Source organism: Myotis nattereri (assembly GCF_964212035.1).
Source record: "Myotis nattereri genome assembly, chromosome: 14".
Taxonomy (NCBI): domain Eukaryota; kingdom Metazoa; phylum Chordata; class Mammalia; order Chiroptera; family Vespertilionidae; genus Myotis; species Myotis nattereri.
The window spans coordinates 4,276,317-4,522,708 of NC_138089.1; the positions used below are offsets into that span (position 1 = coordinate 4,276,317).

Below are 246,392 nucleotides of genomic sequence, written 5' to 3' on the forward strand. Positions count from 1 at the left end.
GCATGGAAAAGTTACCAGTTCTATTCCTGATCAGGGCACATGCCTGCGTTCTTGGTTGAATCCCTGGTCAGGGCACATATGGAGAGCAGCCAATTGGTGTTTCTCTCTCTCTCTCTCTCTCTCTCTCTCTCTCTCTTTCTTTCTCTCTCTCTCTCTTTCTTCCTCCATCCCACCTTCCCTTTCTCCCTTCTAAGCATGTCCTCAGGTGAGGATTAAAAAAAAAAAAAAAAAGGAGAAAACAGCAGTAACATAGTCATAGTGGGGGATTTTTTTTTAAATATATTTTTTTATGGATTTTTTACAGAGAGGAAGGGAGAGAGATAGAGAGTTAGAAACATTGATGAGCGAGAAACATCGATCAGCTGCCTCCTGCACATCTCCTACTGGGGATGTGCCCGCAACCCAGGTACATGCCCTTGACCGGAATTGAACCCGGGATCCTTCAGTCCACAGGCCGATGCTCCATCCACTGAGCCAAACCGGTTTCGGCCATAGTGGGGGATTTTAACATCCATTGACATCAATGGATAAATTATCCACGTAAATTTAACAAGAAAACAGTGGCCTTGAATGACACGTTAGACTAGATACAGCTTAACTGGTGCTTCCAGGACACAGAAGTAGCAGGATATACTTTCATGTGCACATAGAAAATTGTCCAGGATGGACCACATTAACATGTGGCTACAAAAAAAGCCCCAACAAATATAGATTAAAATCATATCAAGAATTTTCTCCAAGCAGATTAAAAATGGTGGCAGAGTAAGTGGATGCTTCAAGGACATGCTCCCAGGAACAAACTGGTATTACAACTAAAATACAGAAAAACTTCCTGAACAATCAATGGAAAACTCGCAGGAGAGAACCCTGATACCGAAAGTGGAGACCACATAGAGGCTGGTAGGAGGGGTGGAGGGTGAAAGGGCTGACCAGGCTCCCACAGACAGCAACTGAATTTGGGGAGAGATATCTCAGCTGTGAGGCGCTGCTGCTGAGAACTCTGGGATCTAATCCCCAAGCTGGACCCCCAGCAGAGAGCACCAAACTGAGGAGGGTACCCACATAACATCTAGCTGTGAAAAGCAGTGGGGTGCTGTCTGCTAGGGAGTAACAGCTGAAAATTCAGGCATCCTCTTAAAGGGCCAATGCACAAAATTCCCTGGGGAGCCTCCTACCTTGTGCTCTGGAAGAGGGAGGGTGAAGTGGACTGGAGCTGTGAGAGTAGAACCCAGGACTGGGGACTCAGAGAATAGAACTCAGAAGGCAGACATCCTAAGTTTCCTGGTCTGAGTCATTCCCTCACACAGAGGACATCTTTCCCACATAGACATCTACCTTGCCTGGGGGGAAGACATTGACACACCCTATTGGAAAACACCTTGCCCTGAGGCCACTTAAGAGATTAAAAATAACAATTAGCCTTCAGGCTGAAGCAACTGATCCACACTATTGAAAATAATAAACCCTTGCCACACCTGAGGACAATTGCCTGGGGGCAATTCAAGTCGGAATCCTATAAGTCTGTAGACAGGGGCAGTCTCTGGAGGCTTTGAGTCTATGCCTGATCCAATTAATCAGAAACAGCCTTTTACACTGTCTTTCACTAGAGATTGAGAGGTGTAGAGGATCTACCTAAGACATAATCACAAACCCAAACAGGAAATAAGGAGACAAAGAAGCAACCCCCAAATGAAAGAACTAGAGAATTCTCCAGAAGAGATACATGAAGCAGAGATAAGAAATTTATCTGAGCCCTAACCAGTTTGGCTCAGTGGATAGAGTGTCAGCCTGCAGACTCAAGGGTCCTGGGTTCGATTCTGGTCAGGGGCATGTGCCTTGGTTGCGGGCACATACCCAGTGGGGAGTGTGCGGGAGGCGGCTGATCGATGTTTCTCTCTCATTGATGTTTCTGGCTCTCTATCCCTCTTCCTTCCTCTCTGTAAAAAATCAATAAAATATATTTTTTTTAAAAAGAAATTTATCTGAATCAGAATTCAGAGTAATGATGGTGAAAATGCTCAATAGCATGAAAAAAGATATAGTAACTATAAAAAAAGAACAGTCTGAGATAAAGAATGATAACAGAAATAAAGAACACATTGGAAGGAATACACAACAGATTAGAAGACAGAGTTGAAAATATCACTCAATCAGAGAACCAAAATGAAAAAAAAAAAAAAACAATTAAAAAACAGGAGGACAGCTTAAGGGAGCTGTGGGACAATGTGAAACATAACAATATTAGAATAGCAGGTGTGCCAGAAGAGGCAAAAAGGGAGAAAGGCATAGACAACATGTTTGAAGAAATAATGGCAGAAAACTTCCCTAAACTGGTAAAGGAAGAAGTCACATAAGTTCAGGAGGCACAGAGAACCCCAAAAGAAGAACCCAAACAGACCACGCCCAGACACATCATAATTTAAATGCCAAAAATTAAAGACAAAGAGACAATTTTAAAGGCAGCAAGAGAAAAGAAAACTGTTACCTACAAAGGACTTCCCATAAGGCTGACACCTGATTTCTCATCAGAAACTCTACAGGCCAGAAGGGAATGTCATGAGTTACTCAAGGTAATGGAAAGCAAGGATCTGAGACCAAGATTACTATATCCAGCAAAGTTATCATTCAAAATAGACGGTCAAATAAAGAGATTCCCAGACCAAAAAAAAAAAAAAAAAAAAAAGGCTAAAGGAGTACACCACCAGCAAGCCAGGATTACAAGAAATGCTAAAGGGATTGCTGTAGTGAGAAAAATAAACAGAGAGAGAAACCTAGGCAAACAGAATTTAAATGGCAGTAAATAAGTACCTATCAATAATAACCCTAAATGTAAATGGTTTAAATGCTCCAATCAAAAGGCATAGGGTAGCTGAATGGATACAAAAACATGACCCAATTGTATGCTCTCTACAAGAGACCCACCTCAAAACAAAAGACACACACAGGAGGAGAGTGAAGGGATGGAAAATTTTTTTTCATGCAAACTGAGAAGAAAAAAAAGCTGGAGTAGCAATACTCATATCCAACAAAATAGACTTGAAATGAAGGCCATCACAAGAGACAACAAAGGTTACTACAAAATACTAAAGGGATAGATTCAACAGGAGGATATGACCCTGGTAAACATATATGCACCCAATATAGGAGCACCTAAATATATATAATAAAAAAAACACTTCTAGAGGACTTTAACAGAGAGATTGACAACAGTACAATCATAGTAGGGGACTTTAACACCCCTCTGACTTCACTGGATAGATCTTCCAGAAAAAAACTTAACAAAGAAACAGAGACTCTAAAGGACACACTGGATCAGATGGATTTAATTGACATTTATAGAACATTTCACCTCAAAGAGGCAGAATATACATTCTTCCCAAGTGCACATGGGTCATTCTCAAAGATAGGCCACATGTTAGCACACAAAACAAGTCTCTACAAGTTCAAGAAGATTGAAATCATATCAAGCATCTTCTCAGATCACAGTGGAATGAAATAAGAAATCAACTACAGTAAAAACACCCCAAAACATTCAAACACATGTGCCGGGAGCCGGTCCATGCTTGCTGTTTCAAGGGACCTGGCATATATGGCATACTGTTCTTAATATGTTTGCTCACCTTCTTGGCACTATGTGTTTTAACCAAGGTCTCTGAGAAAGGTTGTTTCCCCAGGTAGGGATTTTTCCCCTGAAGTTAGGGAGGGAATAAAACCTCTTAACTAAGTGCCAGGCGGGTAATTAATCACTTTAACTATGAACAATCATGCTTAAGCTACATAATCTTTACTCCCTGGAATGGAGATAAGAAACGCCCTAACCTTTGGAATAGAGATTGATAGGATTGGAATCAACTGGTATAAATACAGATGTAACAAGTCAGAACTTAGGAGACAGAAAGAAGACAGAACCTACACGGAACCTAGAGTCAGAAGAACTTCGCTGGAGAGAACATGGCAAAAGATCCTGGACTGAACCCGACTACAGAAATTGGCAAGAGAACCTGACTAGAACCTGGTGACTGAACCTGGCTGGAGAACCTGGACAGAACCTGGCTGGAGAACCTAGTGAGGGAACATGGCTACAGAACCCGGCTGGAGAACCTAGCAAGAGAACATGGACACAACCTGGCTGGAGATCCTGGCTAGAGATCCTGGCTAGGCTGCTGATGAACTGAATGCTGTCTCCGTGTCATTCCTTCTTCGCCGACTCCGTCTACACCTTTGGGGACCCCTGGACCCGCTGGGGCTGGACCCCAGCATCTGGCGCCCGAACAGGGACCCCTAGGTAAGCGCCCTGCACTCAGGACGGATAGGACTCCACCGTAGGAAGAGGGTGGATAGTCTTTGCCCCACAATCGGGACGGATCAGACTCCACCGTAGGAAGAGGGTGGATAGTCTTCGCCGACTCCGTCCACACCTTTGGGAACCCCTGGAACAGGATTCCCCTAGGAAAGGCCACCTCCCCCACCCCCCATTGAGAACCCCACACTCGGGACGGATAGGACTCCACTAGGGTACTGCAGACCCCCCTATAGAGGATAAGTAGGGTAAGAAGGTGGATAGTACAGAACTTAGATTGAGAAGATGTGCCATACTGAGTCCAAAGAAAGAAGACTTTGTATTGATTCTTAGATTGAGAAGATGTGCCATACTGAGTCCAAAGAAAGAAGACTCTGTATTGATCTTTAGATTAAGAATATGTGCCATACTGAGTCTAAAGAAATAAGACTCTGTATTGATCTTTTAACACATATGCTTGCTAGCAGAGGAATTAAGGTTACTCCCAGTCAGACAGAACGTTTTATACAAGAAGTATGTCCATGCTTTTCTAAGGAAGGAAAGGTGCCGGAAAGGTAAATGTAAAGGCATGGGAGAAGGTAGGCCCAAGGAGCCTTATCCTTAACCCCACTGCAGCCTTTCCACCCCGGGAAAGTGCAGGATTGGCAAGCTCTCCCTGGGGTGATAGATCAGGCCTCAGGTAATAGCGGAAAGCGCCAATCCTACTCTTAAAATGGATACAAGAGAGCATTTGGGTTTTTTTTTTCTTTTTAATGCCCGCTTTTAAAAAATAAAAAAGGGGGAATTTGCCGGGAGCTGGTCCATGCTTGCTGTTTCAAGGGACCTGGCATATATGGCATACTGTTCTTAATATGTTTGCTCACCTTCTAGGCACTATGTGTTTTAACCAAGGTCTCTGAGAAAGGTTGTTTCCCCAGGTAGGGATTTTCCCCTGAAGTTAGGGAGGGAATAAAACCTCTTAACTAAGTGCCAGGTGGGTAATTAATCACTTTAACTACGAACAATTATGCTTAAGCTACATAATCTTTACTCCCTGGAATGGAGATAAGAAACGCCCTAACCTTTGTAATAGAGATTGATAGGATTGAATCAACTGGTATAAATACAGATGTAACAAGACAGCAGGAGAGAGAGAGACAGACAGAACCTAGGCACAGAACCTACACAGAACGTTCTCTAGAGACAGAAGAACTTTGCTGGAGAGAACATGTCAAAAGATCCTGGACAGAAACTGACCTCAGAACCTAGAGACAGAACATAGCGAGAGAACATGGCAAAAGATCCTGGACTGAACCTGACTACAGAAATTGGCAAGAGAACCTGACTAGAACCTGGTGACTGAACCTGGCTGGAGAGCCTGGACAGAACCTGGCTAGAGAACCTAGCGAGAGAACTTGGCTACAGAACCTGGCTGGAGAACCTGGCTGGAGAATCTAGCAAGACAACATGAACACAGAACCTGGCTAGAGATCCTAACCAGAACTTCACTGGAGATCCTGACCAGAACTTGGCTAGAGATCCTGGCTAGGCTGCTGATCAACTGAATGCTGTCTCCGTGTCATTCCTTCTTCGCCGACTTCGTCCACACCTTTGGGGACCCCTGGACCCGCTGGGGTTGGACCCCAGCACACATGGAGGCTACATAGCATGTTTTTAAACACTGAATGGGTTATCAATGAGATCAAGAAAGAAATAAAAAACTTCCAGTAAACAAATGAAAATGAACACACAACAACCAAAAATCTCTGGGAAACAGCAAAAGCAGTCCTGAGAGTTCATAGCACTACAGGCCTACCTCATAAAACAAGAAAAATCAGCAATAAATTATTTGACACTACAACTTAAAGAACTACAAGGAGAACAACAAGAAAAGCCCAGTCTAAGTAGAAGGAAGGGAATAATAAAGAGTAGAGCAGAAATAAATAATATAGAGACTAAAAAACAATACAATAAATCAATGAAATCAAGAGCTGGTTCTTTGAAAGGATAAACAAAATTGGTAACCCATTAGTCAGACTCATCAAGAAACAAAGAAAGAGGACCCAAATAAATAAAATCAGAAACAAAAGTAGAAAAGTAACCACTAACACCACAGAAATACAAAGGATTATAAGAAAATATTATGAACAACTATATGCCAACAAGCTGGACAATGTGGATGAAATAGACAAATTCCTAGAAAATACAATCTCCCAAAACTGAATCAGGAAGAATAAAAAAACCTGAACAGGCAAATAATAACTGATGAAATAGAAGCAGCAATCAAAAGGCCTAGGTCCAGATGGCTTCACAGGGGAGTTTTAAACCAAACATTCAAAGAACTAACACCTATACTCTTCAAACTATTTCAGAAAATCCAAGAGGAAGGAACACTCCCAAAGTCTTTTTATGAGGCCAGTATTACCCTAATTCCAAAACCAGATAAAGACACTACAAAGAAAGAGAATTACAAGCCAATATCCCTGATGAACATAGATGCTAAAAATCCTCAACACAATATTAGCAAATCGGATCCAGCAATATATTAAAAAGATAATACACCATGATCAAGTGGGATTTATTCCAGGGATGCAAGGCTGGTACTATATTCCCAAATCAATAAACTTGATACATCAGATAAACAGATTGAAAGACAAAAATCACATGATCATATCAATAGATGCAGAAAAAGCACAAGACAAAATCAAACACCCATTTTGATAAAAAACTCTCAGCAAAGTGGGAATCAAGGGAGTATATCTCAACATGAAAAAGGCCATATATGACAAACCTACAGCCAATATCATACTCAATGGGAAAAAACTAAAACCATTTCCCCTAAGAACAGGAACAAAACAGGGGTGCCCACTTTCACCACTCCTGTTCGACATAGTACTGGAAGTACTAGCCATAGTGATCAGACAAGAAGAAATAAAAGGCATCCAAATTGGATAATAAGAAATAAAACTGTCATTATTTGCAGATGACATGATATTGTACACAGAAAACCCCAATGATTCCATCAGAAACTACTAGACTTAATGAATAAATTTGGTAATGTAGCTGGTTACAAAATTAACACCCAGAAATCTATGGCTTTTTTATAAACCAACTAGAGGCCTGGTGCACAAAATTCATGCATTGGAGGGGGAGTCCCTCAACCTGACCTGTGCCCTCTCACAGTCCAGGAGCCCTCGGGGGATGTTCAACTGATGGCTTACACCCATCAAATTTATGGCGCAGGCTCTTAACAAGAGTGATTGCTTTGCATGCGCTGCTGGATGGCCACAAGTGCAGGTAGTTCCATTTCTTCTTGGATGGGGTACTGATCCGGCGGGATGTATTGCATGCTGGCCTTGTATCAAGACAAGGATGCAGGGGGAAATGAGACCTGTAGGAGTCTGTCCTTGGTCTTTCCCACTTGGTGAAGATCAGACCCTTGGGGCAATCCCCTCTTTCTCTATAGAGAATGTGGACTATTCCTCTTGCCGCTCTAGGCAGGGGCAGAATTCACTAGACCCCTTGGGAGAGCTGACCACTTGCACCAATGTCTTAAACATCACGAATGGGTCAAACATTGGCAATTACTCGGCTCTCTGCATACCCCAGGCTGATGTCTGGTGGTATTGTGGGGAAAGGAACCTCCATAACTCATTACCATCCAACTGGACTGGGACCTGTGCCCTAGTTCAATTGGCCATTCCACTCACCCTGGCATTCCACTGAGAATCCAGACAGAATTGTCACAGGGAATGAAGAGCAGGGACAGGATCTTTTGACCCCAATATTCATATTGATTCTATAGGAGTCCCAATGGGGGGTGGGGAGGCTGGTCCCTAATGAATTTAAGGCCTGGAACCAGATAGCCACTGGATTTGAGTCTACACATTTCTAGTGGTCCACTATCAGTAAAAATGTGGACTGGATTTACTACGTCTATTATAATCAGCAGAGGTTTACAATTACACATGGGATGCTCTTCAGGTGTAGCTATTCAGCTGGATGCCACTAGTGGCCGGATAGCTTGGGAAAACAAGACCGCACGAGACATGATACTGGCAGAGAAAGGAGGTGCCATGTTATGTTGGGAGAAAAATGTTGTACCTTCATTCCCAATAACACAGCTCCCCATGGCACAATCACAAAGGCCCTCTGGGGACTGATGACTTTGACTAATGAACTGGCAGAAAATACCAGCATCGATGAACCCTTCACAGGATGGTTGGAAGGATGCTTTGGAAAATGGAAAGTCGTAATAGCCTTGATTCTTACATCTCTCATCATTGCAGCAGGAGTCCTACAGCAGTAAGGTGCTGTATTATCCCCTGTGTAAGAGGATTAGCACAGAGACTAATTGAGGCAGCTATAAACAAGCAGATGCCCATGACCTATCAGCAAAATAATTTGCTATGATTAGAAACTAAATTGGACTCACTCTACTACGATGAGGAAAGTCAACAGAGAGCAATTTGAAAAATGAAAAATACAAGTGTGAAAATAAGACCAATAAAAGTAAAAAGAAAAGAGGAGGGGATTTGTTAGAAATAAAGTCAGAGGTGGTCCATCTTCAAGGCAAGGCATTTAACCCGGAAGGGAAAATCCTGCAGACGTAACAAGGCTCATGCACCTGGAAAGCCTCTGGGCAAACAGGATGTTAGAAAGAGCCCAACAGGGGAGGATGGATCTGGATGAAGTGAGGAAGTCGGTAAAGACTATACTGTCAGAAGGCACACACCCCAGGAGGCCTCCCGCCACAGAGACAAAGGGAGGTGGAGACAGACCAAAGCCCACAGCCACTTTTTAAATAGCCCAATAGGAAGAGAAACAAAAGACCCTTCACTTTTCCCTATTGTTTCTTCTTTCAAATATGTGATTGTACTAACTCTTTCCATATGAAAGAATTCTCCTCATTTAAAGAAAAAAAAAAGTTAACCAAAAACAAAAACAAACAAACAAAAAAAGAGCTCGCAACCAAATGAGTACTCCTTCATCAGGGAAACCCCTGTGAGCTACTTATCCCCACGGCGCTTCTTACAAGAGTCAGAGCTCTGAAATGCCCCTACTTCCTGTGAGGTGGCAGCTCCTGCACACTGCACACCTGCACCAGGACAGTCACCCACACCCTGAGGGAAAAACCCTCCTGGTCTCCACCGAAAAGGAGGGACTTCGAAACCTCAGAGGGCTTCTTTAGTGAAGGAGAAAGTGGCCCATGGAAGCCAGGAGCACACAAGAGGCTCTGTTGGTACCACACCTGGTTCCAGGGGATGCTAGTCCATGAAGGTGAAGCCATTTCAGATCCCACTCCTACAATCAGACACGTTAACCTAAAAATCAAAGCCCAGACTGAAAGGAAATAACCATTTATTTGAGATTTTAAAAATAGCTATTTGGGAAGCACAATTCAGGCAGAAACCCAAATAGTGCTCCAACTGGGAGACAGAAGCAAGGCAAGGTGTATCTATGAGAAAGGGAAGGGGGACAATTACATCAGTAGAGGGAAAGCGCTGCTATTGGTGCAGAAAACACAGTGACACTGATTCTAAAAAATGTGTGTGTTTTTGAATCCTCACCCGAGGATATTTTTTCCACTGATTTTTTAGAGATAGTGGAAGGTAGAGAGAGGAGGGGAGGGGGGAGAGAGAAACATCCACGTGAGAGAGACACATTAATTGGTTGCCTCCTGCTTGGCCCCAACTGGGCTGGGGATCAAACCCATGACCTTTCGGTCCATGGGCCGATGTTCTAACCATTGAGAAATCTGACCAGGGCAAGAATGTTTTTAATTTTTAGTTTGGTAGTCACCAGTTGGTGGCCATAATATGTGCTTTCTTGTTATCCTTGTAAACAGTCCTTTGGGACACAATCTTGATTTAGACCCGGTTCAAAGGTTATTTTGCCCTGTTTTAATATTGCAGAAAGCTGAGGCATAAGACATGCAAGGCAATTCCCCTGGGATGATAGCTCTGATTCCATTTTAAAGTGACACTGTTGACATTTTTTTTTTACAGAACTTATAACTTGTGTAATTGGCCACTAATTGTAAATGCAAAACTAAAGTGAACTATAACTTGCAATAAAACACCAACAAAACCCTCTTTACATATAGTTGCAGCTATCAGTATTTTGTGATACAGCAGATGCAATACTTAATAATATATTTCTTATAAATAACAGCAACAATGAACTATACAGTCTGTTTATCTGTGTTGCAATCCTGTTTGTGTGTGTGTTGCCAATCCCACAATAAAATATCTAGAAAGTTCATAGCTTTTTGTAAAGTGCTTTTAATTTAGAGTTTCCACATGGATAGCATAGCTTCAGTATCAGTTAATGTTCTTGCATTAATAATTTAAAAATATTAATGCTTATGACCTACAGGAACAAGGGCCCTTGGTAATTATAAAGATTCTTTCTAGAGAAGCTAATTTGGAACGATACAGGCAAAGGCCTATCTCAAGGAACTCTTTGAGGGCTTTCCTAATTCCAAGTTTGTAACAATTCAATTACAATGTTGAGTGCCTATTATTTGTAAAGCTCAGTATGGCCTAAAGCAGAGAAGCTTGGGCTCATAATGTGAAAGAAGTTGGGTAGGTGGTGATATTAGAGGGAGTCAGTTATGTAGAATTTTAGAGCCTGGACCTAGAAATCAGAATCACTGGGTTTCAATTCCCCTTTCACCACTCACTAGCTGTGTAATCCTTTGCAAACCAGGGGACATAAAATGCCTACTTTATAGATCTGTCAGGAGGGGGAAATAAGATCAGTATAAATGATTGTGTACAGTGCTGGCACATATAAGTATTCAGTTAATGTCTGTGCTACACAAGACCTCTTATTTTGTCTTTATCAAAGCTCCCAGATTTAAGCAGAGTGTTTTTTATTTTATTTGTTCCAGTTAATGCATTTTTTCTGAATCCTAGTTAATTTCCAATACTCATGAAAAGTTGGAGGTTGACAAAGCTTTTGAGGTTATCTGGTCCACTGTCTGAGGACAGGACTTTCCCCGCTCCTTCACTTATACTTAAAACCAGGAAATAAATGCTGTGTCCTGGATTATTCTAGCTATTATTGGAATAATATGATATAAAATGAGAGGAAATATATGTAGGCAAAGAGATTAATTGGAGAGGTTCTGGGAGAGTATGAGGAGCATAGACTAAAGGGAAGAGAAGGAAAAATGAGACAGGGAAGAGGACTTCAAACAAGTCTAAGGAGAAAATTCAAGACAGGGGAAAGTATAGAGGGACTGTAATTTGTCAATACAGGCACTAACTAGGTTTAAGAGTCAGACATTCTGGGTTCTGATAATTGTAAAAGACATGATTATTATAAGACTAGAGCAGGGGTGGGCAACCTTTTTGTGAGTGCATGCCAAAACCAGCAAAATCTCTGACTCAAAATTCTTCTGTGTGCCAACCCTAATTTTTTGAGAACATGTTATGCCTACTTGATATCTCTTAAGGTGTGTGTATGTGAAGAACCTTGAAGAAATAATAAAATTCATTCAAGCAACAAAAACACAGTATATGATGATGAAAAATACACTTATTTTTTAATGTATACATGTACACTGATAGTCCGACAGAAAACTTTATGACTCTGTTTGACATTGTCAGTGGGACTGTGCTGCTGCATCACTAATGAGATTTTACATCAGGTTTGTATTTCGTGACCTTCAGAGATATGCATGAGCTACTACTTTCATCTGTCAGGCTGCTCCTATTACAAGACTTAACAAAATTCATCACTGAGAACAAAGATTCACAAGCGTATTTGGATGAAAACGTGGAGAGTAACGCTGTTGCAAAGTTTTTTAAACAGAAAAAAAAATTTCTGGAATGGCATTCCAAGTCCTCAATAGTTCGTTTTCAACACTTCCCTCTGGTACTCCTGTCTCTAATCGCTTTTTTTTCAATGTTTTCCAAGTCAACTCTAAGGTCAATAAATTTCTGCTTCCAAATTAAGCTACTCTGAAATTCAATCAACTGCATTTCAAAGTCAGCCATGTCTATCCATGAAAACATTTGTAAGTTTAGTTCCTCCAGTTTCATGCTGTCTGGAAACCTCATGAATTTTGCTGTCTCTTCCAGTTCTCTGAATTTCACAAATCTTGAGAAGAACTGCTCAATAGTTGACTCTATGATGTTTAAAAACAGCTTTTGAAGGCTTTGACAGTCTGTCCTGTCATCTTTCGGGAGGTCTTTGATGTGCCTCTTAAGGTTTGGGAAATATCTAAATTTCTCACCATCCACATCCCTCTTAAAGACTTCCAGTTTCTTTTCAAAAGCCTTTATGTAACCAAACATAACATCAAGTGTCTTGCCAGTTCCTTGTAATTTAACATTTAAGTCATTCAAATGTTCACAAAAATTGTAAATGGAAGATTATAAGAGAGGGTTTCGCGTGCCAGCAAAAGTTACTGGCGTGCCATGTTTGGCACGCGTGCCAGGGGTTGCCCACCCTGGACTAGAGGCCTGGTGCACAAAATTCATGCACTCGGTGTGTGTGTGAGAGGGGGGTCCCCTCAGCCTGGCTTGTGCCCTCTCGCAGTCCAGGAGCCCTCAGGGGATGTCGGACTTAGGCCCGGGGGAGCGAGCCTAAGCCATCAGTTGGACATCCTCAGCACTGCCTCAGAGGTGGGAGAAGCTCCTGCCACTGCTGCTGCATTCGCCAGCCATGAGTCCAGCTCAGGGCTTCTGGCTGAGTGGTGCTCCCCCTGTGGGAGCTCACTGACCACCAGGGAGGAGCTCCTGCATTGAGCATCTGCCCCCTGGTGGTCAGTGTGTGTCATAGCGACTGGTCGTTCTGCTGTTTGGTTGATTAGTACATTAGCCTTTTATTATATAGGATGTATTCCTTAACTGCTCTGAGTCGTATCCTTCAGAGTTCGTAGTGCAGATTAAAAGAGATTAGTTGGGCCGAAACCGGTTTGGCTCAGAAGATGGAGCGTCGGCCTGCGGACTGAAGGGTCCCAGGTTCGATTCCCGTCAGGGGCATGTACCTGGGTTGCGGACACATCCCCAGTGGGAGATGTGCAGGAGGCAGCTGATCGATGTTTCTCTCTCATCAATGTTTCTAGCTCTCTATCTCTCTCCCTTCCTCTCTGTAAAAAATCAATAAAATATATTAAAAAAAAAAAAAGAGATTAGTTGGACCTGGCATGCATGACTCAGTGGTTGAGCCTTGATCTATGAACCAAGGAGGTCACTGTTGGATTCCCATCAGGGCCCGTACCCAGGTTTCGGGTTTGATCCCCAGTGTGGGGTGTGCAGGCAGCAGCCCATCAATGATTCTCTCTCATTACTGATGTTTCTATCTCTCTCTCCCTCTCCCTTTCTGTCTGAAATCGATACACACACACACACACACACACACACACACACATCCTATCTAATAAAAGAGAAACATGGTAATTGGCGTACGACCGCTACCCTTCCCATTGGCTAATCAGGGTGATATGCAAATTAACTGTCAGCCAAGATGGCGGCCAGCAGCCAGGCAGCTTGAAACTAACATGAGGCTTGCTTGCTTCAGTGACGGAGGAAACCAAATTCCCCGCCTGCCTTGCAGGCCTCTGAGCCTGCAGTTTGAAACATTTTAATAAATATAGAAGCTAAAAAAAAACCCAGAAACCAGCTTTCAGCAAGCTGGGATCTCAGAGCTGGAGTCAGAGCTGGAGTTATACATTGTTTTGAACCGAAACAAACCAGATACCTACTTTCAGCAGCAGAGGCCAAAGAGCTGAAGCCTCAGAGCTAAAGCTGGCCCAGAATTAAAAAAGAAAAAGAAAAAAAGGAGCGGTTGGGAGCTTCCGTCACCCGCCAGCCTGAAAACAGCCCTCAACCCCTCACCCAGACTGGCCAGGCACCCCAGTGGGGACCCCCACCCTGAAGGGTGTGTGACCAGCTGCAAACAGCCCTCAGCCCCTCACCCAGGCTGGCCAGACACCCCAGTGGGGACCCCCACCCTGATCCAGGACACCCTTCGGGGCAAACCAGCCAGCCCCACCCATGCACCAGGCCTCTACCCTATATAGTAAAAGGGTAATATGCCTCCCAGCACCGGTATCAGTAGAGCTGAGAGGCCTCCCAGCACCGGGATCAGCGTGACAGGGGGCAGCACCCAAACCCCGTGATCACCCTGTAGCTCTGTGTGTGACAGGGGCAGGGGCCACAAACTCCCTATCCGCCCTGCTCTGTTTGTGACAGGGCAAGGTGCCCCAAGCTCCTGATCAGCCCTGCTCTGTGCCTGATACGGGGGAGCTCCCCAGCCTCTGATTGCCCTGCGGCTCTGTGTGTGACAGGGTGCGGCGCCCCAACCCGCCTCCCCCCTCCCCAACAGGCCCTGCTCTGTGTGTGACAGGGTAGAGCCATAACCTCGCCATTGGCCTTGCCCTGAGTGTGAGAGTGGCGGCGCCCCAGCCCCCTGATCGGCCCTGCTCTGTGGGTGATAGAGGGTGGCGCCATAACACCCCCCCCAAGGGCCCTGCTCTGTGTGTGATGGGGTAGAGCCATAACCTCCCCATCGGCCCTGCCCTGAGTGTGACAGTGGCGGCGTCCCAACCCCCTGATCTGCCCTGCTATGTGTGTGACAGGGGGCGGCGCCCCAACTCCCCTATTGGCCCTACTTTCTGAGTGACAGGGGGGAGCTCCTCAACCCCCTGATGGGCCCTGCTCTGTGCATGACGGGGTGGCGCCGCAACCTCCCCATCGACCCTGCCTTGAGTGTGACAGGGGGCGGTGCCCCAACCCCCCAATCGGCCCTACTCTGACCATGACTGAGGGTGGCATCGCAACTTCCCGATCCACCCTGCTCTGTGCATGACAGGGGGCAGCACCCCAACTCCCCAATCAGCCCTGTTCTGAGCCCGACCAGGGGCTGCACCTAGGGATTGGGCCTGCCCTCTGCCACCCGGGAGCAGGCCTAAGCCAGCAGGGCGTTACCTCCTGAGGGGTCCCAGACTGCGAGAGGGCACAGGCCAGGCTGAGGGGACCCCCCCTTCCCCCCGAGTGCACAAATTTTTGTGCACCGGGCCTCTAGTATATATATAAAATTGAGAGAGAGAATAGTTGAATGGACTCTCTGCAAATAAAAAACTATATTCAAATAAGGAACTATAAGAGAGAGAAAGAGGGAGAGAAAGGTGGAGGGGGAGAGGAGTGGTGGGGAGAATTGTTAGCCAAGCAGATGAGAACTAAGGAAAACCACAGTAAAGACGTTGCTTGATTGCCCTGGTGACTGCTCCATCATGCTGAGCATTGACAACTTGCCAGGTACGTTCGTTTTTAGAGCTTTACTGAATTTGATGTTATCCTCACAGTATGTCTGTGAGGCTCGGTCCTACTATTAGCCTCATTTTATAGAAGAGATAGCTGAAGCACAGAGAGGTTTTGTAATTTTCCCTGTCTTACAGCTGGGAAGTGGCCGAGAAGGGATTCAAATGCAGGCCTCTTCCTGGGAAGCCGATGCTATTAAAATCATCTCTAAGTGAAAGGACAGAACAGGACTGATAGCTGTGTCCTTAACCCCTCTTCCAAGAAAAAGCTGCAGAATGTATCAGTTACTCAGCCTGCCCTTATCTTGGCCAATGGGAAAGCGGGGGAAACCAGCCCAAGACCAAGAGTATGCTAGCCACTGCCCTGTCTTTGTGTAACCAGACCCTAGCTGCACCCTGCCCTTGCGTCACTAACCCCTGGCCCTCACTCAACCAACCCGAATCGGCCAAATCAGTGGTCAGAGTGTGCCCCCACCCCCCAACCCCAAGCCCTATAAATTCTTTGTTCCCTTGGGACTTGGGGCTCTCTCTTGCATTTAGTAATGGAGGCAGGGGGGGGGGGACCAAGTCCCAGGCTTGAATAAAAGACTCTATGCTTTTGCATCGGATTTGGTGCTCCCTGGTGGATCTTTGGGGGGGTCTTGAAATCTGGGCATAACATTTGGGGGCTCGTCCGAGACCCCCCCAAGGCTCACGAGGGACCCCAATCTGGAGAGTCTGACTGACCGCGGTAAGTGTCTGTGTGTTGTCTATTCTGTTCTGTGTGTTCTGTCCTGTGTGAGCTCACTTCTGAAATCTGTAGTGCTTGTAATGGCCTAGGTGGACGCACTGGGGGGCCATGGGTGGGAGGAGTCAGGGGACGCCCTGATCCTCCATCTGGAGGGGCCGAGAAACACCTCAATCTGAGACGAGGTGGGTCGCTCCCGCCAGTTGGCGCATGGCCATCGTCTAATCTGTAGTTTTTCTTCCGCAGAGTTGGGAGGTTGTTTTGGTTTTTCTTCCATAGAGTTGGAAGACTGTATTTGTCTGTGTTTGTGTTTTTTTTTTGTCTGTTTTCTGTGGACTTACTGGATGGACATTATGGGACAGCCTCAAACTACTCCTTTAAGCATTATGGTCGTTTTAAAGTCAAGGGCTGGGCCAAACCTGCTTGCCAGCCTCAGGTGTGGTTTTCCAGAACTGCTGGGAACTTGGGACCTTGAAGTTTACTGAATTCAAATGATAAAAAAACTTATGTCTTGCATTTTTGAAGTTTATTCTTAAAAATGTCACTGATTGAGAAATGCTGAATATTTGACTTGCCAGCTAAAAGTTTAAGATTCGGATTGAATTGGGAAAAACTGTGTGTTGTGGTAGCTAAATGCCTTTGCTGAATGAATTTCTGATGAAAGTGTGTGAGTGTGGAGGGAAGGGGCCTGCCCTCTCCTCTCCTTTGTGTGGCTCCACAACTTTTGTCAGGCGGGCATCTGAGTGAGGATCTGTGAAAACAGGTCACCCCCTCCCTTGTCTGTCTCTCGTCACTGATCATCATGGGGTCGGGACAAAGTTTGTTTGTGTGGGACTAGCCAATTTACTACAGAGAAGGGGGACTGGAACTGGTCTGTGTAAAGCAAAAGCTACTTTATGCTGTCTGACTGTACACATAAGGAAAAACCCTGCTTTAAGGGGAAGACAGTAGAGAACTTTTAATTGCTTTACTCTGAGGTATAATTTTGCTGCATCAGGTTAAAATTTTAAAAATCTAGGATTAATTTAAAGGTATAAGGTTGCAACCCAAAGAAGTTTAACAAAAGCTGGCTAGGTTCCAAGATTGCTTAGTTCTAAGATTGCTTATAGAAAAGCAAAAAATAAGTCTTTTCAAGTTAACTATTTGCTTAGCAAATTAACAAAGTAGCAAATTTCAAAGAACTTGTTATTCATGTATTTTTTTTATCTCTTTGGTGGACACAGCTCCGCAGGATGGAGATATTTACTGCCTGTGACTGTATTTTGTTTAACTTGCTGTTTTCAATTGTTTATTAGAATCCTCAGAGAGGGCATAACCTGGTCTTTTCCTTCCTCCCTCATCCGGATTCTGAAAGCATCTGTAACTGGATTTCAGATGGTCTCCAGGCTTTCTGTCTGCAAGAAACCTCCCTATGCACCCGTTATATTTCCAGGCCGACTCTGTGAGGAAAAGCAATGGGCCTGGGCTGAGACAAGGGGGGCGGGGGTGTTGGCAGTTAAGTTATTGGCTGCAGACCTAACAGGTCTTATCAATGAACTTCAAGGTCACAAAAAGTAACTGTAAACACAGTAGTCTTTCTCTGCCCTGGGTTATTCTTTTTAACCCTTCCAATGCTGAATTAGACCGATACCTGTTCTTAGTTTTATCACAAAAGGTCTAGATATATCTTAAGAGTAAAAGTACATTTAAAATATGTTCATAAATATTAATCTAAAATTGCTGAATGTTCACTTTTGGTAATCATTAAAGGATTAAGGTTTCTAAGAATAAAAAAAACCAACTAAACTCCCGCTAGAAAAGCGAAGGAGGAACAAAACTAGAGTCCGCAGCCGCCCTGGTGATTTAGAACTGTTTTGTTAGGCAGACTCAGCCCCTGAGAGCCAGGTCAAAGAAGGGGGGCTGAATGTCTGAGCTGCCCGCAAGGCCCGGAAGCCCCTGGTGGAGAAGAAGCGGCGCACGGATCAAGGAGAGCCTACAGGAGCTGCGGCAGCTGCTGGCGGGCACGGAGGTGAGGCTGGCGGGCCGGTGCCCAGGGGATGCTGAGCGAGCTGACGGGGTCAGGGCATAGCCTGGCCTCACCTCCCTCCCCCACCTGATGCCCCCGCTGGTGCAGGTGCAGGCTAAGCTGGAGAATGCCGAGGTGCTGGAGCTGACGGTGCAGCGCGTGCTGTGGGAGTGCTGCGGGGCAGGGCTTGTGGGCGCGAGCAGCTGCAGGCAGAAGCCAGCGAGCGCTTTGCTGCTGGCTACATCCAGTGAACCCCCTGCTTGAGTCCATACCACTGCAAAAGGGCAGCGGTTTCCGGGATTTGCTGGAGGACGCTCTGGCCGAGCCCCTGGGAGACCCTAGGTGGAGCAGCTGGCTCACAGGAGGGGCTGATATCCCCTTATAGTGCACTCCCTTGAAAGAGGCCTGGTTGCTGCTCTGCCAGGAAGGAAACTGGTAGAAAGGCAAGAAAGCAGGGCCCTAAGGGTTAACAAAAGGGCACTCTCCCTGGACCTGGGAGCCATCAGGACTTTGAAATTCTCCAAGAGAGGAGGAGTCTGACTCAGAGACTGGCCGAAAAATAATGAACTTATAGACTGCAGTTTGCTGGGCAGAGGTCCAAGCCCAGTTATATGGGGATTAAGCTACCTGTGTACAGCAAAACAACTTTCTCCTGTGCCAGAATACATTTTAAGAAAACAGAATGCATGATAGACCAGTAAGCTGAGACAAGTAAAATAGGGAAACTGAGCAGAAATCCTATCTTCCCTAAACCAATAACACTTGGGAGTAAATGCTTTGCATTTGCCTCCCTAAACAAAGGTTAAATCATTTATGTCAATCTGATTAGTGTCATTTGTTGTCCACACCAAGGGACAAATGAAAGTATAAAAAATAAGCCTTATTTTGATTAGTTCTTTTATTCAGGAGGAGCCAACCCGGTCCCTCCCTACAACATGAATGATAAAATGTATGTTAAGGAATTTTAAAATTGCTCAACCCTCACTGCCTTGGGTCCAGTTCTGCGTGTGTAAGAAGGGATAGAGTAAAGTTTAGTAGCAGGCCAGAAGAAGAAGCTGGCAAGGCCATCCAAACCACCCAGGCGCTATTGGCCAGAGCGCCTGAGGCAGACCTCCTCGGACTGGCAACAGCTGACTCTGACTAGGACAGACTGGGCTTTTTTTCCAACTGGGCCCCCATGAGCCGATGGTCAAAATGAGGATCGGGGGCCAGACTGGGAACTTTAAACCACTTTTGCCCCAGATGGCTCAGCATAGCCTTGCCTAGGTGAAAAGACCTCTCCAATAATCCTGTCCTTAGCAGTGCCGAGAGAGGAAGAATGGAGACTTTATACCCCCCAGCCAAAGGCCCCCACATCTGTTCTTGTCAGGCCCCCATCAGGGGGCTTGGGCAATGTTCCTGTTATCTGCCAAAATTCCAAAGACTGTAAAAGTACTTGTTCACTGAAAAGATGTAAAAGTGGATGTTTATTTGATATTTATATATCTACTTAGGTATAAATATTTGTAAGATAAATAAAACCCCCGGTTAGTTTCCTGGTGTATTCTGGAGCAGCCTATTCAGTCTTGTCAGAGCCAATGGGACCAGTAACATCTAAGAAGACACCAGTTCTAAGAGCCACCGGACAAACTGCCTTTTTCCTTGGACATCAAAGAGGACTGTGGACCTCAGAAAGAACACGGTAACTCATTCGTTTCTAGTCACGCCAGAATGCCTGTACCCCTTACTTGGACATGATCTCTTACAGAAATTACAAGCCACCCATAAGCTTGTTCGAGATGCCCTGCCAGTGCCACCTCGGACTCTGTACATCCTTTCCAGCCTGGGGACTCGGTGTGGGTAAAGAAGTTCATGACCCCAGGACTCACCCCAACTTGAAAAGGACTATACCTGCAGAAAATTGTATAATAGACTCAGATGATGCCTGCATCTTCATAGACATGGCTTCAGAAAGACAAGGACAGTTTTACCTGATATAGAAAGGTCAAAGAGTGGACTTAAGTCACCTCCCTAAAATGTTTGTATAGCCCTGCCATATCTCATGTTTAGTAGCGGAGGATTTGGCTGCCTGAAGCAGCCATGATGCCAATATTATATTTTATTGTATTAATATGTTATATTAACCTTTGATTCTCTTGTAGGTTTGAATGTAGCTGTCAGCAGTTGCTGTAGACCTGTGTTGGTCTACAGTCCTTGATAGTCTTTGGGAGTAACTGGCAAGTGTTCAGTTTCCCATACTGAAGGCCATTGTTATGGCCATATGTTAACTGTCCTGGAAGGGGGCTATATGGGGTGAACCCCAAAAGTAAAGGGTATCTAGCTGCCAAGAGGGCAGGTGCCCAACTAAGTAAAGAAAAATACCCATCAGGTTTTGGTCTCTATTAAGAGACAGTTAACAGTTGGCAGCCTGTATACTATCTTGCAGGCCTGCGTGACCATGCCCATGTCAGGGGTGGTACATACCTCAACTGTCAAAGAAAACTAGAAAAGGCCTGTTTGAAATAGAAGGTCTAAGGCATAGTTATGCATTTTTAAAGGACATAGAAAGAAAGTTTAAAAGCTAATTTGAAAGTATAAAATTTAAAAAGATTATGTATGTAATAAAAAAAAAGAAAAATGTTAAAAAAATTAATCAAATAGTACAGGCCAGTAAGCCAGAGAGAGTAAATAATTTACATTCTGCCTCCCTAAACAGAGGGTAAATAGTTATGCCAAAGTACTTAGGGGGGGACTGATAAAAGAAATCCAACAATTACTGTTTTGTTATAACTCTGAAAAGTCCATGAAAAGGGACTGGCAAGAAAAATCAGAAGATCTTAGAGCAGATCAGTATGTTTTTCCCCTTATATAATTCCTCTGAAATCTGGCAATGCTTAATAAGTAATGGCAATACATTTCTTTGCATGAAATCAATAAGACCGGTTTTCAATAGTGGTTTTATTGACCAGAAACTTTGGAGTATCATGTTTTAAAGAAACCTGTCTGAGCTCTGAAGACTTGAAGCCAATAAAAGCGCCACAGGAAAAGCCTGGTATCCTGCTTGGGAGCCCTGAAGATGGCTGGCACTGGAGCGTCAGGCCCAAGCCCTACCATCACTGGCGGTTGGTAAGAGTAGAAGGGGAGCAGTAAGGATGCCTCTGCATCCCTGCGGAACCCCCACTCACTCTGGGCCGCAACGAGTAGGAGGGCTACTGAGATGGGCCTTAAAGCCTAGAGCGTGGGCTCAGGTGGAGTTGCTACAGGTGAGGGATTCACCTAACGCAGCAGATACTGCAGGCAGGCCTGATGGCAGCTGGATGGCTTGGCTTCCTGGCCCTACGGGGCACATTAAGATTCAATCATGAGATTCCAGCAAAGGTAGTCAGTTACCATTCTTGCTGTGTTTATGCAAACATCAGGCCAAATTGAATACAGTAGATAAATTAATCTTGATTTGGCTTTTTGATAGCCATAGAGGAATTTTTAAGAAGAAAAACTATTTCAATGAAGGTTATTAAAACTGAAATGTTTTCTTTCCCTTCCACTGGACCATTTGTTATAGTTTGTCTCTGCCAGGTCACAAGCCCAGCTCCTTCTGTGCCCAGGACAGCAGGGAGCCTGACTGGAAGGTGACCTCTGACTAGACACGCCCACTGCAGATCACCCTCAAGAAGACAGCGGACCTCGGCGGACCCCTTGTAATCCTCCTGATGCTGTTAACTTTCGGCCCTTGCATTATTAACAGACTAGTCCAATTTGTCAAGAAGTGTATAAAAGTAGTTCAGTTGATAGTTCAGTCTGTCTCATGATTGAGCCGGAAGTTCCAAGACAAGGGGGGAATGAAAGGACAGAACAGGACTGATAGCTGTGTCCTTAAACCCTCTTCCAAGAAAAAGCTGCAGAATGTATCAGTTACTCAGCCTGCCCTTACCTCGGCCAATGGGAAAGCGGGGGAAACTAGCCCAAGGCCAAGAGTATGCTAGCCACCGCCCTGTCTTTGTGTAACCAGACCCTAGCTGCACCCTGCCCTTGTGTCACTAGCCCCCGGCCCTCACTCAACCAACCGGAACCTGCCAAATCAGTGGTCAGAGTGTGCCCCCCCCACCCTCCCCCCCGCCCCCTCAAGCCCTATAAATTCTTTGTTCCGTAGGGACTGGGGGCTCTCTCTTGCATCCAGTAATGGGGGGGGGGGAGGGGGGGGCCAAGTCCCGGGCTTGAATAAAAGATTCTATGCTTTTGCATCGGATTTGGTGCTCTCTGGTGGATCTTTGGGGGGTCTTGAAATCTGGGCATAACAGCACCGTGAAGGGTTGTGTGCCTCTGAGGTAGACACATGCCCTGGTTTTTCCAAGTTATGCACTGAACGCATGCACAAAGTCCTGCTCGCAGCTCTCTCCTCTCTTCACCAATAGCGTCTCGTCTCCATGGAGATAGCGGTGGGGCGGGACTTCCTGTCCCACGTAGGAGCACTTCCGCCGTGATCCGGAAGCGCTGGGGTAACGGAATGGTGCGGGCAGCGAAGATTTCTTGAGGGTCTGAGTGGGGCGGCAGCGATGCTCACGCCGGCGTTCGACCTCAGCCAGGACCCCGACTTCCTGACCGTCGCCATCCGCGTGCCCCACGCTCGGGTCTCCGAGTTCGACGTCTACTTCCAGGGCGTCGACTTCAAGTTCTACGCCAAGCCGTACTTCCTCAGGCGAGTGGGCCACGCGTCCTGGCGGGTCTCGCCGCTCCCCGGGGTGGGGGTGGGGCCCGCGGTGCCCGCCGCTGCTCGGCGCCCGGGCCCGGGCCTGCTGGGCGCTGGACGCGGCGGGAGCCCGCTTCCCCCCGCCCGCCCGCCCGCCTCCGTCGCACTCAGCGCCACGTTAAAGGGCTTCCTCGCCCGTGAAGGTGGCTGCGTGACCAGACCGCGCCCTGCCGGCTTCCGCTCCTGCACCCCGCGCTGCGTGGGTCCTCGCCGGACCGGCGGGCCGTGTCCCTCTCTCAACGCGTCCTGCCCGCGGACCTCCTACCCGAGCGTCCCCGCCGCCTCTCTGTCGGCCCCCCGGCCCCCCGCCGCGGAGCCGGCTGCTCCAGCCCGACCCCCACCACGCGCCTCCTCCCCGGCCGGTCGCGCCTCCCCGGGGCTGAACCCACCTCCTGGGATGTCCTCCCTTCCCCATTCACTCACCCATTTCTGTGATGGATTTGCCATTCCATGGTGTCTACCAGGCGTGGTTTTCAGGCTGGGGATGTGGTTGTAGCGGGGACAGGAAAGTAATTAAACTCAGCTGCAAGTCGTAGGAAGTGCTCTGTAGGGAAGACCTGGCGGAGGAAAGGGCGCCCTGTTTCTGTGAGCGGATGTGATGGTGTCACCCCAGTCGGTGCTTTCTGTGAATGACCTCCTTTGATTTTAGGAAAGTCCGGCAAAATAGCTTCTATTATTCGCCCCTGGTACAACGAGGGGCGAGGCTCAGAGAAAAGCTCTTAAATGAGATGGGGCTGTAAAATAAAGGCAATAAAGTAAAAATTTCAAAGTAAAGATCACTCTGCTTACGTGGGGAGTTTTGATGGAGACAAGAAGAGGTGATGTGCGGAACAGCTTAGAGAGCACGTCCTCTTCCGCAGGGGATGCATCCCTGGGGGCAGAGGCGGGCAGGTGGGCAGGTCTGAGTCCTGTGACTTTGGGCAAGTTATTCATCTCAGTTTCCTAATTTGTAAAATGGGACTAATGTTAGTGATCTTAAAGAGTTGATATGAGGATTGAGATAATGCATACATAGTCCTTATTATCGTGCCCGGTATGTATCCATGTGTTCAATCATCAGTCGGTATTGTTTACTAAGGGTTTGTTCTGTTATCTGTTGCTGCATAACAAGAAACTCAGTGGTCTAACACACAGCCATTTAACTCCCTGTCCTGGCTTCTGTGTCAGGAGCGTGGCGCGCTGCTCTGGCCCGGTCAGGCTCGGTGCCAGGTGGCTGGGCCTGGAACAGCCTGAGCACCTGGCCTGGTGGGCGGGTGAGGAGCCGCAGGGGCCTGCGGGGTCTCTGCAGGGCCCAGTTGTGATTGCTTCAGGGAGTTGGAGCGCTAACAGGGTAGCTGAAGTTCTTGAAAGTATTCTAATCTTTTATCACTTAATCCCAGAAGTCAGTGTCACTTCTGCTTTATTGTGATGGTTAAAACAGTTCCAGAAGCCACTCACTTTAAAAGGGAGGGCGCTTACTATAGACCCCACTGCTGGGAGGAGGGATGTGAAATGGGCCATCTTTGAACATACAATTGGCTGCAGTCTATCAAAGGCGACTAAAACCTCACCCCTCTCCTTGTGGAATTGAGAGTCCAGCAGGGGAGGCAGATCTGTGAACAAATAGGATTTCACTATTATGTAGTAAGAACTTATACTTCTATGGAGTCGAGGGTAAAAGTTAACATCTTTTAAATGCTCTTTGCATTACCATTTCTTTCTTTTAGTAACCCTGGGATAGATTCTGTTATTTTACGTTTTTTACAGATAAGGAATATGAGCCTTGAAGTTAGTTAACTTGTATGAATCAAGTTAGAGAGTTGGTAAATGGCAGAGCTGGGATGCAATTCAGATTCTGATAGTAAAGTTAGTATTTGTAACAATTATAACTAATTTATAAACTGACTCCTTATATTGGGTTTAGGAGGGATATTGGCTTGGAAAATGCATTGTAGCTCCAGGAAACATCGGGATCAATAGTAATGAAGTTGGGAAGCCCTGGGCCCTTTGGGGTCTACCAAGTTTTATTATTATTACTATTATTTTTATTGTTAGAAAAGGAAGCAAGGGAGAGGCGGGTATGAGAGGAAAGGAGGCTCATTTTAATTTTGGAATGGAACGGTGTTGGCTTGATATGCTTCATGATGAGTTTAATCTAGTCAGTGTTGGGGCAGTCATGGAAACTTTTTCAAATAAAAAAGTGACAATCAAATCTATTTTATTTTATTATTTTTTTTTTAATTCTTTATTGTTGAAAGTATTACATATGTCCGTCCCCTTTTCCCTCCATTGTCCTCTCCCAGCCTGGTCCTTAACCCCCACCCCCCATTGTCTCTGTCCATGGTTATGCTTATATGCACACAAGTTCTTTGGTTGATCTCATCCCCACCCTACCCCCCTTTCCCTCTGAGGTTTGACAGTCTGTTCCATGATTCTGTGTCTCTGGATCTGTTTTTGTTCATCAGTTTATGTTGTTCATTATAGTCCACAAATGAGTGAGATCCTGAGATACTTACCTTTCTCCGACTGGCTTATTTTGCTTATTATAATGCTCTCCAGGTTCCTCCATGCTGTTGCAAATGGTAAAAGTTTTTTCGTTTTTAAAGAAGCATAGTATTCCATTGTGTAGGTATACCACAGTTCTTTAATTCACTGATGGGCACTTAGGCTGTTTCCAAATCGTAGCTATTGTAATTGCACCAGTCTGCATTCCCACCAGCAGTGAAGGAGGGTTCCTTTTTCTTCACCTCCTCGCCAGCACTTGTTTGTTGATTTGTTGATGATAGCCATTCTGACAAGAGATGGTACCTCATTGTCGTTTAGTACCTCATTTGGTACCAAATGGAACCTCATTTCATCGCTTGGATGATTAGTGACTTTGAGCATGTTTTCATATGTCTCTTGACCTTCTGAATGTCCACTTTGAAAAAGTGTCTATTTAGGTCCTTTGCCCATTTTTTGATTGGATTGTTTATCTTCCTTTTGTTAAGTTGTATATGAGTTCCCTATAAATTTTGGAGATTAAACCCTTATCAGATGTCACCTTGGTAAATATGTTCTCCCATGCAGTGGGTTTTCTTGCTGTTTTGTTGATGGTTTCTTTTGCTGTGCAGAAGCTTTTTACTTTGAGGTAGTCCCATTTGTTTATTTTCTCCTTAGTTTTCATTGTCCTAGGACAGGGGTGGGCAACCTACTTGTGAGTGCGTGCCAAAACTAGCAAAATCTCTGGCTCAAAATTCTTCTGCATGCCATCACTAATTTTTTGAGAACGTGTTACTCCTACTTGATATCTCTTAAGGTGTACGTATGTGAAGAACCTTGAAGAAATAATAAAATTCATTCGAGCGACAAAAACACAGTATATGATGATGAAAAATACATTTATTTTTTAATGTATACATGTACACTGATAGTCCGACAGAAAACTTCATGACTCCGTTTGACATTATCAGTGGGACTTTGCTGCTGCATCACTGATGACAGAGATTTTACATCAGGTTTGTATTTCGTGACCTTCAGAGATATGCACGAGATACTACTTTCATCCGTCAGGCTACTCCTATTACAAGACTTAACAGAATTCATCACTGAGAACAAAGATTCACAAGCATATGTGGATGAAACCAAAACACTGATCGGATCTAGGAAGGCAGGGAGAGTTAAGGCAGAGGGATAGAAATTGCTCTTCCCCTCTCTCGTCCATCCATGTCTATGGTCTTTAAGATAACTTGTTATGTAAAATTACTTATTTATCTAAGATGCACCTACACTGAATTTATCTGAAAAATAAAAAAGTCGATATTAAGAAAAAAATTGTAAATGGAAGATTATAAGAGAGGGTTTCATGTGCCAGCAAAAGTTACTGGCGTGCCATGTTTGGCACGTGTGCCAGGGGTTGCCCACCCCTGTCCTAGGAAATGTGTCAGTAAACATTTTGCTATGAGCTATATCTGATATTTACTGCCTATGTGTTCTAAGAGTTTTATGGTTTCTTGTCTTACGTTTAAGTCTTTTATCCATTTTGAATTTATTTTTGTGTATGGTGTAAGTTCGTGGTCAAGTTGCATTTTTTTGCAAGTATCTGTCCAATTTTCCCAACACTGTTTATTGAAGAGACTGTCTTGACTTCATTGTATGCTTTTGTCTCCTTTGTCAAATATCAATTGAACATACTGGTTTGGGTTGATTTCTGGGTTCATTGTTCTGTTCCATTGGTCTATATGTCTGTTCTTGTGCCAGTACCATGCTGTTTTGAGAACAGTGGCTTTGTAGTATAACTTGTTGTTTGGTATTGTGATCCCTCCTGTAGGGTGTCGCTATAGGGTTAAGGAACTGACCTCTTGGCAAAGCCACAAACAAGTCCCAGCTTAGAGGGCATAGTCCCCTTAGCATACTTAGGCTTGACCTTATGATGCTCCCTAGATCTTATTTGGGTAGCTAATGTGCTTTGGGAGATGCAGCAAGTGCTGCCAAAACAAGTGAAACTCACAAGAGCATTATAACTATGGTGACCACTACCTTGTTTCCCCCTGCTATAAAATAAAGGCTCAGCTTGCCTCTGGATCTCTGTGGCCTCAGCCAGGCACAGGAAGATCCTAGACCCAGCTTATTCTCTTTGTCATTTCTCCATCCTTCACCACCCTCACTCAGGCTTGCGGAACCCTTGGCTGAGGTGGCTTGGCACACCCTCCAACTTTGTTCTTTTTTCTCCAGATTGCTGTGGCTATTTGGGATCGTTTTAATTCCATATATATTTTTGGAGAGTTTGTTCTAGGTCTGTGAAATATGCCGTTGGTATCTTAATGGGGATTGAATTGAATCTATAGATTGCTTTGTGTAGTATGGACATTTTGATGATGTTGATTCTACCAATCCATGACCATGGTATATTCTTCCACTTGTTTATATCTTCCTCTATCTCTTCTTTCAACATCTTGTAGTTTTCCAAGTACAGGTCTTTTACCTCCTTAATTAAAATTATTCCTAGGTAGCTTAAATTTTTTGTTGTGGTGGTAAATGGGATTTTTTGTTTGTTTGTTTTTTAGTTTTTCTTTCTGACAAGGTATCATTGGTGTATAAAAATGCCATCGATTTCTTGGGTGTTAATTTTGTATCCTGCTACATTTTCAAATTCACTTATTAAATCAGTTAGTTTTTTGATGGAGTCTTTAGGGTTTTCTGTGTGCAATATCATGTCATCAGCAAATATGACAGTTTTACTTCTTTTCCGATCTAGTTCGGATGCCTTTTATTTCTTCTTGTCTGATCACTATGGCTAGCACTTCCGGTACTATGTCAAACAGAAGTGGCGAAAGAAGGCATCCCTGTCTCGTTCCTGTTCTTAAGGGAAATGGTTTTAGTTTTTTCCCATTGAGTAGGTTTGTCATATAAGGCTTTTATTATGTTGAGGTAAGATCCCCCTTGTTCCCACTTTGCTGAGTTTTTCATTTGTTTTGTTTGTTCTTAATCCTCACCTGAGGATATTTTTCCATTGATCTTTTTAGAATTGAAGAGGGAGGGAAAGACAGAGAGAAACATTGATGTGAGAAAAATAGGTTGGTTGCCTCCTGCACAAGCCCTGACCAGGGCCCATGCCAGGGAGGAGCCTGCAACCAAGATATGTGTTCTTGACCGGAATGGAACCTGGGACCTTTTGGACAGCAGGCCAACGCTCTATCCCCTGAGCCAAACTGGTTAGGGCTGCTGAGAGTTTTTATCAAGAAAGGGTGATGGATTTTGTCAAATGCTTTTCCTGCATCAATTGATATGATTATGTGATTTTTGTCTCTCTGTTTGTGTATGTGTTGTATCACATTTATTGATTTGCAGATATTGTACCAGCCTTTCATCCCTGGAATAAATCCCACTTGGTCCTGGTGTATGATCTTTCTAATGTAATGCTGGATCCGATTTGCTAGAATTTTGTTGAGGGTTTTAGCATCTATGTTCATCAGGGACATTAGTCTGTAATTCTCTTTCTTTGTAGTGTCTTTATCTTGTCTTGGGATTAGAATAATTCTGGCTTCATAGAACGAGCTTGAAAATAAATATTCCTTCTTTTTGAAATTTTTGGAATAATCTGAGGAGGATCGGTGTTAGTTCTTCTTTGAATGTTTGGTAAAATTCCCCTGTGAAGCTGTCTGGACCAGGGCTTTTGTTTACTGGAAGTGTTTTGATTAGTGCTTCAATTTCATTGGTAGAGTTTTGGAAGATTGTATTTTTCTAGGAATATGTCCGTTTCATCTAGGTTGTCCAGTTTGTTGGAATAGAGTTGTTCATAGTATCTTTTTTTACAATCCTTTGTATTTCTGTAGGGTCGATAGTTACTTCACCTCCTTCATTTCTGATTTTGTTTATTTGGATCCTTTCTCTTTGCTTCTTGGTGAGCCTGGCTAGATGTTCATCAATCTTGTTTATCCTTTCAAAGAACAAGCTCTTGGTTTCATTGATTCTTTTTATTGTTTTTTTGGTCTTTATGTCATTTATTTCTGGTTTGATCTTTATTATTTCCTTCCTTCTGTTCACTCTAGGCTGTTCGTTTGGCTCTCTTTCTAATTATTTAAGTTGTAGAGTTAGGTAATTTATTACCATTTTTCCCTGTTTTTTGAAATAGGCCTGTAGCGCTATGAACTTCTCTCTCAAGACTGCTTTTCACTGTATCTCATAGATTTTGGATTGTCATGTTTTCATTGTCATTTGTTTCCAGGATGCTTTTTATTTCTTATTTGATCTCTTTGGTAACCCCATCATTGTTTAATAGCATGCTTTTTAGCCTCCAAGTGTTCCATTTTTAAAAATATTATTTTTACTGTAGTTGATTCTAATTTTATGCCATTGTGTTCTGAGAAGATGCTTGATATGATTTCAATCTTCTTGAATTTGAAGAAACTCTGCCTATGTTCCAAAATGTAGTATATCTTTGAAACTGTCCTCTGTGCACTTGAGAAGAATGTATATTCTGTAGTTTTGGAGTGAAATGTTCTGAAGATGTCAATTAATTTCATCTGATCTAGTGAGTTGTTTAGGATTGCTGTTTCTTTGTTGATTTTTTTGTCTAGAAGATTTATCCAGTGATGTCAGTGGGGTATTAAAGTCCCCTACTATGATTGTATTGCTGTTGATCTCACCCTTGATATCTTCCAGAAGGTTTTTTATGTATTTGGATGCTCCTGTATTGGGTGCATATATGTTTACCAGACTTGTATCTTCTTGTTGTATTGATCTTTTTAGTATTATGATGTGGCCTTCCTTATCTCTTGTTATGGCCTTCACTTTGATGTCTATTTAGTTAGATATAAGTATTGCCACACTAGTTTTATTTTTTTTCATTTCCGTTGCCTGAAAATTATTTTCTATCCCTTCACTTTCAATCTGCATGACTCCCTTCTTCTGAGGTGGGTCTCTTGTAGACAGCATATATATGGATCATGTTTCCTTATATGTGTGTGTGTGTGTGTGTGTGTGTGTGTGTGTTCCTTTCTGTCTTGATGTGTTTCTGTTGTGAAATCATTTGATAATCTAATGGAAGATCCCTTGTAGGTAACTTTCTGTCTTTTCCTTGCACCCCTTAAGATTCTCTCTTTGTCGCTAATGGTTGCCATTGTAATTACGATGCATAGTGTTTTGGGTCTTTTTGGGGTTCATCTTGTTTGGGACTCTTGTGCTTGTGTGACTTTTCTTCACCAAATCAGGGAAGTTTTCTGTCATTATTTCTTCAAATAGTTTTTATAATCCTTGCTCTTCTTCTTGTCCTTCTGGAAACCCTGTTATATGAATGTTGCTTCTTTTCATGTTGTCCCAAAGCTCCCTTAAGCTATCCTCTTGCTTTAGAATTTCTTTTTCCAGTTGGTGTTCAGATTGCGTGTTATTTCTTACCCTGTCTTCTAACTTGCTGATTTGGTCCACAGCTTCTTCTAGTCTACTGTTGAAACCTTCCATTGTGTTCTTTACTGTAGCTACTAGAGGCCCAGTGCATGAAATTCGTGCACGAGGTAGGGGGTCCCCTCAGCCCAGTCTGCACCCTCTCCAATCTGGGACCCCTGGGGGGATGTCTGACTGCCAGTTTAGGCTCAATCTCCAGCATCGGGCCTAAACCGGCAGTCGGACATCCCTCTCACAATCCGGGACTGCTGGCTCCTAACCGCTCACCTGCCTGTCTGCCTGATCGCCCCTAACGGTCTCTGCCTGCCTGCCTGATTGCCCTTAACTGCCCCCCTCCGCTAACCTGATCACCCCTAACTGCCTCTGCCTGTCAGCCTGATCACCTGTAACTGCCCCGCCTTCCGACCTGGTCGCCTCTAACTGCCCCCCTGCCAGCCTGATCACCCCTAACTGCCCCTCCCCTGCTGGCCTGGTCACCCCTAATTGCCCCATCCTGCCAGCTTGGTCGCCCCTCCCTTCCCCTCCTGCTGGCCTGGTCGCCCCACGCAGCCTGCTGTTCGGTTGTTGCATGAGGGCATCCTGATCAATTTGCATATTACTCTTATCTTAGTATAGATATCTTCATTTTGACTTGATTCTTCCATATGTTGTTGATTTTCTCATCCAGCCAGTTTAGAAACTTTACGGCCATTAGGCTAAATTCTTTCTCTGACATATTGTTTACCTCCATTTCATTTAATTCCTTTTCTGACGATTCTTACTATCCTGTCTTTTGGGTTTTTTTTCTTTGTCTCCCCATTTTTGCTGTCTCTTTTTGGTCGTGGGCTCCCTGTTTAGGGCCTGAGGGGTTGAAATCCCTAGCACAAGCACGTCAAACTCAAAGGCTAACATGGACCAAATAAGGTTTAAGTTTGTTTGGGCCGCAAAAAACACAAAAGCTTCAATTTTCATAGAAACTTTATTTTGATAGAGACATGCTGAATACAAAGAGCTGAAATAAATGAGTCATCGTTAACATGAAATAATAGAACATTTTAATAAAAATTAATGTTTTTTTCTTGAACATTAACTTAGCAGACACCGAATAACTGCACAAATTAATAAGCGTAATGTAAATAAACCTGTTTTTCTTGTTCTCCGAAAGCAAATTATTTCCTGTTGCGTACACCAAACAAGTCAGTCCAAGACTAATTACATGGCGGTCAGCTGCTAAAATATTCACTGCTAATATTAGTGGAGAGAAATGGTGTGCCTGCATGTAAGGGAAATGAATGCAACATGATTATAGTAATTAGTCATTAGCAAATGTTGTAGTTCATTATTAATAATTAGGTATAACAGGACATTGTAAGAATTAAGATATGGAATTTTTATTAAAATGTTTCTTACCTACTGTTATATTGGCTGGGCCACAAAAATATTCATTGTGGGCCACATGTGGCCCATGAGCCACAAGTTTGACATGCTTCCCCTAGTGTGACTAGCTAGCCTGGGGGCTGGGTCTGTCTTGAGTTTCACACCTTTATTGTCTCTGCTCTGAGTTGTATCTCCTTCTCCCAGTCTTGTACCTCAGTTGTCCTCTTCAGATTCTCGAGGTTGGCGGGCGCGAGTGCACAGTTCCTCTGGTGTGAGACTCTGTGAGAGGGCCCAGAGCCCTCTGGCATGCAATTCACTCTGTGGCCCCAGCACCAAGGCAGGATGGTGCCCTAGGTCTCTTTGTCAGCACAGTTGCAGTGTGGTCCTGTGACCTGTGGCTGGGCATACCAGTTTGCACCAGCAGCTCTGACCTGGGCCGGGGGTAGGATGTGTGTCAGGGAGACAGCTCTATACTGGGACCAGGGATGGAGCAGGGTGTGGGGTACCCCTGGCTTGCACTTAGAGAGTGGGGACCTGAAACATGGTTTTGGGCTCTGGCGAGGAGGCGCCCCTCAGGAGATCTCTCTGCTATGCACTCACTGCAAATGTCTGGGACCCATGGTATGGTACAGCCGTGGGCAAACTATGGCCCGCGGGCCGGATCTGGCCCATTTGAAATGAATAAAACTAAAAAAAAAAAAAGACCGTACCCTTTCATGTAATGATGTTTACTTTGAATTTATATTAGTTCACACAAATACTCCATCCATGCTTTTGTTCCGGCCCTCCGGTCCAGTTTAAGAACCCATTGTGGCCCTCGAGTCAAAAAGTTTGCCCACCCCTGGTATTGTACCTTGGCTGCTCACTGCCTGGGCACTTGGCGGTGGTGGTTCCACACAGGTTACATCTGGCAAGTGGCTCCCTGCACAGGTCCAGGGGTGGTATCTGAGGTTGCTGTGGATGTTGACATGGCTGCACTCTTGGCCTCTGTTGCTCCCCTCTACAAGATGGCGTGGGTTTGGTGCCAAAGCTGTGCTGGCCTGGGAGTGTGTGTGTCGGTAGCCCTTCTAGGAGAGCCTGATCTGCCAGTCCCCGGGATTCCTGAGATAGCTATCTGTCCCTCTCTCACCCACACACATACCACACATGTCCACACACACCCCCTTACTCCTTTACTCTGTCACACTCTCTCCTTCCCTGCTGTCCTGCTGGCCATCATGTTTGAATTCCCTGTAGTCCAGACTTGTACTTTAGAAAAATTATTTTAGGGCCTCAACGGAAGACTGACTGAACTAGAGTAAAACTGGAAACAGGAATCAGTTCATTTTCTTTAGTATGAAAGAAGAGAAAATCCCCATATATTAATTATAAGATTTGAGAAAAACATTTTTGTGTGTTGTTTTTTTTAAGTAGTAATTTGCCCAATACAAATAATTGGTTTTGTTGTTTCTTTATTGTTTCCTCTTACCCCTCTTTTTTGGTAGCCAATTAGTCTACTTTTATTGGACCCGTGCTGTGTGAGGCACCAGGTATATAAATAACTCATTCATTAGGGAGGTAGAAGTACTGTAACAATGGTTATAACTATATTTATTGTGGCTTTCCTCTCTAAGTATCTATTTTATTTTATTTATTTTTTATTTTTTTAAAATATATTTTATTGATTTTTCACAGAGAGGAAGGGAGAGAGATAGTCAGAAACATTGATGAGAGAGAAACATCGATCAGCCGCCTCCTGCACATCCCCCACTGGGGATGTGCCCGCAACCCAGGTACATGCCCTTGACCGGAATCGAACCTGGGACCCTTTAGTCCGCATGCTGACGCTCTATCCACGGAGCCAAACCGGTTTCGTCATAAGTATCTATTTTATTGATGAGTAGTGGGTATTCAGACAGAGAGGAGTCATCTCTAATTTTTTTTTTTTTTTATCTTAGCTAGGAAAGAAGTCTATTATTTCCTTTTAAAATGTTAAAGAAATGTTGAGGGATTTCCTTTTTAAATGGTTGGTAGTTTTCAATGTATACTGGTCATTTATACTTTGTAATTTAAGGACTTCATGAGATGTTATATTAAATTTGCAGATTAACTCTTCCTGGGAGAATTGTAGAAAATGGAAGTGAAAAAGGGTCCTATGATGCAGATAAAGGTATTTACTTTGAAAATTTTGTTAGTTTTGTTTTTTGGATTCTTCATCTTAAAGTAACTATGTAAAAATCTTCAAGACTAGAGGCCTGATGCATGACATTCGTGCAAGAGTAGGCCCTCGCAGCCCTGGCTTCGTCGGGAAGGTCATCTGAAAGGTCGTCTGCATGGTGGTTCCTCTGTTTGGCCATTCGGTCGATTTGCATATTATGCTTTTATTATCATAGACTAGTGGCCTGGTGCACGAAATTCGTGCTGCGGGGGGGTTGCCCTCAGCCCGGCCTTCACCCTCTCCAATCTGGGACCCCTCGGGGATCAGGCCTAAACCGGCAGTTGGACATCCCTCTTGCAATCCGGGACCGCTGGCTCCTAACCACTTGCCTGTCTGCCTGATCACCCCTAACCACTCTGACTGCTGGCCTGATCACCCCCCAGCTTCCCCCCTTTCTGGCCTGATCCCCCCTAACTGCCAGCACCCGGCTGGCCTGATCGCCTTCAACTGCCCCCCCTGCCAGTCTGATCGCCCCTAACTGCCCCCCCTGCTGCCCTGCTCACCCCCAACTGTGCCCCCCTGCCGGCCTGCTCGCCCCCAACTGTGCCCCCCTGCCGCCCTGCTCGCCCCCAACTGCCCTCCCCCGTCGGCCTGATCACCCTTAACCGCCTCTGACTCAGCCCTGCCATTATGGCTTTGTCTAGAAAGACATTGGAAGGTCTCCCAGTCTAATTAGCATATTACTCTTTTATTAGTATAGATACTGTGAGAACCTTTTAGGTGTATTTTGCAAGTCCCTATCGCTAAAGTTTTTCAGTGTCCAGTGCTATTATTTATGGATTTCTTAAAAATGAAAATTTTTTTAGTCTTTGAAAGTATTTCACAGTATTCTTCACCATAAACTTAACACTCTGCTTGTGTGAGACAATAGACAACATAGATGATTTTAGCTGTGAATCAAATCTTTCTTGTACAATTTCAAACTTAAAATTTAATTATATGTAGATGAGAAAGAAGCTGTTCATAGATGGCATTTAAAGGCTGACAGAATTTTCTTCTTGTGAATGATAAGTCGTTCACTTCAGCTAGCCATAAAACTATTTTTTCTCTTTATATAAGCCCCTGTAGTTTGTTACTGGATAGGAATAAGAATACACTGTGTGCTCTTATGTAATTTACCCAGTGAGTATTTATCTATTGGCCTTCATGAACTATGGAGAGGGAGGAAAGATGGGATGACGGTGTTAAGTGAGAAAGTTCTATCCAATAGTTTAGTGTAATTAATGTGACAACGAAGTATAATGAAACTGCCTTCCTAGGTTTAAAGCTGCTTTTAATTGCATATAAGTTGTACTACATTTTTAAAGGACACAGAACTTTAGGAATGTTGCTATATGTGGAAATATTTTGGGTTAAGTTGTATTTAATATATTTGGATGAGGTTTAGTACACTGAAAGAGTAAAATGTTTTAAAATCTAAGAGTAGTAAATAATGTAATGAGTTCATAGCTGAGCCTAGATAGATGAAGTTTGATAAACCCAGTCAAGGAAAGAAAAGAAGTACATAGGTATAATTTATATCTGCCTTAGACTGACTTTAGGAATGTAGCTCTTGAGATAGTAAAGGATTTTATTAAGCCTAACTGCTTTTTGTGTAATTTTGAAATTGCTGCTAGTCTCTATAGCAGTGGTTCTCAACCTGTGGGTCGCGACCCCTTTGGGGGTCGAATGACCCTTTCACAGGGGTCGCCTAAGACCATCGGAAAACACATATATAATTACATATTGTTTTGTGATTAATCACTATGCTTTAATTATGTTCAATTTGTAACAATGAAATTGGAGGTCACCGCAACATGAGGAACTGTATTAAAGGGTCACGGCATTAGGAAGGTTGAGAACCACTGCTCTATAGGATAATGTATCCTGATTTTTTGCCTCCCTAGTCCAGAAATAAATTTTATAAGTAGCTGCTATTACCTTCTCAGGCTATTGAGTTTTGGACTTTTTGACTTGGACTTTTAATATTATCAATAGTTAAGGTGATATTGCAATAAGACTAAAGCATTCTGCAGCTGTAACAAATTAATTTATTGTAGTGGTGACAGCTGAATTAGTGGTTCTGAAAAACCCTGTTGGAACTTTCCTCATTGATTTTTAGTCACTAAATTTATGTAAGGCCATAATTTTGGAGCTCTATAAAATAGAATTACATGTAAACACATATATTACATAGATATATTTGTGAAGTCTTTGAATATTTTAATCTTGTTAACCATAAAACAAATTTATGTTTAAGGAATTTTTACCATTCAGTTGCCCAAAGAAACTCCTGGTCAGCATTTTGAGGGGCTGAACATGTTAACTACGCTTCTGGCACCAAGAAAATCTAGGACTGCAAAACCACTTGTGGAGGAAATAGGTATGTTTATTGCAATTGGAACAAACAAAAAAAAAAAAAAAAAAGGAAGAAAGAAAGAAAAGCAGAATATTTGGAATGTTGTATGTTTTCAGAGGAAAAGGGATATAGCAAATAGGAGATTGGAGAAAATACTTTAGGTGACAAAATAAGGAGGTTATGTGAAAATAGCTCATTTGGCAACATATAATTTAAAGACATAAAGAACTCCATTGAACCAGTAGGTCAGTCATATTTTTTAATAAATTGAAATAGCATCTCTGTCTTTGGCAAAATATTGGTCACTTGAGCTAAAATTAAAAGTGTACAGTTCAGTGAGTTCCATGAAGTTAATACCACCTAAGACTAGAACTGGAACATTTCCAGTACCCTGGAGTCCTACCTGGGTCTCCTTCCAGTTATTTCTTCCTCCTCCTCCCCAAGGTACCCACTGTCCTCAGTTTTGCCTGTTTTTGAACTGTATATAAATATAATTTCACACAGTATGTGTTCATTTTTGACTGGCTGCCGTCAGTTAACATTTTTGTGAGATTTATGCATATATGGCTGAGGTCTGTTTGCTTTTATTGTATTTACTAGCGGTCCGGTGCAAGAAAATTTGTGCACTGGAGGGGGGTCGTTCAGCCTGGCCTGCCCCCTCTCATAGTCTGGGAGCTATCAGGGGGTGTTCTACTGACGGCTTAGGCCCGCTCCTAATGGGGAGCGCACCTAAGCCGCAGTCTGGCCTCCCTCTGCAGGAGGCAACCAGGCTGATCAGGGGAAGCACTGTTCCTATCACCCTGCTGCTGCTGCCACTGCCGGCCTCAGCAGCTGCGAGGCCTGAGCCCCGGGTCTCGCAGCCACCGGGCTCACGGATGCCTGAGCCCCAGGCCTCGCAGCCTCCGGGGCTCATGGCTGCCTGAGCCCTTGGCTGCCTGAGCCCCAGGCCTCGCAGCTGCTGTGGCTTTGTCTGGATGGACATCCACCCTAATTAGCATATTACCCTTTTATTAGTATAGATTGTTTATACATCCTATCATGGGTGGGTTGTGGGTTAGATCAATTTTTTTGGTTATCTAGTATATGAATATTCTTTTACTGTGTTTTGGTTTAGCACAGGCAGTCATTTTTCCTCCATTTTTTTCTTCCCTGAGTTGTACCTAGGAAATTCAGTATTTTAAAAAGTTAATTTTTAACATATTTAGGTGCTTCTGAGGTTTCTGAGGAGGGAGTAGAAGATGATGATGATGAAGACTTTGATTGGGAAATTGAACAGTCCCCCTATGAAGAGGTGTCAGAAGGTGCTCTGTACCCGCAGAGCCACTATGGATTTGGAGGCCTGCGATCAGGAGTATTTCAGCGGTTACAGGTATGCTGCTGTCTTCCCAGAAGACCTGGGCATCTAGGTTTTACCACGTAGATATTATAGTCTCAGTTCTGCTCATCCTGGCAGTTTGTTTGTGAACGTTTTAGAAGGTGACCTGTTTAGAGCACAAAGCTCAGCTCCTGTCCGCACACACGACAGGTGCTCCTGCCTGTCCACTGCACAGCTGCTCTGCCCATGCTCCGTGCGTCCAGGTAGATGATGCTCTCCAACTCTTTGTTCTGCACTTGGTTCACAGTTCTAGACATTAGGTTTTAAAACACAAAGTGGAACCCCATTTCCTTATACTTTTGGAAAGCTTTGTGTTTAATGTGAAAGTCATGTGCTTATGGCCTGATACCTCTTCTGTTTTATAGATAAAATAAAGGCCTGGTGCATGAAAATCGTGCACTGCGGCGGGGAAGGGTGATCCCTCAGCCCAGCCTGTGCCTTCTCACAGTCTGGGGCTCTTGCAGTCTGGGACCCCTCGCTTCTTATCGCCCGTCTGCAGGAGGCGAGAGAGGCTTCCGCCACTGCCGCTGTGCTCGCCAGCCATGAGCCCAGCTTCTGGCTGAGCCCGGCTTGTGAGAGTGCACTGACCACCAGGTGGGCAGCTCCTGCATTGAGCGTCTGCCTCCTGGTGGTCAGTGTGCGTCATAGCCACTGGTTGTTCCAGATTCGGTCGATTTGCATATTAGGGTTTATTATATAGGATGTTCCTGGTGAGAGTGAGTTTTTTTTGTTGGATCAGATTGTTTAGTTTTTGGTGTACAGTAGGCACTTTTGTCTCTTTACTCTTGATGGGGATTGAATGTAATCTCTTGTTAAAACCCAATTATATGTCAACTAGAGGCCCGGTGCAGGAAATTCATACACCCGGGGCGCGGGGGGGTGCGGGGGGGGGGGGTGAGTGAGGAGGGTCCCTCAGCCTGGCCTGCACCCTCTTGCAATCTGGGACCGCTGGCTCCTAACCACTCGCCTGCCTGCCTGATTGCCCCTAACCACTCGCCTGATTGCCCCAACCACTCTGCCTGCCTGATCGCCCCTAACCACTCACCTGCCTGCCTGATTTCCCCAACCACTCTGCCTGCCTGCCTGATCACCCCTAACTGCTTGCCTGCCTGTCTGATCACCCCTAACCACCTCTGCCTGCCTGATCGCCCGTAACCATTTGCCTGCCTGCCTCATCACCCTTAACTGCTCGCCTGCCTGCCTGATCGCCCGTAACCGCCTCTGCCTCGGCCCCCACCACTGTATCTTAGTCCAGAAAGACATCTGGAATGACATCCGGAAGGTTGTTAGGCTGTCTGGTCTAATTAGCATATTATGCTTTTATTATTATAGATTAGGCTAAACAGGAATGGCATCACTTTCTCTTCCTCAAATAATGTAGGAAATTTGGCCTCATTTTAGGGTATCTAGGAATATTGAAATGAATGAAATGGGGAGGAGAGATTTGGGGATTACTTTGTAATAATGGTTTTATAGAAAATGTATTCCTAGAATGCTGTGTGATGAAAGTGCTAATGAACCACTCACTTAGGATCTTAACTTTTTTTAAAAAAAAAAAATATTTTATTGATTTTTTACAAAGAGGAAGGGAGAAGGATAGAGAGTTAGAAACATCAATGAGAAACATCGATCAGCTGCCTCCTGCACACCCCCTATTGGGAATGTGCCCACAACCAAGGTACATGCCCTTGACCAGAATCGAACTTAGGACCCCTCAATTTGCAGGCCGACGCTCTATCCACTGAGCCAAACCAGCCAGGGAGGATCTTAACTTTTTTTAAATGAAAGAAACATCAATGAATAGTTTTATTTCATTCCTGTCTGAGTAGAGAATGCTAAACCTGTTGGAATGTGGTTTATTATAGTAAGACATATTTGAGTTTACCAAGGAAAGGTAAATGACCTGCACTGTAGTCCCACTTCTATCTGTGTTTTAATTTGGGATGCGAGGTCACTTACTTGAGTACAAGAAAGTTTCATTTCCTCTTTCTAAAGCAGAGATAACTTTGTTCACCTCTTTATAAGGTATAATGCCATGTAATTTATTTCTAGAAAGTTTAAGGAAATGCTACATTGTGTAAACTCTTTGAGAACAATTATAAGATGCTGAAAAGACCTCTGCCCTTGAAAAAATATAAAATGCTTTCAAGATTTCTTAAGGGAACAAAATTGGGATTTACTTAGGAGCAAACAATGTTGATGAACTTTTTCCTTAAAAAACCTGTGACACTTTTCTGCTGAATTATGATCTCTCTGAATTCTTTCCCTAATTACATTCCCTGATCATCTTGAGGTAGTAAGAATGGAATTAGTTTTTACTACAGCAGAAAATAGAGTGAAAGGATAGACCTCAGCTGTTTGGCTGAGAGCTAGTTGTCAGTCTGTCTGGGGCTTGCCTGCCTAAAGCTACTGGTGAGTGAACATAGAAGCCATGCAGGCTAAGTGCAGATCGTACGTTCGGATTGAAAGTGTTATTTGAAGCCAGGGAACCTGGTTTCTTAGTTGCTGCTGCTGTTGAGGGAAGACCTTTGGAAGGGATGTGCTAGGAGGCTGCGAAGATGCAGGAATGCCAGTGTGAGCCGCAGCAAGTCCCCGTTAAGTCCAAAGTTCTCGCATCTATTAAAATGTTCACTAAATAAGTAACCGGTGTGGCTCAGTGGATAGAGCGTCGGCCTGCGGACTGAAAGGTCCCAGGTTCGATTCCGGTCAAGGGCATGTACCTTGGTTGTGGGCACATCCCCAGTAGGGGGTGTGCAGGAGGCAGCTGATCGATGTTTCTCTCATCGATGTTTCTAACTCTCTATCTCTCTCCCTTCCTCTCTGTAAAAAAATCAATAAAATATATTTTAAAAAAAGAAGAAAAAAGAAAAGAAAAGGGTTATTGTGAAATATTCTTTATATCCTTCTGAATGTCTTAACTAATGTACCAAATCTCTAGGTACCCATCACCCAACTTAAAAGTAAAACATTACCAGCATAGTTGAAGCCCTTGTGTGTCCCTTCCTGGTTGCTTCCCTATATTTCCCCGCAAAAATGAACATTGACTTTAATGTTTATTGTTCCTGAGCATTTAGCTTGTCTAAAATCATTAAACTGTTCCTCAGATTTTAATGGAATGAACATGGGTGTTCTAAACAGTTTGAATGCATATTTTCCTCAATGTAGGGGGAGAAGAAGCTGTACATACGGCCAAACTCTAAGGGGTGATATAGATAGTAACACCACTGCTCGTAAAGGTTATAACTCCACGTGTGTAATACTGGGATCACAGAAAGTTCTGAAACAAAAAGTTTTTTTAAATTTAGCTTAGTGGCAAAACCTGATCTGAATGGATGCCAGTCTTTCAATAGTTTTTTTTCCCCCACTTAGTGTTCAGATTCAAAATTTTGCTCTAGAAACAGTAATGAATTTGAATATGGGGTGCTGACCCAGACGTCCTGGGGGGTTTAAGTAAAATATGGCACGTATGTGTACCGTAGTACTTTTCTGAACTCTTCAAAGAGTTGAATCCTGAAGCTCACCTTCTCCAGGGGCTGTGGATCACAGCTGACTGGGACTGGACCGCGCGGGGCTCTGGTGCCTGCTGGGGCCACGTTGCTGTTCCATCATGGCATCATTGCTGTTAGAGGCGCACATTTTACCAGTGGATGCACCAGTAGACTTGGGCAATCTTTAAAGAATAACATGTTTTCTTACATGGATTAACTTAGAAGACTTTGCTTTCCTTCATGACAATGAGGAAATATCAGCACTTTAGAAAATGATGTGAACCAAGATACCAAGAATTAAAGGCTGCCCTCTTAGAGGTATTCAGGTAGATGTGTTTTATGAGATAGTGCTACAAAAATCCTATATAATAAAAGGCTAGGTGGTGTCGTGTGACGTTGTCACTAGATGGCCACCCCCACGTCGTCAAAAGATGGCCACCGCCACATCATCACATAATGGCCGCCATGAGATATCCACCCCCACATCATCACAAGATGGCCTGCAGGGGAGGGCAGTTAGGGGCAACCAGGCCTGCAGGGCAGGGTAGTCAGGTGTGACCAGGCCAGCAGGGGTGGGCAGTTGGGGGTGACCAGGCCTGGAGGTGAGGGCAGTTGGCGAGATCAGGCCAGCAGTGGAGGGCAGTTGGGGGTGATTGGGCTGGCAGACAGAAGCAGTTAGGAGCAATCAGGCAGGCAGGCAGGCGAGCGGTTAGAAGCCAGCAGTCCTGGATTGTGAGAGGGATGTCTTGACTGCTGGTTTAGGCCCCATCCCACAGGGTTCACAGGGATGGGGCCTAAACCCGCAGTCGGACATCTCCCGAGGGGGTCCCAGATCAGAGAGGGTGCAGGGACACCCCCGCCCCCTGCACAAATTCTGTGCACCGGGCCTCTAGTCTTATATAATTGGTATTACTTGCAGAGTTCTTTTGCATTTATGGGTGCTCTGTTTGTGACATTTATACCATGTGGTTAAAAGCTGAGTGATCATGTAAGATTAACCACATGAGCCTTTCTCTGTGACTCACGTAAGTGAAAGAAGTGATGGCTGCATAAATAAGAGCATTAAGAGCATCTGTTCGAATTTAAAATGACGTATTTAAGAACCATCACCATTTTCTCAAATAGTGTTTTCTCGTAAGTTTAGAGTTTTCTAACTCTGCCTTTGGATGAGAAAAACCTGTAAAGTTTTGTTAATAACTCATATTTTACTAGTATTTTTAGTTTCTTTTCTTCCCTTAAATGAAAAATAGTTTTATTTCCTCTGATGATAAAAGCCATGTGTAGTCATTATAAAAATATAATATAGCAAAGAAAGTAAAACATACATAATTCCAATAATAGGTATCCTGCTAATTGACAAATTTAACTTTTTATGGTGGGTAGTATGCTCTTTCATGTTTTTTTTTCTCTCCAGCCATTTACACAGGATTTGCTTGTGAACTTTGTATTTTATACTGATATGATGAAAATAAATTATTTTTGCTGAAACAAATTCTGTCCGCCTTCCTTCCTTCTGTCCCCACATATATCCCCTGCTGCCAGCCACCAGGTGCCTTGGGAAACCTGCCTTGGCTGCCCAAAGTCAGGCTCCACACAGCTTCTGGTCATTGCACGCCAGCAGCAACAGCCCTGGCATCTCGGCGCCACCTGGCCATCGCCCAGGACTGCTGCTGCCAGGAGCTTAGGACTCTGGTCACCCTTTCCTTCCCTCAGCTGCACCAGGGACCTGAGGCCATTGTTTCAGGAGATCCACTGGTCAGATGTGCACACAGTTCTTCATTTTTTCTCTGAATAGTCTAGCCTGACATATCCTGCACGACCTTTTCTTAGCAATGCCCCTCTTTTAATAACAGCAGCCATAACAATGCTTTTTTTTTTTTTTTAATCACCTTTGTCTTGCTGTAGTTTAACATTTCTCATCCTCTTTTTCTTCCTTCCCTCTGGTTGATTGATGCCTTAGATTTCTCTACCTCAAACTAATTCTGTGTTTAGTTTGTTCCAATTTTTCTTGAGGATCTAATTTGAACAGGGCCACTGCATTTGATCTTGCATCCGACAAGGCTGGCACTGCTGTGGACATTCAAGTTCTTTTGGGCATCAGTTGCATAGGTGTGTGTGGAGCTCCTGAGAGTGGAGCAAGGGGGATGAGGAGAAAGGAAGGAAGGATGATTGCTTTCTTAACCATCAGCCATCCCCATGAGAGCAGAGACCTTGTCTGTGTTTTTATTTGTAGATCTTCAGTACCCAGTACAGAGTGTAGCCCAGAGAAGACCCTCATGCACTACTTCAGGCACACTGCTGGGGCGAGGAAGAAGATAGATCAGACCTCTGCCCTCGTGGAATATTCTGTGGGGAGATAGACTGTGATCATGTAAACACCAAATAAGCAAGATAGTTTTAGAAAATGACAAGTGAACAAATGGGTGGGGGGATGTGAGAAACCGTAGGGGGCTAAATACTTGGACCAGGGTGTCCAGAGGAGGCCCCTTTGAGGAAGTGACATTTACACTGAATCCTGAATGATGAGAAGGGTACTCATTGTAAGTGCAAAGGCTGAGTTCCAGAAATGGAAATAAGTCTGGGTGTGGCTTAGTGTATTTGAGCAGAAGGGGAAGGTTAGGTAGTAAGGTTGAAGAGCAAGATGGGGGCTTGATTGTACAGAGCTTTTTTTTTTTTTTTTTTTTTTAAATATATTTTATTGATTTTTTACAGAGAGGAAGGAAGAGGGAAAGAGTTAGAAACATTGATGAGAGAGAAACATCGACAAGCTGCCTCCTGCACACTCCCTACTGGGGATGTGCCCGCAACCAAGGTACATGCCCTTGACCGGAATTGAACCTGGGACCTTTCAGTCCGCAGGCCAGCGCTCTATCCACTGAGCCAAACCGGTTAGAGCTATTGTACAGAGCTTTGAGCTGTGGAATCTGAGTTTATTCTCAGTGCAGGCATTGTTTTAAAAAGCCTGTGGTTACTTCGATCCATTTATCCTCTGAAATGTGGAGTTATCTACAAAGACTCACAGATTATACATTACTTATGATTTATATTTGGTCCAGATAAAATAACTAAGTGGAACATATTAATCCCAATTTTTTTTTTTCCCTTTTCTATTGCTACTAGCAAGTCAGGAAACTGAAGGGGAGGAGGGATATATTCTCAGTAGGAAGTCAGCAGTAACTAGTGGAATAGGGAGACGGGAGAAAAGAAACTGGCATTATTGAATGTATCAAGCCCTATACTTGATTTCATTGAATCCTCACAATAGCCTGTGGTAGACAGAACGACAGCCCCCAAATAAAGGTCCATATGCTAATCTTAGGAACATGTAGATACATAGCACGTTACCTTACATTAGTGATTCTCAACCTTCTGGCCCTTTAAATACAGTTCCTCATGTTGTGACCCAAACATAAAATTATTTTCGTTGTTACTTCATAGCTGTCATGTTGCTACTGTGATGAATCGTCATGTAAACATCTGCTATGCAGGATGGTCTTAGTGACCCCTGTGAAAGGGTCGTTTGACCGCCAAAGGGGTCGCGACCCACAGGTTGAGAACCGCTGCCTTACATGGTAAAAGGACTTTGTAGATTTAAGTTAAGGTCTCCAGGTGGGGGTCCTGGTGGACCCAGTGTAATTGCATGGTTCTTGTAAGAGGGAGGTAAGAGAGTCAACGTGAAAATAGAGAAGGCCATGTGGTGATGGAAGCTGAGGGAGGAAAGACATGAGGGGCGATGAGCCAAGGATGAGCACAGCCTGTCTAGCATGGGAAAGGCAGACAGCAGATTCTCCTCTGGACCCTTTAGGAAGGAACTAGATTTTGGACTTCTGATCTTCAGAACTATTTAAAAAGATGTGTTTTGTGTTAAGCCACTGAGTTCATGGTAACTTCTTACAGCAGGAAGAGGAAACTAACAGCGAGCCCCATGGTGGAGTCACTAGACTCATTTTAACAGTAAGGAAGCCGCGAGGTTCAGAGATGCTGTACAGTCAGTCTGGAGCTGGTTTTAAATTGAGGTGTATCGGTTCTGTTTTTTTATATTCGTATTTATTTTATTTATTTATTTCCTTAAATCCTTGTTTTTGAAAGTATTACTTATGCTCCCTTTTATCCCCCTTTGATCCCTTCTAGCCTGCCCCCCGGTCCTGCTCCAGGCCTCCACCCCCCTATTGTCTGTGTCCATGGGTTATGCTCATTTGCATATAAGTTCTTTGGTTGATCTCTTCCTCCCCCCTCCCCCGGCTTCCCTCTGAGATTCCACAGTCTGTGCCATGCTTCCATGTCTCTGGATCTATTTTGTTCACCGCTTTATTTTGTTTATTAGATTCCACATATGAGTGAGATCATGTGATATTTGTCTTTATCTGACTGGCTTATTTAGATTAGCATAATACACTCCAGGTCCCTCCATGCTGCCTCAAAGGGTAAGAGATCCTTCTTTTTTACTGCTGCATGGTATTCCATGGTGTACATGTACCACAGCTTTTTTATCCACTCATCTACGGATGGGTACTTGGGCTGATCCCAGATCTTAGCTATTGTAAATTGTGCTGCTGTGAACACAGGGATACATACGTTCTTTATGATTGGTGTTATGCCCAGATTTCAGAAATCCCCCAAGACAGACCACTAGGGAGCCGAGTCCGATACAAAAGCATAGAGTCTTTTATTCAAGCCCGGGCTTGGTCCCCCTCTGCCTCCATTACTGGATGCGAGAGAGAGCCCCGAGTCCCAAGAGAACAAAGGTTATATAGGGCTAGTCATTTGGGTGGGCTTAGGTAAGTGGCGTGAGTTACAGAGATTGGTCACTCTGGTCAGGGTTTTTCAGCAGGGTTTTACAGCATAAGGGTCAGGAAGTGACCAACACATTCTGAGGTTTGAGCCGTCCCCCACTATAGCCTTATTAGGACCTTAGCTGTGTTCCTGGAGCTTCATTGGTCCACTCAGGTGGTGGCTGGGGGAGTTAGGATATTACTGATATTCCTGTGGTCACTCTCAGAAAGGGGAGGGGGTTTAGGCTGAGGGCCCAGCCCTACAAGATAAAGTAGAGGAGAGTTCGTTTCTGCTTTGTCCTTTCAATTGGTGTTTTGGGTTTCTTAGGAAATATTCCTAGAAGTGAAATCACTGGGTCAAATGGCATTTCAATAATTAATTTTTTGAGGAAACTCCATACTGTTTTCTAAAATGGCTGCACCAGTCTGCATTCCCATCCTTGCCAGCACTCCTCATTTGTTGATTTGTTGACAATAGCCATTCTGACAGGTGTGAGGTGATACCTCAGTGTCATTTTAATTTGCATCTCTCTGGTGATCAGTGAGTTTGAGCATTTTTTCATATGTCTCTTGGCTATCTGTTTGTCTGCTTTGGAGAAGGGTCTATTTAGTTCCTTTGCCTATTTTTTAATTGGGTTGTTTGTCTTCCTTTTGTTAAGTTGTGTGAGTTCCTTATATATTTTGGATATTAATCCTTTACCAGGTGGATCATTGGCAAATATGTTCTCCCATGTAGTGGGCTCCTTTTTTCTTTTGTTGATGGTTTTTTTTTGCTGTGCAGAAACTTTTTATTTTGATGTGGTCCCATTTGTTTATTTTCTCCTTAGTTTCCTTTGCCCTAGGACAGTGATGGCGAACCTTTTGAGCTCGGCATCAGCATTTTGAAAAACCCTAACTTAACTCTGGTGCCGTGTCACATATAGAAATTTTTTGGTATTGGCAACCATAGTAAAACAAAGACTTATATTTTTGATATTTATTTTATATATTTAAAAGCCATTTAACAAAGAAAAATCAACCCAAAAAAATGAGTTCACATGTCACCTCTGACACGCATGTCATAGGTTCGCCATCACTGCCCTAGGAGATGTATCCTTGAGAGATGTCTGAGATTTTGTTGCCTACAGTTTCTTCCAGGATATTTATGGTTTCATATCTTATATTTGTCTTTCGAGTTTATTCTTGTATAAGGTTTAAGGTGGTGGTATAGTTTCATTTTTTTGCATGTATCTCTCCAATTTTCCCAGCACCATTTATTGAAGAGACTGTTTTGACTCCACTGTATATTCTTGCCTCCTTTGTTAAATATGAGTTGAGTGTAATGTCTTAGGTGGATTTCTGGGTTCTCTGTTCTGTTTCATTGATCTATATGCCTGTTCTTGTGCCTGTACCAGGCTGTTTTAATTACAGTGGCTTTGAAGTATAATTTAGTATCTGGTATTGTGATTCCTCCAACTTCGTTCTTCTTTCTCAAGATTGCTGTGGCTATTCAAGGTCTTTTTTGGTTCCATATAAATTTTTGGAGTATTTGTTCTATATCTGTGAAATATCCTGTTGGTATTTTAATAGGGATTGCATTGAATGCGTAGATTGCTTTGGGTAGTATGGACCTTTTAATGATGTTAATTCTACACATCCATGAACACTGTCTATTCTTCCACTTGTTTATATCTTCTCTATCTTTTTTCAACATCCTATATAAATCTTCCGAGTATAAGTTACAACTCCTTGGTAAGGTTATTGCTAAGAATCTTAATTTTTTGTTGTTGCAGTGGTAAATGAAAATAATTGTTTAGTTTCTCTTTTTGAGAATTTATTGATTTCTGGGTGTTAATTTTGTATCTTGCTACATTGCCAAATTCATTTATTAAATCTGGTAGTTTTTTGATGGAGTCTAGGGTTTTCTGTGTATAATATCATATCATCTGTGAATAATGACAGTTTTATCTCCTCCTTTCCAATTTGGATGCCTTTTATTTCTTCTTGTCTGATCCCTGTGGCTACGACTTCCAGTACTATTTTGAATGAGAGTAGTGAAAGCGGACATCTCTATCTTGTTCCTGTTCTTAGGGGAAATGGTTTTAGTTTTTGTCCATTGAGTATGATGTTCGCTGTAGATTTGTCATACATGGCCTTTATTATGTTGAGATATGGTCCCTCTGTTCCCACTTTGCTGAGAGTTTTTATCAACAGTGGGTGTTGGATTTCGTCAAATGTGTTTTCTGTGTCTATTGATATGATCATGTGATTTTTGTCTTTCAGTTTGTTATGTGATGTATCATGTTTATTGAGTTGTGAATATTATACCAACCTTGCATCCTTGGAATAAATCCCACTTGGTCATGATCTTTTTAATATATTGCTGGATCCAAATTGCTAATATTTTGTTGAGGGTTTTAGCATCCATGGTCATCTAGGACAGTGGTCGGCAAACTGCAGCTCGTGAGCCACATGCAGCTCTTTGGCCCCTTGAATGTGGCTCTTCCACAAAATACTGACTTCTGCGCATGGGCCACGAAGTTTCAATCGCACTATATGCCCACACGTGGTATTTTGTGGAAGAGCCACACTCAAGGGGCCAAAGAGTCGCATGTGGCTCGCGAGCCGCAGTTTGCCGACCATTGGTCTAGGATATTAGCCTGCAATTCTCCTTCTTTATAGTGTCTTTATTTGGTTATGGGATTAGGATAATGTTGGTCTCATAGAAAGAACTGTTGGTTCCTCTTGGAATTTTTGGAATAGTTTGAGGAATATAGGTGTTAATTCTTTGAATGTTTGATAAGACTCCCCTGTGAAGTTATCTGGACTAGGACTTTAGTTTGCTGGGGATGTTTAAATTACTGCTTCAGTTTTATCCATTGTTATTGGCCTATTCAGGTTTTCTGATTCTTCTGATTCTGTTTTTGGAGGTTGAATTTTTCTAGGAATTTGTCCATTTCATCCACATTGTCAGCTTGTTGGCATATCGTTGTTCATAGTATTTTCTTAAAATTCTTTGTGTTGCTCTGGTGTCAGTTGTTACCTTGCCACTTTCATTTCTTTTCTTTTTTTAAAAATATATTTTATTGATTTTTTACAGAGAGGAAGGGAGAGGGACAGAGAGTTAGAAACATCGATGAGAGAGAAACATCGATCAGCTGCCTCCTGCTGGGGATGTGCCTGCAACCAAGGCACATGCCCTTGACCAGAATCGAACCTGGGACCCTTGAGTCTGCAGGCTGATGATCTATCCACTGAGTCAAACCGGTTAGGGCCACTTTCATTTCTGATTTTACTTATTTGGGTCCTCTCTCTTTGTTTCTTGATGAGTCTGGCTAATGGTTCATCAGTCTTGTTTATCTTTTCAAAGAACCTGCTCTTGGCTTCATTTGTCTTTTGTATTTATTTTTTTTTTGGTCTATATGTCATTTATTTCTGCTCTAATCTTTATTATTTCCTCCCTTATACTTACTCCGGATTTTTCTTGTTGTTCTCTTTCTAGTTCTATAAGTTGTAGGGTTAAATAGTTTATTATTAATTTTTGTGGTGTGTTTTTTTGTTTGTTTGTTTGTTTTGTTTTGTTTTGTTTTTTAGGTAGGCCTGTAGCGCAATGAACTTTCTTCTCAGAACTGCTTTTGCTGTATCCCAGAGATTTTCGGTTATTGTGTGTTTGTTTTCATGAAGTTTTTGATTTCTTTCTTGATCTGGTTGGTAACCCATTCATTGTTTGTTTAATAACATGCTGTTTAGCCTTCATGTGTTTAAATGGTTTGGGGTGTTTTTACTGTATTTGATATCTAATTTTATTCCACTGTGATATGACAAGATTCTTGAAATAATTTCAGTCTTCTTGAACTTGTAGGGATTTCTTTTGTGTCCTAACTTGTGGTCTGTCTTTGAGAATGACCCATGTGCCCTTGAGAAGAATGTATTTTCTGCCTCTTTGAGGTGAAATCCAATCTAATAATAGACAAACATGGTAATTAACCGTAGCTCTGACATGCTTCCCATTGGCTAATCAGGGCTATATGCAAATTAACTGCCAACCAAGATGGCGGCCAGCAGCCAGGCAGCTGAAGCGAACAGGAGGCTTGCTTGCTCCAGTGAAGGAGGAAGCCAAGGTTCCCCGCCTGCCGCTGCCGGCTTCTGAGCTGCAACTCTAAGAAACAATGTTGCAATTATTGAAGTTAAACAGAACCCTGAAACCTGCTTTCGGCCAGCCAGGCTTCAGCCAGCAGGATCACAACAGTGTTTCAATTACAGAACCAAAACAAACCCAGATCCCTGCTTTCAGCAGCCGAGGTCTCAGAGCTGCAGCTGGGCCTCAGAGCTAAAGCCAGCTCTTAGCTCCAGTGACAGCCATAGAGAGTAAATAAAACCCAGAATTTAAAAAAAAAAAAAAGAAAAGAAAAGGAGAAGTTGGGAGCTTCAGTCTCCCGCCAGCCTGAAAACGGCCCTCAGCCCCTCAGCCAGACTGGCCAGGCACCCCAGTGGGGACCCCCACCCTGAAGGGGGTGTGACCAGCTGCAAACAGCCATCATCCCCTCATCCAGGCTGGCCAGGCACCCCAGTGGGGACCCCACCCTGAAGCAACAAGATGGTGGCTAATTTGCATACTGAAGGCAGGCGGCAGTGGGGAAGGCGGTCCGCGGCCCGGGACCGGATCCGTGACCCTGCCGGGCGGGGGGCAGTGCTTGAGGCTGTCCGCGGTCCCGGGACCGGATCTGTGACCTGCCGGGCGGGGGCAGTGCTTGAGGCTGTCCACGGTCCTAGGACCCGGATCCGTGACCCTTCCCGGCGGGGCGGCAGCTCGCACAGGGGAGGATTAGCCGGGGTTGGGCAGGGTGGGACGCCTGGCTTCCACCCAGCCCTAGTCACTCTGGGCAGGTGAGCAGCGCAGAGAGCCTCTGGACAGGGGAGGCAGGCCGGTGGAGGGCGGCCTGTACTCCCCACATGGCAGTGGTGACAGCTGTGAGCGCGCCAAGCGGAGCCTGCATGCTGAGCTGAAGTAGCACCTGCCGGCCATCAGCGCCCAGGAGTGGCTGCGCAAGATCCGCCTCCTGGCCCAGAAGGTGCAGGATCGCAGGGACAGCCACCGTGATGGGCCAGACTGACGTCCTCCTGGCCGCAACACGGGGGTTTGCGGATCTGCAAAGCCAGAGGCCTCCAGTGTGCACATTCCCCCTGGCGTGCGAACATCCCCCAGCACACTGTCACCCTCCCGCGCTGCAACAGTTGCAAACCAAGGCGTGCACAAGTTCCCCCCGCCTCTCCACAGCACTTCCATCAACCCAACATGCCTAACACCCTCACAGGATGTGCACACATCCCCTCTGATATGCTCACATCCTTTGGAGAGTGTCTGGGTGTTCTGGGTGCTGAGGGTGGGCGCCTGTGAGATGACAGTGAGAGGGCGGAGTGGTGATGCCCTGTTCCCACGGAGGCCAGTGCAGCTACGAGATCACCTCTAGGGGGTTAATGCAGGTGCTGAGGCAGGAGCAGGTGCAGATAGACACACCTGGTGGGCGTGGGTGGCCCTTGCTGAGGTGCCTTCGGTCAGCGTTCAGGATCAAGAACCCAGAGGTGGAGAGGAATTCCGTCCTCTCAGTGAAACAGTGGGATAGTCGGGGCGACTGTAGAGGAGGAATGTGCACTTTGGGTGCCAGCACCCATGAGTGAAGGCTGACCTGACTGAGCCTCGCTTGCTTGGGGCCTAGCGCACTCCTGCCAGGCAGCGGGTGACAGGACGTGCTTTTCCAAATTAATGAGAGAAAACGTTGATTCTCCTGCTGCCCACGAACGTGGAAAGTAAAGTGGGGAGACGTGGGGAGTGAGCGAGGTTCCCTGTCTGGGGGTTCCAAATCTGCTGTTGGTTTCTGTCACCGCTGACTAGAGATATACAGGGTGTCCCCCCCAAATGTATACACACTTTGAATACCTACTAATTCCAATGGTTTTAAGCATAAGAAAGAAACAACAATAGAGCTGTTATCTGTTAAAAGTGTGGGCACAAACAGGTAGTTGGACATTCCCTGAGGGGTCTCAGATTGGAGAGGGTGAAGGCCAGACTGGGGGGCCCTTCTCCCCCCCCCCCGCCCACCCCAGTGCACGAATTTTGTGCACTGGCCACTAGTCTATATATATAAAAGGCTAATATGCTAAATGTCTGACTGCCCAACTGGTCATTATGATGCGCACTAACGGGGCAGACGCTCAATACAGGAGCTGCGAGCTGCAGTGACTTGGCAGCGATGGTTCTCGGGTACCGCACCCCAAAACCTTTGGCTGTGGGTTGTGTTGTTGCTGGGGCACTGTGGGCCTCTAATCTGGTTTACTGCACACTTGCATTTGCATTCCGTACCCTGTACGACAGCAACTTTGCAGAGTGCCCTCTTGCACTCCAGGACCCCTCAGGGGATGTTGGAGAGCTGGTTTTGGCCTGATCCCTGCAGACCAGGCCAAGGAGCCCCACCTGCCAGAACCCTGCTTATTCCACAGACACTGGGAGGGACTGCGGGAGGTTGGCTCCAGGGCATGTCCGGCCCGTCTTGCCCAGTCCCGCCCCACTGGCCATCAACTAATTAATTTCCTTTCAGTGTGCACGAATCTGTGCACTGGGTCACTAGTGTTCTATAAATGTCAATTAAATCTAGCTGATCCAGTGTGTCACTTAGAGTCAGTTTCACTGTTGATTTTTTTGTCTGGGGGATGTATCCAGTGAAGTCTATGATTACTAGAGGCCTGGTGCGTGAAAATTTGTGTACTCGGAAGTGGGGGATCGCTCAGCCAGGCCTGCACCCTCTCGCAGTCCAGGACCCCTTGGGCAATGTTCACCTGCTGGCTGAGGCCCTCTCCCCTGGGGAGCGGGCCTAAACCATTAGTCGTACATCCTTAGTGCTGCTGCGGGAGGCTCCCGCCACTGCCGCTGTGTTGGCCAGCTATGAGCTGGCTTCTGGCTGAGCGGCGCTCCATCTGTGGAAGCGCACTGACCACCAGGGGGACAGCTCCTTCATTGAGTGTCTGCCCCCTCATGGTCAGTGCGTGTCATAGCAACTGGTTGTTTCACCATTAGGGTCAATTTGTATGTTACCCTTTTATTATATAGGCTGTCCCCTTAAGGCCCTTCAGAAGTTGCTTTATGTATTTAGGTGCGCCTGTTTGGGGTACGTATATGTGTGCCAGGGCTGGATCCTCTTGGGTCAGTCCCTTTAGTGTTATGTAGTCACCTTAGTGTTCACTTGTGATGGCCTTCGTTTTGGAGGCTATTTTGTTAGATATGAGTATTGCTACCCCAGCTTTATTTTTTTCATTCCCATTTGATTGGAAAATTCTTTTCCATCCTTTAACTCTCATCCTGTGAGTCTTTTGTTTTCAGGTATGTCTCTTGTAGACAGCATGTAATTGGATCATGTTTTCTTTATCCATTCAGCTACCCTGTATCTTTTGATTGGAGCATTTATTCCATTGACATTTAAGGTTATTATTGAAAGGTACTTATTTATTGCTGTTTTAATTCTGTATGCCTATGTTTCTCTCTCTTTCTCTTTTCTTCTCATTACAGCAGTCCTGTAGCATTTCTTGTAATGCTGGCTTGGTGGTGATGTACTCCTTTAGCCTTTTTTGTCAGGGAAGCTCTTTTTTTCACCATCTATTTTGGATGATAGCCTTGCTGGGTATAGTAATCTTGGTTTCAGATCCTTGCTTTTCATTACTTGAATACTTCATGCCATTCCCTTCTGGCCTGTAGAGTTTCTGTTGAGAAATCAGCTGAGTGCCTTATGGGAGTTTTTTTTGTAGATAACAAATTGCTTTTCTCTTGCTGCCTTTAAGACTTTGTCTTTAACTTTTGGCATTTTAATTATGATGTGTCTGGGTGTGGGCATGTTTGGGTTCTTCTTGCATGGTACTCTTTGTGTCTCCTGAACTTGTGTGACTTTTACCTTCACCAGGTGAGGGAAGTTTTATGCCATTACTTCTACAAACACGTTCTCTATCACTTGTTCGTTTCTTCTCCTTCTGGTACTCCACTTAGATGAATATTGTTCTGTTTCATGTCCTAAGGTTCCCTTAAGCTGTCCTATTTTTTAGTTGCTTTTGGTTTGGGTTTTTTGATTGATTTTTTTCTCCACTCTGTCTTCTAATTCACTGATTCAATCCTCAGCTTTTCCCAATCTGCTGTGTATTCCTTCCATTGTGTTCTTTATTAGTGCTATGTCATTCTTTATTTCTAACTGTTCTTGTTACATAGTTACTATGTCTTTTCTCATGCTGTTGAGCATCTTTGCCACCATTATTCTGAACTCTATATCAGATAAATTTCTTACCTCTATTTCACTTATCTCTTCTTCTTAGAATTAGCTTGCTCTTTCATTTGGGGCTCAATTTTTATCTCCCCATTTTGGCTGCCTGTTTGGGTTTGTGTCTATGTAGTCTGTAGATCTGCTAGGACTTCTAATGTCTAGTGCAGGACAATGTCAGACTTTGTTTCTGATTGGCCCTGAGTACCCTGTTTGGAGTTATCAGCAATACACAGCCTGTGGCTCCTCTGCTGGGTCTGGGTGCCTTTGGAAAGGACTAGGATGTGTACCAGGGTCTGCCTACTTAGCCCAGGGCCCAGAAGGAGATCAGGCAAACACTTAAAACCTCCAGAGATCCACGTCCATCTTGCACTCTGAGTGCTCTCAGCCTTGATTGTGCTCAGGCTATCAACCACAGCACAGGGCAACTGCCTTTCCCCCAATCAGAAACCACCTGGAGTGTAAAGATCCTCAGGCAAAAGATGTCCACAGCGTGAGGGAAGGACTCAGCACAGGAAACCGTGGTGGCCGCCCTCAGTGCTGGAAACCCAGAACCCCCAACCGTGGACTCTCCTCACATGGCTGCAGTCCACTCTGCCCTCTCTCTGCTGGAGCCCAAGGTGAGTGGCTGACATGAGATTTTGTGCATTGGCCCTTTAAGAAGGCACCTGTATTTCCAGCCATCTCTCCCTGAAAAGCAGCCCAGTTGCTTTTCACAGCCAGATGTTATGTGGGTACCCTTCTCAGTTCTGGTGCTCTCTGCTGGGGCGCCCAACCTGGGGATTAGACCCCAGAGTTCTCAGTGGGACCTCCCCATAGCTGAGATATCCCTCTGGAACTTCAGTTGCTGTCTGTGGGAGCCCAGCCACCACTTTCTGTCTTTGCACTTCCTACCAGTCTCGGTGAGGTCTCCACTTTCTGTCCTTGGTTATCAGGGTTCTCTCCAGCTAGTCCTCAGTTGATTTGTCAGGGTTGTTTTTCTCCATTTCAGTTGTATTTCCAGTTTTGTCCTGGGAGAGTGTCAGTGTTGCTTCCACTTACTCCACTGCCATTTTTAATCCTCTGTTTTTTATTTTTAGATTCCACATATACGTGAGACTATATGGTATTTGTTGTGCTGTGTCTGATTCATGTAGACTGATACCAAAGAGATGGTTACTAGCCCTTTGAGTGCCGGGGAGCGCGATTGCGCTCCTCCTGTCTTTTGCCAAAAGTGCCGGGAGCGCTATTGCGCTCCTGCAGTTTTTTTTTCTACTAGTATTTTATAATACAATCAGCAAACAATATGTGTCAAAGATGAAAACAAATGTAGTAAAGGTTTCCTTAAGTTTTTGAATATGTAACTTTTTACTTGTGATTCATAATTTTTTTTCTAAACTGCTGTAAAATCAGCAAAAATGCCTTGGCAATTTTAGCATAGTTCCTAGGATATTGGTTGGCACTCAAAGGGTTAAAGGGGAAGAGGTGAGGAGATGGATGAAAAGGTGGGGTAATGTAGTTAATAGTACTGTTATAAGTTTGCTTGGTGACAGATGCTTACTAGAAATAGTGGGATTATTGTAAGATGAAAAAAATATCAAATCACTGTATGATATACCTGAAACTATAATACAACCAATAATATAACATTGTATAACAACTATCTATAATAATAAAGGTGTAATATACTAATTAGAGTGGACATCCTTTCGGACAAAGCTGCAGTGGGCGGGGGCCATGGCAGAGGTGGCAGATGCCCCCTGCTGCAGCAGGCGGGGGCCGGGGCCAAGGCCCTTGCATGAATATCGTGCATTGGGACTCTAGTCTATAATAATAAAAGTGTAATATGCTAATTAGACGAGATGTCCTTCCAGAGGAAGCCTGGGTGCCTGTGGAGTGAGCAGCTTGGGTTGCTCCTGGCAATGGAGGAAGCCAAGCTTCCCACCTGCCCTGGCTGGCTCTTAGCTCCACTCAAGGCTACAAAGTTTCAATTATAGAAGATAAATAAATCCCAGAATAAAAAAGAAAAAAAGGAGAGGCTGGGAGCTTCCGTCACCAGAAGGCTTGGCCAGCCTGAAAACGGCCCTCAGCCCCTCACCCAGACTGGCCAGGCACCCCAGTGGGGACCCCCCCCACCCTAAAAGGGGTGTGGCCAGCCTGAAAACAGCCATCAGCCCATCACCCAGGCTGGCCAAACCTACATGGGGTGAGGGTCCCCACTTGGGGGGGCTTGGCCAGCCTGCAAACAGACATCAGCACCTCACCCAGGCTGGCCAGGCACCCCAGTGGGATCCCCCACCCTGAAGGGGGTGTGACCTGCCTGCAAACAGCCATCTGCCCCTCACCCAAGCTGGTCAGACACCCCAGCAGGACCCCCACCCTGATCCGGGACACCCTTCAGTGCAAACCAGCCGCTCCCCACCCGGGCACCAGGCCTCTATCCTATATAATAAAAGGTTAATATGCAAATTGACCCTAACAGCAGAATGACTGGGAATGACTAGTCACTATGACACACACTGACCACCAGGCGGTAGATGCTCAATGCAGGAGCTGCCCCCTGGTGGTCAGTGCACTCCCACACGGGGAGCTCTGCGCAGCCACAAGACAGGCTGATGGCTGCCAGCACAGCAGTGGTGGTGGAGCCTCCCCTGCCTCCTCAGCAGCGCTAAGGATGTCTGACTGCAGCTTAGGCCTGCTCCCCGCTGGCAAGTGGACATCCCCCGAGGGCTGCCGGGGTGCCAGAGGGATGTCTGACTGCCAGCTTGGGCCTGATCCCCCAGGGAGCGGGCCTAAGTCAGTAGTGGACATCTTCCGAGGGGTCGCAGACTGCAAGAGGACATAGGCCGGGCTGAGGGCCCCCCTCGAGTGCACAAATTTTTGTGCACTGGGCCTCTAGTCTATAATAATAAGAGTGTAATATGCTAATTAGAACGGATGTTCTTCCAGAGGAAGCCCGCACTGCGAGGGAAGTCCTGGTCCCAGGTGCCAGAGGGAAGCCGATGCCAGCAGCTGGGGGAAGGAAGGCCTACTCTTGCACGAATTTCGTGCATCGGGCCACTAGTCTAGAATAATAAAAGTGTAATATGCTAATTAGACTGGATGACCTTCCGGATGAAGCCACAGCAACAGAGGCCAAGGCAGAGGCAGTCGCTGTGGCGGCAGGGGCTGAGCCCTTGCACGAATTTTGTGCATCGGGCCTCTAGTACTTAAAAAAAATTAAATAAATCCAGGTTTGTCTAACTTCAAAGTCATGTTTTTCTACTTCATGTTGCTTTCAGAATGTGTGTGTGTATGTGTGTGTGTGCGTGCATGCACCCAGGAGAGTGTGCAGGGAACTTCTTGGGGCTAGAAGGAAAGAAAGCATTGACTCAAAGGTGCTAGGGAGAGGGACTTGGGGTCCATGGGCAAGAAATGGCTCCCTTAGTAGTCATCTAGCTGAGGTAAATCCTGCAGGTAGAGTGTAACTTGTCTCCTCCAAGCCCTACAACAGCGCCCTTTCCAGCTCTGTGGCTGGAGGAGCTCATTTTCAGTGGACAAGGAAGGTTGAGTCTAGGTTGTATTACTGGGGAAGAGATGTTTCTGGTGGATTAAACTGAAACTTTGAAAGTATTTTCCCATGAAACATTGCTGAGTGCTTATTAAATAATTTGTCATGAGTATTCTGTTTAGTTTATTATGAGTTGAAGAGATTTGTGGGTTGCCCTTAGAATCTAACTATTTATAATAGTATTTCTATAGGAAAATACATTGTAAGTTTTCAAAATGTAAATTGCAAGAATACACATTTCTATTAAGTTTGGGGATGGCCAGATATCTGGTTTTTGCTCTGAATATTTGTTTAGAAATATTAGGATGTTGTGGCTGCAACTTCTAAAAAAGTCTCTGGGCCCTTGTATTAGATTGTGCTTAGATTATATGTCAATACTACTTCAGGTAAATGGATTGTGGTAGGGAGGAGATAATTTTTTTATTATGCAGAAATTTTGATTAGGTGGTTATATGTACCCTATTTTCTCCCTGCGTAATTCAGCATAGCTCATTTCATTGTAGGGAAGTTTGCATTACCTCAATGGACTTTAAGCCTGATTGGTAGGCACTAACCTGTCATTCCACTTACAAAATCTGATTTAATAGGTTTTTTTAAAATTGTTTTATTGCTTAAAGTATTACAAAGAGTATTACATATGTCTCCTTTTTTCCCCGCCCTTGACAATCCCCCGTCCTCCCCTATCCCCCAGTGTCTTATGTCCATTGGTTATGCTTATATGCATGCATACAAGTCCTTCAGTTGATCTCTTACCCCCACCCCCAACCCCCGCCCCCCCAACCCTCCCCGGCCTTCCTGCTGTAGTTGGACAGTCTGTTTGAGGCAGCTCTGCCTCTGTATATATTTTTGTTAATAAGTTTATAGTGGTCTTTATTATCCATAAATGAGTGAGATCATGTGGTATTTTTCCTTCATTGACTGGCTTATTTCACTTAGCATAATGCTCTCCAGATCCAGAGCTTTATATGTATCGCACATGCGTGAGTCAACTTAGCCGTTTATAGATATAGAACTAGAGGCCCGGTGCACAAATTCATGCATGGGTGGGGTCCCTAGGCCTGGCCAGCGATCAGGGCCGGTTATGTCCGGGCCAATCAGGGCCTGCCAGTCAGGGGAAGGGACAGGGCGTAGGAGGTTGGCTGCTGACCCTGAGGAGGAAGCTGGTCCTCAGCCCTCCTGGGAAATGGGCCGCATCCGCGGCCACCCCTCCCCCACCCCCCCAGTTTCCTATCTCAGTGTGGGGCCCAAAGGCCCCGGTGGGGTTGGGAGAGGAGGCGACGGTCGCTGAATTGGATACAGAAGGAATGGACGCAAGATGCTGACGCAGGTGCCCTGCCCCCGCATGGTTTCCCGCCTCTCCCCCTCCTCCCGCTGCACTGCAACTGCAGCAGGTGGGCGGGGCTTGTGGGGCCTGCTGGCAGAGGGGAGGGACAGGGTTTGAGAAGTTGGCTGCTGGCCCCAAGGAGGCCGTGTTCTCCACAACCCACCCCCGTTACCTGTCCCAGCCTGGAGCCAAACGCTCCTGGCGGGGTTGGGAGAGGAGGTGATGATCATCAGGCTGGGGGCAGAAGGAACGGATGCCAGATGCAAACTCTGCCCACCAGCCGGCCAGCTGTGAGAGTTGGATGTGGGAGCACAGTGATCACCAGGGGGGGCAGCTCCTGCATTGAGGGTCTGCCCCCTGGTGGTCAGTGCGTGTCAGTGACTGGTTGTTCCAGTTTATCTACACTAATAAAAGAGAAACATGGTAATTAGTGTCACTCCGCTACCCTTCCCATTGGCTAATCCCCCTGTCACTCACAGAGTAGGGCCAAGATATGCAAATTAACTGGCAGCCAAGATGGCGGCCGGCAGCCAGGCAGCTGATGCGAACAGGGAGGCTTGCTTGCTTCAGTGACGGAGAACTCCAATGTTCCCCGCCTGACTTGCCGGCTTCTCAGCTGCAACTCTCAGCAACTATGTTGTGAATAAAGAAGCTATAAAAAAACCCAGAAACCTGCTTTACTCAGCGGAGCTTCAGCCAGCTGGACCGCAACATTGTATCAAATACAGATGGTAAACAAAGGCCAGAAACCTGTTTTCAGCAGCTGAGGCCTCAGAGCTAAAGCTGGCCCAGAATAAAAAAAAAGAAAAAGAAAAAATGGAGCGGTTGGGAGCTTCAGTCCCAGCCTGAAAACAGCCCTCAGCCCCTCAGCCAGACTGGCCAGGCACCCCAGTGGGGACCCCCACCCTGAAGGGTGTGTGACCAGCTGCAAACAGCCATCATCCCCTCAGCCAGACTGGCCAGGCACCCAGTGGGGACCCCTACCCTGATCCAGGACACCCTTCAGGGCAAACCAGCCAGCCCCACCCATGCACCAGACCTCTATTCTATATAGTAAAAGGGTAATATGCCTCCCAGCACCGGGATCAGTGGATCTGCGAGGCCTCCCGGCACTGGGATCAGCGTGACGGGGCAGCACCCAAACCCCCTGATCGCCATGCAGGTCTGTGTGTGACAGGGGGCGGGGCCCCAACCCCCCCTGCCCCCCACGGGCCCTGCTCTGTGTGTGACGGGGTAGAGCCATAACCTCCCCATTGGCCCTGCCCTGAGCATGAGAGTGGTGGCTCCCCAACCACCTGATCGGTCCTGCTCTGTGGGTGATAGAGGGCAGCACCCCAACCCCCCCCCCCCCATGGGCCTTGCTCTGTGTGTGATGGGGTAGAGTCATAACCTCCCCATTGGCCCTGCCCTGAGTGTGACAGTGGCGGTGCCCCAACCCCTTGATCCGCCCTGCCCTGAGTGTGACCGGGGGCGGTGCCCCAACTCCCCTATTGGCCCTACTCTGTGAGTGACAGGGGGGAGCCCCTCAACCCCCTGATCGGCCCTGCTCTGTGCATGACAGGGTATGGAGCCCCAACCCCCCTGATGGGCCCTGCTCTGTGCGTGATGGGGTGGCGCCGCAACCTCCCCATCGACCCTGCCTTGAGTGTGACAGGGTGGTGCCCCAACCCCCCAATCGTCCTTACCCTGAGCGTGACTGATGGTGGCATCACAACCTCCCAATCTGCCCTGTTCTGTGCATGACAGGGGAAGGCGCCCCAACTCCCCAATCGGCCCTGCTCTGAGCCCGACCAGGGGCTGCACCTAGGGATTGGGCCAGCCCTCTGCCACCCGGGAGCAGGCCTAAGCCAGCAGGTCGTTATCTCCCGAGGGATCCCAGACTGCAAGAGGGCACAGGCCGGTCTGAGGGACCCCCCCCCCCCCGAGTGCACAAATTTTTGTGCACCGGGACTCTAGACTATATATAAACAAACTTGCTTAATTAGACCTTCTTTCTGATGTAGCTAAACTTTTTCCAGCCCAGTGAAGCACCTCAACTTCTCTTTCAGGTGATTGTCAGCAAAACAGCAGTAAATATCAACATGGAGCAGATAATTTTTGTAGGTTACGCAGGGAGAACAAAGGGTAAAATACTTAACTGCAGCAGTGTTTGACTATATTCTGCACAGTGAGAAAACCTGAAGTCATTCTCAAGGTCCACCATTTCTTGTTTCCAATTGGGTCAAGTTTTTAAACTTTCTGAATCTCCTTTCCGGCTAATGAAAAGTAAACAGGATTTTACCAAGTTTCCAATCTACCTACTCCAGGACTTTTGTGAGGATCAAATGAGATGAGGCACGGGAAAATGATTCACAGACATTCGGTTAAAGTGTGAAATGTTTGCATCTGACTATAAAGCAGGTCATGTTCCTGGGCTGAAGAAACAGCAAGGAGGGAGAGGAAGCCGGGCGTTGCTATGTTACATCATTACCTGGCACCCACAGCAACTGTTTGCTGGCTGGGCTGGGCTGTGGGCCACATTTTGCATCATGGGGTCCCTGCAGCATTAGCTGCAATTTGGTGGGGGGTCGCTCTGGGGTGGTGGCAGGGCCTGTGTCCCACTTGGGGGAAGCCAAGTGTTGCTTTGTGGGTGCCAGGTCTGCAGTGCCAGTGCATGTCACAGTAGCTCCTGCATTGAACGTCTTCCCCCTGTTGGTCAGTGTGCATCATAGCAACCAGTCGGATGGTCGGACACTTAGCATATTAGCCTTTTATATATATATATATATAGACTAGAGGCCTGGTGCACGGAATTTGTGCACTTGGGGGGGGTGTGTTTCTCAGCTTGGCTTGCGCCCTTTCACAGTCTGGGAGCCCTCGGGGGATGTCCGACTGAAGGCTTAGGCACGGGGAGTGTGCCAGAACCATCAGTTGGACATCCATAGCGCTGCCACGGACGTGGGAAAGGCTCCCACCACTACTGCTGCACTCGCCACCCGCAATCCTGGCTTCTGGCTGAGCGGTGCTCCCCTGGTGGTCAGTGCGCATCATAGCAACTGTTTTTTCCCGATGTTTGGTCAATTTGCTTATTAACCTTTTATTATATAGGACTAGAGGCCCGATGCACAAATTTCGTGCAAGAGTAGACCTTTCTTCCCCCAGCTGCCTGCACCAGCTTCCCTCTGGCACCCAAGACCTAGGCTTCCTTCCAGCTGCCAGTAGGCACCTGGGACCAGGGCTTCCCTCACAGCCCCAGCTTTGTCTAGAACAGTGGTTCTCAACCTTCCTAATGTCGCGACCCTTTAATACAGTTCCTCATGTTGTGGTGACCCCCAATTTCATTGTTACAAATTGAACATAATTAAAGCATAATGATTAATCACAAAAACAATATGTAATTATGTATATGTTTTCCGATGGTCTTAGGAGACCCCTATGAAAGGGTCGTTCGACCCCCAAAGGGGTCGCGACCCACAGGTTGAGAACCGCTGGGCTAGAAGGACATCCAGAAGGGTGTCCAGTCTAATTAGCATATTACGCTTTTATTAGTGTAGACTAGGGGCCCGGTGCACGAAATTCGTGCACTGGGTGTGTGTGTGTGTGGGGGGAGTGTCCCTCAGCCCAGCCTGCCCCCTCTCACATACTGGGAGCCCTCAGGCGTTGACCCCCATCACCCTCCAATCGCAGGACCCTCATTTCCCCCCATCACTGGTTCTGCCTCCAGCCCAGGCCTGATGCCTCTGGCCCAGGCGTCAGGCCTGGGCAGGGGACCCCCAGACCTCTCCGATTGCTGGCTCTGCCCTTTGCCCAGGCCTGATGCCTCAGCCAGAAGCGTAGACCCCATCACCCTCCGATCGCCTGCTTGGCCCCTTGCCCAGGCCTGACGCCTCCGCCAGAGGTGTCAGCCTTGGACAGGGGACCCCCATCTCCCCCGATCACTGGCTCTGACCCCCGCCCAGGCCTGAGGCCTCTGGCCCAGGAATCATGCCTGGGCAGGGGACCCCCATCTCCCTCTGATCGCTTGCTCCACCCCCAGCCCAAGCCTGACGCCTCTGACCCAGGCTTCAGGCCTGGGCAAGGGGACCATCATATCCCCCCAGTCCCCGGCTCCACCCCCCACCCAGGCCTGATGCCTCTGGCCCAGGCATCAGGCCTGGGCAGGGGACCCCCAGCCCCCTGCCCAGGCCTGATGCCTCAGCCAGAGGAGTTGACCCTCATCACCCTCCAATCACCAATCACTGGATCGGCCCCTTGACCAGGCCTGAGGCCTCCGGCAGAGGTGTCAGGCCTGGACAGGGGACCCCCAGCTCCCCGCGGTTGCAGGCTCTGCCCCTGCCCAGGCCTAATACCTCTGGCCGAGGCATTAGGCCTGGGCAGGGGACCCCCAGCTCCCCGCGGTTTCAGGCTCTGCCCCTGCCCAGGCCTAACGCCTCTGGCCTAGGCGCCCGGCCCGGGCAGCGGGGACCCGCAGTGGCAGCGGGGGGCGCTGTGATCGCGCGGGCTCCGCCCCTGCCCCTGCAGGACGCCTCTGGCTGAGGTGTCAGGCTCAGGCAGCGGGGACCTGCAGCTGCAGTGGCCCCGCGATCGTGGGCTCCGCTTTAGGACCAGGCAAGGGACCCCTAGCTCCCGGGACTGCCAGCTTCGACCGGGACTGCCAGCTTTGACCGGGCCCAGCTCCCATCGCTGGCTCCACCCCTACTTCCTGCTATCACTGGCCAGGGCGGCAAAGGCACCTGATTCTCCGATCATGGCTGGGGGGCAGGGCAAAGGCGGCCCCAGGGCCGCCTTTGCCCTGCCCCCCAGCTCTTAGCTCCCCCCTGGGTTTCTGATCACTGTCAGTGGCAGGGGGCTTCTTCCTGCTTTCTCTTTTGCCTCCCTGCATTGTGCCTACATGTGCAAATTAACCGCCATCTTGTTGGCAGTTAACTGCCAATCTTTGTTGACAGTTAACTGCCAATCTTAGTTGGCAGTTAATTTGCATATAGCCCTGATTAGCCAATGAAAAGAGTAGCGTCGTACGCCAATTACCATTTTTCTCTTTTATTAGTGTAGATGTTTTTAATAAAAATATCAGATCTCTAATAGTAAATGGGGAATTATGGAGAATTAAATGTTCTGCCAGCTTACAAGGCTTTGTTGCATTCTGTTTTTTTAAGCTTATGTAGCCTTAATATATCTTTAAAAGTTTGTTGTAAGAATTAAATCAGATAATTTTTGCTTGGCAAATAGTAGGTGTTTAACAAACATTTGCTGGATTTGAATCAAAATGTCACAGGTAGTAAGTATCATGGCTTACTGATCAATTAGATTCTTCCTGTGTTTTGACAATTTGTATAAAATTAGACTTGCCAGTGCTAAAATAAGAGATAGTAATTATTTTTTCTTGGTGTGCTTAGGATGAATTCAGTGACGTCGTTGATATTAAGGATCCCGATTTTACTCCTGCAGCTGAACGCAGGCAGAAACGCCTGGCTGCTGAGCTGGCCAAATTTGATCCTGATCATTATCTGTGAGTATTGAGTTTTTTGAGGATTAAATAATTTGCTTGACATTTGTTTATAAATTTTGAGTGTCTTTTTAACTATGTTAGGTATGTGCTTTTTGGATTCTGGAAATTATTGAAGGCTTAAAGCTTTAATTGACATCTGAATTAACTTACCACTTTAAAAACCTTTGTGATGTTTGTAGAATGTTGCTTCTTAGTAGTTCATTCTAGCAGAGAGCTCTTCTAACATGCTTCTTTGAGATTTTTCTCTTCAGGCTTAAAAATAGAACACTGAATCCGAACATAGTTGCACTTTAAGTAGGCTTTTTGTTGTGATTAATGGTGTTGATGAATTTAAATCTACATTTACTGCATTTCATGGCTGATCTATGGTTTTCCTAACACTTTCATCCACTAGCACCAGTATCTAGTTTCAAATTAATAAATAATGACTTTTTATAATTCATAGATAGGTAAATAATCACTTGAGGAGAGACTGTGATGTGTCCCATTTGTTATGATAGCAACACTTCTTCAAAGGAAGCAAGTGTTATCTGGCCTTTATGTAGCTGGGTTCTCCTACTCTAATTTGATTCAGCCCTCAATTATTATTCTTCCTAAGCTCTGGGCCAACAACTTCTGTTATATATGCAGCAATCATATTATTCTTATCTATATACTAGAGGCCTGGTGCATGAAACTTGACTGAATGGCGGGACGACCGATCGCTATGATGCACACTGACCACCAGGGGGCAAACACTCAATGCAGGAGCTGCCCCCAGCCTGCAGGCCCCAACCCAGCCAAGGCGGGTGCCAGCGGGGGCTCCCAATTGCCCTGCTGGTCACCCCACAGATGGACCCTGATCACTGGCCAGACCTAGCGATCCTACCTGTTCACGAGTTTCATGCACTGGGCCTCTAGTAGGATATAAAACCTTAAGTGACTATTCGACTGGTAGCTATGACATTCATTGACCACCAGGGACAGATGCTCCAACTGGTGGGTTAGCTTGCTGCCGGGGTCCAGCTGATCGTGACTGGGCGAAACAGGCCAGACACGCCCTGAAGCCCTCCTGCAGTCCCTCCCCAGCTGGCCAACCTCCCGTGGTCCTTCTCCAGCCCCGATCGTGCACCAGTGGGGTCTCTCAGCCTGGCCTGCGCCCTCTCGCAATTTGGGATCTCTTGCAGGTATCTCTATATATAAAAGCCTAAGTGACTGTTTGACTATTTGACCGGTAGCTATGATGCACACTGACCACCAGGGGGCAGATGCTCAGCGCACAGGCATGGAAACATGGAACAGATGGATGAATCTCAGAGGGAAAGCGGGAGGGAGATTAACCAAAGACCTTATATGCATACTAGAGACCCGGTGCACGGATTCCTAAACCAGTGGGGTCCCTCGGCGTAGCCTGTGGGGATGGGGCCAAAACTGGCAGTCCAATGTCACTTGCTGCTCCTGCTTATCCTGGCCCTGCTGCGCTTGCTGCCGCCACAAGTTGGTAGGCTTGCTGCCACTCTGCTGCGGTCTCTGGGCTGCAGCAGCCAGGTGTGAGCCCTGTGTCTGGCGCCCATTGTTCAGCTGAGCTTTGCTCCCTCTGTGGGAGTGCACAGATCACCAGGGGGCAGCTCCTGTGTTGAGCATCTGCTCCCTGGTGGTCAGTGTGCATCATAGTGACTGGTTGACTGGTCATTCAGTTGCTTAGGCTTTTATATATATAGACTAGAGGCCTGGTGCACGAAATTCATGCACGGGGTGGGGGGGCAATCCCTCAGCCCAACCTGCACCCTCTCCAATCTGGGAGCCCTCAGCGGATGTCCTACTGGCAGCTTGGGCCCACTCCTCGTGGTTCTCTGCTCTGTGCGGGGCCTTCCTGCTCCGCACCATGGCGATGGGCAAGCAGGCCCTGCTGGGTGCTGCCTGCGGGCCATGCTTGGCTCCTAGGCTCACGTTGCTGGGGTGACGCTGCCAGCGTCCTACCCTGGCCGCTATGGGCGCCGCCATCTTTGTCGCGGAGTGATGGTTAATTTGCATATTACTCTTTTATTAGATGGGACTAGAGGCCCAGGGTCCCTTTGCCTGGCCTGCAGGGATAGGGCTGAATCTGGCCTGGTGCACAGATTTGTGCACTGGTGGGGTCCCTCAGCCTGTCCTGTTGGGATCAGGCTGAAACCAGCAGGTCAATGTTCCCCAAGGGGTCCAGGATTTTGAGAGGGCGCAGGCTAGGCCAAGGGACCCCACTGGTGCACAATCAGGGCTGTGGAGGGACGCAGGAGGTTGGCCAGCTGGAGAGGGACCATGGGAGGGCTCCAGGGCATGTCCGGCCCGTCTCGCTCAGTTCTGATTGGCTGGACGCCAGCAGCAAGCTCACCTACCGGTCGTATCTTCTGCCTTCTGGTGGTCAGTGCACATCATAGCGAGCAGTTAAGTGACCTTAGAATATCATTAGCATATTATGCTTTGATTGGTTGAACAGCCAACTGTTCGAATGGACACTTAGCATATTAAGCTTCTATTATATAGGACTAGAGGCCCAGTGCACAAAAATTTGTGCACTCGGAGTGGGGGGGTCCCTCATCCCGGCCTGTGTCCTCTCGCAGTCTGGGACCCCTCGGAGGATGTCCACCTGCTGGCTTTGGCCCGCTCCCTGGGGGGGATAGGGCCTAAGCTGGCACTCAGACATCCCTCTGCGTCAATTTGCATATTACCCTTTTATTATATAGGATGTTGAATAATAGCGATGAGAATGGACATCCTTGTCTTGTTCCTGACCTTAAAGAAAAGCTTTCATTGTTTCACCGTTGAGTATAATATTAGCTGAGGGTTTGTCATTAATGACCTTCATTATGTTGAGGTACTTTCCTTCTATACATACATTCTTTTATTGAGTGAATCATGAATGGATGTTGTATCTTGTCTATTGCTTTTTCACTATCTGTTTATATGAGCATGATTTTTATCCTTTATTTTGTTAATGTGTATTACATGGATCAGTTTGTGTATGCTGCAACATCCTGTGCCCCTGATAGTATTTTGTTTAGGACTTGTGCATCTGTGTTCATCAGAGATATTGGTCTTTAATTTTCTTTCTGTGTGTTACCCTTGCCAGGCTTTATGTCCTAAAATGAATTTGTAAGTATTGCTGCTGCTTCAGCTTTTTGGAAGAGTTTGAGAAGAATAGTTATTAAATCTTCCAATGCCTGGTAGAATTCACTAGTAAAGCCATCTGGTCCTGGACTTTTGCTTCATGGGGGGGTCTTTAATGGTTGTTTTAATTTTCTCTCTGTTGACTGGTCTATTTAGATTTCCCAGGTCTTCATGATTTAGTCTAGGAAGGTTATACGTTTCTACAAAGTTGTCCATTTCTTTAGGTTATTGAATTTGGCAGCATTTAGCCTTTCATAGTATTGTATAGTCCTTTGTATTTCTGTGGTGTCTGTTGTAACTTTTCCTCTTTTATTTCTGATATTGTTTGAGTCTAGTGATTCTGATATTAGTGAGTCTAGCCAGAGGTTTGTCAATTTTATTAATCTTTAAGAACCAGCTCTTTGTTGCATTAATTTTTTTCAATTGTCTTTTTGTTTTCTATTTTGTTTAAATCCACTCTAATTTTTAATATTTCCTTCCTTCTACTGATTTTGGGCCTTGTTTTTTCTTTTTATAGTTCTTCAAAGTGAAATGTTACATTGTTTATTTGAGATTTTTATTGTTTCTTAAGGAAGGCCTGTAATAATACAAACTTGCCTCTTATTACTGCTTTTACTGTAACCTCCAAATTTTGCTATGTCTTACTGTTATTCTACATTTCTGTATTTGTCTTTTGACCTTTTATTTCTTCTTTGACCCAGTCCCTGGTTAGTAGCATGTGTTTTTCTTTAATCCTTACCCAAGAATATGCTTATTGATTTTAGAGAGAAGGGGTGGAGAGGAAGAGGGAGAGAAAGAGAGATACATTGATGTGAGAGAGAACATTGATTGATTGCCTTCTGTATGTGCCCCAATCAGGGATTGAAACTGCAACCTAGGTATGTGCCCTGACTGGGAATTGAGCCCACGATCTTTCTGTATGTGGGACAATGCTCCATGCAATTGAGCCACACTGATCAGGGCAGCAGCATGTTGTTTAATTTTCACCAATTTCTACTTTTTTCCCACTTTCTTCTTTCAATATATTTCTAATTTGAAAGCATTGTGGTTGGAGAATGTGTGTGATATGATTTCAGTCGTCTGAGGCTAGTTTTGTGTCCAACATATGCTCTATCCTTGAAAATGTTCTATGTGCATTAGAGGAGAATATATAATCCGGTTTTCTGGGATGAAAAGCTCTTTGATTATCTCCAGTTCTAGTGTGTTATTTAATGTTAACATTTCCTTATTTATTTTGTTAGACTGATCTATCCATTGCTGTGAATGGGATATTTAAGTTCTCCACTATAATTGTGTTTTTGTCAGTATTTCCCTTTAGTTTTGTTAGTAGTTGCTTTATATATTTAGGTGTTTAATATGTATATTGAAAAGTGGTGTCTTCTTGATTTATTATTCCTCCCTCTATAAAATGTTCATCTTTGTCTCTTCTTTCCTTTTTATCTTGAAATCTTTTTTTTTTAGATATAAGTGTAGCTAGAGTCACTTTTTTTGGAGTATTGTTTTACACCTCAAATCACTTTGAATCTTTGTTTGTCCTTGCAACTGACGTGTGTCTCCTGAAAGCAGCATGTAGATGGGTTTTGTGTTTTGATTCAATCCTCTACTCTGTGCCTTTTAATTGGTGAGTTAAGTTGTTTTGCATTTACGGTGACTATTGATATATAAGCATTTTCTATAGCCATTTTATTTTTTGTTTTCTGTCATCTGTCTTTATTCCATTTTTTCTTGTATTTCTGTCTTTTTATTTTTAGTTTGGTGGTACTCTATGATTTTTATGTTATGTATCTCAGTTCTAGACTTTATTTCATGGTTATATAATTAGGTTCATGTAAAAGAAAGTTTCATATATACACTGTCCTTTTCCTTTTGTTCATTTTATCTCCATTTCCCTGTGCAAATTTACCTCCTTCCCTTTTATGTTTTAGTTGTCACAAATTATCCCTTTCTATGTTGTGAGTTCATTTCTCAATTGCAGGAGCTGTTGTCTTTTTAAATGTTTTTTACCTCTCTTAACCTTTATGTTATATTTAGGTCTATATTATCATGTTCTGAATAAGGATTGCTATTTCCTATTTTTGTTTCTCTGTTAGTTATCTTACTCATAGTTTTGTATTCTCTTATCTTTTGTTTTAGGTAGAATGCCCTTCAGTGTTTCCTGTAATGCAGGTCTTCTGGTGGTAAATTCCCTCAGCTCCTGTGTGCCTGGAAAAGTCTTCATTTTTCCTTTATATTTAAAAGATATCTTTGCTGGATGTATTATGCTTGGCTGGTGAATTTTTTTTAACAATTTGAATATTTTATTCCAATCTTTTCTAGCTTGTAGGATTTCTAGTGAAAAAACAAAACAAAACCATGATGATAATTTAGTGGGATTTCTAGTGTGGGTTACCATCTTTTATTTCCTGGATGCCTTGAGAATTCTTTCTTTGACATTAATTTTTGGCAGTTTTAATATATTGTTCTTTGGAAGGCCTTTTGGATTGAGATAATTAGATATTCTGTTTGCTTCTTAGATTTGAGGTTCTAGTTTGTTCCATAGGTTTTTTAAGTTCTCATTGATTATTTGTTTGAATAGGTGGTTTATTCCCTTCCCCGTTCTTATCCTTCTGTAATACACGTTGTTCTTATATTGCTCTTTCTGATGGAGTCAAATAGTTCTCCTAGAGCTCTTCCTTATTCTCTTCCCTTCCCTTCCATTTCCTTCTCTTCTCTTCTCTTCTCTTCTCTTCTCTTCTCTTCTCTTCTCGTCCCTCTCTTTTCCATGTATATCATTTCTGGATTTTTATCTTTAGTATTTCTAATTCTTTCCTCCTTCAGGTTAGCTCTATTTCTTCATCTTTTTTTATTCTTCATTTCCAGAGTTTCTATTTTTTTTTTTTTAAGTTTCACTATCTTTGATCAGGTACTCCTTTTATTCATTGATTTTATTTCTGAGTTGATTAAACTGCCTTTTAGAGTTTTCTTAGATCGCAACTGATATTTTTTTTAGAACTCCAGTCTTGGGTTCTGTATTTTTAAAACAAAATTATCCTTATTGTTGGAAGTATACAATGGGTCCGAGGCTACCTGTCACTACATGAGCCAAATTAAGTAAGGACAGGGTTGAATCTATAGAATTATTTGGGTTGTATAGACATTTTAATGATGTTAATTCTACCAATTCATGAGCATGCTATATTCTTCCTCTGTCTCTTTTTTCAATGTCCTATAGTTTTTTGAGTATAGGTCTTTTTACCTCTTTGGCTAAGTTTATTCCGAAGTATCTTATTTTTTTTGTTGCACTGGTAAATGGTATTTCTTTTAATCTCTCTGAGAATACATTATTAGTGTGTAAAAAAGCATTGGTTTCTGGGTGTTAATTTTGGATCCTGGTACATTGCCAAATTCATGTAGCTTCCTGGTGGAGTCTTTAGGGTTTTCCATATACAATATCATGTCATCTATATATATAAAAATATAAGCGACCAGAACGATCCGTTGCTATGATGTGCACTGACCATCGGGGAAGACATTCAATGCAGGTGCTGCCCCCAGCCTGCAGGCCCCAATAGCCAATGGGGCCTGCCAACCAACTTTCTGGTTTTTCCCCCTGGCCGGCAGGCCCCAATTTCCTGATTGGGGCTGGGCCCTTGGCCTGGCACCGGGAACTGGGAATGGTTGGTGGTGGAAACGGCCCCTTTCCCAGGGGGGGCCAAGGGCCAGCTCCTTCCTCGGGGCCGGTGGCCAACCTCCCAGGTCCCTCCCCCAATTCTCCCCCTGGTTGGCAGTCTCCAATCAGCTGCCAACCGCCTGCCGTGGTGGCGGTTGGCCCCTCAACCTGGCTGGCAGGCCCCGATCACCTGATTGGGGCCTGCTGGCCAACCTCCCAGTCCCTCATCCCCAGCCAGCAGGTCCCAATCGCCTGATTAGGGCCGGGCCCTAGACTGGGATGGGGAGCCGGGGGTGGATAGTGGCGGATGCAGGTGGCAAGGGAAGCGGGGGAGGCGGGGAACCTGATTGGCCCTGATCGCTGGCCAGGCCTAGGGACTCCACCCATGCATGAATTTCGTGCACCAGGACTCTAGTCTGTAAATAATGACAGTTTTACTTCTTTCTTTCCAATTTAGATGCCTTTCATTCTTTCTTGTAGTATGATTGCTGTGGCTAGGATTTCCCATATTACGTTGTATAAGAGTGGTGAAAGCAGACATCCCTGTCTTGTTCCTGTTCTTAGGGGAAATGGTTTTAGTTTTTGCTTGGTAGAACTCCCCTGTAAAGCCATCTGGACCAGGGTTTTGTTTGCTGGCAGATTTTTGATTGCTGCCTCAATTCCTTTGGTAGTTATCAACCTATCCAGGTTTTTTTATGCTTCTTGATTGACTTTTGGGAGCTTGTAGTGCCGGGGTCCAACCCCAGCAGGTCCAGGGGTTCCCAAAGGTGTAGACGGAGTCGGCGAAGAAGGAAGGACACAGAGACAGTGTTCAGTTGATCAGCAGCCTAGCCAGGATCTCCAGCCAAGTTCTGGTCTGGATCTCCAGAGAGGTTCTGCCGTTTATTGTCTTGTTACATCTGTATTTATACCAGTTGATTTTAATCCTGTCAATTTCTATTACAAAGGTTAGGGCGTTTCTTATCTCCATTCCAGGGAGTAAAGATTATGTAGCTTAAGCATGATTGTTTGTAGTTAAAGTGATTAACTACCCTCCTGGCACTTAGTTAAGGAGTTTCATCCCCTCCCTAACTTCAGGGGAAAATCCCTACCTGGGGAAACAACCTTTCTCGGAGAGGTGACCTTGGTTAAAACACACAGCGCTAAGGAGAGCAAAACATATTAAGAACAGTATGCTATATACGCCAGGTCCCTTGAAACATATGCTGTGCAGATGTTTCTATCCTGCAGCGACTGTGTCAACCAGCAAGGATGGACCAGCTTCCGGCAAATTCCCCCTTTTTTATTTTTTAAATGATAGCGCATGCAAATCAGTGGCCACCTCTCCGATTGGGCCGTTTAAAACTCGGAAGAAGACTGGCAAGCAATGACAGTGAGCATAACTATAAACATAGTGGATGGAGTGCACAAGGAGCCCCATTCCTGTAGAAGGTTGCCAGCCTCTTCAGTCAAGGGATTACAGCTGTCCTCAAGTTGTTGTTTTGATTGTCATTGTTGGTCTGGCTAGCGGGCGGCGTCACTGGCGACAGGCTTCCCGAAGTGTCAGTGAGTTGAAGGGCTGCATCCAAGGGTCCATCAGGGCCGTGGTTGATGGTGGTGTCGGTGTCCGAGGAGGAGTAAGCTGTGCCCTCTGGGTCAGCTGATATGGAAGATGGAGGGTAGTAGAGAGAAAAAGAAGAGAAAGCAAAAGAACTACAAGGCATGGAAGTGTTTAGAAAAAAGAGGGAGAAGAAAGGGAAGAAGGCAGCATCCTGACACAGCCCTTTCCTTCAGCTGCCCCTTTCCCTGTGGTCCAAGGTAGAAATGGGAAACAAGTCCTGTTGCAGTGAGAGGGCAGCTGCTGTCAGCCAGTCTCTGTCTTTACCTGGGTCCCAATCTGAGCTGGGCATGGGAAGCGGGAAGCAGCCATGGGGACAGGAGACCTTCCTCAGAAGGGGCGTGTGTTCAAGCCCTTGAACCATTGGGGGGGTGAGGATCTGTGCCCCACCTCTGTTGAACCCCAAGTTCTCTCCTACTGGCCCCCCGACTGTGCCTGTCTTAGGTTGCCCCACCCTGTGGGGTCTTACCCGTCTTTGACTACCAGCCATCTCTGGGCCAAGTAGGGTGATGTGAGGTTCAGTTCTGTCTCCTTGGTAGCCTATGTCCCTCTGGCCTCCATGCCCAGCAACTGCCTTGGGATCCCCTTGCCTGCTGGCGGGGCCCCGGCATTGATCACATATCTTGGGGAACCCAGGTTTCTTCTCCAGGGAGGGCCCAGCTCATGCTATTGGGTGAGAGACAGATCCATGGTACCAGCCACCATGAGGCTTCAACCTCAGCATGAACAGAGAGCTCAGGCAACAGCTATGGGCAATTGGATTGTAAGAAGAGGGTCCCTCTTGACACAAGGGTAAGAGGGGCCAATACAGGACAAAGGAGAGTCCCGGAACAGGGCTTTCTCAGCCCAGGCTCTTGGCACAAGACAACTCCATGTATGGGGCATATACCAAGCATCCCTAGTCACGGCATAAAAGGGAGGTGCCCTTCCTGGAACAGTAGGGTAGGGAGATTCTAGAAGAGGCTGTGTTCAGGAAAGAAGGAGAAAGGCCAAAGAACCAGCAAACAAGTAGTTAGATTTTTAAAAAAGGAAAAAGGAAAGGAGATGTGGGGCAAAGCTGGGACATGTGGAAAGACAAAAAGGAGGCACATGTGATCCTCCCAATGGACAGATTGTTCCAGCTCAGGGCTGCACATCTGCTGCAGATGAGCACTGGTCAGGTGTGTTATGATGAGGTAGAGATGGCGGGCGGTGAGACATAAGGTCGGACTAGACGGTCTGGAATCCACACAGGTGAGTCTGCGTCCTGTGGAAATATACAAGCATATCCTCTCCCCCAGGTTAAAAGTACATCAGGTCCCTTCCAGGTTCCTGTAAGCAAGTCTCTCCATTTGACGAGGGCTTTAGGTTTAGTTAGATCAGGGTTCCAGTGCCTGTACATCGGGGAATTTCCCTCAGAATCTACATTTAGTATATTAATTACAAATAGAGTATGTTGTAGAACATGATGAGGAGAGGAATATTTAAACTCATTTTCTTGTAATTTTTTAATTTGTGTTTTTAAAGTTTGGTGAGCCCTTTCTACTATTGCTTGGCCTTGAGGATTGTAGGGTATTCCTGTAGTATGTGCGATGCCGAATGTAGAGCATAAGTTTTTAAAAGCTCTAGAGGTATAGGCAGGCCCATTGTCTCTCTTAAGTGCCCTTGGTATTCCTAGGTAGGAAAAGCATTGGAATAGATGTTGACTTACATCTTTAAAGGCTTCTCCTGTACATGCAGAAGCAAGGATAACATGAGAAAAGGTATCAGTACAAACATGCACATAGCAAAGTTTGCCAAAAGATGGGACATGAGTAATATCCATCTGCCATAAGTCACAGGGTCTAAGTCCTCTTGGATTAACTCCAGTAGCAGGGCTAGGAAAATGAGTAGGACAATGGCCGCAGTCACGCACAATACTTCGAGCAGCTTCTCTAGATATGCGATAATATAGACGGAGAGCAGAAGCATTTTGATGGTGAATGGCATGAGACCGCCGGGCTTCTTCTAGAGCTGTACAAACTACTGGGCGAGTTAGTAAATCCGCCTGATAATTTCCTTCGCTTAAGGGTCCTGGTAGGCAGGAATGAGCTCTAATATGTCCAATATAGAAAGCCTTTTCTCGTTTATGAATGTAAGTTTGTAGCTGAGTTAACAAAGAGAAAATGGCTGTTCTTCCTTGTGGGAGAGAGGCGGTCTCAATATGAGGAAATAATTTAACTATATATTGAGAGTCAGTGTACAAGTTAAAGGGAACCTGTTGCAATTGTTCAAAAGCATAAATAACTGCCAAAAGCTCTGTTCTCTGAGCTGACGTCTCTAGAGTCTGTTGAACATGGGTTATTGAGTCAATGATTGTTACTGCCCTACCATTAGAGGAGCCATCTGTGAATACTAAGGAGGCAGGAGGTGATAATGGCTCTTTTGAACATTTAATAGGAAATATAAATGGATGTAGGGAGAGAAATTGCAATATAGGTGATCTTGGCAAATGATGTAAAATTTGTCCTGGGAAGTTACCTATAGCTATTTGCCACTCTTCTTCAAATTGTAATAGTGTGTCTAATTGTTCTTTTTTATAAGGTATTATTATCTCAGTAACTTCTCTTCCAAAGAGTTCGATACTGCGTCGTCTACCTTTGATAATGAGAGTGGCCACTAGGGAGGGATAGGGTGGTACAATCTTCCTAGGAGTGACAGGTAAATGTATCCATTCTAATGGTCCTTCCTGCCACAAGCATCCTGTAGGAGTATATTTAGGGGCTAGAATAATTAAGGCCCAAGATTTGGAATAATCTAGATACTGTAGTTGCTGTTTATTGATGGCCTGTTCTATTTTTGCTATAGTCTTTTCTCCTTCTACAGTTAATTGTCGGGGAGACTTAGGGTTAGAATCTCCCTTTAAAATGTCAAATAGAGGTTTTAAGTCAAGAGTGGTTATTTTTAGATATGACCTGATCCAGTTGATATCACCTAATAGTTTCTGATAATCATTCAATGTGTTTAAATGATCTTTTCTTAGTTGTAAAGGCTGATGGGTGATAGTAGAGGTATGTAATATTCTGCCTAAGTAGGAAAAAGAAGGTTCAGTCTGAATCTTTTCTGGGGCTATTTTTAGACCATGTTCTTCTAAAGCAAGGACGGTCTGAGTAAGAATTTCCTGTAAAGTAGCCCGATCTTTATGAGCTAGTAAAATATCATCCATATAATGGATAAGATATAGATCTGAAAATTTCTTTCTAATAACTTGCAATGCCTGATCTACAAACTTTTGACATAATGTAGGACTATTTTTCATCCCTTGTGGGAGAACCTTCCATTGATATCTCTGATAAGGCTGTTTAAAGTTTTCTGATGGTATGCTGAATGCGAATCTTTGACAATCATCCGGGTGAAGAGGTATAGTGAAAAAACAATCCTGTAAGTCAATAACAACACAATACTCCTGTGGAATTGCCACAGGGGAGGGCAATCCAAGTTGTAAGGAGCCCATATCTTCCATGGTGGCATTTATGGCTCTTAGATCTTGCAAAAGTCTCCACTTGCCTGATTTCTTTCTTATTACAAATATGGGTGTGTTCCAGGGACTATTTATGGCTCTATATGTTCCTCTGCTAATTGCTGATCAATTAATTATCGGGCTGCTGATATTTTCTCAGATGTTAAGGGCCATTGCTCGACCCATACTGGTTGTGACGATTTCCAGACTATGGGATCAGCAGTCCTAAGGGCAATGGCCCCAATTATAAATCCTGTCGAGGAGTGTGAGGTATTACTTTCTTTTCCTAATCCTTTTCCTGGATTAAATCTCGTGTCTAGCATCTGTGATGTTACTCTATCACTGGGGCTATATAATAGAACTCCCATTTGAGACAAGATATCTCTTCCCCATAATGTAAAGGGGAGAGTCGTAATTACATAGGGACAGAATGTTCGTGAATGTTGATCTTCATCAGCCCAAGTTAGAATCTGAGAACTCTTTTTTACATTAGATGCCTTGCCTAGTCCTACTAGGGAAGTGGAGGTGGTGTGCGTGGGCCATGAAGAGGGCCAATCCTTCCCTGCTATGCAGGAAACATCTGCTCCTGTATCCAATAGACCTTCAATTGGTTTTCCCTGAATTTGTAAAATTTTTGTAGGTCTAGTAGCATGGATTTCTTGTATCCAAAATGCTGCATCGCTAGATCCAAAGCCTCCGCCCCTCTAGCTTCCTGGGTAACGGCTGTCCCTATTTTCTGCATTGGTAACAGGAGTAATTGGGCAATTCTCTGGTTGGGCTGAATCTGTATAGTTGTGGTGGGTGGGGAAAGTAAAATCTGTATTTCTCCTGTGTAGTCTGCATCAACAACTCCTGGGATGACTAAGATCCCCTGTAACGAGGTGGAGCTCCGTCCTAATATTAAACCTACAGTTCCCTCAGGCAGCGGCCCAGACACTCCTGTAGGAATGGCTGCTACTGGCGAGACTGGGGTTAGTATTGCATGGGTGGTTGAGTGGAGGTCCAATCCTGCACTGCCTGGGGTTGCCCTGAAGAGGTCACTGACTGATCGAAATTTGCAGAGTGGTTGAGGGTTGATGCCCCTATTATTGCAGGGGCCTGGGGCTGGCCCCTTCTCAAGTTTCCCAATTGAGGTGATGGGATATAACCTCTTTGGGAGCTATTTGTAGAGTTTAAAGGCCGACTATTTTTATGGTATCTTGATCTACATTCCTTTGCCCAATGGAATCCTTTCTGACATCGGGGACAAACGGTTTTTGGAGGATTAATATTATTCCCTAATGTATTTCCAGGCTCTCGAGGAGCTTGCCATCTGGCCTGAGTATTATTATTTTTATTTGGGCATTCTCTGCTAAAGTGCCCAGATAAGCCACAAGAGTAGCAGTTCATATTTCTTTTATTACCTGAATTATTGCTGGCTTGTCCTATACCCTGTACATATTGAGGGTATGTCTCCCCTTTGAGAGCTGCAGCTATAGCTACACCCTGTATAAATGCTGGACTTACATCAGCACACTGTTTTGTAAAATCATTTATAGTTCCTGTTCTGCGAATCGGCCTTAATAAAGCCTGACAGGTATTATTAGCATTTTCAAAAGCCAGTTGTTTGATTAGGATATCGGCTGCCTCTTTGTTATTGATTACTCTCTTGACTGCCTGTATGAGGCGAGAAAGGAAATCCTGATATGGTTCCTCGACCTTCTGTTTAACCTCTGTAAGGGTGGTTGTTTTTCCTGCTGTATAAGGTAGGGATTTCCAGGCATTTACTGCACAACTGGTTACTTTGGTAAGTGCCTCTGTGGGCATATTCATTTGCTCCTGAGCCGTGTTAAAATAACCTTCTCCTAATATCATGTCTAGGGTTATTCCTTTTCTGGTTTTTTTGCTAGTGGCTACAGCTTTCTTAGCAAGGTCATCATATTCAGTTTTCCATAATAAGTAATCGCCTCCTGAGAGACAGGCTTTACAAACCTGTGACCAATCATAAGGAGTCATCCATTTACTGGCTAGGGTTTCTACCAAGGTTTGTGTGTAAGGAGCTAGAGGTCCATATTCAGAGCAGGCCAATTTTAATTCCTTAAGTACTTTGTAAGGTATAGGCTCCCAGGTGGGGTTTCCGTCCCCACCAGACTCATTCTCATATGTAACTGGGAAGCAGAGTGAGAATTCAAGATCTCCATTAGCTTCAGCTTCTCTTACTGCCCTTTGAAATTTAGACATGGAGCTCATAGGAGCCACAGGCTTCCTTTCTAATTTGGGGAGCCTGTTTTGAATGGGAGGGCCTCTCTCCTCTCTACTGACTGGAAAGGACCAACGGTCATGTTTATGATATTTATTCTCCTCCCGATCAGTAGGCATAGCTAAATTGCTTTTAGATAGAGCTGAAGACAATAATGATGTATCCTCTCTGGGTGGAGCTGAGGGACTATTTAAATTTTGAGAAAGTTCAACCGTTTTTGCCTCTGGTGCCATGGTTTCACAAATTGAATTCCAGAGAGAAAGGTATCTGCCGGGACCTTCTCAGATCCATGGTAGCTGTAATAGTTCTTTAATTGCTCTCCTGCTTTAGTCCAAGTTTCTAAATTAACAGTTCCATCCTCAGGAAGCCATTGACATACATCTTCTATAAAACTTTCTGTCTGACTGGGAGTAACCTTAACTCCTCTGCTAGCAAGCATATGTGTTAAAAGATTAATACAGAGTCTTTTTTCTTTAGACTCCGTATGACCCATTCTGTCAATCTAAGTTCTGTACTAACTACCCGCTTACCCTACTTATCCTCTATGGGGGCGGGGGGGCTCTGCAGCACCCTACGGTGCAGTCCTATCTGTCCCAAGTACGGGGGGACTTACCTAAGGGTCCCTGTTCGGGCGCCAGATGCCGGGGTCCAACCCCAGCAGGTCCAGGGGTTCCCAAAGGTGTAGACGGAGTCGGCGAAGAAGGAAGGACACAGAGACAGTGTTCAGTTGATCAGCAGCCTAGCCAGGATCTCCAGCCAGGATCTCCAGCCAAGTTCTGGTCTGGATCTCCAGAGAGGTTCTGCCGTTTATTGTCTTGTTACATCCGTATTTATACCAGTTGATTTTAATCCTGTCAATTTCTATTACAAAGGTTAGGGCGTTTCTTATCTCCATTCCAGGGAGTAAAGATTATGTAGCTTAAGCATGATTGTTTGTAGTTAAAGTGATTAACTACCCTCCTGGCACTTAGTTAAGGAGTTTCATCCCCTCTCTAACTTCAGGGGAAAATCCCTACCTGGGGAAACAACCTTTCTCGGAGAGGTGACCTTGGTTAAAACACACAGCGCTAAGGAGAGCAAAACATATTAAGAACAGTATGCTATATACGCCAGGTCCCTTGAAACATATGCTGTGCAGATGTTTCTATCCTGCAGCGACTGTGTCAAGCAGCAAGGATGGACCGGCTTCCGGCATTGTAGTTTTCTAAAAATGTGTCCATTTCATCTAGGTTGTCCATTTTGTTGGAATAGAGTTATTCCTAGTATTTTTGTATAATCCTTTGTATTTCTGTGGGATTGGTTGTTACTTCACCTCTTTCATTTCTGATTTTGTTTATTTGGGTCCTCTCTCTTTCCTTCTTGTGCCTGGCTGGAGGTTCATCAATCTTGTTTATCCTTTCAAAGAACCAGCTCTTGGTTTTGTTGATCTCTTTTTTTTTTTTTTTGTCTCTATGTTGTTTATCTCCACTCTGTTCTTTATTATTTCCTTCATTCTGCTTACTCTGGGCGTTTCTTGTTGCTCCCTTTCTAACTCTTTGAGTTGTAGTGTTAGGTTATTAATTACCATTTGTTCTTGTTTTTTGAGATAGGCCTGTAGAGTTATGAACTTCCCTCTCAAGACTGCTTTCACTGTGTCCCATAGATTTTGGATAGTTGTGTTTTCATTGTCATTTGTTGCCAGGATGCTTTTTATTTCTTCTTTGATCTCTTTGGTAACCCAGTCATTATTTGGTAACCCAGTCATAGGATGCTATTTATTTAGCCTCCAGGTGTTTGATTTTTTAAATAGTTTCTATTGTAACTGATTTCCAGTTTTATGCCATTGTGATCTGAGAAGAATCTTGAAATGATTTCTATCTTTTTGAATTTGAAGAGAGTTTGCCTGTGTCCCAATATGTGGTCTATCTTTGAAAATGACTTGTGTTCACTTGAGAAGAATGTATATTCTGTGACTTTGTAGTGAAATGTTCTGAAGATGTTAATTAATTCCATCTGATCTAGTGAGTAATTTAGGATTGATGTTTCTTTGCTGACTTTTTGTTTAGATTTGTCCAGTGATGTTAGTGGGGTATTAAAGTCCCCTACTATGACTGTATTGTTGTCAATCTCTCCCTTGATATCCTCCAGAAGTTTTTTTTATGTATTTGGGTGCTCCTGTATTGGGTGCATATATGTTTACCAGAGTTATATCTTTTTCTTGAATTGCTCCCTCTAGTATTATGAAGTGACCTTCCTTATCTCTTGTTATGGCCTTCAGTTTGAGGTCTAATTTGTCAGATATAAGTATTGCTGCCCCAGCTTTTTTTTTTTTTCCATTTCCATTTGCCTGGAAAACCTTTTCCCATCCCTTCACCATCAGTCTGTGTGAGTCCTTTGTTCTGAGGTGGGTTTTCTGTAGACAGCAGAAATATGGGTCATGTTTTCTTATCCACTCATCTACCCTATGTTTTTTGATTGGGGCATTTGATCCATTTACATTTAAAGTTATTATTGATAGGTACTTGTTTGTCACCATTTTTATTCTTTTTGCCTGTGTTCCTTCTTCCCTTCCTATTTCTTCTTTTTACAGCAGACCCCTTAGCATTTCTTGCCTTGCTGGTTTGGTGGTAATAAACTCCCTTAGTCCTTTTTTTGTCTGTGAAGCTCCTGACTTCAACCTTAACTTTGATTGATAGCCTTGCTGGGTACAGTATTATTGGATTTAGACCCTTGTTTTGCATGACTTTATATATTTCATTCCATTCCATTCTCTTGTGGCCTGATGTGTTTCTGTTGAAAAGTCAGTTGATATTCTAATTGGAGATCCCTTGTAGGTAACTTTCTGTCTGTCTCTGGTAGCCTTTAAGATTCTTATGTTGTTGTTGGTGTTTGCCAATTTAATTATGATGTTTCTTGGTGTCGGTCTTTTGGGTTCATCTTATTTGGGACTCTGTGAGCTTCTTAGACTTGTGTGTGTTTTTTCTTCACTATATCAGAAGTTTTCTGTCATTATCTCTTCAAACAGGTTTTCTATTCCGTGCTCAGTTTCCTCTCCTTCTGGCACCCCGATGATGCAGATGTTGTTTTATGTTGTCCCAGAGTTCTCTTAGGCTCTCCTCCTGTTTTTTAAGTTGTTTTTTCTAGATGCTGCTCTGCTCAGGTCTTTTCCCCTACCTTGTCTTCTAGCTCACTGATGCAGTACTCCGCTTCTTGTAGTCTACTGTTAATGCTTTCTATTGAGCTCTTTATTGCAGCGATGTCATTTTTTATTTCTTCTTGGTTCTTCATTTTCTCTTGGTTCTTCCACATATTGTTGAATTTGTCTTCCATCCTTTTCAGTGACTTTATGACCATTTCTTTGAATTCTTTCTCTGACATATTGCTTGCCTCCATTTCGTTTACTTCCTTTTCTGGTGATTCCTCCTTGTCTTTCATATGTAGGCTGTTTCTGTGTCTCCCTGTGATCGCTCCCAGGTGCCTGGTTATGTAGCTTTCTCTCTCCTGCATTGACTTAAACGCACAAGATACAACACAAGAAGACACAACACACTGGGCACTAAACACAAATGTATTCACAATACTAATAACCCCAAATAAAGGTGACCACCAGGGAAAAGAAAAGTAGGGGATAGAAAAGAGTGCAAAAATGATATTGAGAAAAGGAGAAAATGTAAGAGAGAAAAGAAAGAGAAGAAAAAAGAAGGGGAAAAATATGTATACTAGAGGACCAGTGTGCGTGAGTAGCTTGCTTCCGCTTGCCTCAGCTTCCCGCCCTGCTCTCCGCCACTTGTAGCTTGCTGCCCCGCCATCTGCTACTCATATCTCTCCACTGCTTGTAGCTCACTGCCCCTCCCTCTGCCGCTCATAGCCCTCTGCTGCTCGTGGCCTTCCTCCACTTGTAGCCCTCAGCCGCTTGTAGCTCTCCACTGCTAGTAAGTCACGCCCCTCCCTGCCCGCCACGAGAGGCGCTGCTCACAGGCCGGGGGGAGGGACTGAGAGGTGCTTAGTGTACCTCCTGGTGACTGGTCTTTGGTCGTTACAGCATTATAACCACTGGGTTTTTATTATATAGATGGGGAGAAAACTCCAATCAAACAACAACTAATCCAAAAAATGCAAACAACAAACACCCAGAGATAAATGCAAACTACAAACAACTAATCCAAAATGTGTAAACTACAAACACCCAAACAACAAACACCCAGAGGAATCTGAGGAGGCAAAGTTTTCTCTAGGCGATAACTGATCTTTCTGTCCACTGATTGCCTCACCAGCCATATTTAATTTGCCAATTCTGGGTGGGTGTTATTTGATTCAGCTGTTTCTTCTATCTGCTCTGTGAGAAGGTGCAGGACTCGTTTGCATATTCGCACCACTTTGTCTCCCCCTGAACAGACTTTTTAGGCGCCTGCAGCCAGGGAGACTGGAGTCCCAGTATTCCTGGATTCGCAGCTGAGGCAGCTGGTCCCAGGGTGTTGTGGTTGTAGGATCCTGGGAGGTATCCAAGGTCTCCCTGGTTGAAGGTAAGGCTGGGTTTCCAATCACAGCTGCTCTCCCCTTCACGATGGCGTGGTCTCTGTGGCAGAGTTGGCTGCTCTGGGAGAGATTTCAGCAGCAGTAGAGGCTGCCCGGCCAGGGGAGCCTGGTCCACTAGTCCCCATCAGTCCCTTGGAATATAGCTGTCCCTCATTCACAAATACAAACATTCACCGCACGTCCACGCACTCTCCTTTCGCACTCTCACACTATCTTGCAACCTGCTGTCCTGTAGGCAGCCATCTTGGATCCCCCAGTTTTTCTGTATTCTAGTTGTAATTCCAGTTTGGTCCTGGGAGCTTGTCTGTTCAGCATCCATTTACTCTGCCACCATTTTTTTTAAAAAAAAATATATTTCTTTATTGATTTCTGAGAGGAAGGGAGGAGAGAGAGATAAAAACATCAATGATAAGCCTGCAACCCAGGCATGTGCCCTTGGCCGGAATCGAACCTGGGACCCTTCAATCCACAGGCTGATGCTCTATCCACTGAGCCAAGCCGGGCAGGGCTCCGCCACCATTTTTCATCTCATTGGATTATTCTTTTTTTAAAAAAATCCTTTATCTGGATGCCAGCATGTTTCCGCCCTCCCCCTATATTTTGTAGTTCAGTAGAATTCTGGCCATATAAACCCAGTGGTTATAATGCTGTGGCCAGATGCTGTGGATAGATGATCCATTTATTATTTTTGGTTATCTGTTTCTTGCCATTTATAATATTTTTTGGGTCTTATTTTTACATTAAAGTAATGTTGATGGCATCTTGAGAAATTTTTTCTAGTCCTTCTTTTGTTTATTTTAGCCAAGTTTTTATATTTCTCTTGCTGAGAGTGTGCTTTTTTTCCTTCCCTGAAAAATTGTGTTTTAATTGTTGGTATATTTTTTGCTTCAACTAGGTAATAAATATCTTGCCTGTTTCCTCTCTTGGGAGAAAATAAAATAATTTAGTCAACATTTAAATATGTGTGAGATAAGAAAAGGGACAAAAATGATCAGGTAGCGTTTGGCATCCCACTTTAAATTGTAATTTTCAGTGCTAAAATTTATTAAAGAAGATGGTATGCTGATCAGGCTTCTGGATTTGTTGAGAACTCAAGACAAGTAGTAATTAGGAGGCTGAGAAGAGGATCATCTACTTCCAAAAGGGTCTCTATTCAAAACACCTTGCTTAGGGAAAAGCATTAAAATGCAACTTCATTTACTTATTTTTTCATGTACACACTTATTTGTTCAGTAACTATTTTTCGAATGAACTTTGTGCTGTGCAGTTTGATAGCTAGCAAGGAGCATGTGGTGACTATGACGAGGTTGCTGCACTCACGGGGCTTGCATTTAGTGGGGAAGTACACAGGATTCCAATTGTGATTAAGTGCCAGGTCAAGGTTAAGAGAGCAACTGGACTTGGTACTAAGTTTTCTGTTTCAAACATGTCCAAATTGAACTCATCGTTTTACGTTTAAAAACTTCCTGAAATTTCTCCATGGTAGAGAGCCTCATTTTTCACGTTAGTCACCCAGGTTAGGAATCTGGGATTCATCTTTGACTTCTTTTGTATCCCACGCTTCCAGTCCATCCTGAAGTTGTATCACTCATCTCTACTATTTCCTTTACTCCGTCTATTTCTGACCTTCATTTGTGTCCTCCTTATTGTGGCAGTCTCCTTGTTGCCTAACTGATATCTCTTCCTCCAGCCTGGAATTCTGCAAGTCCATCAACTATAAAACCAGCAGTACAATAGCTTATGTTCCAAAAATGAAAACCTGCCTTAAACTCTTAATGGGTTCTCCTTTGCTTGAAGCATAAGCTTTTTCATCCAATGGTCTTGGCGCCAATTCAGTGCCAACAGGAATCCCCAATATGTGGCTCATTGAAAAAGGAAACTTTATTCATTGCAAACAGCTCAATTATGATACAGCAGAGCTATGAAAACAGCACAGCTGTGAGGTGGCCCTGGGGTGAGGTGGTGGCCTGGTCTCTCTCTCCAGCTAGACAGCTCTGCTCTGCTCCTTGCTGGTCTTCTTTGCTCTGCTGTGTGCTGGTCTGCTTTGCCCTACAGTGGTCTGCTCAATTTTGTGCCAGCCTGCTATTGCGAGACATCTTCAGTGTTTCAGCTATAGCCAGGGAAATGCAGTCTTTGGTGGAAAAAGAAATTGCACTCTCAGAACCAGAGGGGAGCTGAAATATAGACACAATTCCGCCCCCCCCCCCCCCCCCCGCAACCCTCACCCCCAGTCCCTGATTGGTCCATCCTCTGCACATGAGGGCTCCAAATCTTTGCAGTTTGATTGGTCCGAAAGACACTGTCATGAATTTTCAGAATGGAGATGCTCTGATTGGTCAGTGAAGAAGTTGACAGCTCCAATTGGAAGGAAAAACCTCAGTCCTATTGGCTGAAATAGGATTCCAGGAACTCCTTTATAAGGGCTGGCTGAGATGTCTGGAGCACAGTGTAGGAGACAGTTAGTTATGCAGGCTTCTCTGTGAAGTGCCATTTGCATGAGAGGCCCATGTAGAAATGACTGCTAGACTCTGGTTGTTTTTAGTTTCTTGTTTTTTAAATTTGAGCCCAGTTAGCCACTGGGAGCCCTTTTTAGTAATTTTCTTCTTTCTCAGGGTCCACAGCTTCTAACTTCTTATAATGTCATATAAAGTTCTTGGTGATCTGGCCCTGCTCCTCCTTGCCCACCTTTTATATTGTAGCAGTAATGAATATTTGCATTTCTCCACCCATACCTCTTCTCACACACTTTGTTCTCATGGTATCCCTTTGCCAGCTGTTTTCTCCCTTGTCCATCCTACCTGAATTACTTTTATCTGTAAAGACTGGGCTTAGTTGTCACTTTCTGGTCCCTCTCTCCCAGACTGGTAGGGGAAGCTCTCCTCAGGGCTTCTGTTATAGGTCATCTTGTTTTTACAACATTCTGTTTGTGTGTGTGTGGTACCTATTAACACGTTAAGCGCCAGCCTGTTTTGTCTTCCGGACGGAAAGTATAGTGTCAGTCACTGGTGAGTGACTGGGTGCTTAACGTGTTAATTGTGAAGTCCTGAAGGGCAGGGAGTGAGTGTTGCCAATCTTTATCTTTCTGATTTGCATGCATGTAGAGGGTACTTGGTGAATGCTTATTGAATTTAATGCATTTAAAAACTTGAAAATAATTTATTCTGGAAAGTAGACTATTAGCCTCAGATCTGTTCACAAAACTCTCAAATCATAAACACTATAAAAACCATCACAGTTAAATTACTAAAACTATATTAGTGATGTTTTACTCTAAATAATCACTTAAATATTCTGAAATTTTGGGGTGGGGGCAAGGACAAAGGGGGCATGGAGGTGGCAGAGATACTGTTTCACAGATCCAGTATTTTTATTTATTTATTTACTTACTTACTTACTTACTTACTTAATTATTTATTTATTTATACGCTTTTTCTCCTAGGGGAAAAAACAGCATTTTTCAGATGGGCTATTCTACCTTTGCAGTAAATGTCCTTGGTGCTCCAGTCTCCTAGGCCCTTTTTGCTCCCCCTGACATTTTTCCGGGGCAATTCTGGCCTCTTCTTTGGCCTCCTTAACTGTCCCATGTGTCTCTCTGGAGCAGCAGACTGTTGGACAGGTCTCTGTGTGTCCTGAAAGGACAGCTCAGACTCAGCCTATTCCAAGCAGAAGTCATTGTCTCTCTCCTGTCATGTTTGTTAGCATCCTGTGTTCCTGTCTCAGTAGAGGTCATCGTTGTGCACTGTATTGTCAAGGCCCAAATCCTGGGCATGGATTTTGACTCCTACATCCTGAGGATTCTAGATTCTAACTGTATGTCAGACTTACCCACTTTCCGCCTGCCCACAGCCACGGTCGTATTTAAGGCCACCATTATTTCTGTTCCTTCAGGTCTCTCTAAACCAGTGGTTCTCAACCAGTGGGTCACGACCCCTTTGGGGGTCGAATGACCCTTTCACAGGGGTTGCCTAAGACCATCGGAAAACACATATAATTACATATTGTTTTTGTGATTAATAACTATGCTTTAATTATGTTCAATTTGTAACAATGAAAATACATCTTGTATATCAGATATTTACATTAGGATTCATAACAGTAGCAAAATTACAGTTATGAAGTAGCAATGAAAATAATTTTATGGTTGAGGGTCACCACAACATGAGGAACTATATTAAAGGGTCGCGGCATTAGGAAGGTTGAGAACCACTACTCTAAACCATTTTCTAGGTGGCAGTGAGAGTGATGGTTTAGTCCCCCAACTGCAAAAGCTTTTAAGTACTCAGTTGATCTTAGTACTCTAGATTTTTTAACATGGCTTACAAGGTCATTGTCACCACAACCCATTATTTTCAGCTATTCTCAACATTTTTTTCTTAAATGTGTCTTCTTGTTTCCTAGCCTTTGCTAGCTATTCTTTCAGCCCAGATTATTTTCTTCTACCTCTCTTAACTGGTTAACTGTTAATTACAATTCCGCTGTTGGCTTAGATATTATTTGCTTCAGCGGCCTTGCCTGCATCCCACCTTCGTTTTGCTATAACATTTATCAAAGCACTTATGCTGAGTTATAGTTGTTTGACTCTCCTGGGAGACAGCAGGTACCATGAAGGCCAGGATTTCCTGTGGCTTGTTAGCCATGTAACATGTCAGCTATGTAGCAGTTCCCAGCATGGAGCTTGAAACAGGGCACAAAGTTAGTACTTTTGTTGACTTATTTAGCATTTTAGCCACTTTAATTATTTATCTTTTTTGAAGTTCATTTCCTAGAAAAAGTTTGCATTCTGATTAGTGGATGTAAGTCTGTAATAAACATCAATTCAAAAGAGTATTTCTTCACTTTATTTAAAAATAATTTTTAATTAGAGTTGATATTTAATATTAAATTAGTTTTAGGTGTACAATATAGTGGCTAGACACTTACACAATTTACAAAATGACCCCTCCCCCATAAGTCTAGTACCCACTTGACACCATACATGGTTATTGTAGTGTTAATGACTAGATTCCCTATGCTATACTTTATATCCCTGTGACTATTTTGTAACTATTTTGTACTTCTTAATTCGTTTACCATTTTCACCCACCCCCTCTTCACATCTGGCAACCATCAATTTGAATTTTTCTTACTTTAAAAAGAGATGGTCAAAAGAGAAATATGGGAGAAACCAAGATGGTGGCATAGGTAAACACCTGAAATTGCTGCCTTGCACAACCACGTCAAAAATACAACTAAAAGACAAAACAGACATCATCCAGAACCACGGGAAGGCTGGCAGAGTGGAAATTCTACATCTAGAAGGAAAGAGAAAAGCACACTGAGACTCAGAGGAGGTGTGGAAGTAAAGTGCAGCGGTACGGAGGCATGCAAGGAAAGGGCTGGCAACTGAGGATGCGGTTGTCTTTTTCAATCAGGAGGGAGACACAAGCCCCCAACGGCTCTGAACGCCAGTTCCAGGCGAGTCTCTGGGGACTCAGACTCATACAGGGAGAAACTGGACTGTCTGGCAGTGGGCGGTACTCGAGGGCGGCTTTCTCTCAGAGGTGCTTGCAGCGATTACCAGGACACTGAGATCAGGGGCCTCTTAGGGCAGGACTGAGGTTCAGCCACAGCTGTTTGCTCCACTCTGTTGATTCCCTGAGACCCCGCCCCACCCAAGCTGTGCACAGAGACTTTTGCATATGAATGCCCTGGCCCTTTGCAATCTAAAATTATCTAACAAACTGCAGCTGGGCCAGAGTGACCCAGAACATCCAAAAGAAGGCCCAAGGCCCCACAGCAGCTTGCATTGCTTCACAGCTGGGCCTCATCTGGGCACCTCCAAACCCCAAACAAAGAAGAGGAATCTGCAGATCTCTCAGTAGCTCCTGCTGGGCAGCCTCAGGCGGAGGCTAAATTAGCACCTCCTTAGAGATCCAAGAGCCAGTGTACCCAGTGTTCAGAGTGGGACCATCCAGATTACAACTCCTCAGATCCATAAGGGACACACTTCAGGGGGCAGACTCAGTGAGCACCAAAGCCCCACTAAAGCAAGTCTTGCTCCATAAGGGTGTCTTCAGCACAGAAGTTCTCCCACCGTAGACACAGCTGATTCTCACAGCCAATTGGCCTGGAGGTCAATTCCTCCCAGTGATACCAACTACAATCAAGGCTTAACTACAACAAGACTTTGCACAAAGCCCACAAAGAGGTGCACCAAGAGTGTCCACCTCAGGTAATTGGGGAGGCTGAGCCACTGGGCCCTATAGAACACCTAGCACACAAAGCCACTCTGTCAACACAGGGAAGCATAAAAAATGCGGAGACAAAGAAACAGGTCACAAATGACAGAAATGGAGGAAAGCAGACTACTGGATATAGAGTTCAAAACCACGGTTATAAGGTTTTTCAAGAATTTTCTAGAAACCGCTGATAAATTTAGTGAGACCCTCAATAAATCTAGTGAGACCCTTGAGGATATGAAAAAGGTCCAATTAGAAATTAAGCATACACTGACTGAAATAAAGAATATTATAGAGGAGCACAAGAATCAAGTCAAAGATTTGAAATACGAAGAAGCAAAAAACACCCAACCGGAAAAACAAAAAGAAAAAAGAATCCAAAAATATGAAGATAGTGTAAGGAGCCTGTGGGACAACTTCAAGCGTACCAACATCCGAATTATAGGGGTGCCAGAAGAAGAGAGAGAGCAAGATATTGAAAACCTATTTGAAGAAATAATGACAGAAAACTTCCCCTACCTGGTAAAAGAAGTAGACTTACAAGTCCAGGAAGCGCAGAGAAATCCAAACAAAAGAATCCAAAGAGGACCACACCAAGACACATCATAATTAAAATGCCAAGAGCAAAAGACAAAGAGAGAATCTTAAAAACAGCAAGAGAAAAACAGTTAGTTACCTACAAGGGAGTACCCATATGACTGTCAGCTGATTTCTCAATAGAAACTATGCAGGCCAGAAGGGAGTGGCAAGAAATATTCAAAGTGATGAATAGCAAGAACCTACAACTAAGATTACTCTACCCAGCAAAGCTATCATTCAGAATTGAAGGTCAGATAAAGAGCTTTACAGATAAGAAAAAGCTAAAGCAGTTCATCACCACCAAACCAGTATTAGATGAAATGCTGAAAGGTATCCTTTAAGAAGAGGAAGAAGAAGAAAAAGGTAAAGATAAAAATTATGGACAACAAATACATATCTGTCAACAAGTGAATCTAAAAATCAAGTGAATAAATAATTTGATGAACAGAATAAACTGGTGAATATAATAGAATCAGGGGCATAGAAAGGGAGTGGACTGACAATTCTCATGGGGGAAGGAGTGTGGGGGTGTGGGAAGAGACTGGACAAAAATCGTACACCTATGGATGAAGACAGAGGGTGGGGTGGGAATTGGGTGGAGGGGAACTATGGGGGGAAAAAAGAGAAACAACTATAATAATCTGAACAATAAAAAATTTAATTAAAAAAAGAGAGAGAGATGGTGTGGGAAACCTAATCAGAGTACACTGGATGTTCATGGCCAGCTTGCCATATACAGGTGCAAAAGCAAGGACTCAACAATATTACTGTATGCACTGTGCAGGTGTGCCTTTCCATAGCCCAAATATTGATGTCACTGTTTGGTGAGAAGCCTCTTTTGTCTGAGTTGGTATAAACTATATTACTGAGCAGCGGTGCCTGGTTGCTTGGTTGAGCTGCTTTGTTAGGAATGGCTACTATGTTTACAAGGGCTCCTGTGTTTGCTACTGCATTAGCAAGGCTGTTTGCTGCAGCTGCTTTGTGAGACTACTTTGAAGAACTGTTTTGTCTGATGGCTCTTTGGTAGCAATGGCTACTTGGTCTGCAATAAAGACTCTCCTACAGCCTATGACTTCGCATGTCTTCTCTATCTAATACCTGGTGTCCACGGGGGACAGCTCCTTAGCAGAGGAGGCCTTGTTCTTCCACAGATGGCTAATAGAGACTCTTAACAGGATTAGTTTATAAAGCAACTTCTTCATCATAGTCTCAAATGTGTGCCTAAAAATTGATATTGAGAATTATTGTTTCAAGATCATTGCTATTCAGTTTTGTCCAATATGTACTTTATTTTCTTAAGCATAAAGATAGAACACATATTTTGATTGCTAGCTTGGATCCTGGAGTAAAACTTAAGTAGGTCCAAATTCAGGCCACACTGCTTACTGGTTTTTTGACTGTAGCCATGATGTACAACTTTTCTGAGCGTCAGGTTTCACCCATGTAAAATGGGCAGGGAGTATCCCCTGCTCATGGGGATTGTCTGAAGATTCAAAAAAATAATGAATGAGAAGTACTTAGTACAGTACTTAGCGCATACGAAGAATTTGTTATCTGTGATGTTTCTAATTTTAAAAAAGATTTCAGTATCTCACTTGAAAGAAAAATGTATTTAAGGTCATAAAACTATCAGCTAGAAAATCCAATTTATCAAAACCTCAATTCCTTGAGTTTCAAATTAACTAAAATATAAATGAATTTTTCACTAGTATACTTTTTCTCATTGTTACCCCAAGAATACCATTTTCCAACTTTGAATGAGGCATATTTTCTGAACAAGTGTCCTGCTATTTCAAATATAGCAGTTACTTTTCCAGTTAAAACTAAGAAAGTGAAGTGAAGGAAAAGTATTTTTCTGGTCTCAACAAAGATTATTTTTATCTTTTTCAGTAGTTTTACTTTAAGGACCTATTAGGATTAGCATAGCTAAATAAAATAGATTGGAGTTAAAAGATTCTTTTCTTTGTTGTAATTTTACCAGAATCTGTGATATTTGCAAATATAGGACAAGTGCTAGGTTTCAGTTCCTTGTGTGTTGGGTTTCCCGTTATCCCACACCACTGTAGTGCAGGCAACGGGCCCTTAGGGCAGTGGTTCTCAACCTTCTGGCCCTTTAAATACAGTTCCTCATGTTGTAACCCAACCATAAAATTATTTTCGTTGCTACTTCATAACTGTAATGTTGCTACTGTGATGAATCGTCATGTAAATATCTGATATGCAGGATCATCTTAGGCGACCCCTGTGAAAGGGTCGTTCGACCACCAAAGGTGTCGCGACCACAGGTTGAGAACCGCTGCCTTAGGGCAAGACTGATCTTTTGTGTACCTCTCATGTAAGAGATCATAAATATCAACTATCCTTTTAGTTAGTTGCTTACTTTTCATTTTATGATGATTACTAAAGTAAATTAAATGTAGTGCTCGTTTTTCTTTGAAATGTACTCTGAATTGATCGGTATTTCTAGTGCAATGAAATGAGTTATAAATTAGAAAACATCAAACCCAGCCAAAGTCTGTATAGCAAGCCCATCTAACATTCATTGTTTTTCCCCAGAGCCGACTTTTTTGAAGATGAGGCAGTTGAACAGGTTTTACAGTATAATCCTTGGTGGACTGATACGTATTCAAAGATGATGGCCTTTATGGGAAGGAGTCAGGAGAAAGAAAATCACGCTGCTTTAGGTAAGAAACTAAAACATGGGCTCATTTTTTTTTTTTTAAATACACTCTATGAGGAGGTATGTTTTTGGTTTGCTACTTTTGGAAATGGGGTCTTCAACCTAGGTTGGAAAATGCCACTCAACGTTAGACTTATTTGTATAAATTGTTCTGGAGTATGTTTTACTTTTGAATCATTGGAATCCTTTTAAACTATTTATTTATTTATTTAGTAAATTTAGGAGCATTAGCACATAGGACATTTGTAGTTGAGGAAGCAGCTTGAGAGATCTGAACATCCCTTTGTGGGAAGGGCATGTGAGTGTTAAAATGGTGGGAGAAGACCCAGTTTTTATTCCTTTTGTTGAATGAATTTGATATGTCCTCCCAGTTTTTTTTCTAAATGGATTTATGTAGAAGTTGGAATAGTTATCCTTATACCTGCATCTTATAGAGAACAGGTGGACCAGTTTTTACCAATGAAAGCTGAACTGGGTTGGGGGTAGGGTCATGAATCACAGGAGATGACTATGCCATATTTAACATTAAGCAAACATTATTCACAGAATCCTTTCATAAATGATCATTTTATTACTGCCTTTTCTAGTGGGAGGTTGGTATATTAAGTGTAAATTAGAATTATAACAGTTTCAGATAGATCAGGAGTAGAAGGCCCATGTTTTCTGTCATACTTTTTTGGCTTTATTTATATATTAAAAACAAAATTTCAGTATTTAAATAAAAAGAATACACACACACATGTGAAATAGAATATAGAATCTCCCACTTAAAATTCCTCTTCTGAAAGTATTACTGTTAATGTTTAATCATCATCCGAGGATTTATTTTTCCATTGATTTTTAGAGAGAGTGGAAGAGGCGGGAGAGACACAGAGAGAGAAACATCGATGTGAGAGAGAGAGACATTGATTGGTTGCCTCCTGCTCAAGCCTTGACCCAGGCCAGGGATTGAGCCTGCAATTGAGGTACATGCCCTTGACCAGAATAAAACCCTAGACCAGTGGTCAACAAACTCATTAGTCAACAGAGCCAAATATCAACAGTAGAATGATTGAAATTTCTTTTGAGAGCAAAATTTTTTAAACTTAAACTATATAGGTAGGTACATTGTTATTAACTTGATTAGGGTACTCCTAAGCTGGCCTTTGCTAAAAATGATTGAGGTACGTTCGCTGAACGTTATCCCACGTTCACTGGCTTTGTTTACTTTCTGTTGACCCCTTCCAACTCTCCCATCCACACTTGTCTTGTATACTTGTTTCGTCTATCTCCTTTCGTTCATCCTCTCTACATGTCCACCCCCCACTTCTTCTAACGCCACTTCTTCAAAATAGACTCGCCTAGGCCGAAAACCGACTTCTGTGCATGGGCCACGAGTTTCAATCGCACTGTACATGCGCGCCCGCACGTGGTATTTTGTGGAAGAGCCACACTCAAGGGGCCAAAGAGCCGCATGTGGTTCGCAAGCTGCAGTTTGCCAACCACTGCCCTAGACCTTTCAGTCCACAGGCCAACGCTCCAACACTGAGCCGGACCAGCTAGGGCTACATTTTTTAATGTATATACCCACATCTAAATACTTGCTTTAAGGAATTTATATATATAGAATCATATTCTCTTCTTACCTTGCTTTTTTAAATTTTGTGATATATGTTGTATATCTTTTGAATTAGCACTTATAATTATAGCTGACATTTTTAATCTCTCTCCAGTATTCTGTTGTATATTTGTATCATGATTGGTAGACATTTGTGCTGTTGACTACTGATGAAACTTTGGGTTGTTTGCAGTGTTCTGGAGTTGTCTCCTTTGATTACTAAATCCAGAGTAGCTATAGGGTCTCTATTGCATGTCTCATTTTGATTTTTCTGCATAGCAAAGCAATAGCCCATTATATATTCTACTAGAGGCCCGGTGCACAAAAATTTTTGCACTGGTGGTGGGGGGGTGTCCCTCAGCCCCACTTGTGGCCTCCCACAGTCTGGGACCCCTTGGGAGATAACGACCTGCTGGCTTAGGCCCACTCCCGGGTGGCAGAGGGCAAGCCCAATCCCTAGGTGCCCCCCCTGCAGCTCCTGGTCGGGCTCAGAGCAGGGCTGATTGGGGAGTTGGGGCACCGCCGCCGCCTGTCATGCACAGAGCAGGGCGGATTGGGAGGTTGCGATGCCACCCTCAGTCATGCTCAGGGTAGGGCCGATTGGGGGGTTGGGCGACGCCCCCTGTCACACCCAAGGCAGGGTCGATGGGGAGGTTGCGGCGCCACCCCCTGTCACGCACAGAGCAGGGTGGATCAGGAGGTTGTGGTGCCACCCCTGTCGCATACAGAGCCGGCCGATCAGGGGGTTGGGGCGTTGCCCCCTGTCACGCACAGAGCAGGGCTCATCAGGGGGGTTGGGGCTCCGCACCCTGTCACACACAGGGCAGGGCCCATCGGGGGGTTGGGGCTCCTACCCTGTCACACACAGAGCAAGGCCGATCAGGGGGTTGGGGAGCTCCCCCCTGTCACGCACAGAGCAGGGCCAATCAGGGGGTTGGGGAGCTCCCCCCCGTCATGCACAGAGCAGGGCCGATCAGGGGTTTGGGGAGCTCTCCCCTGTCACGCACAGAGCAAGGCCGATGAGGGGGTTGGGGAGCTCCCCCCTGTCACGCACAGAGCAGGGCTGATCAGGGGGTTGGGGAGCTCCCCCCTGTCATGCACAGAGCAGGACCGATCAGGAGGTTGTGATGCCACCCTCAGTCACACTCAGGGTAGGGCCAATTGGGGGGTTGGGGTGCCGCCCCCTGTCACACTCAAGGCATGGTCGATGGGGAGATTGGGGCGCCGCCCCATCACCCACAGAGCAGGGCCGATCAGGGGGTTGGGGCACTACCTCCTGTCACACTCAGGGCAGGGCCGATGGGGAGGTTGCAGCTCCACCCTGTCACACACAGAGCAGGGCCCATGGGGGAGTTGGGGGCCGCACCCTGTCACACACAGAGCCGCAGGGTGGTCCGGGGATTGGGGAGTTCCCCCCTATCAGGCACAGAGCAGGGCCGATCAGGGGGTTGGGCGCCTTCCCCTGTCACGAACAGAGCAGGGCGGATAGGAGGTTGTGGCCCCACCCCCTGTCACACACAGAGCCGCAGGGCGATCAGGGGGTTTGGGCACTGCCCCCTGTCACGCTGCTCCAGGGGCCAGGAGGCTTCACGGCTCCGCTGATCCCGGTGCTGGGAGGCATATTACCCTTTTACTATATAGGATAGAAGCCTGGTGCACGGGTGGGGGCTGGCTGGTTTGCCCTGAAGGGTGTCCTGGATCAGGGTGTGGGTCCCGCTTGGGTACCTGGCCAGCCTGGATGAGGCGATGATGGCTGTTTGCAGCTGGTCACACACCCTTCAGGGTGGGGGTCCCCACTGGGGTGCCTGGCCAGTCTGGGTGAGGGGCTGAGGGCCGTTTTCAGGCTGGCGGGTGACTGAAGCTCCTAACCGATCCTTTTTTCCTTTTTTTTTTTTTTTTTATTCTTGGATTTATGGCTGTCACTGGAACTGAGAGCCAGCTTTAGCTGTGAGACCTCTCTGCTGAAAGCAGGTTTCTGGCTTTGTTTACTTTCTGTATTTGAAACTTTGTTGCGACTCCAACTCTGAGATCCTGGCTGACTGAAAAGAGGTTTCTGGGCTTTTGTTTAGCTTCTATATTTGTAACAATGTTTCTTAGCAGCTAAGAGCCCAGCAGCAGCAGGCGGGGAATGTTGGAGTCCTCCGTTACTGAAGCAAGCAAGCCTCCTGTTCGTGTCAGTAGCCTGGCTGCTGGCCACCATCTTGGCTGGCAGTTAATTTGCATATCGCCCTGATTAGCCAATGGGAAGGGTAGCGGATGTATGGCTAATTACCATGTTTCTTTTTTATTAGATAGGATATTTAGTGTCTAACTTTATGCCTGTTACATAATAGGTACTCAATAAATAGTTATAGAAAAAGTGACTATTGCAGAAATTTTTTTTGTAGTTAGGTTTTGTTAGAGTTTAGGTGATTTCTACCAGATTGTAAAATTGCTACTCTGATCTTTTAGAATTGACTGCTGCATAAACTCATTTTCATTTAATGATTCTTGTTACATTGCTTTCAATAAATTCTTGGATTTATATTTCAGTTTAAGCACAATATAGATAGTAACTGTATATGCTATGTAGATCTGATCAGAAAATTTGCTCAAACTTAAGTCAAGGATATTTACTGGTTTGAATCAGTTTCCCTAGTTTTAGTGCAGTGTTTTAATGTGGTGGTTGTGTAGTTATGTTTCCCGTCCACAAGGGTGAGCTAGTTGCCCTGAAAATCAGAGTTTTCATGTATCATTTTAACAGATTAAGCCAGGCTGCGTATTTAACCACTGGCCCTCTTGACCCTTCATCTTCATCTGACCCATAGCATATATCCAGTCTGATGCTTCAGGAAAAAGCATAATCTGCTAAACTAGTGTGGTGATTCATTCTAAAAATTACCTTTAAAGATAGCAGGGGTTTCTGATCTAAGTTAGAAGAACTTGAGTGCTGTGTTGTACAGAAAATGCCTCTTCTAAATGTGTCAAGCATAGGATTAAGGATCAATTATAAGCTAAATACAGGGCTTGAGGTTTAACGCTTTGGTCCACGACAGGCTGGCAGTGTGATTTTGCTGTGGGAATCCTGTAGCTACCACATAAGAGTTGTCATGAGGATTGAATAAGATGATGTATTTAACATCCTTGGTATATTGTAGTAGTTAGAAATTATTATTATTATTAAGTTAAATCTTTATTGTTGAAAGTATTACGTATGTTTCATTCCTCCCCTCCCCTCACTAAACCCTTCTAGCCCACCCCCGCTCCAAGCCTTCACCACCCTATTGCCTGTGTCCACAGATTATGCATATATGCGTATAAGTTCTTTGGTTGATCTCTTCCCACCTGTCCTTCACTGCCTTCCCTCTGAGATTCCACAGTCTGTTAAGTTATGTGAGTTCCTTATATACAGTAGGTCCTTGGGTTACGTCAGAGATCCGTCCCTACGGCGCGACATGCTTCTATGTCTCTGGATCTATTTTGTTCATCAGTTTATTTTGTTCTTTCGATTCCACATATGAGTGAGATCGTGTGATACTTGTCTTTCTCTGACTGGCTTATTTCACTTAGCATAATACTCTCCAGGTCCCCTCATGCTGTCTCAAAATAAGAGATCCTTCTTTTTTACTGCTGCATAGTATTCCATGGTGTAAATGTACCACAGCTTTTCTCCACTCAACTGCTGATGGGCACTTGGGCTGTTTCCAGATCTTAGCTATTGTAAATTGTGCTGCTGTGAACATAGGGATGCATATTAGTTCTGATTAGTTCTTCAAATTTCTTAGGATATATTGCTAGAGGTGGGATTACTGGGTCAAATTTAAATTTCCAAATTTAAATTTTTGAGGAAACTTCATACTGTTTTCCATGATGGCTGCATCAGTCTGCAGTCCCACCAGCAGTGTACTAGGGTTCCCTTTTCTCCACATCCTCACCAGCACTTGTTATTTGTTGATTTGTTGATGATAGCCATTCTGACAGGTGTGAAGTGATATCTCATTGATGTTTTAATTTGCATCTCTCTGGTGATTAGTGAGTTTGAGCATTTTTTCATGTCTCTTGGCCATCTGTATATCTGCCTTGGAGAAGTATCTAGTTAGGTCCTTTGCCCATTTTTTAATTAGATTGCTTGTCTTCTTTTGTTAAGTTATGTGAGTTCCTTATATACAGTAGGTCCTTGGGTTACGTCAGAGATCCGTTCCTACAGCGCAACATAACGCAATTTTCACTGTAAGTCGGAACCCACCTACATAAGCACCTGCATCACTCACATCGAGCACATACACAGCAGTAATGAAGTGAAACAGTAAACAAAAATTTAAAAGAAAGATAACAATTCCTGACCTTTACTTGTAGTAAATAAATAATAAAAAATATAAGGCACATATATACATACGTCGAAATGATGGAACTTTTTTTTTTTTTTTTTCATAAATGGGAGACGGCAACGTAACCATGAAATGACTTAGGTCAAGTCCAACGTAACCCAAGGACTGTCTGTATTTTGGATATTAATCCTTTATCAGATGTGTCATTGCCAAATATGTTCTCCCATTCGGTGGGCTCTTGTTTCATTTTGTTGATGGCTTCTTTTGCTGTTCAGAAGCTTTTTATTTTGATATAGTTCCATTTGTTTATTTTCTCCTTAATTTCCTTTGCCCTAGGACTGTGGTCGTCAAACTGCGGCTCGCAAGCCACATGCAACTCTTTGGCCCCTTGAGTGTGGCTCTTCCTAAGCCTTAGGAGTACCCTAATTAAGTTAATCACAGTGTACCTACCTATATAGTTTCTAAGTTTAAAAAATTTGGCTCTCAAAACAAATTTCAATCGTTGCACTGTTGATATTTGGCTCTGTTGACTAATGAGTTTGCCGGCCACTGCCCTAGGAGATGTATCTGTAAACATATTGCTACAAGAGATGTTCGAGATTTTGCTGCCTGTGGTTTCTTCTAGGATTTTTATGGTTTCACGGCTTACATTAAAGTCTTCTATCCATTTTGAGTTTATTCTTGTGTATGGTGTACATTGGTGGTCTAGTTTCATTGCTTTTGCATGTACCAAATTTTCCCAACACATTTTATTGAGAAGACTCTCTTGAGGTGACTGTATGTTCTTGCTTTCTTGTCAAATCTTAATTGAGCGTAATGTCTTAGGTCGATTTCAGGGCTCTCTGTTCTGTTCCATTGATCTATATGCCTGTTCTTATGCCAATACCAGGCTGTTTTGATTACAGTGACTTTGTAGTATAACTTGAAATCGTATTGTGAGCTTGGAGTGTTGCTTCCTCTTAGATTGTTGGGGAATAGTTTGAGGAGTATAGGTGACAGCTGTTCTTTAAATGTTTGTTAAAACTCTCCTGTGAAGCCGTCGCGACCAGGGCTTTTGTTTGCCGGGAATATTTTTATTACTGCTTCTATTTCAACTTTCGTTATTGGCCTATTCGTTTCCTGGTTCTTCCCAATTCAGTTTTGGGAGATTGTATTTTTCTATGAATTTGCCCATTTCATCCACATTGCACAGCTTATTGGCATACTAGGGGCCCAGTGCACAAATTCATGCACCTTGAAAGGAACTATGGGCCACGAGGCTGTGGTGGGCACAGGGCCGGGTCTCAGTCCATCCTCTGCACCTCCGCCCGGCCCCTCCCACCATGGCCCCTGGTCCCCTGTCTGCTGGCAGCCCCGCTACCACCACCGCTGCTCCCATGTGCTGACGGCGCCGGCCCCGCTGGCACCTGCTGGTGGCACAGAGCAATTGGGGCTGGCGCCAACAGTGGTGCAAGCAGGACTGGCACAGTCAGTGGGTGAGAGCAGCTGCTGCTGCCCCAATCACCCTTCAGGAACAGGGGGAGGTGGAGAAGCTCTCAGGGGTGATCAGGGTCAGTAGCTGCCGCTTGCACCCGCTGACGGCGTGGAGCAATTGGGACTGGCACCAGGTGCTGACAGTGGGTGCGAGCGGGGCCAGCACCAGCAGTGGGTGTGAGCAGGGCCGTCGCCAGCAGCGGGTGCGAGAGACGGCTGCTGGCCCCAATAGCACCTCAGGAGCAGAGGGAGGTGGTGAAGCCCTTAGGGGCAATTGGGGCTGGCAGCTGCCACTCGCACTCACTGACGGTGCCGAATGATCAGGGCCAGCACTGGGGGTCAGCAGCAGGTGCGAGTGGAGGCTTTGGCACTGGCAGCGGGTGCGAGTGGGCTGGTGCTGGCAGCAGGTGCGAGCACTGGGCGGGACCGTGGCGCATGGGAGCAAAGAATTTTCAGTAACCACCAGAGGCTTGCCCCGATGACAGCGACTGGTGCCCTGCCTTGGTTTGGCGCCCCCGCTCACCTCTGCCGCCTGCTGCCAATGCCTGCCGTATTCTGCGCACATCACCTGGTGGTCAGCACACATCATAGCGACCGGTTATTCGGTTGTTCTGCCATTCAGTCTATTTGCATATTAGGGTTTTATATATATAGACTAGTGGCCCGGTACATGAAATTCGTGCATGGAGGGGGGTTCCTTCAGCCTGGCCTGCACCGTCTCCAATCTGGGACCCCTCGGGCGATGTCTGACAGCCAGTTTAGGCCCGACCCCTGTGGGATCGGGCCTAAACTGGCAGTCAGACATCCCTCTCGCAATCCGGCACTGCTGGCTTCTAATTGCTCACCTGCCTGATCGCCCCTAACCACTCTGCTTGCCAGCCTGATTGCCCCCAACTGCCCCCCTTCCGGTCTGATCACTCCTAACTGCCCCCCTGCTGGCCTGATCACCCCCAACTGCCCCCCCTTCTGGTCTGATCACCCCCAACTACCCCCCCCACCGGCCTGATTGCCCCCAACTGCCCCCCTGCCGGCCTGATCGCCCCCAACTGCCCGCCCTGCCGGCCTGCTCACCCCTAACCGCCTCTGCCTTGGCCCTGCCACCATGGCTTTGTCCGAAAAGAAGTCCGGTCTCTTGGAAGGTCTCCCTGTCTAATTAGCATATTACCCTTTTATTAGTATAGTTGTTCATAATATTTTCTTCCAATCATCTGTATTTCTGTGGTATCAGTTGTTACTTCACTGCTTTCATTTTATTTATTTAGGTCCTCTCTCTTTGTTTCCTGATGAGTCTGGCTAACAGTTCATCAATCTTGTTTATCTTTCCAAAGAACCAGCTCTTGGTTTCATTGATTTTTTTTGGTATTTTTTAAATGTCTGTGTCATTTATTTCTGTTCTAATCTTTATTTCCTTCCTTCTCCTTATCTGGGTTTTTCTTGTTTTTCTCTTTTTAATTCTTTTAAGTTGTAGGGTTAAATAGTTTATTATTAATTTTTGTTGTATTTTGAGGTAGGCCTGTAGTACCATGAGCTTCCCTCACAGGACTGCTTTTGCTGTGTCCCAGAGATTTCGGGTTATTGTGCATTTTCCAGGAACTTTCTTCCTGCATCTCATTAATATCCCATCCTTCCTATCTAATGAAAGAGAAACATGGTAATTAGCGTACATCCGCTACCCTTCCCATTGGCTAATTAGGGCGATATGCAAATTAACTGCCAGACAAGATGGCGGCCGGCAGCCAGGCAGCTTGAAACTAACATGAGGCTTGCTTGCTTCAGTGACGGAGGAAACCAACGTTCCCTGCCAGCCTTGCCGGCCTCTGAGTCTGCAGTTTGAAACATTGTAACAAATATAGAAGCTAAACAAAACCCCAGAAACCTGCTTTCAGCATGCCGGGATCCCAGAGCTGGAGTTATACATTGCTTCGATTATGGAACCCAAACAAACCAGATACCTGCTTTAAGCAGCAGATGCCTCAGAGCTGGAGCCAGAGCTAAAGCTGGCCCAGAATAAAAAAAAAGAAAAAAGGAGCAGTTGGGAGCTTCAGCCCTCAGCCCCTCACCCAGACTGGCCAGGCACCCCAGTGGGGACCCCCACCCTGAAGGGTGTGTGACCAGCTGCAAACAGCCATCATCCCCTCACCCAGGCTGGCCAGGAACCCCAGTGGGGACCCCCACCCTGATCCAGGACACCCTTGAGGGCAAACCAGCCAGCCCCACCCATGCACCAGGCCTCTATCCTATACCATAAAAGAGTAATATGCCTCCCAGCACCGGGATCAGCGTAGCCGAGAGGCCTCCCGGCACCAGGATCAGTGTGACAGGGGGCAGCGCCCAAACCCCCTGATCGCCCTGCTGCTCTGTGTGTGAGAGGGGGCGGGGCCACAACATCCCTATCCACCCTGCTCTGTTCGTGACAGAGGAAGGTGCCCCAACCTCCTGATGAGCCCTGCTCTGTTTGTGACAAGGGAAGGTGCCCCAACCTCTTGATCAGCCCTGCTCTGTGCCTGATACGGGGGAGCTCCCCAACCCCCTGATCGCCCTGCGGCTCTGTGTGTGACAGGATGCGGCGCCCCAACCCCCTGATAGGCCCTGCTCTGTGTGTGACAGGGTGCGGCGCCCCAATCCACCCTCCCCCCACGGGCCCTGCTCTGTGTGTGATGGGGTGGAGCCATAACCTCCCCATCGGCCCTGCCCTGAGTGTGAGAGTGGGGGCGCCCCAACCCCCTGATCGGCCCTGCTCTGTGGGTGATAGAGGGCAGTGCCCCAACACCCCCCCCCCACGGGCCCTGCTCTGTGTGTGATGGGGTGGAGCCATAACCTCCCCATTGGCCTTGCCCCGAGTGTGACAGTGGCGGCGCCCCAACCCCCTCATCGGCCCTGCTCTGTGGGTGATAGAGGGCGGCGCCCCAACCCCCTGATCGGCCCTGCTCTGTGCGTGACAGGGAAGAGCTCCCCAACCCCCGGATTGGCCCTGCTCTGTGCGTGACGGGGTGGCGCCGCAACCTCCCCATCGACCCTGCCTTGAGTGTGACAGGTGGCGGTGCCCCAACCCCCAAATCAGCCCTACCCTGAGTGTGACTGAGGGTGGCATCGCAACCTCCCGATCCACCCTGCTCTGTGCATGACAGGGGGCGGCGCCCCAACTCCTCAATCATCCCTGCTCTGAGCCTGACCAGGGGCTGCACCTAGGGATTGGGCCTGCCCTGTGCCACCCGGGAGCAGGCCTAAGCCAGCAGGGCGTTATCTCCAGAGGGGTCCCAGACTGCGAGAGGGCACAGGCCGGGCTGAGGGACCCCCCCCCCCCTTCCTCCTGAGTCCACAAATTTTTGTGCACCGGGCCTCTAGTTCTTTAACCACATGCTTTGTAGCCTCCATATGTTTTAATGTTTGAGTACTTTTACTGTAGTTGATTTTTAATTTCTTGCCACCGTTATCTGTGAAGATGCTTGATATGATTTCAGTCTTCTTGAACTTGTAGAGATTTGTTTTGTGTCCAAACTTGTGGTCTGTCTTTGAGAATGACCCATGTGCACTTGAGAAGAATGTATAGTCTTCCCCTTGGGGTGAAATGTTCTATAAATTTCAACGAAATCCATATGACCCAGTGTGTCATTTAGAGTCTCTGTTTTCTTGTTAATTTTTTGTCTGGAATATCTATTCAGTGAAGTCAGTGGAGTGTTAAAGTTTTCTACTATGACTATATTGTTGCCAGTGTTTCCTTAAAAGTCTTCCAGAAGTTTTTTTATATATTTAGGTGGTCCTATTTTGGGTGCTTATATATTTACCAGTGTTATAACCTCTTTTTGGATCGATCCCTTTAATAGTTATCTTTATTGTCTCTTGTGATCACCTTTATTTTGTCATCTGTTGTGTCAGATATGAATCTTGCCACCTCAGCTTTTATTTTATTTCAATTTTTATGGAAATTTTTTTCCATCCCTTCAGTCTCATCCTGTGTGAGTCTTTAGTTCTGAGGTGTGTCTCTTGTAAACAGCATATAATTGGGTTATGTGTTTGTATCCATTCAGTTGCCCTGTGTCTTTTGATTGGAATATTTCATGAATGACATTTACTGTTATTATTGAAGGTACTTACTTATTGCCATTTTAATTCTGTATGTCTATATTTCTCTCTCTATTTCTTTTCATTACAGCAATCCCTTTAGTATTTCTTGCAGTACTGGTTCGGTGGTGACAAACTCCTTTAGCCTTTTTTTCTGGGAAGCTCTTTATTTCACCATCTATTTTGAATGATAGCCTTGCTGGATATAATAATCTTGGTTTTAGATCCTTGCTTTTCATTACCTTAAATAGTTCATGCCATTTCCTTCTGGCTTATAGACTTTTGGATGAGAAATCAGCTGACAGCCTTATAGGAGCTCCTTTGTAGATAACAAATTGCTTTTTACTTGCTGCCTTTAAGATTCTTTCTTTGTCTTTATTTTTTCGCCTTTTAATTATGATGTGTCTGGGCATGGGCATGTTTGAGTTCTTCTTTCTTGGACTCTATATCATTTGAACTTATGTGATTTTTTTCCTTTACCAGATTAGGGAAGTTGGGTGTTGGCTGTCATTATTTTTTCATACACGTTCTCTACTCCTTGCTCACTTTCTTCTCCTTCTGACATACCTAGAATGTGAATATTGCTAAGTTTCGTGGTTTCCCACAGCTCCCTTAAGCTGTCCTCCTGTTTTTAAATTTTTTTCTATTTGAGTTTCTGATTGAGTGGATTTTTTTTCTACTTTGTTTTCTAATTCACTGATTTTGGCTTTTCCCAATCTGCTGTGTGTTCCTTCCACTGTGTTCTTTATTAGTACTATGTCATTCTTCATAGTTACTATGTCTTTTCTCATGCTGTTGGTCATCTTTTCCATCATTATTCTGAACTCCATGTCTTATCTCCATTTCATTTATCTCTTCTGGAGAATTCTCTTGTCCTTTCATCTGTGCTTGTCTTTTTGTCTCCCTGTTTCGACTGCCTGTTTGGGTTTGTGTCTGTGTAATAAGAGATCTGCTAGGACTTCCATCCTCTAGTACAGGACAATGTCAGATGCTGTTAGCGACTGGCCCTGAGTATCGTTTGGAGCTATTAGCCAACCATAGCCCGTGGCTCCTCTGCTGGGGCTGGGTGCCTGTGGAAAGGACCAACATGTGCACCAGTGTCTGCTTTTCCTATTCCTGGGCCCAGAAGGAGGTCAGGCAAAGACTCAAAGCTTCCAGAGGCCCGCCTCTGCCAGCAGTCTGATTGTTCTCAGTCTTGAGAGCCTCAGGCTACCCACCTCAGGGTGGGAAAGAGGTCCTCCAACAGCATGGGACACCTGCCTTTCCCCCAGTCAGAAACCACCCGGACAGCAAAGATCCTCGGGCAGAAGATGTCCACAGTGTGAAGGAAGGACTCAGCACAGGAAAACAGAGTGGCTGCCCTCTGAGCTCCAACCCCAGAGTCCCCAAGCCAGAACTCTCCTCACACGGCTGCAGTCCACTCTGTCTTCTCTGTGCTGGAGCCCCAGGTGAGTGGCTACACACGAAATTTTGTACATTGGCCCTTTAAGAGGGTGCCTGCATTTCTAGCCATCTCTCCTGGCAGACAGCAACCCTGCTGCTTTTGACAGTCAGATGTTACTTGGGTACCTTTCTCAGTTCTGGTGCTCTGAGCTGGGGGGCCCAGCTTGGCATTTAGACCCCAGAGTTCTCAGTGGGAACCCCCTCTGCCCCTGCCTTCAGCTGCTGTCTGTGGGAGCCCGGCTCACCACTTCTCATCTCCACATTCCTCCTAGTCTCTGTGTGGTCTCAACTTTCCATCCTTGGTTGTCAGGGTTCTCTCTAGCTAGTCCTCAGTTGATTTCCAGAATGGTTTTTCTGTATTTCAGTTGTATTTCCAGTTTGGTCCTAGGAATGTCAGTGTAACTTCCAGTTACTCTGCTGCCATTTTGGAATCAACCAGAAATATTATTATTATAGAGTAAAATCAATGGCAGGAGAGCAAGGAATTGAATGGCTCTCTATGAAATTACAATTTTTATGCATTTACAAAGCTTTAAAAGGGAGTTCTTTTTTAGTGAGATTTTCTTTGAATTTTTTTCTTTGTTCAAATATTTGAGACCCCCAGAATTGGAGGAATACATTGAAGTGTGCTAAACCAGAATAAAATATGGGAGAAAAGAAGCAAACCAAGAAATAAAGATCAAGGAGCATGCTGCTGCTTTAGTTTTCCCTCATTTTCCTCTCTTCACCTCCAGGCCTCCTTCAGCTTAAGCTCCCTGGTCAGATGTTGCCAGACAGATATAACAGTGCAAGTGTGAGGGGCCTTTGACTCCTCCTCATCCTATCTAATAAAAGAGAAACATGGTAATTGGCATACGACCGCTACCCTTCCCATTGGCTAATCAGCGGGATATGCAAATTAACTGCCAGCCAAGATGGCAGCCAGCAGCCAGGCAGCTTGAAACTAACATGAGGCTTGCTTGCTTCAGTGACGGAGGACTCCAACGTTCCCCACCTGCCGCTGCAGGGCTCTGAGCTGCAACTCTAAGCAACTGTGTAACAAATATAGAAGCTACACAAAACCCCAGAAACCTGCCGGGCTTCAGCCAGCAGGATCGCAACATTGTAAGCAAAGGCCAGAAACCTATTTTCAGCAGCGGAGGCCTAAGAGCTGGAGGCAAGCCTCAAAGCTAAAGCTGGGCTAGAATAAAAAAAAAAAAAGGAGCGGTTGGGAGCTTTAGTCACCCCCAGCCTGAAAACAGCCCTCAGCCCCTCACCCAGACTGGCCAGGCACTCCAGTGGGGACCCCCACCCTGAAGGGTGTGTGACCAGCTGCAAACAGCCATCATCCCCTCACTCAGGCTGTCCAGGCACCCCAGTGGGGACCCCCACCCTGAAGGATGTGTGACAAGCTGCAAACAGCCATCATCCCCTCACCCAGGCTGGCCAGGAACCCCAGTGGGGACCCCCACCCTGATCCAGGACACCCTTCAGGGCAAACCACCCGGCCCCCACCCGTGCACCAGGCCTCTACCTTATATAGTAAAAGGGTAATATGCCTCCCAGCACCGGGATCAGTGGAGCTGCAAGGCCTCGCGGCACCAGGATCAGCGTGACAGGGGGCAGCGCCCAAACCCCCTGATCGCCCTGTGGCTCTGTGTGTGACAGGGTGCGGGGCCAATACCTCCCTATCCACCCTGCTCTGTTCATGACAGGGGAAGGCGCCCCAACCTCCTGATCAGCTCTGCTCTGTGCCTGATAGGGGGGAGCTCCCCAACCCCCTGATCGCCCTGTGGCTCTGTGTGTGACAGGATGCGGCGCCCCATACCCCTGTTCGGCCTTGCTCTGTGTGTGACAGGGTGCAGCGCCCCAACCCCCCCACCCCACGGGCCCTGCTTTGTGTGTGACGGGGTAGAGCCATAACCTCCCCATCAGCCCTGCCCTGAGTGTGAGAGTGGCGGCGCCCCAACCCCCTGATCGGCCCTGCTCTGTGGGTGATAGAGGGCGGCGCCCCAACCCCCTGATGGACCCTGCTCTGTGCGTGACAGGGGGCAGTGCCCCAACCCCCTAATTGGCCCTGCTCTGTGCGTGACAGGGTACATAGCCCCAACCCCCCCGATGGGCCCTGCTCTGTGAGTGACAGGGGGCAGTGCCCCAACCCCCTGATTGGCCCTTCTCTGTGCGTGATGGGGTGGTGCCGCAACCTCCCCATCGACCCTGCCTTGAATGTGACGGGACAGTGCCCCAACCCCCCAATCGGCCCTACCCTAAGCGTGACTGAGGGTGGCATCACAACCTCCCGATCGCTCTGCTCTGTGCATGACAGGGGGTGGTGCCCCAACTCCCCAATCGGCCCTGCTCTGAGCCCGACCGGGGGCTGCACCTAGGGATTGGGCCTGCCCTCTGCCACCTGGGAGCAGGCCTAAGCCAGCAGGTTGTTATCTCCCAAGGGGTCCCAGCCTGCGAGAGGGCACAGGCTGGGCTGAGTAACCACCCTCCTACCCCCCGAGTGCACAAATTTTTGTGCACCGGGCCTCTAGTCTATACTAATAAAAGGGTAATACGCAAATTAACCGTCACTCCATGACAAAGATGGCGGCGCCCATAGCCAAAAAGATGGCGGTAGCTGGAGCCATGGAACCGGCCAGAGCGGGCAGGATGCTTGACTTCCTTTGTTGCCCCAGCGATGAAGGAAGCCAAGCCTCCCACAAGCCCTGGCCTCTGGGCGGCGACCACGGAGCCAGCTGGAGTGAGTGGGAGGTGGTTCCAGAGCAAAGGCCCGGGTCCCGGGTGCCAGAGGGAAGTCAGTGCCAGCAGCAAGGGGAAAGAAGGCCTATTCTTGCACGAATCTTCGTGCATCGGGTCTCTAGTCTTAAAGTATTAAGCTACAGTTGTTTTCAGTTCCAGATAAGCCTCTTGGCTCCATTATGATTCTCATCATTTTCTTCATAGCCCTGAGTTAGAGTGCAGATACTTTCATTAATCTCTTCAGTTTTGACATGGTCTGATCTTTCTCCCCAAAGGCTTGTGATTGGAAGTGTTAAATGCTATGCTTCCTCTGAGATCCAGCTTCCTGAGGATGGATTTTCCACGTTTCCCGTGTTGTCTTTCACTGGTTAACTTCAGACCAAGAATCTGGCACATGACTGCTTGTTCTGACACTTCGCATTTATAGTCGATGAACTTCCCAGCAGGGACAGCCTGTCAGTATTTGTAGAGCTGTGGGTCTCACTGGACTGTTGTAGCCACTGCAGGGCGAGCCATTTAGACTGAGGGTTTGAATGCAACAGATTCTTTCTGGTCCCATTGTTGTGTTCCTGGAAAGTGTACAATGGAATAGATTTGCATTCCTCTGAGAGGAGCCAGGTCATGGATGATTTAGTTGTTGACCCACAGAAGATAAGGATTTTGGGGTGGGGTATTTAGAAGGGAAGATTTAAAAGTAACTAAACTAGAAAATGTTTCACATGAAATAAGGTCACTTTGCATTTTGGGGGGAGTCTCTTTGCAGTCAACAAATGGTATTGATGAGGTTTTTAATGTTGGGAGGTGGTCTTGGGCCGCTTGCATCGGGCAGCTGGTCCTGAGGCAGCCGTGGGGTTGCTTGTCTGGTTTGGCTGCATTTCTGGGCCTGGAGCTGAAACACAGCCAAGGCCAGATGTATCTGATGTGGGTCAGAACCTCACTGTCCTGGGGGCTTGATGCCTAAGGGCTATTCTCCAGCCCCTATTCCTTCCCCCTCAGAGGGTCTACCCGCAGGACTAGCAATACGGCAGGGGAGGAAAGGGGAGGGAGGGTCCAACTGCAGGCCCAGCCATGTGAAAGGTCAGGGTTCTAAACCGCATAAAAAAAGAAAGAAAGAAAAGTTAGTATATGTTATATATAATAATTAGTATATATACTAAATATTTAACTTGGGGCTATTGATGAAGATGAAAAGAGGGTGGCAAGCAGAACAAGAAAAAGGAAATGACTGTGTTGAAAAGAAACGTCCTCTTTCCATAAGTCTCATGTGTGATGTCATCATATTTGTGTATTTATGTGTAACTTTGTTTCTGTTTATACAGAATATTAATACTATGCACTTAAATGGACTAATATATGAAAATACTCCTACTTTTTTGTATAGAACTTTAAAAATGAATAGTGAATACTTAAAGAGTACTTTACTTAGCTATATTATACTAGAGCCTCAATGCATGAAATTCGTGCAAGAGTAGACCTTCCTTCCCCTGGCTGCCAGCACTGGCTTCCCTCTGGCACCCGGGACCCGGGCTTCCCTCGTAGCCCCTGCTTCATTCAGAAGGTCATCCGGAAGGACATCCTATCTAATTAGCATATTATGCTTTTATTATTATAGATGCTTTCTGTTGTCAATATATTATGGTAACTTTAAAGTCAATAACTCTGACATTCAGATGCCTTGAATACAGAACACTTTAGCAAAAAGAGGTGTAAGAAATCTGGTAATAGCAATAGATACTGTTTAAATATATCTTTATTTAGCCCTAGTAGGATTTGAGCTAACACTAAGCTATTAATAAAATGGTGAAGTCTAGCCCTAGCTGGTTTGGCTCAGTAGATAGAATGTCAGCCTGTGGACTGAAGCAAACGGTGGTCTGAGGACCATTGGTGGTCGGTGAAGTCTGAAAGGTTGGCGACTGCTGGACTGAAGGGTCCTGGGTTTGATTCAGGTCAAGGGCACATGCCTGGGTTGTGGGCTTGATCCCCAGTAGGCAACCAATCAGTGATTCTCTCTTGTCATTGATGTTTCTATCTCTCTTTCCTTCTCCTGTCCTCTCTGAAATCAATACAGATATATTTTAAAAAATAAAACGGTGACGTCTAATTTAAAAGTTGTTTATGTATCTAGAATTAAATAACTATTTCAATTTCTATAATCAAAGTTCTAATTTTAACAAATCCTCAACATTGGGGGGTACAACAAAACTGAATGCAGCATCTAATTTTTAAATACATTTTCTTCTAGTATCTTTCTCTGAAGAAGAGAAGTGTCAGCTGCGAAAATTTGTCCATAAGTCTTACCTGCTAGACAAAAGAGCCCAACGTCAAGTGTACTATAGTCTGATTGATATCCTTCTGGCCTATTGCTATGAGACTCGTGTCAATGAAGGAGAGAAGAACGTAAGTGCGTGTGTGTCTGTGCTTGTTGGCTGAGACTCCTGCACTGAGTAAACTGTATTAGTACTTCACTCCTCTTGTGGAGAGTAAGACCTGTGGTGATCACTGCTTAGGGGACGCTTGGGGCAGAGTTGCACATGTTTGTTGGTGGTGGGTATCAACGTAGAAACATAATGCTTGCTTGGTGTCTTTCTTTTCTCTCTTGGCATGAGTCTTTACACATAGCAAAGAGGGGAAGTAAAACTGAGGCTAGAGAAAAAGGATCTTTAGGAGATAAATTGCTCAAATAAGACACTTGACTTTGGCAAGGAGTAAACTATCAACCCATTTATGTTCTTTCTCTGAGCTGTCAATTAGCAGGTGCAAGGTATAGGAATCTTTTAAAGCAGCGGTTCTCAACCTGTGGGTCGCGACCTCTTTGGGGGTCGAACAACCCTTTCACAGGGGCCACCTAAGACCATCAGAAAACACATATGTAATTACATATTATTTTTGTGATTAATCACTATGCTTTAATTATGTTCAATTTGTAACAATGAATTTGGGGGTCACCACAACATGAGGAACTGTATTAAAGGGTCGCAACATTAGGAAGGTTGAGAACCACTGTTTTAAAGAAATCCTATATAATAAAAAGGCTAATATCAGATCGACCTAACAGCGGAACGACTGGTCACTATGACGGGCACTGACCACCAGGGGCAGACGCTCAACACAGAAGCTGCCCCCTGATGATCAGTGCGCTCCCACAGGACTAATGCCGCTCAGCCAGAAGTTGGGGCTCATAGCTGGTGAGCCCAGCGGCAATGGTGGGAGCCTCTCCTGCCTCTGCGGCAGTGCTAAGGATGTCCAACTGCTGGCTTAGGCCTGAAGTGGGCCTAAGTTGTCAGTCGGACATCCCCTGAGGGCTCCTAGGGGTGCATGCCGGGCTGAGGGATTACACCCCCACCTCAGTGCATGAATTTTGTACCCTGGACTTCTAGTCTGTTATTAAGAATATATTAATGTAAAGTACTAATGTAAAGTACATTAGTATTCTTAAATTATATTCTTTTTTAATAACACAGACTTTATCGTAGCTCTCCTTAACCCTACCAGACCGCTGAACCGATTTTTAGGTAATTTCCACACAAAGGTGGAATATTGGCGCTAGATGAAAGGTAGACCTGTTTTCTACAATGTCTCCAAGTTCCATCTTATTCTAACCACTTGTTTGCATGTAACTAACATTTTTCTATATCATGTTGGTTTTTTCTCTTTAATGCTCAGGAGCCCAGGTACAGGGGACAGTTAGGTTCAGGGCCTCAGGTCTGGTAGACTTAAACCACATTTGATTTTGTAAATGAAGAGCTAAACATTTTTCTCACCTCTACTTTTAAAAAAGCTGGGAAACAACAACAAAAAGTCTTTCTGGTTAATGTGCACTGCAGCTATTTATGATTATCCTTACTCAAAGGGCTTTGCTTGAGCTGTGCACATGCTTTCTTAAAAATTTAAATACACAAATACTCCGTATCATTGTAAAGGGAAATACACACAAGAAAAAAATCATTAAAATGTCCTGTAATCTCAGCCCCAGAAAAAGCCACTGTTAAAAGGTGATGTATCTCTTTCACTCTCTTTCATTGTGCACATGTATGTATGCATGTATGATATTGGGTCATGATGTATGCATTATATAACCTGCTGTTCTCACTTAACATCATAGTTTTAGGATTAGAATTTTATATGTGCCAAGATGATTTATATTGTCATGATTCTGAAAATTTCAAGAGAGACTCTTGAGATTTGCATTTCACTCCAAAATGAATATAAATGAGTGTATTAAGGTCCTAATATAACTGAAAATGCTTTTTGTTTCCACTCATCTTTTTAAGATACTGCAATTGGAGAAAATGTTTTCTTTGGCAAAAAGTGCTTATTGCTTGAGGAGATAAGTGAGTGTTTAGTTTTACTCGATAACATTTATTCTTCTATTTGCATATTTGAAATTATGAAGTCTTGAAACTTCAAAACCTTCTTTAGAATATATTTACTCTCACAAGCATTCTCTGAAAAGGCCAAATTCTTGAGCAGCTTTTTTGTGTACCACAGACATACATTAATATTATTTTTGAGTCCATTGATAGAATGTTTGGGAAGTAAGTAACTTAGTTGAGAAAGACAGAAATTGAGCAATGCATCACTTTACTTTAATTTTACTTTCATAGCTGTGCTCATTTGCTCGTGTGCCCTGGGACTCTTATTATTGGAAAAGCTTTACTTTATAAAATCCAAATAGACAGAAACTTGCCTTTGATAGCATCTGCATTGAGTAAAGCAAGTATTTTATTTTATTTTTTGCAATCATAGACACTTCTTAGCTTTTATATTTATGTCAAAACTACTCACATGCTATTTGAAAAAATGGATATATTTGTTTTATTTTTATATGACTATCTCTCACGTGACAGTATTCTTTTCTTTAAAACAAATAAAGGTTGAATCTGCGTGGAATATCAGAAAACTGAGTCCAACACTGTGCTGGTTTGAGGTATGACTTTTAATTGCAATATTTTAGATTTGTTTGTCCAGAAATGTATTTTTTCATTGTCATTAGTTCATTTTGTGTAATTTAAGCAATTCCTTGACTTTTTAAAAATGGAAGGTTTATTGTACAAGTTTATTTTTTATCTTTTTAATAAAATTCTAATCCATTTGTTACTCTTATTCTAATTAAGTATACTAATGAAGCCAGGTGGGGTATTTTGGAAATCAGGAGAGGGAGAACGCATTTTGGAGAAAGAATGGGTACGTGGTCTGTTGGGGAAGACTGTGAGGTGGAGTTGAGGCATGTTTATGAGTTGGCGTATCCTGGGGCTCAGAGGTCAAGATGGTAATCACACCCCGTGGTCCTACCACTGGCTCCCACTGACCACCAGGAGCTGTGGAGGCGTTGTACACGCATTCCCTCACTAACTCCTTCCCACAGTCTGTGAGAAGTGTTATTGACATTTTACAGACCAGGAAACTTAGCACATAATGCTTAAATAACTTCTCTTAGTCCTATAATTAGTATAGTTAGATCTGATAAGTCTTTTAATATAGTGATACTTGTTTTTACATATATTTTCTAGAAAATAGTTTTGGAGGTCTTACCAAAAATATCAATGGGTGGTATCTTTAAATTTACCTGATTTGGACAAAATGTTATACATCAAAATAGTAATTAAGAGTAGAAGCTTTAAGAAGTGTCAATTTAAATTTCCCTCAGTTAAAAGCCTACATACTAGGTGTACCGGTTAATAATGCGGATTTTTTTCAATAGATGGAATAACACACATGTTGATATATATGCGATTTGATGTGTATGCTATTTTGTTGTATTGACAAGAAGCTTCAAAACTTCATATGTCAAATTTGTTGAAGGTGTTAACATCATAATAGATATTTTTACATTTAAAAATGTAGAATTTTGTGCCAAAAAAAGAGCATTTGCGGGAAGTTTTAATTCATTACTTTATTTTGAAGAAAAAGTTACCGTGTACTTTGGGAAGCTTATAATGAACGTGCTCCATCTCAAGATGCTTGTGAACGCAGTTCAAACGCTTTAAAAGTGATGATTTCGATGTGAAAGACAAAGAACGTCCAGGTCAGCCGAAAAAGTGTGAAGACCAACGATGACAAGCATTATTGGGTGAAGGTGCGTGTCAAACTCAAAAATAACCTGCAGAAAGATGAAATGTTGCTCAGCAAACAATTTCCGATCGTTTACAAGCAATGGGGAAGATTTTAAAGGAAGGAAAACGGATGCCACATCAACTGAACAAAAGACAAATGGAAAACCGAAAAGTCATCAGTAAAATGTTGCTTCAGCGGCATGAAAGAAAGTCTTTTTTGCATCAAATTGTGACTGGCGATGAAAAGTGGATTTATTTTGAGAATCCCAAATGCACAAAGTCATGGGTTGATCCAGGTCAAACATCAACATGGATTGCAAGGCCAAATCGCTTTGGAAAGCAGACAATGCTCTGCGTTTGGTGGGATCAGGAAGGTGTGGTGTATTATGAGCTTCTAAAACCAGGTGAAACCATTAATACTGATCGCTACTGACAACAAATAATCATTTGAACCACGCTTTGATCCTAAAACTGCCAGAATGTGCTAGAAGACACGGCAAAGTAATTTTGCTTCTTGATGATGCACCATCGCACACTCCAAAATTAGTTAAAGACACATTAAAACAGCGATTCTCAACCTGTGGGTCAAGACCCCTTTGGGGGTCGAAAGACCCTTTCACAGGGGTCACCTAAGACCATCGGAAAACACATATGTAATTACATATTGTTTTTGTGATTAATCACTATGCTTTAATTATGTTCAATTTGTAACAATGAACATACATCCTGCATATCAGATATTTACATTAGGATTCATAACAGTAGCAAAATTACAGTTATGAAGTAGCAACGAAAATAATTTTATGGTTGGGGGTCACCACAGCATGAACTGTATTAAAGGGTCGCAGCATTAGGAAGGTTGAGAACCACTGCATTAAAAGATCTTGCCTGGGAAGTATTAACTCACCTGCTGTATTCACCAGACCTTGCTCTTTCAGATGACCACTTGTTCCGATTTGATGGCACACGCACTTTCTGAGCAGCACTTCAAAACACATGAAGAAGTGGAAAATTGGGTCTCTGAATGGTTTGCCTCAAAACAAGAAAAGTTCTATTGGGACGGTATCCACAAATTACCTGAAAGATAGGGGAAATGTATAGCTAGTGATGGACATTACTTTGAATAAAGCACTTTCGATGTTTCTCTTGAAATTATCGTGTTTTCTTTGATTACAAAATCCGCATTATTAACTGATACACCTAGTATAGTACACTTTAAGTTGTAAAATCAGTTGTTTCATGGCATCATTTGATTGAAGTAAAAGGTATGTTGTAAGCAGGAACTGAAACACTTAACTTTATCTGGTCCGTGGACCAACAGCTTGGCCAGCCTCTGTGGCTGGGAGCTTGTTAGCAGCACATAACATCAGTCCAGATACACTGAGTCAGAATCTGTAGCTAGATCTTCAGGGTTTTATGTGTATACTAGAGGCCTGGTGCACGAATTCGTGTACCAGTGGGGTCCCTCGGCCTGGCCTGCAGGATCGGGCTGAAACTAGCTCTCTGACATCCCCCAACGGGTCCCAGGTTGTGAGAGGGTGCAGGCCAGGCCGAGGGACCCCACCAGTGCACAGTCGGGACTGGAGAGGGACGCGGGAGGTTGGCCAGCTGGGAGGGACTGCAGGAGGGCTCCAGAGCATGTCTGGCCCAACTTGCTCAGTCCCGATTGGCCAGACCCCAGCAGCAAGCTAACCTACGCGTTGGAGCATCTTCTCCTGGTGGTCAGTGCACTTCATAGTGACCAGTGGATTGTCTGCCTCCTGGTGGTCAGTGCACATCATAGTGAGTGGTTGAGCAGCCTTAGTATCATTAGTATATTACACTTTGGTTGGTTGAACAGCTGCCTGGTCAACCAGACACTTAGCATATTAAGCTTTTATTATATAGGATTAAAGATGGAGAAGTGCTGTTTGCTAGACTTCATTTAGGTTCTGCGTATTGCCACCATCAGCATATAATGGAGAAACTGGTTTTTGTAGTAATTGCATTCATTATGGAGTTGGTGATCAATTTTATAGTTCAGTTATTAAAATCTACATGAATAACATCACATATTTACGATTTTATTTTGAAATTTTTAGATTTTGAGAAAACTTAGAATTGCCAGACATGGTAATAAGTGTCAGACTTTTATAAGTATTTCATTTTTTTGGCTAGAATTTTTTAAAAGTTCATAGCTCTTTTTTTTAATGTATTTTATTGATTTTTTACAGAGAGGAAGGGAGAGGGATAGAGAGTTAGAAACATCGATGAGAGAGCAACATCGATCAGCTGCCTCCTGCACACCCCCTATTGGAGATGTGCCCACAGCCAAGATATATGCCCTTGACTGGAATCGAACCTGGGACCCTTCAGTCCACAGGCTGACGCTCTATCCACTGAGCCAAACTGGTCAGGGCCATAGCTCTTTTTAGATATAAACTATTCTTTGTCAGATACTCAATATTCTTAATCAGGTCTCCCATTCATTAAAGTTAATATACATGGAAATTATGCTGCTCCCTTAGTGTTAATTTTATATTTTAAGTTTTATATATGGGTAACATTTTTTATCAAAACTCAGTTTAAGACTGGCCAGTGTAGTTCAGTGGTTGAGCATCATCCTATGAACAAGGAGGTCGTGGTTCGATTCCCACTCAGGGCACATGTCCAAGTTGCAGCATCAATCCCTGGAAGGGGCATGTAGGAGGCCGATCAGTGATTTTCTCTCATCATTGATGTTTCTATCTCTCCCTCTTCCTTCCTCTCTGAAATCAATCAAAACAAAACAAAAAACAAAAAAACACCTCAATTTGAAAACAGTTTGGTAGAAAATTACCTTTGTCTAGTGATTTCAGTAAGTTTTGAATTGCTAATGGTTATCAGTTTAATACTATTTATAATAAAACACTCTTTTTTCCAGGAATTATTAATTTTCTCTTTGATGATTAAAAATAAATTACTGAAGTAAATACCAGGTATTACTCATGTCCAAAGTAAAAGAGAGAACGACTGAACACACACCACTAAAAAGTTCTACACCTTTCATCTATACTCTGTGGAATGGTCCTAAAAGACAAAAGCATAAAATATAGATTATTGAGAAAGGTCTTTTGTATGCATGTGTGTTTGGTTAGAGTCCAGGGGTGGGCAAACTTTTTGACTCGAGGGCCACAGTGGGTTCTTAAACTGGACCCGAGGGCCGGAACAAAAGCATGGATGGAGTGTTTGTGTGAACTAATATAAATTCAAAGTAAACATTACATAAAAGGGTATGGTCTTTTTTTTTTTTTTTAGTTTTATTCATTTCAAACGGGCCGGATCCAGCCTGCGGGCTGTAGTTTGCCCACGGCTGGGTTAGACCCATGTGTTTTAGATTCACATTTGTAATTCTTAAGAGACTTTTAAAAGCTTTCCTACTGCCCTAACCAGTTTGGCTCAGTGAATAGAGCGTCAGCCCGCGGACTGAAGGGTCCCGGGTTCGATTCCGGTCAGGGGCATGTACCTTGGTTGCGGGCACATCCCCATTGGGGGCGTGCAGGAGGCAGCTGATTGATGTTTCTAGCTCTCTATCCCTCTCCCTTCCTCTCTGTAAAAAGTCAATAAAATATATTTAAAAAAAAAAAAAAAGCTTTCCTACTTCATATGTGGTTTTTAAAGAGTGGGTGTGATAAAATATGGAAATTACAAAGACTAATAAGATTAAATAATTTATTGTAAGGTGTACAAAAACTCATTTTTTGGTTTTATATTTCTCTCTACTTGGCTTCATTATAATCCAAACTTAAAAAAAATTTTTTTTTAATCCTCACCTGAGGATATTTTTTCTTTTTTTTAAAGGGAGAGTGGAAGAGAGAGGTAAAGACAGAGAGAAATATCAATGTGAAAGAAACACATAGATTGGTTGCCTCCTGCACAAGCCCCAACCAGAGCCCAGGCCGGGGAGGAGCCTGTAACCGAGGTACATATTCTAAAACAAGCTAAGTGCCAAATTTAAATCACTTTGTATTCTTGTTTTTCATGGGTACCTATAATTTCTAGTTACTATGCTAGGACTGTGGGTATAATAGTAAATAAGAAGGGTCCAAGATTTGATGCCCTTGACCGGAATCAAATCCGGGACCCTTTGGTCCACAGGCCAACGCTCTCCAGGGGTCCTCAAACTTTTTAAACAGGGGGCCAGTTCACTGTCCCTCAGACCGTTGGAGGGCCGGACTGTAGTTTAACAAAAAACTAGTCGACTGCTAAGCAACAGGCAGCGGCGGCAAAAACACCCGGCGGGCCGGATAAATGTTTTCGGTGGGCCGCATGTGGCCTGCGGATCATAGTTTGAGGACCCCTGCTCTATCCACTGAGCCAAAACAGCTAGGGCCAAACTTTTAATTTTTTTTTAATATGTATTTTGATTTTTTATAGAGAGGAAGGGAGAGGGATAGAGAGTTAGAAACATTGATGGGAGAGAGACACTGATCAGCTGCCTCCTGCACACCTCCTACCAGGGTTGTGCCCACAGCCAAGGCACATGCCCTTGACTGGAATCAAACCTGGGACCTTTTAGTCCACAGGCCAACGCTCTATCCACTGAGCCAAAATGGCTAGGGCCAAACTTTTAATTTTTAATGGACAATATTTCATGATATACTTTTGTTTGTATAATATGGAAATGCTTACTTATTTAATTGATACTTCATAGACTTGGACTAATGTTCATGAAGTCCTGGTGTCTTTTGGAAGAAGAGTTTTGTGCTACCCACTTTACCGCCATTTCAAGCTGGTGACGAAAGCCTGCAGAGACACTATGAAGATATTGCAACTAGGTGAGATATTATTGTGCTTACAGAATTGAGAATGAAAAATTACAAGTTTTTAGTCTGAGGAAGTAATACTCTTTTTTTCTATATGTAAATAATGAAATGATTCATCCAACCACTTTTCCTCCCAGGTGTATGTAAAGTAATAGTCCCTCTATACAGATGTATAATCACACAAATCAGGTGTTTCTGAAAGGAGTGGGAAGGTAAATAAAGGAGTACACACCATATTCCAACCCACTTTGTATTTAGTAGATTTCATCATTCAGTGTTTCTTGGGTGCTTATAATTCCTAGGACTGTGGGTATAATAGTAAATAAGATAAATTTCCTGTTCCTATGAAGTTTTCAGTTTTACCTGGATGACAGATGATAAATAACACACAATTTCAGAATAGAGTGAAATGCACTTTGCTTGCGGGAGTACAGTGATCCACTAGGAAGAGGCAAGGGGACCTGGGCTTGGAAAGGCTTTCCAAAGAAAAGCACAGAACTTTTTGTTGTTGTTAATGTTTCTTTTCTATTGATCTTACAGTAAGGGAGGGAAGGAAGGAAGAACAAACGGAGAGAGAGAGAGAGACATGTATTGATTGCCTCCCGCACAACCAATAGTATTAACAAGTATTAACAAGTATGAAAATAGTATTAACAATACTTAAAAGGAAAGCACAGTTTTTGAAGAGTATGTAACTTTCCTTTTCAAAACTGTGTCATAATTTTTGTAAATTTTCTAAAACACCTGATCAAAATATTGCTTGTCAGTTGTTCAAAAATGCATTTGAAGAAAATGTTCAAGTATGAAATTAATGTTTAGAATTTTTTATCAGTATTTTAAGGCTTCATTGTATAATCAAGTATGTCTGTCTTTTTGTTGAACAAATAAATGTTCATTGTGGAAAATTTTGAAAATAGGGGAAGTGCAAAGAAGAATAAAGAACTGTAATTCCTCATGAAATAATGTCAGGCACACATCACATTTGTTCAGTGACTGTAGAGACAAACATATATATACTTGTTCAATGACTGTAGAGACACACACACACACACATACATATATACATATATATATATATATATATATATATATATATAATCTTACACATATAAAACTTATTTCCCATCTGTATTTATCTTTTTTTAAACAAAATAGGGATAAAACTATGTAAATACAATGTAACTTCTCTTTAAATTAAAAATTCAGAATACTTCTTTATTATTACTAGAGGCCCGGTGCACAAAAATTTTTTTTCTCGGCGGGGCGGGTCCCTCAGCCTGGCCTGTGCCCTCTCGCAGTCTGGGACCCCTTGGGAGATAACGACCTGCTGGCTTATGCCTGCTCCCGTGTGGCAGAGGGCCGGCCCAATCCCTAGGTGGAGCCCCTGGTCGGGCTCAGAGCAGGGCCGATTGGGGAATTTGGGCGCCGCCCCCTGTCATGCACAGAGCAGGGTGGATCGGGAGGTTGCAATGCCACCCTCAGTCACGCTCAGGGTAGGGCCGATTGGGGGGTTGGGGCACCGCCCCCTGTCACACTCAAGGCAGGGTCGATGGGGAGGTGGCGGTGCCACCCCCTGTCATGCACAGAGCAGGGCCCATCAGGGGGGTTGGGGCTCCATACCCTGTCATGCTCAGAGCAGGGCCCATCAGGGGGTTGGGTAGCTCCTCCCTGTAAGCACAGAGTAGGGCGGATCAGGGGGTTGGGGCGCCACCCTCTATCACGCACAGAGCAGGGCCGATGAGGGGGTTGGGGTGCCGCCACTGTCACACTCAGGGCAGGGCCAATGGGGAGGTTATGGCTCTACCCCATCACACACAGAGCAGGGCCCGTGGGGGTGGGGGGGTTGGGGCGCCGCACCCTGTCACACACAGAGCAGGGCCGATCAGGGGGTTGGGGAGCTCCCCCCAGTCAGGCACAGAGCAGGGCTGATCAGGGGGTTGGGGCGCCTTCCCCTGTAATGAACAGAGCAGGGCAGATAGGGAGGTTGTGGCCCCGCCCCCTGTCACAAACAGAGCCACAGGGCAATCAGGGGGTTTGGGCGCTGCCCCCTGTCACACTGATCCCGATGCCAGGAGGCCTCTCAGCTCCGCTGATCCTGGTGCTGGGAGGCATATTAGCCTTTACTATATAGGATAGAGGCCTGGTGCACGGGTGGGGGCCGGCTGGTTTGCCCTGAAGGGTGTCCTGTGCCGGGAGCCGGTCCATCCTTGCTGTTTCAAAGGACCTGGCATATATGGCATACTGTTCTTAAAATGTTTGCTCACCTTCTTGGCACTATGTGTTTTAACCAAGGTCTCTGAGAAAGGTTGTTTCCCCAGGTAGGGATTTTCCCCTGAAGTTAGGGAGGGAATAAAACCTCTTAACTAAGTGCCAGGCAGGTAATTAATCACTTTAACTACGAACAATCATGCTTACGCTACATAATCTTTACTCCCTGGAATGGAGATAAGAAACGCCCTAACCTTTGAAATAGAGATTGATAGGATTGGAATCAACTGGTATAAATACAGATGTAATAAGTCAGAACTGAGGAGAGACAGAGAGAGAGACAGAACCTAGGCACAGAACCTACACAGAACGTTCTCAAGAGACAGAAGAACTTCCCTGGAGAGAACATGGCAAAAGATCCTGGACAGAAACTGGCCTCAGAACCTAGAGACAGAACCTAGCAAGAGAACATGGCAAAAGATCCTGGACTGAACCTGACTACAGAAATTGGCAAGAGAACCTGACTAGAACCTGGTGACTGAACCTGGCTTGAGAACCCGGACAGAACCTGGCTGGAGAACCTAGCGAGGGAACTTGGCTACAGAACCTGGCTGGAGAACCTGGAGAACCTAGCAAGAGAACATGGACACAGAACCTGGCTGGAGATCCTAAGCAGAACCTCTCTGGAGATCAAGACCAGAACTAGGCTGGAGATCCTGGCTAGGCTGCTGATCAACTGAACGCTGTCTCCGTGTCATTCCTTCTTCGCCGACTCCGTCTACGCCTTTGGGAACCCCTGGACCTGCTGGGGTTGGACCCCGGCAGTCCTGGATCAGGGTGGGGGTCCCCACTGGGGTGCCTGGCCAGTCTGGGTGAGGGGCTGAGGGCTGTTTTCAGGCTGGCGGGTGACTGAAGCTCCCAACTGCTCCTCTTTTTCTTTTTTTTTAAATTCTGGGCCAGCTTTAGCTCTGGCTGCAGCTCTGAGGCCTCTGCTGCTCAAAGCAGGTATCTGGTTTGTTTGGGTTCTATAATCGAAACACTGTTTCAACTCCAGCTCTGAGATCACAGCGGGCTGAAAGGTTTCTGGGGTTTTGTTTAGCTTCTATATTTGTAACAATGTTTGAAACTGCAAGCTCAGAGGCCGGCAAGGCAGGCAGGGAACGTTGGTTTCCTCCGTCACTGAAGCAAGCAAGCCTCATGTTAGTTTCAAGCTGCCTGGCTGCCATCCGCCATCTTGGCTGGCAGTTAATTTGCATATCTCACTGATTAGCCAATGGGCAGGGTAGCGGATGTACACTAATTACCATGTTTCTCTTTTATTAGATTAGATTTTGTGATAATAAATTTGCCTGTAGCCATTAGCAAGGGGGCAACTTTGCTTTTGGCATGTCTGTTAAATGAAGCTATATAATTTCATTAGGTAATGGTTGCTATGGATTCTCATTTGTGGCCTTAATTCTATAACTTTTTTGATAAAAATCTCTGGAGTACAGTCTTATTTCTATTGCAGATACCTGTGTTTAGGCCTCTCACCACAGTCCTGTCCGATTGCATTAGTCTCCTCCTTGTCACAGTCTGACTTCTACCAAACTCACCTATTTACTCCCCTATTTCCCTACTGGAGCCATCTGCTCCAGCTAAATACTTTTTTTTTCTGTTATTCCCTGAACCACCCCATTTTAAGTCCACGTCTACTCCTTTTTATGCCGTCCTCCGAGCTGGCATACCTACTCTTTTCTTCATGCACTGAATTATTTGCAGCTTCAGATCCTGCATTGTCTGTTAGCCTGGCAGTGTTAGGGAGCTGTGTGATTGTGAGAGGCAGTATGTTCCAGGGTGTCCTGCCGGAAGCCGGTCCATCCTTGCTGCTTGACACAGTCGCTGCAGGATAGAAACATCTGCACAGCATATGTTTCAAGGGACCTGGCGTATATAGCATACTGTTCTTAATATGTTTGCTCCCCTTAGCGCTGTGTGTTTTAACCAAGGTCACCTCTCCGAGAAAGGTTGTTTCCCCAGGCAGGGATTTTTCCCTGAAGTTAGGGAGGAGATGAAACTCCTTAACTAAGTGCCAGGCGGGTAGTTAATCACTTTAACTACAAACAATCATGCTTAAGCTACATAATCTTTACTCCCTGGAATGGAGATAAACGCCCTAACCTTTGTAATAGAAATTGATAGGATTAAAATCAACTGGTATAAATACGGATGTAACAAGACAATAAACAGCAGAACCTCTCTGGAGATCCAGACCAGAACTTGGCTGGAGATCCTGGCTGGAGATCCTGGCTAGGCTGCTGATCAACTGAACACTGTCTCCGTGTCCTTCCTTCTTCGCCGACTCCGTCTACACCTTTGGGAACCCCTGGACCTGCTGGGGTTGGACCCCGGCAGTGTCCCACTGTAGAGACACCTACACAAGTTTCAGCTGAAGAGTTTTAGGTTCTTTTTTTTGTAAAGACTTACTGTTGACTTTTAAAACGTTAAGTTGGTAGTTATAAAAATAAACATCTTCCCCTGTACTCCACCCCCCAGAAGAGAAAGACTGACATATGCTCCGCCTGGTATTTTCTTTGTGACAATTAAAACTATTCCAAAAATTCTTATAGTTTAGTTTGTTCTTCCTTGAATGTTTCTGTTTGGATAACATGGCTAATTTGGTTTCATCACTTCGGTGAGTTTTGATTGTTCAGTGAGTCCTCACCTAATGTCATCAGTAGGCTCTGCGACTTGAAGTGAAAGAGAAGAAAACCAGTTTTACCATAGGCGACTTGATATGGACAAGCATTCAGATTGTACAAAGTTGCAGTGAAATGAAGTGAAACAAAAGTTATTTAAGAACCTGATGTATTTCTTCCTCCTTCTGCCTTCCACATTACCTCCTTTGTAATTAAAATTGGCCTGTAGAGTGTGTGGTGTAGTCTGCACTAATCATCTATACTAATAATAGCCTAGGTGGTGTCAAAAAAATATTGACATAAATAAAGAAGTTGAAAACTAAAATATAATTCCCAATGGTGTTTTGAAAGTTTGAATTAGAAGAACATTATCTAATTGAAGTTATGGTGCATGTAAATATTCATTTAGTCTGGGTTGCTTCTTTTTGTTTAATATATCTAGTTGTGTTCATAGTACTTTTTTTTGGTAACCACAGTTAATTAGCTATAGCAATAGCATATAAGGCTTATTCATAATTCTTAAGGAAAATATAATGGGCTTTGGCCCTAATAGTGTGATACAATTTTATGCAACAAAGGAATATGAAAAATATTCTAAAGAACAATTAAAACTCTGAACTGCTATATATTACCTCCTGGTGTCTGAAATTCTCAGTTTAAAAAAATCAGATATATTTTCTTAAAGATGATTTCATTTTTTTAAATTTCCTTTAGGTAAAAGTGCAGTTTTAAAGTGTCTCCTGGATATTCACAAAATTTTTCAGGAAAGTGACCAAGCTTACATTCTAAACGATCTCTATATCTCGGACTACTGTGTGTGGATTCAGAAAGCCAAGTAAGTTTTGAATTACATATGAATTCTGTATGTTCCCATTTCAGGAATACCTACTTAACCCTGAGGAAGAACATGAAATAACCTAGGAGATAAATTTTAATGAAAGAGAAGAAGCCTCATTTAGCTACCAAACATTTTAAGAAGTAAATGGATCAACCTGGGTAGCTTAGTGAATTTGCTTAGGGAGGAAGTGCAGATGTTGAAAAGCTAATTTAACTTAAAAAAAAATTGTCACTGCTTAGGAAATAAATGTTAAAACAGGCAGTTATAAATATTGAATGCTATGTTATTGACTGTCCTATATAATAAAAGGCTAATATGCAAATCGACTGAACGGTGGAACGACCAGTTGCTATGATGTGCACTGACCACTATGGGGCAGATGCTCAATACAGGAGCTGCCCCCTGGTGGTCAGTGCGCTCCCACAGGGGGAGTGCTACTCAGCCAGAATCCCGGCTCACGGCTGGCGAGTGTGGTAGTGGTGGCGGGAGCCTCTCCCACCTCCGCAGTAGTGCTAAGGATGTCTGACTGCTGGGGAGCAGGCTTAAGCCATCAGTTGGACATCCCCTGAGGGCTTCCGGACTGCAAGAGGGCACAGGCTGGGCTGAGGGACCGCCCCTTAAGTGCACGAATTTCATGCACTGGGCCTCTAGTACAGTGGTTGTCAACCTGTGGATCGTGACCCCTTTGGTGGTCGAACGACCCTTTCACAGGGGTCGCCTAAGACCATCCTGCATATCAGATATTTACATTATGATTCATAACAGTAGCAACATTACAGTTACGAAGTAGCAACAAAAATGATTTTATGGTTGGGTCACAACATGAGGAACTGTATTTAAAGGGCCAGAAGGTTGAGAACCACTGCTGTAGTACAATATGAAATCTGAAGCCTGAGGATTGGAACCTGTTGATACTTTACTTCAGTGCAGTGTGAGTGTGCCTGTGTGCACCTATGTAAACATTTCAGGTCACAAACCTAATCAGTGCTGATTACAAAGCTGTGTCTTCACTGGCTAACCACTGGCTAACAGAATCCATTGTTCAGAGCATTAAAAAATGCAACCCTCAGAGCCGAATCACATGATTCCTGGTAACATATACCTAAGGATCTGAACACTCACAAGTGGGATGCTTGCACTTGGTATGTAAACTTCAGAAAGGGTTTCCCATTGCCTCAGGACTATATGCAGTTTAACAATGGAGTGAATTTTCATTTGTGAAAGGGTTTTTAGACCTGATTCTTATCACACATGCCCAAGTATCCATTTAAGAAACTATTAATTGAGAACTCACAAAGAGAGCTCTTGATCGCAGTGATTCTTCAGTGTAGAAAAATGATGGCACAATATCATTTGTTACTTAGAAGAAAAATGATTATGATATTTTTTTCTATTATTGTGGTTGGTAAATTAATGCTCTAGTGTGGCTTTAATACCTGTTTCAAGTGAGCCATTATATAGCATTTACTTCTTTTTCTGTTCATGGGGAAGCAATTATATTGCAAAGTGAAATAAAAAATCTCGAAGTTATTACCTGTTGTAAAGAAAATGTTAGGGACTGGGCAAGATAACCCTAATAATATTCAGCAGGTGGTGTCAGCATTTGTGTTGGAAATGTAGATTTTGCCAGATGGGAAATTGTGTCTCCAGCCCTGAAGTCATGATGGTGCGGCATCACTTCATTCAGTCCTCAGCTGATTGAGCTCATCATGCTGTGCTGCCAATCCCGCTGCTTTCATAACAAAACTAAATTGAAATAGTCTATTTGTGTGGATTTACATCTTTCTTTTTTCCTTTGAGGGAAAGGATTTTATAAACATGTAATGAACATTGATAAACATTGATATTTGTTCTAGGATCCCATTTCTTTGAGTTGCATTTCTTATTAACAAGAGAGATCACATATCTCATTAAGTAGAAGGGTGCCCTCAGGTTGATATAGGGAGTGTTAGACTTTCTCTTAAACATTTTTTCCTTTGGTTTTAGGTTGTGGAAAATTTTATTAAATTTTCTAATTTCATTCTTAATTTTTCAAGTACAACATAATTGAGCTTTTCAATATCTGTTGCTGTGGACTTTCTTGGCTCTGGATTAATTATATTGCAGTGAATGTCCATGATTTTCATAGCTAATTTCTTTCTCACCTTTCACCTTTGGTTTGTTTCTTTTCCATATAGTTTATCCGTGAAAGCTAGCACCTTATTTTAAAATAATTCTGTATTTTCCTGAGTCTGTTTCTCACTTCCTCACTTCATCTCACACAGCCATGAGCATTCTAGTATTCTAGCTGTTTTTGCTTGTTTTTTATTTCTTTTAATAATATTTATTTCAGGGAGAATGGGAGAGGGAGAGAGAGATAGAAACATCAATGATAAGAAAGAATAATTGATAGGCTGCCTTCTGCATGCTCCCTACTGGGTATTGAGTTTGCAACCTGGGCATATGCCCTTGACCAGAATTGAACCTAGGACCCTTCAGTTCCCAGGCCAACGCTCTAGCCACTGAGCCAAATCAGCTAGGGCTAGAAGTTTTTTTTGTATATCTCAGTGTTCCAAATTGGGTGCATATATGTTTATCAAAGTATTATCCTCTTGTTGGCTTGATCCCTTTAGTATTATGTAGTAACCTTTGTTGTATCTTGCGATGACCTTCATTCTGAAGTCTGTTTTGTTGAATATGAGTATTGCTACCCCAGCATTTTTGTTTGTTTGTTTCCATTTGCATGGAAAATTATTTTCCATCCCTTCATTTTCATCCTCTGTAAGTCTTTTCTTCTGAGGTGGGTCTCTTGTAGGAAGCATATAATTGGGTCATGTTTTGTATCCATTCAGCTACCCTACATCTTTTGATTGGAGCATTTAATCCATTTACATTTAGGGTTATTATTGATAGGTACTTATTGCCATTTTAATTCTGTGTGCCTATGTTTCTTTCTCTCTCTCTCTCTCTCTCTCTCTCTCTCTCTCTCTCTCTCTCTCTCTCTCTCTCTCCTGTTTCTTCTTCCCCTTACAGATGCCCCTTTACCACTTTTTCGGTGCTGGCTTGATGGTGATAAGCTCTGTTAGCCTTTTTTTGTCTGGGAAGCTCTTTATTTCACCATCTATTTTGAATGACAGCCTTGCTGGTTATAGTAATCTTGGTTTCAGATACTTGATTTTCTTTACCTTGAATACTTCATGCCATTCCCTTCTGGCCTGTAGACTTTCTGATGAGAAATCAGTTGACAGCCTATGGGAGCTCCTTTGTAGATAACAAATTGCTTTTTTCTTGCTGCCTTTAAGATTCTCTCTTTGTCCTTAATTTTTGACATTTTAATATGATGTGTCTGGGCATGGGTCTGTTGGGTTCTTCTTGCTTGGGACTCTCTGTGCCTCCTGGACTTATGTGACTCTTCCCTTCACCAGATTAGGAAAGTTACCTGACATTATTTCTTCATACATGTTCTCTATTTCTTACTCACTTTCTTCTCCTTCTAGCACACCTATGTTGCAAATATTGTTATGGTTTCATGTTGTCCCACAGCTCCCTTAAGCTGTCCTCCTATTTTTAAATTGTTTTTTTCTTTTTGATTCTCTGGTTGAGTGAATTTTTTCTACCCTGTTTTTTAATTCACTGATCCAATCCTCCTCATCTCCCAATCTTCTGTGTATTCCTTTCACTGTGTTTTTTATAGTTCTACTAGGGGCCCAGTTCACGAATTCATGCATCTTGAAAGGAACCGTGGGCCACGAGGCTGTGGTGGGCACAGGGGCAGGTCTTGGCCCATCCTCTGCGCCCCTTCTCTGCCCCTCCCGCCGCAGCCTCCAGTCCCCTGTTGGCCAGCAGCCCCACTCCCTCTGCCACTGCTCCCATGCGCTTATAACGCCAGCCCCATTTGCACCTGCTGACGGTGCGGAGCAATTGGGGCCAGCGCTGGCCCTGGGTGTGAGCGAGGGCTTTGGTGCCAGCTGCAGGTTTGAGCGGGGCCACTGCCGGCAGCGGGTGCGAGGGGGGCTGGCGCCGGCAGCAGGTGTGAGTGCACAGCAGGACTGCAGTGCACGGGAGCAAAGAATTTTCAATAACCACCAGAGGCTCACCCTGATGGCAGTGACCAGCTCCCTGCCTTGTTCTGTTGCCCCCACTTACCTGCTCCACCGTCCCGCCGTGGCCGATGCCTGCCATGTTCCACATTCTGCTGCCAATGCCTGCCATGTTCTGCGCACGCCCCCTGGTGGTTAGCACACGTCATGCTGACTTGTTTCACCGTTCAGTCTATTTGCATATTCAGGTTTATATATATAGACTAGAGGCCCGGTGCACAAAAATTTGTGCACTCGGGGGAGAGGGGGGGTCCCTCAGCCCGGCCTGTGCCCTCTGGCAGTCTGGGACCCCTCGGGAGATAACGACCTGCTGGCTTAGGCCTGCTCCCAGGTGGCAGAGGGCAGGCCCAATCCCTAGGTGCAGCCCCTGGTCGGGCTCAGAGCAGGGCCAATTGGGGAGTTGGGGCGCCGCCCCCTGTCATGCACAGAGCAGGGCAGATTGGGAGGTTGCGATGCCACCCTTAGTCACGCTCAGGGTAGGGCCGATTGGGGGGTTGGGGCACCGCCCCCTGTCACACTCAAGGCAGGGTCGATAGGGAGGTTGCGGCGCTGCCCCCTGTCACGCACAGAGCAGGGCCGATGAGGGGGTTGGGGCGCCACCACTGTCACACTCAGGGCAGGGCCAATGGGGAGGTTATGGCTCTACCCCATCACACACAGAGCAGGGCCCGTGGAGGGGGGGTTGGGGCACCGCCCCCTGTCACACTCAAGGCAGGGTCGATAGGGAGGTAGCGGCGCTGCCCCCTGTCACTCACAGAGCTGGGCCCATCAGGGGGGTTGGGGCTCCGTACCCTGTCACCCACAGAGCAGGGCCAATCGGGGTTGGCGCGCCACCACTGTCACACTCAGGGCAGGGCCATGGGGAGGTTATGGCTCTACCCCGTCACACACAGAGCAGGGCCCGTGGGGGGGCGGGGGGGTTGGGGCGCCGCACCCTGTCACACACAGAGACACAGGGCGATCAGGGGTTTGGGGAGTTCTCCCCTATCAGGCACAGAGCAGGGCTGATCAGGGGGTTGGGGCACCGCACCCTGTCACAAACAGAGCAGGGCCCATAGGGAGGTTGTGGCCCTGCCCCCTGTCACTCACAGAGCCACAGGGCGATCAGGGGGTTTGGGCACTGCCCCCTGTCACACTGATCCCAATGCTGGGAAGCCTCGCGGCTCCACTGATCCCGGTGCTGGGAGGCATATTAGCCTTTTACTATATAGTATAGAGGCCTGGTGCATGGGTGGGGGCCGGCTGGTTTGCCCTGAAGGGTGTCCTGGATCAGGGTGGCGGTCCCCACTGGGGTGCCTGGCCAGCCTGGGTGAGGGGATGATTGCTGTTTGCAGCTGGTCACACACCCTTCAGGGTGGAGGTCCCCACTGGGGTGCCTGGCCAGTCTGGGTGAGGGGCTTGAGGGCTGTTTTCAGGCTGGCAGGTGACTGAATCTCCCAACTGCTTCTTTTTTTCTTTTTTTCATTTTATTCTGGGCCAGCTCTAGCTCTGGCTCCAGCTCTGAGGCCTCTGCTGCTCAAAGCAGGTATCTGGTTTGTTTGGGTTCTATAATCGAAACACTGTTTCAACTCCAGCTCTGAGATCCCGGCGGGCTGAAAGGTTTCTGGGGTTTTGTTTAGCTTCTATATTTGTAACAATGTTTGAAACTGCAAGCTCAGAGGCCAGCAAGGCAGGCAGGGAACGTTGGTTTCCTCCGTCACTGAAGCAAGCAAGCCTCATATTAGTTTCAAGCTGCCTGGCTGCCGGCCGCCATCTTGGCTGTCAGTTAATTTGCATATCTCGCTGATTAGCCAATGGGAAGGGTAGTGGATGTACGCTAATTACCATGTTTCTCTTTTATTAGACAGGATGTCATTCTTCATAGTCACTATTTTTTTTTTCATTCTGTTGAGCATCTTTGCTGTCAATATTCTGAACTCTGTATCTGATAAATATTTTTATCTCCATTTCATTTATCCCTTGTTCTTTAATTTGGTACTTCTTTTTATGTCTTCCCATTTTGGCTGCCTGTTTGCATTTGTGTCTGTTTAATAAGAGATCTGCTAGGACTTCTAGCCTCTAGTGCAGGACAATCTGACCTCTAGTCAGATGCTGTTAGTGACTGGCCCTGAGTATCGTTTGGAGCTATTAGCAAACTACAGCCCATGGCTCCTCTTCTCTGGCTTGGTGCCTGTGGAAAGGACCAACATGTGCACCAGGGTCTGTTTTTCCTATCCCTGGGCCCAGAAGGAGGTCAGGCAAAGACTCAAAGCTTCCAGAGACCCGCCTCTGCCTGCAGTCTGATTTTTCTCAGCCTTGATTGGCCTTAGGCTATGGACTACTGGTTGGAGGGAGAGGTCTTCCAACAGGGTGGGTCAACTGCCTCGCTTCCCACCTCCCCAGGCAAAAACCTCCTGGATAGCAAAGGTTCACATGAAAAAGATGCCCTCTGCAGCATGAGGGAATGACTCAGTACAGGCAACTGGGGTGGCTGCCCTCCAAGCTCCAACCCAAGAGCCCCAACCCTGGCTTCTGCTTACTCAGGTCCAGTCCACTCTGCCCTGCCTCTGCCGGAGCCCAAGGTTAGTGGCTGCACAATAAATTTTGTGTGTTGTTCCTTTAAAAAGGTGCCTGCATTTCCAGTCCTCTCTCCCTGGCAGACGGCAACCCCACTGCCTTTCACAGCCAGATGTTATGTGGGTACCCTTCTCAGTTCTGGTTCTCTCTGCTGGGGGACCCAGCTTAGGGTTTAGACCCCAGAGTTCTGAATGGGAACCACTCACAGCTGAGATAGCCTTCCAGACCTCAGCTGCTGTCTGCGGGAGCCCGGCCACCCCTTTCTGTTCTCTGCACTTTCTAGTCTCTGCAGTTTCCACTTTCCGTCCATGGTTATCAGCTTCTCTCCAGCTAGTTTTCAGTTGAAATTTTTTTATAAACAGGATATTATTTTGCATATACAAACAAAATGAAACTTTTTAAAAGTTACATGGTAGATTACGTTTCTAAAAACTTTCCAAGAAAAACCTGTTTTGAGTACAATTTATGAAAATACAGCACAATTCAATTATCGTCTCTTTTCAATGCTAAATCTCTTTGTTCTGTAACAAGTACATTTTTCCAGGTAGAGTTCTCTTACTTAAATAAAAATATACACTGTAATACAACTAGTAACACAGATTGCGTACTTGCTGTGATGCATCAGCATGGGCCTGGTGTTTGTAAGCACTGTGTGAACCGATAATGCCGTTTGACAGGCTTTTTGACATGCACAGCCTGGTCTGAGTTGTGACAGTGAAAAACCACTGACTGCATTAAATGAGGTGCTTCCTGAAGTGGAAAGGCCTTACAGAGGCAGACTCTGTAATGGATAAGGAGTGGCCCACTTGGAACCAGCTTTAATTGTACCAGTGGTTGAAAGAACAAAAGGCTACTTTTACATGGCTTAATTATTTTTTTTTCTGTGTCCCGTGTTTCTTTATTAAAATCAAAGTGATAGGGGATTAAAATCAAGAGCATCACTGAACTTTACCGTCCCGCCAACCAGCTCCCCACACCGTTTGTGCTCCCAATGCTTAGTGAGAAGAACATAATCCCAAAGCCCTGGAACTATCTCGGTTTCTTTCCTTTTCTCCGCCCTGGGAAGGCAGGCAGCTCAGTTTGAGTGCATGGGAGAGCCCAGAGTGGTGACGGGCACAGCGGGAAAGGCCTCACCCTCAGGGAACTGGACCGTGGAGTACAGCGTAGTGAAGTGAGGGCCCGCATAGCCTGGGCCAAAGTGGGGCCCTGGGGCCACAGGAAAATATTCTGGTCCCCTGAGAAAGGAGGCCTGGGAGCCTCAAAATCCTCTTTTGAGAATAGTCGCTGCTTGATCGTTTGCCCTTCTGGTGACGGTTGCAGAACCCACTCGGACCACGTCCTTCGCCGGCCCGAGCTGCTGGGCGACGTGGCTGATCTGCTGCAGGGCGGGCTTCGGGCACTGCAGGAACATGCTCTCCAGGTTGCCCTTCACTCGGGTCTCCATACTCGTCCGCTTTCTCTTTCGGGCCTGCAGCAGGGTCTCTGGTTTGCGTATCTCCTGCAGGTTCTCCTTGTTGTCAGCTCCCTCCACCCACTTCTGCAGCAGGGGCCAGAGCTTCACCTGTTCTTCAAACTGAGCTGCAGAGCCTCAAAGCACAGATGGTCATTTGGCTGAACACCTTGCCAAAGAGAACGCCCAGAGAAAGCCCCACATCGGCCTGGGCGTACCCCAGGGTGATCCTCCTCTGCTTCAGGAGCTTGGCAAATTGCTCCATGTCCTTCTGCAGAGCGCTCATGCTCTCCTCCTCGGGGTTGGGCTCCAGCTTCTCCTTGTCCAGCTTCAGGGCCCCAGGCAGGACAGCACAGGGCTCAGGGGAGGCCCCCTTGGAGTTGCTCTCCACCCCGGCTCCTGCCTTGCCCTCAAGCTGGGGGGTCTCCAGGCCACCTTGGGGTGCCAGCCCCACTGCAGCCTGAGGTGCACAGTGGGCCATCCCCCAGCAGACCTCATTTTGGGAGGGCATGGGGGAATCCCCCACACCTCAGCCCTGGGGGCAAGCCCCGGCCCTATGGCAGACCCGCCGGGAGGGCCTGGAAGCCCAGCCAGGTCTGAGGGTCAACCCAGCCCAGCTCCGGCCCTCCTGGCCCATTGCCTCCACCACCTGGTGGGGACGAGAAGGTGAAGTTGGAAGCCAGGTGTCCGGCCATGGGAAGGACGGTGCCCCAAGCCAGGGCCTGGTGGAAGGACATGGCTTAACTCATTTTTATTTTTTAGCAAACAGTGATTGGTAAGTTATCAGTGGAAAATAATTGAATAGAAACAAACCCAACTTTCATTCTTCAGACTATTAGGACACAGTCTACACCAGGGGTGGGCAAACTTTTTGACTCGAGGGCCACAATGGGTTCTTAAACTGGACCGGAGGGCCGGAACAAAAGCATGGATGGAGTGTTTGTGTGAACTAATATAAATTCAAAGTAAACATCATTACATAAAAGGGTACGGTCTTTTTTTTTTTTTTTTAGTTTTATTCATTTCAAACAGGCCGGATCCGGCCCGCGGGCCGTAGTTTGCCCACGGCTGACCAATGATATTTGACATTTTTAATCACTTTTCATCCTAGCATTCTTTAGGGAGAGGGTTTAGAATGCTTTTTCTATAAACTGTTTCAATGAGAACCTTAATTCAGGAAACTAACCAGCTTCAAGCAGTAAAAGGAGAATAATAAGAAATAGAGATGAATCAGCTTGGTGAAGAATCAGAAGAGAGCATATAAGTCATTTTTACATATCTTATGTAAATAGGTCACTTTAAACATAATGTAGTGTGAATAGTGAGAAACAGACTTTTTTCTGAAGGATAAAAATTCAATCAGCTGGTGATAGACAGAATTCCAACTGGTTCAGGGCTCCTCCTCTTCACTGCTCTGCCTGTTAGACTTGACCCTTTTTATTTTATTTTGTTGTTGTTGCTAATCCGCACCTGATGATATTTCCTCCATTGAGTTTTAGTGAGAGAGGAAGGAAGGAGGAGAGACAAAAACATCCATGTGAAAGAGACACGTGGATTGGTTGCCTCCTGCGCATGCCCTGGCCAGGGATTGAGCCTGCAACTGAGGTACATGCCCTTGACTGTAATCAAACCTGGGACCCTTCAGTCCACAAGCCAGTACTCCAATCACTGAGCCAAACCGGCTGGGACGAGTTGACTCTTTTTAATCCCAACATGTGAGGGGTATTCTTGTTGAAAAGAGCCAGGATTACAGATGAGGGACTTTGAAATTCCAAATGTATACTGTTGTAAATGACAGATAAAACTTTTTTATAATAGACTAGAGGCCCGGGGCACAGAAATTTGTGCACTCAGAGGGGGAGGGGGGACCCTCAGCCCGGCCTGTGCCCTCTCGCACTCTGGGACCCCTCAGGGGATGACCACCTGCTGGCTTAGGCCGGCTCCCCCGGGGATTGGCCTAAGATGGCAATCAGACATCCCTCTGGCAGCCTGGCAGCCCTCGGGGGATGTCCACTTGCCAGCGGGGAGCAGGCCTAAACTGCAGTCGGACATCCTTAGCGCTGCTGAGGAGGCAGGAGAGGCTCCCACCACCACCGCTGTACTGGCAGCCATCAGCCTGGCTTGTGGCTGAGCAGAGCTCCCCCATGTGGGAGCTCACTGACCACCAGGGGGCAGCTCCTGCATTGAGCATCTGCTCCCTGATGGTCAGTGTGTGTCATAGTGACCAGTCATTCCCAGTCTTTCTGCTGTTAGGGTCAGTTTTCGTATTACCCTTTTACTATATAGGATAGAGGCCTGGTGCATGGGTGGGTGCCGGCTGGTTTGCCCTGAAGGGTGTCCTGGATCAGGGTGGGGGTCCCACTTGGGTGCCTGGCCAGCCTGGGTGAGGAGATGATGGCTGTTTGCAGCTGGTCACACCCCCTTTAGGATGGGGGTCCCACTTGGGTGCCTGGCCAGCCTGGATGAGGGGATGATGGCTGTTTGCAGCTGGTCACACACCCTTCAAGGTGGGGGTCCCCACTGGGGTGCCTGACCAGTCTGGGTGAGGGGCTGAGGGCTGTTTTCAGGCTGGCGGGTGACTGAAGCTCCCAACCTCTCCTTTTTTCCTTTTTTTTTTATTCTGGGATTTATTTACCTTCTATGGTTGTCACTGGAGCTGAGAGCGGCTTTAGCTCTGAGGCTCAGCTCCAGCTCTGAGACCTCGGCTGCTGAAAGCAGGTATCTGGGTTTGTTTGGGTTCTATAATTGTAACACTGTTGTGGTCCTGCTCGCTCCAGCTCTGACAGCTGAAAGCAGGTTTCTGGGGTTTGTTTAGCTTCTGTAATTGCAACATTGTTTCTTAGAGTGCAAGCTCAGAGGCCGGCAGCGGCAGGCAGGGAATGTTGGCTTCCTCCATCACTGGAGCAAGCAAGCCTCCTGTTTGCTTCAGCTGCCTGGCTGCTGGCCGCCATCTTGGTTGGCAGTTAATTTGCATATCTCGCTGATTAGCCAATGGGAAGGGTAGTGAAGTTACGGTTAATTACCATGTTTCTCTATTATTAGATAGGATAATAACAACGATCAAAGTAGTTTCAACTTGAATTGACTTATCTACTGTAGTGTTTACTAATATCCACCAAAATAATTCAGCACTTTTCTCTTATTCTCAACCTCTGTAGTTAAAGCTTAGGTGTATATACTTCATGGAGTGGCAGACTTGGAATCAACTCTGTGATTTCTCAGTGAGAGATATCAGTCATAGCTTCTTTGGAGAATTCTGGGCTGTGCCAATCAGAATTGGCTTATTTGGGAATGTGGAATCGAGCTCCAATTGGGAAGGGAGGAAGGAAGGAGGTCCTCAGAGGTGAAACTCTTCAGGCCTGGACACCCACGGGGGCGGGAGGAGCACTGCGCAGCCTTTGGCGCTGCACCCTTGTGGCTGGGAAGGCCAGCAGGGCTCAGACCTTCGGCTTCTGTATCATCTGTAGTCATATATAATAAAAGCCTGATGCGCAAATTGTCCCTTTGGGCAGTCGTTCGACCGCTCACTGTGACATGCGCTGACCACCAGAGAGTGGCCCAGGACATGGTGCGCGTTGGTGACCCAGTGCTGGCAGTGGGCAGCAGTGAAGGCGCTGCCAGCTCCAATGGGCCCCCATGACAATGGGACTGTGGTGGGATGGTGGAGCAGGTGAGTGGGCGGTGCCAAGCTAAGGTGGGTGCGAGTGGGGGCTGATCTGTGGGGCAATTGGCGACCAGCAGGGGGGAGCGGGGCCAGCTCCCAGTTGCTGAGGGAGCCAGGTGGGTGGCCTGGCCCCAACCGATTGCCCTGCAGATGGCAACCAGCAGCAGCGGTGGGGGTCACCTCAGCACCTGGGAGCTGGGCCATAATTATTTTATTTTCAGTGTGCACGAATCCATGCACCGGGCCACTAGTGTGGGAATAAAACTGAAACTTCTTCGTGGGGCTGTGCAGTGATGTTTGTGAAACATCATTCTTCATGTATTGTGGAAAGTATTTGTCATGACTATTAAAAATGGGATATGTATATTCTCACATTTACTGAAGAAAAGCATTTATTTGAAAATATTTATTTCTAATATCACAGCTTAATAAGAGACATGGTTTTTTTTCCCCAAGGTCATTGCTCTTTATTTTGTAAAGCTGTGTCATGCGGACAGGACCTCCCTCAGCAAGAGAGAGGCTGTGGCCGGTTCTCAGGCTGATAGGGCCTCGGGGGAGAGATGTCCCAGCTCATGCTCAGGCTGAGCCCTTCACCACTGGGAGTGAAGTTTCAGTGTACACGTATGGTGGACATCAACAACAACGGTCCTGAACATGGATGCACATTATATTACAGCCGTCCTACTCCATCAGTGTGCTTGAAGCTGCCGCCACTGGCCAGACGTCATGCCAGGCTTCTAGCCCTTAGGGGAATTACTGACTCTGCCGATCTCACCTCGTCTCCGCTTTACCCTGGGCACCGTCCCTTTCCTCAGCTCTGGAAAGTCCAGCACTGAAACAGGGTTGTCCCCACGTAGGAGGGAATTGCCCATCAGTGATGACTATTGCCCTTATCCCGTCCTCCCCACTGTACCCCCCCCCCTCCCCGGGACACAGACACCTTATAGTGGAGCTTCTGTTTGTGGTTATACTGGAGAGGCAGGGCAGGGGAAGCTATGCTGCACAAACTCATTATTACGCTAAATATTTTGAAACAAAAGTGTCTCAAATATATGTTGGCGCGTAGATGAAAATTACCACCTTGTTCAGTGGCTCCCCCTGCAGGTTCCATTCTCTTCAGCTCTATTGAAATGAAGCCTTGCCCTAACCGGTTTGGCTCAGTGGATAGAGCGTCAGCCTGTGGACTAAAGGGTCCCAGGTTCGATTCCGGTCAAGGGCATGTACCTTGGTTGTGGGCACAGCCCCAGTAGGAGTGTGCAGGAGGCAGCTGATCCATGTTTCTCTCTCATGGATGTTTCTAACTCTCTATTCCTCTCCCTTCCTCTCTGTAAAACATCAATAAAATAAATTTTAAAAAAGGAAAAAAAAAATGAAGCCTCATGCTCAAAATATGGGACACACTACACTTATTTAACTTTGAAGTTAGGGAAGCAGAGCCATGACCTCTTCACTTGTTGCTCCTTTGCGCAGTAGTCACATCAGATTCCTCTGTAGAGCAATGAAGACCATGTTTGGAGAACTGCAATATGTTTTGTGTTGCTTCTTGCAAAAACAAAAAACTCAGTACTTCCAAGTTAATGAAAAGTTTATTTACTCAGTATAACAGAATGTGACAGATTTAGAAAAATATTTTCTGAAATATCATGAAACTTTTTTTTATAAAAAAAAATAAAAAGCAGTCTATGCTACTCTCTAATATTGCTTTTTTTCTTTGTTGTACATTTGAAACTTTTGAATAGGTATTATGTTCACAAAGACTTAAAAATAAACAATGGGTCTGGGTTGGCCCATGGAATGCTTTATTTTTTATGCAGCTATAGACTTACATCCTTGGTATGGATGTGCCAGGATTAGTCGCTGGTCCCGGATTCATGGACATTTGGTTGTTTCCCATTTGAGGCACTAAACGCAATGGTGCAGTAAAAACCTCGGGCCTGTGTTGTGTAGCACGTGTGTTTAATTTCCAAAACAGTTTTGCTGGGTCAGGAGTATGGACAGTTCCCATTTTGAAAGCTATTGCCAAGTGCTCCTTGTGGGGCTGTGCCTGTTTCCTCTCTTACCACCAGCGAATGGTGGCACCTTCCCCCACAGCACTTATCAAATGCTTGGATTTTTGCAATTTGATAAGTAAAAACACTATCTGTGTGACTTCAATTTGTATTTCGCTTATTTGACTGAAGTTAAATACCTTTTTATATATTCAAGAGGATTTGTGTTTCCTTCGGTGAGAGTTGCCTGCTGACATCTTTCATCCGTGTCACTGGTGGGTTGTGGACATGGGGCCTGTGCTGTGATAGGAGCTGCGGGTACTTCTCTCAATTTGCACACAGCCTTGGACTTCAGTGGCGATGGCTTTAGTGTTTTGCTATAGACATTGCTGGTCTCTGTTAGTTGAAGTTGCCCATTTTTGCTTTGCTTTTGTGGCTTCTGGATTTCGAGTCTTGGCTACAAGGCCCTTCCTCATCCTGAGATCATAAAGGAAGGCTCGCGGGCTCCCAGTCGTGCGTGACCGGCTCCGTATCAGTGAGGGCTTTGATCTGCTGGGCGCGTGTCCTGGTGTCATGGGAAGGGTGCATCAGCTCTAGGGCGTCATTGCTTTAAGCATGGCTCCCTGTGCCCACAGGCCAGGTAATGAATATCTGACTGTTTCTTCTTCTTCCATGGTTTCCAAGGTCCACAAGGTTGGCAGCTCTTGCAGAAGCCTTGAAGGAAGCCCCCCTGACAAAGGCCCAGCTGGGGTTGGAAGTGAATGAACTGGAGGCAGCTGCACTGCTCGTCTGTGAGGAAGAAGCAGCCCGCCCCGCCTCCAGGCCAACACCACCCTCCAGTTCTGAGGCCAGTGGCTCCGAGGACTCCGACAGCAGCACCTCCTCAGCCGGGACCGCAGACCCAGACTCAGAGCCAGAGGGGCCCACAGGCAGGGGAGCCGGGAGAGGACGGTCCTTGCAAGGCCCTGCTCTTGACGAAAGCCGCGCCCTGCGTGTTGATGGCCATGGGCTGTGCGGACGCTTGGCTGTCCCAAGGGCTGATGCCTGTCGGGGAGAGCTACTGGCCTCAGCGCGGGCCCCTGGGGGAGCCAGGCCTCTGATAGAGGAGCTTGGAGAGCAACTCGAGACGGTGGTGCAGCTCTCAGTGCCCGAGGGTCCCGCTCCGGGGCCCCGCAGGGCACAGGCAGACGGCGCCCTCCCGGGGACGGGCGGTGAGGGTTCCATTTGTGGGTGAGAATGATGTCAGGTGTGGTTTTAGTTACTGACTGAGAATTCTTCACTTTTACTTGTACTTTTTCTTAAAGTATACAACATAGTTTTTTAATGAGCAATGTTGGTAACTTTTAGTTTCCTTCCTGCTACTTTAAAAATAAAGTTCTGAAGTACTTCTACCAAAGTATAATTAGTATCTGAAGATGGAAAACAATAGTTCTGCCAGAATCCCTTGAATGTGGAGCCATTAATATCTTCAAAACCTTTACCAAGATATACTTGGCATGCAATAAGCTGCACACACTTCAAGAGTACGATGCAATCGGCATTGACACATGCACCAAATCAGTCATCTTTGCGATTAAGAGACTGTACTTACCTCAGCTCCAAGTGTACTCATGGTGCCCTGGCACCCACCCCACCACTCTCCCAATAAAGCTGTTAGGAATATTTCTGTGCAAGCTTTTGTGTGGACATATGCTTATTTCTCTTGGGAGTGGAATGACTGAGCAGTCATGGTAAGTGTATGTTTAACAATTTAAACAACTGCTAAACTGCTTTTCAAAGTGGCTATACCATTTTACGTTCCCACCAGCTGTGTATAAGTTATAGTTCTTTCACATTCTTGTCATTACTTGGTATGGTCAGCTTTTTAAAATTTTACCATTTTAGTAGGTATGCAGCTGTATCTCATTGTGGTTTTAATTTGCCTATTTTAAGACAATGTTGAGCATTTTTTTATTGTGTACTGTCATTCACATATCTTTGGTGAAATGTCTGTTCAAATCTCTTGCCAGTTTTTTTCTAATCTTTATTGTTCAGATTATTACAGTTGTTCCTTCCCCCCCCCCCCATGGCTCCCCTCCACCTGGTTCCTACCCCACCACCTACCCTTACCCCCCCTCCCACACTGTCCTTGTCCATAGGTGTACGATTTTTGTCCAGTCTCTTCCCACACCCCCACACTTCCTTCCCCCCGAGAATTGTCAGTCCCCTCCCTTTCTATGCCCCTGATTCTATTCTATTCACCAGTTTATTCTGTTCATCAGATTTTTTATTCACTTGATTTTTAGATTCACTTGTTGATAGATATGTATTTGTTTTCACTTTGTTGTTCATAATTTTTTATCTTTACCTTTTTCTTCTTCTTCCTCTTCTTAAAGAATACCCTTCAGCATTTCATATAATACTGGTTTGGTGGTGATGGACTCCTTTAGCTTTTTCTTATCTGTGAAGCTCTTTATCTGACCTTCAATTCTAAATGATAGCTTTGCTGGGTAGAGTAATCTTAGTTGTAGGTTCTTGGCATTCATCACTTTGAATATTTCTTGCCACTCCCTTCTGGCCAGCATAATTTCTGTTGAGAAATCAGCTGACAGTCGTATGGGTACTCCCTTGTAGGTAACTAACTGTTTTTCTCTTGCTGTTTTTAAGATTCTCTCTTTGTCTTTTACCCTGGGCATTTTAATTATGATGTGTCTTGGTGTGGTCCTCTTTGGATTCCTTTTGTTTGGGGTTCTCTGCACTTCCTGGACTTATAAGTCTATTTCTTTCACCAGGTAGGGGAAGTTTTCTGTCATTATTTCTTCAAATAAGTTTTCAATATCTTGCTCTCTCTCTTCTGGCACCCCTATAATTTGGATGTTGGTATACTTGAAGTTGTCCCAGAGGCTCCTTGCACTATCTTCATATTTTTGGATTCTTTTTTCCTTTTGCTTTTCTGGTTGGGTGTTTTTTACTTCTTTATATTTGCCTTGATTCTTGGGATCCTCTAATCTGCTGTTGGATCTCTGTATATTATTATTTATTTCAGTCAGTGTATGCTTAATTTCTAATTGTTCCTTTTTCATATCCTTGAGGGTCTCACTATATTTCTCGGAGGTTTCTAGAAGATTCTTGAGTAGCCTTATAACCGTGGTTTTGAACTCTATATCCAGTAGTTTGCTTTCCTCCATTTCTTTCATTTGTGACCTTTTTCTTTGTCTCCGCATTTTGGCTGCTTCCCTGTGTTGATAGAGTGGCCTTGTGTGGTAGGTGTCCTATAGTGCCCAGTGGCTCAGCCTCCCCAATTACCTGAGGTGGACACTCTTGGTGCACCCCTTTGTGGAATGTGTGCACAGTCTTGTAGTTAAGCCTTGATTGCTGTTGGTATCACTGGGAGGAATTGACCTCCAGGTCAATTGGCTGTGAGGACCAATTGTGTCTACAATGGGAGAACTTCTGTGCTGGAGACACCCTTATGGGGTAGGCCTTGCTTCAGTGGGGCTTTGGCACTCACTGAGCCTGCCCCCTGAGTGTGTCTCTTATGGATGTGAAGCGTTGTAATCTGGATGGTCTCACTCTGACCACTGGATAGACTGGCTCTTGGATCTCCAAGGAGGTGCAAAGTCAGCCATGGCCTGAGACCACCCAGCAAGAGCTACAGAGAGATCTGCAGATTCCTCCTCTTTGTTTGGGGTTTGGAGGTGCCCAGATGAGGCACAGCTGTGAAGCAAGGAGGTGCAAAGTCAGCCATGGCCTGAGACCACCCAGCAAGAGCTACAGAGAGATCTGCAGATTCCTCCTCTTTGTTTGGGGTTTGGAGGTGCCCAGATGAGGCACAGCTGTGAAGCAATGCAGGCTGCTGGTGAGCCTTAGGCCTTCTTTTGGAAGCTCTGAGGTTCTCTGACTCAGCTACAGTTTGATAGGTTTTTAGGTGGAGAAAGGCCAGGCCATTAGTATGCAAAAGCCTCTGCACAGAGCTTGGGTGGGGTTGTCAGTTGTGTGGGACGACTTGAGCATGGGAATCACCAGGCGGTGCAAACAGCAATGGTTGCCGTCGGCTCTGCCCCAGATAGGCCCCTGGGTCTCTGTGTCCCGTGGCCCCATGCAGGAACAGTGAATGCTGCAAGCACCTCTGCGAGAAAGCCGCCCTCATGTTCTGGCCCGATGCCAGACAGTTCAGTTTCTCTCCGTATGAGTCTGGGTCCCCAAATTCTCACCCATAACTGGAGTTCAGAGCAATTGGGAACTTGTATCTCCCTCCCAGTTGAAAAAGACAACAGCATACCCAGCTGCCAGCCCCTTTCGCGTGCCTCTGTACCTCCATCCACACTTCCACACCTCTGCACCTTCTACCAGACTCAGTGTGCTTTTCTCTTTCCTTCTAGTTGTAGAATTTCCACTCAGCCAGCCTTCCCATGGTTCTGGATGATATTCATTTTGTCTTTTAGTTGTAGTTTTAATGTGGTTATGCGCAGCAGCAAATTCAGGTGTTTACCTATGCCACCATCCTGGTTCCCTATCTTGCCAATTTTTTTAAGCTGGCGTTGCTTTCTTATTTTTGAGTTTTGAGAGTTTTTCTTATAAATTCTGGATACAATTGCTCAATAGGAGTGATCTTTGCATGCCTTGTAATTTTCTGTTGGAATGCAGACATTGTGAAATCTATCTCATTGGGTACTGGGTATGTATTACAAATGTTCTTTACTTTTGTTTGGGGATGCAGTTAAGTTACTTGGAAATAGTTTGATCTTTATGGGTCTTGCTTTTGTAATTTATAGGCAGGCCTGGAAAAGGGCTCAGTGTGGGACAAGCTATGTCACAGGACTAAGGAAAGAGTTTCCCATGCCCTATGAATTATGAATTTTCCCATCTATCTGGTGGGAGCAGGTACCTGTGTAAGTGCTCAGTGCTGTTCCAGCCTCATTGCATGCTCGTCAGCAGGTGTCCTCTGGAGTGTGCAGGGACCTCTCCTGACACCAGGCCAGTATCAGGAGAGGTCCCTCTACAGCTCTCTGCAGCTGTCTCCTCTCGGTGCTCTGACCTGCCAGTTCCCGCTGCCTTGCTCTCCCTGCGCCCTCACCTCTGTCCCCTGCACCCCAGTCCACGGCTTCTGCCTGGGTTGCCCCTCCCTGTGCAGCCTGGACAGTCCCTCAGGGCAGTGGGTGAGCCTCACGGAGTTTGTTTTCCACCCCACAGGATCACTATCTTTTGTTGCCTGATGTCCATTGGTTTGTGTGTTATTTCTGTTTTTCTTTTTTGGTTATTTCAGGTGGGAGAGTAAATCTGGTCCCTGTTACTCCATCCTGATTGGAAGTGTAAATGTCCATTAATATTTTCTCATTTGAGTGTTAGCTCATAGGGAGTGGGGTCTGTGTTGTGGTTTGTTACCGCTAAATCATCAATGCCCATGTTCTTGATGCTCTCTATAAATACCTGTTGAATGAATTAAATAAACCAGTTTGCTTTGGGGAGGAAATGATATGCATTAATCTCAGTAGCATTTTTATTTCAAGAAAGGGTGTGACACTTTTACTCTGGGTTATGCAGGCTGAGTGTTTGTATTCCCAATATAAATTCCAGTTTGTCTTAACAGTCTAGTTGGGGTGACTGCCATTTGGCACGTGTGTAAGCTCCTGAATACCAACAGCATGTCAGAACGTGCTCAAGGCTTTTCTCAGGGGCCCTCGATCGCCCCACCAGTCGCCCCACAGATCAGCCCTGATCACCGCCCAGGCCTAGGGACCCTACCTGTGCATGAATTTCATGCACTGGGCCTCTAGTAAAAATAATAATTTTTAATACCTAGGTATTTTGAAATAACAGGATACTGAAACATTAATTAATCTGAGTTTGCCTCATATGGGGAATCTAGAGGATGGATTTGAATCTATTAATTGAGTATGTCTTATATTTCATTTGAAATATATCCTTAAAAATGTGAATGTATTACTAATCTGAGAAATGCTAAGTAACAATTGCCACCTAAAATTTGAGGCTTCTAAGAGTTAAAAGTTCAAATTAAGTTGGGATAAATTATATGGTTGTGATAATAGAATGCATGAGGTATGGAAATTCATTTTTGAGGAAAATAATTCTTGCGTTTCCTCTGGTATGTGTTTGTGTATTACATGTGGTAAATTTTCAGCCTCCGGATGGCATTACTAGGATATATTTTATTGGCCCTATTAAAAAGATATTAAATACTTATAAATAAGCAGAATTCTGTGGTCTGGACAAAATTTTTAATATTAAAACCGGTTTAAGTTTGATTAATGTCTTTTAGAGTTATTACCATAAAATATATCTTTTTTCCTAGATTTACAAAGAGTTTATGATATAATCTTTTGGTTAAGTATATTTGACAATCTTTCAAAAAGTTAAAATGTTAAGACTTTAACCAAGAGATGACTTTGAGTCATTCCAATGGGCCCTGGAGTAACTCAAGGATTTATTCTCTCTTCTTAAAAGAAATATTTTTGAACTAAATTAGGCCGATTTAATATACTTGACATTACATGGGAAGCTTTGTCAAATAGAAATTAATAAATATGTTCTATTTATGTATGCATATATTTTGTTTAAATGAATGTTATAGAAATTTCAGTCTGCTTCAGAAAGGAACTTGCAAAGATTCAGAACCAAGTTCAAATAGGAAACTCTCAGGGGGGCGGGCATGTGTCCAGTCAGGGACACCAGGCAAGCCAAAGTGATGGTTCCCTGTGGGGCGTCTGCCAGTGAGTGATACTCTGGTATTTGCATTTCACATATTCGGAGTTTATGAATTATTTTCAATGCTCAATACACCGTTTGCAATAAGCCATGTGCCCCATTTTAAAAACTTACTTTATATGCTGAAATTATATATTGAATCTAAGAGTATACAAATTTTATATTATTCTCTATGTCATTTTACAGTAATTAATATTTACTAAGAAATTGTTGTCTTGGAATGTTATATTTTATAGAAAAGCAACATTTTATCAAATCTATAACCATGCCACTTTTAAATTTTGTCACTCATGGACAGCCATGGCTTTACTCTGATGCATTTGCAGGTATATTATGTCTTTTAAAAAATCCATGAAAAGGACTCTGATCTACTCTAACTTGCAGGCTTCTAAGCAGGTCAGGTCTTTGAACTGAATGAAGATTTATAGACCTTCAAGGAATAACTGAATTCAAAAAGTAATGGCAAATAATCAGGATAAACAAAAATAATTATGGGACTAAATGAATTGAGAATGATTATTCTTATGACTCTCTTTAAAATATTGTTGATTTTAAAATCTTTTGTTTCCCAAATGTAAGGAAAACTAAAAAGCAGACATTCTGCATCGTAGGGACTAACAAATTAGTGACATTCATTTCACAGGCGACAACGATTCAAAGACTACGACAGCCTGGAGGTTTTTGCCCATCGGGAAATACATTGATGAAAGATGCTCTCCAACAGTGTTAAAGGGACCTCACCTTACCTGGTACCTGACCACCATGAACGGACATCTGCCCGTCTCTGACACTCCGCTTCATCTCAAGGATGAGAGCCGCCGACTATGGAGGAGGTAGACAGCCATCCCAAGACGTCAACAAGGCCTGTATGCTCACAGATGGATGCTGCTCAAACCTTATATCACCTACTTGTTACTGATTGAATGTATATAAAATAATTATCCTCCTTATGATTTCCTAGTGGAAACAACATCTGTCTCCTTAGACCCCTTTCCCTATTAGCTGTGAAAAATTTAACTTGGGTACCTGCTAATCTTTCCCACCTGCTCGACAGTGACATTCTGATTATCAGCTATGATAATGAAGTTAATGTTTTGTTGGCCACACATTGGTGGTCTTCTACTATCAATATAAGCTTTAGTGCATTTTTTAGGCTGTATCTATTATAAAGGACCTACCTTGGACAAACTTCTCCAAGAAAACCTCCCTAATAAGTCCCCTGGTAATATAGAGCTAATCTAGATGACTATTTTAGATGAATATTGTCTAAATATAGCAATAGATGAAATTAACTGCCCAGAAGAAAAATTGGAACTTCTGGTTAATAGCAGATACTTATTTCCCCTCAGATCCTTCCTTGTCTAATAGTAGACATTTTCTGTACCTTATCAATGTTACTGGTTTATTACTGTTACTTTTGTTACTAGTATGTAAATGTTATACTAGATGCAAAAAATCAAAACTTGACAAACAGCAAAAAGACTTGGATCATGGTGGCTCAAAAATTATGAACGATCCAAAATACTTTTTAACAAGGACATATAGGAACTGACTGCCTCCCATTTACATGCCCTTTTTTAAAAATAATAATAATTCCACCTTAAATGCCACCTAAGGTTATGGTCTTGCCCCATCCCCAGTGGTCCACCTGTTCAGCAAGACATGCTGACACTGAGACATCCTAGGAATGAGCCTTCCTAGCACCGTGGGACTCCATTATCCAACCAAAAGGTTGGTCATCAATGCATCCTTTGGATTGATTTATGGCCAAAAGGTGGATGTGTGGACAAAAGGGGCCACATACCACCCTGACAAGCTCAGGAGAGGCCTGCATGGCGATCTTGCAAACTCAGAGACCTAAAGTCACCACAAAGGATGGTCTGAAATTAAACTTTAACTGAAAGCAGTGATGGTGGGCAGTCACCTCCTAGGCCGGTATCTTCACTGACAAGGTCAACCTTTACCGTAACCGAGCCTCTGTCTTTTTGCCTCTGTGATAACACACCCTTGAAGTGTCTGGGTAACTTGTAACTTCCCTTTTTCCGGACCCCTTGGGGCACAACCTAATGGGCCTGGGCACCAGGACAGATACCACAAATTCCTTCATTGTTATCATGTTAATTGTTCCTGCACCCACCTAAGTATGTGTCTATCATTTTACTTCTTATCCAATCTCAGAGGTTTCCCCACTTTGCTTTCTCCTGCCTCTCTAATCTATCACCAATGGATTTCATGTAACCCACCTATGTCCCTTTCTTTGATTGCAATGTATAAATACAGATGTAACCTGCTATTCTCTGGAGCATTATCTCAATCAATTGAGGTTTTGCTTCCTGGCAATTGTAGACAGTTTGGCTCAAATAAACTCAAAAATTCTTTACAGGTTTCAATGTTTTATGCTAACACTAGAGGTCCAGTGCACGGATTCCTCCGTCTGGCCTGCAGGGATCAGACCAAAACTGGCTCTCCAACATCCCTCGAGGGGTCCCAAATTGCAAGAGGACGCAGGCCAGGCCAAGGGACCTCACCAGTGCACGATTAGGGTCAGGGAGGGACCAAGGGAGGGCTCCAGGGTGTGCCCTGCCCATCTCGCCCAGTCCTTATTGGCCAGACCTCAGCAGCAAGCTAACCTATCAATTGGAGCTTCTGCCCCCTGATGGTCAGTGCACGTCATAGCGGCTGGTCGAACAAACAATTGGACACTTAGCATATTAGGCTCTTACCATATAGGCTAGGATAGTAAAATCCCTGCACTGGGTGTGGGTGGGCCGGTTTCGGATGGGTACTGACTGGTGCGGATGGAGTAGTCTTGGTGGCTGGGCCCCTGCTGGCACCCACCTTGGCTGGCCTGGTGCTGCCCACTCACCAGCCCTGTGCCCTGCCACCACTGTCGGTTGGGGCCTTCAGGCTGGGAGCAGCTCCTGCATTGAGTGTCTGCCCCCTGGTGGTCAGTGCACATCATAGCAACCAGTTCTGCTGTTCGGTAGATTTGCATATTAGGCTTTTATTATTCTAGTAGCCCAGTGCATGAAATTTGTACACATTAAAAGGGAATTAATTGCCCTAACAGGTTTGGCTCAGTGGCTAGAACATCGGCCTGCGGGGTCCCAGGTTCGATTCCGGTCAAGGGCATGTACCTTGGTTGCGGGCACATCCCCAGTGGGGAGTGTGCAGGAGGCAGCTGATTTTTTTTTTAAAAAAGGGGGAATTAATTAGCAGAGATTTTTTAATATTGCTATTTGCCCTTTTGCTATAATAGAAGTGTGAGAGATGAAAGGAAATCAGTAAAATGTATATGAAAATAATATATAAATTTAGTAATAAACAGTAACAAAAGGATATAACAAGAGGCATGATATAAAAATGATGAAAACAACAAAAACATGATATAAAAACAACAGTGATGCAAACAATGACTGATATCTAATATCTATATTATTCTAATATCTCCCTGTACACCACATTAAGAGTGAAAACACTTTCAGAGTGCTTGACTAATTTCCCTTGTGATGAAGTACTTAGAACTTTAACTGTAACATCACATGCTCTTCAAACTCGAGGGAAAGCAACATATAACTGACCATGTGCAAAAACGGGTTCAGGTAGGAATATGCCTACTTTGTCTAGAGTTTGTCCTTGTGATTTATTAATAGCCATCACAAATGCTAGCTTCACGGGAAACCGTCGTCAAATCAATTTAAATGGGAGGCCAGTGTCAGATGGGGACAAATTAATTCTTGGAATCAGAGCAGTCTTTCCCTCTGCAGATCCTGTTAATACTTCAGCTTCCATAATGTTAGGTTGTAATCTTTTGATAATAAATCTGGTACCATTACAAAGACCCCATTTATTGTTGAGATTTCTCAATAGCATGATGATTGCACCCACTTTCAATTTTAATTTATGACACAGCATTCCCGAAGGAGTAATACTATTAAGAAATTCGATGGCAAAATTTTCCTTTTCAGCATCATTTGTGGAATCAATGGAATCATCACTCAAATATGTGTGAAAATCTCCATTGAGTATATCCAAATTTTCTTCATTTAATTTTTGAACATGCTCATTTTTTGGACAAAGAATTGCATGTTTAGATATATATATATATATGTTTTTTAAAATATATTTTATTGATTTTTTACAGAGAAGAAGCGAGAGGGATAGAGAGTTAAAACATCAATGAGAGCAAAATATCGATCAGCTGCCTCCTGCACACCCCCCACGAGGGATGTGCCAGCAACCAAGGTACATGCCCTTGACCGAAATCGAACCTGGGACCCTTCAGTCCGCAGGCTGATGCTCTATCCACTGAGCCAAACTGGTTAGGGCTAGATATATTTTTAATATTATCTATAGCAGTGGTTCTCAACCTTGGCTGCACATTAGAATCACCTGGGAATCTTTTAAAAATACTGATTCCTGGGCCTCATCCTCCGGAAATTGTTTCTTTGTTATGGGGTGGGGCCACAACATTAGTAACAAAGAAACAGAATTAAAACTTTATTGTGGGGAGCCGCTACAGTGTTTTGGACAGGTTCAAGCCTTGGACTGATAAAAGGGCACCGTTCTCATTGCCACGTGCAAGTCCCAGCTTGGAGGGCAGTGCCCTCCCAGCACAATTATAGCCAACAGCTGTAGTTGTAAGCTTGAACCCATGGTCCGAAGATGTGGCCCCACATGCCTGAGTGATGTGGGCTTGATAGAGTTCAGTTGCATGTAGTTGAGTAGGATTGAAACCCAGGAGAATGTTGTAAACATCTTGGTCATGCCCTTACTTTGCCTTGTAGCATCTGCTATAAACTAAAGGCACGGCTGTGGGCATGGTCACTGTCTCTCAGAGAAGCAGCGTCCCACCAAGACCCGGCTTTCATTCTCTTGCCTGTCTGTTCTAAGCCTTTCAGCCGCCCCCACTCAGGTTCACCCCTGGCCATGCTGGCACGGCACACTTTAGAAAGATATGCCTCCACGCTCCCAGGGCGGGTTCCTGCCTCAAACCCTGCCCTTACAGGAAACAGCTTGTGGGAGGGTGCAGCTGTTGCCAAGACAACCCCTGCAGGACTGACTTCCTTCCACTTGGTCGCAGCGGTTCTGGACATGATGAACACCACCCATGGTTTTTATATAAGTAGATAGGATTATTTTTTCCTATTTAACCCAGCAATGCTCCAAACTTCTTAAGTTACCAATTAGGCATATGAGGCCAGAGAAAAGGCGAAGTGGGGAAGGGAGCAGGCCCTGCAGCCTGTTCTAGGACTGCAGTTTCCAGGCCCCCAGCTGCTTGGATTTAAAACTGCCACACTTTTCCTTAGAGATAACATGCTCAGGTTTGGGTGATAATGAATTCAGCTTCTGATAGTATCAGGACTGTTAAGTAAAGAAACTGTTCGTTGGGAAGAGGGGTGAGAATGCTGGCCTTGGGCTCTAAAGGCCCAGTGAGGGGTCCCTTCCTTTTTCTGTGTGACCATATGCTCCCCCTCTTTGGGGATGCCCGTACTCTTATGGCTTCTGTTTCTGGCCCTCGGGGCCAGCCCTTTGCTGGGCTACTTGTTCTACAGTTGTGAGCATTATGTCAGCTTCCTGTTTCTGCCTCTCTCATCTCTGCATTCATAGACCTTCTGAGCCTCTTTTTCACAGCTCTTCTATACTTCTGTCCTTCCACTTCTCTAACTCTTATAGTTTTCTTGAGATGTCAGGCCAACTATTGGTGACAAAATGTAATTTTAATATTCTTGTCCCAATGGGTCCTTGGGGTCTGGTCCAGAGTGCTTTCTCATTTGACCTTTAGTCTTGGGAAAATTCGGAAGGCCCTTCTTCTTTGCCTTGCTGATTATTGACGGTTTTATTTAGGTTCTGAGACCAGGGAACTGCTCCCTAATCCCTTTAATTATTAATTCCCTGAGATCTCTCGTGTCCCCTATGGGCCTCGTTGTTAAGGTCCCACTGGGGCTCCAGTTTTGGGAAATTTTACATCTGCTGGAAGCACACCAGGTCAGCCAGGTGCTCCCTTTCCCAGATAGTCATAGCCCACCTTCGAATCATTCCCCCTTCTTTTCCTGAGACTAGTATTCCCACAATAGACATGAACTCAGTCTACATATACACTTGTGGGCCCCAAAATGGGTCTAGCTGGTCAGCTAAGTCACGTGGATCTTCCAACAGAGGTTTTAACTCTTTTATTTTTAAACTGCTCTACCTTTAAAGACAACTGGCCCCTTCCTGCAGTCAACCTCCTTTTGAGTGACTGAACTTTTATCATTAATGTATTTATAATTATCACTGAAAAGCTTTATCATAAACCCTTCATTTTAGTTACATCTATTTATTCTAATCTTAACAACTGTGAGATTTTAAAGCCAATTATTACCCAAAGCATTCCCTTGACCCCCCCCCCCAATTTTTTTTTATTTTTAAAACGGATAATTCGCAGGCTTATTCTTTACAAAATGGGAGTGCCCTCCACCCCCTTACCATTTCTACAGACTGCAGAGCTGGTAAACAAACATAAAAAACAACAACCGTACAGTAAATACATGAGTCCTCTCAAAAGGATGGACTGGGACATTAGCCTTAGAACCTTAACCCAGCTCTGCAGAATGATCACACAGCACAGAGACAGAGGGTCCCTGTAAAGGGCCGCCTGGGAGGCACCTAGGCATTTTCTTATAACTATTGTCAGCTGAACTCAGAGCATAGGCAGAGCCACGCCCTGGGAACATGCTTCCCCAATAAGGCTGGACATGTTAATCAGGCAGGGGCGGAACTAGATATGTAAATCTAGGCTTTTAAAATAAACCTGCTGTGTGGCTCAGCCCGCTTTTGCCGCCTCTCCATCAGAGAGGATGGCGCCCACCTGGCCCCAGCTTAAAATCTATTTCTGCGTCTTGGTTTTCTTTAATTTCTTAATCCCCAGCTCCTCCACTCAGCAAATGGACTGTTTCCTTTTCCATGCGGGATGTGGAAAAGAGAGAAACAGCCCCCCCACAGTTCCCTATGTTCGTAACACGGCAAAATGGCGAAGAGCAAGCTAAGCTAGCAAAGAGACCTTAAAGTTCCTGCAGTTCAGCCTGCCCACAGCAGCTGGGCTCCCAGCAAAGCTGGACATGCCCCATCTGTAAACAGATGGATCTAAACAACAAAGACACAAAACATCAACAGAAACTTACATACAATATTCACAAGCACGCATACCACAGACACCACAGAACGCCCCGCATTAGAAAACACACACCAAAGCAGGGCAGTGCCTCCTGTCCCTGGTCTGGGGACGGCTGCTCCCCAGAACCTCGGCATTCTCTCAATGGACTGTTTTGGGGAAAGTGTTCCCTAGGCCTGGAATGTCTGTCTCCCATCCTCGGCAGGTCTTTTGTGACCCTTTGCGCTCAGCCTCCCTTTGTCCTAGGACCTGTGCTGCCAGCTCATACCCTCTCCCCACCCCACACCCTGTTTGCTCTGGGGGAATTCACTAATGGCCTGGCCTCTGCTGTTTCTTTTCTATGACGATAAGTCAGAGGCATGCTTCCTACAGGGGGGAAGACGGGGTGTAGGCATTTATTAACTTCAGAATAGTTCTGAGACAGTCCCTAACATTTATTATTTTCATCTTTTTTAGAAGAATTTTTTTTTCTATGCTTTTCCTTAGAAGCTTCTAATTTCCAAATCAAGATAGGTTTCCCATATACTCATTCAGTTTAATTTCAGAGCCGGCAGGCATTTTTCTAATTTCTGCATGCAAGATATTAATGTAGGTACCCAAGGACAACTGCACTTTGGCCATTTCTAAGTTGATATTTTCTAGTTAAATCTTCCCATTTCTGTAAAGCACTCGCAAGTAAAGGCTTCCTAGTAAATGGGGGCTTGGGGTTGGGAGCTTCTGGCCTTGCAGGGTATTCTATGGTGTCTGTGGGTTGTGCACGCTTGTAAATTTTATTTATTTATTTTTTCCTAGTTAAACTTTTTATTACAAGGAAAAACAATTTAAACAAAAAAAGATAAAATCTCCAAATCACCTATATTGAACAGGAACACTAGGTGCTCCCTCCATATCCACCAGGTCCTCCACTACTTAGAACTTTGGCTGCTGTGTTCAAATGGAGAGTGAAGAATGGTATGCTTCAGACTTCACTCAAGGCAGGAGAAGCTGCTGGACAGGACACTTGAACTTTTATCGTCTGTGGCAATAGTATCATCCGAGGAAACTTCAGCCTGGGCTTTCTCTCTCTCATCTCAGTGCATCCTCATACAAGTGTGGGAGAGCAGTGGGGTCATTCCCAGTGACCCTAGTGAAAAATGTCAGGACTTTCATCTTGGTGGTTTCAGCATGGGCTCTTGGACCCCACAGGAACTCATAGCATGGAGGATCACTATTGGGCACCTGCTGGTATTCCAAGTACTTTTCCTGCACTAGATCTTCAGTGATGAGCTTCCTAGGCTCCCCATAGAGGAAATTATTCTTCCCAGCATGCAACCCAATCATATTCAGCACTGCCCAGATTCTCTCTTCTGAGGCACGGTTTCTGTGCATGAAGATTATGCCCAAGATTAATACCAGGAGGCCAGTCTTGGGCATGCCCTGGACATCACTCAGCATCCCATCGTCGGTGAGGCCTAGTAATGTAATGAGCACGTAGGAATGGCGGGGGGGGGGGGGGGGGGGGGAGGGGGGCACGTCCTTCACTTCAGTGCCGAAGACATCTCCATGCACTCGCAGGCTGTCTTGACCACGGGGAAGTGATCCTTGTGCTCTCTGATGACACTCTCTAGCATTTCTGCCTTTGTGATGGGCTCCTTGGTGGCATACTTGATAATCAGGTACCGCACCAAGTCATACATCGTATTTTTTAGCACTTCAGTGAACAAGGACTCAGGACTTGGTGGCGTCTGCAAGGTACTTGGATCCTCTTCTTGGTGGCTTGATAGAGTGACTGTGTTGGCAGTGGAGGAGGAGTAGATTATCTGTAAACTCTGAAAAAGACTAAGTATCCCAGTGGCAGGCAAATCCTCGAGTGCCAGGGGTCAAAGGAGAGAGAGGAGAATGAGGTGTTGGTACTGGTGGCTTCTTCCTCTTCAGCGATGGGAACCTGTAACCCTACCAGGCCCTGTGCCTCTCTTGGGGCCTGAAGGTCTTCCTTAAGGTTGCAGCTCTCACTATTCCGACGGTGAGGCATGACTTGTGTTGGGGACAGCTGGCCAACTGGGACCCACTGAGTTTAACGCTTGGCAGCACCTGGGACTCTTTCCTCTGTTGATCCGATGTTACAGCTCTGCCACTGAGCTCCACTTTCTTCAGGCTCCGAGATGACTGGCAGAGTCTGGGATCCTCACCTCGCTGACCTGATTCTGGTTATCTCAGTTGAAGCCTTATCTCCCTGGAACTCCAAAAGTCAAAGTCGGAAAACTACCTCCAAGGGTCCCCAGACTGAAAGCAGGCTCAGAACAGGATGGGCTCCTTCTGTTCTGTTCTCGCTTGTAAATTTTTTTATTTTTGGGTATCTGTAGTCTGAGCAAATTTTTTAGACATATTATATAGTGGGTAACAAGCCTTATGGTGGCCCCCTAGATGAGCCAGTGAGTTAATTACAATTGAGTTGGGACTTCCTTATGGGGCTCCTGCATTTCGGACACCTCCACAAAGATTCTTAGTCACCTAAGAACACCCCAGAATCGGACTGGAGGGAGGATGTGCCCCTTTATCATCGGGGCAGAATGAATTCAGCTCATTTATATGCATAGGTTTTTTCTTAGACTCTCAGAAAGCAATTCCATTTGAAAAGCCAAAATCAAAATCAGCCACCCATTTTTTTCCTCCAGTCCCACCTTAACCTGGGTTCTGTCAAACCTGGTTCCACCTTGAGGATTTTAAAACCGCTCAAATAAAGTCAGACCTTCTACCAAAGCAAGGGAAGGTCCTGGATCCAAGAGACAACTCTCCCAAGTTCACCAGTGGACCCCTTGCTGGATCCTAGCACCGAGTACAGGTCCAAAGGATGGTCCTCGGTGAGCTGCTTTGGAATCCTGCCATGAGTACACCAAGTGATGTTAACGAAAAAAAAACATTGAAACCTGTAAAGAATTTTTGTGAGTTTATTTGAGCCAAACTGTCGACAATTGCCGGGAAGTAATATCTCAATGGATTGGGATAGTGCTCCAGAGAATGACGGGTTACATCTATTTTTATTCATTGCAATCAAAGGAGGGATGTAGGGGGGTCACATGAAATCCATTGGTGATAGATTATCCTGGGATTGGATAAAAAGTAAAATGATAGACACATACTTAGGTGGGTGCAGGAACAATTAACATGATAACAATGAAGGAATTTGTGGTATCTGTCTTGGCGCCCAGGCACATTAGGTTGTGCCCCAAGGGGTCCGGAAAAAGAGAAGTTACAAGTTACCCAGACATTTCAAGGGTATGTTATCACAGATGCAAAAAGACAGAGGCTCGGTTACGGTAAAGGTTGACCCTGTCAGTGAAGATACCGGCCTAGGAGGTGACTACCCACCATCACTGCTTTCATTAACGTTTAATTTCAGACCATCCTTTGTGGTGACTTTAGGTCTCTGAGTTTGCAAGACCGCCATGCAGGCCTCCCCTGAGCTGGTCAGGTCAGCATGTGGCCCCTTCCGTCCACAGCTAAGCACAGTGTGTCTCCCTTGGTACCTGGCCCATTGTCACGTGATTCTCAGTGTCCTCCACTGTGACCTTGGACATAGAGCAACTTGCCTGGACCACTGGGAGGCTGGCACCTGCGAGTAGGTGCGGTGGGCGTGGCCTAAGCCCACAGCCCCCCAGTGGATGACAGACGTAAACGTCTGGGTGGTTTGCAGGGCAGCAGAAGCCGTATGTAGGCAAAAGGAGAGAAAGGCATAAAAGGCACCATCAGTGTACCTGACCACCTGGTGGCTCTCATGGCTGAAGGAATGAAGGGCTGTGACACGGAAACAAACATGCCTGAGCTTGAATCACCCCAAGGTGATTGCAAGGAAACAGGACACGTGTCCGCCAGCCCTGAGCTGTGGCCTGAGGGCACCCTGGGACCCGCCTGCAGGGAGGGGGGGGGGGCAGTGAGGGGAGGCCAGGCAGGCAGGACCCAGGCCTGCGCCACCGTCACTGAGCCCGGCCACCCTGTCTGTATGCAGCTGCAGCTCACGGGCGGGCGAGAGCTACCCATGCGCACAGCTACTGTCTCAGGGCGGGGTGCTGTGCGGGAGACCGAGGCTGCCGGGAGGGTGTCTCCCCTGCTGTAAAGACAGGTTGGGGCTACCCTCCCCGCTCTGTGACCTTCAGCATCTCATTAAACTTCCTTGGGCCTCAATTTCTTCATCTGTAGAATGGGGGCGATGCTTTCATCTCTCCAGATGCTTGGGGGAGAGAATGAGAGATACCTGTCTAGGTCTCCTAGCACAGCACCCGGCCCACGGGGCCCAGCTCTTGCCGTTTTCTTTGTCCGCGTAGACCAGCCGCACTGAGGCCGGGCGGGGGTGCAGGCCCCTGACGCGGTGCCTGTTGGTTCTGTGTCTGAGTCTCCCCACAGCGGCCCTGAGGGCTGGCCGGACCGGAGGAGGCAACAGCGCCCCCCGCCCCTCAGGAGCGCCGGGGAGCAGCAGGGGGAGGGGGGCTGTGTGCTGGGGGAGGGGGCTGTGTGCTGGGGGAGGGGGCTGTGTGCTCCTCCCAGTGGCCGCGGCTCCGCCCCCGGCTGCACCCGGGGGCCGGTCTGCCGGTCCCAGACCCCTGTGTTCTCTGGTTCTGTTTATTGGGGTGGCCAGTGAACGCCCTGGGCATCACCCCAGCGAAGCTGAGTTCTTATTTCTGCTGAACCCCAAGAACTCTCAGCTAAAGGTTGAATCAAATCAGAAGCCCCAGATGCAGAGTTGGGGTGCAGGCCCAGCTCCCGGCTGCTGCTCCGAAGAGACACGCCCCGAGGGTCGGCTGGGCACCCGCCCGGGATGGGCACCCGCCCGGGATGGGCATCCGCTCAGGACGGGCACCCGGATGGGGTGTGAGCCCCCGCGCCTGGAGCCGCAGCGCCGGCCGCCATGCGGGGTGAGAGGCGGCGCCTGGGCTGTGCCGGCGAGGACCGCGCTCGGTTTGGATTCTGCGCCAAAGCTCCCAGCAGAGTGACACGGGCCCGCGGGGACGTGGCCACCGCTCAGGAGCCAGCGGAGGCCCCACGCGGAGTCGGCTCCGGGCGCAGCGCCCTCCCTGTCCCGGTCCCTGTCCCCGGGCCTGAGAGCCAGGGGGTCCCCCCGCCCCGCGGGAGAGCCAGGCCCCCGGCTGTGGGCACGTGACCCCTGCAGGCGGCCTCCTGTTCGCTCCGAGGACGGGGTCGTCGGGGGGTCACTCTCCGGGGCGGCAGAGCTCAGGGCCGGAGCCCCGAGGCCGCGGGTGCGGGTCTCCCTGCGGGGGAGCAGGTCGGGAGAAACGCGCGCCGGCGCCGGTGCGGGAGAGCCGGGTGCCCTGGGGGCTCCTCCGCAGCCGCCGAGCCGGCTTCTCGGGGCCCCGGCGTGAAATGCGCGGAGATTCCCGCGGCGCAGCAGCCCCTCCGCTCGGCGCGGGGCCCAGGGCCGTTCCGGGGGAGCCGGCGCTCGGGCGCTGCCGCGGGGAGGCGGGCGGCGGGTGGGAACGCGTGACCCAGCAACACGGGCGAGGGTGCCCGCACCTGCCGCGGCCTGGGGGCTGGCACCGGCCTGCACGGGAGCTTCCGGGCCGTGGCGGCCGGGCCTCGCCCAGACCGAGCACCGCGAGAGGAGGGCCGGCGCCTGGTGGGGAGCCCGGCGCAGCCGCCACCTCCTCCCTCTGCGCCCCGCCCCTGCCCTGGGCTCGGCCCGCCCTCCTCTCGGGGCTGACATTCCTGCCCAGGCACAGGCACAGCGAGGGGCCATCACAGCGCCGGGGGGTCGGGGAGGCTCTGAGGGCTGCCAGGCGGGGAGCACCCCTGGGAAAGGCTGAGCTGCAGCGGTGAGGGGCCGGAGTGGGGAGGGAGGCTGTCGCCAGCTCTGACCGAGGGCCGGGCCTGCGTGGACTGGGCCATGCAGACGCAGCTGTTAAGAAAAATGATCCAAAAATTTAAAAAAGGGCAAAATCGGGTCTTTCAATGTCAGAGCAGAGCGTTATTGGCCATCCCCTCCCCCCTTGAGAATGACTTAGTTTTTCCTGCGATTGAACCTTGGTTTGATTTTGATGTTCACTGATTGGGTCTGATCTCTGTGGACCAAAAGGGGCCACGGGCTCACCTGACAGGCTCAGGGGAGGCCTGCGTGGTGTCTTGTAAACTCAGACCTACAGTCACCACGAAGGACGGTCCGAAATGAAAACTTTTCACCTAAAAGCAGTTCATGGTGGGTCGTCATGTCCTAGGCAGGCATCTTCCCTGACAAAGGTCAGTCTGCCGTAGCTGAGCCTGTCTGCTGTCTTTTTGCATCTACAATCACATCTCCTTGGAAGGTTAGAGTCATTTCCCCTTCCCCGACCCTCACAGCACAGGCTCCCTGCGGAGGCCGCGGTCCCCTCGGCACCGAGTGACCGGCTGACCGGCCCTGCCTGCACCGCGAGCGGAAGGGGGTCTCCTCACCGCTGTCTCCGCTCCGGATCCACCCCCAGTGGGTTTCCGTCAGCCTGGACCTCTCTTTGATTTAATGTGTAAAACCAGGTGCCACCTGCCGCTCCCGTCCCAGCCGGTTGAGTCTGCTTCCCAGTGTCCAAGTGAAGGAGTCTTTCCTCCAGGCTGAAGCTCAGGTGCCAGCTCCCGCCTCTGCGGGCAGCCAGCGCTCCAGTGCGCATCCCGCAGCCGCGTCCTCCAGGCCCCCCTCCTCCAGGAACCCCGCCCCTCCTCCAGGCACCCCTCCTCCGGGCGCCTTTCCTCTTCCAGCCCCCCCCCCTCCAGTCCCTCCTCCTCCAGGTCCCCCCTCATCCAGCCCCCCCTCCTCCAGGTCCCCCTCCTCCTCTAGGCACCCCCTCCTCCAGGCACCCCGCCCCTCCTCCAGTCCCCCCTCCTCCAGTCCCCCCTCCTCCAGGTCCCCCTCCTCCTCTAGGCACCCCCTCCTCCAGGCACCCCGCCCCTCCTCCAGTCCCCCTTCCTCCAGTCCCCCCTCCTCCAGTCCCCCCTCCTCCAGCCCCTCCTCCTCCAGGTCCCCCTCCTCCAGGTCCCCCTCCTCCGGGCGCCTTTCCTCCTCCAGTCCCCCCTCCTCCAGTCCCCCCTCCTCCAGTCCCCCCTCCTCCAGCCCCCCTTCCTCCAGTCCCCCCTCCTCCAGTCCCCCCTCCTCCAGTCCCCCCTCCTCCAGCCCCCCCTCCTCCAGGTCCCCCTCCTCCGGGCGCCTTTCCTCCTCCAGTCCCCCCTCCTCCAGTCCCCCCTCCTCCAGTCCCCCCTCCTCCAGCCCCCCTTCCTCCAGTCCCCCCTCCTCCAGTCCCCCCTCCTCCAGTCCCCCCTCCTCCAGCCCCCCCTCCTCCAGGTCCCCCTCCTCCGGGCGCCTTTCCTCCTCCAGGTCCCCCCTCATCCAGCCCCCCCTCCTCCAGGTCCCCCTCCTCCTCTAGGCACCCCCTCCTCCAGGCACCCCGCCCCTCCTCCAGTCCCCCCTCCTCCAGTCCCCCCTCCTCCAGGTCCCCCTCCTCCTCTAGGCACCCCCTCCTCCAGGCACCCCGCCCCTCCTCCAGTCCCCCTTCCTCCAGTCCCCCCTCCTCCAGTCCCCCCTCCTCCAGCCCCTCCTCCTCCAGGTCCCCCTCCTCCAGGTCCCCCTCCTCCGGGCGCCTTTCCTCCTCCAGTCCCCCCTCCTCCAGTCCCCCCTCCTCCAGTCCCCCCTCCTCCAGCCCCCCCTCCTCCAGGTCCCCCTCCTCCGGGCGCCTTTCCTCCTCCAGCCCCCCTTCCTCCAGTCCCCCCTCCTCCAGTCCCCCCTCCTCCAGTCCCTCCTCCTCCAGGTCCCCCCTCATCCAGCCCCCCCTCCTCCAGGTCCCCCTCCTCCGGGCGCCCCTCCTCCAGGCCCCCCTCCTCCGGGCGCCTTTCCTCCTCCAGTCCCCCTTCCTCCAGTCCCCCCTCCTCCAGTCCCCCCTCCTCCAGCCCCCCCTCCTCCAGTCCCTCCTCCTCCAGGTCCCCCCCTCTCCAGCCCCCCCTCCTCCAGGCCCCCCTCCTCCTCCAGGCACCCCCTCCTCCAGGTGCCTTTCCTCTTCCAGCCCCCCCTCCTCCAGTCCCTCCTCCTCCAGGTCCCCCCTCATCCAGCCCCCCCTCCTCCAGGTCCCCCTCCTCCGGGCGCCTTTCCTCCTCCAGTCCCCCCTCCTCCAGGCCCCCCTCCTCCTCTAGGCACCCCCTCCTCCAGGTGCCTTTCCTCTTCCAGCCCCCCCTCCTCCAGTCCCTCCTCCTCCAGGTCCCCCCTCATCCAGCCCCCCCTCCTCCAGGTCCCCCTCCTCCGGGCGCCTTTCCTCCTCCAGTCCCCCTTCCTCCAGCCCCCCCTCCTCCAGTCCCCCCTCCTCCAGTCCCCCTTCCTCCAGCCCCCCCTCCTCCAGTCCCCCTTCCTCCAGTCCCCCTTCCTCCAGCCCCCCCTCCTCCAGTCCCTCCTCCTCCAGGTCCCCCTCCTCAAGGTGCCTTTCCTCTTCCAGCCCCCCCTCCTCCAGTCCCTCCTCCTCCAGGTCCCCCCTCATCCAGGCCCCCCTCATCCAGGCACCCCCTCCTCCAGGCCCCCCTCCTCCCCCAAGACCCCCCCCCTCCAGGCGCCTTTCCTCCTCCAGGCACTCCCTCTCCAGCCACCCCGCTCCTCCTACAGGCGCGCCCCCTCCTTCTCCAGGCGCCTCCTCAGACAGACCTGCTGACAGCTCCCTCAGCGATCAGGGGCGGCAGGAACGGGGGGGGGGGGGGGGCATGTGAAAGGGGGGTGTCCCCTGTGTGCCTGCCACCGGCCCGGCACCCTCCTGGCAGGCGCTGTCTCCTTCCCGCGACACCGCTGAAGAGCCTTTCTAACACCCAGCGCAGGCAATTGTCCACATTTTGGCTCAAATAAATTTTTCAAAAGTTCTTCGCAGGTTGGAACGTTTCTTAGGCTGCCTGCCCCTTGGGTGTCCGGGTGGCTGGTGTGCGACGAGTACGCAGGGACCATGTGGTCGCTGTTGGAAATCACTCTGAATTCCAGGTGGCGGCAGAGCATCAGCAGAGCAGCTAGCGGCAGGCCCCTGCACAGCCATGGGGGGTGTATGGCCCCTGCACAGCCATGGGGGGTGTATGGCCCCTGCACAGCCATGGGGGGTGTATGGCCCCTGCACAGCCATGGGGGGTGGTATGGGCCCTGCACAGCCATGGGGGGTGGTATGGGCCCTGCACAGCCATGGGGGGTGTATGGCCCCTGCACAGCCATGGGGGGGTGTATGGCCCCTGCACAGCCATGGGGGGTGTATGGGCCCTGCACAGCCATGGGGGGGTGTATGGCCCCTGCACAGCCATGGGGGGTGTATGGCCCCTGCACAGCCATGGGGGGTGGTATGGCCTCTGCACAGCCATGGGGGGTGTATGGCCCCTGCACAGCCATGGGGGGGTGTATGGCCCCTGCACAGCCATGGGGGGTGGTATGGCCCCTGCACAGCCATGGGGGGTGTATGGCCCCTGCACAGCCATGGGGGGGTGTATGGGCCCTGCACAGCCATGGGGGGTGGTATGGCCCCTGCACAGCCATGGGGGGTGTATGGCCCCTGCACAGCCATGGGGGGGTGTATGGCCCCTGCACAGCCATGGGGGGTGTATGGGCCCTGCACAGCCATGGGGGGGTGTATGGCCCCTGCACAGCCATGGGGGGTGTATGGCCCCTGCACAGCCATGGGGGGTGGTATGGCCTCTGCACAGCCATGGGGGGTGTATGGCCCCTGCACAGCCATGGGGGGGTGTATGGCCCCTGCACAGCCATGGGGGGTGGTATGGCCCCTGCACAGCCATGGGGGGTGTATGGCCCCTGCACAGCCATGGGGGGGTGTATGGGCCCTGCACAGCCATGGGGGGTGGTATGGCCCCTGCACAGCCATGGGGGGGGTGTATGGGCCCTGCACAGCCATGGGGGGCGGGCACAGCCCCTGCACAGCCATGGGGGGGTGTATGGCCCCTGCACAGCCATGGGGGGGTGTATGGCCCCTGCACAGCCATGGGGGGTGTATGGGCCCTGCACAGCCATGGGGGGGTGTATGGCCCCTGCACAGCCATGGGGGGCGGGCACGGCCCCTGCACAGCCATGGGGGGTGGTATGGGCCCTGCACAGCCATGGGGGGTGGTATGGGCCCTGCACAGCCATGGGGGGTGGTATGGGCCCTGCACAGCCATGGGGGGTGGTATGGGCCCTGCACAGCCATGGGGGGTGTATGGCCCCTGCACAGCCATGGGGGGGGGGGGTCACGGACGGCTCTGGTGGCCTCTCCCGGCTGCAGGCCTCGTGGCAGTTACAGGCGGTGAAACTACTGGACGCAGCCCCGGGCCGAGCGGAGCAGCCTCCTCCCGTGAGGAATCAGGCGGCCCAGGCAGGTCCGCAGAGCTAAGGCGCCGGAGCCCCGCGCCGCGCCCCTTTCGTCCTGCAGGCGGCGCGCCGGGCTGCACTGAGCGCCTGCGCTGGGGGGTCATGCCCGACGCACGTGATCCGGCCTCACTCTTGATGGGCGGAGCTTAGGCTCCCCATCTCACGTGATTGGCTAATTCAAAGGGAGGCGTGGACCTTGGCCATTTCAAAATAGCGGACAAGCTGGCGGCGGCCTGACTGGCTCTCACGCCCCAGCCTGGACCCCAGCGCCACACCCACCGCGATGCCCCGCCGCCGCCGCTCCCTGCGCGCGCGTCAGGGCCCAAAGGCACTTCCCGCCGAGCCTGTGCACCCGGCCGACCAGACGGACGCGGGGCTGCTGGGGCGCAGCGCCCCCTGGGAGACCGGAGTCACACGGGCCTCCCCGCGCCCGGGTTCGCGCACCAGAGGGCTCCTCGCGGGGAAAGGAATGCCCTGCTCTCTGCGGACCCGCGTGGACATCTGCTGGCAGGTTCCTCCTGGCGCGGTCCGTGCCGTCCGCCCTGCGAGTGGAGAGACGGGGAGTGGACGCTGCGCGCCTGGCAGCCGGCCGCCGGGAAGCGTCGGCCCCGGACCCACAGGCAGGTGTGTGGTTAAAGAGCAGCTCTGAGTTGTGCCCCAAGTCCCTGTCCGCAGCAGCACGACACACACAACAGTCTGCAACAAAAGTCTGGAAAAAGTCAACGTTGCTGGAGGAAGAAACTACTTGACAACAGGAAATGGCTGCCGTCCGGGATGGAGGACCAGCGGGTCAGAGCCCGAGCAGAGCCCGCGGGGCACCTTCCTGGGGTGGCAACCAAGTCCCTGTCGTCCGCACTGTCAGCACCACTCAGGGCAAAGGCCAGGGCTGCATTCTGATGTCACCAGTTCAGAGTTAGTGTTGCCAAGTGCTTCAACAAGCCAGTATTCAAAATGTCAAATTTTGGAGTAAGGAAACGTTTATTGAGAATGTGCCCACTTGAGAAGATGGGAACCTTAGAGGTTCCTCAAACCAATCTTTGGGGAGCCCAGAACTTAGGTATCCCTTATGTCAAGAGAAAGGAGAGTGGGAGCAAGAGGCGACTGACAAGGGCTTCCATGACAAAGGAGTCCAGGGAAGAGCCTGAATCTCAACCTCTCTAACTCAGACCCTGCTGATCTGAGTCTGGTCTTGAGGCTCCTACAAATCTCTGATAAACAGTTATTATTTCATACAAATTTCCCCACTTCTTAGGGAGAGGCACCCCTGGCAAATTGTTCTTCCAAAAACTCAAGCCTCAAGCAGAATCCCTCTAATGAGCATATCTATCGCAGAAGCTATAAGCCTGAAGGCCACTGGAGAAAGGCAGGCTAAACTTCAGATAGAGGGAGCCCGCGTTTCACTGGCTACTCGGAGAGCTGCAGCTCTGCGGGGTGTGCTGAGCGAGCTCCCTCCTGCAGGGAGCTTTCCAACCTGCTGTGCTTCTCCCTGAGATGGGAAGGAACGGCATCTGGAACCGAGAAGAGGAGGCATCCAGGGAATTGGAGTGAAGACACAGACCTGGGCACAAATAGACATTATCACTGGACCCACAGCAAGATCTTACCAGGCCTTCAGGCTCTGTCTACCAGCATTGTTTTCTGGCTACTGGCAGACCTTCACTACCTTTGAAAGCCATTCGACCTTAGTAAAGGTGGGCGATGAAGCCCAGAGGAATGGGAGAGTAGACAAGTTCATGGCTAATGAGTGAGTGATACCTAGGAGAGGCCATACAAGCTCAGAGAGCTAGAGCAGAAAAACAGTCCTATCCTACAACAGGAGAGGAATGCTCACCAACACTGAGAAACTAAACAGCCCTCCAAAGACTCAGTAACAAGGACCAGGGTGCGAGTAAAGAGGAGGGGTTGGGGCAAGGATGTTACTAAAAGATCACATGCCCAATGATGAGCCTGGAGGATTACCACCTGCATAACTGCCACATTCAACAGTCAGTGGTTTTCTCAAGTACCTATGAGGGCCATGTGGGTGCTCTAAGGTGGACAAACTCGGAGAAGGAAGGCAGAATCACTGGCCTCAAGGTTCTAGGTGGGAATGTGCAGGGAGGCCAGCCTAATCTGAATGAAAGATGAAGCCCAATAGGAAATCCACCAGTTCAAAAGCATACTAACCATTACTATGTGCTGCCCTGAAGATGGGACATAGGCATGGAGGGTGTGGAAGCAGATAAATATTTTAAAATAATAAATATTTAAAATTAGGTTGTCATATCCCAACTTTACCTGGTAAAAAGGCCATACCCGATGACTAGGTTGTGGGGACAGATGGACGCTGGACAGCCTCGAAACAGAAGCACAGCTCAGCTGGGGTAAAGACTTCCACAGTAGCCTATGACCTGGGAGACATTCCCTTCCCCCTTTGGGCTAGCACCAAGGACATGCTCTGTGCTTGACAGCTGGGGATGGGCAGCTGCTGAGCCAGGAGAGCTGGAGGACAAGGCCTGCAGTTTGGCTTTGGTCTGCTTTTTAATTTCTACAACCTATATATGTACCCACAAACCTCTTCCCTTCTTCACCTGGTCTTGGGAGGTAACCAAAGAAAGGAAGATCCCACAATAGGAGGTTTATGCCCACTGAAACCAAGGAGCCGAGACTCACCGCTTCTCAGCGCACCCTCTCCGCGCGGAGGGTGGTAGCGCCTGTCAGGACGGCTGTCATCAACAAAATCAGGAAATGTGCTGGCGAGGATGTGGAGAAAAGGAAGCCCTGTGCTCTGCTGGTGGGAAGGCAGGCTGTGGGGTGCAGCCACTGTGGAAAACAGTATGGAGGCTCCTCAAAAAATTAAAAAGAGAACTGCCACATGACCCCGCTCTTGGGTATTTATCCAAGTAAGTCTAAACCATTAATTTGAAAAGATATATGCATCCATATGTTCATTGCAGCATTATTTACAATAGCCAAGATATGGAAGCAACCTAACTGTCCATCAACAGATAAAGACGAGGTGGTGCATATATGCAATGGAATATTACTTAGACATAAAAAAATTAAATCTTACCATTTGTGACAGCATGAACCTAGAAGGTATTATGCTAAATAAAATAAGTCACACAGAAAGACAAATACCGTATGATTTCACTTATATGTGAAATCTAAAGAACAAAATAAATGAACAAACAAAACAGAAAGAGACTCATAGATACAGAGAACATATTGACAGTTGCCAGATGGAATAGGGATGGGAGGGCGAGGGGTGTGTGTGAAAAAGGTGAAGGGATTAAGAAGTACAAATTGATAGCTACAAAAATAGTCATGGGACATAAAGTACAGCATAGGGAATATAATCCTATGTAATAAAAGCCTAATATGCAAATTGTTCAACCGGGAGTTTGACCATTCACTATGACATGTGCTGACCACCAGGGAGCGGCGTGGAACATGGCGGGTGTCAGTGACGTGGCGCTGGCAGCAGGTGGCAGTGGAGGTGCTGCTCGCCCCAATGGGCCCTGACAAGAGTGGGACCACAGCAGGGTGGTGGAACAGGTGAGTGGTGGCACCAGGCCAAGGTGGAGTAGGTGAGGGGGCTGCACTAGGCCATGGCGGGGTGCCAGGTGGGGCTGCGAGGCTAGGGGCTTGAGCTGGGGCCCAATCCCCGCAGGCCACCTCGAGGGACCCCACCCACACATGAATTTGTGCACCAGGCCTCTAGTCAATAATATTGTAATAATTATATATGGTGCCAGTAGGTACTAGACTTCTCAGGGTGATCATTTCATAAAGTATATAAATGTCTAACCAATACACTCTACACCAGAAACTAATATAATATTGTATGTCAACTGTACTTAAAAAATAAATTTAAAAAACGAAATTAAGTCTGTTTTTAAAAAAGGGAGATGGTGACCCACCTTGCAGGCCCACCCAAGCTTTTTCCAGTGAGTTTTCCATATAAACAGCCAGTCTTGGCCCTGGCTTCACACTTTCCTAAAATCTCTCAAATAAGCAACATCTGGCCTTGGCCTGCCCCATACCTCTCAGTAAGTGGCCCCAGACCTAGCACTAGTGGCAGCTGGCCTTGGTTTGCAGCATGGCCTTACCTGGACACCTCCAAGTCCAGCACAAGTAGCAGCCATCTGCAAATGGCTCTGTAGCTCATGCCAGTAGCCCTGGGCAGAGCACAGTCAGTGGCTGACGTAGGCCTGCACCTCCCAGGATGCCCACCTGTGCACAGCTTCAGAGCCAGCACACCTGTGGACAGCGTCAGACCACATCCAAGCACCACCCAATCACCTCCACAAGGGTCACAATCAAGCAGAAGACTCAACAGACACCAGAGTTCTGCTAAAGAAAGTCCTGCTTTGTGGTGGAGCCCTCCACAGTGGTCACAGCCAGTCCTTGCAAGTGATTGGCCTTGGGGTAAATCCCTCCCATTGAGATGACAAAAGCAATCAAGGCTCAACTACAACAGGAGGGTGTATAGGACATATACAGGGAGGCTGGTGGTGAGGGGCACACCTGAAGTATATCACTTGGGTGAAGGAGGAGGCTGTGCCACTGAACCCTACAGGACACCTACTACATAAGGCCTTTCTATCAAGCCCAGGAGATGTAACAGCTCTCCCTAATACATAGAAACAAACAGGTTGGTGGCCAAAATGAGGAGACAAAGAACCATATCCCAAATGAAAGAACAGAACAAAACTCCAGAAAAAGAACTAAGCAAAATGGAGACAAGCAATCTATCAGATGCAGAGTTCAAAACACTGGTTATACGGATGCTCAGAAACAGACTCATAGAAACAGAACATTTTGATGATTGCCAGATAGGAGCATTGGACAGAGAGGTGAAAAAAGTGAAGGGATTAAGCAGTACAAAATGGTAGTTACAGAATAGTCACGGAGATGTAGGCTACCATGGAGAAAATAGTCACTAATCCTATCTTATAAAGAGGGAATATGCTAATTGATCCTCATGCTGTCACAAAGATGGTGACACCCACAGCCAATAAGGAGGAGATATGCTAATCGACTGCCCCGCCCTCAAAGATGGTGGTGCCCACAGCCACAAGATGGTGCTGCCCAGTCCCCTTAGCCCCGCCGGGTGGCAGGTGTGCGGCAAGGCCGGGTCACTCCACACACCTGCCTTTGGAGTCCCCCAGTCCCCTCAGTCCCCCAGGGCTGGCCTGAGGCATGGGCAAGCCTCAGATGTCGGCTGCCCAGCCGTGGCAGCAGCAGAGGTGTGATGGGCATCACCTTTCCCTGATCACCGGGTCGCCTTCCTCCCCTGAGGGCTCCTGGACTGTGAGAAGGGGCAGGCTGGGCTGAGGGACCCCCCTCCAGTGCATGAAATTTCATGCACCGGACCTCTAGTCCTATATAATAAAAGCCTAGGTGGCATCACGCCCTGACACAATGCCTTTGTGTGATGCCTGTGCGTGACGTCATCACAGATGGCTGCCACAGATGGCCACCCTCATGTTGTCACAAGATGGCTGCCAGGGGAGGGCAGTTGGGGGCGATTGGGCTCGCAGGGGAGGGCAGTTGGGGGTGATCAGGCTGGCAGGCAGAAGTGGTTAGGGCAATCAGGCTGGCAGGCAGGTGAGCGGTTAGGAGCCAGCAGTCCCAGGTTGTGAAAGGGATGTCCCACTGAACTGGCAGTCAGACATCTCCCAAGGGATCCCAGATTGGAGAGAGTGCAGGCCAGGCTGAGGGACACCCCCTCTCTTTACGCCCCCAACACTAATTTCATGCACTGGGCCTCTAGTATTGTGATAAGTAGAGATTTATTGGGATGATCACTGAGTAAGTTATGTAATGTGTAATCACTGGGGTGTACACCTGAAACTAGTATAATATTATATGTCAATTTTAATTGAAAAATAAAAAATTAAAGTCAAACAAAATAAGTGAAAAGGAAGGTGGTGAGAAGACCAAAAGCATGAGCATTGCCTGAAAGTGTGTTAGAAATACAGATCTCAGGTCCTACCTCAGACTTGCTGAATCAGAATCTGCGTTTTAACAGCACCCATACATGACTTGGGTGCAGACGGAAGCCTGATGTGCTGGGGTAGAGATCGGGCCTCCCCTTAGGAAAGATTAGTGCTGCATTCCTGTGGACAGCCACTTGGTCTCTGAGCCTCAGGTTTCACATCTATAAAATAAGCATCAAAGAATAGCATCGACCCCACAGGTTGTTTTCAGAGTGACATAACATGATCCACATGCAGCTGATCCCATTGTAATTAGCTAGCTATTAGTGATAGGAAAGGAGCAAAGGAAGGCCAGCCATTAGAGGCATGTTCCCTGAAAAGCATTGGGGGAGGGGTGACATAGGGGAGATGCTTTTTGTCAATCACACCTGGGGACAGAGCTAGTTGGTCAGGATGGGTGTGGCCCCAGCAGGTGCACAGGGACTTGGGATGTATAACCCTGAACACAGACATTTACTGTCTTGGTTCCTCTTGGCTCATGGTTCATGCTTGGCTTCTTGGTAATCTCCTGTGTGGCCTCGCCATGTGGGCCCCACACGATGCACTAATGGCCTGCAGCCAGCCTGATGCGTACTGGCCGGCTCCACCATGGACAGGAACGTCTGGACACTGGCGCTGCTTCCAGCTTTACTGAACCCCCAGCTACACTTCTGTGACTGGACTAAGGGAAATGGGACTTTTGAAACCCAGGGATTTAATTCTATGGAAGTAAAAATCATTCCTTCTCCAAGGTGAGTCCCAGAAAATTCTTTTTCTCAGGATATTGTAAGGAGCCCACCCCCAGCAGCACCCAGTGGGAAAGAGAACCCCCACTTCATCCACTATCACAGCGTATAGCACAGGGTCCCCAGATTGAGTGCTTCAAATAGCCTCATTATTAACCACATCATTACCTTTTGGCCACGTGATCTTGGACCAGTCACATGATCTTTTTCTAGGGTCCAGCTAAGGGCACTATTCACGGAACCTTTGCATCACGTTTCTACTTCATCATAACCCACTTTTCTTGGCTTAAAGATGGTTGTGCAGGTTGCATGAGACGCTTCTTTCGATAAACCTTTGAGATAGAAAGAAAAGAGTCTGCCAGTTTCTAGTGAAACTCTGCTCTCACTTCCACCCTAGGAGACCCCTGTGCAGGAACTGCTTGTGAAGCCACAGCCGAGGGCCCGCAGAGCCGGGAGCACACGCTTCTGAATTCTCTGTCCAGGAACTCGCCACCATCATAAAGACAACAGCCTTGTGCTTTGACACCTACTTGGTGCCAGACACCAGACTCAAAGACGGATCAAAGGAAGTATCTCATTCAACCTGCACAGCCATCTCTCCACTTCAAAGGCAAGGAACACAGCTCTCGGTTAACTAACGTGCCCCAGGCAGCGGCCCTGAGAGGCCAGCAGGGGCTGGCGCAGTCCGACTCGTCTCCATGTTCCCAGGAGCCCTTCCCTTCTGCTCCATAGCCCCCAAGAAAGCTCCCTGCTCCAGAGACAGGCACGAGTGGCTGCTTCTGGGTATCGAATGTCTGTTTTAATACAGGGCATTCATTTTATTATTGTTCTTTTTTTGGTCAATTTGCATATTACCATTTTATTTTATAGGATTATTGCTGGGGTCCAACCCCAGCAGGTCCAGGGGTCCCCAAAGGTGTGGACGGAGTCGGCGAAGAAGGAATGACACGGAGACAGCGTTCAGTTGATCAGCAGCCTAGCCAGGATCTCCAGCCAAGTTCTGGTCAGGATCTCCAGCGAAGTTCTGGTTAAGATCTCCAGCCAGGTTCTGTGTCCATGTTCTCTTGCTAGGTTCTCCAGCCAGGTTCTGTCCAGGTTCTGTCCAGGTTCTCCAGCCAGGTTCAGTCACCAGGTTCTAGTCAGGTTCTCTTGCCAATTTCTGTAGTCAGGTTCAGTCCAGGATATTTGCCATGTTCTCTCGCTAGGTTCTGTCTCTAGGTTCTGAGGCCAGTTTCTGTCCAGGATCTTTTGCCATGTTCTCTCCAGCGAAGTTCTTCTGTCTCTAGGTTCTGTGTAGGTTCTGTGTAGGTTCTGTGTCTAGGTTCTGTGTCTATTATTGTTCTTTAAACTGTACAAATACGTTTTCACACACACACATCTGTATACATCAAATATTGTGTAACCAGAACTTAAAAACAAATAGAGCCAGCTCCGGTTTGGCTCAGTGGATAGAGCGTCGGCCTGCGGACTGAAGGGTCCCAGGTTCGATTCTGGTCAGGGGCATGTGCCTTGGTTGCGGGCACATCCCCAGTGGGGAGTGTGCAGGAGGCAGCTGATCGATGTTTCTCTCTCATCGATGTTTCTGGCTCTCTATCCCTCTCCCTTCCTCTCTGTAAAAAATCAATAAAATATATTTTTTTTAAAAAACAAATAAACAAAAAAAAATAGAAAGTAATAATAAAAGGGGAGTTTTGTAGGTGTTTGACTTGAACCCCGGAGTGGTCTCAGGGCAGGAAGCAGGGAGCCTGGACTTGACATAAGAGCAGGGAAGCCCCTGGGTTTAACCAGGGAGCCCACGGTCAGCACCTTGACTCCGGACCAGCAAGCTTATACCCAGCAGGGCCTGAAGGGCCCGGGAGAGTGGGGCCTAACATGTAGAAATGTTTCTGAAACGAGGCCATAAAGAAAATATTTGTCTTGTTTCACACGTCCCCGGCTAGGACAGGTGAGTTAGCTTACCCTCTTTCCCTGGTTTCCCGGGCCTCAGAGGACACTATGGTGATAGCGGCAGCGGCAGCTATGACCGTGGGAATGCGGAAACCACCAGAAGTCCAACAATAGGGACGAAGGTAATGTCTCGCGCCTTCATGTGAGAGACGGCCACTGAGCCATTTAGAACCCCGGACATGGTGGGCCTAACAAGGGCGTTAACCACAGCTGTGCCCTCTGTGAGCGCATTCCCTGTGCTGGGCACAGGCACCCATTCTGGCACCACGTTCTCACTGCGACCTGCTCTACAGATGGGAGCCGGAAGCTAGGGAGGCGGCGTTGGGCCAGCATCCCGTAGCTGTTGATGAGATCTGATATTGTAGAAGCAGCTTACAGCGTGGGGCGGGGTGGGGGTGGGGGGTGAGGTGGGAAATATAATTTCAGTTTTTTTTTTTTTTTTTTTTTTTTTAAATATATTTCATTGATTTTTCACAGAGAGGAAGGGAGAGAGACAGAGAGCCAGAAACATCGATGAGAGAGAAACATCGACCAGCCGCCTCCTGCACATCCCCCACTGGGGATATGCCCGCAACCCAGGCACATGCCCCCGACCGGAATCGAACCCGGGACCTTTCAGTCCGCAGGCCGACGCTCCATCCACTGAGCCAAACCGGTCTCGGCATAATTTCAGTTTTTACACAAAGGCCAACAATGGGGCACTGGTGGTATAAATCACTTCATATGCGAGCCCAACTGATGGACAGCCAGCTCTTCAGCTGTTGCAAACCGTGCTGCACATTTCTAGCATGTTGACATGGAGAGAGCTCATGACATATTAATTTATTTTAAAAAGAAGACAAGACAGTATTTGCAATATGATTCCATTTTATAAATTGTGTGTTTGTATATGTGTGTAAAATCAGTGATTTTATACTAAGAGTGATTCTGCCCCTCGGGGGACATTTGCAGCATCTGGAGACATGTTTGGTTGTCACCAATGTGGAAGCCGGGTGCTGCCCAACACTGCAGGGCACAGGACAGCACCACAGCAAGAATCATTCCACCCAAAACATCAGTAGTTATGTGTATATATCTACACTAATAAAAGAGAAAAATGGTAATTGGTGTACAGCGATACCCTTTTCATTGGCTAATCAGGGCTATATGCAAATTAACAGCCAACTAAGATTGGCAGTTAACTGCCGACAAGATGGCGGCTAATTTGCATATGTAGGCACAATGCAGGGAGGCGAAAGGGAAAGCAGGAAGAAGCCCCCTGCCACTGACAGTGATCGGAAACCCAGGGGGGAGCTAAGAGCTGGGGGGCAGGGCAAAGGCGGCCCTGGGGCCACCTTTGCCCTGCCCCCCAGCCATGATCGGAGAATCAGGTGCCTTTTCCGCCCTGGCCAGTGATAGCAGGAAGTAGGGGTGGAGCCAGCGATGGGAGCTGGGCACGGTCAAAGCTGGCAGTCCCAGAAGCTAGGGGTCCCTTGCCTGGGCCTAAAGCGGAGCCCACGATCGCGGGGCCGCTGCAGCTGCGGGTCCCCGCTGCCCGGGCCGGATGCCTAGGCCAGAGGCGTTAGGCCTGGGCAGGGGCGGAGCCTGCAACCGCAGGGAGCTGGGGGTCCCCTGCCGAGGCCTGATGCCTGGGCCAGAAGCATCAGGCCTGTGTGGGGGGCAGAGCCGGGGATTGGGGGGATATGATGGTCCCCTTGCCCAGGCCTGAAGCCTGGGTCAGAGGCGTCAGGCTTGGGCGGGGGGTGGAGCAAGCGATCAGAGGGAGATGGGGGTCCCCTGCCCAGGCATGATTCCTGGGCCAGAGGCCTCAGGCCTGGGCGGGGGCCAGAGCCAGTGATCGGGGGGAGATGGGGGTCCCCTGTCCAAGCCTGACACCTCTGGCAGAGGCGTCAGGCCTGGGCAAGGGGCCGATCAGGCGATCGGAGGGTGATGGGGGTCAACGCCTGAGGGCTCCCAGTATGTGAGAGGGGGCAGGCTGGGCTGAGGGACACTCCCCACACACACACACACACACACACACACACACACACCCAGTGCACGAATTTCGTGCACCGGGCCCCTAGTATATATATATATATATATATATATATATATATATATATAGAGAGAGAGAGAGAGAGAGAGAGAGAGAGAGAGAGAGACGCCAAAACAGCCTGGAAAGAATATTTCAGAATGCTAAGAGTCATCTTAGGTGCAGCCTCAATTTTCTGACTTTTTTTTTTTTTTTTTTTTTTAACAAGGAGCATGATTAAGTATGGGAGGGAAGAACAGAAAATCGTGTAGTTACAATGATCTTAGAGAGGGTTGGCTCAGAGGAGCTGCGGCGGGAAGGTGGGGGAGTGTCCCCTCCTTACACCAGGCCCCGTGAGGAATGGCTTCCCTGATTCTGAAGTTTCATGAAAACTTGGCACATGAAAAGCACAGACAGCTATGGGGAGATGGTCTGAGCCCAGAGTCTGCGGCCCTCCACTGCCGCCCTCCCCCGGAGGTCAGACCCCTGGGCTGCGCAGGTGGCCTCGCGGGCCGAGGCGTTGTGGCTGTGGGCGGCTTTGCTGCAGTTATTAATGCTGGGCCTGGCACCCTTGCCTGCTGCTGGGCTGTGTGGCGGCTCCATTGCCCTTTTATGGACCAATAATGCCTCAGCGGCAGCTCCTTCAAGTCACAGTCCTTATGGGAAATGAAGAGGGAGACGGTGGTGACCCAGCTCAAGGCACAAAGATGCCAGAAGCTGCTCAGCCGCCCTTGTGTGGGTCCTCCCAGGGCCTGAAGCAGACAGAAGCTGCCCCAGGGAAAGGGACCAGAGAGGCCCAGACAAGGGCTGGGGACTCAGTGGGCTCCTGGCGAGTTCCTGAGAGCCGGGAGAAGAAGCAGACAGCTCTACAGAGGGCCGCTCACAGCCCTGCTCCCCGTCCAGGGGCCATGTGCTCTGCCCAGCTCCTCACTCGAGTGCTGTGTTTGAGTCAGACCTGGTCCCCAGGCTGAGTGTGGTCAAGGGCCCTCCCGTCCACCAAGGTGCCGTTCCCCTTCCGTTCTGTCAGTTGTGGGATAAAGACTAGCGATGCTCAGCTCCCCTCCGTGCATACTGGGAAATCTTTCTTGCCAGGACTTTCCAAACCAGTGTCTGACTGAATCAAGCAGATCCTGGACCCGTGGCCTTAGAGCAAGATGGCAAACAGCCTCCAGCTCTGAGGCAGGGTGGCTGTCTGGAGGGTGGGTGGGGCTCTGACCAGAGAGAGGGCGCTGCTGGGCCAGAGCTGCTGTCCGGGCATCTGTCTGCACAGGGAGCTGTGCCCAGGGCTCCTCTGTGTCTGCTTCAGCCCTTGGCCACTGTCCCCACGCTGGTCGCCAGCTGTGCTGGAGCTTCTGACTGCCGATTCCAAAGGCAGCGATTTACAGACAACCAGGACCAGAATGACGTTGGGACTTGTTACTGCAGATCCTGGCCCAGTAACCTCATTAGAATACCTTGTGGGACTTACACAAACATGTCTGGGCTCTGCCCAGAGCTCCCAATATGAACCAGCATGAAGGTGGGTGCAGGAATTTTTAGTGTTTGTTGTCGTTAATCCTCACCTGAGGGTATTTTTTCCTTTGCTTTTCAGAGAGGGTGGAAGGAAGGGAGAGGCGGAGAGAAAGAGAGAAACATCTATGTCAGTGGTCGGCAAACTGCGGCTCACGAGCCACATGTGGCTCTTTGGCCCCTTGAGTGTGGCTCTTCCACAAAATACCAACTTCTGCGCATGGGCCACGAAGTTTTGATCGCACTGTACATGTGCGCCCGCACATGGTATTTTGTGGAAGAGCCACACTCAAGGGGCCAAAGAGCCGCATGTGGCTCATGAGCCGCAGTTTGCCGACCACTGATCTATGTGAAACACATCGATTGGTTGCCTCCCACGTGAGCCCCAACGGAGCAGGGGTCGAACCTGCAAGCCAGGTACGTGCCCTTGACTGGGATTCGAACCCACGACACTGGTGCACAGGCCAATGCTATAACCACTGACTCACACTGGCCAGGGCAGGAATCTTTAGTCTTAACTAGCGCCCCAGAGGACTCATAGGTGCACCAAAACCTGAGAACGTTAACTTAGAAATATTCCCACCTGGGCTGTCGCACTTCAGAGCACTCCTCAAGTCACTGCTCCAGATGGGGCCAGGGCGGGGTAAACATGTCCCGTGTTCTTACCCCTGCTCCTGCCAAGGCCACGCCCATGCTCCTCCCTCGCGTGTGAGCTGGACATAGAGGCTCACTTAGAATGAATGGAGGTGGAGGGTGCGACAGTGTGTGACACTGAGATCAGGGCATAAAAGGAACTTGGGCCTCCTCCTCCCTCTCCCTTGAATCACCTGCTCTGAGGGCCCTGCCAGCGGTGAGGACACAGGCACCCACGGGAGGCCGCGCGGGCAGGGCCGGAGGCACGGCCTGCAGCCCGGGAGGGAGCGGCCAGGAGGCGCTGGTCAAGCGCAGGGGACGCAGCCGGCTGCCGTGCTGCCTGCAATGTCAGAAGACCTGGGCCGGGCCGCTGGCTGAGCAGCAGCCACGCCCCTGACTCAGAGACGCCGACAGTGGTGCTGGCGGTGGCAGCCCTGAGGCTTCGGATTCCCAGCTGCATCAACAGGGGAGACGTGCACGGGGGAGAGCCCCACTGATTCCCACAGGCGGCCTGGAACCCAGAGCCTCCGACAGCAGGCTTAGCTGCAGCCAGAGGCTGTTTCCCAGCGACCCTCCCAGGCCAGCGTGGGGCGGGCAGAGGCCCAGCTGCTGCCGAGGAGCCTGTGGGCGGCCCCAGCGCGGTGCATCCCCTTCGCCCCTCCTTCCCTTGCAAAGCCCACAAGGGGGAAGGCTCAGCCCCACCCTCAACTCCCAAACTCCCAGCCTGTTGCCCCTCCATACGGAGAGCTTCCCCACCACCGCCCAGCTCCCGTCCTGGTGGGCAGGCCTCCGCCCGCGCTCTCCCGCTCTCCTGGTCCAGGCACCAGCCCCATCCTGGCATCAAACCTCTCCCGGCTCAGGAGCCCTGCCATCAAGTCTTCGTTCCTTCCTCAAGTCCAGCTCAGTGCTCCCCAGCCAGTGAGCCTGAGCCCCCCACAGGATAAAGTGCACCCAAATGAGCAGACAAGGGTGAACTTGACCTGTAGGGGACGAGCTTGGGTGACCGGCTTCCATGACGGCGCCTTGTGGTGGGATTCCTGCAGGGACTCCTCTGGCTCCACAGGCGGCCACGCGGAAGGACCTTTCACACAGACAGGCCTGTGGTTCTCCAGTGCTCCTTTGGTAATAAATAAAATGGAAAACCGAACACTCTCATGAGAAAATTCTGGCCCCTGAAATTCCTGCGTGAATACTCGGCTCCAGATCCCTGAAGCCAGGCCCAGAGAAGTGAGGGAACGGGTCCAGGTCTCCGCCCTTCGGTGGAAGCACTGAGGCTGCAGCCAGTCCCTGTGATGACTGGACCATGAGCCGAGGTGTTTGCCCGGGGTCCTGTCTCCCGTGCCGAAGAATGAGCTACGTGGACCAGAAGGTTTAAGCAAAGTGTGGAAAATCATTACACGCAGATTCAGACTCCCCGAAGGGGACGGGCCCCGCAGGGGGCTGCCACGAAAGCCTTGTGGTCCAGGGTCAGCATTCCCTACACCTGCTCTGTGTCCACCTGTGTCATCACCTGATTGATTCCTCAGTTGCTCTTGCCCAGCAACAGCCCTGAACTCTCCCTGTTTCTATGGTGAACTGTTCCTGTTTCTATACGTTCGTCCATCTTGTTCATTGCAGGCCCTCCTTGGTTTCCCATGCCTCCTGCTTTGAGTCCAGAAACATTCTATTATTTCTGCTTGCTTGGTTCCTGTGGTCCGGCTGCTCAAACTGCCATGTTCCACCTGCCTTTGCTTTCCACTGGACCCCTGCCCTGTCTGCCTGTGTTCAAGCTAACTCCTCCCACCTTTACTTCCCCTCCCAGGCTTTCTCACAGCTCTGGGTCCAGCCAGCCGCCCCTGCCTGCTGATGTCCAGGACGGCAGCCAGCTCCTGGCCCCTGGCCTACTTGGCCCTTCACCCGGTGTGCATAGTGGGGCAGCACCCTCTGTCCCGGGCCATTTCACCGCTCAGAGGGTCCATAGTGGCAGGGGCAGGCCTCTGAGAGGCAGCTGGGCCCAGAGGTGCTGACCACCCGTATGTGGGTCCAGATAGAGGCTGAGCTAAGACTGGCTGGTCAGAGGAGCCCGATTCATGATAAAGAAATCCAAGGCAAGAACGGACATCAGTGGAAGAGCAGAAAGCAAATAAATATGTGCAGATGTCAGAAACTCTCTAAAATGAGCTGACCAGGTGCAAACCAAGTGATAAAGACACAGGGAACTGGGGTTGATGGTAGGGAAGGCGACAGCTGTGAGGAGAGAGTGACGAGAGCCACGTGATTCTCCCAGAAGCAATCACAGGAGAGATTTGACTTAAACATGCAAAAATAAAAACAAAAAACCACCCAAACCACCTTAACCCACAGGTTTTACATCTGGGAGTCCAGAAGCAGGTCAGCCCGGGAAGAGCCAGCCAAGGAGGCTCGGCTTCACCACAACGCCCTCAGCTCCGCCCTCTTGCGGCGCAGCTTCATCCTCGGGCTGGCCTCCTCTTGGCAGCAGCTGTAGGCCCAAGCCTGCGCCCACTCTCTAGAGCAGGAACAGCTTTTTCCTTTGACCTCTGAGCCAAGGTCATGGCTACCCTGCTGATCAGCGCCTGCCCCAGTCACTGTGGTAGGGACAGGAGCGCTGTCCGAAGTGCTGGGCAGGGTCCATGCAAGCCCTGAGCTGCCACTCACAGGCTGGGGCGGAGGTGGCCAGGCAACTGCAGCGCTCCCTCTGTGGGTGTCAGGGCTGTGCACGATCTTCTAGAATGTTGACAACCTCATATTTCTCACAAGTCTAGTGTGACATGGTCCACACTGCATTCCTAGAGCTTTCTCCTGACTCCATCTCCAGGCATGATTGAGCCCTCGGAGTCCGCCTGGCTCTCTGGCCAGTTGGGAACCTGGCACTAAAATATGCCAAGTCAGTGTTTAAAACCACAGGGAATCAGAAGAGGAAGGGGTGTTGGAAGTCATCAGATCCAACTCCTCATTTCCATTCTTCGTAGAGGTGCTTCCTGTATAGACTCCATATCCAGTGCTCCTTTCCTGTCCTTGGGAGGCGCTGTTACCAAGCAAGGGTGCTGCCTGACACAGTAGGAGCCTAAACTATGTCACTGACTTTTGAGAAAAGGAAAGGTTTTTACTGCTGAGTGGACACGCAGTGCCGGGAGCCGATCCATCCTTGCTGTTTCAAGGGACCTGGCATATATGGCATACTGTTCTTAATATGTTTGCTCACCTTCTTGGCACTATGTGTTTTAACCAAGGTCACCTCTCTGAGAAAGGTTGTTTCCCCAGGTAGGGATTTTCCCCTGAAGTTAGGGAGGGAATAAAACCCCTCAACTAAGTGCCAGGCAGGTAATTAATCACTTTAACTACGAACAATCATGCTTACGCTACATAATCTTTACTCCCTGGAATGGAGATAAGAAACACCCTAACCTTTGGAATAGAGATTGATAGGATTGGAATCAACTGGTATAAATACAGATGTAACAAGACAACAGGACACAGAACTTAGACACAGAACCTACACAGAACCTAGAGACAGAAGAACTTCGCTGGAGAGAACATGGCAAAAGATCCTGGACAGAAACTGGCCACAGAACCTAGAGACAGAACCTAGTGAGAGAACCTGGCTGAAGAACCTAGAGACAGAACCTGGCTACAGAACCTGGGTAGAACATGGCAAGAGAACCTGACTAGAACCTGGTGATTGAACCTGGCAAAAGATCCTGGGCAGGACCTGGCTACAGAAATTGGCTGGAGAATCTAGACAGAACATGGCAGGAGAACCTGGACAGAACCTAGACACAGAACCTACACAAAACGTACACAGAACCTAGACACAGAACCTACACAGAAACCTAGAGACAGAAGAACTTCGCTGGAGAGAACATGGCAAAAGATCCTGGACAGAAACTGGAGACAGAACCTAGAGACAGAACCTAGTGAGAGAACATGGCAAAAGATCCTGGACAGAAACTGGCCACAGAACCTAGAGACAGAACCTGGCTACAGAACCTGGATAGAACATGGCAAGAGAACCTGACTAGAACCTGGCAGGAGAACCTAGTGAGGGAACATGGCTACAGAACCTGGCTGGAGAACCTGGAGAACCTGGCTGGAGAACCTAGCAAGAGAACATGGACACAGAACCTGGCTGGAGATCTTAACCAGAACTTCGCTGGAGATCCTGACCAGAACTTGGCTGGAGATCCTGGCTAGGCTGCTGATCAACTGAACGCTGTCTCTGTGTCATTCCTTCTTCGCCGACTCCGTCCACACCTTTGGGGACCCCTGGACCTGCTGGGGTTGGACCCCAGCAGCGCAGGAGACCAGAGGCGCCACTGAAACTGTCCCGGACCTGGGTCTGGACGAGCTGCGAGGGTCTGGGACAGGGGTGGGCAAACTTTTTGACTCAAGGGCCACAGTGGGTTCTTAAACTGGACCGGAGGCCGGAACAAAAGCATGGATGGAGTGTTTGTGTGAACTAATATAAATTCAAAGTAAACATCATTACATAAAAGGGTACGGTCTTCTTTTTTTTTTACTTTTATTCATTTCAAACGGGCCGGAATCGGCCCGTGGTCCGTAGTTTGCCCACGGCTGGTCTGGGAGGACAGGTGGCGGAGGCAGAGTGGGCAGAGCAGGTTTTGATTGGAGGGTTTTGAAACTTGGCCAATTACGGCGTCGAGTCAAGGCAAAGAAAGCACAAAGGAATTCCAAGCTGCAGAGCGTGCTCAGCGCTCCGCTCGCCCCTGCCAGTCCCGGCACGGGTCTTCTTTGTTGAAGGAACTCTTGCTTTACAAAACGTTCTGTTACATGAGTTCCAGGGATTTAAGATTCTTGGACAGGGGTCCCTGTGAAATAACTGACTGGCTGTGTTAGCTGTCAGTCTGCTGTCGGGGCAGAATCCATGTGCCGTTTCAGCAGTCCTGGGCAAATTTAGGAGACCAGGTTTGATTCAGTTCTGCCCCTTAGCAACTGGGTAAATTACTCAACCTGTCTGAGCGTCGGTTTCCTCAGATGTCAAGTGGAAATGACAATAATGCTTAATTTATAAGCTATCGTGAGAATTAGGTCTGTATGAGTTTCCTGCTGCTGCTGTAACAAATTAACACACACTCAGTGGTTTAAGCGACACATTTCTCCTTGTAAAGTTCTAAAGATCAGGGTGTCTGCAGGTTGCAAGTGTCAGGGGAGGGCCATTCCCTGCCTGTCCACGTTCTGGAGGACCTGCATTCCTTGCTGGGCCCCTTCCTCCACCCTGAGGTGCTTCCTCCAAACTCTAGTTCCATGGTCACATCACCTTTCTCTGACTTGGCTTGTTTTGTTTTTGTTAATCCTCACCAGAGGATATTTTTCTTTTCTTTTCTTTTCTTTTCTTTTCTTTTCTTTTCTTTTCTTTTCTTTTCTTTTCTTTCCTTTCCTTTCCTTTTCTTTTCCTTTAAAGGATGGAAATAATTATTTCTTTTTTAATTTTTTTTTATTGATTTCAGTGAGGAAGGGAGAGAGAGATAGAAACATCAATGATGAGAGAGAATCATTGATCAGCTGCCTCCTAGAGTCGCCCTACTGGGGATCGAGCCTGCAACCCTTGATTGGAATCGAACCTGGGACCTTTCAGTCCGCAGGTTGATGCTCTATCTACTAAGCCAAACCAGCCAGGGCAGAGGATATTTTTCTATTGCTTTTTAGAGAGAGTGGGAGGGAGGGAGGGATGGAGGGTGGGAGGGAGAGAGACATTGATGTGAGAGAGGCACATTGATTGGTTGCCTCCCACATGCACCTGGATCAGGACCCGGGATTGAACCTGCAACCCAGGAATGTGCCCTTGACTGGTAATGGAACCTGCGACCCTTTGGTGCACAGGCCAACACTCTAACCACTGAGAATGCCAGCCAGGGCCTCCTTTCTCTGACTTTGATCCTCTGGCCTCACTGTTTTAAGGCCCTTGAAATTACTTGGCACTCACCCAAATAGTCCAGGATAATTTCTCCATTTTAGACCCTGAACTCAATCACATCTTCAAAGCTCCTTGGCAGGTAAAGCAACATCCCACAGGCTCTGGGGATGAGGATGTAGACATTCTGTTGAAGGAGTATGGGGAGTGGAGTGGGGTTGGAAACATTATTGTGTTTATCACAAAATAATATAATCCACATGAAAGCATGTAGATCAGTGCCAGGTACAGACTAAGACCCACAAAGCAAGGATGACAGCCAGACACAGAGACTCCCCAGGGCAGAAAGCCCAGGTGCCCAGCAAGGGGCGGAACTGGAAAACAAGAACCTCGCCCCAGGGTGGCCTCTCCTCCCCAGGTACCGCTGGCTGGCCAGGCGGTTTGCACCCCTGACCTCTCCCCCCGAGAGAACATCGAGCCCCAGTTGTTTCAGCTCCAGGCCCAGAAAAGCAGTCAAACCAGACAAGTGACGCCTTGGCTGCCTCCGGACCAGCTGCAGTGACTCATCACCCTCTGCCCTGGCACCAGCCCATCTGGAGACCAGGACCCGACAGAGCACGCGGGAAGCTGATGAAATTCTATGAGACCCTGTCCTGAGGTTCCCACCTGCAGGAGAGAGAGAGAGGCTCGGGACAGAGGACCCAGCCGGGCTCTCCCTCCAAGGATCACGCCCGCCCTTGCCATCCCCATCCCCCCGCAGGTGCGTTTCCCCAACCTAGAATGGACCCAGGAGACTTGAAGCCAGGGGAGCGATGGGCAGTGGCAGCTCCTCCCAGCTCACCCCTGAAGCTGTCTCCAAGGCCCCTTTTTTCTCTGTGTAGCCCTTCTCTTTGAATGTCCCCATCTCCCACCCCCCTTCCTTAAATGAATTCAGTTTTTTTCATCACCATCTGAGATGGCTATTGGCCTGCTTGGGCACTTTAACTTTTCAGTAAGAACTCAATGTATGCCATTGTTTTCATTTAGGCATCACCTACTGTGCGCCCAGCACTATGCCAGACATGGAGCTGTCAGCATAGGCAGAGTTATTAATATAAGGAAGAAAGCAAAAGGGAAATAATTTTTATACATTTTCAAAAGCTTTCAATTTTTTTAAGTCATCAATTTCAGCTCTGGCCTGGGCTCACCCGCCAGCCTGGGCTGCTGGTGTCTGGTGGCTCGGTGGGATGCCCGGGCCCCTCCCCAGGTGGTGTTTGTCATGCAGCAGGCTAGCGCAGGCTGAGAGGGCAGCAACAGCTCGGACGTGCCAGTCCTGGTAGGCCCTGGGCTCTGAGCGGATGCACCGGCACTCCCATGGGTCAAAGCAACCCAAGCCCTGGTTCAGAGTCCGGAAATGGACGTCACCTCTTGAGGGAGAAGGAGTGAAGTGTGTGGTCAATTCTCCACCTACCAGGAACCGCCCGGGGGAAGGGAGAACAGATCCTAGGAAATCTGCCCGGCAAAGCCCAGGAAGGCACAGAGGGCCCCCGCCTCTTTGGGCTGAAATGTCAGCCCCACGAGCGACTATAAACGCACAGCTGAGCACTGGGCAAGAACGAGTCCCAGCCCCTTCTCTCCTTCCCGAAAGCTGGGAGGACAAGGAGAGCAACCGCACTGCACACGCAGGCTGCACCACGGCCACAGACGGACCGTTTGAGAAATTAAGACAGGTCATTGGAACACCCAGTATCTTCAGAGCAAAGGCCTCTGCCACTGGCCAGGGTGAGTGAGTAAACCCGTATAGAAAACTGTTTCAGCCTTAGTCCAGCTTTTTAAGGAGAACAATATTTACTTGGAGGCCCAGAAAAACAATTGAAAAGATATATATGTCACAATACTTACACAGTCAGTCATCTTTGCTGGGATTAGAGGTAGCTTTTATTGTGTCTACTTCTCTGAACTTTCTCAAATTTTCTATAATAAACATGAGTTACTTTACTAATCAGAGAAAAGTGTAATTAAAAAAATACCCACAATGAATTCTAATTGCTTCAACATTTGAAAATGAAACTCTAAGTTATTTGATTGTGTTGCTAATGGTATTTGCTGGAATTGGGGCTTCTGTATTTTTTCCTTTAAATTATCCTGGGGCACTAATTTGTACACTAAGGACATGAACTCTTAATTTGAAGTTTATAGAATAAAATTATGCAAGTTCCTTCTATTGGTATCCAATCCTTCCCTTCTCTAGATGCCGGGAGCTCAAAGCTCTTTAGCGAGTGCGATCCCCAGAGGCTACTCTCTAACTTCTCCACACAAATGACTCTACACAGCTGTGATCTAATATCCCCCTCCTTACATGCAAAAGAATGACACCAGGTCACCAGCTTACACCCCTCAGAAGAAAGAACTCAAAGTGGATAAAGGACTTAGATCTAAGTCTTGAACCCATAAAAATCCTAGAAGAAAACATAGGTGGTAAAATCTCAGATATCTCTTGTAGCAGTATTTTTTTATCTTTAATTTCTTTTTGGTTAACGTATTACAAATTTGTCCTCATCCCCCCCCTTACCCCCAACCTCCTCCCCACACTCATGCTCTCATCCCCCTGTTGTCCATGTCCATTGGTTTGGCTTATATGCATGCATACAAGTCCTTTGGTTGATCTCTTCCCCTTACCCCCACACTCCCCTACTTTCCCTCTGGGGATCTGTTTCTCTGTCTTTGGGTCTGTCCTGTTCATTAGTCTATGTTGTTCTCTATATTCCACAAATGAGTGAGATCATGTGGTATTTATCTTTCTCTGACTGGCTTATTTCACTTAGCATAATGCTCTCCAGTTCCATCCATGCTGTTGCAAATGTCAAGAATTCCTTCTTTTTCACTGCAGCATAGTATTTCATTGTGTAGATGTACCACAGTTTTTTAATCCACTCATCTGCTGATGGGCACTTAGGCTGTTTCCAGATCTTAGCTATGGTGAATTGTGCTGCTATGAACATAGGGGTGCATATATCCTTTCTGATTGGTGTTTCTGGTTTCTTGGGATATATTCCTAGGAATGGGATCACTGGGTCAAATGAGAGTTCCAGTTTTAGTTTTTTGAGGAAACTCCATACTGTTCTCCACAGTGGCTGCACCAATCTGCATTCCCACCAGCAGTGCAGAAGGGTTCCTTTTTCTCCACATCCTCTCCAACACTTGTTGTTTGTTGATTTGTTGATGATAGCCATTCTGACAGGTGTGAGATGATACCGCATTGTCGTTTTGATTTGCATCTCTTGGATGATGAGTGACTTTGAGCATGTTTTCATATGTCTTTTGGCCTTCTGTATGTCCTCTTTCGAAAAGTGTCTATTTAGGTCTGTTGCCCATTTTTTGATTGGATTGTGTATCTTTCTATTGTTAAGTTGCATCAGTTCCCTGTAAATGTTGGAGATTAAACCCTTATCGGTGATATCGTTGGCAAATATGTTCTCCCATGCAGTGGGCTTTCTTGTTGTTTTGTTGATGGTTTCTTTTGCTGTGCAAAAGCTTTTTATTTTGATGAAGTCCCATTTGTTTATTTTCTCTTTAGTTTCCATTGCCCTAGGACAGTATCAGAGAAGAAATTCCTTCGGAATATGTTTGCGATTTCATTGCCTGTGGATTCTTCTAGTATTTTTATGGTTCCCAATCTTACGTTTAAGTCCTTTATCCATTTTGAGTTTATTTTTGGGTATGGTGTGAGTTGGTGGTCTAGTTTCATTTTTTTGCATGTGTCTGACCACATTTCCCAGCACCATTTATTGAAGAGATTATCTTGACTCCATTGTATGCTCTTGCCTCCTTTGTCAAATATTAATTGGGTTTAGTGGTTTGGGTCGATTTCTGGGTTCTCTATTCTATTTCATTGATCTACATGTCTGTCCTTGTGCCAGTATCAAGCTGTTTTAAGAACAGTGGCTTTGTAATACAGCTTGATATCTGGTATTGAGATCCCACCTATTTTGTTCTTTCTCAGGATCGCTGAAGCTATTCGAGGTCTTTTTTTAATTCCCGATGAATTTTTGGAACGTTCGTTCTAGATCTGTGAAACATGCCATTGGTAATTTAATGGGGATTGCAGTGAATCTATAGGTTGCTTTGGGTAGTATGGACATTTTGATGATGTTGATTCTACCAATCCATGAACACGGTATGTTCTTCCATCTGTTTATGTCTTCCTCTATCTCTTTTTCCAGTGTCCTGTAGTTTTTCACATATAAGTCTTTTACCTCCTTAGTTAAGTTTATTCCTAGGTATCTTAATTTTTTTGGTGCAATGGTAAGTGGGACTGTTTTTTAGTCTCACTTTCTGCAAGTTCGCTATTGGTGTAAAGAAATGCCATAGATTTCCTGGCATTAATTTTGTATCCTGCTACATTGCTGAATTCATTAATTAAGTCTAATAATTTTTTGATGGAGTCTTTAGGGTTTTCTATGTACAGTATCATGTCATCTTCAAATAAGGACAGTTTTACTTCTTCTTTTCCAATTTGGATGCCTTTTATTTCTTCTTCTTGTCTAATTGCAATGGCTAATACTTCCAGTACTATGTTGAACAGGAGTGGTGAGAGTGGGCATCCCTGTCTTGTTCCTGTTCTTAGGGGAAATGGTGTTAGTTTTTGTCCATTGAGTATGATGTTGGCTGTGGGCCTGTCATATATGGCTTTTATTATGTTGAGGTATGATCCTTCTATTCCCACCTTGCTGAGAGTTTTTATCAAAAATGGGTGTTGAATTTTGTTAAACGCTTTTTCTGCATCAATTGATATGACTATGTGGTTTTTTTCTTTCAATTTGTTTATGTGATGTATCACGTTTATTGATTTGCGGATATTGTACCATCCTTGCATCCCTGGGATAAATCCTACTTGGTCATGGTGTATGATCTTTCTGATGTACTGCTGGATCCGATTTGCTAAGATTTTGTTGAGGATTTTGGCATCTATGTTCATCAGGGATATTGGCCTATAATTCTCTTTCATTGTGTTGTCTTTACCTGGTTTTGGTATTAGGGTGATGCTGGCTTCATAGAATGAGCTTGAAAGTGTTCCTCCCTCTTGGATTTTTTGTAGTAGTCTGAGGAGGATAGGTTTTAGTTCTTCCTTGAATGTTTAGTAAAACTCCCCTGTGAAGCCGTCTGGTCCTGGGCTTTTGTTTGATGGAAGCTTTTTGATGACTGCTTCAATTTCTTCCATAGTTATTGGCCTGTTGAGATTTTTAGATTCTTCCTGATTGAGTTTTGGAATGTTGTATTTTTCTGGGAATATGTCCATTTCCTCCAGGTTGTCTAGTTTGTTGGAGTAGAGTTGTCCATAGTATTTTTTAACAATCATTTGTATTTCTGTGGGGTCTGTTGTTTTTCGCCTCTATCATTTCTGATTTTGTTTATTTGGGTCGTCTCTCTTTGCTTCTTGGTGAGCCTGGCTGGAGGTTTGTCAATCTTGTTTGTCCTTTCAAAGAACCAGGTCTTGGTTTCATTGATTTTCTGTATTGTTCTTTTGGTCTCTATGTCATTTATTTCTGCTCTAATCTTTATTATCTCCTTCCTTCTGCTCACTCTGAGCTTTTCTTGCTCACTTTCTAATTCTTTGAGATGTAGAGTTAGATGATTTACTCCCATTTTTTCTTGTTTGTTTGAGGTAGGCCTGTAGAGCCATAAACTTCCCTCTCAGGACTGCTTTCATTGTATCCCATAGGTTTTGGATTGTTGTGTTTTCATTTTCATTAGTTTCCAGGATGTTTTAAATTTCTTCTTTGATCTCATTGGTAACCCAATCAATATTTAATAACATGCTATTCAGCTTCCAAGTGTTTGAGTATTTTGAGTTGTTTTTATTGTAGTTTATTTCTAATATTTTGCCCTTGTGGTCTGAGAAGATGCTTGGTATGATTTCAATCTTCTTGAATTTGGGTAGACTTTGTTTGTGACCCAATATTTGGTCTATTTTTGAATATGTGTCATGAGCACTTGAGAAGAACATATATTTTGTGGCTTTGGGGTGAAGTGTTCTGAAGATGTCTATTAAGTCCATCTGATCTAGTGAGTCATTTAGGATTGCTGTTTCTTTGCTGATTTTTTGTCTAGCGGATTTATCCACTGATGTCAGTGGTGTATTGAAGTCCCCTACTATGATTGTATTGTTGTCAATCTCTCCCCTGATATCTTCCAGGAGTTTTCTTATGTATGTGGGTGCTCATGCATTGGGTGCATATATGTTTATCAGGGTTATATCTTCTTGTTGTATTGATCCCTTTAGTATTATGAAGTGGCCCTCCTTATCTCTTGTTATGGCCTTCACTTTGAGGTCTATTTTGTCTGATATAAGTATTGCTACCCCAGCTTTTTTTCATTTCCATTTGCCTGAAAAATATTTTTCCATCCCTTCACTTTCAGTCTGTGTGAGTCCTTTCTAATGAGGTGGGTCTCTTGTAGACAGCAAATATATGGGTCATGTTTTTTTATCCATTCATCCACTCGATGTCTTTTGGTTGGAGCATTTAGTCCATTTACGTTTAAAGTTATTATTGAAAGGTACTTGTTTGTAGCCATTTCTATTTTTTTGTAGCTGTTTTCATTCTGGGATTTTTATTTCTTCTTTTTACACCAGTCCCTTTAGCATTTCTTGCATTGCTGGCTTGGTGGTGATAAACTCCCTTAGCCTTTTTTGTCTGTGAAGCTTCTTATTTCCCCTTCCATTTTTAATGATAGCCTTGCTGGATAGAGTATTCTTGGATTCAGTCCTTTGCTTTGCATCACTTTGTAAATTTCTGTCCATTCTTTTCTGGCCTAATGTGTTTCTGTTGAGAAATCATTTGATAATCTAATGGGAGATCCCTTGATTGTAACTTTCCATCTCTCTCTTGCAGCCTGTAAGATTCTCTCTTTGTCCTGAACCTTTGCTATGGTAATTATGATGTGTCTTGGTGTGGGTCTTTTTCAGGTTCCCCTTGTTTGGGACTCTCTGTGCTTGTGTGATTTTTTTCTTCCCCACCTCTGGGAAGTTTTCTGATATTATTTCTTCAAATAGGTTTTCTAACCCTTGTTCCTCTTTCTGTTTTTCTGGCACCCCTATTATTCGTATGTTGTTTCGCTTCATGTTGTCCCATAGCTCCCTTAGGCTCTCCACCTGTCTTTTAATTTTTTTCTCCAATTGCTGTTCAGTTGGGTGTGTTTTGTTTCCCTGTCTTCTAATTCGCTAATTCGGTCCTCTGCTTCTTTTAGTCTACTGTTGAAACTTTCAATGGTGTTTTTTATTGCAGCTTTATCACTCTTCATTTCTTCTTGGTTCTTACATAATTTATTGATTTTTTTTATCTGTTTCTTCTTGCTTCTTGCATAAGTTGTTGATTTTTTCCTCCATCTGGTTTACGCACTCTAGGACCCTTAATCTGAATTCTTTTTCTGTCATGTTGCATGCCTCTGTATCACTTAGCTGCTTTTCTGGCGCGTCCTCCTTTTCTTTCCTTTGAGGTTTTCTTTGTCTACCCATGTTTGATCTCACCAACATATCTAGATGTTGAGTCATTCAGTGGCTGCTCCTTGGGTGGCAGTGGCTCTTTGGGCTGCGGTTGCTCCTCGGGCAGTTGTGGTAGCAGCTGCTCCTCAGTTGGTAGCAGCTTCTCTGGTGGGTGCTGTTCACAGTTGTGGTGGCTCCTCTGGCTGGTGGGGGGCGGCTTCACACACAGCTGCTGTTCCTCAGACAGAGGGTGTGGTGATCAGGAGGCTGCTGTTCCTTGGATGGGGGTGGGCTACACAAGCAGCTGCTACTCCTTTGAATTGTTACTTTTAATCTCTTAAGCGGCCTCAGGGCAAGGTGTTTTCCAATAGGGTGTGTCAACTGTCTTCCCCCAGGCAAGGCAGATGTCTATCCCCCCAGGTAAGGCAGATGTCTATCCCCCCAGATAAGGCAGATGTGTATGTGGCTGTGTGAGGGAATGACTGAGCCGAGGAGACTTGGGGTGTCTGCCTTCTGAGCTCTGTCCCCCGAGTCCCCAGTGCTGGCTTCTGCTCTCACAGCTCCAGTCCACTTCACCCTCCCTCTTCCAGAGCACAAGGTGGGTGGATCCACAGGGAATGTTTGTGCCTTGGCCCTTTAAGAGGGTGCCTGAACTTTCAGCTGCCACTCCATGGCAGACAGCACCCCACTGCTTTTCACAGCTTGATGTTATGTGGATACCTTCCTCAGGTATCCACATAACATAACTTCCTTTGGTGCTCTCTGCTGGGGAGCCCAGCTCTGGGATTAGATCCCAGAATTCTCAGTGGCATCTCCCTCCCCTCCACCACCGGCTGAGATATCTCTCTGGGACTTCAGTTCCCCTCTGTGGGTCATGTCTCTGCCCCTCCTACCAGTCTCCATGCCGGCTCCACCTTCAGTTCTTGGGCATCAGGGTTCTCTCCTGTGAGTTTTCTGTTGATTATTCAGGAAGCCTTCTCGTATTTCAGTTATAATTCCAGCTTGTTCCTGGGAGCATGGCCATGCAGCATCCTCCTACTCTGCCACCATTTTTTAATCTCCAGGACACAATTTTTATTGACTTAACTGGATGGTTCTTAAAGAATAAGCTGGTGGCAATGCATGCTGGCTTTCTGGAAGCTGTTTGGTAATAAGTGGTAAGACTTTTAAAACGATGACTCAGTCATTTCACTTCTAGGAAAAGATTCCCCCTTGCAGGATCCCGACTCCGGTTGCAGCGCGTGCAGGAGAGAACCAATCCATGGGTCTCTCTCGTATCGATGGTCCTCTCTCTCCACTGAGTTTCTTGAAATTCTAACTAAGTTCCTTGAGCATCCTTATAACCATTACTTTGAACTCTATATCTGACAAATTGCTTGCCTCCATTTTGTTTAGCTCTCTTTCTGGAGTTTACTCCTTTTTTTTTTTTCTTTTGGGGGTTGTTTCTTTGTCTCCCATTTTTGCGGTCCTTTGTATTTGTTTTTATATATATTAGAGCAAATTGCTATGTCTCCCAGTTTTCATGGGGTGGCCTTATGCAGTAAGTGTTTTGTCTGACCCAGTGGTGCAGTCTCTTGGATACCACGAGCTGGGTGCTCCAGGAATGGCCCTTGTGTGAATTACTTGGGCTCTCCCTTGTAACTGAGTCCTGAATTCTGTTGTCCCATTTGTGGGAGGAATCTCCTCTCAGGCTGGCTGACTGTGAGGCTCACCCTGACCACATTGTGAGAACTGTTGTGCTGGTGTTGGCAGAATAAAACAAAACACAACAAAATCAAAACAAAACAAAAACATATACAGGACCCCTACAACAACAAAAGCAACCACAAAAGAAGAGAGAATTAGGAATGTGTAAAGAGAATCATAATAGAAGGAAAGAAAAGAGAAGAAAAGATAAGGAGAAAAAAGGGAAGAAAGAGGAATATGAAAGGGCAGAGATGACAGAAAGAAAATAAGAATAAGGAATAGGGAAAGGACACCCAGCTGATGAGGCTCAGTGGTTGAGTGCTGACCTATGAACCAAGAGGTCACAGTTTGATTCCTGGTCAGGGCACATGCCCGGCTTGTGGGCTCAAGTCCCAGGGGGTGTGCAGGAGGCAGCCAATCAATGATTCTCTCTCATCATTGATGTTTCTATCTCTCTTTCCCTCTCCCTTCTTTTCTGAAATCAATAAAAATATATTTTAAAAAAAGAATAGAGGAAGGAAATTGTATAAAAGAGTTAGAAAATCTGTATATATAAAAGGCTAATACGATAAGTTCAGGAAGCGCAGAGAACCCCAAACAAAAGGAATCCAAAGAGGACCACACCAAGACACATCATAATTAAAATGCCAAGAGCAAAAGACAAAGAGAGAATCTTAAAAGCAGCAAGAGAAAGAAACTCAGTTACCTACAAGGGAATACCCATACAACTGTCAGCTGACTTCTCAACAGAAACTTTGCAGGACAGAAGGGAGTGGCAAGAAATATTCAAAGTGATGAATAGCAAGAACCTACAACCAAGATTACTTTATCCAGCAAAGCTATCATTCAGAATTGAAGGTCAGATAAAGAGCTTCACTGATAAGGAAAAGCTAAAGGAGTCCATCACCACCAAACCAGTATTATATGACATGCTGAAAGGTATCCTTTAAGAAGAGGAAGAAGAAGAAAAAGGTAAAGATACAAACTATGAACAACAAATACGCATCTATCAACAAGTGAATCTAAGAATCAAGTGAATAAATAATCTGATGAACAGAATAAACTGGTGATTATAATAGAATCAGGGGCATAGAAAGGGAGTGGACTGACTATTCTTGGTGGGGGGAAAGGGTTGTGGGGGATGCGGGAAGAGACTGAACAAAAATCATGCACCTATGGATGAGGACTGTGGGGGGGGGTGAGGGCAAAGGGGGGGGGAAACGGGTGGAGGGGAGCTATGGGGGGAAAAAGAGGGACAACTGTAATAATCTGAACAATAAAGATTTAATTAAAAAATAAAATAAAATAAAATCACTTTGGTGGCTCTCTTCCTCTTTGTTCAGCTGTAATCTTTCTTAATTAGATAATTGAAATAATCATCCAATTAAGTGGGCCTGCCCCTCCCCACTCCTTGCTTGAGGAGTCGATGAGTCCAGCTGCTTCTCTTCCCGCTGACTCCACTCCTCGCCTCGTGCAGGGTCTGAGCAGATTTCAAGCCGTTTTTGTTCCTCTTTTCTGTTCGCATATCAGGTCTTAGGAGCTACAATTAAAGCTCAGTTCTAGCTGATGTCACAATAGACTCCACGGGCAACTGAAAGCCGAAAGTTGGAACTGGCGCCAACAGAGTGGTGGCTGAGAGTTTCAGACCCACAGGGGCCTGCTGTTCACTACCTGGTGACCTTTCCAAACAGCAGTCTCCTCATCTGTGAAGTGGGAATGAAAGGAGGGCCTTCCCGCGGTCGGGTTGTGTGATGCCATTGAGACAGCCAGGAGCTCTGTGCCTGGCACAGAGGGAACACTACCCACGGGGGTTTAACACAGAAAATGGTGCATTCTTATGAGCTCAAATAGTTGGCATCATATATTTGTCATAAAAATGGGAAAGAGGAAAAGAGGGACATAAGGACATATAAGATGTGAAATGATTCTGGGATTTTGGCTACTAGGCATGCGCATATGGTGTTTACATGCTGGTCTAACGCCTTGATCCCATCTTCCTTCAGATCAATTCTAAGCACCAGGGACGTAGACAGACCGGTGCTCCCTGCAGACAGAGTCTCTGTCGACATTCAGGCAGCATAGTGAGCGCTGACTTCATGTTGGTAGGTTCTTGGCAACTGACTTTAAACAAAACAACGGATAAGAAAACCACCTGCACCATAGCCTGCTTGATATAAACAAGAGTTTAGTTCCTATCACATGTTTCTGATCACAAAATCATGACCAAACCTTAATAAAACCACAAATACTTCTGATATTAAACATTGAAATAAAGGTGAACTGCACACATATTTCAGGAAGATGAATAAACACAAGTAAGAGAATTTTTGCCAGCCACTTACTCCTGGTCAGGGTTGCGGTGGCGGAGCCTGTCCCAGCAGCTGGGGCACCAGGCGGGACCCCGGGACAGGGCGCCCCTCCAGCACAGCCCTCACCCCACGGGACAGGGCGACACGCCAGCCAACCTCGTGGGTGCAGCTCTGGGACAGGGGAGGAGCCGGAGGCCAGAGAAAGCCCACGCAGGCCTGGGAGAGCGCACACTCCACGCAGCGCCCGCGGGAACCCAGTTTGCGCCTTACAAGTTTACGATGACAGGACAACACTGGACAAAGCATCGTTTCAGACCTGCTGCGCTCTCCTCCGCCGTCCGCCAGAACGGAAGGTCCATGTAGGCAGGCTGTGTCTGCGGGGAATTACCAGCAATAAATGTGGAGTCTGGAGGAACTTTCTTTAAAAGGACGTGCAAGCCCGTTTCTAGCAGGAACACTTTAAAACAAGGATAGCATGTACCTGACACACTAGCTAAGGATGGAGAAAAATCTAGAACACTGCTAGTGTTACTAGGATCTCAGAGTAAAACCAAGGTCAGTTGTGACTCCAAAACCCACACAACCAAGCCTCGCTTTACCCAGCTTCGCGTTCCGCGGGACGCCAGGCCCCAGGCGGCTGATGCAGACGCACTGCAGGAGAGCTGGACGCTGGAAGAGTGATGGCAGCTCTGTGGAGAGTATATATATGAAATCTTTCCAATCTTTTAAAAAATTATATGAGAAAAATGTCCTTAGGTAAAAGGAAAAATGAATTTTCAGACTGGTTTTTTTTGGTGTTGTTTTTCCTGGATGTACTTTCGAAAAGTGGTGACCATCAGCCCCAGGTAAGGCATAGAGCGCTCCCTAGACACAGGGCATTTCTCCTGCCACAAAAGCAAATGCTTCCAGCTTCACTCTTTTCTTAAATTTATTAATTTTGGAGAGAGAGAAACATCAATCGTGTTCCACTTATTTTTGCATTCACTGGTCATTTTTGTATGTGCTCTGGCCAGGGATCGAACCCGCAACATTGGGGTACCAGGATGATGCTCTGACCAACTGAGCTCCTTGGCCAGGGCCAGCTTTGCTCTCGAGTTCAGCCATGGTAGGGCTGCAGTGTCCCGTTCCTTCAGATCCATGCCCTACGTCCCGGGCGACTGGGCGTCAGCTGGTGGGGACCACATGCTGGGAGTGGTGGGAGGCACCATGTGCTCACTGGTGGCAGCCTCCCAGGGGCCCCACTACCCTTACCTCTAGGTGTTCATGTGTTTACTGAGGGCTGGCTCATGGAACCAGCAAAACAGTGCAGGGATGATGGAGTGGGACTTTCAGGCTAAGTCATTAGCCGCTAATGATTAGCGTCACTGCAGTTTCTACTCTTCTCCCTTAGATCACCTGTGTGAGGACCCCACGCAGGCCGGGGCCTGGGCGGTCCGTGTGTGAGGACCCCACGCAGGCCGGGGCCTGGGCGGTCCGTGTGTGAGGAGCGCCTGCCCATGGACGTGTGCATGGCCATCACGGCAGCAGATCTTCCTCCCGAGGCAAGCCTTCCCCGATGGCAGCCCAGCCAGTCACTGACTACTCCCTGAGACAGGACCGCCAGCTAGGCCACTCTCCAAGTCCTGACCCGTGGACACAGTGTGAAATGGTATTTATGTTTGTTTTGAGCTGCTAGGTTCTGCAGTAAGTGGTTATGCCACAGAAGGTGATCAGTGCAGAGCCAGCCTTCCTGTCTAGAAGGCTAGTTCTTCCCTCTCCCTCAAGGCCCGAGGTAATTCCTCTGCTGCCGGAGCCCCCGGTCCAGAGGGGCTCTCCTCCCTCGAAGGCCTAGCACCACGCGGCCCTTTGTGGGCACGACCCGGCGAGAAGGGTGCTGCTCACCAGACCACCTGCTGTGTCTTTATAGTACACGGGCACACATCTCACCACCTACAGGGAGGCACCCTGAGTGAACAAAAGTGCTACTAATAATGATCCGGGGTCAGCCAAACGCAGGGCCATTCTGCAAACACCAGCCACCACACTCAGCCCTCCCTCTGCAGGAGGGCCTGTACCTCTTGGAAATGCAAAATAAATAAAATTTTTAAAAATGTAGCTTCTTAAGTATTTTCATAACAGATCCTTTTACTTGTGAATCTCAGCCCAGCTGGATAGTAAAGGGGAATGTGACTGCACGTGCCCTCCCAGGTTGCTCAGTTGTTACATGAATGAGCAAAGGGACAGGGGCCGAGTTCTGAGTCCTGTCTCCCCGGCTCATCACTGCAGACGCCTCCCACCTCTGAACAGGGAACTGTGACCTGTGGGGGACAAGTGGGAAGTGGAAGGGGATCAAGGGCTATTGGCCCACCCTCTGAGGAATGACTGGTCTTAGCTGCGACCTGGATTAGAAGACAGCGATAGGGCGATTGGCCCACCCAGATCTTACCAGCACCTCTAATAGGAGTGGAGCTGTGATTTGCACGGAGGAGTGGGAATCCAGCCAATGCTTTGCTAGCTGAGCCATGAACCCGTGGGGCTGTGTGTGTTGAAGAAGGAAGCTTTTCCTCCTTCGCACAGGCATCCTGCGGGCTGATACAGACTCTGGCAGTGCCCAGAGTCCAAGTTCGTTGCTCCTGGCTTCGTCTTCTTTGCCTGTGGAAGCGTGTGGGTCCTGATCCCAGGCAGAGCCCTCATCACACTCCTGCTGCCACCTGCAGCCGCCTCCCTGGCCCGAGGGACACGGGGCTCATTGCAAGAGGCAGGTCCCCGGGGCTGGCACTTCCTCGCACTGTGGTCCAGGTGCTCTGATGTGTGGGAACTTCCCATCATTTTCTTGATGCTCCTAAATCTTTTCTCCAAAGATACCTGACCTTATCACTGGCCTTCAGGTTTTCCTTCTCTTCCACCATCATCCAGGGCAGCTTGAGCAGGTTGGGGCTCCTGAGAATGACAGAACGCAGTGACCAGAGCGCTCCCCCTGTGCCCCACCCCAGCTCTTCCAGTGGTAGCACACAGAGAAAAGGCTCTGTGTGTGGCCCTGAGGGGGCCTGGGCCCCCAGAGGGCTGCTCTGGAGGACGAATGGGGTGCCCAGACCCCCAGATCCTACCAGGCTGGAGGGGACCAAGAGCAGGGGATACAAGTCTCCTGGGGGTTGTGGAGGCCCTTGGTTGAGAAGCAGGACTTAGAGCATTTGGCCTGCACTTGTAGGAAGGGAGTAGCTGAGAAATACCTGCCCCTTCATCTGATAGGTCCTCCCTTCCCCCAACTGGTGACATATGACATAACCTGCAGCCTGGAAATACCTGAGTGCCTAACCATGTACCTTATATGGACCATACATTAAGCCACCAATCCGCGCGCCGAGTACCCTAAGCCCCCATTCCTTCCCATGCCTCCCCTCAAAAGGAGTGCTCACCTCTGCTGTTCTTCCCTGGGGAGACAGCTGGCAGATCTTTCCCCTAATAAAGCCTGTAATCCTGGTTTTCGGCTCCTGACTGGTCTTTCATCATCAAGTTTGGCTTTCAAGGCCATTGTCTCTCTGCAGAGGTCAAGATCCTTCCCCTTGGAGACTAATGCTGACCAATGCCTCCTCAGTTGAAAAGACCTTTCTCCTTCTTTGGACAGTGAGCCTGGGGCTCAGCTCTGATCTGGGAAGCAGCAAGACAACACACTGCCCCTCTCCCCCCTACCCCTGCCTCCCCCCACCCCCCCCCCCGCAGGGGCCTGATGTGGGTGGGCCAGGATCCTGATGCCTGCAGGCTAGGCGCTCCTTTGATGGTAGAGAGGGGAGCAGGTCCGGGGTTGGTGGGTGAGACCCCAGGGCGCATGGGCCACACTGCCCCTCAGGGCTCCTGTTTTGCGGAGTGGCCTGCACAGGAGGGAGGCCAGCGGGCCGCGTGGGTGGGGAGCCTGTCCCAGCAGCCGCGTCCCCACAGACTCACTCTGCCGGCTTTGAGCTTCACATACAGAAAAAGCATTTCAGCCCGAGGTCCTCCGTCCGCCCACCTTCCCTGGCCGGGGCTGCGTAGGGCGCTGCGGGCCTCCGGCTCCTTTCCTCTGCTCTGCAGTATTTATTCTGTTGTAGTAAAATGCCTGCACCTTGCCAGCCCGTCCACCCGCAGGGGACCATCTCCCGGTTTAGTGAGCACTGGGTCAGGCGCTGCGCGCGGTGTGGGCCGCCTGTGCATCAGGAGGTGGTGGTTCCGCTCGGCCAGGGCGCATGCCCGGGTTGGGGCAAAATGTTTCTCTCTCCCTCTCCCTTCCTCTCTCTCTCAAATCAATAAAAACCTATTTTGTAAAAAAAGCTGCTATGAGCCTTTGTTCACGCCTCCGAGCAGACATCATTCATTCCACCTGTTACGTGGGAATGTAGGAACATTCCTGTTACAGTAACACTTGTTTGTTCCCGATAAAAGCCATGCATGTTCACTCTGGAAACGGAACATCCAGAATGCAAAGTTTTTAAAAGTCGTCATCAATTACAATTTTGTACTTGGCTTTTTCACTCCAAATATCATGAGCATTTCTGCATCCCCGTCCTTATGAAGGAGGCTCATTCTCTTTTGAATTCCTTTTGGCCCGGTTCCGAATGGAGGCTGTTAGCATGTGCGATGGTTCTGAGGTGTTGGCCAGAGACCCTCCCTCAGGCCGCAGACTGTGCCTCAAAGGTGAAGGCGAAAGGGCAGTTTCCCCCGGGGCTGGGCCCAGGCCTGCAGGAGAGCTGTGAGGGGCGGGGGGCGGGGGAATGGGGGAGCAGGAGCCCCGAGGCCACGCTGAAGGGTTTGGGGGCACAGCTGCACCGATGTCAGCTCAGAGGAGCCACGGCTTCTGGTATCCTGAAACGGAAAATGATGGGACAGACAGACACGAAGTGCACGGCTTCCCTTTTCCTTCTGAGCTCGGTTCAAATACCGCCCGCATTTTCTCTCCTGTTTCCACTCATTTTGCTGGTTATGTTTGATCATGAACCGAAGTATCTCTCCGAACATGTCTCCTCACCTGTGAAACGAGGTGAGCGACACCGTCTCCTAGAGCATTTTCTACCTCCACAGTCATCACAGGACGCTTAAGGCGGCTCCGACCTGGCCCCACGAGATGCCAATGACAGACCACCCCCCCCACCCCGCACCCAGTGTGACAACCAAAAGCATCTAGGACGTGGGGGGGGGGGGGGGGTTGAGCTACTTCACACCCAACTTGCTTATTGATTCCATCATTGTTGTTTTTAGCATCTTCAGTTTTCCCTTCTTGAGGCCCATGGCTTCACAGCCTTTTTATTTTTTATGACGAGTGCCTTCTTTTGTAGGTACAAGCATCAGAAATAAAACTCAGGAGAGCTGGCATTTGCAAACGGCTTTTGAAACTGGAGAATATCAAAGAAATGTACACCCTACTCTTCCGCGAGTGTGTCTTTTAAAGAAAGAGCTTTCCAAACCATAACTCCTGACAACTCCACAGGACAGGGTCCCGCTGGCCGCCCCCGGATCTGAGCCTGTCTGGGAGAGGGCTGGGCTGGGGGCACCCTGGCTGGGGGAGGAGGGGGTATTCTGAGGCCCATGAGTCCTGAGGAAGTCAAAGGGGGGGTGGGTCCAGCCTCACGCGGCTGCAGGCCCCAGGAGCTGGGTTGGGGCGTCCTCACATCACACCCCTCTGCCTCAGGAGCTGTGAGCAGGGGCACCGGAACCAGGAACCTCCAGACCGCCGGGCCCAAGGGCGTTAGGCCCCTTCCCGCGGCCCCATGGCCACTGGCGGGCAGTGTGCCTGGCCTCTCCCAGCTTCCCCAGCCCCTCGGCCTGTCCTCCTCCTCGGCTCGGCTTCTCCCCTGACATCCTCAAGGGCAGCCTCTGAGTCCCGCCCTTGGTCAGGGAGCCTCCAGCCAGCTGCCCCTGCCCACGAGGCAGACGGCGCCCCCATCTGTCCCGGCTCCACTGCAGCCGCCCACGTGGTCCCCCTGGCGGCCCTGACAGCGCTGCTGGGCCTGCCCCCTCAGGCGGCCTCCAGCCAGGCGGCTGCCCCGCCCGAGTGTCTGAGAGGCGGGGAGCCTGCGGCCTGGGGGTCCCTGCCGGCTTCACCTGGATGAAGACCAACGTGGAGAGGCCACAGGCGCACCTGACACTGGGCTTTCAGAACTCTCAAAGCTCCTCACTGCATCGGCCCGCTCTCCCCAGGGCCTGCACCCCAACCCCTGCACCCCTACTCCCAGTACCCCAACCCCTGCACCCCCACACCATGCACCCCACGCCTGTACCCCTACCCCCTGCACCCCCACTGCCTGCACCCCCACCCTGTACCCCCACCCCCTGCACCCCCTCCCCCTGCATTCCCACCCCTGTACCCCCACCTCTGTACCCCCGCCCCTATACCCCCACCCCATGCAACCCACCACTGCACCCCCACCTCTGTACCCCCACCCCCTGCACCACTACCCCTGTACCCCCACCCCTGCACCCCCACCCCTGTACCCACACTCCTGCACCCCCAACCCTGCACCCCCACCCCCTGCATTCCCACCCCTGTACCCCCACCACTACACCCCCTCCCCCTGCACCCCACCCCTGTACCCCCACCCCTGCACCCCCACTCCCTGTACCCCCACCCCTGTACCCCTACCCCTGTACCCCCACCCCTGCACCCCCACTCCCTGTACCCCCACCCCCTGTACCCCTACCCTTGTACCCCCACCACCCACCACCCCACTCCCACCCACCCCATCCCGTCAAACTCCTTATGCCCCCCTGCACTCCCAGTCCCCCCGCATCCCCCATCCCCCGCACCCCATCCCTGGCACTCACCATACCCCCCGCTCCCTGCACTCCCTTCTGCCCTTCTCTCCAACTCCTGGTTTTTCCTGTGAGTAGAAGGCAGGCCACCCAGGAGCACCCTGGGACTGTACACCCTTCCCCGCTGCGTGGCAAAGTACCGCTGGCCCCCCAAACGTTGGTGTGCAGCCCAACAAAATGTCCTTTCCTTCCGCCCCCTGCCTCTGGGGCCCTCCCAGACCAGGCGGTGCCAGCTCAGCCTGAGCGGCCACCTCGGGAAGCCCTCCCCGCTCTGGGCGCCTTGCCAGCTGCCCTCTGGGCGGAGAGCTCTGCCGGTGGGGCTGTGTCTGCTGAGCCCAGTGAACAGGACGTGATTCGCCTGTGGATGTTCCTCTTCTCTCATCTCACCAGGGGCACCTGGAAGGTGGCAGCCCTGTCTGGCCCAAGTCGGTGGAATATCTGTATCATAAAGAAATGGAAGCCCTAGCTGGGTTGGCTCAGTGGATAGAGCGTCATCGGCCTCTGGACTGAAGGGTCCCGGGTTCGATTCCCAGTCAGGGCACATGCCTGGGTTGAGGGCTCCATCCCCAGTGGGGGGCCTGCAGGAGGCAGCAAATCAATGATTCTTTTATCATTGATGTTTTTATCTTTCTCCTTTCCTCTCTGAAATCAATAAAAAAATTGTAAAAAGAAATGGAGAGAGGAGGGAGGGGGAAAGTGTGTCAATGAGTGATTCTCGAACTTAATAAGCATTGGAGCCACCCAGGGATCTTGTTAAGATGCAGATTCTGCTCCAGCCGACTTGCTCAGTGGATAGAGTGTCGGCCTGTGGGCTGAAAGGTTCGATTCTGGTCAAGGGCACCTGCCCAGATTGCAGGCTCGACCCCCAGTAGGGGGCATGCAAGAGGCAGCTGATGAATGATTCTCTCCCTCTCCCTTCCTCTCTGAAATCAATATAAAGGTAATTTTTAAAAAGATGCAGATTCAGAGGGGAAGATGGCGGTGATATAGGCAGACGCGTCCCAGGTCCTGTCCCGGAGCAAATGGAGAGAGCAGCTGAAACTAATAGCATCCACCCTGAATTGGCGAAATTGCTCAGCTGGTGAGACGGTTTGCAGCCGGGAAGAGAAGAACTCCCCTGGAAAGGTAAAAAAACCAGGGTTTTGGGCAGGAAAGTTTGCCAGACCTCTGAGCCCAGAGAGTCGGAGTGAGACCGCGTGGCAGACAGCCGCGTCCCTTGGGACAGGCACAGCCCCTGACGGGGGGGAAAGGAGATCCTCGGGATTCCTGGCGCCGCCGGGGGAATTGAGAGTTGGGTTCTGTGATCACGGAGGACTGAGCCTAAAGGGGGCAGCCTGAAAAGCTGACCAGACCATGCAGTCCCGGTGAGAGAAGAAGCTTACAGAAACCAAGCCTTCCCCGTTTCCGCGGCCGGCGTTTGTTTGATTGTTTTCACTGAATCCTGTTCATGGGACATTTCGGATACAGGCACTCACCTGTGCTGAAGAGAGGGAGAGTGTGCGGAGGAGTGGAATCTGGGGAGAGACTGAAGAGAGAGGGGGGCCGGGAGAGGTGGCAGCGAATTGAGTGCTGAGACACTTCCGAACCCAGGTCTGGGGCAGACATTCTCTCCGGAGGGTGAGACTCCTCCCCCCAGCCCCCAGGCAAGGAGCACAGCCACACCCAGATTCCACCCTGTAGGAGATCAAGGATTAAAATAATCTGATCAATCCCTGGGAGTTAACAGGGTCTGGCCTATAGAGGGATTTTCAATCCCAGCAACAACACAGCGCCTGTAACTAACTATTACGCAGCCAGCTCTGGGCAGTGAACTTCCACTGGACAGAGAGGCCCTATAGCCTCAGAGGCCAACCCCAGAACACTGCCACCCAGAGGCTGACCCACAAACTGACTCTTTGCTAAACACAAAATAAGGCAGTCTGGGATATAAATGCGGCCTGCTTTAAAATAAGGACTGTGGTTTACAACACAGAGGAACAGTGTATCGCAGGGAAACCCAACACTCTCCTGAATACCTGGCAGGTCTAAGGCGAGCCACACTGAAGAATAGAAGAACCAAGGGACCTTCACTACTGCAATTCTTTTTTTTTCTTTTTTCACCTTTTAACTAAGAAACCAATTTTTTTCTTCTTCTTTTTTTTTTCTTCTTTTTCCATCACCTCATTTTACCCTTTTAACTACTACCTTCTTATTTTTAACCAGTATTATTACTGCTACCATTTTACCATTTTTTAAAGTGCCATTTTATTTTCTCTTTATTTTATTTTGGGATTAGTGTTCTCCATTCTATTTTCATCATCATATTATTGGTTGTTTCTAGTTTGCATTCATCTCCAGGGAGCTGTTGCTGGAATCTGTTGGGATTAATGGCGGTTCTATAGGAGTATTCTCCTCATATTAAAAGTCTCTTCCCCTCTTCCACTTCATTCTCTCTTTTCGCTCTTTTATTTTCTTTTTTTTTTCTTTTTTCTCCTTTTTTTTCTTGTCTTTTCTTTTCTCGCTTTTTTCCCCCCCTCCTTTTTCCCAATTTCATTTTTGCACTCCTTTTTTTGGTCCCTACTTTTCTTTTCTTTTTTCTCTTTTATCTTTTTCCCTTCCATCCTCCTTATCCCCTAATTCTCTTAATTCGGGTGGTCACCTTTATTTGGGGTTATTAATATCGTGAATATATTTGTGTATACTGCCGGGTACGTGGTGCCTTGTTGTGTTGTATTTTGTGCCTTTAAATCAACGCAGCAGATCGAAGCTACAGCAACCTCCAGAGCACCACACCCTCTGCTGAGGAACAGCAGCTGTATGTGAAGCCTCACGCCACCAGCCAGAAGAGCCACCTCAGCTGTGAACAGCACACACCAGAGGAGCTGCTGCCAACTGAAGAGCAGCTGCTACCGCAACCGCCTGAAGAGCAACCACAGACCAAGGAGTCACTGCCACCAAGGGAGCAACCACTGAACGACTCAACATCTAGATATGTCAGTGAGATCAAACATGGGTAGACAAAGAAACCCCCAAAGGAAAGAGAAGGAGGACTCTCCAGAAAAGCAGCTAAGTAATACAGAGGCATGCAACATGACAGACAAAGAATTCAGAATAAGGGTCCTAGAGTGCATAAACCGGATGGAGGAAAAAATCGACATCCTCTGCAAGAAGCAAGAAGAAACAGATGAAAAAATCGATAACATATGGAAGAAGCTAGAAGAAACAGATGAAAAAATCAACAACTTAAGTAAGACCCAAGAAGAAATGAAGAGTGATATAGCTGCAATGAAAAACTCCATTGAAAGTATCAACAGTAGACTAGGAGAAGCGGAGGACCGAATTAGTGAATTAGAAGACAAGGAAGCAAAACACACCCAAAATGTACTGCAATTGGAGAAAAAAATTAAAAGACAGGAGGAGAGCCTAAGGGAGCTTTGGGACAACATGAAACGAAACAACATACGAATAATAGGGGTACCAGAACAACAGAAGGATGAACAAGGATTAGAAAACCTATTAGAAGAAATAATATCAGAAAACTTCCCTGAGGTGGGGAAGAAAAAAGTCACACAAGCCCAGAGAGTCCCAAACAAGGTGAACCCGAAAAGACCCACACCAAGACACATCATAATTACCATGGCAAATGTTCAGGACAAAGAGAGAATCTTACAGGCTGCAAGAGAGAGACGGAAAGTTACATACAAGGGATCTCCCATTAGATTGTCAAATGATTTCTCAACAGAAACACATCAGGCCAGAAAAGAATGGACAGAAATTTACAAAGTGATGCAAAGCAAAGGACTGAATCCAAGAATACTCTATCCAGCAAGGCTATCATTCAAACTTGAAGGGGAAATAAGAAGCTTCACAGACAAAAAAAGGCTAAGGGAGTTTATCACCACCAAGCCAGCAATGCAAGGAATGCTAAAGGGACTGGTATAAAAATAATAAAAAGCTCAGAAAGAAAGCAGCCACACACACAAAAAAAGAAATGGCTACAAATAAGTACCTTTCAATAATAACTTTAAACGTAAACGGACTAAATGCTCCAACCAAAAGACATCGAGTGGCTGAATGGATAAAAAAACATGACCCATACATCTGCTGTCTACAAGAAACCCACCTCATTAGAAGGGACTCACACAGACTGAAAGTGAAAGGATGGAAAAATATCTTTCAGGCAAATGGAAAGGAAAAGAAAGCTGGGGTAGCAATACTTATATCGGACAAAATAGACCTCAAAGTGAAGGCCATAACAAGAGATAAGGAAGGCCACTTCATAATACTAAAGGGATCAATTCAACAAGAAGATATAACCCTGGTAAACATATATGCACCCAATGCAGGAGCATCCAAATTCATAAAAAAACTCCTGGAAGATATCAAAGGAGAGATCAACAACAATACAATCATAGTAGGGGACTGTAATACACCACTGACAGCACTGGATAAGTCCTCTAGACAAACAATCAGCAAAGATACAGCAATACTAAATGACTCACTAGATCAGATGGACTTAATAGACATCTTCAGAACACTTCACCCCAGTGCCACGGAATATACATTCTACTCAAGTGCTCATGACACATATTCAAAAATAGACCATATATTGGGTCACAAGCAAAGTATCCCCAAATTCAAGAAGATTGAAATCATAAAAAGCATCTTCTCAGACCACGATGGCATAATATTAGAAATAAACTACAATAAAAACAACCCAAAATACTCAAACACCTGGAAGCTGAATAGCATGCTATTAAATATTGATTGGATTACCAATGAAATCAAAGAAGAAATTCAAAACATCCTGGAAACTAATGACAATGAAAACACAACAATCCAAAACCTATGGGACACAATGAAAGCAGTCCTGAGAGGGAAGTTTATAGCTCTACAGGCCTATCTCAAAAAACAAGAAAAAATGGTAGTAAATCAGCTAACTCTACAACTCAAAGAATTAGAAAGAGAGCAACAAGAAAACCCCAGAGTGAGCAGAAGGAAGGAGATAATAAAGATTAAAGCAGAAATAAATGACATAGAGACCAAAAAAACAATACAGAAAATCAATGAAACCAAGAGCTGGTTCTTTGAAAGGATAAACAAGATTGACAAACCTCTAGCCAGACTCACCAAGAAGCAAAGAGAGAGGACCCAAATAAACAAAATCAGAAACGATAGAGGCGAAATAACAACAGACCCCACAGAAATACAAATGATTGTTAAAAAATACTATGGTCAGCTCTACTCCAACAAACTAGACAACCTGGAGGAAATGGACAAATTCCTAGAAAAATACAACATTCCAAAACTCAATCAGGAAGAATCTAAAAATCTCAACAGGCCAATAACTATGGAAGAAATTGAAGCAGTCATCAAAAAGCTTCCATCAAACAAAAGCCCAGGACCAGACGGCTTCACTGGGGAGTATTACCAAACATTCAAGGAAGAACTAAAACCTATCCTCCTCAGACTACTAAAGAAAATTCAAGAGGAAGGAACACTTCCAAGCTCATTCTATGAAGCCAGCATCACCCTAATACCAAAACCAGGTAAAGACAACACAATGAAAGAGAATTACAGGCCAATATCCCTCATGAACATAGATGCCAAAATCCTCAACAAAATCTTAGCAAATCGGATCCAGCAGTACATCAGAAAGATCATACACCATGACCAAGTAGGATTTATCCCAGGGATGCAAGGATGGTACAATATCCGCAAATCAATAAACGTGATACATCACATAAACAAATTGAAAGAAAAAAACCACATGGTCATATCAATTGATGCAGAAAAAGCATTTGACAAAATTCAACACCCATTTTTGATAAAAACTCTCAGCAAGGTGGGAGTAGATGGATCATACCTCAACATAATAAAAGCCATATATGACAGGCCCACAGCCAACATCATACTCAATGGACAAAAACTAACACCATTTCCCCTAAGAACAGGAACAAGACAGGGATGCCCCCTCTCACCACTCCTGTTCAACATAGTACTGGAAGTGTTAGCCATTGCAATTCGGCAAGAAGAAGAAATAAAAGGCATCCAAATTGGAAAAGAGGAAGTAAAACTGTCCTTATTTGCAGACGACATGATATTATACATACAAAACCCTAGAGACTCCATCAAAAAGCTACTAGACTTAATACATGAATTTGGCAATGTAGCAGGATACAAAATTAACCCCAAGAAATCTGAGGCATTTCTATACACCAATAGTGAACTTTCAGAAAGAGAGATTATAAAAACAATCCCGTTTACCATCGCACCAAAAAAATTAAGCTACCTAGGAATAAACTTAACTAAAGAGGTAAAAGACCTCTACTCAGAAAACTACAGGACGTTGAAAAAAGATATAGAGGAAGACATAAACAGATGGAAGAACATACCGTGTTCGTGGATTGGTAGAATCAACATCATTAAAATGTCCATACTACCCAAAGCAATCTATAAATTCAACGCACTTCCCATTAAAATACCAACGGCATACTTCATAGATCTAGAACGAACTCTCCAAAAATTCATCTGGAATAAAAAAAGACCCCGAATAGCTGCAGCAATCCTGAAAAAGAACAAAGTAGGTGGGATCTCAATACCAGATATCAAGTTGTATTACAAAGCCACTGTTCTCAAAACTGCCTGGTACTGGCACAAGTATAGGCATATAGATCAATGGAATAGAATAGAGAGCCCAGAAATCGGCCCGAACCAGTATGCTCAATTAATATTTGACAAAGGAGGCAAGAACATTCAATGGAGCCAAGATAGTCTCTTCAATAAATGGTGTTGGGAAAATTGGACAGATATATGCAAGAAAATGAAACTAGACCACCAACTTACACCATACACAAAAATAAACTCAAAATGGATAAAGGACTTAAATGTACGACCGGAAACCATAAAAATTCTAGAAGAATCCAAAGGCAACAAAATCTCAGACATATGCCGAAGCAATTTCTTCACTGATACAGCTCCTTGGGCACTTGAAACTAAAGAGAAAATGAACAAATGGGACTACATCAAAATAAAAAGCTTCTGCACAGCAAAAGAAACCATCAACAAAACAATGAGAAAACCCACTGTGTGGGAAAACATATTTGCCAATGTCATATCTGATAAAGGCCTAATCTCCAAAATTTATAGGGAACTCATACAACTTAACAAAAGGAAGATAAACAATCCAATCAAAAAATGGGCAAAGGACCTAAATAGACACCTTTCAAAAGAGGACATTCAGAAAGCCAAGAGACATATGAAAACATGCTCAAAGTCACTAATCATCCGAGAGATGCAAATCAAAACAACAATGAGGTACCATCTCACACCTGTCAGACTGGCTATCATCAACAAATCAACAAACGACAAGTGCTGGAGAGGATGTGGAGAAAAAGGAACACTTGTGCACTGCTGGTGGGAATGCAGACTGGTGCAGCCACTATGGAAGACAGTATGGCGTTTCCTTAAAAAACTGAAAATGGAACTCCCATTTGACCCTGTGATCCCACTTCTAGGAATATATCCCAAGAAACCAGAAACACCAATCAGAAAGGATATATGCACCCCTATGTTCATAGCAGCACAATTCACCATAGCTAAGATCTGGAAACAGCCTAAGTGCCCATCAGTAGATGAATGGATTAGAAAACTGTGGTACATCTACACAATGGAATACTATGCTTCTCTAAAAAGGAAGGAACTCTTACCATTTGCAACGTCATGGATGGAACTGGAGACCATTATGCTAAGTGAAATAAGCCAGTCAATGAAGGAAACATACCACATGATCTCACTCATTCATGGATAATAGAGACCATTATAAACTTTTGAACAATAATAGATACAGAGGCAGAGCTGCCTCAAACAGATTGTCAAACTGCAGCGGGAAGGCCGGGGAGGGTTGGGGGGCAGGAGGTAGGGGGGTAAGAGATCAACTAAAGGACTTGTATGCATGCATATAAGCATAACCAATGGACATAAGACACTGGGGCGTAGGGGAGGCTGGGGGACTGTCTAGGGCGGGGTGATAAAATGGACACATATGTAATACCCTTTGTAATACTTTAAGCAATTAAAAAAAATTTACAATTTTTAATTATAAAAATAAATAAATAAATAAATAAATAAAAAGATGCAGATTCTGATACAACAGGAGCCTGAGACCATTTCTAACCAGCTCGCGGGGTGCAGGTGCACGTGTCCCACAGACCACGTTTTGCAAAGCAAAGGGGGAGGCTCTGTGTAACTGGAGAGAGAGTCTGTGGGAGAAATGGCTGGAAGAGAAGAGGGGTTTGATGTCTCCACACAACCCGTCTTTTTTTTTTTTAACAAAAACAATTCAACCTCGTTTATTGTCATCTTGTAGAACTCAAGGGCATTGTATGACTAAATGGGTAAGAAATATTCTCCCAACAAAGGACACAAAAAACACAAACTGTATTGCTTCTCAGTAATTCCTCACTTCATCAAGTCATTTCTAGGCGGAGACACTTTGGAGCAGAGTCATATTATCTCCTTTCAGTGTGATCCGGCCTCGTTGTTTTCTTGACTTTGTTTTAGAATGAACCTCTCCTGCATCATCTAATACGAGGTTCATATACTCATCAAAGCCAATGATACAGCCTTCTATCCGCATATTCACTTGCTCATAAAGCCACACCTGAATCCGAGATCTATTTTGCAAGTATCTGAAGATGAGGTTCTGCACCAACGGTTAAAGGAAAAACACACGCACGGCACACTCTCTGGCCCCGGGAACTGGCCACTACCCCCCTCGAAGGTTTCCGGAACGCGGTCTGGTGTCCACGCCGCGGAAAGCGCCCAACCAGGCGCTCATTAGGGTCCCTAAGTACTCGGCGGAACCTTTTCTCTCTCTCTCTCTCTCTCTCTCTCTCTCTCTCTCTCTCTCTCTCTCTCCTCTCTCTCTCTCTCTCTCTCTCTCTCTCTCTCTCTCTCTCTCTCTCTCTCGGAGTTTCCTTTGGCGCCATTTTCCTCCCCCTCCTCCCCCAAGCCCACACCTCCCGTTGGCTCGCGGTAACTAACTAAGGCTGCGCCCCTCGGCTCCCCCCGCCCTCCCGCGGCCCCGGAGGGTCTGCCCCCGCCGCCCCCGCCCACCCCGCTCCCTCCAAGCCCCGCGCCTTCGGGGCCTCGGCCGCCGCCCCCCTGTCTTTATGCGACTCTCATCACTCTCACGGGGTGCAAGGATGCCCATTGTCTGTCGGCTGCCCAGCCTCTAGTCCTGCTGAGAGCTCTGCACGCTGCCTGACGGAGTGAGGGCAGGCACTGCCTCCACATGGCCCCGCAAGGCCAAGGAGGCTGCACTCGGAAATCTGAATCATTGCTTCAGGCCCAAAATAGAGAAGGTTGGGGTGTTCTCGTTCCAGCCAAGGCAGCTGGGTGGGATTTTTGAGTGTTTGCTGCTGCCAAGAACCTTCTGGAGATTCGGTGCCTGGTGGGTCCAAGCCTGAGTCCTTTGCCTCCCTTTTCTCTAGTGTGCTCTCCAGTATCCGTCCAAGAAATTCTCTTTTCAGCCTAGAGGAACCAGAGTCCATTTCTGTGGCTTGCAATATAAGCACCTTAATGGAATACACTCCTTAACCAGGGTAACATTGTGAGCTATCCTTTGGGAATAATGTCTTATTTCCTGATTCTCTGTGTGTGTTTTAATTATAGCAACATCACCTCGCCACGTGGGCTGGACCCATGGGTGCTGTTTCATACAGGCTACGTGGGGGTCTGTGCCTCACACTGGCCTGAGAGCAACGCCATCGTTCTCAGTGACTCCTGTGGAAAGGAGGAGCACTTCCAAGCACCAGCACGGCCCTGGCACCCCGGCTGCCCTGTGCCTGCAGGAGTGAGTGGCATCGAGCACTGAGGTGGCCCAGGCTGGCAGGAAAGGTGCCGGCTGGTGCACCTCTCGCCTTTGCCTCACTTCTCCTGCCTCCCTGTATTTTTCAAAAGCAAAGTGTTACAGGAGGTCAGAATGGACCATGGTCTTTGACTCAGTGGATAGAGGTTTGGCCCGCGGACTGACGGGTTTGATTCTGGTCAAGGGCACATACCTCAGCTGCAGGCTCGGTCCCAGCCCTGGTCAGGTGTGTGCAGGAGGCAACCAATCGATACGTTTCTCGCTGTGTCTCTCCCCCTCTCCTTCACTCTCTCTAAAAATCAATGGAAAAATATCCTCAGGTGAAGATTAACAAAAACTATAAATAAATAAAAAGTAAAATATTCCCCATTAAATGAGAAGGATGCTAGTATATCGACTGTGGCATTTCCAGCTGTGTGGTTATTGCTAGAAGGCAAGCTCTAAATATACTAAGAGGCGAATAGGCCAGGACGTGGATGCAAAAAGTCTTCCTTCAAATCCATCCCAACTGCACCGTGAGCTCGCTGTCCCTGGGCTGCTGCCGAGTGCTCAGCACCTCAGCTCCCCACCTGTCAGGCAGGCGCGGTGTGAGCACCCCCGGGGTGCAGCGAGGACTCAGTCAGGCCATGTGTACAAAGCACTGGGACACGGTCGGCAGTCAATAAGTATAAGTTGTTATTAAAACTCATGTTTTCATAGAAGCCAGATGTATAATCCTTCTCGCCCACTCTCAAATAGAAATCTTAAAATGTTTATCATTTGAAACAATTACGATAAAAATTATTATATACATGAGGAAAAGACAAAGAATCACAATACAGTTTTCAACTTTTTTCTGTGGGTGTGGCATTATGTACAATTTTTATTTTCCTCTTTCAGATTTCCATGTTTTCCTGATTCTTTTGCGATGAGCAGGTACATTACTTTTATGACCAGAAGAAAAGCTCTGATTAATACTCTCTTTAAAAGAGAAGAACTTGTCCCAGCCGCTGATTATCGAGGCGATTCTGATCTGAGAAAAATAAATAAACAAACAAACAAATAAATAAATAAAATAAAATAAAATAAAAATAAAAGAGAAGAAAACGAAAGTGAAATGAAACATGATTTTGTGACTCCTTGCCCCGCAAAAAATCCCAGTGAGGTGGAGAAATAGATGTTTTCTGGTCAAGAAGTTATGAGGAGGGAAATCACATCAGCTCAAGTGGCAAAGTCTCGTGTAAAGGGAAAGCACAGGCAGGGGCTGGGCCCACACAGGGTTGCCACGTGAGTCATCGAGCCAGAGATGACTTGGGGAAGGCGTGTGCCCCTCCCACCCTCGCCTCCAGGTCAGGATGCCCGTGCGGGGCCTCTGGGAAGCAGCTGCTAGCACTCCTTCCTCCTGGGCTCAGAGGCCCTGGGCGCCGCCTCCGGCCTCCTGCTCTCCTGGAAGAGGCCGAGAGTTGCCCAGATCTCTCCTACTCACCCTGATCCTTGTCCAAAGCCCGCCCCTGGGAAATCGGTGCTGTCACCTGTGAGCAGGGATAGGAAGGGTTTGAGGACATCGTGCAGAGCTGGGGTTCAATGTGGGCGTCTCTCCGGTGGCAGCACCCACTGTTAAGCCATGTCTGTGCCACCCTGTGGGGAAGGGACACGCAGACAGAGGCAGGCAGACTGTGTGCAAAGCCGACAGGTATGTGGTGGGGTGGCCAGGCTGTGAGAGGACGCCAGGGCCCCTGGGCAGGGGGAGCAAGGAGAGGGTGAGCGCAGGAGCGGGCGGTGGGTGCTCAGGAGAGCGGCCATAGGGTCATGGGGGAGCAGGGGCGCCTGCAGGCTGCTCTGCCCGCCTGCTGCGGCCTCTGTCCTGTGCGGGACTGGGAGCCCCTCTGTCCCCACAGCCTCGGGCCGGCCTAGTGCTCGGCGCTCTCAGTCACCGGGAAGCCAACTGCGGCAGCAGAGGGCAGCGCAATGAGCGGTCTCAAGAGCAGACAAGGATGGTTAAGGGCCAGGGAGCAGCAGTGGCCGTGGCCGCAGCCACGCTGACCACAGAAGGCAGGTCTTCCGGAGTCTGTGGCGTTTGTGAGGGGGAATGTTCGAAGCGCTGCACAGAGCCTGGTTACTGAAGGAGAGGGTGGCTCCCCCGGGGCTGGCGCGTGCTGGGTGCGGGTGGCGGCCATGTAGCCAGCGGAGGGTCAACATTAGTGCTAACGCTGGCGTCGCTGTGCACTTGCCGTCCCCTCCTTCCAGGCTTGGATGAGCTCCCAAACCCATTCTCCAGAGACCGAATCAATGAAGCCCTGCCAAGCCGGCCTCCCGCAGCTGCTGAGTGGCCCCTGGTGTTCAATTAAAGGCCCTCCTGAGGTCACGGAGGCGGCTTCCTGCTCCTCCCTCCTCCCTCCGCCCTCCGCAGGCCTGGTGACCTCATCACGAAAGGAAAGGAAATGGGCCCGGAATGAGCTGCTCTTCCCAGAGCCATGTGGATCCATGTGGATCCCTAACAACCCCCCCCCCCCCCCCCGCAATGGCTGCCGGCAGCAGGCCTGACAGCCTCGTGCTGCATGGAGATCTCACAACTGAACAGCTTAAGGTAGCAGGAAACGTTGGTTCTCACACGCTTTCTGTGGGTCAGGAAGCAGGGAGTGACGTAGCCAGGTGGCTGCGGCCTGGGTTTGCTCAAGAGTCTGCCTCAAGATGGGGCCTGAGGACGCTCTACCTGAAGTTGGGCGGAGAGGCTTCCAGGTGACTCACTCAGGCTGGCAGGTGGGTGCTGCAGGTCAGAGGCCCGTGGGTGGTAGCGAGCTTCCTCCCGACTGCGTGATCCCAGAGAGTACGGCAGAGCCGTGTCCTTCCTGGCCCAGCCTCCGAAGTCTAAGCTGTCATTTCTGCAATACCCTACTGGCTACAGAGGTGGGCGGGGGTGGGGGTGGGGGGGACAGCCAAGGGCATGAATAGCAAAACGTGAGAATCACTAGGGCCATGCGAGCCTGTCACCACCCCAGGCTCCGGCTGAGGCTGGCCGTGCTGCGAGTCCCAGAACCACTGTGTTCTCTTTCCACATGAGCATGAAATTGGCCAATTTCCTTTCTTTCTTGTTAATCCTCACCTGAGGATACTTTTCCATTGATTTCTAGAGAAAGAGAGTGAAAGGAAGGGAGGGGAGAGAGAGAGAAACATCAGCGTGAGAGACACATAGATTGGTTGCCTCCTGCACGAGCCCTGACTAGGGCTGGGGAACCTGCAACTGAAGTACATGCCCTTGCCCAGGAATTGAACCCACGACCCATTAGTCTGTGGGCCAACGCTCTAACCACTGAGCAACCGGCGAGGGCAAAGGCCAGTTTTCAGTCGTGTGGATGACAATGATGATCCCATTGGCATTTGTGCATCAGTTTCATCATCTTCCGGGTGCTATGGCTGTGTCGTGCTGCAATAAGAAAGGGAAGGCTCAGTGAGGGTAGCCTACTTGTCCAATGTCCCCACATTAGAAAGTTCTGGAAAGCTGGCAACTAAACTGGGGTGCTGTAGCTCCCAGGCCAGTGCCCTTGCCATCAGACCATCCTCCTGCCGCCAAGCCTCAAAGACAACCATGCCTCCTTCTCTTCTGGGATAAATGAGCATTAGAAACAGTTGTAGTGTGGAAAAGGCGGTCGCATCTTCATTTTTAAACATAATTTATTACACAGGTGGTTCATGCTCATTATGGAGAAGCTAGTAAATAAAAATAAATTTTAAAAAAGAAGGGAAAACATGCCCCACAATTCTACCACCCAGATCCACCCGTTAGTCTCTAAGTATATTCCCCTACGAACAAGGGACTGGTTTTAAAATCCATGATATTAACGGCATCTCCGGGAACAGCTCCAAAGGAAACCCCGCCACGGGCTTGGCCTGGGGGAGGGTGTGGAACAGGAGGTGTGTGCACAGGCTGTGCGTGTGTTCCTGTGCACACAGGCGTGCATGCCTGACCTTAAGCGGCTCAGCACATGAGCAGCCAGCGAGTGGCAGGGAATTCATGACAAGCCTAGAAGAGAGTGAGAGGCAGGGCAGCCGCGACTCCAAGGGGCAAAGCTGTCTGCTTGGTGGAGGGCTCTAGGGAGGGAAGGTTGACTGAGTGTCACCCAATCCACCTGGCCCTCCAAGCGCCTGCCGTGAGCCGGTCCCTGCTGCCAGGGCACTCCCAGGCCCTCTGCATTGTTCTCCTTACATAGGAAAGGTCTTGCTTGTGACCGGCTCCCTGGCCCCTTCCCAACCAGGTCAGCCCCAGAGCCAGGGCCGAGCTTCCTGTGGTCCGCATCTGCCTCTGGGCCCCTGCCTTGCTGCCTGGCAGGTGGAGCACTCGAACCCACCTGAACTGAACCGATGGCAGGATTGGGGGCGCACGCTGGGTAGCTCCCAGGCATCTGCATTTGTATCTAGAAGGAACCAGCCCCATCGAGGTGTCCGTGTCCGAGCCACAGGCACCTTCTGCGTGATCTGCTTGTAGCACAGGGCCCGAGGTCAGCTTGCCACCCCTGGGAACGGGCCAGGCCCACGCTCTCCCCCAAGAACTGCTGGAGGTGCTTCGTGTGGGAGGCGCCTGGTGGCCTGGGCTGGAGCGGGAGGCTCTGCTCCTGAGGGCCCGGAGGCAGCGCACAACATGGGTCAGGTGCTGGGAACTGAATGCTAGGTCACCTGACTTCAGCCCTGAGTTTGTTGACCTGCCAGCCTCACGGCCTTCACCTGTGAAATGAGACCAAGAATACTAAGCCGCAGTGTGATGCTGCATGAACAAGGCGCTGAGAACATATATATTTCCCGCTGGGGATGTCTTTCTTAACCTTGGCAATCTGAAAGCAGTGCCCGCCACACAACCCCAGGGCTTTTGCAAGAGGAGCTCATTGATGAATCCTGCCCACAGGTGGCCTCCTACCAGCAGCACTTGTGTGCCTAACACAGACCCTCTCCCATGCGACTAGGAGATGCTAAGTACAGCTCTAGGCCATGAGACCAGTGGGCCACCCAGAAGTCCCGGGAGCTCACTCCCAGCACCACCTGTGGAGTCAGGGCTCAGAGGCTGGTCCTGAGGAGGACGGCGGCTCTGCTTCTGGGGCCTCCTTTCTCCTGCTGATGGGGACAGACAGCGCCTCTGCTGTAGGTTCAGGGACTGAAGCTGAACCTAGGAAGACCAAGGTCTCAGAGACCACCTGAGGGCCTGGCGCGGCGGGTCAAGGGGTCTCTGGGCTCCCTGCCAGTCTCTTGCTGGACCCTTTCCTCCCTCTAGGCATCGTTCTGCCACTGGCCTATGGCAACTTCTTTCTTCATCAAAACTTACCGATTCCCAGAGTAACTCTAAAACTAATTGCTTTGTCAATCCAGGAGGAAGAGTTACCAGGTCACCGTTTGAATAGGTGACAATGTACAATGAAGTAGGTGTCTCCGGAAGGCACCGCCCGCATTTCCTGGGCTGGAGGACTGGAAGGCATGCCCTTCCTGCCTCCAGGATGCCCCATCTTTCCGAAGCAGCTGGGAGCAGTCACAGGGTTCATTGTGTGTCATCTCGGATCTAGGCAAAGCCCAGCCACACTTGGGCGATAAGAAACCTAAGATTTTTAGGACTTCTCTAAAGTCTCATGTTGACTTTGTGGCAGAATCCCAGGGGAAAACAGATCTCCTGCCATCTTTCCAATGGCCTGTCCCTGATTGTAGAATCATTCTACTCAGAATGTGACCTGGGATCCCTTGTCCCCGGGAGCTTGTCAAAGGCTCAGGATCTTGTAACCAGCCCTGATCTGCTGGGCAGAATCTGCATCTAGCAGGAGCGCCAGCTGGTTCCAGAGCACTTTAGAATTTGAAAGCACTGATCTAGAATTTCCATGTTTTCCCTGATTCCTTGGTCATCATTGCTTCAGCCCCAAGGGTCTCGAGCCCTCTGAGGCTGACCTTAACCCAATCTTAACATACAATGTTCAAGACGTCCTGGAGTCATTACCTATATCACAGTTTTCTGGTCGAAAAGATCTTTGCCCTGATTTCCGACATTTTTTCTTTGCCTTATTTAAAATTCTAAAAAGAATGAAGTCCTTCTGATAAAGGTCAGGAGAATCCAGCACCTTGAATTCCTGGCAGAAAAGGTAAGATAGACACTTAGGAAATAGCCACTGGGTGGTGCAATGTGTGTGAAAGCACTTAGCCAGTTCTAAGTCGGCATCCAAATGTCACTTCCTCCAACTCCAGACTCCAGGGCCAAGGAGGGATTCTCGTGAGCCCATTCAGGGTAACAATCTTTCCCAGGAATATAATGCAGAACTCACAATTTTCTAATTATTGTCATTTTATTAGACATCTGAGGGAGCTAGAATAGTGGTTATCAACATGGCAACACATCAGAATAACTTGGGGAGCTTTATTTTAAAATACCTGATGAGAGAGAATCAAGATGGTGGCATAAGGTATAGATCTGTGTGTGCTGCCTCCCACAACAACATCGAAACTACCAACTATAAGACAAACAGCTATCATTCAGAACCATGGAAAAGCTGGCCCAGTGGAAGTTCTACAGCTGGAAGGAAAGAAAGAAGAGCATTGAGACTGAGTAGGATATGCAGAGGCACCAAGAACAGAGGTACGGAGTCGCATGCCAGGCGGGCTGCAACTGGATGCACGGTTTTTTTCAATCGGAAGGGGTTACAAACTCTCGAATCCACTGAGCTTGTTTGGGGTGGGATTCTGAGGTCCCAGACCCCTATGGGGAGAGGCAGGACGGCCTTGCAGCAGGTCAGAAAGCGAGGGTGGCTCTCTCGCGGAGCTGCCTGCAGGCACTCAGGGACACGGGGAAGTGGAGTCGCAGAGAGGCAAGGAGTCGTGGAGATGCCATTGCCCTATGCCCCGCCCTGGTGATTCGCCAAGAACGGAGGTGTGGAGTCGTGTGCCAGGCGGGCTGCAACTGGATGCATGGTTTTTTTCAATTGGAAGGGGTTACAAACTCTCGAATCCACTGAGCTTGTTTGGGGTGGGATCCTGAGGTCCCAGACCCCTACGGGGAGAGGCGAGACGGCCCTGCAATGGGCCGGAGAACGAGAGTGGCTGTCTCGCGGAGCTGCTCACCGGCACTCGGGGACGCAAGATGCTGAGTCACTGAGAGGCGAGGAGTCGCGCCATTGCCCTTTGCTCCACCCTGGTGATTCCCGGGGACCCCACCCTACTCAATTTACATCCCCACCCAAGGAAACCACCGGCACTATTGCAGCCCAGCCCAGCAGAATGCAGATTTCAACTCCTCGCATACATAAGGGACACACTCAAGAAGCAGAATCAGTTTTGGAGGAAGCCGGAGATGGACCCGGCTGGGCCAGCGACATGGAACGGCTGCACCAGCAAACACACAGGCAGATCCACCAGAACCAGTCTCACATGGTACACTGGGAGATGGCAGATAGGCAGTCTGTGCACTTGGTAGAAAACGAAATCCAAGCAAGCATACCAGATATTCAGCCACCAGAAACGCCTGGAGATTTTGTCCAGCAAGGAGCCCCCAACAAAGGACAGAATGCCAAACTTCATGTTGCTAAGACGACCCCTGTGAGGCTGAGACGGCCCCTGTAGGGCTGGGACAACCTCCGTGAGGCTGAGACAGCCCTGGTGAGGTTGAATCGACCCTGGTGAGGTTGAAAAGGCCCCGATGAGGTTGAAAAGGCCCATGTGAGGTTGAAACGGCCCCTGTGAGGTTGAAAAGGCCCCAGTGAGGTTGAAATGGCCCATGTGAGGTTGAGACTGCCCCTGTGAGGCTGAGATGGCCCTAGTGAGGCTGGGACGGCCCCGGTGAGGTTGAGACGGCCCCAGTGAGGTCGAGACGGCCCTGGTGAGGTCGAGATGGCCCCGGTGAGGTCGAGACGGTCCCTGTGAGATCGAATCCGCCCCGCTGAGGCTAAAATGGCCCCGGTGAGGCTGAAATGGACCCGGTGAGGTTGAGACGCCCCTGTGAGGCTGAGACGGCCCTGGTGAGGCTGGGACAGCCCCGGTGAGGCTGGGACGGCCCCGGTGAGGCTGAGACAGCCTTGGTGATGTTGAGACGCCCCTGTGAGGCTGAGACGGCCCAAGTGAGGCTGAGACGGCCCCTGGGAAGCTGAGAAAAATACCACATGAACTCACTCATTTATGGATAATAAGCACCATTATAGACTGATGAACAAAAATGGATACAGAGGCAGAGCAGCATTGAGCAGACTGTCAAACTACTGTCGGAAGCCTGGGGAAGGTTGGGAGGGGGGGGTAGGAGATCATGCATATGAGAATAACCAATGGACACAGGACATTGGGGGGTGGAGGAAGCGGGGGAGTGCCAAGGGGGGAGGAAAAAAAAGGAGACACGTGTAATACTCTTTGTAATACTTTAAGAAATAAAAAGAAAAAAAGGAAACAAATTTATGGTCTGTCCATACAATGAAATATTACTCAGCCATAAAAAGAAACAAAGCATCAACACAGGCTACTACAGGATGAACCTTGAAAAGATTAGACTAATTGAAAATATCCAGGCACAAAAGGCCATGCATTGTACTATTCCATTTATGAAATACCCAGGATTGGCAAATCCATGGAGACAGAAAGTGGACAGTGGTTGTTAGGGTTTGGAGAGAGACAGGAATGCAGAGTGAGTGCTCATGGGCAGGGTTCCTTTAGGGGTGATGAAATGTCCTCAGAAAGGGGGGATGTTTGCACAATTTTGTGAACATATTAAACACCCCTGAATTGTGTGCTTTAAGGGGGTGGATTGTCTGGTATATGACTTATCTATCCTATAAATAAAAGCCTAATATGCAAATTGACAAAACAGAGGAATGACCAGTGGAACGACCAGTTGCTACGACACACACTGACCACCAGGGGGCAGGTGCTCAATGCAGGAGCTGCCCCCTGGTGGTCAATGCACTCCCACAGCCAACCTCCCATAGCCCCTCTCCCTGGCTGGCCGGCCCCCATCGGCCCCTGGTGCTAAACCATTCATAGAGACCTGCTTCTGGGTCGAGGTTTTGTACATAGCAGAGCAGCTCCCTTGCTACAATCTATTGAAAGTCAGCCCTCAACACAAGGGTTTGTCTTGCTCCCATCCTTTCCCTTTCCTGGGGGCTGCCCATGTACAATGGCGAGGGAAGGAGGAGGCAGGGGAGATGGGGAACTGCGCAGTGTCAGGGCACCAACAGTGGTGTCGGCATCCGTTCCTTCCGTGCCCAGCCCGGCGACCTTTGCCTCCTCTCCTGACCCCGTCAGGACCCTTGGGCCCAGGTTGGAACAGGGAACTGGGGATGGATGGTGATGGACGCAGCCCCTTTCCCAGGGGGTCCAAGGGCCAGCTCCCTCCTTGGAGGCTGGAGGCCAATCTCCCACAGTTCCCCTCCACCCTCCATGCACAAATTTGTGCACCAGGCCTCTAGTCCTATATAATAAAAGAGAAACATGTAAATTGACCGTCCCTCAGCTATGCTCACAAGCCAATCAGGAGTGCATATGCAAATTAACCCGACAAAGATGGCAGGCCTGTGGGCAGCACGCATGTGCACAGGTGCCGAGTGGCTGGGGGCAGGCGTCTGGCCCTGCCCCGGCCACTCTAGGCCGGTGCATAGCATGCAGAGGCAAGGAGCAGCTGAGGCAGGGTGGGACACCTGGCTTCCGCCCAGCCCCGGTCACTCCAGGCAGGTGAGCAGCGCACACCGGCATCCCACCCTGGCTGCTCCGGGAAGTGCCCATGAGAGCCTCTGGGCAGGGGAGGCAGGCCAGGGGAGGGCGGCCTGTACTCCCCACATGTGGTGGCAGTCGTGAGTGTGCCAAGCAGAGCCTACGAGCCAAGCTGAAGTAGCGCCTGCAGGCCATCAGTGCTGAGGAGTGGCTGCGCAAGTCCTGCCTCCTGGCCCAGAAGGTGTGCAATCGCAGGGACAGCCACCATGGCCGGCCAGATTGACGTCCTTTTGGCTGTGCCACGGGGGTTTGCAGATCTGCAGAGCCACAGGCCTCCAGTGTGCACATCCTCTCCTCCTGCCCTGGCATGCAAACGTCCCCCATCATGCTGTCACCCTCACACGCCTGCAACAGTCCCGAACCAAGGCACGCGTAAGTTCCCCCAGCCCCTCTGCTGCACTTCCATCAACCCCAGCAGGCCTCTGGCATGCTCATGTCCTTTGGAGAGTGTCTGGGTGTTCTGGGTGCTGAGGGTGGATGCCTGTGAGATGACAGTGAGAGGGCGGAGTGGTGATACCCTGTTCCTGCAGAGGCCAGTGCAGCGAGGAGATCACCTCCATGAAGCTAATGCAGGTGCTGAGGTAGGAGCAGGTTCAGACAGACATACCTGGTGGGCAAGGGCAGCTCTTGCTGAGGTGCCTTCGGTCAGCATTCAAGATCAGGAACCCAGAGGAGGTGAGGAGTTCCGTCCTATCAGTGAAATGGTGGGATAGTTGGGGCGACTGCAGAGGAGGAATGTGCACTTTGGGTGCCGGCACCCTTGAGCGAAAGCTGCCCAGATTAAACCTCGCTCGCTTGGGGCCTAGCACACTCCTGCCGGGCAGCAGGTGACAGGATGTGCTTTTCCGAGTTAATGAGAGAAAACATTGATTCTCCCACTGCCCGTGAAGGTGGAAAGTGGAGTGGGGAGACATGCGGAGAGTGAGTGGGGTTCCCTGTCTGGGGGTTCCAAATATGCTGTTGGTTCCTTTCACTGCTGACTAGAGATATACAGGGGGTCCCCCCAAAATGTATACACACTTTGAATACCTACTAATTCCAATGGGTTTAAGCATGAAAAGAAAGAAACAACAATAGAGCTGTCATCTGTTAAAAGTGCAGGCACAAACCCACAGTCGGACATCCCCCAAGGGGTCCTGGATTGGAGAGGGTGCAGGCCAGACTGAGGGGCCCTTTCCCCCCTGCCCCCCCATGCACGAATTTCGTGCACCAAGCCTCTAGTATCCTATTTAATCATAGACAAACATGATAATTAACCGTAACTTCGATACCTTTCCCATTGGCTAATCAGCGAGATATGCAAATTAACTGCCAACCAAGATGGCGGCTGGCAGCCAGGCAGCTGAAGCAAACAGGAGGCTTGCTTGCTCCAGTGATGGAGGAAGCCAAAGTTCCCCACCTGCCGCTGCCGGCCTCTGAGCTGCACTCTAAGAAACAATGTTGCAATTATAGAAGCTAAACAAACCCAGAAACCTGCTTTCAACCAGCTGGGCCTCAGAGCTGGAGCCGAGCCTCAGAGCTAAAGCTGGCTCTCAGTTCCAGTGACAGCCATAGAAGGTAAATAAATACCAGAATAAAAAATAAAAAAAAATTAAAAAAGGAGAGGTTGGGAGCTTCAGTCACCCGCCAGCCTGAAAACAGCCCTCAGCCCCTCACCCAGACTGGCCAGGCACCCCAGTGGGGACCCACACCCTGAAGGGGGTGTGACCAGCTGCAAACAGCCACCATCCCCTCATCCAGGCTGGCCAGGTACCCAAGTGGGACCCCCACCCTGATCCGGGACACCCTTCAGGGCAAACCAGCCAGCCCCCACCCATGCACCAGGCCTCTATCCTATATAGTAAAAGGGTAATATGCAAACTGATCCTAACAGCAGAAGGACTGGGAATGACTGGTCACTATGACACACACTGACCACCAGGGTGCAGACGCTCAATGCAGGAGCTGCCCTCTGGTGGTCAGTGCGCTCTCACATGGGAGGAGCTCTGCTCAGCCACAAGCCAGGCTGATGGCTGCCAGTACAGCGGTGGTGGTGGGAGCCTCTCCTGCCTCCTCAGCAGTGCTAAGTATGTCCGACTGCAGTTTAGGCCTGCTCCCTGCTGGCAAGTGGACATCCCCCAAGGGCTGCCGGGCTGCCAGAGGGATGTCTAATTGCCATCTTAGGCCCAATCCCCCGGGGAGCGGTCCTAAGCCAGCAGGTGGTCATCCCCCAAGGGGTCAGACTGCGAGAGGGCACAGGCTGGGCTGAGGGGCCCCCCTCCCCCCGAGTGCACAAATTTTTGTGCACCAGGCCTCTAGTCTTAATAATAAAGAAAGAATCCCTGGATGGGTTTTTTAAAAAACAGGTTCCTGGGATATACCCAAGACCCACTGATTTGGCACTTCCAGGGAAGGAACCTAAAACTTTGTTTTTAATGAGCCTCCCAGTGATTCTACTCAAAAGGGAAGTTTATGAAAAGCTCTTTGGTGCCCTGCGGGCTGAGCCCCTTCCCGTGGGCCTGGACGCCATCTGTGGCCAGCAGCCTCTCAACGGCCCCTTGAGCCCTGCCTCCTGGCACTGGCTCCACGTGACACTGCACTGCACTTTCTGACTCACGTCTAACGAAGAGAATACAACAGAAGTGTTGGGATGTCTCTTCCAATAACAGGTTTTTGAAAGACTGCGGCTTCCACCTAAAGAGCATACTCTACAGATGGCTAATGGCCTGTGAGAGAAGCTCAACATCCCTCATCGTTAGTGCAGACCAAACCACAGTGAGATGCCACCTCACACCACTACGTGGCCACTATTGAAGGAAAAAGAAAACAGAAAATAACAAGTGGTGGTGAGAATGCAGAGAAACTGTAAGGCACGGGGTGGCACTGTTGGTTGGGATGTAAAATGGGTGCAGCAGCTGTGGGAACGGTAGAGAGCGTCCCCCCAAATTAAAATAGAACTTTCCAGCAGTCCCCATCCTGGTATATATTCAAAAGAATTAGAAACAGCCCTGACCGGTTTGGCTCAGCGGATAGAGCGTCGGCCTGCGGACTCAAGGGTCCCAGGTTCGATTCCGGTCAAGGGCATGTGCCTTGATTGCGGGCACATCCCCAGTGGGGAGTGTGCAAAGGCAGTTGATCGGTGTTACTCTCTCATTGATGTTTCTAACTCTCTATCCCTCTCCCTTCCTCTCTGTAAAAAAATCAATAAAGTATATTTAAAAAAAAAAGGATTAGAAACAGGATCTGGCAAAGGTATCTGCACATTTGTGCTCACAGCAGCATTATTCACAAAACCCAAGGGATGGAAGCACCAGATGCCCATTAACAGATGAACAGGTAAAAAAGAGACTGTGGTCCACACATACCATGGAACATTATTCAGCTTTAAATGTTATAGGAAATTCCACCTGCAATATGGATGAACTGGAAGACATTACACTAAGTGAAATAATCCAGTAACAAAACAAAAATAGATAATGTAAGATTCCATTTATGTGACATACATAGAGTAGTCACAACCTACAGTTGTCTTCAAAAAGACAGAGTAGGCGGTGGCTGCCAGGGACTAGGGGAGGGGCGGAGAGGTGCTCAGTGAGTATGGAGTACTGGTTGGCAAGATGAGAAAGTTCTAAAGAGCTGCACACAGCGACGTGAGTGTGTGTACACCACTGAAGTATGCACTAAAAATGGGGAAGGTGCTTGCAAAAGAAGAAAGGTGTGGCTCCCGCCCAGGCTCTCACACTCGGTGCACTCACTCGGCTGCTCCCTGCCTCCGGCTGTCAGATCACTCACCCAACTCAGAGGTGAACTTTCTGAGGCTGCCAACATGTGATAAACTTGGAAGCAGATCTTCAACCTCCCGAATCAATGAAGCCCCTTCAGTTGAAACTGCAGCTGGGTGACCTCATGAGAAACCTTGGGCTAGACTAGAGGCGCTCAACTAGCTGCAACTGATCGCTGACTCCCGGAAGGCTTATCTTCTGAAGCTGCTAAATTTGGGGGTAATTTGTGCTGCAGCGATAGGTAACTGACACAACATTAATTACATTTTGCTCAGTTAGTCAGATTGCAATGCAGACCCCACCAGGGCTCAGCTATAATGCTGCTTTTCAGGATATAAAAGTACTAGAGGCCCAGTGCACAAAAATTTGTGCACTTGGGGGGGCGGGGGCAGTCCCTCAGCCCGGCCTGTGCCCTCTGGCAGTCTGGGACCCCTCAGGAGATAACGACCTGCTGGCTTAGGCCTGCTCCCGGGTGGCAGAGGGCAGGCCCAATCCCTAGGTGCAGCCCCTCGTCAGGCTCAGAGCAGGGCCAATTGGGGAGTTGGGGCGCCACCCCCTGTCATGCACAGAGCAGGGCGGATTGGGAGGTTGCGATGCCACCTTCAGTCATGCTCAGGGTAGGGCCGATTGGGGGGTTGGGGCACTGCCCCCTGTCACACTCAAGGCAGGGTCGATGGGGAGGTTGTGGTGCCACCCCCTGTCACACACAGAGCAGGGCCAATCAGGGGGTTGGGGCACTGCCCCCTGTAACGCACAGAGCAGGGCCCATCAGGGGGTTGGGGCGCTGCCCCCTGTCACGCACAGAGCAGGGCCCATCAGGGGGTTGGGTAGCTCCCCGCTGTCACGCACAGAGCAGGGCCGATCAGGGGGTTGAGGAGTTCCCCCTGTCACTCACAGAGTAGGGCTGATAGGGGAGCTGGGGCACTGCCACTGTCACACTCAGGTCAGGGCCGATGGGGAGGTTATGGCTCTACCCCATAACACACAGAACAGGGCCCGTGGCGGGGGGTTTGGCCACCACCCTCTATCACCCACAGAGCACGGCTGATCAGGGGGTTGGGGTGCTGCCACTGTCACACACAGAGCAGGGCCCGTGGGGGGGGCGGGGGCGGTTTGGGGCACTGCACTCTGTCACACACAGAGCCGCAGGGTGGTCAGGGGGTTGGGGAGCTCCCACATATCAGGCACAGAGCAGGGCTGATCAGGGGTTTGGGGTGCCTTCCCCTGTCACAAACAGAGCAGGGCAGATAGGGAGGTTGTAGCCCCGCCCCCTGTCACACACAGAGCCGCAGGGTGATCAGGGGGTTTGGGCGCTGCTCCCTGCCACGCTGCTCCTGGTGCTCGGAGGCCTCTCGGCTCCGCTGATCCCGGTGCTGGGAGGCATATTACCCTTTTACTATATAGGTTAGAGGCCTGGTGCATGGGTGGGGGCCGGCTGGTTTGCCCTGAAGGGTGTCCTGGATCAGGGTGGCGGTCCCCACTGGGGTGCCTGGCCAGTCTGGGTGAGGGGCTGAGGGCTGTTTTCAGGCTGGCAGGTGACTGAAGCTCCCAACTGCTCTTCTTTTTCTTTTTTTTTAAATTCTGGGCCAGCTTTAGCTCTGGCTCCAGCTCTGAGGCCTCTGCTGCTGAAAGCAGGTATCTGGTTTGCTTGGGTTCTATAATCGAAACACTGTATCAACTCTAGCTCTGAGATCCCCACTGGCTGAAAGCAGGTTTCTAGGGTTTTGTTTAGCTTCTATATTTGTAACAATGTTTCAAATTGCAAGCTCAGAGGCCGGCAAGGCAGGCGGCGAACGTTGGAGTCCTCTGTCACTGAAGCAAGCAAGCCTCATGTTAGCTCCAAGCTGCCTGGCTGCCGGCCGCCACCTTGACTGGCAGTTAATTTGCATATCGCCCTGATTAGCCAATGGGAAGGGTAGCAGACGTACGGCTAATTACCATGTTTCTCTTTTATTAGATAGGATATGGATATTGTAGCAGGCCACATAATGGGCTCCCCAAAATGTCCATATCCTAATCCCTGGAACCTGTGAATATGTTGTGTCACCTGGGACTTTGCAACTGTAGTTAAGGTTACAAACTTTAAAGAAGAGAGATTAGCTGGGTGATCCACCTGGGCCCAATCTAATCACATGAACCCTAAAAGCACAGAACGTTTTCTGGCCGATGACAGGAGAGATTCCAAGTGTGAGAGGAACCCCACCGCTGTGGGGTGGGTAGTGTGCAAGCTTGAGGAGGACACAGGTGCCTCTGGAGGACAGAGCAGCAGCAGCGACTGGGGAGGAGACTGGGACTCGGTCTACATCTGAAAGGGACTGAATTTACCCCAAACCGGAATGAGCTTGGAAACCCAACCCAAAGTCTCCAGAAAGGAGCACAGCCCCAGTGACGCCTTGATTTTGGCCTTATGACAACCAGAGTAGAGAAGCCAGTCCGGCCAACCAGGGCTGCAGATCTACAGAGGCGTGAGCTAGAGTGTGTGCTATTTCAGGACACTACGTGTGGGGTCATTTGTCACGCAGCAACAGAAAACGCATACTTATATGTATGATACCTGTTGGTTTTCAGTACTTTCCTCCCAAGTGTCAGAGCTGCACAACTATGACAGCTGGTAGGAAACAAAGTGATGCCTTTATCACTTTCCACTTGTTCTGCTGAAGCAACCGCCGCAACCTCCGTGCCTCTGTGCTGCGGGCGGAGGTCCCAGCGTTGTGCCAAGGCTCCCTGGGAAAGGCCTGCTGCGCTGGAGACGCCCGCGTGCCGGTGGGCTTGCCTGAGGCTGCCAGCCGGCGCCGCGAGGACCACTGCGGGCCTCACCACACGCTGGCCTCTGCGCCCAGAGCAGGCCCAAGGTGCCAACTATGTGCAGGCAATGGACATCTTCCTCAAATGCAAGACCCATGTCGCATCCACAGCTTTGCTGAAGCCAATGTTAGAGCTTTGCCAATGGCGATGTAATGTTGCTAACAACGCATCAGCAAGCACAGGCACTCTGGTGGTTGGATGGAAGTAGTTGTGCTTGTGGTTTTTTAAAAGATATTTTAAATTGACACTGTGCTTGGATTGTTGACCAACTTCTCCACAACAGAGTGATGCTGCCGGACGTGCTCCTACGGCCGTGAAGTGCGTGCACCGAGTGCCCACGGCCTGGGGAGGGCAGCTGCCTCCCCCGCAGAGAAGCTTGCGAAAAGCTCCTGGTAAAGAGCCTGAAAAAGCCTAAAGATCTGGGACTGCACTTCTGTTTTATCTACAACTTTAAACATTTTATCTCCCCAAAGTGTGTGATTTTCAGGGAGCACTCCCTAAGCTTGCCATCACATAGATAGAATAAAGGCGGACCCCCTGTTTTCCTGGGTGTGTTTAAATGGCCACAACTGCCAAACAGTTGTTTCGATTAAAAACCAAAATAGTGAGTCCAATCAGGCTTTCTAGAGACAGTTATTTTGATTAAAGAAATCATATCTGAATGACCTTTGGCAACTTCTTATAACAGTCAGTGGGTCCCACACATTCAGCCCTTCTGAGGAGCCAGGGGCGTTGATTGCTCAGGGAAAAGGGGTTCATGGGAAGAGAAGACTCGGGAACCTCGGTGATGAACTCGTAGCCCGGCCGCCCAGGGCTGGGAGGCCGTTAGGAACCACCAAAGGCTGCTGCCGCCACCCCTTCCTCATCTCTTTTTGAACGTGGCTTTGGGCCTTTCATTGTTCTGAAGTTTTCCTAAAACTCCTTTTAATTGAGTCTTTCCAAGCTAAGCTGCAGGATTTAAGTAATCCAACAACACTCGAAAAGGAGTTCCTGGAACGTCCCTGCTGTCTCTGCAAGCTGGGTGCGAATGTCCGCAGCGTTCTGCGTTCAGTCTTGGAAAGCAGCCTGGGAACGAGGCGAGGCTAGGTCTGGGCCGCGGTTCTTACTGTGCTCTGCACGGTGAGGGCTGAAGTCAGGGCCGCCCGCCACTCCCCGCCACCTGGCCGTCCCTGGGCGCCGGGAGTGGGGGTGGGGATCTGTGAGCTGGGGGCAGCCTCGGACAGACAGCCCATCATTTCAGATCCCCTGCTTTCGGATCTGATTGTGATTTGTGATAATGCCATTTCTAGATAATACCTCTAATCTCCAAACTGGAGAAAGGAACCCAAATTCTGTAAGTCATCTTGAAGGGAGAGGGGCTGACAGCGGTGGTTGGAACTGGGCCTCACTCCCCAGTCGTCTCCCCTCTGCCCGAAGCAGGCAGGCCAGCAGCTTGGGAAATGGGAAGGAAAGAAACTGAACTCAGCAAAATGACCGCGTGAAGACCCAGCCTGGAGCAGCCAGGGCTAGCCGGAGAAAGGCTGGCTGGCCTTCGACCTCTCTCTGCCCCTAGGACTCTGGGTGTAGCATCGGTGTCATCTGTACTTGCTGTCTCTTTACTTTTGTTCTGTTACAGATGACTTTCCAGCACGCTGCCATGCATGTGTGCTCATCCTGAAATATACACATCTTGGAATATATTTGGAACAGAAATGGGATTTTAAGGAAACAAGGACTATGGGTTTCAGGACCCCTTTGTCTGCCCCCAATTCCCCCACCAGCTCGCTCTGCCCGGGGCGCCTGGGCCGTGGTCTGGAGACAGAGCCGGGGCACCGGGTTCATCGCTGGCTCTCACGAGCTGTACAGCTTTAAGCAAATTGCGTAGACATTCAAGGCCTCGTTTTCTGGGCAGTAAAATGGATAATGCAGGTGTCTCTCCAGGACCTCGGTGAGGAGCAGGGAGATGCCCGGGTGAAGCTGGGCACCGAGCTGTGCCAGATCGCTCGAAGCCCCTCTTCTCCCGTCTCGAGTGAGCCGAGCTGCGTGGGGAACCTGTGCGATTCCGACAGCTGGTGCCATCTGTTGCTGGAGACCCTCTTTCCTGCGTCAGAAGGTGCCCCTCCTGCCCCAAGTGTTGCCTGTGTCATTACTCTCCCTCGGAAAGAATCCTGGCCCCAGACGGCCCTTAGCCCATGCGCACGCCTAACCGCCCTGTTCTCCAGGCCCCAGAGGTGCGTGAAGACCAGTGAGCTGTTAACAAGGGTAAGAGATGGAAGGCACAAGCTGTCTGATGGATGTGCTTTAGTTGCAAAATTGTGTGGAACGTGAAATGCTGAAGACTCTGGACACTGGTAAACAGGATGCTTATGGCAGCCAATTCCCCATTCGAACATGCAATTGCTCCCCCTCTGATCTAGCCAGGGCTTGCTCAGCCGCAGGGGAGGAGTCAGGATGGGTGCCAGCCAGCTCTGCAACCCCGATACCTGACCCTCAGGTTCCAGGGGAAGGTATGTGCTGAGCTCTGGCCAATGACACCTAAAGGGCAAGTCTCCCAAGGAAAGAGGGCGAGCGCCTCCTTCCGCCCGCCTCCTCCTGCCCCAGGAGGCGTGGTGCTTGGAGCTGCAGGCGCCCTGGGTGACATGTGCTCACCAGGATGAGGACAAGTCCGCGTGTGAAAGACGGCAGAGCGGGAAAGCAGAATGAGTCCAGATGCGCAATGACGGTGCTGAGCTGCTGAACCTGGATGGGCTGCTTGCCGCCAAGCCTTTTCCCGCAAATGAGCTGCGCTGTGATTGGCCAGTCTGGTTTTCTGCCTCCTCGTTGATATACTGGTTTCCTGTTTGCAGCTGGACAACGGCTGCTGTTCAAATCCTGCCCAGATGTAAGGGTTCCTTCCCACGTTCTTCCCCCGCATCTGGGGAGTCCGCGTCCTTAAGGAAACCCCAGGCTCACCACGGCGGTGAAGCTGCTCGGAGAAGGTTGCCAAGGGCCTCGTCATCGGTATGTCCAACCCTCACCTGCCACCGCCTCCTGCCCGCCCCCCTCCCCCCCCCCCCCGCCTCCTGCCCTCCCCCCGCCTCCTGCCCCCCCCCGCCTCTTGCCCGCCCCCCTCCCCCCCGCCTCCTGCCCTCCCCCCGCCTCCTGCCCCCCCGCCTCCTGCCCCCCCCCGCCTCTTGCCCGCCCCCCTCCCCCCCGCCTCCTGCCCCCCCCGCCTCCTGCCCCCCCCCCGCCTCTTGCCCGCCCCCCTCCCCCCCGCCTCCTGCCCTCCCCCCGCCTCCTGCCCCCCCCCCGCCTCCTGCCCGGCACCCCCCCGCCTCCTGCCCGGCACCCCCCCCCCCGCCTCCTGCCCGACCCCCCCCCCCGCCTCCTGCCCGACCCCCCCCCGCCTCCTGCCCCCCCGCCTAGTGCACCCCCCCCGCCTCCTGCCCCCCCGCCTCCCGCCCCCCCCGTCTCCCGCCCCCTCCCCCCCGCCTCCTGCCCCCCCCCCCCCCCCCCGCCTCGCCTCCTGCCCGCCTCCCGCCCCACCCCCGCTCGCGGACAGCTTGACCTTTCTCATTCTTTCTTTAAGTCACTCACCTTTGTGGTTGAAAGTGTCACAGAGTCCCCTTTGCTCCCCCTCTTGTTCCTAGAGCGGGCGCCTGCCGCGGTGGAGTCACCCTCTTCCTGTCTCTCTGGTCTCGCCTCTTTCTGCCCCTTAATCAGGAGTGAGCCCAGCTTCCTGCCCTTCGCCCCCTGGTCTCCCCAGACATTTCCCTGAATAGCTTCTCCGCCTGCGAGACTGTGGAGGCTCCCACGGCCACGGCGACCCCACACCCACGTCACCAGCGCAGCTCTCTCCTCAGCACCCGTGAACAGGACGTGGCCCTGCATGTCCCCACAGGACCATCAGCGCTGCCCCCCAAACCCCTTCTCTGTGAGCCTCCTCGCCACTCACAGGAGCCTCGGCCGGAGCCTCAGAGCCACTGCTCCCGACCACCCTCTCCCCCAACCGCCAAGTACGCGTCAGTATAAACTGTCTGGGGGGGGGGGGGGGCAGCGGGGCCCACGGGGGAGGGGCACACACGATGTGATCCTTTCAACAGTAAAGAGGATCCGTGAAGGAATGCCACGCCTCTGCCCGGCCACGCCTGCGCGCCTCTGGGTGCAGAAGCCTCTCGCCTTTAGCCTCTCCCCTCTCCAACCACCTGCAGCGCCAAAGGTGAGGGCTCCAAACCGAACTAATCTCACCGCGCTCCAGCTTTCCAAGGAGGCGAGGCGGGGGGCGCATTGGTGAGGAGGCTGCCAGCCACCTTGCCGCCACCGCAGGGCAGAGACCCTCCCTTCAGCTGCGTACACGCTGGGACATGTGCTCCCACCCCCTCCTTTCCACCTTCCCAGTACCCTGGGCTCAGGCTCCTGCGCCTCGTTCCCCGCTGCTCCCGGCATCCTGAGCAGCTGGCCTCCTCCACCTTTCACACCAAATGCACCTCTTCCCCAAGCACCCCTGAGCCCAGCCTAGGCCAGACTTCCCCGCCTGGGCAGGGGCAGTGGGGCTGGGTAATTCCGGGTCGGGGGTGGGCAGGGAGGTGCTTAGAGGCACCCCTGGCCTCTCTCTACGTACCAGATGCTGGTCTCCTGGGGGTGGGTGGGGGGCGGGGAACTGGCCCTGGTTGGAAACCATGGACCCTTCTAATCATCAGTTTCCATTCCTCCAGGATCGCAATGCCGGCACAGTTTTGAAGTGACTTGTCGGACTGTCTCATCTGTTTTCGCAGCCTGCGCTCTCCCAGGGGCACCTCCCAGGGGCACCCCCCGGGCGACACATGCAGGCGGCATTCGCGTGAGCTCCGTGGGGTGACGATGTCTGCCGTCTGCCTAGTGCCCAGGACAGTGCTGCACGTGATCAGCCTCCTTAACTATGTGTTGAATGAAGGAAAGATGGAGCCATTCAAACGCTTCTTTTTCTGTGAAACTTGTACTAAGTATCTCAGTCAAGGCTAGTCTTTTCCTCTCTTTACCGCCTAATATTCTGCACGTAGCCCTGTCTCTCAGCACTTGTTACTTTGGATAATAATTAATTGATTTGTTAATAAACGTCTGTGGAACTAAATCATGCTTTCTATTTGCAGGCCTCTCTCTGGAAACAGAAAAACTAGGCCCAGTGCTGTGTCCAGGATCTCATGGTCTCCCTTCTCCTTGTCCGTCTCCTGCTGCTCTCAGCCCCCCTGCCACACGCAGTCACCTTCCTTCCTTAGCCAACGGGACAGAGGAGCAAGGTCTCAGAGCTGCTGAGGACCGAGACCCGCCCTCACTGTGTGCTGCCTCCGGCCCTGCCCCTGAGCTCAGGGAGTGCACTGAGCTCACTCACAGCTCCTCCCAGGACAGGAGGCCCACCAGATCATCCCAGCATCCTAGCACCCCAGCACCCACCAGCATCCCAGCATCCCAGCACCTAGCAGCATCCCATCATCCCTGCACCCCAGCATCCCAGCACCCAGCAGCATCCCAGCATCCCTGCACCCCAGCATCCCATCATCCAACCAGCATCCAACCAGCATCCCAGCACCCCATCATCCCTGCACCCCTGCACCCCAGCATCCCAGCACCCAGCAGCATCCCAGCATCCCAGCACCCCAGCATCCTAGTATTGCAGCACCCCAGCATCCCAGCAGCATCCCAGCATCCCAGCACCCCAGCATCCCAGTATTGCAGCACCCCAGCATCCCAGCAGCATCCCAGCACCTAGCAGCATCCCTGCACCCCAGCATCCCAGCAGCATCCCAGCATCCCAGCAGCATCCCAGCATCCCTGCACCCCAGCATCCCAGCAGCATCCCAGCATCCCAGCACCTAGCAGCATCCCTGCACCCCAGCATCCCAGCAGCATCCCAGCATCCCAGCAGCATCCCAGCATCCCTGCACCCCAGCATCCCAGCAGCATCCCAGCACCCCAGCACCTGGCAGCATCCCAGCATCCCAGCATCCCAGCACCCCAGCACCCACCAGCATCCCAGCATCCCAGCATTCCAGCATCCAACCAGCATCCCAGCACCCCAGCACCCCCCAGCATCCCAGCACCCAGCAGCATCCCAGCATCCCAGCACCCACCAGCATCCCAGCATCCCAGCATTCCAGCATCCAACCAGCATCCCAGCATCCCAGCACCCCAGCACCCCAGCACCCACCAGCATCCCAGCATCCCAGCATTCCAGCATCCAACCAGCATCCCAGCATCCCAGCACCCCAGCACCCACCAGCATCCCAGCACCCAGCAGCATCCCAGCACCCACCAGCATCCCAGCATCCCAGCATTCCAGCATCCAACCAGCATCCCAGCATCCTAGCACCCCAGCACCCACCAGCATCCCAGCACCCCATCATCCCAGCATCCCAGCATCCCAGCACCCGGCAGCATCCCAGCATCCCAGCACCTGGCAGCATCCCAGCATCCCAGCATCTGACAACCTGAAATGCAAGAGGCTCCAGTGGACTTCACAGTGGAAAAGAGCTGGGATACTTTTTAAAAATGTTTAAAAAGAACTTTAAATTGCATTTTTCAATTACAATTTACATTTAATATTATTTTGTTTTAGATTTAGGTGGTGCTGTGGTACCGCTAAAGCAGTGGTCCTCAACCTTCTGGCCTTGAAATACAGCTCCTCAGGTTGTGACCCAACCATAAAATTATTTTCGTTGCTACTTCATCACTGTAATGCTGCTACTGTGATGAATCGTCATGTAAATATCTGATATGCAGGATGGTCTTAGGCGACCCCTGTGAAAGGGTCCTTCGACCGCCAAAGGGGTCGTGACCCACAGGTTGAGAACCGCTGTACTAAAGTAAGCAAACCTTCGAACTGGTTGCTGGGAGAGCTGGGGAGCGGTTAGGCCCGGCAGGGGGTCAGCTGCGCCTCCAGTCCCAAAGGCCTGTGGGGAAGATGGCGGAGTTAGTAGGTATATTTGGCATCCAACTTCCACCTCGGTGAGCCCCAGCGTTTGGTTTGAGATGGGCTCCACTTACACAGCCAGGCCAGGGGCAGACACACCTGCGGGGCCTGTGAACTCTGCTGCAGTCCAGACGTCCGGGGCTCTCTTCCAGCACCTTCCACAGGGCGCTCTGGACAACAGACTTGGTCCTAAGCCCACTTTCCTTGCCAGAGTCCAGAAACAGTAGCAGCTGCAGCCTCGCTGGTGCTGAGGGACCGTCCACTGGGCGGCGAGCCAGCGGGCGTGGGGGCAGGAGGCGGCAGGACGCTGAGCCTCAGGGGCGGCACGGTACCAGGCTCTCAGCGGCAGCCCTGACCAGCACCATCCCTGTGACCGGCTGGTCTCGGAAGCAGCTGCTGTCGTTCATTAGCGGTGGGTTTGCCCAGTTGCTTAGGTCTAGGGTTTTCCTAGTCTCACACTTTGCCTCAAAAATGTGCATTCACTTTGCCTCAAGAATGAGGAGTTTGAACTTTTTAAATTTAATGCAAAGTACATAATGTTGTTTGGGCTTTGTTTGTTTTTGTGGTTGCAATATGACTATTAAACAAGAACCACGTAGCAATGAAATACTGCAACGCAAGCCTCCGAAAGGACATGCCTATTTCTAAGGGAAGGGAACCGCGCCTTCGTTTATCCGCCGAAAAGTCCAAGTGCGGCCTCGGCCCTCGCGGGCGTGGCGCCTGCGGCTCTCTGCGCTCCAGCGGCCCGGGCCGCCCGGCGGCGGAGGAGGACGCCGAGCAGGTTCCGAGCTGCAGCAGCGCCTGGCTGGCGAAGGGCCCCTGCTGGGGCAGCCAGGCAACTGGAATTCGGGGCTTGACATTGGCCCTGGCCCCTGGCCCCTGGCTCCCAGCCCCTGCGCCCCATTCGGCGCTCTTGCCCAGGGCCCAGCGCCCTTCTGGCTGCTAAGTCCAGGGGGCACTTTTCAGTCTGCTTCTGAGCTGACCTGTCATCCGATGCGATCCCCGCGGGGGCTCCCCTGTCACTCTCAGACCCTCAAGTCTGGTCTCTTTTCCGCCAAGAGGAGCTTCTGGGGCTGATGTCGTGTGAGGCTTTGTGCTCATCTCTTATCAGCTCTTTCCAGCAACCCTGGGGGGTAGGACTAGTGCAGTGATGGCAAACCTTTTGAGCTCGGTGTGTCAGCATTTTGAAAAATCCTAACTTAACTCTGGTGCCGTGTCACATATAGAAATTTTTTGGCATTTGCAACCATAGTAAAACAAAGACATATTTTTGATATTATTTTATTTGTTTAAATGCCATTTAACAAAGAAAAATCAACCAAAAAAATGAGTCATAGGTTCGCCATCACTGCCCTAGTGGTTCCACTTTACAAAAAGGGACAGCAAGGCTGTGAGTGACGCGGGGACCCTCACCAGGTCCCCCTGCTAACGACCTGCAGCAGGACCGGGATTCCCTCGTCCCTTTGAGTTCAGAGTCAGGCTCTCAGCGACCACTGTCAGGTCTCTTCCAGCAGCCCCTCACATGGAGGGCGTCTCGGGGTTCTGCTAGGCCCCCTTCTCTCTGCCTCCTCTCATAGCTCCTCCACGATGTCTTCAGACCAATGCTGGCCTCTGACCCTGGTCGCCACTCCCCCTGAGGATCGGCCCAAACCCGTGCGAGCTTAAGGAGTGGGCACGCGACCCAATTCTGCTGATGGGGAGATGGCTGGGACAGGCGAGGAGAGGCTGTCGTCCCGCTGGCCAGACTGGGAGATGGTTTCTTTCCTCCCTCTGGATGCGGAGCCTGTGGTATTGGGGTGGCGACAACCACCTGCACCCGTGGGCGGGTGGGGCCCAGTTAGAGAAGGAGCCGGCGTGGTCGCGAGCTGCATCTTTGCTGGAATGGCCTCCTGCTCTGTAACCTAATGCACTGCCCACCGTTTCGGGGTTTTATTACTCGCAGCCAAAGCCCCCTAAGTGACCCATCCCCTTCGTCACATTGTCACCTCAACTCACTGTCTCCTCTTCTAGCAGCCGGCCCCCTGGCTCTGGTCATGTCCCCGCGATGGACTCGTTTGCCCAAGTTACAGTCCTGGGCATCATCCTAGCCTCCTCCCCCTGCACCCCTCCACTTCTGCCCTCAAAGTCCAATCAGGAATTAAGTCCAGGAGATTCTACTGTTGAAAATCTCATTCTTTCTTTCCACTACCCTTTTCCTTGTTCTTTTCAGTTATTTGCCATTTTTACTGGCCTTCTGCCCCCTTTCTCATTTTGACCCAGCCACCACCATCTACATTGCTCCCAAAGAGATTCTAAAAACTCAGTACAAGTCCTGCAAACTGGTTAAACTCTACTCTGATTTAAATGTGTGCACAGGCTACCTTTGTCTTCCAGATACAATCCAACGGACCTGCATGGCTGTAAGCGGCCTCAGGATGGGTGTGCTCCGGCCGCCCCTGCCCTCCACGTGCACTGAGCTCCAGGAGCTGCTGTCCTGCATCCAGGGCCACGCTCCTGCTGTCACTGCAGCTGTGCCCAGGCTGGGATGCCTCCCCAGCTGGTCTCCCGGACCATCCTGGCCAGCAGTCCTTCCTGCACTGGGCTTGCCTCTGGCAGAACCCCGCAGGGGTGAGCTTCCTCACTCTGGACTCTCCCTTGTTTGGATGTTCACCCCCAGTCAGCTTGCTGCTTCCTGTTTCTCCAGTGCTTGCCTCAGGGGCAGACCCGGTGCTGGTCTCAGAGCATCTGCTCATCGCAGGTGCCACCGGCCTGCTTGTCTCTCCACGGCTCCTTCCTGTCCAGGAGGCGTCCTGACAACGCCCACTCCTCTGGTCGGTCCAGAATCGCCACCAGGCAGCCGTGGCTGTGTCTGCACAAATGCCATCCCCCACACTCCTGCTCCAAGGTCTCGCCACTCTCCTGGAGGCCTGCTTGCTGACAGGCCACTCTGCTCCGTGTCTCTCAGCCCCTCTTTTTCAGCCCTCCCACCGCCCTCCCTCCCAAGGCGGCTGGGAAGGCTTTTTTGTCTGGAAAAAGCACTCCCCTCCCCTTCCTTCTTCCAAACACGTGTCTGCCCTGCGCCTTCCCGAGTGAGTTCTCCTGTGGGAATTCAGGGGGAGGAGAGGTTAGGATGATGGAACACAAGAGACAGAAGCTGGCAGGCCTTTAAAAAATAAATATACATTTCTATTGATTTCAGAGAGGAAGGGAGAGGGAGGGAGAGAGAGAAACATCAGTGATGAGAGAGAATCATTGATCGGCTGCCTCCTGCAGGCCTCTCACTGGGGATCGAGCCTGCAACCCAGGCATGTGCCCTGACCAGGAATCGAACGGTGACCTCCTGGTTCATAGGTCGACGCTCAACCACCGAGCCAGTCGGCTGGGCACTGCCAGGCCTTTTGCTTCTACTATCACGTTTCTTCCTGAGGACAGAGAACAAGAGCCCAGTAAACCGCCTGGGACAGGGAAGAGTACCAGAAGAAAAAGGTGCACAGGGGGCGATGGCGGCCGCCTGGCCCTCAGACCCTCACCACCGCTGTCATTACCTGTGTCTGTGCCCGTTTCCCCCGACTGCTTTCTAGAGGCCAAGGCCTACTGTGTCCTTTACACGCGTGGGGTCAGCACTATCCACTATCCATCGGGCACACAGTAGGTGCCTCATAAATAGCTGTCAAACTTAAAAACAAAAGCAAGAAGAGTGGACTTTGGCGTCAAGGAGATCTGAATGCATCTCCAACTGCCTTCCTTGTTGTGTGACGGGGCAGATTGCTTGACCGCTCTGTCCATGGGCAGCAGAAACAGGGAGGAGAGGCCCTGAGAGGCGGGAGGGGCCCAGTGCTCCTCCAGCTCAGTCCTTTGCCCATTTCCCTCTTCCTTGCCTTCCTGGCCCAATTCCCCCCTCTCTCCTGACCCTTCGAGTGGCCCCGCCTTCCGTGTCAGATGCCCCTGCGAACTTACTCCCCCTCCCTCCCTCTAAGTAAGGATGTGTAGGAGCCTTGAGTTCCAGGGACTCAGTGTGTGAGTACAAAGAACTGAAGTTCTGGTTCCACCTGCCCTGACTGTGGGATGTTGGACGAGTATCAACTTCCTCATGTGAAAAACAGGAGCGATATCTAACCTTACAAGGTTCTTTGAGCCCAGGAGCCCTGGGTTCAAAGCCCAGCCCTGCCGCTTTCAAAATGTGCAGCTCAGCGCAAGTGAGTGCTTTTGGTCCTCCTTTCCTTACTTACAAAAGGGGCCTCATCACAGAACCTGCCCGGAGGGCTATCGTCAGCACTCACTGAGTTAAAGCACCTGAAGGGTTCACATCCCGCCGAGTACACACGCCACCGATTCTGGTTACTATCCCACAGTCAGAACACGTGTATTCGTCTGCTCGGCAGCCACACACAGACCACAGACGGGCAGCGTAAACACAGCGTCTATTGCCTCACAGTGGTAAAGGCTGGAAGTCCACCGTGAGGGTGTCAGCAGGCTGGTTTCTCCTGCAGCCTCTCCCTTGGCTGCAGGGGCTGCCTTTTTGCTGTGCCTCACGTAGCCTTTCCCCTGAACACGTGTGCCCCTGGGGTTTCCTCCTCTGTGTGTAAGGCCACAGTGAGATGGGGTCAGGGCCACCCTAACAGCCTCATTTTAACTGAAGGCCCGGACAAGCCCTGCCTCCTAATGCAGTCACACTGGGAGGTCCTGGGGGCCTGGATGGACGCAGGGGACAGGAGGCAGCGTGAGACAGCATCAGGCGTCCCTGTGGTGAGCCTCTGCCTTCATCTAATTCGTAATTCACGAACCCCTGGATGCTTGGGTTCTAGGGACTCCATCTGTGGTCACAGCAGAAGGAACCTGGGATCCGGTGTTAAAACTGGGCTCAAAACTTGCTCAGGTTCGATGGCCTGGGGCCAGCCCCGGCCTGCCTGAGCCTCAGCCAGATCCGCATCCCGAGGAGCAGGGCTGCTGACAGCGAGGGAAGGGGTGCTGGCCCAGGACAGCCTGCGGGGGGGGGGGGGGGGGGTCTGTGACCTCCGCGCTCCAGGCTTCTGCCTCTGAACTCAGAGGACAGGCCTAGATGACTGGCCGTCCCTCTCCTTCCCACCCTCGGAATTCTGTGACTCTGATTCTAAGGGTGGAAATTCAAGTGTCAAGGACAAGCTGCTGGGGAAGCAATTTCTGGGCCTGAGGCATCAATAGATATTATTGACTCAATGAAGGGAATCATGCCATTACAGGGAGCCCCCCACTCTGCATATTCCTAAGGCCCAGACAGGAGCAGCGCCCATGCACTCCTTGGGTTCTGGCACCTGTGGCTGTGTTTGGCAGGAACTCACAGTAATAGGGGCCAATAAATTAGGCGTGCAAGGGCCAGCGAGCCGCCTGTCTTCACGGGGACCCTGGGCCCTCTGTCGGAAAGGACCAGGCCAACGTCCCCGCCTGCCCACCTTCCTGGCCTCCCCAGAACCCCGGCCCTCGCAGTGCGTGGGTCGCAGAAGCAGCATGGTGGAGAGGTCAGGGCTGGACCGGGAGGTCAGCTGTGGGTATGAATTCAGATTCTGACCCTGACTCTGGCCAAATCACTTCTCTGACTCAGTTTCCTCATCTACCAACCAGGGCAACAATTGGTCTTACCCACTGAGTCATTTGGGGTTTCAACGGGGTAACAAGTATAAAAGTGTTTCATTCATTCTATACATAATTTTTGTGTTCCTGCTATGTGTAGGAACACTTACTGTACTGCTCCTTTTACTAGAGATACAGAATAAAACAAGACAAAGTCACTGTCCTGATAGAAATTAAACTCTAGCGGAAGAGTCAGGCAAAAACAAATAATACACCATGAAATGCTCAGTCATACGACTGTAAAGAAAAAGACAGTAGGACAAGGGATGGTGCCAACTCGGGAGGCCATGTAGGACGCCTTAGGGAGGGCGGCCTCCTGAAGAGGGGCCATGAGCAGACACGGGGGAGCAGAGATGTGCCCTGCAGCTTCTGGGGAACAGGTGGGAAGGCCCAGGAATGGCTGGACTTGGCAGACACCATCCAAGGTCAGTGCACCTGGAGCTGGCCAGCGGCCTGGAAGCTGAGGGCCAAGATTCTGAATTCTAATCTGTGTCATGAGAAGTCATTGGAGGACGCCAGCAGGGGGTGACTTAGTCCTGAGCGCCTTAAAGAGCCTGCCTGCTTGGAGAAGAGGTGTAACGGATCATGGCAATCACAGACCTGCTGGCCAAGTGTGTCCAGCTCTCCCGCCCGGCACGTGGTGGGCTGTCTCCTGCTGCCGACGGGGCCATGCAGCTTTGTGAGCAGAAGCCACAGTGCCACTTCCAGGCCAAGCGGTTACTGGCCCCTGGGAGGCCCTGCTCCTGGCTCAGTGACCAGCAGTGTTCAGGTGGCGCTGCCCCTCCAGCCGGAGTGCCGGGAGGCGCCATGGGCCCGCAGTGCCTGCTGACTGCAGGGGACAGGCCACTTCAGTGAGCACCCGCTGCTGCCGGGATAGGTCATGGAGATTCGGGAGCCACAACCACAGCAGAGGCTCGCATGTCCTGACAGGTCAGAGCAGAAGCAGGGAGGCCAATCAGAGTCTAGAAGACGAGCCTGCCCTGGAGTGGAGTGGCCGCGGCAGAGGTGATAAGGAGTTGGAGCTGTGTTGGGCCGGGGTGTGGCCGTGGCCGGAGGGCCCAGGAGCTGCCCTGGCACGGCTGAGCCGGACGTCGCCTCCGATGACGACCACATGGACTCGTTCCCGGGGAAGTTCCAGAGCCAGCCTTACTGTGGCGGCTTCTGTGAGGACGAGGATGCAGGGGAAGAGGAATTTGAAAAGATCGCCCTGTTTATGAAGAAAGCACCATCAGAAACGGCTCCCAAGGAGAACCCTGGCGTGCTTGCCTCCCGGCAATTATGTTTGCTGCCGAGGGGCCTCCAGAAGGACAGGCCAAGACAGTGAACACTCTACAGATGACTATGAAAAGCTGTGACTTCGCAGCCTGGAGCTCACAGGGAACGTGCACACCCTGAGCTGCACGCAGCTCTTTAGCCAACCAGGCAGCGCAGCACGGCCGGGCACTGCTCCCGTGATGCGACTCTGCCAGAAAGCGAAAGCCCTGCCGCCTCAACGCAGCAGTAAGGGGTGCCTTATGCCACCTGGAACGGAAAAGCTGCTGAGGCTGTGAACAGTGTGAGGAGGGGCTGCAGATAGATGCCAGAGAAGCTTCCGGAAATGAGAACCAAAGCAGATAAACTAAAGCAAACTGAACCGAGGGATATAAGGAAAGCAAAGTTGAAAGAGAAGAAGGAGCAGAACCAGACTGAGGCTCCCCCCCCCCCCCCCCCCCCCCCCCCCGCCGCCGCCTTCAAGGCTGGGAGCATCGGCCAGCCCAGCCGCTGAAGCTGCCAGTGATGAAGACGCTGCCTCGGGAGGGCTGGTGCACTCCCGGGCTCAGCTGGACAGCCCCTGCGCCAGGCTGCGCGCCGGTGACCCGGGCAGACTGAGCTGGTCTGTGCTCTTTCCGGACCCAGTGTGCCCAGTCAACTCCTCTCTGCTTTTCGTGAGGACTCCCGGCTATTGATCATCTAATGGTGATGTTTGGTGAAACACCCTCTTGGGACTTAGAGCAAAAATACTGCCCTGCTGCCCGGCCGGCGTGGCTCAGTGGTTGAGCGTTGACCTATGAACCAGGAGGTCACGGTTCGACTCCCAGTCAGGGCACATGCCCAGATTGGGGGCTCGATCCCCAGTGTGGGGCATGCAGGAGGCAGCCAATCAGAGATTCTCTCTCATCATTAATGTTTCTATCTCTCTCTCCCTCTCCTTCCCTCTCTAAAATAAAATTAAAAAAAAATACTGCCCTGATAATTTAGAGGTCTACTTTGAGGATGAGGACAGGGCAGAACTGTACCATGTGCCTCCTCAGAGCACCCAGCTGTAGCACCCCAGGTCCCTTGTAAAAACCCTGACACCAGCATTTTTGGTCTGTGTGGGATCCTCTGCTTTTTGTAGAAATCTCCGGGGGAGAAAGGTGTACCAGGTAAAGTGACTGAGCCAGGCTGATGAGCCAGGCCTGACCTGTATCTCCTCCCAGATCCGCCTCTGCCTGGAATACCGCATACGGGAATCAGCTGGACATACTCCTAGACTCCAACACTTTCTTTCTCTCACCCTGGACACAGTCCCTCCTCACACTGGGCGGGGGGGGGGGGGGGGGGTGGGCGGGCGGGGAGAGAAGAGCTGCTGACTTCCCGGAGCTGCAGCCTCTGGTCAAAGTGCCGAGCCTCAGCGAGTCTTCACTCTCTTCTGTTCATGCAGAACTCTGCACCTTGATCATGACATCCTTGGATTCTGAGCTGTGCTAATGACCAGCCTCCTTCTCTGAAGGGACCATCTGTTGCAGTTACCACAGCAACTGACCCAAAGAACTCCTGACTCAGGATCCAGTGACCCAGCTCTGAACCTTTGTGGAGTTAGAGGCTTTGGAGAAGCTACCCCTCAAACTGCACATACCACGCATGCAATTTTAAGGCACTAAAGCTGAGACGGGCCTCCAGTTACTCCACGAGCAAGGAGGTGCTGTGTGTAGATGCTGAAGATGCCTCGGGGGAGGGTGGGGCCAGGAAAGCTGGGTCCTGCTGCTGCATCTGTAAACACCTACAATCTGGGACTCTCCAGAGCCCCTGGAAGCTTTGCCAGTTTTCCTGATCTTTGCCACATGAGGACTATGATACACTCGGACAGTGGACTCTGCATTCTCCCCCAGTTTCCACATTTTAGAATGTTGTGCCTTTTAAACTGGAAAACCCTTTGGCACATTGAGTCATTGTGTTAAGTTGTACCTAGAGGGTTTCCTATGTCCTTACCTGTAGCCAGGTGACTTCTTGCGGTGTCCACCCCCTCCCCGGGGGAGGAGTGTACTTCCCTGAAGAGCCATGGTGTGGAACATTCTGTTCTTTTCCCTTTGCCATGAGAACATATTTTCCAATTTGAAGCTGTTCCTTCAACCTGGGTACCAGAATGGTGCGGCCGGGCAGAGCCGCAGCAGCCACCTGCATTCCCCGACTGGAACACGAATGAGGAATAAAGGCTTGTTGTGGTAATGGCCAACAAAGGAGTCGATTCAGGGTCTATATTGAAGGTCAAGCCCAGAGGGTTTGCCGATGGGCTGATGTAGGGGGTAGGGAAAGAGAGGAGTCAGGAATGACTCCAAGACTTATGGCCTGAGAACACTCAGAAAAGCACAGGCTTACCCACAGGGGCAGGGACACAGCTAAACTACAGCACGCTAGCTCTGTGGTTATTACTTGAAGGGAGCAGGCAATATGGAATGCAGAGGCTTGGAGAACCCTCCATTCTGAATGATCAGAAGCCAGATTTATAAAGTGTAATTTGTATATGGTAAAATTTACTCTTCTTGGCATATAGGTCCAAGCTTTGACAAATGCATTTTTGTCTTGTAACCACCTCCACAATCAAGATATAAGTTACGTCCATCACCTCTCCAAATTCCCTTTGCTGCTCTTCCTTTATATTCCAACCGTCATTCCACTTCTCACCCCGGCAACCACTGATCTGTTCTCCATTCCTATAGTTTTGCCTTTTCCAGAACGTCCCATAACTAGGAGAACAAAGTAGGTGACCTCAGAGACTGGCTTCTTTCACTTAGGATATGAAGTCGAGGTTCCCCTGTGCTGCACGTGTAAAGTGTCTTCCTTTTCTCTCATGGCGTGGATGGACGCGCAGCCTCGCTGTAGGGCCTTCGGGCTGCTGCCAGCTTGTGGTGATTGTAAATAAAACTATAAATATCTGAGTCCAGATTTTCCTGTGAACACAGGTCTTTATTTCTCTTGGTAAATCTCCAGAAGTGGGATTTCTGGCTCATGCTATAAGTGTATGTTCAACTTTATAAGAAATTGCCAAACCGTTTCCCAGAGGAACTGTACCATATTGCACTCCCGCCAGCACTGTGGGAGGGTTGCTCCACCTCCTCCCAGCACTTGGGATTGTCAGGGTTGTCTGACTGAAGCCGTTTCAAAGTGTAGTGGTATCTCCGTGTGGTCTTCATCTGCATTTCCGCAGTGAATAATGATGTTGGGCATCTTTCATGTGTTCATGAACGATTCCTACATCTTTTTTGGTGAAATGTTCATTTAAATCTTTTGGTCATGTTTTCATTAAGTTGCTTGTCTTCTTATATTCTAGATTCCTTGATCAAATACATGCTTTGCAAGTATTTTCTTCTAGTCTTTAAATTAATTGTTGTAAATGGCGTAAGGTATAACCCAGGACAGTTTTGTCTGGTGGTACTTCCCACAGTGCAAGAAGCAGACCAACCTCTCTGATCAGCACACACAGTGGCTTTGAAGGCAATTGCAAAATCCGGCTAAGGTTCGAACACAGATGGTCAGGGACGCTCCACCTCTCTGGCTCCAAGCTGCTTCTTTAGACGTTAATCCGCCCTGAGCATCTCCGCACGGCAGACCCCAGCGAGGTGCACAAGCCTGAGTCTTCAAGTGGAATGAGCTGGGTGCTCCCAGTTCCCGAGGCCCTCCAGGTAGTTGCTTCGGGAACAATGTTCTCTCTTAAATCACTGAAGGAATATCCAGGGCAAAGCAGGACACTAAATCTTAGCAATTAGAATCAACATCTTAGACCTTCCCAGTTCCTGTCTCTCTTGGGCGGGCGGCTTTTTCAGCCACCAAACGAGACTGTTTTCACCTTCCTTTTCCCTCAACACTAGCTCTGCATGTTTCATTAAAACCATTTAGATCTTGGTTACTTAAAATTTCAAGAATAAAATTGGTGACAAGAGAGGTTAGGAAGCCAACACAGAATCATCAACTTGTGATGTGACCAACTGAGGACATCTGAAGAAAGGCCACTGCCATCCCTCCTCTAAAAGGGGCGCCCAGTGACCCGGCCTCGAGGGCTCTCTGGAGCATGCGCATCTTTCCCTCTTTCCTCCAGGCGCTTTCTTTTCCGCTTTCTCCTTGGTTCCAAGGGCCCTTCCTTGGCCTCTGTAACTTGTTTCGTGAGTCCATGCAGCCCAGCTGGCTCCCTTCTACGGCTCACTTCTACCTCTGTGACTTTCTAAATAAACTTTCACTTGTACTTGAAAAAAATGAAAAACATTTACCCAACCCTCCAAGAAACTATTTGGAAAGACATAATCTCCAAATAAAAAGTCTCCCCCCTCCTCCCTCCCCCCCACCATCCCCCCGAGAGTCAACTGTTGGTAATTTACTTGGGTGTAGACAAGTATTTATACATTTACCCCTTAGTTTTTTCATTTCACTGCAGATTGGTGAAAACTCCGCCCCAAACCACAATTTGGAACTCAGACCATAAGAAGGTGTAACAGGGTGGGGTGGTGTCAGCCCTGAGCTATTTGGAGAAAGGCCTTTTGCTTTCACTTGTTTATGATAACTTTATTGGGTGTTCCTTGTTCCTAAGGTTCAAAGTCCAGCTCTTACTATTTACATTTTCTGCCTGGGAGTAATGTTTGCAAATAAAGACAGGAGGATGCTGCCCTGATAATAATCCAGATCCTGACTTTTTGCTTCTTTCTTGAATAAAAGAAAGGAAGGAGGCCCAGGCAAGCTGCCCTTCCTGGTCCATTTCTCTGGCCAGTCTAAAGTTTCCCTCACTATCTCCTCCCCTAGGGCTCTGCATTCTCCCAGCGGCTCAATCATTAAGGTAGACTGCAGACAGTCCCAGGTAGACAAATATTCTTGGCAAACTTCCCAATGCTGTGGATAAAAAGGGGGTGCTGTACAGAACCACAGATTCCTGACTGGGCAGGCCATGGTGGGTAGCACCCTCAGGCCTGTAACTTCTTCAGTGAGAGGTTTTTAAGCCAGCCCTGCCCGTTGTTCTTGAGCATCGAGATTACTGCACCTTTAAAACGCCGGGTTAACATTCCTTGAGAGAGCACCTAATGTTAACTAGCCTGGAATCTAATCCCCACCTTGCTTTCTTTCACCTCCACGTAATATTCCCATGTTCCTACCTTATTTCCAAATGCACAAAAGAAAATGCAAATTGTTATTCTCCAGAACATTTGGGATCCTGCTTCAGCAATTGTTGTCACTTTTGGCACAAATATACTCATAAAAGTTTTCTACAGGATGTTCCTTACTTAGACAATGGCTTCCATGTACTCAGGATGAAGACCCCATTCCCAGCTAAGCCTGCCCTCCCTGCAGGACCCAGCCAGAGCCTGTCTCTTCAGCTTATCTCTCCTCTCCCTCGGGGACGCTGGGCTCCAGCCCAGAGGCTGGCCTTCAGCTCCTCCAAAGCGCCCTGGCCCTCGGGAACCTCCTCCCCTCCTCCCCTAGGCAACAGAACTTCTTCAGGGCCTCCCTCTCTCCCTCCCTGCCCTCTGGCCTCGCATCGTGTACCTGGCCTTTGCAGCAGCTGTCACAATCATAATTAATTAATTGCAAAAAGTTTGGCTTCTCAACTAGAATGTGAACTCCAAAAGTTAGGAATCAAGTCTATTTTGTTTATCCGATCTTCTGTCCCTGGAATAAGGCATGGCTCAAGATTTTTAGACTGCGTGACCGGGTCCCTCGCTGGGAATCCGACTTTTGGACAAAGACCTGAAGGAAGGGAGGCGGGGAAATGTGGTTATCTGGGCAAAGACATTTCCCGCAGACAGAGCAGCAAGTGCGAAGGCCCTGAGGTGGAGGCTGCCGTTCAGGCGGCAAAGAAGCTGGGCTATGATCGGTGGGATCATTTACAGGAGACGCTTCTAACCAGCATCTATTCCAAAACCATGGGCTTCAAATAATTTTTAAAGCAGTCGAACCCTTTCTTTAAGTGAAACATGAAATGGAAGTTCCAGATAGGAAGCAGGGGCGGGGCTCGCTCCTCGCCACTTTCACACCACACTGCTTCCAAGCAGCGCTGTAGAGGGAGGTCTGCCCCCAGGCCCAGGCCCAGGCTTCCCTGCTCAGAGCCCGCTGTCCCACAGCGCCTGCCTCAGAGGCTGTCTGTCCGGCTCCTGTCACTACAAGGAGACTTTCAGGGGGTGCGAATGAAGCTAGAGCCTCTACAGTTACAACCACATGGCGATGTGTGGGTCTGATATGTTCCTAGAAATTAGTTCTCTGTACTGGAACTTCTCTTTTTCCCCTTAAAGCAGCGGTTCTCAACCTGTGGGTCGCGACCCCTTTGGCGGTCGAACGACCCTTTCACAGGGGTCGCCTAAGATCATCCTGCATATCGGATATTTACATTATGATTCATAACAGTAGCAACATTACAGTGATGAAGTAGCAACGAAAATAATTTTATGGTTGGGTCACAACATGAGGAACTGTATTTCAAGGGCCAGAAGGTTGAGGACCA

At 47.9% G+C, this 246,392-nt stretch overlaps 1 protein-coding gene and 2 pseudogenes across 4 annotated transcripts; 1 reads left to right on the forward strand and 2 right to left on the reverse strand.

The window, feature by feature from the left end:
- The first annotated feature begins 22,749 nt into the window (after positions 1-22,749).
- SHQ1 (SHQ1, H/ACA ribonucleoprotein assembly factor) lies at positions 22,750-140,675 on the forward strand. Of its 2 annotated transcripts, none has more exons than XM_081105756.1 (11): positions 22,750-22,961; positions 34,313-34,377; positions 36,682-36,787; positions 37,969-38,132; positions 64,903-65,015; positions 92,973-93,100; positions 110,948-111,102; positions 113,579-113,632; positions 119,431-119,554; positions 125,143-125,263; positions 139,688-140,675. In XM_081105756.1, exons 2-11 carry the CDS (start codon positions 34,342-34,344, stop codon positions 140,235-140,237), a joined length of 1,551 nt encoding a protein of 516 aa, XP_080961882.1. In that variant the 5' UTR covers positions 22,750-22,961; positions 34,313-34,341; the 3' UTR covers positions 140,238-140,675. The 2 variants fall into 2 exon arrangements, with proteins under 2 accessions (XP_080961882.1, XP_080961881.1); XM_081105755.1 differs by having other exon boundaries at positions 22,751-22,961; positions 36,665-36,787.
- LOC308529428 (POU domain, class 5, transcription factor 1-like) lies at positions 132,977-134,046 on the reverse strand (annotated as a pseudogene). Its single transcript has one exon. The product of its transcript is annotated as a POU domain, class 5, transcription factor 1-like (transcript).
- A 13,151-nt stretch (positions 140,676-153,826) lies between the features above and the next one.
- Positions 153,827-154,872, reverse strand: LOC308529947 (putative MAGE domain-containing protein MAGEA13P; annotated as a pseudogene). The gene has a single exon. The product of its transcript is annotated as a putative MAGE domain-containing protein MAGEA13P (transcript).
- Between the last annotated feature and the right edge of the window lie 91,520 nt (positions 154,873-246,392).

Excerpts from the sequence above, each read along its gene's own strand:
- SHQ1 (XM_081105755.1), top strand. The coding sequence starts at position 22,819 with ATGCTCACGCCGGCGTTCGACCTCAGCCAGGACCCCGACTTCCTGACC. Across the intron at positions 22,962-34,312 it reads GCCAAGCCGTACTTCCTCAG|ATTAACTCTTCCTGGGAGAA; the intron begins GCGAGTGGGCCA and ends TTAAATTTGCAG. Across the intron at positions 38,133-64,902 it reads GAGTATTTCAGCGGTTACAG|GATGAATTCAGTGACGTCGT; the intron begins GTATGCTGCTGT and ends TGGTGTGCTTAG.